Source organism: Ceratotherium simum, chromosome 32 (genome assembly GCF_057802395.1).
Source record: "Ceratotherium simum simum isolate JZ-2026a chromosome 32, ASM5780239v1, whole genome shotgun sequence".
Taxonomy (NCBI): Eukaryota; Metazoa; Chordata; class Mammalia; order Perissodactyla; family Rhinocerotidae; genus Ceratotherium; species Ceratotherium simum.
Genome location: NC_141931.1, coordinates 4,388,726 through 4,677,083, shown reverse-complemented (window position 1 = coordinate 4,677,083; position 288,358 = coordinate 4,388,726). Strand labels below are relative to the sequence as shown.

The following is a 288,358-nucleotide window of genomic DNA, read 5'->3' as shown; positions in this document are numbered from 1 at the left end:
TCTGGTCTCCACTCCCTTTCTCCTTCTCTTCAGGCACAGGGCTGGTCATGGCGCCCTACTCCCCAGATGCTTCACTGGCTGTTGCTGATTTCCCTTACCCTGCCCGTACTCTTGCAACTAGTCCCTTTATTAAACTCTTCTCAATACTCCATTTGAATTGCCTGTCACAAACCTCTGATACAGCCGGTTTACTCACGCTGGATAGTCCTCTCAGACTCGTGCTAATTCTCACCTGTTCTGAGTGGGCCTGATTCACCCGTCTGTATCCTGTGTAAAGATCTTCAGCCCCACATCTATTCAGACACCTTTTCACCAGCCTTCTGAAGAGACGATCAGGAAGTCATCCAATAAGGCTCTCCTAGTCTCAACACTAGCTTGCTGGCTGGAGGGTTGCAATGGACTGAATGTTTGTGTCCCCCCAAAACTCACATGTTGAAATCCTTACCCTCAATGCGATGGCATTAGGAGGTGGGGCCTTTGGGAGGTGATTAGGTCATGAGGGTGGAGCCTCAGACCCCAGAGAGCTCTCTCCTCTCTTTCTGCCCTGTGAGGACACAATGAAAAGTCAGCAGTCTGCACCTGGAAGAGGGCCCTCACCAGAACCCCACCATGCTGGCACCCTGATCTCAGACTTCCAGCCTCCAAAACTGTGAGAAATAAATTGCTGTTGTTTATAAGCCACCGAGTCTACAGTACTTTATTATAGCAGCCTGAATGGACTAAGGGTTCTAGAGCACTGGGCTCAGCCACTAAAACACCTTAGGAAGAATGTCCCAAATGGTGAGCAGCCTAGAGTGCGGGAAATGAGTTCCAAGAATGCCATGGGGGACGATCCCTCATCCCTCAGGGCAGCTGAGCTGGGCCTGAGCAGCTGGAGCGGCCTCATCTAAGGCCCCTTGGAGGGCAGCCAGTGGGAGTGGGGTCTGACGGCACGCCACAGGGTCCTGCAGGCAGAACGCACTGTGAACAGCACCCCACACCTGTGGCTCTGCCTGCACCACCTGGCCATGGTCATCGGCAGCCAGCCACCAAGTCTGCAGCTGTTCACGGACAAGGAGCCCAGGAGCTGCTGGCGGACTTTGTGTTCCATGGGCCCAAGGGGCGTAGCCTGCAGCCCACAGAAGATGGGGGCGCTGGGGGTCTCGCAGGCACAGCTCAATTTCCCGCTGCACACACATTGGATGCTTCTCTTGCGATTTTGGATGACCTGTCTTTTAGGGGTGTCCAAGCTAGCTGATGAAGCACTGCTCCAACAATCCATGTTTACTCTGCAAATTAGAACTTCTTCATTCTGAAATAGTTGATATGAAATAAATCAGTTTGGATTTGAAATTCTATTCACATATCACACACACACAAATCAACATTACGTATGACACAAAGAAAAGGAAAACCTATTAGAGTCTCTAAAAATAAATATATAATAATATAAATGCATATATTAAGATATTTACTAATACATTTAAATGTATACTGTATAATTATTATATCTGTTTATGTATAAATATATACACAAATGTAACTGTTGTAAATATTTGAATGGTATGAAGCATTGTCTTATATTTTTTCACTCACTACTACAAAAATATCTCCTCCATTTGCCCCAGTTTGCCACATAAATGTTATCATTTTCTATGGTGCCATGTTGTGAAAAGGCTGGGAAGCACAGCTCTAGGGTATCGGCACACTTGATTTCTCCTCTGACACCCGCCCCCCTGCAGCATATTAGCACAAACCACAACCAGGGATTAAACCCTGAATTTTAAACTGAACACCTGAATTAAAGGCCTTGCTAAACACAGCCACAGCTCTCCGTAATCATTGCCCTCATAGTAGCAGAAATAATTTCTCATGGGGCTAACGCAGTAAGACACACACACACACACACACACACACACACACACACACATACACACACACACAGTCTTCAGAGATCACCCTGATATAAGAGTATGAATTGAGGTGGAGAGGAGATGGCTGATTTTGAGGAGTAAAAGGGACAAAATACCAGTAGATGGTTCCAGTAAAATTCTAACTCAGAAATCTGGCGTGTCACAGGGACTATGTTACTCAGCTGCAGTCGATGCTGACAGGTCTCAGGTTGAAATACCTTGGTTCTCAGGTCCCTAGATCCTCCTAGGCCTACTAATGAAAAGGGTAAGTTTAATAAAGGAGAGTGGAAGTGAATGACAACGTGAATGAACCAGACACAAAAGAGCACATGCTATGTGACTGCATTTTATAAAGAATAAAAATAGGCTAAATTAATCTATGGTATTAGGAATCAGGATAGTGGTTAATGTAGGTGGGTGGGGCACAAGAGGGGCTTCTGGGTTGTTTATAATGTAATGCTGCTTGATCTGAATGTTGGTTACATGGGCTATTTCTATTTGTGAAAATTTATCAAGTTATACACTGATGATAGTTGCACTTTCTTGTGTGTTTGTTATGCTCCAATAAAAACGTTTTAAATGAAATGGCAGAGAGCTCATACTAACACGAAATACTTGGTAGTTAGGCAAAGGTATAGGAGACAGAAAACAACAAAAATCCAGGGGCCCTAGCTGACCACAAGCTGAATGTGAAGGAACAAGGTAGTGTTATTAGAAGCAAAGAAAGAAAGCTAGCCTGGTACTGGGGCTATAATAAAGGATACTTGTATGACTTACAGACATTGGAAAGTAATTCTTCTTTGATGCAATGTAGCTACTTGAGCCCTGATCAGAATAATGGGTAATTTTGATTAACATCCTTTCCAAAGGATATTGAAAACTAGAAGAGATTCAGAGAAGAGCAATAGAGATGATTAAAGATATGGGAAATAGATCCTCAAAAAGGTTAAAAGTAACACATTTTTAAAAAATTGGGTGCTGGTCCTCTCATCTTGATAAATGGTAGAATGACTCCTAGACTCTTTCCTCTAATCCTTGGCTCCTTTTCCCTCTTCTTTATTGGCAAGTGGACTTGTAAGAGCCAAATAAGTCAGTTGATGTTAATTTATTGAGCAGATATGTCAATGTCATTCTAAAAGAAAAAAGACGCTCAGTCATTAAAAAGCGCTAGTCGGAATAACTGGTGTTGCTTAGCTTAAGGCACAGAAGACTTGATTGGCCCTAAAATCGCTGACGATTTTTGAGAAGTGAGTTTATCAGTCATTCTTCACCTCAGACAAAATGAAAGTAGATGACCCTAAAACAAAATAAAGATTTCAGCAGGACAGCAGAAAGACTCGCTAGATGAGGGAATCAGAAAGTGGGGAGATGCTCAAAAGGAGAATTAGGATATTCCAACTAGGCTAGGTTCTTTCTAACATCATAATTTTTATCATCTCCTGAGTAATGCGTTTGATTTTATTTATAACATTTGTAATGCCTCAGAGTTCTCCTCCAGGGACACTTTTTACGCCCATTTGCCTCAGTTTGGAACCCTGCTTTTGAATTGGTGCTGCCGGAGGGAAATCTGTCACTGAAAGGAAGCCCCCGAGGCAGCCGGTGGGCAGGCCCTGGCCCCGCAGCCGCTGCTCCCCGGGGCGGGGGCTGGGAGCAGGCCTGCCAGGTCGAGGATGCCAGGCGGGGCTGCCGGCTGTCGCCAGTCACCATGGTGACCTCACAGCCGGCAGGTGCTCTCCCCACCAGAGAGAAGGTGTCTGAGGGGTTTCTGAGGCAGGTCGGGGGCGGTGGGCGGCCCCAGAAGAGGCCTGAGGCCTGGGACGGCCTGGCCACTTGCTCGGCCCCTCAATCGCCTGCCCTGGGGCTCCCCGCAGAGTTCAGGGTTCGCTTCGGAGCAGGCTTTGCCAGAACAGCCTGAGAAATGTCTCCTGGCACCAAACAAGCTCCTTTCTCTGCATCTCGTTTCCCTGGGAAATCCTGAGGCCTGGAAAAAGAGACCGTGGTTGGAGGCCATTTTTTTAAGTGAAAATGGGATTACGTGGAATCTTAGATTTAGGGCAAGACCTCATCCCCTCGTCTGCTTGGTACTTTGTCCATTTTGTAGCTGTTGCTGGTGAGGGATTCCAGACCTGGATGCTGAAGAGGCAGCTGCCCTTCATCTCAGCAACCTGCTGCGCCCCCAGCCCCTTCTCACCAACACCCCTAACAGCTGGCAGGCCGTCTCTTAGCCTGGCGCCTGCCCCCTGAGCTGGGGGAGGAGGGGAGGCCGCGGGGGCTCTGGATGGGGAGTCTCTCCAGCAAGACATCTGCTCCCCTGGCCACGAGATCTGAAGGGCGAATGCAGGAGATCTGAGGGGGTGGGTGCAGGCAGCCCCTACCGCAGCTGTGCCAGGCCCGGCCCCTGCTCTCCCTCCAAAGGCTGCATGCAGTCTGTCCCTTTCATGCCTGTCTCTTCTCCCCTCCCCCGCTCAGCTGGCGTCTCAGGAAAGAGATGTATCACAAGCAAACTGCACAGAAACACAAAGCTGGCGGCTGGCGGCCGTCCCAGCCTGCAGGGCTCCCCTGAGACCCCCACTTTGGGCCTTTCCCGGCCTGCTGCTCCCCGACCCCGGGCAGCTCTGGGCCCCAGCCAGATCGGTGCAGGACCCTCCTTGCTCAGGAAGGGCTGCTGGGCTGCAGCGCTGAGGCCAAGTGCCCGCAGTACACCGGGCACAGCCCCTCGGGGCTGGAAGTGACAGATGAGCAGGGGGCTTCTCGCTAAATCACCAGTCTGGAGCCTCCCTGGCGGCTCTTGAAGAAGCAGTCCCTCGACCCCTGTCAGCTTTTCTCTTCGTCTTGGCCGAGGCACCAGGACTCCAGGGAGGGGGGCGGACTTCAATCCTGTGAGCTGGGGGAACTGGGGCTTGGGTGGCGGCTGCATCAAGGACCCAAAGCCAATTCTGTGAGCCTGCTGGGAAGTAAGAAAGGGACCGTCGTCACACACAGAGCATAGGGACTGAGAACAGACAGACACACAGCTCTGCCCTCAGCCTTGCCAGAGAGAGCAGTTCACACATGACCGAGGGGCCCGAACACTGGGTTGCCCGAGACCCGCAGGAACCGGGGTGTTCTCTTCTGCAGGCGCTCTGCTGACTGTGCCCAGGAGGTGAGGCAGTGATGTGGGGGGAGGTGGCACCGGACATGACCTCCAGGCCCATCACTGCGGGAACCGTGTCCGGGGTGACTGGTGGGAGCCGCATCTACAAGAAAGTCCTGTCCTGCTGGCCTGCATGGTCCATGCATGCTCCTTTTTGGAAGCCCCCAAGTCAGGGTACAACAGCAGAGTGACAAGACCCTCCACTCACAGGGCCCCGACCGCGGCCCGGCCCGCTGCCGGCCACACAGGCCATCCTTTGGCAGTTTGTGATCTCCGTCTGCCCACTGGCTGCCGGTTTCTGGTTTCTGAAGGTTGGGTTTTAACCTTCCTTCCCAGCCTCCTGACTCAGAGACGCATCAGGAGACCCCCCTAGGCTGTTGAGCTGGTCTTACAGGCAGCCAAAGGGTGGGAGCCCCTGTCGTTTCCCCCACTGGTCGTCAGCCGCCTGCAGCAGACTGGCCTCTGAGAACCTCCAGCCCTGGCTGCAGGCGGGTGGCCTGGGAATTCTGTGAATCACACAGAGCTTCCTCCTGCACGGCTCAGGCTCCAGGGAACACAGAGAACACAGACCAGGACACGTGCTGTGCATCACAAGAGCCAGTGTGTGTTTGCCTGTGCACAAGCACATACACACACAGACACACACACAGACACTGGGTAACCATTACTCCCTGCCCAACTGCTTCCTTAGCCCCCCACTCCCTCCCTCCTCCCTGCCTCCTGCCCCATCAATCCTGCTGTTACTGAGGACCTTGATGTTCACGTCCCATTATTCTGCTCACCACACTGTCACCATCATCCATTGACTTGACTGTTTCCTGCTCCAGTTCTGTGAAGTGACAGCAGAGGCTGTCTCGTTTGTGGCCTAGGACAGTGAGCACTTGTTAAGTGTTTGTGGAGTGAATCGAATCCTCTAGATGATTCACTAATTCCCAGCTCAGCCATCCATCTCAACAGGCCCTGCTCCAAGGGCCCAGCCTAACATGAGCTAGCCTCATTTCCTTGGCTCTTCAGCCTTCTCCCCATCCACACCAAAGCAAATGAAACATGTATTTTTAATGAATTAAGCGAGCCCCATGCTTTTAATAGGGAGAAAAGGGGGAAACACTTAGCCATAGACACCAAATGGGCTTCCTTCTCCCAGGAGTTCCATTAGAGAGCAGAATGTGAGAGGTGGTCAGAGCAAAAAAAGGAGTGGAATCTCTCTCTGCATCAGCCCTGGCCAGCTCTCGCCCTCCTCAGACAGCCCACCCCGGGTCCCTAGAAGCCAAGGACAAGGATGCACAGCAGGTGTCCAGTGTGACCGTGGAAAGAACACTATTCCTAGTGCTGGAAAATCTGGCTGTCCATCATGGTGTCCTCGGGGACGCCATTTAACTCCTGTTTCCTGCCAACTAACGATAAACGTGTCCTGCCCTGCCCGCCTCACAGGAGGAGGTAAAGAATAAGTAGGGTAAGAACTAGCAGAGGGCTTTGGAGAGTCAGCGCTCCCTTCCAAGGAGAGCACGGAGGCAGTGAGCCCTCAGAGGAAAGGCCAGGTCGGCCTTGGGACAAGCCTGGAAACAGGATGGGAGTGTGACACTGCCCCACCCTGCCCTCCAGCCTCCGTGTCCCTTCCTCTTCTCCACACTGCCCTTGTGTGCTCCTGCTACAGGCTGAATTATGTCCCTCCAAAATGTAGATGTGACTGTATTAGGAGATGGGGGTCTTTAAAGAGGTAATCAAGTCCACATGTGGTCATTAGAGTGGGTCCTAGTCTAATATGGCTGGTGTCCTTATAAGAAGAGGAGATTGGGACACAGACTCAGACAAAGGGAAGACCATGTGAAAACTTCAGAAGGCGGCGACCGTCTACAAGTCTACAACCCAGGGAGAGAAGCCTCAGAAGAAACCACCCCAGCCGAGACCTCCATCTCAGACATCCAGCCTCCTGACTGCAAGATTTCCGTGGTGGGCCGCCCTGGGAACTGACCCAGCCCCCTCCTGCCTTTCTGTTTGTCCTTTCACCCTTCCAGAAGTCGTTGTCCCACAAGGAGCCGCTCCCCCAGCCAACCTAGCAAAGCGCCTGAGAAGCCAGTGCAGGATGCTGGTCACCGTGCTGTCACATCTGTCAGGCTGGGCATGTCAGTGGAGACACTTCAGTCAAAGATGTCCACTTCAGGGGACGATTCTTGTCACACCGCAAAGACATCCAGAAAAATGTGTCCTGTCCACTTCACCCCCTATGCTACAGGAGATCACCCACTCCAGTGGGTCCCAATGCGTGTCCTTATCTAGCCGTCGGTGTCACCGAAGGAGACTCATGAAAATGCAGCCTCCTGAGCTCGCCCACAGAGACTCTCAACCAATGGGCATGATGTGGGGGCTGAGAATCTGTACTTGTAGCAAGTTCCTGGGTGAACCTGAGGCACCACCAGCTCGGCCATCGTGTGAGGCACGTCCCTGCGTTTCATAGGCCAGCGTGAGGTCGGGTCTTCTGTGTGAGTGAGGACAGTGGCGAGGACATGAGCACAGCTCCGCAGAGGGCACAGTGTGTTAACACACAAACGCCCGCCAACTTGGGGGAAAACCTCAGCAGACCCCGTGCGAAGGGGCGGGCCCTTGCCTCCTATGTCCTCTCTTCAGTGGAACCCAATTAAAAAAGACGTCTGCTCACAGTCACCAGTCACAGGCCACTGGGGCTGGACGGCCCCGTCCGGGTCATGGATTCAGCCCCCGGCTGACCTGTCAGGAGACTGCGGTGGAGAGACGTGGGGCAGCCTTGCCCAGACCACAGCACCGGCGGGAGCTGGGGCCCGAGCCCTGGTTTCTGGATCCTCGTGGGGATCTTGCTTTCTCAAGCGCACTGCGAACGCCCTGGCAGCTTCCGAATGGGACTCCGACAGGCTCTGACGGGGCTTCTGGAGCAGGCGCAGGCCAGGCACCCTGTGCGCACGGCCTCCGTTCACGCACTGCAGCCCCGGCTCGTGCGTGAGACCTCGTTTTCCACGTTGTGGATCAGCAAGACCCGGCCAACGGCACAGACCATCACGTTGGAGTCAGGACTCACCCCACGTCTGCTTACCCCCAAGTCTCAGGGAGCCCCTAAACCGGGGACGAGAAGTCCCCCCTTCGTGAAGGGCTGACTGGGAGCTGGAAGAGCAAGGGAGCCCCCGCGGGGCCGGCGTCGGGGCACTCACCCCCACCTCGGGAGTGGTCAGGAGTCTTCCCGCGCAGCCCGCGGCCCTCGGGCCCTGCAGACCCTCCGAGCTGGGCCAGCAAGACAGGGTCCTGCTCCGCCAACGGGCCCACGGGTCTTTCCCGGCAGCCCTCAGGCGACTCCCTGATGGGGCGGGCAGGGCAGCCCCCAGAGGAGAAGACAGCTCCTGCCCTGATGCCCACGGCGTCTGGGTTCCGAGGAACCTCGGGCTTTCTCCTGGCCGCCTGTTCCTGAGACGGCGCCGTTTCACACCACGCGAGCAGCGGGGGGGGGGGGGGGGGTCCCACGCTGACGTCTCCGACGCGTCTACGCTGCCCCTGAACCGCAGGAGGCCTTCCTGGGGGACTCCCCAAGCTGACAGAAGGTGCTAGGGCTCGGTCACAATGATCTGTTACCCCAATACCTAATGGAGGAGGGGGCCGGCAGACGTGGAGGTCCCCCACACCCACCACTTTCAGCTCATGGCCTTGGCGCTCCTCATCCTTCATCACGGCCTCCTTCATCCCTCCTTCAACGCCCTCCTGCTCCCCCCACCGCCCCGTCCTATGGGAAGACTCTGGCCCCTCCACACGACATGGGGTAAACGGGGGCTCACTCATTTATTCGCTTGTTCAGCAAATATTTATTAAGTTCATGAAGTGTGCCAGGCACTGTTCCAGGCACTGGGAATACAGCCGTGGACAAAAGAAACCCAGCAACAACACAGACAAAACCCCTGCCTCGTGGGGCCTCCACTCTAGCTGGGGAGCCAGAAGCTGACTACGAAAACTAAGGAAGTGTAAAGTGAGTGAGTGATAAGGGGAAAAAGAACAGAGAAGGGAGATGTGAAGTGTGGGGGTGGGGGTTGATATTTCAGATCAGGAGGCCAGGGAAAGACTCGATGAAGCTACTGCTGAGTAAAGACGTGAAAAAGCGAGGAACCAACCATGTGGATATCGGGGACGTTGGTAAGCATTCTAGTTAGAACAGCAGTGCAAAGGCCCTGAGGCAGGAGCAGAGGGAGGGACAAGCAACATGGTAGAGATGAGGTCAGGCAGATGGAGAGGGAGGTCAGGACACAATTCTCATAGAGGAAATCCCAGAGGGTTTGGCAGAGGAAAGCCAGCTCTGACTTCTAACTGGCTGTCTGTGGCTGCCACCTGCTGAGCATAGACTAAGGGGGTGAGGGCAGGAGCAGGGAGACCAGTCCCACGGGGGCAATAGGGGAGGCCTGATGGAGGCCTGACCACCACAGAGGAGGCAATAAAAAGTGGTTGAAAATCTAGATTGAGGATAGTCTCAACATCAACTGCTGACTGACGGGACCTGAGCAAAGGGGACAGGGAGCTTGTTTCGCTGCCCTCCCGTCCCCGTCCCCGTCCCCGTCCCCCGCCACCACACACACCCGTGAACACACGTATGCCCTCGTACCCCGACACTCCTTGCCCTCCTGACGGAGGAACGTTCCGGAGCTTTTCTGATCCTCCCCGGTTCCCGAAACTTCCCCGTCCTGTCCCGGGTGGGTCAGTCAACACTGACCCTGACCGGCAGAACGACCGCGGGCGAGTTCCTTGCCCTCTCTGCCCCGTCTTTCTCTGTAAAGCAGGAATAACCACGATGTTCACCTGGAGGTCGTCGTGGGGATTAAGACAGGAACTGCAAGCGCAGAGCACCCCGGGCGTGCCCCCCCGACAGTCACGCCCCCCCGCGGTGGGCCGCTCCTAACCAGGTGTGCACCTGGAGCTGGGTGCGCGGCCCCCGCGGGAAGCGCGGCTGGTGGGACGGAGGCCCGGTATGTGCACAGGCCCGGGGCCAGTGTGCCTCGCGCGGCCTTGGCGGGCAGGGAGCAGGCGGCCCAGCCTGGCCGCAGGCGAGGGGACCGATAGGGCCGCCGGGACACAGCGCCGGGCCGGGCGGGGCGGCCGGAGGGTCCCGGGCGGTGGGGAGCGCGCTGGAGCCGGATCCGCCACCCTCCAGCCGAGGGCCCTTCCTGGCGCCGGGGGCTGTTTTCCGCGCTAATTTCGTCCAGGACCTTACTGGGCCTTTCCCGGCTCGGCCCTGCAGACCCTTCCCCGCGGCCGCCGGGCTGGTGGGGGGGGGGGGGTCTCATCCTGCTTCGGATCCCGCTGCGCTGGCCCCGCAGGGGTCGTGCCAAGAGTTGCAGGGCTGCGGGTAGCTACCACTCATGAGCTGTGTGGCTTTGGGTAAATTACTTAACCTCTCTGAGCCTCCAGTTCCTCCTCCATGAATGATGCCCGCTGTGCGGAGCAGTCGTGAGATAAAACGAACCATCCCAACAAAGCGCTTGGCCCTGAGGCTGCCTCCCGTGAGTGCTCAAGTGATGGATGGCACATTAGGCTGGTACAACGTGGGCTAGCGGGCCCTGCCGCCCACAGTCTACAAAGCTAGGATGAGAATGAAAAGCACCGCTTCTCTCTATCGCCAGAAGACGGCGAATCAGCCTGCGTCCCCTGACTTGAGCTCGGGGTTCCCAGCCTTCCGGCGGAGCGCGCCTACTTCCACGAACTACCGTCACGTGGAAAATGGAGGGGGGAACTCTGCAGCCACCATTTTAAACTCCCCATGACGTGAGTAAAGGGTTTGGGGTCTGCAGCCCACTCGGCCCAAATGCTTGTAGACTCCCCTCCCTGCGGCGGGCCCTTCCTGCAGCCGCGAGGCCGGGCCGCCGCGCCCTGCTCCGGGCCGCGTGCTCACAGGCCTGCGAGCGAGGGGCTGTCTCGGGCTGTCTGGGGGGGCGCCAGGGGGTGGGAGGGACACCGGGGACAGGCGCGGGCGCCGCTTTCCTCTCTGAGCGGGTTCACGTGCACGCCGGTTGCCGTTTCCGGCCGGCCTGGCGCGCAGCCCCGGCCGTGTTGGCGCGCCGTCTGGCAGAGCGCTCCCGGCGTCCCGCCGCCGCCTCCCCCCCTCCCCCTTCTCCCCCCTCCCCTCCCCCTTCTCCCCCTCCCCTTCTCCCCCTCCCCTTCTCCCCCTCCCTCCCCTCCTCCTCCTCCCCCTCCCCTTCTCCCCTCCCCCTCCCCTCCTCCTCCCCCTCCTCCCCCCCCTTTCTTTCTGGGCCAGGCGTGGCCCGTCCGCAATTGACAGGGAAAAACACAGCTCTCCAGATGATTTTGGTGTCTTGTCTGGGGTTATGGTGCAGCTTGGGACAGATCGCAAACAGGCCTGAGCTGCTCTGACGCTGCCCTGAGCTCTCGACTTCGCCGCCTCACCGTCGTCCCCGTTTGCTGACTGCGCAGGAATCCCTTTTTCCTCAACCTTTCCCGCCGTCCCGCGCGCCAAGGACCACATGCAGGCCAGAACCGGACCCTGCGGACACCGGACGCCTCTGACCCAGGAGCGCACTAACCCTCCGCTTGAAAGGCCCTTTATTCTAGTTCTTAATGAGGCAAAAGCAGTTAAGGGCTGGACTGTGGAACTGACCAGGTGTGAATGGAGAAGGGGGAATCTGCAGGGTGGGGAGGAGCTAGAGGGAGGAAGGAAGGTATTCTAGGCTGGGAGAAGCGTGGGAGTGGCAACAACCTAGCACGTCTGACTGGTTTCCTTAGAGCTGCAGCTCCACCTCAGATCATAGACGCAGGAGTTGGGTGGTTAGTACTTCAGGGCAAAATCAGGAATCATCTTAGGTTTTTGAGCACAGAAATAATGATGAAAGCACATTTTTTACAAGGGTGGGAATGAGAGGAGGTTCAGCGCCCTCAAAGGCGCACACACCTTATCTGACAGAAGGAGCCGCCTCAGGTGTGCAACATTCGTGTCCTTCCAGCCCCCTCATGCTCTAACCTCCTCTAACCGCCCACGACATTTAAGATGACGAGATTGATGTATGTCAAATGGGCCTGTTTTCTACTTGGTGCAATTCATACGTTTGTCAGTGCCACGCTAGCTAGTGGAAAAAATGAAATTATTTAAAATTACGAGGGAAAACAAGCCTGGAATGCAAAGGATGCAGACCAGACCAGCTCATTTCATGTCCGCGCTCTCTCTGAGGACTGAAGACAGGCCCTAGGTGAGAAGAATTTTATTCACTTAAGGAGAAGACGGACCTTTACACTAACAAAAGGGTTCATTTTTATTTTCAGCTTTTTATTGTCTCGGTTGCCCGAAGATGGGGGGAAATCACATTAAGTGCTGACTGCCAGGTTTTGTCACGAGAGCAAGGACGGTGAGGTCTGTGAATGATCTTGGGAGACGTGCGTTACCTTGACCTGTGGAGACGACTGCATCCTGATTGGCTGGCTCTGCTGCCCTCTCTCCGGGGGTCAGCAGGGTCATAAATACAGAAGAAACAGAAAGGCAGGTGATGACAGCAGCCCGCCGCAGTGCCAGGCGCTGGGAAGGGGGAAGGTGGGCCCTCGTGCTTGGTTCTAGTCCCTTCGGTCGGCCCGCCCACGGGGGAGGCCCGTAATCCCCGCTACACCGTGCAGTGGGGTGGGGGAAGGGCGAGGGGAAGGGGCGTGGCCGCCCGTGTGCGCGCGTTTGTGTCTCCCGTGCTCGCGGGCAGGACCGGTGGGGGCAGGGGTGGAGTCTGGGCATCCCGGTGGGGGTGGACTCCACGTGAGCCCCCCGGGCGACGCCCCTGCCCCGCATCCCTGGCCGAGTGGGAGGGCGCGGGGTCCATTTCTGGAGGAGGGGGCGCGTGGGTCTCCGTGGCTGTCCAGCCGGGCGATGACGGGCCCGCACACAGGCAACGGTGTTTCTGCTCTATCAAGGACCACCCGAGCGCAGACATCCGGTCCGGACGGCACCGCAGGGCCCTCGTCCAGGCCTCCGGGGGAAGCTCTTCTGTGACCGCGAAGACGCTTCTCTTCGGGCAGTATCCGTCCAAGTCCTGTCGGGAAACCGTGCAGGCAATACGAATGCACTTGGACACATTCGAGGAGAGGAGCCGTAAAAGTGAAAACCGTAGCAAGTCCCAGGCTGGGTCGAGGTGCTGCTCCGTCTCCAGCGGCCGCCGCGGCACCCGGGTGGCGGGCAGAATTAGCGTCTCCGGGTCGGCGGCCGGCGCGGTAACCACGGCGACCGCGCGGGCCCTCCGCCCGCCCCGGGACGCCCGCCTCCCCGCGCTCCCCATTGGCCGCCGGCCCCGGCGCTCCCCGAAGCCACCAATCACCGGCCGCGCCTCCTTACAGAGGGGGAGAGACGCCTCCCGCCAGAAGCCCGGCCTGTTTGGGAAAGCCGGGCTGATGGCTTAATAGAGATTAACGTAAACTCCAGTCAGAGAAGCAAAACGCGAGCAGGATTATCTAATCGCACATACGTAAGGGAGCAGCACGAGAGCCTGAGCAGCCCCTAATAACCCGCCCTGCAAGGTGTCTGTGGGGAAGAGCCGTCAGACTGTACGCGTCCTGGATATCTATCCAGACTCCACTTCGGGCTCCGTCACTACCTAATTCCGTGTCACTTCCCATCTGGGGGTCTCTGTTCCCTCATTTAGAGAGGACTGGATAGTCCGTCAGGACCCTTCCAACTCTAAATTTATGCGAGCTGCAGTCTGAGTCACCCCCGGGAGCCAAGGCTGTTTAGCATTCAGGCCTGAACCGTAAAGTGCCGAATGAGAGGCTACTTTGATTTTGCGTTTCTCTTTGCCTCTGTCTGCACAGGAAGAAATAGCTGTCTCATTCCCTTTTGCCGGTGGAAAAAAATCAATAGGTGTTTGATCTGCCAGGGAGATGAATTTCCCATCTAACCCAAGGAGATGTGGGACGTCTCTGGGCTGAGGGTTGATAGAAGTGTCAGATGTCAGAGCCCGCTGGGGCTGTAAACAACCCCGCCCAGCCCCCTCGCTCTCCACGACGAGGAGTCTGAGGCCCAGAGACGCCGGGGAGTTGCGCAAGGCTACCCAGCTGTCAGAGCCGGGGTAGAAATCCATGTCCTTTCTGCCATACCGTGCTGGACAGCTCTGGCCACTTGCTTTCCTCAGGGACCCCTGCTTGCTGTGTCTCTGCCCCCTCTTCTTTCTCTTCCTCTCACACTGTCCAGTAATAATTGGCAACATACAAATCCAGCCTTGGGAACCTCAGAGGCAAGGACCAAGCTGCGTTTTCTGATCCTAGCCAAGGTGGATTCCTTGAAAAAAGAGAGAAGCTGCCTTGAGCTTGGCCACATCTGAAGCTCTGAAGCATTCCAGTGATTCTGCAACATGCAGGCTTTGACTCTGCGGGTCTTTCCAAGCCTTAAAGAGCAGAGTGATGAAGCATTAGGTCAGCAGTATAACGGCTGATGGCTGGATTCCCTTATTTCCCAAACCCACAACACAGAATCGCCTGGATTTGGTACCTGTAAAGTCTTGCTGCCTTCCAAGAATAGATTTCCTCATTTTACCAATCCCACTTCATTCTCTGTACCTGCATCCCTGGCAGCCTCCTCTCCCCCAGCATCAAGCAGGTACCGAACTCCTACACATCTCATCAAATGATCGGGCGCTTGACCAGCTCACAAAGAATAGTCGCCCTGGGAGAGCTTGCTTACAAGGCAATGGGCGGGGCAGGGCACCTGTCTGTAAGGACAACCGAGACACGCCTACAGCAACGGTTCCTACGTACCCACCAGCCTCTGGGTACAAATGAGGCCACATCAGTAATCCCCAGGTTTTGACGGCTCAGAGCCCCCACCAGCGTACCTGCAGGACCCTGGGTGCTTCCCCTCCCCCACCGTGGAGCCTCAGGGTCTCTCTCACATGTGCTCATGGAGTCCTCCTATGTTCTTTTTCTGCAGCCACCTGTGGTCCTGAAAAGCCATTTAAAGCCCATACTTCCCTACTGCCACTGATGGCTCTGCCTCCTCCCCCCTCCCGCCCCATGGGCCCCATCAGAGGCCTGCCATTACCCGAGGATGTTTCGTGGGAATCCTAGAACCACAGCACCTCTGAAGAGTCCAATTGTGGCAGTGCTCTGCAAGCCCACTGCAGTGGAGGCACGGCGGCTTCCCCTCAGGGTCCGTCTGTCGACAGGCCAGTCCTCACCTGGATCTCCCCTGCAGCCTCTCCCTCCTGTGGCCCATTTCTCTGTCTCTTTCCCCATCACACAGATGCACAAGTTTCTTCTCCTGGCAGCCTTTGCCCGTCCAGCCCTGCAAATAGAGCTCAGGGGCCATCAGCTCTGCAGCACCTTTCACAGACTTAGTCTCTGAGTCCTGTTGTGCAGAGATGCCATCCTCACCTCCCAACACAGACACAGAGCAGTGTATGAAAAAAGCAGAATGGGTAGCACAGACAATAGCTGCCCCAGAGTTTCCAAAGAGGTGGTGGCTGGGGGGCTGGCACCATCAGAGAAGATTTCAGAGATGAGGATGACCTGAGTTGGGCCTTTAATAAGTAGCAAGCAGAACCATCCTGGCAGAAAGGAGGGCAACAAGTTAGAACGAAAGAGCGTGACTGGGGAACAATGAGCATACCAGCTCCCCTGAACCCTGTAGCAGGGTTCCTGCAAAGGAGACTGTATCTAAACATGAAATGTGTAATAATGAGTCAATGTGTCAAGACAGGGATAGAAATTCAAAACCGGGCCTTCAGAAAAAAGTTGAGATGGAAGGTGCCATTCACATCCAATCTGCTGTCAGTCTGGTTTTGTTCCTTGGTGGGTGATCTGCTCTTTCTGGAAACTTTCAGAATATTCTTTATTCTGTTATGGTTTGTCTTACCTCTCCTATTTGGCATCCTGTGAGCCTTTTAATTCTAGGTCTTTTTTTCTTTCTTTAATTATAAGAAATATATTTCCATTATTTCTTCAAATATTCCTCCTCTATGTTTTAATTTTCCCTACACTCGGGATGCCTCTTATCTGGATGTTGGCATGTCTACACCTACTCTGTGTATTTTTTGTTTGTTTTTTGCTGTGTCTTTAACTTTCTTCTTCTGCCTCCTAGAAGAGCTCCTCCCCCGATCTTCCAGCTCACTCGCTCACTCTTCAGCTGTTTATCCCACCTATTGTACTGTGTGTTTCAGCTGGTATATTTTTTCATACCTAATCTATCCTTGTATTAGTCAGCTAGGGCCAACATAACAAAATACCAGAGACTAGGGGGCTTAAACAACAGGAATTTATTTTCTCACAGTTCTGGAAGCTGGATGTCCAAGATGAAAGTGTCCGCAGGATTGGTTTCTCCTGGGCCTTTTTCCTTAGTTTGCAGGTGGCTACCTTCTCACTGTTTCCTCACATGGCCATTTCTCAGTGCATGAGCATCCCTGGTGTCTCCCCCTCTTCTTATAAGGACACCAGTCCCGTTGGATTGGGGCCCCGCCCTTATGACCTCATTTAACTGTAATCACCTCCTTAAAGGCCCCATCTCCAAATACAATCACATTGTGGGGTTAGGGCTTCAACGCATGATTTGGCAGTGGCCGGAGTGGGGAGGTAGGGAGTGGGGGACGATGACACAAGTCCAGAACAATCCTCATGGTTCTCTTTTATGGTTTATTCTTCTTTCGCACCACAAATTTCTTCTCTTATCACCTAAGAATATTTATCACGCTTATTTTAAATTCTTCTCCATCCATCTAATGCACGTCAGCTGGTGCATGTGTTCAGATGGTTAGTTTCTTTTGCACGAGTCTCACTCCTTAGGTGTTTAGCTATTCTGAGTTGTGAGTTCCCACTCCTGTGGGGGTACCAGCTCGTCTCTCTATTCCCCTGGGGGTATTCAGCTGTGATATCAGTCCTGACAAGGCCCAGAGACAGTAGAAGAAGAGCCAGAGCAGAGAGCTCTGGCCTCCACTGTCCTACAGGTGATCACTCCACTGGCCGACAGGGCACAAGATGTCTCCTCTGGTCAGATCTCACTTCCAGGGCTCTGAATTGTTATCCACCAGCCCTGGCGTGGGGGACCACAGAGGAGAGAATGCCGAGAGAAGCTGATCTTCTCAGTTCTCAGCGCAGCAGGGCTGGTGCTGCCCTGATACCACCCCACGCACCCCTGCCCTGGCATTCGGGATGGGAGCTGCTGATTTCCGCAGAGACAAGGCAGGCGATGGAGTGAGGCAAGGGGAGTGTCTCAGATGCTTTCCTCCGGCCTTTTTGCCCTGCTGCCCCATCCACCCTCTGCCCCAAGCTGTAGCCACCTGCCTCCCCACCACATGTACCAACTCAAACAGCTTTCAGGCTCCCCAGGGTTTCTCCTAGTTTTCCGGTTAATTCCTGAAATCCAGCTTTTCCTTTTGCCTCCATAGTTTCTCCAGCGCTATTCTGAAATAGCCCAACAGCAACCTGAACTGATTCGCCATCTGCATGGAAACCAGAAGTTGATGGTGATGTCTAACCAAAAGAGGAGGAGGAAGAGGATGAGGAGGAGCAGGAGGAGAAGGAGAAAAGAAGGTGGCTAAAATGCATCCCTTTCTACCCGACAGAGCATAGTCCGAACTCTTTCTCCACCATTTTCAAAGCAGAGCCTTCCCACCCCATCATTAACTGGTACTGCTCATTCATTTAACAAACACGCGGAGCCCCTGCTGGCGCTGGGGGGGCACTGGTGAGCCAGACAGTCCAGCTCCGGGCCCCATGAGGCTGCAGGCTCCAGGCTGTGGCGGGCGCTGCAGGCCGAGGTTCCCAGCGCAGGAACAGTGGGAAGTGTTCAGCTTGGATGGTGAAGGAACGGAAAGGAGGGCGGCGTGGCTGAGCAAAGTGCTCAGAGGTAGGGTGTTAGGAAGTGAATTGGAGAGGGAGGCAGGGCCAAATCTTGCAGAGCTTTGTAATCAACTGTAAGGAGTTGGAATTTTAAGTACAGTGAAAAACCATTGCAGAGTTTTAAGTAGAGGAGAGGCACGATCTGATTTACACTTGTAAACACCACTCTGGCTGCTGTGTGGCTAATGGACCGCAGCGTTATCTAGAGGGGAATCTTCTTGGCATGAGGAGAAGAAATCCATTCAGTTGTCTTGAGTAGGCATCCCCTTCTGGAATTTATTTGCCCCAGGAGGGGACATTGGTATGGTTATCCCACCCAGTCTAGCTTGCAGTATAATGGGTTTTTGGCCTTCAGGTTTATAAATCAATCTTTTATGACTTCTTTAGAATGAATCAGGCCCTCAGAAGCTCTGGGTGAGTGGATAAAATTGAGTTTCTAGATCTGCAAAGCTATAAACTGAATCCTGTCCACAGTCCTGCCTACCTGTGAGGTCCTATGAGCAGTAGGTCTCAAATCCCTTTCTGCTGCAACCATCTGCTTTAAACCATTTTCGTGTTTGTTGAATAAACGAATGAATAAATGAAAACACATAGATGGCTAGCCAGTTGGCTAGTTGGATAGATGGATGGAGGGATGGAAGGAACCAGTGTGTGTGTGTGTGTGAGTGTGTGTATAATAGAGAGAGAGTGGGCAAGTTGGAGACAGATAGGGAAAGGTCCCAGGGATGAGGGAGAAGATGGATCAAGAGCGGCAGTGAAGAAGTTGATGGTGCCTCTTCAGCCGCCCGCTACTTATTCCGGACTCCCCCCCATCAGCCTTCCAGGCTCTTTGGCTGCCTAGAGACCTATATAAATGGCCTGAGGCAAGTGGTCACGATCTTCCCCAAGTCCTTTGCTCCTAGAGGGCAAATCCACTCGCCCTCTCTCAGCCCCAGCAATTGCATTCACCCCTCTCTGGGCCTACACTCATTCCACCTCCCCAGATTTCCCTCCAGGCCTGGGTAGGGTTAGGAGAACCCAGGAAGAAAGAGGGGGACTCTGGGGCTGCTGAGACACCAGCTCCAGGTTCCCAGTAGGGCCAGAGATGAAGGTGGAAGCAGAACCCCCCCCACCATAAAGCTAGTTCCCTGACCCCCAAGGACCCACCCTGCATAAAGGGGGGGCTGTCAGGTGCCACCGTGATGAGGTCAACACCAAAATGCTCATCTCACCAAGTCGTTGATCCCGCTCCAACCTGCCCTTGAGAAAGGAATCCAAGCCCAACATGTAGATGCAATCTGGGAGGGTGACACTGTCACCCGGGAGCCACCCCCAGTATTCTGGTCTGACTTCCTGTGTCGGATCAGCTGATCAGCTCACAGGGATCCAATGGCCTGGACTCCAGAAAGAGAAGAAGGCTTGATATGGAACATGTGCCGGCTTAGCAGGACCAAGAAAAGAACAGAATGCCACTCTTCTGCTTGGGAAATCTGGCTTTTCTGATTCTGGGGGGAAGCCCCACTCTGTTCTGTGAGCTGAAGGCTGAGAGGGCCAGTAACAGAGCTTGTGCAGGGCCTGAGATCGTGCTGCAAGGTTCGCTCTTCTTCTCATGCAAGGTTCTAGTGGAGACAGATGCTTCCCACATGGGCTGAGGCAAGAGGCTTCTCTCCCTCACTTTTGATCCTTAGACACTGAAGTCTGTAAACAGGCGTCATCCCACAGTTTCCAGAAACAGAACCTCGCTCGCTGACCCGCAGCCCCACCTCTGAGCCAGATGACCACATTCCCACAATATCCTGCACCCCAGGCCCCTACAGACTGAGGGCCGTGCCCCCGCGTCCCCGGGGAGCTCATCTTCACAGCAAGGAAAGGCCTGAAGCAGTGGATGCCCTTGGGGGCCCTTGTCTGTGGTCACCCAGTCTCCCTGCCCAAAACTATCTTCCCCAGAGCCCTGAGCTCCATTACTGCCCTGATACAGACCACAATCCTCCCTCCAATTAGCAGAAGAAATCAGATTAAAGCAAACTCAAGGGCCGAGAAAAAAACACTCTCATCGATGCCTGTAGACACATCAGTTATTACAGATTCCCTGTCTCTCTGTAGGCAACTTGTAATAAATAAATAAATATAAAAACATTTCCTTAAAGTGAGCATACTCTTTGATTAAGCATTTCCACTTCTAGGAATCTATCCCCAGAAAATAAGCAGGAACGTGGAAAAAGAAAAAAAAAAAGGAGGAAACAACGTTAAGTGCCCAACAACAGGGGATTAAATGATCTCTTGTACTTTGAGTCAACAGTTACATACCCCGTCAAACTTAAGTTTTGAGTACACATCCTGATAAATATGTATTTATGAATTTATGTATGTATTTATAAATATATGTATAAATACATAAATATGTATGTATTTATAACAAGTTATATATGGGTACTATTGAACTAAAAATGTGAGCCGGCCCCGTGGCTTAGCAGTTAAGTGCGTGCGCCCGCTGCTGGCGGCCCAGGGTTTGGATCCCAGGTGCGCACCGACGCACCGCTTCTCTGGCCACACTGAGGCCACGTCCCACGTACAGCAACTATGAAGGATGTGCAGCTATGACGTACAACTATCTACTGGGGCTTTGGGGGGAAAAATAAATAAATAAAAAATTATGAACTAAAAATGTTATGTGCAGTAAAAAATATGAGATGGAAATTTTAAGCAATATTTAAAATTTTTTTAATTTTATTTTATTCATTAATACTATAGAAGTATTTAAGATTAGAGAGAGAAATGTGATTTTGGATATGCTCAATTATTTCTTAAAATCTTAGTTAACACTTTGTGATACAACAGTTGAAAGTTCTATATATTTCTATACCTGGTTATAATAGTTGCCATCATTGAAAACAATCTTTCATAAAGACAGATACAAATAGGAGAAAGGCAAAATTGAGCACGCTTACTAAATCAAATTAATTTTTCACTTTCATCTACTAAGTATACAGAGATTTTTACTGAAATTAAGCTAAGTAAATTCTCTACTTCTATGACATCAATCAATAGGTCTTACATTTTTTATATTTTTAACAAATGTGTCCAAAACACTAAAAATTTCATTGGAAGATCTTTAAACAAGTTAGAAAATTCTGTTTCCACATTTTAAAGCGCACAAATGTGAGAGTTTTTATATATAACTGCATTGTTTTCCAGCAATAAAATCACATAACATTGGAAACCAAATTGCTCTCACTATTTCTTTCAAAAAGCATTATTTTATCATTCATTGTTAAAATGTCCCCATAACTTGAAGGGACAGATACCATGTGTTTATTTTGAAAGTTAAGAAAGAATATGGAGGGCCGGCCCTGTGGCTTAGCGGTTAAGTGCACGCGCTCCGCTGCTGGCGGCCCGGGTTCGGATCCCGGGCGCACACCGACACACTGCTTCTCTGGCCATGCTGAGGCCGCGTCCCACATACAGCAGCTAGAAGGATGTGCAGCTATGACATACAACTGTCTACTGGGGCTTTGGGGAAAAAAAATAAATAAATAAAATTAAGAAAGAATATGGAAAGCCACAAAAATTCCAAACTCGTCCTTATATTTATTAACTCTTTTAAGTAATTTCCTACATGATACACATCCAAACATAAAAGATTTTTTTGCTCATCCCCTATGTCCTTAAAAAAATATTATAAAGATTCTACTATATATTTGAAGCTTCATTTTATTAACTGAACCACGTCACTGACACTCGGTGTAGAACTTTGCACTTCCAGCTTCAAACTCTTTGCTACAGTAGTTTGTGAATAAATTTCGAGTGTGGTAGAAATTATCAGCTGGCATTTGTCTAGCACTGACTGTGTTTCAGGCATGGTTTAAATACTTCACATATATTAACTCATTTAACTTTTGCAACTCCCCCTCCTGTAGGTACAGTTATTATCCACATTTTACAGACAAGGAAACTGAGGTGCAGAGAGGTTAGATAACTTGCCAAAAGTCACACAGCTAGCAAGCAGCAGCACTAGAATTTGAACTGTGACAGTTGGGTCCAGGAACAGTTCTTTTCCCCACCATACTAGACCATTATCTACACATCCAAATCTATCTATTGATGCTCAAGAATCTTGTTATTGGGGTCAAAGCAAGTGCTCTCTCTGCACTTACACCAACCTCATTTTTCGTTGTTGTTTTTAACCATTATCGAAGACATCATTTAATATTGAGAATATATGTCCTTCAATTATCCTTCCAGCAGTGGCTTACAAAAACGGAATTCACGTGTTTTGTTTTTGAAACAGAGTTGAGCGATGCCATAACTGAATCGTGTTGGAAACGTGCTTGCATCCAGCCGTGTGGAGAACTCCCACCCTGCACAGTGCATGCAGTGCTGGTTTCTGCAGGTGTTCCACAATTGCTGTCTATGCATCTTCCAACAGCATTTTCTGACAAAAACATTTAAGTTCGTCCCCACATCTTTTCCATGTGTTATTTTGGCCAGTTTTACCCTGGCATGTGGCTTTTAAGCTTCTAAACATTTACTACTAGTAGTTGAGTAAAAATGTTTAAGTCTGGAAATATTGCACGTCTCAATTTAAACCTTGGTGGAGAAATGCTGACACCTGTCTTGATGTTTACTTGTTTCCTGTCTTGCCCATGGTGATATTCTCATTAGTTCTCAAGGTATAACACACGATTAGATTATGGCCATTACGAATGAAATGGCTAACACATCCGTTATTCTTTCAAAATGTCAATCTTCCGAAGATGTTAATACATTTTTGGCTGACTTCTTTTCAGATCTGTTTATATTGTTGTTGTTTTCACATCTCATAAGAAGTATGATGCTCATACTGGAAGCTGAAGAAGAACCCACCCTGCCGGTTTCTTGGTCTCCCTCACCGCAGTGGATTGTCTGCATGCAGCTCATTTTGAGGACCACAGGGAATACTTTGCAGTCATTAAAAATTATGTTGTAGAAGGCTGTATATAAGCACACAGGAGAACAGTCACAATATACTGAATGGAAAAGGTCAGGTCCAAAAGCAGGATATATAGGATAATTTCATTTTATATATAAAAGTGTATGCACACATATTTGACATTTTCATATAACTGTCAGGAAGTGGATCAAAATGTCTGTCTAACAACACTTTTCGCCCATTGTGGCCTGTGCCAATCTGCACCCTTTGGGTTGAGAGGGTGTGGGAGGTACACCTCATCCTGGAACAGAGAGAACACGTCTGGCCCTCAGCATCAACACAGCAGCAGACACAAGCTTATGCAGTCGGCGGATGGGTGGGGGAGCCTGGAGTCAGGACTCGGCTTTACGGGAGCAGCCCAGATAAACCATGAGCTGCCTGACAACTGCGTGGGCACCAGGTACCTGGGGGGAAGGAGGGCGGAAAGTGCAAGCCCCAGGCACGTTTCCTAGCTTCCGGCTCTGTCCCGGGGCAGACTTTTTGTCAGCAATGACCTGTGTTATGGTTCTTCCGAGGGAACCTCATGAGACTTCCTGTCCTGTCCTCCTTACGTGCCAGACCACATGGTCTGGGTCCTCCTGTCAGGAGGAGAGAGTTGCTTTGCACATGCTAAACAGAAATGGGGCAGCTAGCATCTGGGAAACATTAAGCCACTGGCCCAAGGCTGTGGGTCCCAACCTCCTGTTCTCTCTGGTTCTGCTCTGTTCTGGTCCCTGTGGTCCCTCGTCTCCACGCCTCCCTCCTCTGAAGGTGGGGCTGTCTTTGGCCTCTTGCCCAGGCTGACACCACACAGCTGCTCAGTGCGCGCGGCCTCTCTCCTGACGTCTATCTGGGCAGGTCTTCTAGGCCTGACAGGAGCCCAGGGCAGATCCCGAGGTGACCGGGGACTGATCACCCGTCCTTGGCCATGGCCCTTCAGAGTCGCACATCCCCCTCCTTCTCCTGCGCTCACCACAGGAGGGCTGGTCTCCAGACCCAGAGACAGCAGTGCCAAGGGCGAGACCAAGGAATCCCTGGAGAGCTAGGGAAGGAGCCACCGCTCTGAGTTGCTCATCCTCCACCACGCCCTGGGCCTCCTTCCTGTTAGGCACACGTCTGAAATGTGAGGCTTTTACTGGTCCTGCTGCTGAAACCAGCGCTGGGTCTGTCAGCCTAAGGGGCTGAGAGGTGTCTCCTCTTCTGGGACCAAAGCCTCTGATCAAAGAGATAATAAAATTATAGTATTATTTCCTATCGCTGCCAGGTGTTGAGCCCCAATAAAACAATAGGGCCTTTGCACACATTCTTTCTGTTAATCCTGTCAACAGCCCCGAGAGGGTTGGTCCTTTCATCTTCATTTTTGTAGAAGAGGAGACTGAGGCTCAGAGAGGTTTTATGAATATAAAACCTCAGAGAGGTTTTATTTGCCCAGGGTCTCACAGCAGCAGGTGGAAAACCTGGGACCGTGTGGACTCAGCTATGTCTGTCTGGGCAGCCTGTGTTCCCTCCTCTAGGCAGCGCTGCTCACATTTCCACCAGTCAGCAGGTAATTTTAGAGCCCCGTCATGAGCTCCTGTCCCAAGGTCCATTCTGGTGCCCACCCAGGAAAGGGGCAGACCCGTGTAGCACTTGGCGACCTGGCGGCAGCAGCAGACACAGGGTCTCAGAGACCCCTCCCACCTACTCGGTGGGATTTCCCTCCACAACCCAGGCCCGGCTTCCAACACAAATGCCCCTGGATGAGGCCTCGTCACATAATACAGATCATCTCTGAGAGTTGGTCGGGACCAGGTGGGCGGCACTGAGATTTGAAAGTAGAGGGGGAGCCGTGATGGAGGGGAAGGGGAGCTGAGGCCTGAACAGAAGCATTTCTCATGCCCTGTGGAGCCATGAGCTTCCTGGGCCCCAGAGCACAGCCCGCTGCTGCTGTGGGACTTGGGATGCATGCAAGGGAGTGTGTGTGTGTACGTGTGTGTGTGTGAATGTGTGTATCTGTGTATGTGTGTGTGCATGTGTGTGTACATGTGTGTGCATGTGGGGGTGAATGTGTGTATGTGTGAGAGTGTGCATGTGTGAGTGTGTGCACATGTGAGTGTGTGTGCATGTGTATGTGTGGGTGAATGTGTGTGCATGTGCAGGAGTGTTTTGAGGGGACGCAGATTCTCACCAGCCCGAGTCGGGGATTGTTTTCTAGTTGGAGCACCAAAGGCAAACATGTGCTCTGCACTCCTGCCAGCTCCGACCCTCTGTCTAGAGCAGCCTCTTTTATGAATGAGAAGAGAAACCCCACGCAAATTTAAGAGGCCACCAGGAGAGCTGATTAGGATTTTTAAGAGCTAATGCTACCACCCACGACTCACTGTTTATGAACAACCCTTGCTCCCTGTCACTATCGTAAACTGTGTGCGAGACTCTGTATACACGTGGGCCCGGCGAGGCCCTTGGCAGGCAGGGAGTCAGCACTAACCAGGTGCCGGGTGGAGCGGCCCCACCGCTGCCCGAGGAACCAGGAGCCGAGAGCAGGGAGCAAACAAAGGCAGAGGAGGCAGCTGCTCCCACGCAGCTGTGTGGCAGGCTATTGGAGGTGACAGATCCCCTTAAGTTATGCAGCCAGGCGCACAGAGCAGCCCGCCTCCCATAAATCAACAGCAGGCCCACATCTTCTGGAAGGCTCCTGCAAGCATGGGGGCCCAAGACACACACTGCTTGAGGAAGGAGGGAGGAAAAAAGGAGGTGGGAGAGCGGAGGTGGGGCAAGAACCCCAGGGATGCCCCCGTCTCCGCCTCCAGAGCCCTGGGACAGTGCCCAGCCTGGCGCAGACAGTCCTCTGGCCCGGAGGGAGCGGCTGTGACTGTTCTCTCAGGAGACTTTGCTTCTGCTCCTGACTTGCTCAGCTGAAAGGCACTTCTTGCTGGGAGCCACCGTGAGCTCATCTGCAAAATGGGGCAGAGGCTTCCAGCTCTTCCAGTTCTGATTCTGCGACTGGGCAGAGCGTCGAGGTGACATTCCACCTTGATGGGTGGAAGGAAGGTGGTCCCACGCGGCAGGCGCTGAGCCCACCCCTTCATTCTGCAGACGAGGAGACTGAGTTTCAGAGAAGGCGCAGTCATGGCCAAGGCCAGTGACAGAGCTGAAAGCAGAACCCACGTCCCTTGGTGGCCAGCCCAGCACCCCATGCAGCAAGGTGACCAGGTCAGGTCTCTGCAAAGTTTCGGAAATGGCACTTGCTCTTGGAAATAATGACACTGAAATAAAATCTAACAGGTTTACAGCTTAAAATAGTGATTGTTTAATTAAAAAATATATAAAGGCGTCAGCCCCGGCTCTTTAGTTTTGCTTTGGCTTCCCCACCCCTACCCCCTCACTATCGCAGACAAAGCAGGAATTAATCACTATTATTCACAGAGCAGCCGTTCTTGCAGGCGCCATCAAAGATGCTGCTGCCTCCGGAGGAGTGCACAGCCTCGTGGTATTGACTTCCAATACTGTGGAAACTAAGGGGAGGAGGGGGGGTGGTGCGTAGAGAAGAGAAGAAGAGGGCTCCAATCTGTGGTTCACACTCTCTCGTCAACAGCCCGAGGTCTGCCTCGTCGTGTCTATTATATTTGTAATGCTGTGCAAATTCATGAAAATCATATACATTGGGGAACAGCCTGCTTCCCTAAGGTAAAACTCCTTTTAGTATTTAGAAAGGCAAAAATCTCTTTTGACCATAAAAAAAGATCTTTTCAAAATGAATGGGAAAGTTGCACAGCAATGTGAATGTGCTAATGCTACTGAACACTTAAAAATGGTTAACATGGTAAATTTTATATTATGTACGTTTTACCATAATTTACAAAAAGGAAAAAAAAAAAATCTGATGGCAATAAAGAGAGAAGTGTTGGATTGTTTCCAGATCTAGCCTCTGCAAAGATTGTACAAGCCCTGCGGTGCTCATAGGAGTGGGGAAAAGTGCTCAGCCCAGGGGGTCAGCCCCGCCTGAGCTCCCGGCCCTGGCCAGTGATGGCACCCAGCATGGGCACACTTCAACTTGGGGTACCTGCTCCATCCTCTGCCCTCACCCTTAGACTCCAGGGCAGATCCGAGGCTCCTGTGTCCACAGGGCCATAGTCAGGGAGTGGCTGAGCTCAGAGCATTGAGTCCAGGCGGCTCCTGCACGAAGTCTAGATGAAGGGGGAACCCATTCTCAGGGGCTGTGGTCCAAGGCCACAACCCAAGGGCAGAGTATAAACACCCCCATCAAAGGGAGTTCACTCCACGTGCCAGACACACAGACAGACCTTGCCCTACTGGGGCCCTGGGAGATGCACCTACTACTGTCTGTGCAGTCACAGGGCCCTGGTAGGGGTTATGTCACAGAGCCCTAAGGGACCAGTGACCCGCAAGTGGGTCCTTTTGCCTGGGGACCACAGGGCCAACACTCGCGTCAACAGAGTGAGACCGGGTTCAGAATAGCAGAGTAGAAACTTTATTTGTTGATCAAGGAAGGGTGAAGGAGCACTCTGCTCTAAAACAACTTCTCCCCATGGGGAAGGTGACCGGCGTTCTTATGGGATGTGAAGGGGTGAGGTCTCCGCGTCATCACTGGGGGTGGGGGCATTTGGGGCATGCGCAGGTCTCCCCTTCTGGCACACGGCGCCTTTTGCACACATTTCCTTTTGCGCATGGTGCCCCATCACCATCTTGGGCCTTTCTGGTTTGGACAAGTTCTGTGATTTGGCCGTTTGGCAATGTTCTACTTTGGTTCCTACAAGAAAAATTCTGCCTTGGTTCCTATAAGCAAGCAGAACTTAAAAATGAAGCATTAGACACAGAAAATGTTTTAGGGACTTCCCTGGGTGACAGTTACAGGAACACAGAGGCGGGACGCTGTCTCAGAGAGGATCGAGTTCGAGGACCTGTGCTGGGAGGGACCCAAGGCATAAAGTTCATGTCATAAAAAGTGACTTCAAAAGATACATGATGGATTCCTCCAAACATTAAAGACAGATTTACCATATGATCCAGCAATTCCACTCCTAGGTATATGCCCCAAAAAATTGAAAGCAGGGACTCAGATACCTACCTGTACACTAATGTTCATAGCAGCATTAGTCACAACAGCCTAAAAGTGGAAACAACCCAAGTGATAAATGGACAAATGGATAAACAAAACGTGGTATATATATATATATGTACATATATTATGGAATTACTGTTATTCAGCCATAAAATGGAATGAAGTTCTGACATATGTTACAACATGGATGAAGTCTGAAAACATGCTAAGTGAAATAAGCCAGACACAAAAGGACAAACATTGTATATGAGTCCACTTATACAAGGCACCTAGAGTAGTCAAACTCGTAGAGACAGAAAGTAAATGAGAGTTACCAAGGGCTGAGGGGAGAGGAATGGAGAGGTTTGTTTAATGGGTCCAGAATTTCTATTTTAGATGATGAAGTTCTAGTGATGGCTGCACAACAGTATGAATGTACTTAATGCCACTGAATTATATGCTTAAAATGGTTAAAGTGGTAAATTTTATGTTATATATATTTTTCCACAGTAAAAAAATTATTCAGTTACTTAACTCCTCAGGGGAAAAAAACCCATATCACTGCCAGATTACACAAGGCTTCCACAGGCTGCGAGGGAAGAAGCAAGCAATCGAGTTAGGTGGACTTGTGATGCCTGTAATCCTGCATGCCAGATTTTCAGACCAAGCTGCCCAGTGAAAAAAAATAAAATACTGGATAAAATAGACACAAACGCCTTAAAAGCAGCAATAATCTGACCAGATAGAAACTACCAGGCTAGAATCTAAGGGGAAAAGGGAACCCAGAGAGGTAGCAGAACATCGAAGCTGCTTTTACTCTGGGGGCTATTGCTAAAACGGGCAAAATAAACGGGTTTCAACAGGCTCTTGGGGCAAGGAAACAGAAACCAAGGCCTGGGCCCTGCCGAGGGAGGAACCTAACAGGACTACCTCCTCACTTGAAGACCTGCACTCGGGGCAAACCCATTCCCCTCCACAGGCACACGCAACCCGGGGGCCCACGGGGAGATAGTCTGGGCTGCTAGCAAAGCACAGCAAGGGAAAAAAGAAAAGGGAACAACACCCCCTGGGCCACTGGGCCTAGGATGGATTTGTAACCTAGACTCACAGGGAAACTCAAGCTCAAAATGTGGTGTAAGGTGGTCCCAGATGGATCCAGCCTACTCGGCACGCACGGGGTCAATTGATTTTAGCTACCACACAAGCACCTTTACCACCTCCCCGTGACCACCTCCACCGCCCCGCTCTGCCTCCTCGCCGCCTTTCCTGTCCTCCACCCGCACTGGCTTCCTCCCATTTCCTGGAAGCCCCATACTCTCCTGCCAGGGCCTCTCTCGTGAGGGTCCATATTCTCTCTGCAACCAGCTGACTTCTACGAGTCTTTTGACCTCAGCCCAGGGGCATTTCCTCAGGGAAGCTTGCTCTGACCCCAACTCTAAACCAGTCCCTTTGTAAACATACCTTTGTTCCTTGCTGTCAGAGCACTTAAATCAGTTTTGAGTTATGTATTTATTAGTGGGATTATTTGATTTATATCCCTGTCCCTCACTAGACTATAAACAACCTGATAGCAGGAAATATATCTGGTAATATTCATCATAAATTCCAGTGTTTAACACATAGGAAATACTCAATATTGTGTGTGAATGGCTGACTTGCAGGAGCTCGGAAGACTTGGGGTTTGTCCCAACTTTGCACTTATCTTGGGCCCTTTGCCAGGCACTGCTCTTTCTGCAATTTAGTTTCTCCTCTTGTATAATGGAATAATAAGACCTACCCACCTACTTCCCAGGGTTCTTATAAGGACCAAATAAACCTAATATATGAAAAATGTAAGGAATTTTATTATAGGATTGTAGCTGGAGTGATATCCAATTTTGTTATGTGAACAACATTTATTGGGTACTTACTATACACCATGCACCATGCAAGATGCTTCAAATACATTATCTCATTTAATCCTTATAAAAACAGTGAAGAAGGTATTGTCTGAATTCTTTTGTGTGTGTGTGTGTGTGTGAGGAAGACCCGCCCTGAGCTAACATCTATTGCCAATTCTCCTCCTTTTTTTCCCTTTTTTTCTCCCCAAAGCCCCAGTAGATAGTTGTATGTCATAGATGCACATCCTTCTAGTTGCTGTATGTGGGACGCGGCCTCAGCATGGCCGGAGAAGCGGTGCGTGGGTGCGCGCCTGGGATCCGAACCCAGGTCGCCAGCAGCAGAGCGCGCGCACTTAACCGCTAAGCCACGGGCAGGCCCCTGTCTGAATTCTACATATGAAGAAACTGAAGTCCTAAAAAGTTGAAGAAATTTGCTTTGACTCCAACTGAGAAATTCGGGATCTGAACTCAGGTCTCCCCAATCCCAGCGCCCGCAAGCTCTTAACTGCCACCTCAGCATCACCGGAGCTGCGCTTCGCCCAGCGCTGCCGAGGCCGCAACCTCCACCTTGGAACTGACAGTCTGGTTGGCTGGAAATCAAGGAGGGAACGTCAGAGGTCCTCTCCTATCCGTGCCCTTCCCAAATTCACTGGAATAAATTTAGAGTTACCAGAGCGCAGATTCCCTGGGGTAAAGACAGCCCGGCCAGCACCCGGGTCTGTTGGGGACCCCTGTTCTGCAGAGCTCCCTGACCCGCCCCCGCCTCCCAGAGAGTGCCCCACGACGCGGTGACGGCGCCTCTTGTGCCATCTGCCCACGATCCGCTTTGGTACCTGCTGACTTGACTCTTGCCCTCCACCGGCAAGCACGCGGTTGGAGCAGCCCTTGAGTGTCTAAAAGAGCACGGGGTCGAGGGGAGGGGGGTGATTCTAAAGGAAGTTCTTTTTCAATTAACAAAAGGTTAAAAAAAAAAAATCTTTCAACCTTCAGACAAAAACCAGCTTTAAATTTGTGCCACTGTCTCCAGATCCAAAAGTACTGTTTCCTAAGTTTTTTAATAGAACTACACTTCAGTGTGCTTTGGAATGGGTTTAGTTTCCATTTTGTTCTTTGGAAGGCCTTCATGTATTTACGGCAAAGTTGTTTTCAGCTTCAATCACTCGAGGAGCAGGAGAGCCCCTGTGTTCAGTGCCTGCCTGGTGATGTGTACAGGTAGGTCCTTAAAGTCCCCTCTGGGGAGTAAGGATGGAGGGCGACAACCTGAAGAGTTTCCACGACTGTTTTCTAGGACCCTAAGATCAATGATTATAAACAAGAAAAAGTCAAAACAGTAAGAGCTTGATGATTATATTTTGAACATCTAACTAGGTTATGAGTGGGTAGCTATTTTATTTTAAAAATACACGTACCAAGTTTACTTTCTGCAAATAGGCATTTCCAACGCCTACTCTAAGCTCAAGGAAATTAAAACACCGCACACATACATACACACACACAACCATCTCAGGTGTATTTTCACAGAAGATAATGAACAGAACAGACAAATCAATCTGACAGGTAATTTATCATTAACGGTTTGATTTCATCAGTCTAGCCACAAAGCATTATGAACCAGGAAAATTACACAAGTCAAGAGGATGATAGTATCAGTGTTTAATGTTTATTTGCCACTACCTGGCAGCACAATTATTCTCAGTAAAATATAACCATTCTCTAAGAGAAAAACTTTAAGCAGTTCAGCTAATAAAATGGTACTCCTAAAGTTTCAGCTACTTGGAGAAAGAGACCATGTGCCTTTTACTGATGACTGGTGTGATGACTAGAAAACCACGTAGATTCATCACGCCGTTTAGGTGAAATGAAGGGAAACAGGGTATCCTCCGGACAAATAGCTTCTATATTCACTAAATGAAATATGTTTTTCTCCTTCCCTTCGAATGTCATGCAAAATGTAGTCATTTTTAAAATGAATTGACAGTTCTGTGTTGGTTATCCCAACCCAAAGCAACATAGGACAAAGCTGTTGAAAATCTCGTGTCACTATGGAATAGGTCAACACACGTCACCCGTACTCTGGTGCCTAAGCCCAGGCATAAACTCATCCAAAAATGATGACACAAGAGTCTTAATAGATCACACCACCTACCAGACTTTTCAGAAATTGAGTTTACGAAAACAGGTGAGTCGTGTGAGATTAGCCTCAGACACAAATATTTATGTCATATGGGGAAATTTTTCTTCCCAATTTTGAAAAATAGTGGAATACAACTTTGAAAAAATTTAGATTCCTTACCCTTCAAATGTAATTTTAATGTTCCTGATTCTACCATTATGTCCCCTTTCACCAGCTACCAAAGCAGCTGGAATCCAAGAAGAGTTTCAATTTCAAGATAGTGTCTTCTTGGAAGTGGAAAGATGGTAATTACAAGAACACCAATGCCAACGGAAGTGAAATGCAGGGTCTACGGCTTAATCAGGTTGATCTTCTACCGTGGAGAAGAAAAGATTGAGGGTGGCTATAGCAACAGTAGTAGTAGTAACGATAATAGTAACAATAAAGCTGTAGCGAGGGCTACAGTCTACAGAAAACAAGCACTTACAATTGGGAATGATAAAAGAAGAGGGGGGAGCTTATCTGTTTCTCATTCAACTTTCACTCACCATCTAGCATCCATTGACGATTCTTGCCGGAATTGTGATTGTTATCCTCTTCCTTCCTTTGTTCATTTTTCTGCTGGATTGTTGGTCGTCTACTTCTTACTTTCTAAGAGCTCTTTATATATTAGGGAGATTAGCCCTTTGTCTGTGACAGATTCTCTCGTTTCTGTTTCTTTTGTGTCAATCTTGGTAAGTTTTTTCCTCCTGGAATTTGTCCATTTTATCTAAATTTTCAAATTTATTGGCACATTTCCATAAAATCCTCTTATTGCCTTTTAGATATGTCTACAATTTGTGATGATGTCCATCTGTTTTTTATTCTTGATATGGGTTATTTGTTCTCTCTGTCTCACTCTGTGTGCATCTAGCCATGGATTTATCAGCTTTTTTCAAAGACTCATCTTTTGGTTTTACCAATCCCTTCTATTGTACATTTACTTTCTATTTAATTTTTTTCTTTTCACTTTATCATTTCCTTCCTTTCACTTCTTTGGGTTTAATTTACTGTTCTTTGCTTATTTACATAAGATGAACTATCATATTTTCAATATTATTTAGTTAAAATATTCAAAAATTTCCATTGTGATTTCTTCTTGGACCCATGGATTACTTAAAAGTGTGTTGCTTAATTTCCAAGCATATGTGACTTTATAGTTACCTTTTTGATACTGATTTCTTGCTTACCTCCGCTGTAGTGAGAGAACACACTCTGTATAATTTGAATCCCCTAACAATTGTTGAAACTTTGTTTCCCAACATATCGTCAATTTTGGTGAACTTTTCATGTGCACTTTAAATGAGCGTGCATTCTAATATTGTTGAGTGCACTGTTCTACACTTGTCAATCAGGAAAATTAATTAATGGTGTTGTTTAAATTTTTTATATCCCTGCTGATTTTTTTGTCAGCATTTCTATCAGTTATTGAGAGAGATGTGTTAAAATTTCCCACCATGATCATGGATATGTCTATTTCTCCTTTCAGTTCTGTAGGTTTTAGCTTTCCATATTTTGAGGCTACGTGAATAGGTGCATGCAATTTAGAATTTTTGTGTCTTTCTGGTAGACTGGCCGTTTTATCAATATGAAATGTCCCTCTTTATCTCTAGTAATGCTTTTTTGCCTTAAGTCTAATTTCTAACTCCAACAATTTCCTTTTTTTAATGTTTACATGGTGTATCTTTTCCATGTAAACTTTTTGTATTTACTTTAAACTTTTAAACCTTTAAACTTTTTGCTTTTACTTTAAACTTTTCTTTGTATTTTTATATTTAGGGTGTGACTCATACAAGCAGTATATTTGCACATTTGGGTTTTTTTTCATCCAGTATGATCAACTTTTAAGTAAAGCTTTTAGTCTGTTTACATTTCATGTATTATTTTTATGTTTGAATTTATCATCTTACTATTTGTTTTGTTTTCTATTTTTCCCACCTATCCTACATTACTGTTTCTCCTCTCTTCTTTTATTTTTTGTTTTTTTGCCTTCTTTTGAATCTAGTGGTTTTCAGTACTATTCTTTTGTTACCATAAGATTACAATATGTCTCGACTTATTAAGTCTGATGTAAATTAGTACCTTCACCACTTCCTAAACAATGCCAATACCTCAGAACATTTTGACTCTATTTACTTGCCTCTCATCATTTGTATTATTATTGTAATGTATTGTATCAATGTGAGCATACACACACACACACACTGCAGATCATACCTACATATCTACTGCTTTCTAGACTTTTCATTTCTTCCTTAATCTCCATAGTCTCATCTGGGATCATTTTTTCTTCTGCCTAAGGAACTACATTTATTATTTCATTTATCAAGAAAATACTAGTGACAAATTCTCTCCATTTTTATTCTTCTGAAAATTGTCTACTTTTTCTTCCTCTGTGAAGGATGTTATTGTTGAGTATTAAGGGGGTTTGGACACAGTTCCAACGTGTGGAGGAGGGGGAGGTTCCCCACAGCACCAACAAACAATTCTCTGACACCAGCTGGGTGTCCTACAATTCAACTCAATTCTGACACTATCCACCCAGAGATAGCGTCAGATCCCACAGGTTAAGGGTTCAGTCCTACAAGACTGCCTGCCCCCCACTTCAAATGCCAGTGGCAAGCCCAGGTTCTCACTTGTGCTTCTGACCAACAGGCTACAGATCAGAGGTTCTCATGGCCCCCTCCTTGGGTTCAATTAATGTGCTACAGCAGCTCACAGAACTCAGAGAAGCATTTTACTTACTAGATTACTGGTTTATTATGAAAGGATAGAACTCAGGAACAGCTAGATGAAAGAGATGAACAGGGTAAGGTATGTGGGAAGGGGCACAGAGCTTCCATGTATTCTGCAGGTGTGCCCCTCTCCCAACACCTCCACGTATTCACAAACCCAGAAGCTCTCTGAACCCCAGCCTTTATGGAGGCTTTATTACATAGGCATGATTGATTAAATCATTGGCCATTGGTGATTGATTCAACCTCCAGCCCCTCTCCCCTCCCTGGGAATCAGACGGTGGGACTGAAAGTTCCAACCCTCTAATCACATGGTTGGCTTCCCTGGCAACCAGCTCCCATTTTCCGCTGCTTTCTAAAAGGCACCTTACTAACATAAACCCAGCTGTGGTGGAAAGGGGCTTGTTACGAATAAGACACTCATTTTACCTTAATGGCTCTGAAGTGATTTCAGGAACTGAGGACAAGAGGCCAAATATTATGACAAAAGATTCTCCCATTGCTTTTATCACTCAGGAAATTCCAAGAGTTTGGGGAGCTGTGAGCCAGGAACCATGGACTAATACCAAATGTATATTTCTTATAAATCACAGTATCGAAGTATAGAATTCTAGGTTGGCAGTTTATTTTCAGCACAGTACTATTTTTGTTGAGAAGTCAGCAGCCAATTTTATTATTGCTCATTTGAAGGTAGTATGTCCTTTTTCTTTTGTCTTTATTTTTGGCAGTTTCCCTGTGATGCCCTAAGACGTGGTTTTCTTTGTATTTATCCTGCTTGTGTTTGTAGAGATTCCTTGATCTATGTCTTGCTGATATTCAATCTATTTTGGAAAATTCCAGCCATTATGTCTTCAAATAGTGCTTCTACCATATTCTCTCTCACCTTTCCTGGAATTCCTACTACACATATGTTAAATTTTTTTCACCATGTCCCATATAAACTTATGTTCAATTCTTTATTTTCTATCCTTCTGTCTTTCCAAGTTTCAGTCTGGATATTTTCTTTTGACATATCTTCTGGTACAATTCTCTCTTTAATTGTGTCTAATCTACTAACTCATCTATTGAGTTCTTAATTTCAGTTACTATATCTGTCGGTCCCAGAATTTCCATTTGAATCTTATAATTTCTAGTTCTCTGCTGAAATTCTCACCCTTTTCATTTAATGCATTGAACATACTAATCACAGCTTTTGTAAAATAGGATAAGTCCAATATTTGGAGCTCACACAAAACTATTTCTATTGTCTGTTTTTTCTGTTGATTTTTAAATTATTGCTTTATTCTCTGCTTGGTTTTTTTTTTAATTGAATGCCAAACTGTGTATGAAAAACTGTGAGTTAGATGTTCTGGATGGTGCTATAGTTCTGAAGACCGGGTAAGCTTCTTTTTAAAATTTTAAACATACTTTCCCCCCTTTTTTATTGTAGCATAATTTACATACTGGGAAATGCAGAGATCTTAAGTGAATAGTTTGATGAACTTTGACAAATACATAACCCATGCTCCCATCAAAATATAGCACATTCTATCACTCCTTATGCCTCCTTCCCAATAAAGTCCCTCTCCCCACAAAATAAATTTCAAGAGGTGAGGTGAATGTATAAATAAATTGTGGTATAGACACTCAGTGGAATACTCTCAGCAATAAAAAGACTATGATACACACAAACACCTGAGTGAAACACAAAATGTTATTCTTGAGTCAAAGAAGTCAGACAGAAGAGAGTATATGCAGTATGGCTACATTTATATGAAACTCCAGGAAAGTCTAATTTAATCTGTAGTTATAGAAAGCCCATTGGTGGTTACTTGGGACCAGAGGTAGAGGATAGATATTGGCTGAAAGGGGGCACATGGAACTTCTAGGGGTGATGGAAATGTTTTTTTGTCTTGATTGTGGTAGTGGTTTACACAGGTGTATACATTTGTCAAAACTAATCAAACTATACACTTAAAATGGGTGTATTTTATTGTATGTAAACTGTACCTCAATAATATTGATTTTAGAATGTTATCCAGCTTTTCTAGTTGTTCTCAGCTGGAGGGTTCATCTGATACAAGTTAATCTGCCACAGCCAGAAGCATAAGCTTATTAATATAATTGTGCATATTGATTATGTCAGCCATATTGCTTAATATTCCCAGTTCTATATTATTTGCAAGTTTTTATGCTTTAAGTCATTAATAAGAATTTTCTTACAACATGGTATTAAGACAAAGTCTTAGGTCACTCAGAGATATTCTTGTAGTATACCACCAAGCAACTTTATTAACACTCTCAATGTTCAACAGCTGGATACTTCTCTAAAAGTACCAGAAGCGAACTTTATTTTTCTCTCTTTATCCACAGGACATCGTGTGCAATTTCGTCAAAGCCTTTGCTCAATTCAAGATTGTATTTACAGCATTCCCTTCACCATCCAACTTTTTTTTTTCCTTCGGGAAAAAATTGTCCGTTTTGAGACTTCTGAATATTTTGTCTATTATTGATCAAACATCACTGACATATGTTCTTGGATTCCATCTGCAAGTTCTTAAAGAATGAGAAGCATACTGGGATATAGTTGGTCTCGTCTTGGAGACAGAGTAGTTTAAAACTTTTCATGGCTTTTCTTGGTTCTGTAATCACATCTCTCCATTATTTATTTTATCCTTCCCTGTTTGAAGATTATTCTGCTTGCTGGCGATGTAGGCCTTTCTTGTACTTCTTGATCTGAATATAGCTTAAAAGGCACTTTCTGTTAACTAGCATTTTCTTGAAGTTCATTGGAAATTTACACCTTCTGATATTTTTATCAACATGTACTGTTGTATGATCATTTTGATTACATGCTCCACATAGTCAGCTTCACTTCATCCTTCGGAATCTGTGTTCATCAGAGGGCTTCCTCTGCAAGCATGCCAGTTTCCCTCTCTTCCCACATTGCCTCTTATTAATTGTACACTTGAAATCTCACATTTTTATACTTTGCCAGGAATTCATGGGACTATTCATTTTTAAACCCTCAAGCCATAAGACATTTGTCTCTGAGTTTTCTGGAGTCAGACTCCATACCTGGTTGACTAAACCCAGTCTTCCATTTCCCTATTATGAACTGCAGGATAAAGGGATCACTATCCCCCACTGTCCTATCATTTCCAGACCACCAACTAGCTCTTCCTTATTTATTAAAATTATCCACTTTTAGAAGCTCGTCTTCTAAAAGTGTCAGCAAGGTGGGACTTGATTCCAAACCTTTTCTTTTAGCAAAAGTCAGGATAGTTAAAGGCCTCAATTCAATGGATCATTTCTGTATATGTTATCTAATCTGTATTAAGCAGATATCATTCAGATCTTCTAAAAGGTAAGTGGCATCATGTAATTACACTAAAGTGCCACATATTTCCTTTTAGCTTCATTTAAATGCCCTTCATCATGCTTCCAATCCTTAGATTCATGTATTTCCTTACAAATAAATGTCTTATTTAGGTATTACACAATTTGCCTTTCCTATTCAATCTATTTTACCTGAACCTAATAGATCTATCACCATTTTATGGTTATGAATTCTGTAAATTCTTTTTGTAAGCTTCTGCAATACCTACAAGATTATATTTAGCTTATGACAAAACATGAAGTTCATCCTATTTTTTTAATACTCTGTGTATCACAGATACCTGAAAGCAAAATATTGGGCCCAAACAGCCCTTATTGTAAAGATTACTGCTGTGTGTGCTGCCACCTTGGTGCTTCTATCTGTTATGTAAGTTTTTCCTACTTTCAATTCAGTGGTTATATATGGGCTTTCTCGTCATTCCCTTGAAAATTTCATTTGAGCCATCTTGATGAGTTTAGTTTCCTGCTAAACATTCTTTCTGGTCTATTTGAACCATCATCCCCTCCCAGAAACCGGTCATTCTGTTATTGCCATACTTAATACTAACAATAAAAACAATTAAAATTTTTACAATAACATACTTCAGTGATATGGTGGTAAATGTTTAAGAATTGGCACAAAATACACACACACATATACATAAGTTTATTATAAATTTTACTGACATAAATATCATGATAAAATATACAATACTCTCTATTGCAAATTCCATATAACCAATTTATTCTCAAAGAATGTTTTAATTTATTTTTGCCAAATGCTTGCAGCCATCCTATGATTGCAGTCGGTGAATGAGTGTAATCTGGTATGAATGTTGGTTGACATTTTCATTTACATTAATGAGTAAGACAAAAGTTAAACATATATGTAAAAATTTCACTCATTTGTCAATGATGTATGTGACTTCCTTGCTGAATTGGATAATAGTTTAATACTGGAGGCATATTTCCTCAATTTTTTGTGTTTTTCACAATGTAATGGCTATGGATAACAACACATTTTAAGTTTAATCTGTATTAATATTTTTCCCAACACTTTCTTAAATCTAGACAAATCAACAAAACAAAACATCAATCCTTGATTTGGTCTAAATATCACCATCAAGGCCAGCTTCAAATTACCATGATGTCACTGAATGTGGAATTGAGAAAAGATGTGTCAAGTACACTATTATATAGTATTTCCACCACACAGATAAAATAGAACCTTAAGAACATGGAAAATAGTAAAATGTAACAAAATCATAAAGAAATGAGAAGTTTTGACTATTGTCTTTGGTTTTAAATCATGCCCACATCTCAACTGAAAAAAAGATGATATGCAAATCAATAGGGTCCCTCTCCATCTCTTTCTTTTCCTTACAATGCTATTTGTTGAAGAATTCAGCCCCTTTGAGCTGTAGAGTTTCTCAGTCTGGATTTTCTTGATTTCATACTTATGATGTAGTTCTGTGTCCTTTGTATTTGCTGCAAATTGCAAGCTGGATTCAGATCCTGATTCAGATTCGAGGTTGAGTTCCTTTAACCAAGTTATAAGAGGTCCTGTGTTCTTTCATCAGATCATCCCGGAGACATGCAATGTCTAGTTATTTTTCTTTTTATGATGCTTGTAATCATTGATGTCTAATGCCTATATTTATTAACTCAGTGGGGGGGGCTGTAAAATGGGTGGTATTATGTCATTTCTTTTTCAAGTATTAGTTGGAATACTTTTATATAGAGATACTTTGCCTCATCTGCCATTTGGTTACCTAGTGGTCAAGTGCATACAGGAAAGACAGGATGAATGCTTCTTTCCCTTTATTTACCAGTTTTCAAGAAGATAATAATTAGTTCCCTATCTTCTTTTTTTTTTTAATTTTTTGTTTATTGCAGTAACATTGGTTTATAACATTGTATAAAATTCAGGTGTACATCGTTATACTTCTATTTCTGCATAGATTACATCATGTTCACCACCCAAATACTAATTACAACCCATCACCACACACATGTGCCAAATTATCCCTTTCGCCCTCCTCCCTCCCCCCTTCCCCTCTGGTAACCACCAATCCAATCTCTGTCTCTATGTGTTTGTTTATTGTTGTTATTATCTACTACTTAATGAAGGAAGTTCCCTATCTTCTTAAGGCAATTATCTTTTTAAATATCACTAATTCATGATAACTAAAGCATATTAATAGGTCTCAATTCACTGCAATTATTCTCATTATTGAAGCTCACGCTATCCTATCTTTGAACCGTGGGATCCTCTTCAAGTTGCCTCCAGATCCTTTTGACAAGATCCTAGTAATATTTGATAGCTTCCTTGCTATCTGCTATAAGAAGATCTTCCAAGGGCATCTTGTACATTTCCTGTTCCAGACCTGGCTGGAATCAGCCATATCTCTAAAAAGCCTTCATATCTTTTAATGAAAAATTATATTTCAAGGTCAAAATTTAGGTGCTAGAGATGTTCTGCGAGTTGGTCACTTTTTCTAGGTCTTTTTAGTGGACGTAGTTAGTAGATTACACATACTTACATATAGATAACAAACTATCTCATGACTTCATATTGATACTACTCCCTATTCAAATTAAATACCACAGAGTTTTTACTTATTACAGCTGTGACTCCTTTCTTCCATTCTGAGAATTCTGATTCTCAAGGACTCAGGAGATGATAGAGTTAGAATATCCCAGGGGCCGGCCCTGTGGCGTAGCGGTTAAGCGTGTGCGCTCCGCTGCTGGCGGCCCAGGTTCCGATCCTGGGCATGCACCGATGCACCGCTTGTCATGCCATGCTGTGGCGGCGTCCCATATAAAGTGGAAGAAGATGGGCACAGATCTGGCCCAGGGCCAGTCTTCCTCAGCAAAAAGAGGAGGATTGGCATGGATGTTAGCTCAGGGCTGATCTTCCTCACCGAAAAAAAAAAAATCCCAGAAGTAGTCATTTGTTTAATCTCCTATTACATGCACAACAATCAGAATAATACCACCAATATGATTGCTGAAAACACAAACAATTTTTTGCATATGTTGTCCCCATTTTTTCATTGTAAAAATAGTACTAAATCTTCATTTGTAAGGATATATGTAGTCATTAAGGACTATATATTCTCCCTAGAGGCCTTCATTTAGTTTTATTTCAATAAGCAATTAAATATTTAATGCTCAACCACCAGTCCTCATGCTGAGACATTTTAGTAGTCTGAAACTCCTTCTGTAATAGATTATTACAGATGGGATTATGGAAGAGGACTTCTTGAATTCTTAAATGCTGATACCAATTTGTGCCTTCTTATACTTGAAAATCAATTTTTTTGGATAGAAAACCCTTGACTTTCTTTCCTGGAGAATCTTAAATACATTGCTCCATTTTCAACTGGTATAAAGTGCTGCTGTTGAAAATTCTGATAATCTAATACTTTCCCTTACAATTCACGTCTTTTTTAAACAGATGCCTAAAAGGTTTTGTTTTTGTTTTTTTTTTTTTTGTTTACAGTCCAGTAATTTCACTAGAATATGTCTTGGTACTCATTATTTTAGGGCAATATTAGTTATTTGGTGTGCTCTTTCAATACGTAATTTCCACTTTTTTTCTAATTTCAGGACCGTATTCTTGAAATATATTTAATGTCTTTTGCTTGCCTTGGTTTTCTTCTTTATGAACTATTAATTCTGTTTGATCTTCTTTGTCTATCTTCAATGCCACTTGTTAATCTTTAAAAAAAATCTCTTTAAATCATTTTTGATTTTTAAAATTTTCTTTTTACACCTTCTATTTCTTTTAAGGCATTATCTGTTTTATGTATCTGCTCTTATGTTTCTATTTACAATTCTGAAATACTTTGTTTCTAATTCTCTCCTGAGTTCTGTCACCTTATTCTTGTAATTCTGATTGATGTTGTGCTTTTAAGTCATATCATTTTTTAAAGACTTGGAGCTCCTTTTGCAATAGATTATAATCTTGTGGGCATGTGTTTCTGGCATGCTTCCATTTTCCACAGGGATGTTATTCTGCTCCTTATTCTTCTTATAATTTTATATGGGATTTGCCCTCGATACTATTTTGCTCATTTTTATGTAAAATTAATTTTCCTAAACTTTTGGAATGAGACAGGAGTCAGGAAAGCTTTGTTAACCTCACAGTTTCATTCTGGCGTTGTTTTTGCATTGTGATAAACAATATGGCAGCTTGATTCCTGGGATTTTTCTAGCTCTACTTCCCTTCTCCACTTTGATCTAGACCATCTCTCTTGTCTGTTGTCTCTATCCTGTCCAATTTTGATCCCACTCTCAGCAACTTTTCTTCAGTGTGAGGCCTTGTCCTGGAACGGAGCTCTAGCAAGTTGGTTTTGAGAATTCCTAGCGGCTGGCATGTTTCAGCCCCTTTGGTCCTGAGGGTTATGTTGCGATTCTCCTGTTCTCAAGTCAAATGCTACCCTATTGCTTCTTTCTTGTTCTCTCACGGAGACCATTATCAGTGCAGATCTTGGAGCTGTTGCTGCTTTGTCCCCATCTGCTCATATTTTGGGGCTTGTGAGGATACTGTTACCTAGTTTTGCTGTCAATGTCCTTAAGTTGTTTTAATGTGGGAATTGAAAAATTATGCCGTCACCACCATCTTCCCAGAATCCTCTCCATATATTTAACTTTAACACAGGAAGTATGATGTGGATTACTTGTGTGACTACTACTACTGTTGTTAAATCCATACTTTTCCTGATGCTTTAGTTGAGAACGCTCCACTTAACATTTTACTGTTTCATGCCAGGATGAGCCATCTTCTGTTTAAAACCAGGCCTTATTCATTGACACTATGCTTCATCAAAGCATTCAACGATTTCTTGTACTTATTTACAAACTTGCCTTACTTCAACTCAACTAGTACTCAAGAATTAGGTCATTCTCAACACATGCTACCAGATTATGTAGCAATAAATCTCAGCTCGATCTCAGTAGAGTGTCATGACCACAGTACTAGTAGCTGTCTTGGAATGCACACTAATAAAACCACTGAGTTGACCATTTGGGGTTCACCTACTCAATATGTGTATGTCAGAATTAAATATATGCCAATCTGAAGACTGTAAACATGAGTGGGGATTCTGTTTTGCTTACCATTGTTTCCCCAGAGGTTAACACTATGCTTAAACACCTAAAACAAAATCACTGCATTTGTTGAATGAATAAATGGGATCTTAGCTGACTGCTTATATTAAATTCTCTTCCCAACCTCTTATTCAGTGGAAGATGTCTCAGAACTACTGATTATTTAAACTAGCAATTCCATATTGTGTGATGCTGGCTTTGTGGAACCATTAACGCCAACTGAATATGCTACAGGCATTTACGAGAGTAATATGACAGATAAGAAGGTTCAGTCATTGTTACTAGCAATGCTCAGGCAATCAATTTGGCTAATTTAACAGGTCAGGAGAGAGGAAAATGACCAGGGAGGGCAGTTATAAGTTGTAGCCAGATGTCAGAAATGTTGCATCAGATCTGGTTCCCTAACACAAGGGGTTGAACTCAGGGAACCTCATAGTCAGAACTGTGTCACCCAAAGACACTGGGATCCCCCCTTATAAAAGGTTTAGTTTCCTTCTCAACACAGCTATGTTGGCTTCCCTAAAGGCCTTTGATTCCTATTTATGTCCACCCTCTCCAGGAAGCCTGAACACTTTGGACACAAGGGCCTCAATAAGTCCCAGCATAGCCTCTGATTGTCTAAGGCAAACAGCAACTGCTGAGGGAGGGGAGAGGTGGGGAGATAAAGGAAAGGCAGAAGACGAAAAGACACAGAAAGAAGCATTTCATGTTTCAACGTACTTCTTAATGAGAAGATGAGAAGAGAGTTTTGTGAAATTAATTTTACTAGATGGCAAAGCTTCTTCACCCTATGATTTGCTTAAATCTGAACTGAAGCATTTTGTCAATGGGGTTGGGTTAGAGTAACTAACAAACTATTGTATTCCCTACCTAGAAATTATAAGATACTTATTAATAGAAAGCCTTCACAACAGGGTTGAAAATATATCAGTAGCATCTTCTTCAACCAGAGTATAATATGTGTTAACTATGCATAGAAGTACCACTCTAAAAGAATTTGGCCTGGGACTCTTAAAAATAATTATTTTTATAAAAAAACAAAAAACGCAATTACCATCTAGTCTATGGGATCTATATATACCACGTCACTGTCCATACTTTAGCAAGCATCTGGTGAAATCACATGCAGTCCAACTGACTTGCTTTGAGACTACCAGCAATTTCACCAGCAATTTCCCTGTATCCGTGGCTAGATTTCAGCTCCCATTTAAAGTGAAATTTTGTATGTAAGTTCTTCAAGATTTCCATTACTTCATACAGGGTGTTATTAAAAATCAGAAGTAAATACAAGGTGAAGGAGCTTGGATCCCAAAGGGAAGCTCTAATTGGAACCATTTCTTTCATTAATTGTTTAGACATAGTTTCTAAAATAAGATCTCAGAAAACTCTTTCCACCAAGGTGAAAATTCCTAAAATCTAAATGTAAGAATGTTGTGACATAAACCTCAGAAATGTTAATCTCATAGTACAGCATTCCTAAATTTCCCAGAGAACAACGTCAACTGAGGCTTTATTTAAGCCACAGTTTCAAACTGATTTTCACCCAACTGCAAGCATTTTGATGGAGCTGTATTAGAAGTCAAATCACATTTACCACCCTTCCAGCCCCCAATACGAGAGCATATAGGGCGACAAACCAATATTCCAAGTTTGACAGACCTGTTATAAAAATGTTATTTCTCTCCTTGATTTTAAACTCTTCTAGTGTCACATAGGCATGAGATAAGCATGAGGGAGAATTACAAAATACTATATAATGCTTTAGGTCACGTATTTTTTGAGGGAATTTTGCATTTTGCAATTGCTTATTCCTCACAACCAATCTTCTAGAAGAGCGCTGTCCAGTAGAATTTTCCGTGAGGATGGAGATGTTCTATATCTGCACTGTCCAATATGGTGCCATTAATTCCATGTCACTATCGAACATTTGAAATGTGGCTAGTGTGACTAATCGAATTTTTAAGTTTTATTTAATTTTAATTTAAATTGCCACATGTGGCTGGTGGCTGCAGTATTGAAAAGCACAGCTCTAGATAGAACACAAGTGAAAACAGCTATCCATATTAATCAGAAATGAATGTACACAATGCTTGTCCAGGAATGTCAGTGGGTAAAAACAGAACCACCGACGTCTGATTATTTGCCAGGGGAGGCAGAGGGACGCTGGTTTGCTAGCATACAACTAGAACAAGAGACCAGCAGAAAGCAATAGCCCTGCCACCTCCATATTTATAATGTACATAATATACAAAGAAAATGGAAGTTGCAACGTGCCATATAAATAAAAATTAGCTTGAAAACAGATGCCCACAATAGGTAGACAAGTTACTTGTTTCTTCCTCAAATGATATTATTTGAACATGCCAGAATAAGCTTTAAATTGATCACAAACTTAAAGAGAAATAACATAACTAATCAAAATACTTCTTTCCTCTGACTTCTCATTCTATGCCACTAAATAGCCATATGGCTTCAGGCATTCACAATCATTCGGGGCCTCCCTAAAATAAGACTGAATGTGAGGGTCCTGTCCTGCTTTATCAATCGATGAGACTCAGTTTTACTTGAGTGTCTAAGATTCCCGTTTCTCTTGCCTAAATATAAACAATCTCTCAAAATGCCCAGGAGGAGAAAGGAGGCCTTGAAAGCTATGCTGAATCTTTACCAGTCCCTCTACCATGACCATACAGTGGTTTTCATTTCTGCCTCTGCAAAGGCCCTGGTGATAATAGCTTCTATAGCATCATTTGTCGTTCAGATGTCACTATGGATTTCATCAACATTATGAAGTTCATGACATTATAAGGTTCAACGCTACTTGCAGTGTGAGCCACAACTATTTGAATTACCCGAAAGACTTGGCTACCAGCAATAATAATTAAATCTTTACCAAAGATTGCTTTTCTGAAAATATTGAGAGGAAGTAAAATAAAGGGAGGGGAGGGGTGATGAGAAAAAGTAAAAAACCAGACTTTTCTGAATACGTATTGTAGTGGTTCGTTAAACAGTTACCTTGTTTTACAAGTGCTCTGTTGATGAGAGCACCATGAAAGTGCTCTTTTTTTTTCCTTTTTTTCCTGGGGGAGAAGGGAAGCAATGAAGGAAATGAAAGAGTTCATTTAAGTGCCATACTCACATAAGGCTAATTTGTAAAAGCTCAATCCAGCTGAATATATTTACAGCCACCACTGGTCCACAAAACTTCAGTTGAGAAGACTAATTGAGATTCTTCAGGAGAACTCCCCTGTCTTTAGCTGTTACAGAATGTCTCATTAGGCATTCTGGACTTCCCACTTCTCTAGAATACTAAGTCTGACTCTGCTTGGCCTGGGTTCACAGCTTCTGAATTTCCAGTAGATTCTAATACATCATTATTGTAAGATTCTGTTGTGCAGCCCCTTTTGTCTTTTATTTTTATTTTTGGTTTTCAAACTGAAGTTGCATTTAACAGGACTGTATTAGTTATATTGGAATGCTGTTTAAAAAAAAAACAAAAACAACTATGCCCACCTCCAGGATTGTAACATACAGGCTAAAGCCCCTATTGAAAACCTTCTCCAGTCCTGCACTAGAGAAGTGCTCTCTACAGAAGAGCTGATAGCTGGAGTTCAGAGAGACTAGTCAACTCCAGAAAATCTTATTTTCTACCCATTTTTAATTCTCTACATAGATGCAATATTTGACTTTTTCAGACCAGTGAGAACGTGATGCCCATTTGACGATTTTTATTTTCCCAATTGACTATTTTAATTTCCTTCTTTACTAAATTGACGTTAAAAATCTGTGTATTTTTTTAAATGCTTAAAGATGTTGGAGAAAATGTCATGGGAAACTACTTGTTTACTTTAAATATTTAATTAGAAGCCTCTCCCATGAGCTGGGAAAAAAATCTCTTGGCACAATTATGGAATAACTTTTTTTCCTCTCCCTGCTATCCTAATATCTAATATTACAGGCTTACAAAGAAGCACAGGATGAAACTAAAATAGTATAAAGGTCTCCAGGTATCTATTACTATTACCATTATTATTATTGATGAGTTTTCATTTGTATGTAAGGAATGGCTCGTGCACACACACACGTGTATGCATATATAACACATGTGCCTAAGTCCAAAGTTTGGCTGAATTATTCCATTTATGCTTTTCACATAAGAAAAAAACACAGATTTGCCTCTATCTAAAAGGTAACATCATTTTTTCAAAGATATTTCATAATTAACATTTTCCAGTGTAAAAGGTAAAATTTCTTGCTGCTGTAAAATTTAAATAAATATTTTTCTTCTAATTGGAATGTAATAACATATCTGAATATACTTTTTCTTTCAATTTCCAACTACTTTTTTAAATGACATTCTGAAGGAAGGCCTCTTAGTAAATGAAATTCCACTGACAATTTATTTCAGCCTTTAATATATTTTCTACTAAAAACCAAGCTGTCAAGACAGGAAAATATTACTGGGTTATTACAAAAAACAAGTGAAAATTTTTCATTCACAAAGGATGAAAACAAGACATTGATCTCACTGTACATACAATATTACAATAAACTGATTAGCTGTAGACTCATAAAACATTTAAGACTTCACATACACACATATGCACTTTGAAACAAGAAACATAGGACAATTTTAATTTTTGATATGTCCATAACTACCACAAGAAAGAACATCACTGATTTGAGTCTAATTGTTTTCCTGGCATACAATCACTATATAGGACAGTCCTAAAGCATATTGTATTGTTAAGGAGATCTTTAGGCAAATATCAACATTCTCATTTTGGGGCTTTTACTCCTTGCCCAAACAATCTGCTTTTCCATAACTATCGAGTAGCTTGATTTGTTATCAACTTAACAAGATCACAACAACAAACAATATTTTTACCAAAAAGCTCAAGTGAGAAGTTTTTAGACAGCTCATACAAAAAACATTTGTTCCCAAGGAAGGCAATCTGTAAATTATAAATGCAATTCTAAGAAAAAGTCTTGTTTACAAATCATTCAATTTCAAATATTGATGAAGAAGGGGGGGGGGGCGGTATTGGTGTGAAATGGGGGAAATATATTTGCCACAGGAAATATTGGATTCAGTTGATTTTTTTAAATGAGGTATAAGAGTATGCCAGTAAATGCAAAAGCAAAAAATAAAAAATAAAAACCAAAATGTATATTTCTAATGGAAAAATCTCTAAACCTCTTATAGTTTTCTTTATTCAGATTAGACATTTCCTATACAGCAGTTAATCTAGAAAAATACATTTTAAAAAATCTTCAACAGACCATGCTCTCTGTAACAAAACCTTCCAAACTCTGTTTTATTATACAAATCAATCTACATTAGTAATGTAAAAAGAAATTCTCAAATTTAGTGATGTCATTTTCCATCTGACATCCATCTAATTTACATGTGGGTTTCTACTATTCATACTGCAGTTAGAATTCTGTAATAATTTTTTTTCTAATGTATTCTGTACATATTAAATAATCTAAAAGGTTCCTCTTGTAGTGCATTTACCATTTAGCAAGTCTATTCAGTATTTTTCCAGTACCATTTGCATTACAGTGATTTGCCTGTAAATGTAATTAAAATCTAAAAGTGCACACAGTTAATTTTCTCAAATAACGGCCTATTTCTGGAGGAAACCTAATATTCACGGAAAAGATGACCAATATCATGATTAGAAATGTAGGGTTAGAACATCCTCTGAGACTATACAACACAATTATACACATAAGCTAAAGGACAGTAAGTCTTTAGCCTCTATCTACATCAAATAACGTCTGTTTCCACAGGGTCATACCAAGAACTCAGTATGGCACTAGATATAATCAGGATTGTTAGCTTCAGATCAGTGTAGCACAGACAGCCCAAAAATACCCTGAACTGACTTATGCTAAATGAAACTCCAGTCTATCACAGTGTTTTAAGTAGTATTAGTGTGCTGCCCAAACAAGCATCTAAATGTCCAATAAGGGAGCTGTGCAACACAGTGAACGGCAGTAAGCCTTCATCAAGGGATTACATCTGGGTTAAAATGAATTTTAGCACTTAGACTGCCACTGCATGCAGAAACCCTGAAAAAGAAATACACAGGTTTCAAAACGGATATACTTCATTTCGTTTAAAATGCCCGAGTGTTTTCAAAATAACTGATAGTACTGTTCTATCAAGTGATGAACCTAACAAATCATGAGAAGAAATTCTACATTATCCAGTTTGAGGAAAAAAAAAAATGTTAGTTTTTCTACCAAATTATCCAGTGTATATGACTGGTTAGAATTGCAAGTTTTGATTTTTACTGAAATTCAGAGTATGAAATGCAAACATTCAGGATAAAATTAATTCAAAATTACACACAGTTATATCAACTTGCAACAAAGCAGCAAATACGAGGGCCTCACGCATGTCTTGACTCTCCCATTCCCTTCTGATCCCTCAAAAAAGTGCAAAATCAACGAGTCACTGCTTGGTCCAAAAATAAAATACATCATGTGTAAGGATTTGAAATCTGATGGAATCCAGCTTCTGTTCCGAGGGTTGTCTTCAATAAGAATCAACGTCCGAAGATGGAACTTATTTCCAGAAGAATTAATTCTACAATCTGATTTTGGTAGACAGTATGAACGGCTATATTACCAGTCTCTTTCTCTGGCTTTAATAGAGTGGGACCAAAAACAATTGCTATACTCTGATACGTCATTCGGTTTTTTTCTCCATTTTCTATAACTCTAAGGGGGAAAAAAACAAATTGTTAAAAGAGAAAATAAAAAATAGAGAGGAAAAATTCTTCAAACTGTATTATTAACATAAACAGTTTGCATTTAGAAATGAGAAATAACGCTCGTTTTCCTAAGGTACATGTAAACTATTTATCCAAGTAGAATTCAGTCCAAATGCCATGTAAGGCTGTCTGTTGGATAAATACAGCTGAAAGATGTAATTATACATACTCTAACAAACTTCAAATGTGTGACATTTTAGCTTAGTGTTTAAAATAAGACACAGACTTAAATATGAGTTACAATTCAGGTAAAAATGATTACTCCACTAGGTTGATAGTGGAAAAAAATTTCACTAGGGCAGAGATTAAACTTTCAATTTTACTCATTTTATGTTATATATTTTTAATCTCTCTCACTGGGATCATTTATTTTAGTACTCTAGTGCTCTTTCTATCAGAAGGAAAAAATCAGTTATTAAAGTGGCTATACAGTAACAGAGCAATGATGGCTTTATTTTAAAGTAATTTAATAGTCTTCATTTAATAACCAATCTCATCTTCATATTAACTTCAGCAACAATTTTTGAACACCTGCTACGTGCTAGGTATTATATAACTGCTTCACATATAATACCTACTGAAAGGAATTTTTCATACCAAACCGAACTATGTGGAACGGAGACCCAAAGGAGCTGAGCATCCTTCTCAAGCTACAATGACGGTGAGCAGCATAGGTGCCTCTGAACCTGGGCCTGCGTGACCCTGGCCCCATGGCTAACACACCACATCTCATAACTGTGCAGTTCTCGTACTTTTTTCCCCCCTAATTACTATTTCTTTTTTGTGGTGAAACTCTTACCTTTTGAGATGTCTGAAAAGAATCTGCATTGTATCTTGATTTGGCTTTGGCAACTGTTTGATTAGGTCCTTAACAGCAGCAACTCGCTGTCTTGGTTCTTGTTCTGAAACAAGATAACTAGAGATGTTGCACAAAACTGAAAGCAGTGACATAGTTTGGGAAACTGATATTTTGTAATACACAGTGACATCTGGTGGTCACATTTAAAATTTCTGGAGTAAAACAATCCTTTGAAAAAACTTAAGAAGAAATCAAACAGAATACGGCAACTTAATCTGTACAGAGGATTTTCAACATCTAGAAAACTGAGTAGAATTACATACTTACTAATTGCATTCACAAAATCATTAAAATGATTAAATGTAAAAAGAGGTTCTGGTAATTCTCGAAAAAACATTTTGAGTGCTCCAGTGATGACATGAATATCTTCCCATTTACTATCACTCAAGTCCAATTTCTCATCTGGAAAACAGTAGAAATGGGAAATTTTTTTTTAATTACTTTAAACCAATTCTAACAGTTATGAGTGATTATTCTGGATATAACAATAAGAAATATCTTACCATGATTGACTGCAAATCTCAGTTTCTGGATCACTGCAAGGTTGCCACTTACTCTGTATATGCCATCAACATCCAAACCTAAGGGACAATAATAACATTTTTATGTTTAAAGTACTTGTTTGCCTCTTCTAAAGATGCTTGCATGTTTCAGAATTCTTATCCATTAACATTACCCTAAATCAAATGGGCAAACAGTCTTTTCCTCTAAATGGCTTTTTACAGATGCTTGGCAGAGAGAGAGGGGGTGGAGATACACTCTGAATTCTCTCTAATAAACAGCAACAATTCTACTTTGTTTATCATGTAGACTGTGAATCATTTCAAGGAAGTTATCTCATTAAACCTGAAATACTAACAATTTAAGATAAACTTCTGCAAACACTTGGGGATAGTTCAAAAAGTAAAGTAGATAAAATCAGCCCATCCACTTTTTTTGCATGCTATTTTATAATGTAAATGCACACATTAAAGCACTCTCTTAAAAATGTCTCATATTAAGAGCTTGTAATAAGTAAACTTAATATAAGTTAGCAACTAAAATAATGGTTCTATAAAAACAATTGATAATTTGATAAAGTTTATTAATTTCTTTTCTATGTGGAATGGAATCATTTAAAATTCAGACAATTAAGCCTAAAAAATTCAAATATTCATCAAGTGATAATGCTGCACACATTTAACAAAGCACATTATCTAATGTGCTATTCATTTAACTTCAAATAAAGGCAAGTAGCATGGTGTCTCTACTGTCATGTTGACAAGAAGAGTCAAAAAGGTGATGAGATCTGTAACCGGCAAAAATTACAAGTTATGCAAATATTTTAATTGAACAAGATGTTTTTGATGATATACAGATATAAGTTAATGTGATTACAGTCAAGATACTGTTAATTTATATAAAACTAGTATAAATATTATAAACATGTTAAAATTAACCAAAATAGAAATTAGTTTAAGTCTTATTTTACAGGAAATGACATAAGAAGGATTTGTCTATTTAGACACTTTACAGTTGATTTAACAGCTTTAAAATGTCATCTCATTTTTATTATAAACAGAAGAAACTTTCTCTTAGTAAACATAATCTCCTTACATCGTCCACACTGTCAAATCATTTCTTAATAAGTTCAGTTTCAGAATCACTACCTTCTTCATTTTAGCAAATGCCAACTCCAAATGGCTTCAAAGAATACCATATGCTTAATGAACCATAAGTACCCAACATTCATTAAAAGCCTGCAAAGGTCTTAATTTGAAACAGGTACAAACATGTAAGTTTTTTTCAAATAAGATGCTTTTCTTAACATCTTACTGACTACGAAGACCTTTTGGTTGCATCACTCAAAATCATAAAAATCCTAGGGAGTCTGATAGCAAAACAATGGGTTAGATATGCTTAACATTTGAAAAACAAATCATTTTCTTACCATGTTCTTCAACATGTTCAATGCATAACTTCACAAATTTTGGCACTGTGCCATTCTCTCTCTGACACAGATTAGCAAGATTGGATCCAAATACCTGATCTGAAAGAGATTTATCTTTAAAAATAAATCACCTTACTAAAATTTAGTTCACAAAACGGCTAAGCCGTTCATAGTGCAATAGAAGACACTCAGTGCATCCAGACATTGTTTACCATGACTTATGCCTTCTATACAGCCAGCCCTGGTGGTCTAGTGGTTAAGATTCAGCGCTCTCACCACTGAGGCCCAGATTCATTTCCCAGTCAGGGAACCACACCACCCATCTGCTGGTTGTCAGACTGTGGCGGTGAGTGTTGCTGCGATGCTGAAAGCTATGCCACCAGTATTTCAAATTGCACACACCAGCAGGGTCCCCATGGTGGACAGGTTTCAGCAGAGCTTCCAGACTGAGACAGACTAGGAAGAAGGAACTGGCCACCCACTTCAAAAAATTGGCCACGCAAACCCTGTGAAGAGCAGTGGAGCACTGTCTGATACAGCACAAGGAAGGTGAGAGGATGGTGCAAAAAGACTGGGCAGGGTTCCGCTCTGCTGTCCACAGGGTGGCTAGGAGTCGGAATCAACTCGACAGCCCTAACGAAGGCCTTATATGATCCGCCCACCCCTTTCAATTTCATTTCAAACAATTTTCCTTCTTTACTAAACTCCATGCACACCCCAACTCATTCTTGCCTGAGAGCCTTTTTACTTTCTACTCTTTTTGCAGAGATCAATATTCCCCCCAAATTAACTCTGTCTCAGCTAAATGTCATCACCCCAAGAAAACCCCTCTGACCATCCTATCTAAGGGAACCCAATTCCAGTCACTCTCTATTTTATTACTATATTAGATTCTTCATAGTAGTCATCACTATTTTAAATTATCTCATCCATCTCTCATTTTTCTATAAGTTTCATGAGGGCAGGGACCTCGTAATTCTTGAACACCAACAGGCATTTATAGCACCTAGGCTCATGCTTAGCACTTAGTAAATATTCAAATATTTTTAAAATTATTAAAACAAGCATGTGCATGCCCATCATGTGCTAACACTTGATTTCACAAATATATTTCAAAGGTTGTTCTATTAATCTTTCAACAGTTTTGAAATGCCATGTTAGTGCTAAATAGTCAGGAAGAAAACCCAAAATATTTGAAGTGATGAATAACACCATAAAGTGGCAACAGTTTATATTTCTCAATGAAAAGGCCTGGTGAACAAATTAGCAGCAGTTTCTATTCATTTACTTGTCATCAGGTTTTTTGTTTTTTAAAAGGTTCTAAATATGCTAAATTCATATGCATTATCTGGGAATATCTGTTTATAACTCTTAAGGTTGCTAATTTGATTCACTTATTTAGCTGAACTCTTCCTACAAGTTTTAAATATCTTTTTAATGAAATCTATTTGTATATTTTAATTTAGATGCTTTGTAAACAGATGTTCCAGTGATGGTCCTTATCAGAAACTTCACAGAGACAGATATAATATATATGTTATATATTACCTTTACCTATATCTCTATTTACAAATAAATATCACTGTTTTGAGTCATGTATTAGGAAATTTTACCTCTGGAATTAAACATGCTTGTAAGAACTAAAGGTATATAAAAGTATATGTGATTTTTAAATACTTTCTCATTAAGAAAAGATCCTGTTAGTGCATTATGGTGCTTATAAATGAAATAACAAACGTATAAAAATCAGGAAAAAATACCTTATGCAGTCATGCACCACATAAAGACGTTTCGGTCAACGGTGGACCGCATACACGACGGTGGTATCATAAGGTTAGTACCAGATAGCCTAAATGTGTAGTAGGCTATACCATTTGTGTAAGTACACTCTATGATGCTCACACGACGACGAAATCGCCTAACGACGCATTACTTAGAACGTATCCCTGTCATTAAATGATGCATGACTGTACTAATTTTAAAATTACCTTAAATGAGAACTGAAGGAAAATAATCAAGAACGTTTGTTCAATATTTTTCTTTTTTCTATTAAGTTAGTGATCATTTATTCAAAATTTCTTCTATCACATCCGTGTAGTAGAGGGTTTAGAAAATCTTAGTTTGGTATTTATGTTTATTCAATGCTTTAGTTAAACTCTTCACATGCATTAAAAAAATCTATCTTAATTACTCAAATGTATTTTAATCACTGAATCCGATAACTCTGTGAATAAAGAATGAGAACATTTTTTACTGCTTGGAAATTTTTCAGTTTTTAATTTAAAATGTCTTATTTCTGATTTTGCCCAAAGTTCATTATTATTAATATCACTTCTACCTACCTTTAATATAACCTTTTTCACGAACAGCTTGCAAAGTGGGGCGTCGTGTAAGAAACTTCTTTAAGTTTTTCTTGGTTTTCTTCTGTTCTGAAGAATCTATGCTAGACACTTTCATGGCTTAAGACAGACAGACAGTAAGCATTTCATAAAACAAAAGCTTTTTGGATAAAAGCTTTTCCACCTAGCACTCAAAACATATTAATCTCATATGTAAAAATTCCAGTTGTAAATTCAGCTATTCTAATTTTAATCTGGTTTAAGAGTAACATGTGAAGAATCAAACTAACACAGACCCAATTTCAAAGTGATAAACCAAACAAAACATTTCATTTATATCAGTAAACACTAACCACAAACTGTATCTTCTTTGGTATATATTCCAAGACACTCCTAAGTTATTCTAATTTATATTCATCATTTCATAAATGATACTACTTATCTTCTTTGACTCTACATCAGTTTTAGAAGGTAAAAAGACCAGCCAAAAAAAATCAATAAAACATAAAAAAAAATCCCTATCCTTACTGAACTAGAAATCTGGATACAGATATAGATACAGATATCTATCTATATATATATCTACATATATATATCCATCATAATTATTTGTACTGTATGCTAAGTCTTATCATAATTATCCATACTCTGAGCTAAGAATGGGACAAAATTCAACAAATTTCTTGAAAATAACTACTATATTTGAGGAAAGTTGAGAGCACAAACAATATATTAGTAAAGAATTAAAATAATAAAATTTTCATGTGTTTACATTGTTATTTGGTGATAATGTCAGTAATAGGTCTAAACTTCGTTAGAATGTGGAAGAACAAAAGTAGAACTGATTTTCTAATCATTTAGTTAATTTGAAGGCCAAAAAATTCTCAGTTAAATGCGGATTTGTTAAAATAGATTTAATGAAGTTCAGAGTCATAGCTAATTGGCCTATTTAAACAATGGGCCTTTGTTAGAAAATGCTACTCTTCAAGCTGCTGGCCTTGGTTCTGGTCCTTTACGTATACACGATCTGGAGACAGGATGCACGCAGCTGCACGTGCACAGGCATGTCCTAGTCCAGAGACGGCTGCCTAGTAACTAGGGTACACATACCATGACTTTTCACTTCTTAAAGTCTAAGATTCTACCTAAAATCTTAAACAGTAATTGTGTATTTTCAAATCAATAAAGTTCAGCCTCCTGGAGACCTCACCAGAAGTGCATTCTAATACATTTTTTCTCTTGAAGTATCACAGTATCTTAAAATTAATATGATGCTGTAGGGATGCATATGAGGAGGTTAAAAATAGTGAGGGGCCAGCCCACTGGCGTAGTGGTTAAGTTTGCACGTTCTGCTTCAGTGGCCCAGGGTTCACAGGTTCGGATCCCAGGCACGGACCTACGCACTGCTTATCAAGCCATGCTGTGGCAGACGTCCCACATAAAATAGAGGAAGATGGGCACAGATGTTAGCTCAGTGCCAATCTTCCTCAGCAAAAAGAGGAGCATTGGCAACAGATGTTAGCTCAGGGCTAATCTTCCTCAACAAAAAAAAAGAAAAAAAAAAAAAGACAGTGAGTTAACAAGCAGAGAGAGTACTGAAACACTGAGATTGCAACTACTTAATCTTATAACTTAACACTGCAGATTCTCCTCAGCTTTTATATATTTATTTAAAATCTTTGAAAAGCCAAAAGAATAAGCTCACTCAAACCATTAACAAAAGAGGGAAAGAATAACTTACAACGAAGTTTCTTAGGATCCTTCTGGTCCTTTTCTTTATCGTGCTTTTCTATTCCTGGTGAATCCGGTGTCTCCTCTTCAATTGCTTCATCAGTTTCTACTGTCTATTGGTTAGAGATTTCACAAACACATATTATTTTTGATGTAACAGCATAATTCTCAGAATGATCAGTAATTGACCCTTCCAAATGATTTTAGGGAACCAGTTAATACATAGTAGGAATGATTTAGATATGTGATGAATCTTTTATTCTTTTTTCCCCCTAGACGGCATTAATTCTCAATTTCAAAAAAGAAATAATTACTGATAATTCACAGGATAATGAGTTTACACTGATGATGAGGCTATCTTGTCTCATTTTGATCAACTGCATATGAGTGACAGTAATAACAGTTAAAAGGTCAAGCTAGGACATGTGGGACAGAACAGGAGGAAGCTACATTCTGAGATAACAGTACAAGATAAAGCTAACTAGCCAATGGTGCCGTAATTTTTCACACCAACAGTCTTCTTAAACTATACTTTGTGTCAATAGTTAATCATTACTCACAGACTCAAGGATGTCAGGAATTGAAAGAAACCCTAGAGCTCATCTGTAGCCTAACCAGGGTCACTTTTACGGGTTAAAAAACCAGATTAAGTTCTCAAAGCTAAAAACATTGCTTTGCCTTTCACACTGAGGTCTTTATTCCATCCGGAATTTATTTTTATGTAGAGTGTAAGGAAGGTTCCAACTTCTTGAATATCCAGTGGACCCAGCACCATTTACTGATAAGTTTATTCTTCCTCACTTTTCTACAGTGCTATATCTGACATAAAGTGTCCAAATGTATGTGGGTCTGTTTCTAGGTTCTTTATTCTGTTCCACAGGTCTGTATTTCTATCCTGGTACGGATACCACATAGTAGTAATTAACATAGCTTTATAAGTCTTGACATATGATAGGGCAAGTCCTTCTACTTTCTTCTTCAGGAGTGTCTTAAATATTCTTAGCCCTTTGCATTTCTATATGAATTTAGAATAAGTCTCTCAAGTTCCACCAGAAAATCTACTGGGATTTTGAATGAGATCCAAAAATCTCAACCCTATAAATTTATAAATCTTTTGGAAAAATATTATATCTTTACAGTAGTGAATCTTTTAATCCATAAACATGATATACTTATCATTTAATTAGGTTTTCCTCAACGTCTCCCAATAAAGTTTCATAATTCCCACCGCAGAAGTCTTGCATATCTCTTGCTACATTTATTCCTCGGTATCTTTTGCCACTTTGTAAACAGTATGTGCTTTAAAATTTCATAGTCAATAATATGTTCCTCTCTTTTCATGTGGCTTATTCCCTGATCCTGTAGGCTTCAATTTAAAAAAAACACTTTCTCACTTTCTCTGCAAAGCCTTCCCTGATCCCTACACTAGGCAGACCCTACTTAGTGTTTTTATAGTATGTTGTACATCCTTTACTATCATAAAACTCATCACATTTCATTATATTAACTGTTCAATTGTCTGTCTTCAGTAATCTTCTGTCTTTGACTGTGAGCTCCATGCAGAAAGGTGCAGCATCTGGTAGCATGCTGCTATATCCCCAGTGCATAAGGCACTCACACATCTGTTAAATGAATGCAGCCATACTGGCTTTCAAGGAATAGTGAACAGATTACTGTGACTAGAGCCGAAAGCCCATGTTGGGTAGAGTAGACAGTACATTTGAAAAGACAGATTGAGCTCAGGTTGTTGGATTTTAATGGGAGTCACAGAAGGTTTCTGAGCAGGAGAGGATTATAAAATTGACATCAGGAAGTTTCATATAGAACTTTCTATATAGAATGGCATTAAGAATGGATCGGGGTGAGATGAAATAAGGAAAACTGTTTAGGAGGTTACTCTTATCTTAGTATAAACATATAAAGCCCTGTCCATGGTTTCAGGAATAAATGGAAAGGAAGGGACAAGATTCAGAAATATCATCCAATATTACAAACTACAAAGGAAGAATAAATATATTGACTAGTGAATAATTTGCTAGAAGAGATAAAAGTTGGAGGAGGAAGAGTTAGAGAATATGCCAATTACAAATATGGGTGTTCTGAGCTGAGTGAAACATAAAATTCTGGAGCTTAAAAGGATACTTGGACACGATCAAATCCAACCTTTCTATTTTCTAAGTGAAAAAACTAAGGCCCATCGAGATGGAACACCTCAGTGAGATCACAAACCTTATTAATAATGAGGCTTCACCTATCAAGTCTCTGTACGACATCTCGATCTCTACTAAAGCCAGTGATTCCCAACTTTTTTTGTGTCTCCGTTAGTTTAAGACCATAATACACTCCCATAAGTATTCACTTTCATTTTTGTCACTGACATATGATCCCTAATCTGGAGCTGTGTCCCCATATGGTGAAGGGGTAAGAATATAGTCTAAAAAGGCACAGCCCCTATTTGTTTATTACTGCTCTTACTAACACAGCTTCAGAATATACATTTGAGGTTCTTTTTGGTTGTTACAGATACAAGAAGAAATTTACCAGGAACATGAGGATACCAAACACCTACCTGGTTGGGGGAGGGGGGAGAGCCAGAACACATGAGAACACAGGGGGTTGGGTTGGGGGGTGGGGTGGGCGGCAGCTAGAGAGGTGTCACTAGGAAGGAAAAAGTGCTAATGCAGAGACTACAGCCTCATTCATTTCACAATTCTGCCTAGGCCCTGTTTCCACCACGTACTACTAACTCACTCAGTTACTGAATAAATACTACGTACTAGGCACAGTTTAACTGTCCCTTCGTGAACTATTTCTTGTTGGACCAATGCCTCATGTGAAAATTATTTTAAATCCACTGGTAGCAAACACTATATACATGAGAATGTTAAATCATTCACCAATCCCTGCAAATTGCTAAATTGACCACTGTCTTTCCCATTTCTGTCAAAATACATATTCAAAAAGTGTTTTGTACATATGAATTAGAAATTAGATATGTAACAACCAATTAGAAAGCCAAAAAGAAAAACAGCTCTAAGCAAAAAAAATTTACTTAAGTCAAACACATACCTGATTACTGATAGTACTACTAAGGACTTTAAACCAATCATTAATAACAGTGTCATTATCAGACTGAATTAGCAGTTCTGTTCCTTGACGGGTTTTCAGCTTTAGAGAAAAGTAGAAAAATAAAACAAAAGAATATCGTTAGTGCTTTCAACCAAGTAAATGAATACATCTAATTTAAAGTCTGTGAAACCACCCTCAGAAGATTAGATGTTATATTAAGTGACGAAAGGTGAAAGTACTACATACCAATGGAATATCTTTTAGTATAAAATAATACCAGCTAAATTATTTTTATAAAACATTAAGTTTTTCTCACAAATTCTCAATAAAAATCTCAATTTAGGGTCCTAAATTCCATCACACACATGCTATAAAACTCGCTGAAATCTAGTATACTTTGTCATTAAAAAATAAGTTGAGGTATCAAAGCTGTACATTTTAAATTAGAATTGAAACATACTTCATCTGTAAAGAAATAAAATCTATGATATTTTTACATAAATCTGAGAAATTTTTTTCTCTCTCTGGTTAAAAAATAAATGTAGAAAATGAATACATAAGGAGTTAGAACTTGGATTATTTTCCATTTAATAGGTAAATATAATGGCTTAGTACAAAGAGAGGGTACAGACTATAAACGTCACATGCCTTCTGGGCAGAAATAGTACTAAATTAAGTGCCAAATCATTAACTAACTCAAGTAAAGATACTATGTATTAGAAAGTCATGCGTTGCTTAACAACGGGGATACATTCTGAGAACTGCACCGTTAGGCAATTTCGTCTTCGTGTGAACATCACAGAGTGTGCTTACGCAAACCTAGATGATATAGCCTACCACACACCTAGGCTGTATGTACTAATCTTATGGGACCACTGTCGTATAAGTGGTTCGTCATTGACCGAAACATAGTTACGTGGCACATGACTGTATACGAAGGCAATAACCAATTTATGCACAATCTCTTTGGTTCAAAGTTTCTTACACTTGATTGAGAAAGACTTCTGAGGTAGTAGGAGAAAGCATTCCTCCTACTTTCTGGTTGGTAACTGACTTACTTTTTTTCTAGAGGAACATATGGCAATGTTTCCCAAACAATATTCTGAGACATATGCCTCAAACACAGTTCCCGAAGTAATGTTTAAAAAGGTATCCCTCAAAAAATAAATAAAAAACAAGTTATGTGATATTAATTTGGGAAATAGTGGGTTGAAGAAAGTTAAACAAGGTTCTCTCCTTCAAGACTTCTCAGGGCTTTGATACTCCACAGTGTACTGAGATTTTCCTAAGGGAGGAATAAAATATACACCATTTCCCAAATGTATTTGATCATGGAATCCCTTTCATTCCTGGAATCACTTATTGAAACTGCAAGGCTAATTCAGGAAAACACTAACTTCCTTTCTTGCATTTCTGTCTAGGGAGTTGGCCAATCAATCAACCAATATTGCATATTCACTGCACATAAGATACTGTTAGAGGTTCGTTCTTAAAGATAAGGAAAAATACAGTCTCTCTGCTTAAAAAAGACAAAAAAGATTTTAATCACCTAGTGGGGAGAATAATTTACAGATGGTGACAACCCAAGGTACACTAAAATAAGTGCTATTTTAAAAGCATCAACAAAGCAGCAGCATCAGTGCTATGGCAATGTTTCTCATGGGTCTTGGAAGACAGGCAGCGTTCACCAAGCAGAGACTGGCATGACTTGGTACTCAAGGCAGAATCATAAAGAGTAAAGATCACACACACAGGAAGACCTGGGTTCCGCTTGGAAAACAGCAACTAATCCCATCTGCCGAGACGACAAGATAGGAGGGGACCGAGACATGAGGCTATAAAGGAAGGCTGGGATTTGGAAGACTGTTTGCAAAGATAGTCTCAAAATTCCTCCGGTCCCTGCATACACACCCCTCTGCCCTGTGACTTTGCTGCTCCTCCGTCAACAGGTGGACTCCATTCCCCACAACTCTGAATACTCGGCTAGCCTCCGTCTCGCTTTCAGCAACAGAAGGCACGGACGTGTGACTTGTAAATCTAGGCCTCAAAAAGCCTCGCACCTTCCACTTTCACCCTCTCGGAACGCTGACACCAGCACGTGAAGAAGCCTGGGGCAGCCCCCTTGAGAGGACGCTGTCTCGTGTGGAGAAAGCGCAGGAAGCAGCGGGCAGCAACAGCAGCACGTGAACTAGACCGTCCAGCCCCAGTCAAGCCATCAGACCACTGCAGCCTCACGAACGGTCCCAGTGAGATCAGAAGAACCACTCAGCTCAGCACAGGCCAAGGTGAGCAAACAAAACGGTTCTTTTCTTAAGCTTCTAAATTTTGGGGTGGCCTGATATGCAGCAATAAATAACTGATACAGAATCATATATTACTGTGGAGGGTTTTTAATGACAAAAGGGAAAGGTTTTAATTCATTTTACAATATCTGATTTGGAGGTAAAGGAAACTATATCCTTTTTATAGCTGCTGGGGGAAGGCAAGATTTGTGGAACAAAGGCTTGTAATATAAACAATTTATGCAAATGAAGCCTAGATCTCTACACCAGCTTTTTTTCTTAAATTATGATACAAACTGACTTAATGACCAACTTTCCCTTAACTAGTCACATTGAAAGATTATTCCCCAAAATAACGCAAAAAAAGAACATCCAATTACTATGGTTAAGAATGTGAATTATACTTAGAAAAAAATTTATTACCTCAAATACATTCTTTTTGCTGGATTTATCCTTTGAAGCCATCTCAATCATCGCTCCCTTAAGGTCCACTGTGAACTCTGGCTTGGACTGATTACTCCCAAACTTCATTTCACAAAAAAGAAAAAACCTTTGTGTGATATTCATGTACACGTGTGTGTATTCAAAAAGAATTAAGACCAATTTTATATTATTAACAATAAATCAAATAGGTAATTACCTCAAATTCTTCTTCTCTTTCTATATTATAAAATAACAATTCCTACTTGAAAGTTGAAAAATGTCTATAAGACATGAATAGGAAATAAAATGGCTCAACTTCCATTATAATAAGAAAACTACAAAATAAAGCCATACTAAAATCTTTTTTCACCCATCAGTGTAAAAAAAAAAAAAAAAAAAAAATCCAAAGTTTGATGAAAAACTGTTAGTGAGGCTACAGAGTAACAGGCCCTCACATGCAAGTGGGGTGTAAGTTGGAACAACTCCTAGAGAGGGAAAAGTGGTAATACTGCATGTGCACATTCACAAACACACGTACCCTTTGCCTTACCAATTCCATTTCTTGGAATTTATCCTAGACTATATATGACTGTAAAATGATGTGTTCAAAAAGGCAAGGCCATATTCTTATGTTTGTATAAATAATATCGGGCAGATAGCAAATGCTTTCCACCTAACAAACATTTTCTAAACCTGATTTTGGGCTTTCAAGAGTTATTTCCTTATGGACTATTTATGTTGTCAACAATGAGCAATAATTTGTAAAAACAGAAAACTCTAAGCCCTACATTCTTTTATTTAGCCTTTGTTAGAAATTATAACTAGGGCCAGATGCTATAAAGCCTCAGCAATTTAATGAGGAACTGTGAAAAGAATAGGAAGACAGCTGACATGGGTGGTTTGAAAAGAAAAAGCACTTAGCTAGCTATTATATTTTGTTAACCAGATAAGGAAAAGATCAGCAAATAGCAGAAAATTTATGTTAAATACAGACTTACTCTGTATCTTGCCATCATCATCTTAAATTTTTGTTTAGTCTGTTAACTAAGAATAGAAAATTGCATTCCTATGTTATTGAAAGGTTTAGAGGTTTTAAAATCTTTAAGGGTTAATGAATTGTAATCTTAAGGTCATAAAGATTAGTCACAGGAAATTTCATTTGCTAAAATATTTTCAAGTCAAATTATGTTTGTCATTGGAAAAGGATCTTACCCACCAACCTTGTGATAACTTTATTCACTATTCATAATGTCAATGACTACTCAGTAGTTTCACATTTAACAAATGGTTCAACTTCATCTGTTCCCTTTTACTTCATCTTCTCAGCTAGCAACGTAAATAAGGTACTTATTTTAACAAAAAAATTTAGGATATTATATGGAATTTATTAGTGGAATCAAAACAAAATATAAGATATTATATGGAATTTTTATTAGTGGAATCATAATAAAAATCACAAGAAAAATTTTAACTATTCTACAAAGTCTTGGCCTTCTCAAATACCGTCTGTCATTCAAAAGACCTTTAATTAAAACCGTAAAGCTACAATGGGCACAGATAACTTTCTGAGCAAAAATGATATATCTCAAAAGTTATAAAATTTAAATGTACCCATTTAATAAAATGATAAAAATCAATTTAACTTGTTGTCATTACTGGCTCTGTAGATGGTTAGCTATAAGCTAAGATACAAACAACTAATCAAATAAGATGTAACAACTAAATATAAATACAATGACATGACATGCTAGAAAAATGCATTCAATATGGTTGGCAAAATTTTGTTTGTTATTCATTCTTCTTCAAAATCTAGTCCCACTTTTCTCTATTGTAATCATCCCTCCAAGGGCAAAGAAAACAGAATTTTGTGGCAAGGGGCATGCAACAAGAGCACATACAGCGACAGCTGAAACAGGATCAGATTTTACACATGTGACAGCAGGCCGACGACTGACAGAATTTTTCCAAGAAGAAAGCAGCGAAAGCAAGAGCTCAGAGACTGAGCCGTGTTGGCAGAATGACTTGATGGAAAAAGGGAAGAAAATGACGATGTCATAACAATGCACAAGGGCAAAATGACATACAAGAGAAAAGCATAATGGAACCAGACAGGACAAAAATACAGTTCTATAAGCTGACACAACAAAGCAAAGCTAAACTTGCAAACATTTTTGCAAATGCCCGAAATTTACCTCAGAATATTTTCTGACTTTGTAATTATGTAAATTTGTTTTAAGATGAATGCTGTATAGAACGTTATACACTAAACACACTTGTCTTAGCCTATATTCACAACAGAAGACTTGATGGGTAGCACAAAGAAGTCACTTCTGGCCCTCTGCCATCCTGTTCAGCCCCCTACTCAGAAATCCCTGAGCTTCCTCCTTGTGACCTGCTGGGCAATGTTCTCTGGTATCCCTTTGTCATCCCCTCTTGGGAGTGGCCCTACCATCCAGCTTGCATTCCCCTTCCTCTAGGACAGCAGTTCTCAACCAGAGGCTTCTGTCCCCCAGGGGACAGCTGGCAATGTCTGGAGACATTTTTAGTTGTCACAACTGGACGGGTGCTACTGTCATCTGCTAAACAGTCTACAATGCATAGGACAGCCCTCAAAACAAAGAATTATCTGACCAAACAAGGTGACTATTTTTAGAAACTTGAAATCATATATAAACAAATTTGAATAACTACCAATATTTGTGGGGTGATTTTTAAAATACTCAAGGAATATGACAAATGACAGCTGAGAGGGAGCATAATATACGTCACGTCGTATTGTTAACTGTGCACTTGTTGATCCTCCTCATTATAGTGTAAGCTATGAAGATATGTTATTTACTTCTAAGCTCCCAAGCTTAACACAGGCCCAGAACATGGCAGGCTTTTATGTCTGTTGAACAAATGAGGTGAAATGAGGTGAGAAAAAAGCAAGTATAATTTATATTACTGAGATAACAATCCAGTGGATAACTAATATTTTCCAGAAAACAACTGGAATGTATCTATCCTTAAGGAGAATGAAATGCTCACTGGATTTTTGCATGAAATAGCATCAATGCAAAATTTATGTTATACAGTGGAGTTGCATGCTGCATATGTACATTTCATATACTCAATTTTAACTATTCATGGAGCCAAAAATAAATACAAAGCACGAGTGATTTAAAAAAAACAGAACTTCAAACAGTATGGGTGATTTTGCTCAGCACTTCATCAATGAGAATACACCCTGGAATGAGTAGAACTGCGTATTTCTTCAAGCAGATCTCGGTACAGGTTTTTGCACTAAGTGGGAATCTAATTTTTAAAGAACCATAGTTCTATAATATGGTCCCTTAACATATATCATCCAAACTCAACTGAAGGAAAAGCAATCTCTTCCAACATCAAAGGAAAAAACTGGCTCTGCTAGAGACCAACTTCTAACATAGCAGCTCCCTAAGAGACACTCAGGGGCAATTTTCACTATAGGCGATTTTTGTCTCTTTGGCTTATATGCTAGCCTTAGAATCTCGTCCTCAGGAAGATGTGATTTCACTGTATTAAACAGGATACATTTTACCTCCAACAGATCTAGTGTTGGAGATCTGACTCCAGATAGTCAGTGTTAGTGACTGAGCAGAGAAACAAAGCTAGGATTCTTTCTAATCCTTTTTGAACAATCCTAACTACCGATTAAATAAGAAGCATCTTGCATATTCACCAATTTTTAATATTTATGAATGCTGCATGTATATGCCAAAATACATCATATACACTTATTTAAATAATCCTACTTGCTTTTACTTAGGCCATTTAAATTAGTTTTCATTCCCTTAATATGTGTTACATATGGGAAGAAAAAGACAGTCTGAGATTTTTAAATTTGCCATAAAATAAAAATTAAGAATTGACTGCAAAACCAAATTTTATATCTCACATCTGTTTAGTTTTTATTGAGACTATAAAACACAGTGTGACTGTATTTCATTTAATTATATCAATCTGAAATGATTATAATATATTGTATTATTAACAACATATTAATAAAATGTCGTTTAAAGGCAAAAACTCAAATAGTGAACCCCTAAAGTTAAGAACTCCGCAATTCCAACACTGGCTCAGGGAGTGCTTCTACACTTCTGCTATTGCCACGTGGTGATACAGCAACACAGCTTTAGCTGATGAACAGAAATACCTCACAGCCTTTGTCAGGGTCAGTTTTAATTATGAGTTCTCAATCACTGTGAGCTGTAAATTACGTCACGTCTTCACGAGTGAAAACCTTAAATAAAATGCAACCAGCCTGTACTAATGATTCTACACTGGAGTATTCATTTAACTCTTTAAATTTATAAAGAAGTTTTCATTTTCTTTAAATTGCGAACAAACCTGCCTACCTAAATGATGCCTCAATGCTCTATCTACTTGCTTTATCTGGACATACCACAACCTCTAATCTTTAAGTTTCAGTAATTACCAAATAAATGACCATTATCCAGCTTTCTTCAGGTACTTTTTATTACTTATTAATCTCTAATTGCTTCTCCATTCCTTTTCTTTCATTCATTTCCTTCATTCAATTTTAAATAAAAGCTGAGCCACAAGTAGGAAGAAGAAATAATTGCACGGTCTTCCAGAAATGCACTAACACAAACAAAAAAGTACCATATGCTTTATCTCAGGGGAAGAAGGAGAAAGACATAATTATCAATTTACTTTAAGATAATCAAACCAAAATTTCAATCTTTTAATATGGAAAGCATATCACAGGTTAGTTCCACTGTACTGGCTGAACAGAGAGCAAATCAAAGGTTAGTAAAGCAACACAGAAGAAATGTTCTAGAATGTTCATAATCATGTTCAATCCAGCAGAGTTTTAGGTTGCCATATCAGAGTATTTGAGGACTAACATGTTCTGTGGTGTTCCTGGTTCAGAACAATGTTACATGGCTGCATTACAGGTGCAGATAACTAAAATTGCTTGACTTTTATAAATGGATTTCTCTTTCATCAAACACAAGGTCCACAGGTCCTGTTAATTTTAAAGCAACTCAGTAATTCTAAGAAAATATTGGTTAAGGTAGGATATAAAGCAGACTAAAGACATTAGATTAATTTCACTTTAAATTTATTTAAGCATTGACACTTCAAACTCAATTGCCAAACATTTTTGGAAATATCCACAGCATGGACTCTGGAACCAAAATGCTACCCAGATCTGCCACTTAGTAGCTATAAGAACTTGAGCAAGTTACTTAACTGTTTTATACCTCATATTCTCATCTTCAACAGGGGGAGAGGGGATGATAAACAGCACTGGGCCAGAGTTAAGAGGATAATATATACATAATCCTCTGCACTTAGAACAGTACCTAATACATATTAAGCATTCAAAAAGTGTTAGTGTTTACATTACTAATTATAATTTTTAGTATTTGTATTACAAATAACCAAGGAGTAACGATAGTAAACACTCAAATATACAAAAAGCTTCAAAACTCCACAAGTAATGGCGACATTCCTTTTTGTTCTAAAAGCTGGCTGACATCACATACAAACATGGACATCTGAATCACTGACTAGTGTCCAAGGGTCAGACCATCAGATTGCAATCCAAGGTGGGGCTTGCCACATTACTGCTTATTTTCTGACTAAATATCTGAAACAGCAAAGTCATAGACACAGAAAAGGTTGAACATCCTGAAGATGAATCAAGAAATTTATTTCTTCTATAATGCCCAAGTAGTAAGCCCAACTCTTCAGTTCCATGGATAAAACAAAATTTGTTGATTTTAATAATACTAATCAGACTGTTCTAATTAGCCTTCTTCTTTCTCTTATGAGTCAAAATCCATCTTTAAGAAAACTTCATTTACTTTTATTTGCACATTAGGTGTAGCTAGAAAGACTTTGTAATACTTCATGAAACTCAGACACAATACTATCCATATAATTTAAATGTATAAATACAGCCTCTAAAGAGAAAAAATACTTACCCAACTTGTGCTACTTCCTTGAGTTTTGGTAAAGAGTAAAGATGAACCCTGCAACACAGCCCAAGAAGACAACCAATTTTTCCTGTAATTATAAAGATCACCAATTAAAGCTCCAGTATCCAGTTTTTCCAACCAAATTTTAAAAATTAAAACCTATTAGCTGTTGCAATGTTGTCTACAATTTACAGTAATTACTGACATTCTAACTATTTTCATTGGGGCTAAAATGCTAAAGGAAATTACCATCATTTTATAGTCCCAACCTAACCATAAAGGCCCAAAAACAAATGAAGTTAAAGATACACGTTATCCAAATAACTATACCTAATTATGCTCGCATGGGATTAATCCAGCACATTTGTGATCAAGGGCACAAGTTTATTTTAAAGTCACATGAACTGAACACTATATTTGGCAAGAATTCTTATTCACAATTAAAAATTAGACAAACATGCTTATCTTACCCAATTCTTCATAGATACATATTGTTTTATATTTCTTGGTTATCTCCCTTTCCCTAATAAGGCTACTGTAGGTAAGCAGTTGATACTAGTACATTATAAGTATACAATAAATTACATACTGACTGGCCATTGAGATTACTATTACTAAGACGAGGTTTTTAAAAAATTTACCTAAATCACAAAATCAACATATATATATTTATATATCCAAACTCTGAATACAGAAATGTATAAAGGAAAAGGCCCCCATTTCTATTCCTTTTTTCAATCCACACTCCAGAAGTAACCAATGTTTACCTTATAAGGGAATTCAATTGTTGGCAAGCTAAAATGAACGTCAAGTATGTCTACTACAAGAATTTTTTAAGGCTTACCTTACAGCCAAACATATGGCTAGTTTTGTGAAAACTCTAGGCACTCAAAAGGAGGTTTATTCTCTATTTTCAGAATGTAGAATTTAATATCTATCAATTAGACCTACTTTATTATTTTGTTACTTTTTATGTCTACTTGAACTTCATGGATTAAGAAAAGTGGAAGAAAGTTTACTACTACTACTTAATTTCTATCTATTTTTCCTTTTATTTCCTGTTGTTTTTGCTTATGGTTGTTAACTCTACTTATTTGGTGAATGGCTATTCGCAATGATTAGATCTTCCTTGTGGATTTATCCACAGTGTTTCATCATTTTAAAGAACCCATCTTTGTGTAGCTTAATGCTTTTCCCCCAAATTGAACTGTCTGCTATTAAGATCCCTATTCCTGCTTTACTTTTTGACATGCCTTTTTCTTTGATGTTTTTAACTATTCTATATCATTTTTTAGATGTCTCTTTTGTATATAGTATTTAGTTGATCTTGCTTTGTGCTTCAATCTGAGCATCTTTTTCTTTCAATAGATGAGTATAGTCCCTTTACATTTACTGATATGATAGATATATTTGGTGCTTATTCTGTCATCGTTTTGTTATATTTTCATTTTATTTTATTACTTTGTGTGGATCTCAAGATATTTTGGAAGGACTTATTTTTATTTGTAAATTTATTTTACACTCAATCTTCTATCTGTTCAGATAACATCTACTGACTCCCTACTATGAAAAATGCTAAAATATATTTCCATTTTACATAGGCTTTATGAATTTAATGTTTTTTCACTCTTCACTAAATGTTTTTATTTTAGAAGTCATTTAAAAAAAAAACGTGTTAAGAGGTAAGTTCATTGTAATGTTTAAATTAATTGATAAATATTTTTTAAATGTCTCTTTGGATTTTGAATTTAATTTTCAAAATAAGAAAAACTATAGAACTAATAAATACGTATCTGAGAACAAATATTGAATATATGAATATCAAATTAACAATAATTGCCTCAAGGACTGAAGCACTTGCGTGACTGAGTTGCAAGCAGAATTAGTCATTTTTTTCCATGGAACCCAAATTTTTTCCTGAAAAAATGACTGAAGGACATACTATGGTTATTTAAACTTGAGTATTTGGCAGGTAGACATCATCTCAAAAATAAATGAAGTGAGCCTGTCATTTCAAAGAAAATAAATGATAGTATTTATTGACAATAAAAAATTAAAGCTTTCAAAGAGAAAGTAGGATTTTGGAAAACTTGGCACATCTGCCACTGTGATGTTGACAATTTTCCAATACTTAATGACTTTTCTGATGAATTACTGATTTGTGATTCTTTGATATTATAAAATAAAATGTGTCAACATTTGAAAAATCAGCAAACTGAGTAAGCCGATATTTTCCAAATGACTTATAAAATGCTACAAAATTATGCATGGGTAAAGATTCATTCAAAGTGCAACAGAGACCCATGGATTTTAATATGACTGAGTATGAAAAGTTCACTGATAGTTAATAGAGACCAATGGATTTTAATGTGACCGAGTATGTAAAGTTTATTAATAGTTTTTCAGAGTCTTCATTGCAACTAACATTTGTGGCATTTTGGTGTAGCAGAAAGACATACACAATTATCTGAGAAGGCTATTAAAATATTTCTCCCTTGTCCAAACTTATCTGTGTAAGGGAGGATTTTCTTCATTTACTTCAACCAAAATAGTATGTCACAACAGATTGACAGCAGCAGAGATGAGAATCCAGCTGTCTTCCATTAAGCCAGATACGTATTTAAGACTTTTGACAATGTAAAACAATGCCACGATTCTCAATGAAATTTTTTTGTACTAGAAAATATGGGAGTTTTTCTTCATAAAAATGTTATTTGTGTTAACATGTTATTAGTTTTAAAAGAGTTAATAAATATTTTTAAAATTCCTCAGTTTTAAATTCTCACAGTAAATATCTATAGATATAAACTATATGACAAAAGTTCTTTGCAGTAGTCCATAATTTTTAAGAGTTGAAACGAATCCCCAGACCAAAATATTTGAGAACCACTAATATACAGGGAATTAAAAGACTATTTTGCTCAATTCCACATAAAGAAATTTGAAGATGATGAAATGGATGATATTCTTAGAAAAACATAAATCACCAAAAGTATTCCAAAAATAGAAAACCTAAAAGACTAATTATCACAAGAAAAACAACAACAACGAAAACACAGAAACTGGCCAAAGAACTATCCGCACTACATATACCCAAAAGAGAGAAAGAGAAAAATAAAGACCTAATTCACAAGTGACTTCTACCAAGGAACAGTTTAAGGAACAGATAATTGCAGTGTTTGTAAAGCTATTTCAGAGCACTTAAAAGAAAAATTTCCAAGTACTAAAATCTGACAAAGACAGTTCAATTAGAGTAAATCTAAAAAGCTCAACTACATGCAAATCTGAAACTCTTCCTTGAGCAACAGACTAATCTCATTTTGACTAAAAAATCACAGCATTTTAGTGGTTTTTTAAAACTGGGGAAAATGCAACTTATCTTACAAAGAGTTAATTTCCTTAATTCATTAGGAGGTACTACACAAACCAAAAAAGCCAACAACCCAATAGAAAAACAGACAAAGGATATGAACTAACAATTCAACAACAACAAAAAACAAATACAAATAGCTTACGATACTCTATCCGCACTAAAAAGAAATGCAAATAAAACTACCATTTTCTCTCTAATCTCTATCAGCAAAGATCAAAGAATATGACAACATATTGAATTGGCAAAATTGTGGAGAAATCCACTGCTACTGGAAGTATGAACTGATCCAATGCCTTAGAGCACATCTGGAACATTCTATCAAAACGACCATTGCATAAGGTCTAGCAATTCCACTTTTGTAAAATTAGTTCTACAGGCATATATTTATATACTTGCAGAATGAACTATGCAAGTTACTAAATGTAATATCATTTGTCATAGCAAAAAAACCTAAATATCCTGTCTACCAATAGATAGGCATATGACAGGCATATTTACGTACTTGCAAATAAATAATGGTTAAATAAACTATGATACAGTCCTACAATATATAACCATGCAGCAGTTAAAAACAACGTGGTAGCTCTACATGCAATGAAATTCCCCAAGATGAAGTGTCAAAAGATGGTGTGTAAAAAATTAATCTATGCACATACAAATATATATATATATATTCTATCTCTGGAGGAAAACACTACATCTCATTAGACTTAACTGGTTGCCTCTGGCGAGGGGAACTGATGGCTGGGTGACTGATTTTTGACTAAATATTTTGTGTATCTTTTTTTTTTTGCCATGTATATTTACTACTTACTGAAAAAAAATTTTTTAATTAAAGCTAATGCTTGCTCAGAATCCTCTGCCTTATGACTTCTGAATTTAATATTACCTTACAAAATATATCAAGACAAATGAAAATTTCCCTACATTTCATGACAATCTTACATACATTATATTAGAAAATACATTATTTGAAATTCTTATAAACCTTTTAATCATTTCTACTAGAATATAATTATTTTTGTAGTTTTTATTGATTTCAATCAGATAAACCTGTCAGAACAGTGATGATTTGTGTACTTACCGAACCTTTTTCCCATTTTCAGTAATTTTTGTTACATTTAATAATCCATATTTCTCTTGACCCTATGGAACAGAATAATACTGTTTATACATTATTCATATAGACACTGAGGGCCAAATTCTTACATATGACTGAATCAAAATGATCTGGTACTCTAAAAATTAGCTTAAAAGAAAAGATTAGTCAGTATGTAATATGTTTAGTTCTGGAGTACATTAAATATAGAAGTATTTTCAGTAATTTTATAATTAAACACTTCCTCTTCTCAAGTCATAGCAGCCATAAGGTATTGTGCCATCAATTAGATTTCCATATGAAGTCTACAAGTCAGCACTGGAAAAATGATGTATGACTTCCTGTTCAAAGAGTGATGTAATGCTATCATGATAAATACCACAAAAAAGGAATTAATCACTTTGCTGTTATTTTACAACAATATAGTCTGAAAATTATTTAATACACTAACTCACTTTGTCAGAATATAAAAATAACTAGGTAGAACAAATGCAGTGATTGTATTTAATAAATTACTCAAAAGTAGCTGGTACTATGCATAATACTGGCCTTAATGTGGCATAAAACATTCACTATGTGCTTCATTAAACATGTTATCAGATGGTGAATTGGTCTCTGGACAAACCAGATATACTAATCAGCTCATGTCAAAAAGAGTGACACAGCTTTATCATCAAACCCCATGAAGGCAAAAGCCACAGTGCTCAAGTTAAATGCTACCTTAAAATTCTTCTAAGTGGAACTAAAGCAGGATTTTCTCTGCTTTAGCAGGCTATATTCAAACAAATTTTATTAAAAGGAGTTGGTACCTATGGTAATTAACATTAGTAAGCATTGTATGCACACGACAGAGCAGTCAATTTTACTTCAACTGAAACACACACACATAGACACACACACAGGAAAAAATATTCCCAATTCAGAATTTATTTCTGATTATTTAACTCATACCTCAGCTATTTTTTTCCATGTACTTTAATTAGAAAAAACCACATCTTTCTTGTATGGGAGATAAAAATAATATTGAGTACCTATTCTCAATAGTGTCTAAAAGATAACGTTTTAAAGTTTTGCCTGGTCTGATAAAAACTCACATCTATACACAAAGCTGACAATCTGTTATACTGGGAATTTGGGAAATACTCATATGAAGTTTTACTACCATTTTTTCATACAGCATAGGTTAGATCTCCTTAGATATGCACGTCTGATACTTTTCATAAGAGCTCTTTGTTGCCTCTCAACAAAAACATCAATTACAGTTATAAGTATGCACAGGATGTTAAGTGAGAACACTCCCAGTTTACTATCCCAATTTACTATCAGAAGCAGGGAGGAAAGAAAACTTCCAATGATAAGCAACTAAGCAACAACATTAATCTGAGAGGATGGGCACTGGTTATGTGAGCATGGGAACTGAAAGGGCAGAAAGGCAGGAATCCAGCCTATAAAAAATGCCAAAGCTGGAACTGTGCGGGGCAAAAGAGCAGAGGAAGGAAGGAAATACAGGTGTCAAAACACGAAGAAAAACAACAAGGACAGCAGTAGTGACAGACAGACTAAGCCTAAGGACAAGAGAGACATTCTAAATCAGGGATTCTTACCTGAATATGGATAGACTGAAATTGGTACAAAAAAGGGCATGTATATGCCTTGTTCAAGGAAAGGGTCCAGAACTTTCATGAAATTCTCACAGAGATCAAGACCCAAGTACTAATGCTCTAAGTATTAAGCACTAACTTGAACATAAAATAAGAACAAAATCTGCCACTTCCAAAATGTACAAATACAAAAACAATTATCATACAATGTGATAAGTGCTATGAGAAAGGTTTATCTAACTCAACCTGGGAGAGAAAGAAGGGAGTAAGAGAAGGCTTCCTGGAGACTGACACTTGAGCTAAGGAAGAGGAGTTAGCTAAATGGAAACAGTAGATAAAAATAACAGATAGTACAAAGGCACAGAAGCTCAAGAGAGCATATCATAGCTGATGGCCTTTAAATTTCCTCAAAGTACTGGGTGAGGTGGAGAAGTAGCAAGTAATGAAGCAGTGGAAAGAATGAACTAAGAAAGGGTGGCGAGACGGGGAACCAACTAGAACACTACCGTCATGTGTTGCTTAAGGATGGGGATATGTTCAAGAAATGCATCGTTAGGCGATTTCATCATTGTGAGAACATCATACAGTGTTCTCACACAAACTAGATGATATAGTCTACTATGCACCTAGGTTATATGGTGCTAATCTTAAGAGACCACCGTCGTACGTGCGGTCCATCATTGACAGAAGTGTCGTTATTTGATGTATGACTGTATTCTAATAATCACCATAAGACATACTGAAGGCCTGAACTAGGGCACTGACAGTGAGCAAGTGAAGAGGACCCAAATTTGAGAGACAGTCAGAAGACAGAATTCTGGGACTGGATGTGAAGGTAACAGGGAAGACCTGAGGAAAACTCCCAAGCTTGAGCAACTGCGTAGACAGTGGTATCCCAGCCTCAATGACACTTTCTTACAGAAGCTTTCCCTGACCACTCTTAAGTAGGAGCTCCTCCACCCCTCCCTTTATTTACTACTGTTCCCAGTTTGTTTCCTTTGTTGCACTTAATGCAAAGTACAATTACACATGTATTATTTATTCACTGTCTACTCCATTAAGTCGTATGTTGGGACCACGTCTGTCATGTTCATCAATGTATGACCAGTGCCTAGTACAGCACCCAGCATGTAGTTGGTGTTCAATATATACTTGTTGAAGTAATTAACCAACAGATTAGCAGTGCTATCACCAGAAAGAAATATAAGAAAACAAGGTCAGTGATGGAGAAAATAAAGCTTTAATCTTAAACACTGAAGTTTCTGAATTTGACATAAAAGTGCCAGGTAAGTAGATAAATAATATAGGTCTGGCTATACAGATAAGAGATTTGGGGAAAAAATTTAGACCGATTTTTATTTCATACTATTTGGCATACTTTCTCTACTTAATATGATTCAAAATAAACCAATGTTTATGTTGCTTACTAAAAAATAACTTCATAAAAAATATCTTAAGTCCTGTAAAAAATACCCATATTCACACGTGAATATTTCTTAGTCTAAATATAGTTGATATTCCAAGAGAAACTTATATTGAAAATAAGCAGAAATGTTTTAATAAGGATTAGCAAAATATGGTTAAATTTTAACCAAAAAGATTGTAATAAGATTATCTTATCCTAATAAGGCAAAAACACAATAAAATGTCAGTTCTATTAAGTAATCCGGGAAAACTTTCACAGGTTCATAATCACTTTGCAGGCTCCAGAATTTCTAATCAATGTTGCATTCACTTAGTAAAATAGGCATTTCCCTATTTCGGCTAACACGTATTATATACCAAAATCAATAGAGCCCATCAAAATCTTTATCTTCAGTTAATCACATTATAATTGTGTAAAATAAGATTCTTTTCATACAGAATAAGTAAACTTGAACAATGATAGAATGTTGAAAAAGAACCAGAAACTTCCAGAAGAGGTAAATCCAGACAGAAGGCAACTAGCGATTGCCAGGGGAAGACGGGGAAATGTGGAGTGACTGCTTAATGGGTACGGGTTTCCCTTTGAGGTGATGAAAATGTCCTGAAACTAGGTAGCAGTGATAGTTGCACACGTTGTAAATATATTAAATGCCACTGAAGTGTGTACCTTAAAATGGTTAATAGTTAATTTTATGTTATTCGAATTTCACCTCAATTAAAAAAACTTTTTAAAGAACCAATGTTATAAAAAACTAGATATTCAAATTACGTTTTTAAAACAGGCTCTAGAATAGTAATATTCAATGCAGAAAACTACCAAATTTGTCCACTAATACTTTTTTTAAAGAAAGTGTTGAAATGTCCTTTTCTCCAAAACGGGTAATGCATTATCATTTTTTTTTTTTTGTGAGGAAGATGGGCCCTGAGCTAACATCTGCCAATCCTCCTCTTTTTTTGTTGAGGAAGACTGGCCCTGGGCTAACATCCATGCCTATCCTCCTCTACTTTATATAGGACGCTGCCACACCATGACCTGACAAGCGGTGTGTCGGTGCACACCTGGGATCCGAACCAGCGAACCCCAGGCCGCCACAGCAGAGCTCGCGCACTTAACCTCTTGCGCCACCAGGCCGGCCCCTCCAAAATGGGTAATGCATTTTAATACTATAATTGGAAATACCAATTGAAAACCTCAAGTTTCCAAATTATATATATTCTAAAATTTTATTCAGGATTTAGTAATTTTAGTAACTTTAAAATGCATATTCTCATAGGCACATTGGGGCAAATAGAGATTTGGTTCTTAGATCAGCCCACAAAATCCTATTTAACGCGCTGTTGTTACATGCCGTCAAGTCGGCTCCGACTCCTGGCCACCCTACGAATGAGTGATGCCCACAATGTCCTGTCCTCGACAGCCTGACTCAGCTCCTGTAGACGCATGCCTATGGCTTCCTTTATGGGGTCAATCCATTTCACACTTGGTCTTCCTCTTTCCCCGCTGCCTTCTGCTTTTCCCAGCATTACTGTCTTTTCCAAAGAATCCTGCCTTCTCATGATGTGCCCCAAGTAGGACAGCCTCAGTTTTATCATTTTTGCCTCCAGCGATAGAGGCGGCTTAATTTGCTCTAGGACCCACTTGTTTGTCTTTCTGGCAGGCCAGGGTATCCACAGAGCTCTCCTCCAACACCATATCTCAAACATATCCATTTTTTTCCCGTCAGTCTTCTCCACTGTCCAGGTTTGGCACTCATACATAGTATTGGGAACACGAGGGTGTGGGGAATCTTGGCCTCAGATCTTTCCTAATTCTTTCATTTCTGCCCTTCCAAGTCTCCACCTTCTCTTGATTTCCTGGCTGCAGTCTCCATTTAAATTGATGACTGAACCAAGGTAAACAAACTCTTTAGCAATTACAATGTCTTCACCGTCTATGCTCAAGTTGTGTAGTTCTGCAGTTGTGATTTTTGTCTTCTTGATGTTCAAATGCAGTCCTGCTTGTCCACTTTCTTCTTTCACTTTCGTCAGAAGTTTTCAAGTCATTGCTGCTTTCTGTCAGTAAGATGGTGTCATCTGTATATCTTAGATTGTTGATATTTCTTCCACCAATTTTCACTCCTCCTTCATCTGAGTCTAGCCCAGTTTTTTGTGTACGTTCTGTGTATAAATTAAACACACAGGGAAAGAAAATGCACTCCTGTCTGACACTTTCTGCCTATAGGAAACCATTCTGTCTCTCCACATTCTGTCCTGACAGTGGCTTCTTGTCCACAATACAGGTTACATATCAGGACACTCAAGTGCTGAGGCACGCCCATTTCTTTCAGAGTAGCCCATAACTTTTCACGATCCATGCAGTCACAGGCTTTACTGTAGTCTATAAATAAACATAGACTAACCTTCTGAAATTCTTTGGAGCACTCCAGTAGCCAATGAATAATCTCAATTAGATCTTGTGTGCCTCTCACTTTTCAAAATCCAGCTTGGACATCAGGCATTTCTTGCTCCATATAAGGTCAAAGCCTTTGCTGCAGCACCTTGAGCATCACTTTACCTGCATGAGAAATTAGAGCAGTGGTCCTGTAGTTACTGCACTCCTTGGCATCTCCTTTCTTGGGGATTGGGATATATATCGAACGTTTCCAGTATGTAGGCCACTGTTTTCTTTTCCATATTTGTTGGCATATTCTTGTTAGGATTTTGACAGATTCAGTCTCTGTGGCATGAAATAATTCTAGCAATATCCCATCTACCCCCGGTGACTTATTGCTTCCTAGTACTTTCAGGGCAGCTTTCACTTCACTTTCTAGAATTACAGATTCTTCCTCATAGAAATCTTCCTCAAAGAAAGCTGTTACCTTTTGTCTCTTCTGTACAGATCTTCAGTATACTATTTCCACCTTCCCTTTATCTTCTCCTGATCAGATAGTGTGCTTCCCTGTTGGTTGTTCAGCATTCCTAATCTAGGTTTAAATTTCCCTTCAATTTTTTGAACCTTCTGGAAGAGACCTCTTGTTCTTCCTTTTTTGTTGTTCTCTTCTATCTCTTTGCACTGGCCATTAGAGTGGTTCTCTTTATCTCTACGTGACAGCCTCTGAAAAACTGCGTTGAGGATTCTAATCCTACTTTTGTCACGTTTTACTTTTGTTTCTCGTCAGTCCGTAGCAAGTTTTTGTACTTCTGTCATCCATCTCGATTTTTCTTTTCTTTTGACTTCAGGCATTATCTTTTCATATTTTTCCTTAATAATATTTCTGGTTTTAGTCCATGGTTCTTCTGGTTTTTGGTCAATTAAGTTTAACAATGCAAAATCTGTTTTTTATGTGGACTTTAAATTTGTCAGATATTTAATCCATATTGCAGGAAAAAAAATTGATTTTTTAAAAATGTCTACACTATTTCCAAAAATGATTTGAAGGGACTATGAAAAATAAAAGTAATTCATTTGAAAACTAGAAATGAAATAAGAAAAAATGAACATGTTTAAAATTTATATTCAGAGATAGAATTTTAAATCTGGTTTGATTAGAAGAGACTGAATGACAATATCATGCTAAGTGAACAAAGCCTGTCAAAAAAAGCATATTACATGATTCTATTCATATGAAATGTCCCGAACAGGCAAATCTAGTGAAACAGAAAGTAGATTACTGGTTGCTTATGGCTTGATGGGATGTAGAGGGGTGACAGCAAATGAGCATAGGGTTTCCCTTTGAGGTGACGAAAATATTCTAAAATTGTGATGATGGTTGCACATATCTGACTATCTAAAAACCCCTGAATTATACACTTTAAATGCATGAATTATATGGTGAGTTACATTTCAATAAAGCTTTTATAAAAACAAAACAAAAAAAGAGAAGAGTTTGAAGAGGTAGACAGGCAATTTCCAGAGATTTTAAGATGACATCAAGCAGGTAACAGCAATTATGGTATCATTTTCATTTCTAAATTTGTAGTTTCCTTTTTCTTACCACTAAGGCTTTATACCAACCAGATTTTATCTCACAAAAAATGACAAAAAAAATATCTCCTTGTATTAACTGGCTAAGAGTGGGAAAGACAGGCATGACTTGGTGGGAACAGGGTAAGTGGACAAGAGAGAGTAGAGAGCCAAGGGAGGGAGGAGAAGTCAAGGAGGGCCAAAGGCTCAGTGGGGAAGGGCAAGACACCATGGAAGAGGTACATTCCCCATTCCAGAGGGAAAGGAAGAGCTGTAGGTTTATGTGAAAACAGAACAGCCTCAGGTAGAATTAACAGAGCTGTTCGTTTTTCTCACCTGAAGATAAACAAAAAATTAAACTGAGGAAATACTGGTGAGGCAATTCCCTGTGATGGCCATCAGAGGGTACCATGAGTCCAGGATGGTCTAGATGCTTTCAAACTCTTCAGAAAATGGGAAATAATGTACAAACAGTTCTTTGTAACTCCATGTGTAACACTTACAAATTCACATTTCTAAAATTAGTTAGAAATTCCATTTTACCAAAATATAAATCATTTATCAAAGGTCTTCTTAGGAATTATATATTACCCATATTTAAAATAGGTTAAAAAGGTTTCTGACTTCTCTAGATGGACTGATGAATTATAGTAATAGAACCTTAGATTCATGCAGGAATTCTTGACAAAACCACTAAAATCATGTTCACTTTTATCTTTACTTCATGTTTATGTAACCAGGACTGTGTTAAATAATGCAAAAGATAAAAAGTAGAAACTAGTCCCTATCTATCTCTTAGGAGTTTAAAACGTTAGTAGGGAGAAGAGGAGTACATGGGGTAATTTTCACACCATTCAATGCAGTAAGTGACTTGAGAGTTCAGAAAAACAAGAAGAGATCATTATCATGCTGGGGTTAGTCCTGCAAGGCCTCCTAAAGAGTCAGCGCAGGATTTGACTCTAAGTGTAGAAAAACCAAGGACCACTGTAGGCAGGGGTAACTACCTGAGCAATGTCAGAAGGAAACGTGTACAACATGTGATATGAACCATAAAAGACCCGACTAGGCTACAGAATGGAGAAAGAGTCAGAAAAGTGAAACGGCATCTGTGGAATCTTCGCCTCTGACTAAGAAATCAGAAGTATGCTACTAAAAAATAGTCTGTTACAGTTTCATAATATAAGGAAGTAAAAATAAGTGTTTGTCTTTTAAAAAGCTTTAAAAGTTTCATTTATTCAACAAATATATACCGAACAGCTACTAAATGGCACTGCAGTGGTATTGGGGTTACTCTGTTCCCGCTCTAACAAAGCTTTTCTTTGTCTAGTGGGGAAAAGAGACATTAATAGCAAGTTGGAGGTTTCTAGAAGAGACAAGAAATAAAAAGACTATTCTATGTAATCAAATAACATATACTTAAATGCTATGAAGAGTATTACAAGGAAACCTGAACAAATCCAGAGGATTAGAATAAAAATCTCTGAGGAAGCAAAGTGTGAACTGAGCTCTAAGGAATGAACAGAAGTTAACGAGGCAAGATGTGGGAGAGAAATGTTTCAGTGGGCAGAGGAAGGACCCGTGCAAAGACCTTGAGTTGAAGGCTCCTTTGAGGAACGAAAAGGGCAGTGTAGCTGGAGGAAAACGAGCAAGGAGGGAAGATGAGAACACAAGAAGTATGAGGCAAGGCTGGAGAAGCAGTCAAGAGTCAGAGCATGCACAGTCTTGTAGTCCTCAGTAAAAATTTTAGTCTTCGTTCTAAAAGAAAAGGGAAGCCACTGAAGGGGAACAGCGGGATCAGCAAATTACAGGAAAGAATGGTGGAGGGACTACCAATACGGAGATCAAGTACAACTTCATCCAAGTTAAGTTGGTGTCTCAGGAGAAGTCACTCGGAGGTTTTTCAGTTTAGGGGAACTTAAAGCTGAGTTATGTATCTCTGATATTCATCTGGCATAGACGGGGCCATGTACTTTACAGTATAGGAAAAAAATGGTGTCTGTGCTCATTGAGGAGGAGGGACATGCTTCTTACCTTTGGACTGCTGGCCTGAGGAAAAAAGAGTGAAGTGTAATTTGATAGTATTCTCTGGGGATTTTTATATTTATTTTTAAAAACCAAACAAATTCATCACTTACAAATATGGTATATATAAACTCATCATGAAGATACCATATTTTGCACAAAAAGGGGCTTTTAAGTCAATAAAATCTGATGTTTAATTTAATCCTATTTTAATTATAATTATTTTTTTAAAACCAATGAAATTTAATAAAAGCCCAAGAAATATTTAAACATTACACTTAGAGAAAATTACTTTACTGAAATTGATTGAAATAACTGGACTATAATATACTACATGTTGCTACCATACTAACTGTATCTTGGTGCTTTGGTGAAGAGGGAGAAGACTCATTTTCAGCAAAGCAGGGTTTTGAGGCAGTTGGAGATTCCTACAAGAAATAAGTAATGAACAATGTTACTCTATTTTATATAATTATATTTCTCCCTCTACTCACAGTGGGAGAGCTTAACAAGGAAGGCTAAGAAAATTTTTTTTCCTAATTACTTTCTTTCTATATTCAGCTCTAAAACTAATATGGTACTTATTTGAAAACTACAGCTGTCACAAAGTTTATGAAACAGGGCATATTTTATACCAATTACAGTTAAATTTAAATACCGCATACAGAATTACTCAAAAGAAATGATATACGTTGCCTTGAAATCATGATATTGTATTAGCTTGAAGTAAAATCTAAACACTCACGGATAAAAACGTAATAGTCACCATACTAACTTGCTCTTGGTGTAGTAGGTATGAATATCCAGTACTAGGCGAGAAATAGTCACAGGAATTACCTGGCAACTGCCAGAATAAGAATTTTATTTTAGTCAACAGCTATGTAAGAAATCAAATTAAATTGCTATTAATATTTAAAGTAATTTTAATAGTATAGCTAACTTTTCAATTATTAGCAATAAGCAAGATTTTTAAAAATGCAAAGAAGAAATCTCAGATTTAAAGATTAATAACTCACCAGAAAAAGAAAGAAATGTTTTAATGTCTAAGCCCACAAGAAAATAATAGCAGCAAACCAATAATGCGCATTTTTAAAGCAATTCTGCTTTGTCAATATTAAAACATGGTATGTGATTTCTACCACAGGTGTTTATAAGACTATTCATGGAGGATAAGACTGAAAAAACGTTTTTTTGCTACCAAGAGCCAAGCTCCATTTAAATTTTCTCCATTCCCCTACATGCTTTGAATAATTTCAAGAAAAGAGAACTTGAAAAATAACATGCCAGTATGTATTATTAATTTTCCTATAAAACCAAATAATTTCTTTGAACATTCATCCTCACATCTGTATCAATCTACTTTTCTATGCTTATGAAACTGGATAAGGTACAGTCGCCAAATCTGGGAATTTGTGTTAAATCACAATGCAAAAAACTTTTAACTCTACGTCTATTCACTTTGAAACAAGTCTTCAGGGTTATATCCTATACAATTTGTAAATACAGAAACCAGGTTAACAGTGAAGTTTACAGGGAAAACTCTTGAAGGGACAACCTTACAAATCAAACATTCAAGGCCTACACTGTTAATGGAGAAAACATTAAAATCACATCAAATATATCCTTACAAAAAGAAATTACACTTAATGCCCAAATCTCAGTTTAGCCTCATTTAAGTATTTTTTTCTGACAGCTTCAGATGTTTCACTTTTCAATTTCCCATCTTCTAAAAAGAGTCTAATATTAAAACAGTCTGAGTAAAAGAGGAAAGATTTGATGACCCACAAACTAGAAAATAAATTATTGAATAAAATGAATAGTAATCACGGTTTTTCATAACACTATCAGTCCTACAGAAGAAAAAACCACACAGTAATAATGTATGTATAACAATTATAATTATTACAAACAATTATTTTACATTTATACATTTATTTATGTAGATTTATGTGTTTATGCATATATAAATATATCTTAAATGTCTACAAAGAGCAGGTTGTAGTACAAACCATATATTGGCAGAAACAGACAGATACATATACACATAGACATCACACAGCTATCTCCTCCAGGCTTGTCTGGCAACTGAATTAGGACCTATGTCTTCATAACAACACTTGCTACACAGCATTAGGTTTCTTTGATTACATTTCAAGTTATACACACTTTACCCCTTTATCATATATTAGTCAGCTAGTCTGTCCTGAAATAGTCCCTCTTTCATAACCTCAAATCTTAAAAAGACATACACTAGGTGATGATAACAGAAAAGTTTATAATTATCTACGACTCCATTTATAAAGGGTAAGGTGGGGGGAAAAAGAGAATTCTACCCCAAAATAAGCAAATCTCTGATCTCAAGAAAATCATATTCTCACAACTCTGAAATAATTAGATGAAAAATGAAATGTAATAAGAACTTCATGCAAGTTATTCTAATAATAGACTGAAAATGAATCTCAAGAAAAATTAAAAAGGAGTAAAAAATTTTAAGTCTAACATCACCCAAATAATCATCCCTTTTGTTCTGGTACGAAGAGGGAGTGGAGTTGGTCCAACAATGGCTTTTGCCTTAGAGCATTATATGTGGTATTTAGGAGCTTTCTGTACACACTAAATTGTAATCTGGTTCTTGGAGTCAAACGCATTTTTCTCTTAAAATCTCTAGGAATCTTACCTACTCAGGTTAATTTCAATGCTAATATATTTTGAAGGATTCTTCAATAGCACAGACGCCAGAATTTCACTCCTTTAATATGCCATCTATATTCAACCACATAACATCCTTACAAATAGAAATCAGAAACTGGTCTAGTACTTTCCTTGTGCTATTAGTCCATCTTATAAACATAATGTGTGCAGACTGTTTCTGCAGCTCCACAAAAGTCCACTTTTTAATTTAACAAAGATCAACTTTATAGTCACTGTAATACTAAAAAAATACTCGTTTTGACTGATAGATTGAGATAATTTATAAAGAAATTGAAGACTGAAAGTATCCAAACAGAAAAATATACCTGAGGAGAGTTCATCCTGTTTTCACTAACACACCTAAAAATGCAGGTAACCTGTTAATTATGCCAAAAGAGAAACCTGATGGTAAAAAATAAGAGTCCCCAATGACAAATACCTTTTTAAAATAATTTACTTAGTTTTGGGGTATTACTGCCACCTTCACATGATAACATTAGTATGCCTAATGTTCTGCAAATCTGTACTAATTTCCTACTCTATCCCCAAAATGAAGCCACAATGTAAACATGTAACTCACAAGGAAGTTAAAAACTTGATGACTTTTCCATTCTGATGTTTGCATCAAAATTCATCCCCTATTTGAAACAGAGAACATTACTTTCCAGACTGATAAAAGAAGCTCCTTGTACAGAGAGCATTTAGGGAAACAAGGAGTAAGATTTCAATTTTCCCTGGAATGGGGAAATTAATTAAATTTCTTTACTATAAAACCTCCTAGAGATTGAAGACAAACAAACAATAACAGATATGAGACTTTAAAATAGGGTTATCAAAAAAATCTGTCACCTACTAGGCTCAAAGGTATCAAGGTATACATCATTAAGCCACAAATAAGTCAGTCCCTTGTGCAAAAATCAAAAAACTACAAAACCAAAACCCACTCCAGGACCAACTGATGCTATATACAATAAAACAGGAGTTATCAAAGTAATAGATTAACTAAGGAGAAAATAAAATAATAAAGTACTTGCCAAAATTCTCAACAGATTTTCTCCAAAAGTCCTACCTTGTCATTGGTGTCCAACACAATGGTGCTGTGTCTCCACTTTGTTAATACTATTGGTTCCTGCAGCCGCCTGTCCAAGCTCCTACTTTTAATTATTTCTCTTTGCTGCTGGGATGAAGCATTATACTAAAGGAAACAAAATATACTTCATAAATCACAGAAAGAAAAGTGAGACCTAAACATGCTGGCTCCCAATGACACATGACAGTAGGCAAAGTTCATCACATGACACTAACATGAATTTTCTGGGCTCAGTTTTCTCATCTTTGACCAGCACTGTGGCACAACTGGAAGACCACCGATTTTGCTGTTGGAGAAACCCAAGTTAATGTTATATTTGGCAAAATATTTAATCTCCCCAAGTCTAACTTTCATCAACTTTAAAACAAATCTAACAAATATTTCATTCACAGAGCTGTTATAAGGATTAAACAAAGCATAAAAAGTATCAAATATTGCCCTGACAGTAGGGTCTTAATAAATATTAGTTATCATAATTTATAAAATGAGGTCATTGGACGAATTAATATTTTAAGGTTCCTTCTACTTCTAAAATCCACATAAATTCAACTTTTGGTTTAGGTCTTAAAAATAATGCTTACAAACACTTTAACAGTATTTTCACATTTAAAGGGTCGTTTGTTCTTACTTTTGCTTTCACTTATAGGCTAAACATACTATTATTTGTTTCTCTGAAGTGGTAAAACATAACCAGGTCAAAGCTAGAGGTGGTACTAGTTCTAAAGACCAATCCTGAATATATCAGTTGTGCACAAAGGATAGGCAATAACTGCTAAGAAAACTGCATATAAAATTAAGAACGCATTATCAGTAGGCATTAAATCATGAAGTGTTTGAAATGTCAAGCAGATCACCAAGCAAAAACATCGAGAAATGTGAGGTTTAATAGTTATGCTGTTTATACAGGCAATTTTAGTAAATTATAAATAATAAATTACAATAAAATAACAAAAGAAAACTAATCTGCTTTTTAAGGGATACATTCTTCCTCTGAAACCAAAGGATACCTAATATCTACTCCCCTCACCCTTAAAGAGCCCAGTAAATCTTAAATTTTAATGACTCTGATTATAATTTCAATGAAAGTATATTTTGTGGATGCTTTGAATATTAAAAAATCTTCCAGCATCTTTCTCCACAACATGCCATTTCCTTCTCTCCAAAATGAGTCCTTACAGGCCCCCAAAATGTCTCCCAAAGCTGTTACTTTGTTAGCCAAAGCCAGGCAATCACATATGGGTGTTTGTTTTTAATTCACTGTTGCTTAACAAACAGCAATTTTAACATTTATCACAGAAGTTCACAAAGAGATAATTTCTAGAATAAACAAAGATCAAGCTTAAAGGCGAGCAAAAAAAAATTCTGTGCCACAAATCCCTAAGTGAAAAGAGACTCAATTATTAAACAGGACTATATTTTCCTTTCAATATAATCATCGTTAGCAACAATTAAAATGTATAGTTGTATGTGAACTTTAATGGATAACTATCCTAGCTTTTAAGCTTTATAATTACTACAATTGTTTAGAAATCCTTTCTATGTGGCAACAAAAATAATGTAAAATTAAACTGGGTAATAATCACAATTTTAAATGTGCTGATGGTTTTACTAGGCAACAGTAGGTTCATAAAAGCAAATAAAGCATAAATGAAATAGATATAAAACCTAGTGTAGACAGAAGACAAAAACAGTGTCACATACTTACAGAAAAGAAAAATAAGACAACCCCACACTTAAAACACACACACACACACACACACACACATGTCTAGTTAAACAAGATACCTAAACCTTAACATTTTTCTAATCCCTTTAAAAACACCTTTTTTGTTTTAAGAATTTTAACTGAATTTTTATTTGAATTATTTCAAACATAAACTAAAGAATATACATAATGAAAACACACTATTGAGCTTTAGCATATCTAACATAAGACATTTGCTTCAGGTGCTTTTTTTTTTTTTTAAAGAAATACAATATTATAGACATATTAGAGGCTTTCCGAATACATCTTCCAGAATCCATTCCTCTCCTTCCCTCCCAGCAGTACCATGTAATTCAGTGCTCATCATTCTCATGCATTTTATACTTTGATACATACTTATGTATCTATAAATACATATTACTTGTGGGGTTTTAAATTTTATATAAATGGAATCATATCACACGCATCATTTGTCAATTTGCTTTTTTCACTCAATATGTTTTTATTTTAAAAAATGTACCCATGTTGGTGAATATGCAGCTCTAACTTATTCACTTATTTTCACTTCTATATAATATATGTAGATACCACAACTTAACCATTTTGCTATAAATAGCTATGTCCAAGGTGGTAGTACTAATTTACACTCCTACCAGCACAACATAATGCTTTGCACTGCCCTATTTGGTATTGTTGAACTCACACACATTTGTGTATATATAAAATAATGTATGTACATACGCACACATCTAAAAAATTCTAAAGGGTGAAATGTTATCTCAATTTTAATTTACATTTTCCTGATTACTTGTAAAATTATCTTTTCATGTATTTATTTCATGTATTTCCTCTTCTGTATATGGCTTAGTAAAATATTTTGCCTATTTTCAACCCGGTTACCTTTCTCTTACTGGTACATACAGAAAGAAACAGGAAGTTTTTTATATTTTTTGGATTCTAAACCTTTGTAAGCAAGTGAGTTGAACATATCTTTTCCTAGTCTGTAGCTCTTTTCCTCTCTGTGTAAGGTATCTTTTACATTAGAAGGTTTTATTTAATTTTGATGTAGACACATCTGTAACTTTTTCCTGGCATAGTTTTTCCTTATACAGTCTTGTTTAAGAAATCTTTCCCACTCTGAAGTTAAAAATACTATTTGATATATCCTTCTACAGCCTTTCAAGTTTGCTTATTACATTCACATCTCTAATCTACCTAGAATTAATCACTAAGTATGAAAGGAGGTCAAGATCTACATTTCATTTTTTCTTTTTTTTAAAGATTTTATTTATTTATTTTTTCCCCCAAAGCCCCAGTAGATAGCTGTATGTCATAGCTGCACATCCTTCTAGTTGCTGTAGGTGGGACGCGGCCTCAGCATGGCCAGAGAAGCAGTGCGTCGGTGCGCGCCCGGGATCCGAACCCAGGCCGCCAGCAGCAGAGCGCATGCACTTAACCGCCAAGCCACGGGGCCGGCCTGACATTTCGTTTTTTTCATGTGTATAACCAATAATCTCAGCAATATTTATTGCACAGTCCATGCTTAACCCATTGATTTGTAATGCCACATCTGAGCTTTCTAGAAAGTCTGTTCTCCTGGTCTGTTTCTCTACACAGATGCCCTTCCTACCCCATCTTAATCACCACAGCAGGAGCCCCAGGCCTCATGTACCACCCCCTGATTCTCCCTACTCAGAAATATTTTGGTTCTTCACAGACCTTTGTCAGCAATAAAATTTAGCATGAGTTTAAAAAGAGGTGGGGAGGGGGATAGTAAATAGAAATGCAGTGAAATTACAGATTCAAGTGGATACTGTTATAAAACCAAGCCTCCCAATCCAAGATCATTAACAGTATACTCTACACCATTTACTCAGGTCTTCTTTTACATCCTTCAGTTTCATTCTGAAATTTTCTTCATTTAAGATCTTATAAACCTTTAATAAGTGTATTCTTAGTTATGACTCTTCTTGTTGCTGCTGCTAATGTAGAGGATCTTTATTCCCATCACATTTTCAAACTGACTTTTTACTTGATAAATGGGTAGTTTTTATGTTGATTTTATATTCAGCAACTCTGCTGAACTTGCATCAGTTTTGAGTTTGTAGGGTCTCTTGATTTTCTAATAATCAAAAGAATAATTGTATGTTTCTTTTCAACTCTATTATTTTTCTTTTCTTATTTTATTACTGAAAAGAAGCAGCTGATAGACAAGTTCTAGTCTAGTTCCTAACTCTAATGGGAAAACTACTGTTATCTCACCATGAAGTATGAGATTTACTGTAGCATGATGTAATGTATCATTATATTTGAAATGATTTTCTTGTATAAGCATATAATTCGGTTATACTTTTTTATCCATTCTGAAAATCTTTTAACAGGTGCGTTTAGATCATTTATATTTAATGTAACTGTATGTTAGGATTAAGTCTGCCATTTGATTATGTTTTCTGTTCTGTTGATCATTCCCACTGCTCCTTTCCTGCCTTCCTGTGGGCTACTTGAACAGTTTTTACTACCACATTTTAATTTATCTATAGTTTCTTGAGTCTATCTCTTGTTACAGTTTTTCAGTGCTTGTTCTAGGAATTACAATTTACATAATTTATCACAGTCTACTAGTATCAACATTTTACTACTTCAAGTGGAATGCAGAAACCTTACCAACAATTATATCCCTGTACTCTCCGTCCTTTATGATGAAGTCATCTTAAATATCTCCGCAAATGAGTACTACTTCATAAATGTTATCATTTTTGTTTTGAATATCAAACATAATTTCAAAAACTCAGGACAAAAGTCTCATCAGATATTCACCCTTCCTATGGTTTCTTCATTTCCAATGTTCCAAGTTTTCTTCAGTTATCGTTTCCCTTCTGTTTGAAGGACTTCCTGTAGCAATTCTTTGAGAAAAAGGTTGCTGGCGATAAATCTCAATTTACTTTCATCTGAAAATATCTTTATTTTACTTTCATTCCTGAAGGATATTTTTGCTGGATGTACATTATGGGTTAACAGTTCTTTTCTTTCAGCATTTGAAAAACGTTATATCACTTCCTTTTTCATGGCTTCATGATTTCCAGTAAGACGTCCACTGCCTTTCAAATCATTATTACCCTATAAGTAACGTGTTGTTTCACTGATTTGCTTTCAGGATGTTTTTTTTTGGTGGTGGTAGGGGTGGTCTTAGTTTTCAGAAATTTGATTACAATGTGTCTGGATGTGGATTTCTTTGGGTCTACCCTATTTAGTGTTTACTCAGCTTCTTGAATTTGTTGGTTTGTCTTTTGCCAAATTTTGGACATTTTCAAACATTATTTCTTCAAATATTTTTCAGCCTTGCACTCTCTCTCCTCTCCTTCTGTAGAATGTTAGATTCTATCTAACAAATGTTAGATCTTCTGTATTTTCCACAGATCTCTGAGGCTCTGTACATTTTGTAAAAACCTATTTACTCCTCCTGGGACCAGTAGGGTAGCCTGGCATGCTCTTCTCATGGCACTGGCAGAAGCTGGAAGAACAAGCCCTGGTGCACAAGCCCATTTCAGTGCTATGCTTGGGATACATTTGCTCACACCCTATCGGTGAGAGCAAGTCACATGACTGAACTCCGAGGCAGGACAATACACTCCCATCCACAGTGGGAGGCCACCACAAAAGTACACAGCAAAGAGTATTGATACAGAAGTGGGTAAAGAATGGATCCAATTACGCAATCTACCACAGTAGGTAATCTGGTCTTTTACCCTTGATGGCTTTTAAGATTGTCTCCCTATACTGAAGTTCTGCAGATCCAGTAAACTTCGTCAATATGTGGATTTATTTTTATCTGTCCTAGTCAGTATTCAGTTAAAGACCAATGCCTTCCTTCAGTTTTGGAAAATTCCCAGAAATTATATTTTCAAATATTATTTCTCCACTATTCTCTTCTTTTTTTTTTTTTTTTAAAGACTTTATTTATTCATTTTTTTCCCCCCCAAAGCCGCAGTAGATAGTTGTATGTCATAGGTTCACATCCTTCTAGTTGCTGTGCGTGGGACTCGGCCTTGCGTTGGACGGAGAAGTGGTGCCTCGGGGCGCGCCCGGGATCCGAACCCGGGCCGCCAGCATCAGAGCGCGCGCACTTAACCGCCAAGCCACAGAGCCGGCCCACCACTATTCTCTTCTTCTGGACTTCCTAGTATATGAATATAGGAAACTCTCCACCCGTCTTCCATTTCTCTTAAGTATGCTTTAATGTTTTTCAGCTTCCTTCCTGTCTGCCTATAGTTTACACCATCCACCAAACTTTTTATTTCAATGACTTTTTCATCTCATAGATCCTATTTTTTATCATATTCACCTATTCATGTATCATGTTTTTATTTTTCATAATTTCTTGTTCTTTTTAAATGAAAGCCTTCATTTAACTCTAAATATCCACAACATAAAGTTTCTATTAAGTTATTAAGAAAATTAATTTCATCTGGAGTATAATGTTCTGATTCTTGATTTTCTCATGTCTATAATAGCATTAGAGTTCTTCATATGTTTTATGTGGAATTTTGAAGAGCAGACTCATTTTGAGCAGGAGAGGTTTGTTTTCTTTTCTCTCTTCATTCATCCTTTATTTTTCTCTCCCAATCCTTCCTCCCATCTAGCAGTTTTGTGCTTTCCTCACCTAAACCCAATTTAGAACCAGGTATGTATAAATGTATATGTATGTATATTCTCCTACTTAGCTGTCATATGAACATGTTTCTTCTTCCCAAACTTATAACAAACTTCTTGAGGGTAAAGACCATGCCCTATGCATTTGCATACATTACAACACACACACAGTACTGAGCACCAAAGACGTATTCAGAAAATAGTAGTTAAATTAAGTTTCTCATATCTGCATTGGGGGTTACAAAACTATCTAACAGACCTTATTTTAGACTTACGAAGTGTGAAATTGCTTAGGGTACAGAATTTAACCTGCAATTTTCTCTATCATACAGCAACAATTCATTAAATAGTTGTTCTGGAACATCTTTCCATATTTCCTCATTCTCAGCGTATCCAACCCAAACCTCCTCCCCACATCCAATTTAAGTGAAAGTTCAAGAAACTGCCAAGACCCTCTAACTTTATCCTAGTGGCAAATGGCAGCAGAAAATAGATAAGATCACGAAACTAATGACTCAACACTGATCACAATCAGCACCCATTTCCATTGTTGTAGAACTACCCTTTAAGATTTTGGTATTTAACTCAGTCCCTTGCCTCTCTTCTTTCACCCAGGGAATCTCCACAAGTAGGCTTCCTAATACTGAATCTATAAGTCTTTTAACCAAGGAAAAAATAGGAGTTAATAAGAAACTGAATAAGAATATTTAGCTATCTGGTTAAGTAAAGGTTCTAAATTGCTCCTTATGTAAGGTCATCCCAGAAGCCTCTCCTTTCAGTGGACCCTGGCCTGGGACAAATCATTCAAAAGAAGCCCCGTGTTTGATCTCATTACTCCAGGTAATCAGAAACTACTCTGAAGGAAGATAAGGGATAACAAAAGATTCTTCTATAACTCAAATGATATTTGAGGTACTGATAGGTCAAATTTACCAAATGGAACAAAAATTTAATATTATATGTTTAAATTACGTAATTAATATTATATTAATGAAATATTAGTCTTCTATAATCTGAATCATTTTCAGTGAGGTAAACTTTCAGCATATTTATCTTCTGGTTTCTTTAAGTCAAAATCAGATGTCATATTTTATAAGCCTCACAGAACCAATCACTGTATATAGTTTTCAATAGTAAATAGTTATGTCCCCAAAATATATTCCTATCCCAGCACATAAGGTATTATATATTTTGACCCATTCTGGTGAGTGATGTTGATAATGGGGGAGGCTATGCATGTGTGGAGGCAGGGAGAATATGGGAAATCTCTGTACCTTCCTCTCACTTTTGTTATAAACCTAAAACTACCCTAAAAAAATACAGTTGCTAAAAAAAAAAAACCACTATGGGATAATATCTTCATGACTCTTTGCATATGGGAGTTTTTGTAATTAAAATATTAAAATTACCTTCATTAACACTAAGACGTTAAGTTGCAAATAGTATTTTAAAAAACAATCTTATTGTCTAAATGTAAATTTTAATAGGACTTTTAATATAGAAAGTGTTAATTTAAACAACAAAGTGGTTAAAAATATGAAATAGTTTTTACGGTTGAGCTGGGCAAAAGAGAAAGTACCTATGTAAAACGTGTGATAAAGAATCAGAAATGCTTATTTGAAGATGTGACAAGGGTTTTTTAACTAGAAAATTCTGGGGCTGTACTTGATAGCCAAATTAACGAAAAGAACCAGTACTCCTTTATCCCTAGCCCCCAATCCTGCCAAGTTTCCATCAGAGCAACCTACATTGTTCCTTGAGATCCTAACATTTTAAAAGCTGTCATAGTTATAATGGAGCTCTTCTGCTACTGACTCAGCACAGATTTGCAAGCATGTTCTTAGAAGTCAGGTACAGGCTGTATATCTTATTCTACTAGTATCAAGCCTTACAATTTCATAAAATAATTAAAGGCCAGATAACATTCACACAGGAAGAAACCACTTTTAGCACTAGTTTACTAGATTAGTGTTTCCCAACCGTCAGTCAATTTAGTAACACCTAGTGATTTTTTTCTATATCCATGTATCTTGAATTATATTTTTCTTTAAATTGACTTACTTTGGGAAGAAGACAAATTTCTTTAACAACAAAAGTCTATCTGATAACTGACACTACAGATTTGTCTACTAATTATAGCTGTTTTCTAAAACATTAAAATAATGTACCAACTGAAATTTAAATGTTCATTCAGATATCATTTAAAATTATCTCAACACTAATAGTGACAAGTATATGACCACTCTGAAACCTAGTGAGTTAGATAAACTCAGCCCTGGTGAACCTATCTGAAAAGAGAGACCCAGTGAGACCCTAGAAGATCTTATCACCACATGCTGCTAATGACAGACTCAATTACAACACACATTTACACAGGAGAATAAACTTGAATATTGAGTTGCTTTTCTTTCTCTTAATTAAAAAAAAGATTAAATATAAGACCAACTTCATGTAGAAAACTCAAAATATTCAAGGAAACTAGATATAAGATGGCATTATTGATACCAGGGGGGATTCTTATTTCCAGGAATAATGAAAAATCGATTTCAAGTACAAAAGAATTTCTGAATAGGGATTATCAGTATTATATAGCAGAGATAATACACATCTTTGAAAAATTTAGCTGGTCAAAAGATTCTCAATGAATTCTCACAAAACTAGTCTTGCTGCTTTTTAAAAGTTGAATAAGGGTCCAGCCCGGTGGCGTAGTGGTTAAATTGACGCGCTCCACTTCAGCAGCCCAGGGATCGCAGGTTCAGATCCTGGGCGCAGACCTACACACCACTCATCAAGCCATGCTGTGGCGGTGTTCCATATACAACATAGAAGAAGACTGGCACAGATGTTAGCTCGTGGACAATCTTCCTCAAGCAAAAAGAGAAAGATTGGCAACAGATATTAGCTCAGGGCCAATCTTCCTCACCAACACAAAAAAGGAAAAAAAAAAAGTTGAACAAAAATTTAAAAATAAATCTGCTGAAACCATTTTCAGATATTATTTCATCTACTAGTTCTAAATAGAAATTCAGGGCCGGCCCCGTGGCTTAGCGGTTAAGTGCGTGAGCTCTGATGCTGGCGGCCCGGGTTCGGATCCCGGGTGCGCACAGACCCAGCGCTTCTCCCACCATGCTGAGGCCAAGTCCCACATACAGCAACTAGAAGGATGTGCAACTATGACATACAACTATCTACTGGGGCTTTGGGGGAAAAAAATAAATAAATAAAATTAAATTAAATAAATAAATAAATAAATAAATAGAAATTCAGTGTTAAGGTTTATTACCTTTGGCAATTCCCATTCTGACCGAGATCCATCTGCACTGTAGTAATATTGTCTACCATGCTCGTCAACATGCTTGAGCCACTATAAAAACAAAACAAGTGTAATTTTTAAAATTTAAATAAAAGTGAGTTTAAGGCTATACAACCAGAGATATTAGATACTATTCTTATAAATTTTATTCTACTTCCTCAAGAACACTGCAAAAGAAATTTAACAAACTTATACTAATAGACTTGCATTTTAAATTAGGTAAGAATAAACTCAATATTAAATGTGAATTTATTTTCTCTCTCCTTCTTCCAATGTCAAGCTAGTGACTCAAGCACCACTAAACAACACAATAAATACATAACATAAAGATACACAGATGTACATATATGCACTGGACACAGGGCCACATTCACTCTGAAAACAGGGCTGAGAAATTACCAAAATGAAAATTTTTTTCAATCATTAAGTATAAAATTGCTGAACAATTTAAGTCAACCTTCATGCAAACCCTTAGGAATTACTTCCTATAGCCAACACATCTTATTCAATATGATTTAAATAACAGTAACAACAAAACTTCATACAATATAACACAGGGACTATAACGGGGAAAAGCCTAAGTATTGCTAACATAAACACATGATCCTGATTGTGAAATAAATGAAAACTACTGTTTCCTAATGTTCTAATGTCAAATAATTAAAGCAGGAAAGAGGGGCAAAAACCTACCTCCATTTATTTCCAAGAGTCTATTCTCTAAACTAGCATGACCAACCAGTTACCTTCTCTGAGGATACTAGATGTAACACACACATAAAATTTCAATATGCATTCCCAAACTAGTTAATTAATCATAAAATACTAGATTCATGGTTTTTGTTTTACATAACTTGGTTATAAAAGAAAAAGAGGTATAGGAAGTGAAGTGGTATATCACAATGCCATGTTGAGAAAACTATTTCCAAAAAACTATTTCCTAAGAAAAATAAAAAGAAACATGTTTATTGAAGAAGTCTAAACAGAATGATACTCAACAGGTCTACTTTTAAAAAGGTCTGTCTTAAATGGGTTTCAACACTACAAAAATCACTCTGTAAGCAGTTTAAAACTATGAATCAGTAGCTATACTGAGTTTTCATGTTGTCAATTGGCATAATTACAGAATTATAATAAAGAATATTTTCAAGAGTTTTTTACTTCTAAAACTTCAGTACACAACTATTTTATGAGAGGATTCTGCCAAGAACACTAGATGAGAAAAAAAGAATGTACCTTTTCATTAGTATAGTCACTGGTATATAAGGTATGCCCACGTTCATCCAACTCTTCTGACCAACCCCTTGGAGGAGAACCACACTGACTATCTGACTGGCTGTAACAAATGCTGTGGTAGTTTTCTTCTGATGAAAGAAGCTATAAATAGTCAGAAACATAAGGATTTTTCTTCTTTGAATATATATATATATATATATATATATATGCAATAGTTGAAAATCGAAGCGATTGACTTTATTTGGCTATTAGTACTAAGATATCTTGAATAAATTTGAATATTTAATTTTCAAAACACTGTTTAGTCTTTTAAAGGGTATACTGTAAGTGGTGAGGTGAAATTAATAGTTATTTTATCACATTAACGCAACCCTAGAAAAATTCACCATAATAAAATTGAAAACAATGTTTTCAGACTGAGAAATAAAAATGCTACCTTCTATTTAATGCTGCTTTTGAACTGAAATCAGGTTAAAAAACGACAGGGGTGTGTATGTGTATACACACCTATGTGTAAGCAAAGTAGGGGATGAGGGCACTTTGCTAGACTGAGCTTCTTGAAAATTCTCACTCACCTATATCTCACAAGTTCCTAGCCAAATGCTTGGCTAACAACAGTGCTCAATAAATGTATCTTGAACTCTTTTTTGAAAGTATGTGGAATGGGGAGGAGGGAAAAAGACACTAGCTTTGTAACACTATATTTCACGTTCTAATTTATTGGCAAGTTTTCCTAACTCACTCAACACAATGCTTATTAAAGACTGTTGGGGGCTGGCCCTGTGGCTTAGCGGTTAAGTGCACGCGCTCTGCTACTGGCGGCCCGGGGTTCGGATCCCGGGCGTGCACCAACGCACCGCTTCTCTGGCCATGCTGAGGCCGCATCCCACATACAGCAACTAGAAGGCTGTGCAACTATGACATACATCTACTGGGGATGTAGATGTAGATTTTGGGGGAAAAAAAGGAGGAGGATGGGCAACAGATGTTAGCTCAGAGCTGGTCTTCCTCAGCAAAAAGAGGAGGTTTAGCATGGATGTTAGCTCAGGGCTGATCTTCCTCACAAAAAAAAAAAAAAAAAAAAAGACTGTTGGAAACTAAACTTCAAAACAAGAAAAAATATTATTGAGAAAATTCAAACACAATACAGAGAGGTTAAGAAATTCAGTGTGGAAATAATTTAGGTATGCTTTACTTTAAAAAAATGTGATAAACTCCAGACATTTAAAAGAAGAAAATTAGAATATCAAGAAAATTTAACCATTTCTGCTTTTTCAAACAAGAGGCACCATAATGTGACTAAGTAGCAATTTGCTTACTGCACTTAAGCTTCATTCATTCAACCAATATGTACTAGGTTAACTCGCATGTGGAAATTACCCTTCCAGGGTCACTTGCAGGTAAAATAGTTTCTGCAATTAAACCTTAATCAGATAATATTTTCTACCATCGTAATTTAGTCTGAAACACTAAGATGTGTAGATCCTCAATGTTGTAGAAGTAACTTAAAGACATAAATATCCTAAAACTAATATGTTCACAAAAACTGACATAGACAACTTCACAGAAGCCTTGCATAAATTGAGCTGTATATGTTTCCTAACAGTAATGTTTTTTAAAAAATGGACAACCTAAACAAAAAATTAGGATTTTTATTTGAGACCACTTAAAATGTAAGCTCATGTAGGACAAGTGCAACATAATCTTTTAGAAACACAATAAAAGAAGGCAATCTAATTGGTAAAATTAATTTAAGAAACAAAGTCACTAAATCATTTTTTTCATAAATATGATTTTTTAGTTGACAAAATGCTCACCATAATTTCCCAATTTTTGTGCAGTAAAATGTTCACTTCTACCATAAAAAGTAACCTCTGGTAACTCAACATGTTTTATTACACTACAGAGGTAGTGGTAGCTTTAAGAGTAGCTTTAAAATCTTAATATTTGCCGCTAGAAAAGACACATTTAATGACAGTTAAATAAAAATTAAGATTATTTTTGGTAAGCATTCTCCAAATATTAACTGTTCTATACTAAATAACTCCATTCAGCAGGGTACCTGGCCTAGCAACCTTGGGGTAAATATTTTGCAGCAAATGTAGCCTAGTAGAAGTATGAGGAGGCCACACAGATGTTCCATTTATAGAAGAATGACAAGTAGGTACCCAACTGATTGCCCAGATGAAAACAGTTTAAAATATTACACAAAATTTTTTAAAAAATCATCTAGGAGTAAGAGGTTAGTTAAGAAATACTCAGAGGTCAAAAACTAAGTGGAAGCAAGAATCCAGAAAGATAAGTAGAATAAAATGACCAGCTTTCTCCTTGAAGTTATTTGCCAAACCCTGAACTAGAACATTAGTTTTCAAGGCCATGCAGAAGTATTGGGGAACAGGACCCAGAACCACCAAAGGCAGGGAGTCTAAAAGGACACCCCACAATAAAGAACTGGAATCCCAAAGAATTATACTCACATATTATGGGTGAACCAGAAACAAACCTGGTTCCTCTATTCCACACTACGGAAATCACAGGAATCTTCCCAAATAATTGGGGGAAATTGGAAGAATCCCTAACCACAAGCGAGTCTTTATGCAATCCAAATTACTACTACTTAGGTGGCCTATAAAAACTGAAAATTTAGTCACAAATGTTCATAGGATACTAGTTTTCCTAGGCACCTGGCAGAAACAAAGCATAGCCTCTCTGAAGGAATAAACTTTCAACCCCAGCATTAAAGACTTCCTATATATGAATTTCTAAGAATTATAATCTCACATTAAACCACACACACACACACACACACACACACACACAAGATGTGAAACAAAACACCATGAGTGAGAGAGAAGAAAAACAGACAGCATAATGAGACTCTCAAAGACTTTATATACTGGAATTACCAAAAATAAAATATAAATAAAGACAAAAGATATGACAAATAAATGCAATATATGATCCTTCACTGGATGCTTCATTGCAGGAAAAAAACTGTAAAGGATATTACTTGACAAGTGATAAACAATGAATATTAGCTATGTATTAAATAATATACCAATATTAAATTTGAGTATGATAAATGTGTTTTTCACCAAAAAAATGGTTTTGCTGGAAAATGTCCTTATACTTAGAGAATAAAATATTATGTTGTCTCCTCCAAATGGTTCAGAAAAAAATTACTGTAGGGTGAAGAGGTGGAAGGAGGGAGAGAGAAATAGAGTAAATGTGGCAAAATGTTAACAACTGATGAATCTTGATGAAGGGCATCTGGTACATGGACGCTCACTCTACTATTCTTTCTACTTCTTCGCAGGTCTAAAACTTTTCAAAGGAATAAGATGGGGAAGCTCCTCCAAACGAATAAAAAATAACACATTTTTTAAATTCAAGGATTGGTTTAATACCAAATAAAGACGCAGATGAAGAGAAAAATATCAAATAGAAGCTAGATCTGGAAATGATTGAGAATGAAGCATGGAGAGACACGGAGATAATATTTAAGTGTATAAGGGAAATCAAGAGCCATGACAAAGAGAGTAAGGGTATTAAACAGTCATCTAATCAAAGTTCCAGAATGAGAGGAAAGAGAAAATGGGACAGAAGCTATATATAGATAATGACTAAGAATTTTCCAGAACTGATCAAAGATAGGACTCTTTATTTTTTTTTATTTATTTTTTGTGAGGAAGATCGGCCCTGAGAACATCCGCCAATCCTCCTGTTTTTGCTGAGGAAGACTGGCCCTGGGCTAACACCCATGCCCATCTTCCTCCACTTTCTATGGGACGCCGCCACAGCATGGCCTGACAAGTGGTGTGTCGGCGCGTGCCCGGGACCTGAACTGGCGAACCCCGGACCGCGGCAGTGGAGCAGGCACACTTAACCGCTTGCACCACCAGGCCGGCCCCAAGATAGGACTCTTTAAATTTAGGAGTCCCAACAAAGCCCTGGCAGGAAACAGAAAAGATACCTTCACCTAAACGCATCATAATGAAATTAGAGATACAAGATCTTAAAAAGCTGCCAGCAAGAAGAGACAGGCTAATCTTAAAGGAATGACAATTGAATTTTCAACATCAACAACGGAAGCCTGAAAACACGAGACTGAAATCTTCAATGAACTAGGAAAAAACAAACAAGTAAACATTCAACTTAGAACTGTACACCCAGTAAAGATATTCTTCAAAAATAAGGACAAAATAACACATTTCCAGACAGACAAAAAATATGATTCTATCACTAACAGATCCACACTTAAGGAAATTTAAAACTATATACTTAAGACAGTAAAAAAGGTATCCAAGATAATATAATTTGCATAAAGAAATGTGATAAAAGAAAGTGGTAAATATGAGGATTAACTTTAAGAGTCACCATGTACAACAATAATAAGGGGGCTAAAAATAGAAATAAAATATAAGACAACAATAGCATAACAGCGTGTATAGTTCTTGTACAGCTTTCAGGAGCAAGAAGATATTGATTAACTTTAGACTCTGTAAGTATGCATGTTAACATTTCTAAGGCAGGGTTTCTCAACAGCAGCACTACGCACATTTAGGGCCAGATAGTTCTTCATTGTGGGAGCTGTCTTGTTTATCAGGATGTTCGACAGCACCTCTGGCCTCTACCCACTAGATGTCAGTAGCACTTCTCCAGTTCTAATGACCAAAAGCGTCTCCAGACATTGTCTCATGTCCCTCAGGGGGCAAACCTGTCCCCAGTTGAGAACCACTGTTCTAGGGTAACTACTAAAATAATAAGCTTCTGAGTTAAGATGGAAGAGTGAACACCTGCTCCCTCTCAAACCCCAATAAAATAAAAGCACTTAAATATCTTAAAAAGACCTAAACCCCCAAGAAAAGGGAGAACACAAGAAGAGACAATAGTCATAAAACTCTGGAAGCTGAGAAGCAAATGAACAAAAAATGAAATTATCCACAAAGAAAGCAAAATCTAAACTGGTGGGGTGGGGGGTGGAGTTGGAGAGGGAAGATGAAATCCAACAAGTTTACAGAGCAGAATCTTCAAATGGCTCCGGAATGACAGTATTAAGTACTCCTGGAACTGGGAGTGAAGGCAGGGGTACTAAAATCACCAGGATCTCCATCTTCCTGCCGGCTGCTAGGTGTGCATGCACCCCTCCCTTATCCTAGCAGAAGTACAGGGATTTACCCCTCTCAAGAGGGAAAAACAGGAAGATTCTGAGTTGGGAGACAACAGGGACAATTGGGACACAGGTACCAAACAGAAAGAGGGGGAGACCAAGGGACTCTACACAAACTGAATGCCCCCACTACCAAGACCCTGGCAGCCCTGACTTTCCAGGCAGAAGATTTTAAGACTTCTGTGGAGACTGATTAGTCTAAAAGGAAAGGCCTAATGGTTCTAACACTGGAGACTCCCCAACAAGCAGGTGACCCAGACTGCCATAAAGTGAAGTTCAAAAGGCCTTGCACTGTGAGAAAAAATTATTTCCAACCTAGAATTCTATACTCAGGCAAACTACCAATTAAATATGAGAGCAGCATACAGATATTTTCACACACACAGTCTCAATTTAACCTCCCATACGCAACCTTTCTCAAGAAGTTACTGGAAGATATGCTTCAGCAACTTTGGAAATACCTATTTATTTTTACACAATTTGCGCAAAGACTAATAGTGTAAGCTGAGACTCTGATATACAAATAACTCTATTTATTGAAATGGAAAGCTAAGAAACATGTTAAAGGTTCCCGTGTGTACTTTACACTACTTTCAATTATTCTATAATTTAGCCCTTTCCCTAATTCTCCCAAATTATTAGATTTTAGTTTATTACTGCTACACAGGACAACTTATTTTCAAATCTTTCTAGATCTACAATTCAAATAATTTTCCTAACACTTTCCTTATTATTGTAACACGGGAACAGTTTCTCTCACTTTTCTCGATCTCATTCTTGAACACTAAAAGTACAAGTTATCACCAAACCAAAGCTATAAATAACCAACTGAAAAATAGGACAAGAAGAGGGGTTATTAACCACAAAAAGCTTTTACATTCTGCTGAATACAGGATGTGTTACCTGGTTTTTCCAGCTCCTACCTAACTGGAGTTCTGTTTTTACTGTGCAGCCAGCTGCTCTCTACAAGAGCAGGGTGTCCCATGCAGGTGCAGGGCCCCTCTATCAACAAGCAGGATTTAACTCTGTTCTATCAATCCCACCCAAGCTTCTCCTGCATATCTAAACAGCCCCAAGGAATCTCTCCAGACCTCTGAGATGAGTGTTTCTCAAAATATGGCTGGCCAAGTCACCGCACCACTCACCAAGACGTGTGCGGAAAGGTGAAACCAAGATGGGGGGCGGAGGAGAGTATGAATGCTTGTTAGAGAAAGCAATGATTTCAGAGTGAATTGTCAGACTTACAGGACAGTCTACTTGCAGCAAAGGAATTACATTATACTTATGTCCCTTACATATAAATAAAAGTGATCTTGTACCTCTGACTGAAAAAAACTGAGAAGTATCTTGGTAGCCATACCAAACCAACAGAGAAAAGTGTCTGTTTTAATCAGATGAAAAACTTTGTGTTTTATTTTATATTTATTTGGCTAAGTCACCTTGTATATTTTCTTTCCTTCCTTTTGTAAAAAATGTCACTGCTTGGGTAATAACAATGATTGAATTAGTATCTTCTGGCACTGGCACCAGGCAACTTCAATCCAGTTAGTTCTCGTACTAGTAAGCATGCTACCAGGTTAGCCACTGTCTACTAGTTAGAGATTAGGAAGTAACTAGCATTAATATAGTAAAACTTGGAAAAACTTTTAGTATCTTAGAGATTGTCTACCATTTTGATACCAAGAAACAAACCTATTCACTTGTGTCTCTGAATAACGAAAAGAGAGTTTGGTCACTCACTGGTTGACTCCTTCATGACTCATACCTCTTGATCTCCTGGACTCTGGGAATCTCCTTTGCTTGTGTTTGTATCCCGAGTCCAACGAGGTGGTTTCCAAGTTCTTTCCTGTGTTCCTCTGTTATAGTAATAACAACGTCCGGAACTATCTTTATGAGTTTCCCATTCTCCATTAATCTGAATTGCTGGGCTCCCAGGAAGCGGGGGGAGAGCAGACTGGGATATTTTCAGCTCTTGCAGATTAGCGTAGACGGGAGAATCTGGCCGTCCTTGATTTGGAGGTGTTGTTGCCTGTGAAAAATGTGACATATTTATGTTTCAACTGGCATAACATTTACACATTAAAATTAAATGAAACACAAGATTTATAAACATATACACTAATTCATTTAAAAAGATATACAGGTGTACATGTTCTTTCTAAAGAAATAACAATTTAACAGTTTTAATATTCATAGTTTGATTGAAAAAATATAAAAGCTTCAAATAGAATCCAAAGTGTGCTTAATAACTTTCCTTCACTCTGAAAGAATACTCAAATAGGGGGCTGGCCCAGTGGCATAGCAGTTAAATTCGCCCGTTCTGCTTCAGTGGCCCGGGGTTCGCCAGTTCAGATTCTGGGGGCGGACCTACTCACCGCTCGTCAAGCCATGCTGAGGTGGCGTCCCACATAGCAGAGCTACAACTCTACAACTATGACACACAACTATGTACCGGGGCTTTGGGGAGAAAAAAGAAAAAGAGGAAGATTGGCAACAGATGTTAGTGCAGGGCCAATCTTCCTCAAAGAAAAAAGAATACTCAAGTAGAGTCTGAAGCTGTGGATTCTAATTCAAGATCTGGCAGTAACAAGGAGTATGACACTGGATTAGATCACTTCATGTCTGTGAAACTGAAGTTTTTAATCTCTGTAAATGAGGGAACTGAATTAAACCACCTAGGTCTCCTTTGGCTCTAAAACTCTATGATTTTAGGCAATTTTTTAAAATATAAAAAGTCTTACACATGGGTAACTCAGCATTTATAAACTATAAAAAGAAAGATTTTATATCGTAAGCTCTAATATTAAATCAGGAATATAAGTGAAACATAAAGGAGATACAATACTTCAGCTTAGAATTTACTACATTCTATTCCTTCAGTCGTAATTTCTCAGTAGCCATAAAAAAATCATTTACTCTTCCCCTAGTTTCTTATTTGTGAATTTCCTAACAGTGGAAAAATAAGAATTAGCAGTAATTCTCTGATTTACATGCTTAATCTCAACCTACGGCTTTACTTTTGTTTTTAAATGTCAGTCAAGAGCAGAACACTCTTCCTGCATCCTGCATGAGGACATTGTAAACCGTATTACGTTAGAATTCTAGCTGCCGAAGGAAAAAAGCCCACGTCCGAGAACACCTTTTTACATGTATATTAGTATTTGTGGTTATATTTTTCCTTTTACAACAGGGTTTCTCAACCGCAGCACCACTAACATTTTGGGCCAGATAATTCTTTCTTGTTGGGGGGCTATCCTGTGCACTGTAGAATGTTTACTAGCATCTCTGGTCTCTAACCACTAGATGATAGTGGCATCTTCCCATTGTGACAACTAAAAAGTCTCAGACACTGCCATATGTCCCCTGGGGACAAAACTGCCCCTGCCTGAGAACCACTGCTTTACCACATAAATCCTCAAGTTATATTCAGCTATTCAATTACTTCTACAATGTACAGTTTTAGGAATGCTTTAAACATTGAATTAAAAAAGAGAAATGTGGATGGATACACTGGATCAGTTTTATTAAAATTAAAGTACTTTAACTTCTAAAATACTATTTGCTTATAAAATAATTATTCTGAATCTGAATTACAGAATTAAGCTTTCTCTTAAAAATAACCCAAAACATGAATACATTTGTAAAATGGTTACCTTTGGTCTCTTTACACATGGTAATTAGGCATACTCGATACAAATTAGACTGTTTTCCTAAAAATGTAGCTTTGAATTTAGACTACTAACAAACAACATCTTTCTATGAAGAAAATTGATCCATGAAGACAAATTTCCATGTATTTCTTTTTCAGACCAATTCCACATCCTGGTGAATTAGCCAGGATAACAATGCTTCTCTAGTAAGATGAACTCTGTTAATAAAACAAACAATTCTATACAGTAAATCGCTTCCCCAGAACCTTATCCAGAGAATATTTACTCAACAAGTGATTAAGTTCTTACTTTGCTCCTGATACCTTACTGGACTTGGGGAAATAAAGATGTCAAGAAACATTTTCTAAATGATGTTTATGAACAAATTCTAGTAATCTTTTTTTTCCTTAATTATTTATTTATTTATTTATTTTTCCCCCAAAGCCCCAGTAGATAGTTGTATATCATAGCTGCACATACTTCTAGTTGCTGTATGTGGGACGCAGCCTCAGCATGGCCGGAGAAGCAGTGCGTTGGTGCGCGCCCGGGATCCGAACCCGAGTCGCCAGTAGCAGAGTGCGCGCACTTACCCGCTAACCCCGGCCCTCTAGTAATCTTTAAGAAACAACTAATTCCTGTGGTTTTAACAGGCCAAATTTAAACATTTTTTCCAATTCAAAAGAACTTTAATGCTTCAATACAGTTTATCAGGAGAGCATAATTCTGAAATAAAAGCAGAGAAGAACTAAATGAAAGAAAATTATAAACCAATCTCACTTATAAATATAAATGAAAATATACTAAATAAAACTTCAGCAATCAAATCCAGCACTGCATTAAACAAATCAGGAAAAAGCAGAAATGTTAAGGAAGTCTGTCTTTAGGAAATCTCTTACTATAATTCTTTACACTAACAGATTAACATGATCATCTCCACAGACACACACGAAGCATTTAATAAAATTCAACATGGATTCAGGATAAAACTCTTAGCAAGTGAGGAATAAGTGACACCTCCTTAATTTGTCTTTTAAAAATTATTATTTAAAATAAACATCATACTTAGCAAGACACTGAAAAGAAGCATTTTCATTGAAGTCAAGAATAATACCAGGATGCCATGTATTACTGCTTTTTTCCAACATTGTACTGGAGGTCCTAAGCAATGTACTAGGAAATGAAAAATGAATTACACTCATAAATACCTAGAAGAAAAAAAAACTCTGCTATTTGTCATTGACATAACCAATACCTGAAAACCCAAGTCCATGACAACTATTGAGAAGTTTAATAAGCTGGCCAGATACAAGATCATCTAATCAGTTTCTCATAGAAGAGCAATGACAAATCGGAAAATGTAACCAAATAAAAACATGTCATTCTCAATAGGAAAAGAACTGTTAAACAGTGACAAATAAGCTCCTAAAAAAATGTGCAAAACCAAACGAGGAATACTTACGAAATTTTCCTCAGATACCTAAAATTATACTTGAATAGACAAATCTTTCTTCCTAAATGGAAAAACCGAACTTTGTAAACATATTACTTCTCCAAAAGTTAACCCACGAAGTCTACAGAGTCAATGCAGCGGTCAGCACGCAGCACAGTTAGTACACCGCCTAGCACACAGTGGCACCTAATGAAATTTGTTGAATGAACAAACAAATGTGAATAAAAAAAAGCAAACATATATGCCCAAGTAAAAGCAAAATTCAAGGACTTGGAACTGGTTATATGTGAGAGGGAGGTAGGAAACTAGGAAAATACCACATTTCTAGTTTGGGAAAATGGGTGGACAGTTGTGTCACCACTTAAGATAAAAACTATCTAAAAATGAACTGGATGTCAAGTACTCAGGTGCTAAGGTTACAAACATAAATTAAAAAATGTCTTCTAGGACCTCATAAGATAGTAAAAGAAAGAGAAACAAAAGATCATTTAAATGCATAATAGACACAATGCTAGTGCTACACATGGGATACTATGGGAGCAAAAAGGAAGAGACCTGGAAACAAGTGACTAAGCCTTAGAAGTGAATAAACACGAGTTAGCCCGGTAAAAGTTGGGGATACAAGAACAAAAGTTTGGAAACACAAAAGCACGGTACAGTCAGGGAATGATGCTGACTCACAGAGTAGGTAAACGGAGCAACAAGAGGAAGGAGAAGCAGAGGACAGAACAAGGAGAGTTTGTACGGCATGTTAAAGAGCACGGCCACTATCCAGTAGCACTTAAGGAGCTACTGAAGTCTTTAAGCCAGGAAGTACATTCTGATTTAAAATTCAGAAATATTACCGGGGCCGGCCCCGTGGCGCAAGCGGTTAAGTGTGTGCACTCCACTGCGGCGGCCCGGGGTTCGCCGGTTCGGATCCCGGGCGCGCACCAATGCACCACTTGTCAGGCCATGCTGTGGTGCCGTCCCATATAAAGTGGAGGAAGATGGGCACAGATGTTAGCTCAGAGCCAGTCTTCCTCAGCAAAAAAGAGGAGGATTGGCAGATGTTAGCACAGGGCTGATCTCCTCACAAAAAAAAAAAAGAAAGAAAAAAGAAATATTACCAATTTTAGAGGGACACAACTAGAGGCAGAGATTAGTCTGGAGGTTGATACAACAGTACAGACAAAAGATGAAGAGAGCTGCAATAGGACAAGGATGGCAGGACTGGAGAAGCAGGGCCAGATTCAAAAAATAATTAGAAGCTTCAATTAACATGCAGATTGTATGTTTGTTTATGTGAAGCACAGTTTTTGGTGTCCACAGAAGGAGAGGAGGAAGAAAAGAGAACCCTGGAAGCAGCTGTTTTACGAATTAAAATGAGAATACAAGTATAAAGTTAGCACAGGGTCCGGCATGGTGACTTCTAGTGTTATTACAATTATTATTGCAATTAATATAATTAAGGGACCAGACAAAATAAGAGGATTCAGTAAAGTAAGCAGAAAGGAAAGTCAGAGGTAGAAGGTCTACCAGGAAAAGGTAGTATTTAAAAGTTTTCAAAAGGAAAACTTCAAGAGAATGAGAACCTGACAGTATCAATCTAGACTTCAGTATGAGGGCTGTGAAGCGATCACTAGATTCAGCAATTAAGAAGTCATTAAAAGACCTCAGCTTCCAGCCATGAGGATCTGAAATTGTACCTTCCTGCCACAAACAACTAGAAAAGTGAGTAAAATACAGGAAACACGTTTTTTCAGGCATTGTATGACAAGCAGCGCAGGACTATGGTCCCTGTGAGAAGAAAGAAACGCGGTGGTCCTACCACTCCCAGGCTTTCTGCCTGAAGGTGGTTTCCAGAAATCGGCACAAGGAGGGGAAACCCAAAGACAGCTTAGCAATCTCTGTGAGTGAACAGGACAGAGATAAAGGTTTACATTTATTATTTAAAGTAACAAAAGGAATAATACACTAAAGGAAAATAATTATATAAATATCAAACATTGTGAAGAGAGGAAAAGGAGAAAAGATCGGTCCCTAATCTTTTTAATTCAAGAATCTTCAAACTTTGTTGGTATTCTTCAAAATCGATAAACCAAGAAAGAGAGGTGAAAGTGATGTCTGAAATCAAGAGATGAACAGTAACTCTAAGTAGAACATATCAGCTAGAAGTTTACTGACAATGAATGAATGGTAAAACTTTAATATTTCACATTCTTACTGACCACTAGTTAAATTTTTTGACAGATGTTCATTTGAAATGTTCATTTGCTGTTAGAAATAGTTTCTAGTAGAAATAAGAACTTTGTTTTCTTAATGAATTAACTCTATACTTAAAATCAGCTTAAGCCTTCAATTTCCAAAGTGTGTGAAAGAGAACACAAGAGGACTCAGTATTTTTGTTAATCTTCTAACCTGTGACAAGATGCAACTGTCCACATTTATTATCAACTGCATTTTGAAACCTCTGAGAAAAATTCAAGGGAATTACCATTGATTGATCACTAACAATTTTCCTTAAGACCTCCTGAAAATATAAATTCTTAGTAGAAAAAATAGTGTAAAATAAACTAATTTTTACATACGCACAAAACATACTAACTACAACAATGGATGGTTAAGTAATTATACACCATTTTGTCTACTAAACCAAAAACACTTTTTTTTTTTTTTAAAGAACATACTCAATGCTGGTAAAGGTGGAATGTAACAACTTTACTGCTGGTAACTTCAGCTGAACCTTTTTGGAAAACAGTTTGGCAGTACTCTTCAATAGCTTTTAAAAAATATTTTTAGGACCTTGAACAAAGGGGGAAAAAATCCTAGATGTAGAAAAAAAATTTTCCCACAAAGATGTTCATTCCAAAGTTATTTACCAGAAATAAATCAGAAACAATTTAAACACCCAACAACAGAGGAATGGTTGAGTAAATAATGATCCACCATAGGAGGAAATACTACACAAGCACTGAAAAAGTTAACGGTTTTTTAATAACATGATAAATTTTATGAGGTTAATGAGAAAAGCAGAATATAAAACTGTTTCTAACTTCCAACTAAAAATTTAAAAGTATAGAGAAAAACAAACTAAAACATTATCAGTTTTCTCTGGATAATGGAATTATGTAGGATTTTTTTCTATGTGCTTTATTTTTTTTAGGTTTATTAGAATGAGAATTATTACCTTTAGAGTTTGATTAGGACAAGAATCTGGGGCACTTGCCTAGTGCACTGGACTCGTGAAAGTGACAGCAACTTTATTAACACTATATAAACTAGTGTTTCTTAAGGGGTGGTCAATAGATTACCTATATCAGACTCATCTAGAGGTGCTTATTAAAATTCTTGAGTCATATCCCAGAGTTCCTGGAGGTGGAGAATGGTGGAAGTGGTAGTCAGGAATCTATATTTTTAAGCACCCTATGCGATTTTTATGTGTACTGTTGTTCGGAAGACATTGATAAAACTCAATCTTCCTGAATGGACTTAGGGCAAACTAGACTCCTGGTCCAATAAATTTGGATTATAAAAACCATAAATACTTAAAGACAATTCTGAAGTCCATATCACCAGTTGCTTCTTACTCTGCAGCTAAGTCAACGAAAAAAGAGTTAAAAGAATAAGCGGTAAGGGTCGGCCCCGTGGCTTAGCGGTTAAGTGCGCGCTCTCCACTGCTGGTGGCCCGGGTTCAGATCCCAGGCGCACACCAACGCACCACTTCTCCGGCCATGTTGAGGCCACGTCCCACATACAGCAACTAGAAGAATGTGCAGCTATGACATACAGCTGTCTACTGGGGCTTTGGGGGGAAAAAATAAATAAATAAAATCTTTAAAAAAAAAAAAAAAAGAAGAAGTGGTAAGAAGGACTTCTAATATATGAATCACATAAAAATTAGTTTTCTAATATTTATAAGACTTAAGTATTATGCACTTAAACTGAACAAACAACCTTGTTCATGAATTATCACCAACAAAATAAGTGGATTTTTCATACAAAAAATAGGAGAACAAAGAAACAAAGTTAATTTTATGGGCAGTATCTGTCATTAATTAACAACTGAATTGGGACTAGTGTCTCTGCACATGACCCAATTTTATATTTAAAAAAAGACTTGGCCTGTTCTACTTTATCTATACATACACTAAAATAGTCCTCCACTATCCACAGAAAGGAAAAATTGGGGAACCATATATATAAGAAGGTAACTTTATACTTAGATTGTACCTGAATCCTTACTCAAAATGTTGAGATCTGTCCTCTTTTTACCTTTGATGTTAGTTTGCTTCTAAAATAAACTTCAGAGAATGGCAGAAAACATATTAACTAAGGAGCTACAACTCTTGTTTCTTAATTAGCATATGCTACTCAGTATTAATATTTAATATTAATATTAATCTACCTTACTATAAATGCAGAATTATATTTATATTACTGAATAATCAATATAATTCCCTGCAGCCTCTAATCAATACCTTTGATTTAGATGTATGGGAAAAAAAAAAAACATTTACCGAAATATCAGACTTCAAAACAGAATTTAAATTATTTTTTAACTTCTATTTTAACTCATGTGGAAAAAAGACATTTTAAGTGTCTTTGGTAATTTACCTGCTTAAACTCTGCTTTACCATAATTGCTAATTATTATAACCTTGAGCCAGTTAATACATAATAAAGGACACAAAAGAAATAAATTGTCAAAAAGCCAATATTCAGTTAAAATAGGACTAAAATTTGTTTTAGTTTCACTATTGAAAATTGCCTATCAATTTTAACTGAAAAATGTAACTGTCTTTCCAAAAGACAGTCTTTTTTGCTTAAAGCCAAATTTTAGGAAAAAAACATAAGACCCTTTAATAATTTTAAAATATCAAAACTTACTAATTCCAATGTTCATACCTTAAAGCATGACTGCACTGAGATTTCAAGGTCTACAGAGTGAACTGATATTTTTCTATGATTTACTTACTTGACTAACATCTAAGAACTAATTATGAGCGAGGCAGGAGATGAAAATAAGACAGCCTCTGTCCTTAAGGACCAGCAGCCTAGCAAAGAGGAAGAGAGGGAAAAAGAAGGACGAGTCCAATGACAGGAGCTAATGTTGGAGAGAGGAGCGTGCACAGGATGCTCTGGGAGCACAAACAAAGCAGCATCGAACAGGGAGGAGAGGGTGAGACATGGAGTTCCGGAAAGGGTCACAGCACAGGTTTAACTGGATCTGTACAGGAAAGGAGGAGGCGGCCGAGTCAGCCAGAGAAGTGATGAAGGGCACTCCAAGTACACTCAAAATCTCTCTGTTTTTAGCTGACGAAACACAACGAAATGAAAAGCAGCCTTTCAATAATGAAACATAATCGGTACCTAAGTGAAGTCAGTATTGTGAAAAGCTTTAAGAGATATTATTTTCATGGTGAATAAATTCTTTTCCTTTTTTTTTTTCCCCAGGTGGTTTTCTAGTTATTCCAACTCAAGGCTGCTCAACTCCGACAGGATTTGATCCCTTCCAGCCATACACACAAACTTTCTTAGCCCCTCATCTTTCATCTCCTCTCTGTCATCTTCCCCACCTTTGATCACCTTAGCCAACAACCTGAACAACCCCTTCACGCCTTCATCGGTCTGTCACCATTTCTGCCTCCTCTCCTGACACTGACAATAATAAGGCAGGTCCCAAGGAGGAAAGCTGTGAGGCCTGACAAACGCTTTTTTCTAGGAAGCCACACTCAAACATACTGGTGAAGTCATTTGTGTGAACCAACCTGCAGTACCAGCTGCCAACTGACCACAGTGGAATCGTGCCATGCTATAAACTAAAATCCCAGGGGCCGGCCCAGTGGCGTAGTGGATAAGTTTGCACGCTCCGCTTTGGCGGCCCGGGGTTCACCGGTTCGGATCCCAGACGCAGACCTACTCACCGCTCGTCAAGCCATGCTGTGGCGGCATCCCACACAGAACTAGAAGGACCCTCAACTAGAATATGCAACTATGTACTGGGGCTTTGGGGAGAAAAAGAGGAAGACTGGCATTAGATGTTAGCTCAGGTCCAATCTTCCTCAAAGAAAAAAAAAAAAAATCTAAAATCCCAGGCAGGCAAAGACTCTCTGTACCTAAAGGGTGGATAGGTAAGAGCTCACAGACACCACAGTGAAAATCCCTGGGTACCAGGGACCAACACATACACAGCCATGAGGGTGTGTACAAATAAGAAGTTTATTATAGATGAAAGATTTGCCAAAAAGGAACAAAAGACAAATTTCCCTTTCAAGATGAACCCCACACCCCTCCAGTGTCATTTTCTGCTATGCCCTCACATGCATATTCTCCCACAGCCTTACTACTCTGTAGCTTGTCATGGTACCTATTACACTGTATCCCAGATTTACTTGTCTGCCTTTCTCTCTAGAACTCGATTATCTTTAAGGCAGCAATGTTTGCCTTCTTTATCTCTTCATCTTCAGTGCCTAGTATAGCATGGATACATAGTAAGCACTCAATATGTTCAAGACGTTCCTGAATGAAATCTACTTTTATATAACTAAAGAAGCTATCATGAAATCCAGACACTGAAATTAATTCTCTACTCCTGTTTTTACAGTCTCCTTGGGAAATGCTACCTAATTCCACTGCTTCAATAAAATCAAACTCTCTCTCTCTCCCTCAAACATCCACCTCTCTCCCCTGAATGACACACATGTATTTTGAAAGACCTACTAGCATGGATCCTCCACAGACACTTCAAACTCATTATATCCTCTGCCTCAGCTTTTTCCCATAGCACACTACCCTAGCATATTCACCAGTCCAAATACTAACAGCATCATAAGCTAGTCAATCAGAAATTTCAAAATCATCTTGTGTCTCTTCTCTTTACCCCAACAAAGTTCTACTAATCGTCCTCCTAATATATCTTGAATTCCTTCCTCTCCTATCCCAAGATAACTACCTTAGTCTAGGTCCTCTTCATCTCTTTTGCTGAATGATTACAAGCATCACGGGGCTCTACTGCCTCCATTTCATTTCTTCACCTTGTCCAATTGATCTTTCACAGTACCAACAGTTACTCTCTGAAAACACAAATCTCGATGATCTGCGTTAAAACATCAATGAATATTTCACTGACTATAGAAATTCAAATTTCACAGCAGAGAATTTAAGGCTTTTGAACACTCCAGTCCCAAACAATCTTTTCTGCCTCACTTACTGCCATTCTCTTTACATTCTTTGCTCCAAAACTCTCACATTACTCACAATTCTACTATTAATGTCATGCTATCCCCCCCCCATCACTTTCAAACCGTTTCTTTCTCTAACTAGGATATCCTGTCCCCAATCACCAACCAATAAACCACACATAAAAACCATAAAGAGCTGGTTCAAAGGTCACTTTCTCTTTGAGATGCTCCTCTATTCCTCAACAGCAGAATTCACAGGTTTCCTGTGCATCCAGAGCAGCACTAACACAAATATAATGTGAGCCAGGTATGTAATTTAAAATTTTCTAGTAGCCACATTAAAAAGGTAAAAAGAAAGAAGTGAAATGAATTCTAATAATATAGTCATTTAACCCAATATATCCAAAGTATTAGCATTTTACCACATAATCAATATAAAAATTATTGATATTGTATTTGTTTGGGCTAAGTCTTTAAAATCCAGTACATATTTTTATAGCACATCCCAATTCTGATTCTAAATTTTCATCAAAAGTACTTGATCCGTATTTAGGTTTCATAAAATTTACAGCTGAAAAAGTAGGTTCACATACTCAAGTTATTCTGTATCAGTTTTTAAATTTTAACTTATAGTAATTGAAATAAAATAAAATAAATTCAGTTTCTCAGACTCACCAGCCACATTCAAGTGCTCAATAACCACACATGGCAAGCGGCTACTGTACTGGATGGCACCAATCTACAGCACTTTCTATTCACCTCTACTACTGTCCCAATCACACTACATTACATTTAATTGTTATTTTTCAGTCTCTCCAACTAAACTGTAAGCCCCTTAAGAGTTCAGAGCAAGATCATATCTTGTTATGTATTTTCAAAGTCTAGAAACGAATGAGTAAACTGATGATCCCTTCTCAAGCCCTGACTCAGACTGTGATGATTCTTTTCTCCCCCAGGAACTGCTTTCCCAATCCACAGAATATTTTAAGAAATAGAAAGGTAAAAGAAATCTTAAAAGTCATCTTTGAGATGAAATTTACTTTTGTATAAAAGTAAATTTATATAAAAATTTTTATAATAAACTACTATAATAATATATAATAAATAATAAAATATAATAATAAACACTTTTTAGTTCCTAGTAACTAATATTTATTGAAACTTTTATTGATGAAACCTCATTATTAATTTGTGTTAAAAGTGTTCAACCAAATATGCTTGTCCTCGGTCAGCTAAGCAAACAAAATTCTTCAATAAGACATTATGCTGAGATGGTAGGACTTAGCTACTATTTTATGCTGATAAAGCCACATGCAATGGCCTGGTACACTGCCATTCATTATTACAAATCTCCCTCCCTAGGCCTTGAATGGTAACTCTATGATCAGCATTCAGAGGATGACAAAAGAATACCCTGCTGCTGAAATTTCCAGAGAGTAAAAAGTTTATGGTACAATTACAAATGAAAAAAACGCACCTGTGTTTACTTGTAGCAAGCATATACTTGCACAAGTCTAAGCTTAGAAGTTGAGGTTTCTGGCAACAGCAAAAAATAATAAATTTCAAAAAGATACAAAATTAGGGCCGGCCCCATGGCTTAGCGGTTGGGTGCTCGCGCTCCGCTGCTGGCGGCCCGGGTTCGGATCCCGGGTGCGCACCGACGCACCACTTCTCTGGCCATGCTGAGGCCGTGTCCCACATACAGCAACTAGAAGGGTGTGCAGCTATGACATACAACTATCTACTGGGGCTTTGGGGGAAAATAAATAAATAAAAATTATTAAAAAAAAGATACAAAATTAACCCATAGTTATATGCTACACGTTTAAATGGTTGCCATACCATCCTTTCTCTCATTTTCTGATAAATGACTATTCTTTCTGGTTGGTTTGTTTTTTTCAAAAACAAGATTCCAAAAAACTTTATCTAAGCAAAGAATTTATAAATTGTCACTTCAAATGAACACAGACAAATAAATGTGTTTGTAATTTACCACATGTACCAATTCATTAACAAGTCTGAACAAGAACACCGTAATACAGCTGCCTGGATAACCCACTATTACATTAATTCCGAACTAAGTGCATAGTTACAAGATTTAAAGCATTATTCCCTTAAAGCTGTAGTGAAAACCTTATACCTAATACAAAGTAAATAAAAAGTAGATGATTTTCCATCATTTTAATGGCCATTTTACACAAAGCAAGAAATACTGAAGCCCTGGGTTCCTTAAAAGATATTCAAAATAGGTATTTAGACACATATAGTATGAATCTATAAATATAAAAACATATGCATACATTCACAAACATACATACATAAATGCACGAAAAAAAATCAAAAGACTATGTAAGCTTTTGTAACTTATTTCATGAAATTATGGCTGGGTTGGGGATTTTTGGTTTATCTGTATTCTCTAATTTATTCTTCAATGAGTACATTTATTTTGAAGTGAGATTAAAAAGGAAAAATTTGTGGAAAAGAAATAGGCAGAGAGAGGGCTAGTTCACAGTCATTGATATTTTGGGTTCATTCTAAGTCAGAAATGTAGTCACTATACTTAGAATTATAATCCTTTTAATAAGCCACAATGAAAATACTGTTCCCATTAGCAAGTTCTCCAAGTAGCTAATGGATAAAACAGGGAAAGGTAAGATGGGTGAGGTAGAATGGAATTGTTCTGACAGTGGTCAAAAGTCTAGCACCTCTTTGATGGAGCAATTCATCCTAAAGTTGCATAAACTGAGGCCTGTCTAGACACTAGATAATCATTCCCAGCCCTTCTCTTTGCAACCATTACCACTCTCCATCTCCAGAACTTTTTTCATCTTGCAAAACTGAAACTCTGTACACATTACACAATAACTCTCCATCCCCCTCTCTCCCCAGCTCCTGGCAACCAACATTCTACTTTCCATCTCTAAGAATCTGACTACTCTAGATGCCTTATGTAAGTGGCATCATACAACACTTGTTCTTACGTGACTGGCTTATTTCACTCGGCATAATGTCCTCAAGATTCATCCACGTTGTAGTATGTGTCAGAATTTCCTTCCTTTTTAAGGCTGAATAGTATCCCATTGTATGTACATACCACATTTTGTTTATTCATCCGTTGATAGAAACTTGAGATGCCTCCACCTTTTGGCTATTATGAATAATGCTGCTAATAAACATGGACATAGAAATATCTCTTGGAGTCCCTGCTTTCAATTCTTTGGGGTACTGTGATGATTAATTTTATGTGTCAACTTGACTGGGCTAAGGGGATGCCCAGATAGCTGATAAAATATTATTTCTGGGTATATCTGTAAGGATGTCTTTGGAAGGGATTAGCATTTCAATCAGCAGACTGAGTAAAGATGATGATTCTCTCACCAATGGGGGTGGGCATCCTCCAATCCCTTAAAGGCCTGAATAGAACAAAGAAGCAAAGGAAAGGTGAATTCACTCTCTCAGCTTGAGCTGAGACATCCACCGCCTCCAGCCCCAGGACATTGGCGCTCCTGGTTCTCAGGCCTTCACCTCAGACAGGGACTTGCACCATCAGACCCCCCTACTTCTCAGACCTTCGGACCTGAACTGAATCACCCAACTGGCCTTCCCAGGTCTACAGCTTGCAGATGGCAGACCATGCGACCTCTCTCAGCCTCCATAACTGCACGAGCCAATTCCTATAATAAATCTCCTCATATATATATATGTATATATCCTATTGGTTTCTCTGGAGAACCCTGACTAATATGTACAGATTTATAGACAGAGCCCTTTTCTTTTGAAACTCCTCAAATAAAACTGACCATTAGCTCGAAAGGTCACCGTTAAACACTAATGCTATACATGTTTTCCACTTCCCAACACTTTACATACGCACTAAAGACCCTTAATCCAAAAGAGGGGACAAATCAATCAGCACCTAAGTTTAGGAGCAATTTAATTTTGTTCCTCTCGACTTCCTCATATATCTGAATTCGCAGGGAGAAAAGTATCAAACATTCTACTTATACTTCAATGTGCAGGAAACAAAATCCATTTAAGAAACACACTCCAGCTCTACAGCATTAATGCCAGACAAAATCGCAGTTTGTTTTCCAAGATCCTTAGTCTCCTTTTAGGGCCCTTCCAACCTCTCTTCATCAAAACTAGCTCTCAGTTCAGAATTTTTAGAAAAGGTTCTTCGATACAAAAGATACATTTCCCAGAAGTCAAATAACTCCTGATCCTCATCACAGACTCAGAACTGCTCTACCCTATTCGAAGGCTCACTTGAGACATGCTGGCTCCTTTTGGTTCCAAATCAGTTATTTATGTGCTGGTTCCTTTTCATCAGGTATCTGAACACTCACAGGAGAAGTAAAAAGGTTTTCATTCAGGCTTTAGGAGTCTCAACATATAAAAACAGACAAATGAGGAAATCTGGGGCAGAGATCTCAATTCAGTTAAGCTTTATTAACTTCTTGCCCAGCGTGTCCTTTTGGGGATACATTGCTCTTCAGAATGAGACATACTGAAAGCGGCATAAAGCTGCCTGGTTCCTTTTAAGAAAAGAAAGTGTGAGCCATAGGAAGGAACTTGTCTGGTTATCCCAGTTCTCAGTCTTCATATTCTATTTTAGTGAATGCACTAACATAAAAACTGCGTATGTATCAATAGTAACATACCAGAGCAAGTAACTATTGTAAGACTATCTACAATTTTTCTAATTATATTTAATTACTACAGAAACACTGAGATTTATTAATTCCCATTTAAATCTTTAAATCTGTAGTTGAAAAGTTAAAAAGATCACATTCCTTCCCACTTGATCGTGTCTAAAGAATAGCTGGCTATTAAGTTACTGTAACTGATGAATAAACAGATTATTTTTTCTCCATAACTCATTTACATTTAATATTAACAAAACTGTCAGTGAAGAAGGAATTTTTAAGTGAAATACGCAACAGATGGTTTTTCTATTTAAAAAATTTTTCTATAAAATTTTCTAAACCCTTTGTATATGTTACATTACTTGAATGTTTAGCAGTATCATCCATATGACACAGGTGCTTAACAATGCTTTTCAATAATAAGCATGATAAACCAAGTGAAGGAAAATCTGACTTATTTAAGGGAGATATTTAGTGGATAATTAATAAAATTTTAAAACTACCCTTACCTGGCTAGAAAGCCACACAAATAGTAAGATATACTCTTCCTTAAATTATGAAATGTAGATACAAAAGGTAAAAAATAAATCTATCTTCTTTTTTAAAAAAAAAAATTGGGAAATAAATAGGATTAAAAAGAAAAAACCTCCAGAAATCTACTACTCAAGTATAACCTCTGTTGATGTCTTAAATGAAGTCGTAATCATAATAGGTGCATGCTATGACCCTTTCCTTAAAATTTTTAACTTTCAAGCATCTTGCACTTCCATAATTTCATAATGAAACTCCTAAGCTTCCTTTAATACGAAAACCTGAACTGTCTTATACCAGCTGACCAACTTCTTGAGCAAATAATAGCAACAATTCTGTTTCAGAAGCCTCAGATAATACCTGTATTGCAACGCTACTGCCATTTTGTATTTGAGCATTTTATTGTTTTTCACATTTATTAAAATGAGGAATAAAATGAAAACAGAAAAGAAAATAGTGCAGCATTTTCCTATATTTCCTTATAGTATACGGACAGGCAAACTATGGTCCAAATCCAGCACGCAGCCTGCTTTTGTAAATAAAGTTGTGCTGAAACACAGCCACACTCCTTTGTTTCCATATTGTCTACGGTTGCTTTTACGCGACAATGGCCAAGTTGAACACTTGGGACAGAGACCACAAAACCCAAAATATTACCTGGTTCTTTACAAAAAAAGTTGGCCAACCCCTATGCAAATATCCTCCCCATTTTAAGCTAGGTTTTATTAAAACCAAGTACACAAGAATTAGATGAATACATATTGTACTGCATTTTTCCAAAGTAATTACTTTAAATAATTACAAAATTTAGATCCCTTTGACACTGACATTGTCCTTCTATAAACCTCAGAAAGGATGAACAGATGCAATCTTCAGCTATGTAAAAGTGTCACTTTTATGTTAACTGAGTTTCAACTGATTTCCTTAATTCATATGTTTTAATTCTTATTTAAAAGATAAGACTATTTCTCTTGCTTAACTATGGAAATAGATAGTTATCACAAAGAACTTTAGTGGTATCCTTAAAAAAAGGAAAATCTTCCAGTTATAAATAAGTCATGGGGATATAACGTATGGTATGGCAACTATAGTTAATAATACTGTATTGCATATTTGAAAGTTGCTAAGAGAGTAAATGTTAAAAGTTCTCATCATAAGAAAAAAAAATTCTGTAACTATGTATGGTGACAGATGTTAACTAGATTTTTTGTAGTGATCATTTCATAATATATGCAAATACAATAGTCCCCCTTATCCACAGGGGATATACGTTCCAAGACCCCCAGTGGATGCCTGAAATGACAAATATTACTGAAGTCCACATTTACTATGTTTTTTCCTACACGTATATATTTGAGATGCGCCAATAAAACTAGCATGAATTTCTTTTTCCTTCTTCACAATTTCACAGATAGAAGATTTGTTCTTACCATAGATCTTAGCAATCTAAGCACACGATTATTTTTTTTTTCTTTCCTTATTAAGTCACGAACTTTCACATTTTCACTTACAGGAAGCAGTTTACAGCTTCTCTTTGGCATATCCAAATCACAGCATCACTACTCTTTCACTTTGGGACCATTATTAAGTACAATAAGGGTTACTTGAACACAAGCTCTGCAATACCACAACAGTTGATCTGATAACTGAGATGGCTATTAAGTGACTAACTGACAGACAGTGTGTACAGCATGAACACACGGGACGAAGGCATGATTCACATCCTCGGTGAGAAGGAGCGGGATGGTACGAGATTGCATCACACTACTCAGAACGGCACACAATTTAAAACCTAAATAAAAATTGTTTATTTCTGGAATTTTCCATTTAATATTTCTGGACCATAGTTGACCACGGGTAACTGAAACAATGAAAAGCAAAACCACGGATAAGGGAGGACTACTGTAGCAAATCATTACGTTGTACGCTTGAAACTAATATAATGTATGTCAATTATCCCTCAATAAAAAAAAATTGAGGAAATATTGTGTTTCCCCCCAATTGAAAATGTATGGGAATCAACTTCTCTAATAATAAAAATAGTTAAACTGAAAATAAATAATTTCCAAAAACAAAATTTATTTTAAAAATATAGCTTTATTAGTACCTAGCCCAAGACAAATAGACACAAAAATTAAATGCAGAATTCCCAGCTTTAATAACAGGTTAGCCTTTTTCACAAAGATGGTGCCAAAAGCGAAGAACGAAGCCCCTGCCTCTCCCAAAGCTGAACCCAAAGCAAAGGCTCTGAAGGCCAAGAAAGCAGTGTAAAAAGGCATCTACAGCCACACAAAAAAAAGAGAAGATCTGCACTTCACCCACCTTCTGACTGCCCAAGACACTGCAGCTCCAAAGACAACCCAAATATCCTCGGAAGAGCGCCCGTCAGATAAACAAGCTTGACCACTATGCCATCATCAAGTTCCCCCTGACCACTGAATCAGTCACGCAGACGACAGACGACACCAGCACACTTGTGTTCACTGTGGATGTCAAGGCCAACAAGCACCAGATCAAACAGGTTGGAAGGAAGCTCTGTGACACTCACGTGGCCAAGGTCAACACCCTGATGAGGCCTGATGGAGAGAAGGCGGCGTACATTCGACTGGCTCCTGACTATGATGCTTTGGATGTTGCCAACAAAACTGGGACCATCCAAACTGAGTCCAGCTGGCTAATTCTAAATACAAGCTTTTTTCACTATAAAAAAATAAGTAATAGTTTAACTTATTCATCTCCACATATTTTTCCTCTAACCTCTTATATTATCCTACACATTGCCTTATCCTACTAATCACCTGCCTCCCAACAAATCACCTAATGTGCTCAAACTTGGCTTTAGGTGAAAAAAAAAAAAAAGTCAATATAAACTAACAGACTAACACTGGCCTGGCAGTTTTCATCTCAAGTAACTCCCATAACTAAAATCACCACCTGCTACACTACCAGAATCATATTGGAATATCCTATATAGTTCCTTGATGGTCACAGCAATGTCTCCTACACACTTCCACAAGGTTTCTGGCCACTCTATGCAGGTACTTTTAACAACCCCCAGAGGTCAGGGAATATCCAGTTAAATTAAAATTTTTTCTTATGGGAGATAATAGGGAAACAACAGAAATAATCTACCATTTTACATAGGTTAACTAGTATTCATTCATAAAGTATGGTTCTATTACAAGATATGCTCTTTGCTCATCATCATACCCCCAGAACCTAGCACATTACAAAGTACATGGCTGGTGCTCCAGAATTATTTAGTTAGCGAATAAATAAATGAATTAATTATTCCAGTAAATATCAAGTCATAGTTTTTGCTTTATTTTATTCATCTCCAACAGTGTTTTCTCTTCTTTTCCAAATAAAAAATGATTCAAGTATTTAACAAATACATATAAAAAACATGTAACAGTTCTCTCAAAGCCCCTAGTTCACAATGGATATTAAAAATATAACGTTTAATTCGAGGGGTTCAAACTTCTCTAAAATAGAGGGAAGATACTGTAGATCTATTTTCAAATACTCTGCCTTGTTATGGTCTCAGAAAAATGCTTATCTAGAAAACACAGCCTCACATCACTTCAAGTAAAATAACCAAACATAGATACACATAACATGTACATCAAATTACCCCTAGTAATTGAGTTCCACTTCTGATACTTCAACCAGATAGACAATTGTATTTCTATGACTTTTACATTCATATTCACTTGCTAAGTAAATTTTATTTCCTAAGTAAACATTAAAATAGGCTTCAGCTATTTCTCCTTTCTTCTATTTTTAATGTCAAAAATATATAGTTCTATCTGTATGTCTGATATCAAAGTAACAAGGGTACATCTATACATTATAATAGAAACCATAGAAACCACTTGTATATTTTGTGGACAAGGCACTATTCTAAGTACTTCTATTAATTCATTTAACCTTCATAATAACCCTATGACATAGGGACTACTCTTACTCCCATTTTACAGATGGGAAAATAGTTCCAGAAAAGTTCAGGTATTTGTCCAGGGTCGGACAATTAGAAAGTGATCAATCTGGACTTTGAACACAGGCAACCTGGCTCCAGAATTCATGCTCTTTGCCTCTTTATTAATGGGTAAAAAGTTACAACATTGAATTTTTAGCAAAGGTTAACAGGTATAAGCTATAGAAAGTAAACCACACCAAAATTCAAGTTTTCTTTGGAATTACATTACAAACTACATTGGAAAAACAAGAAAAGGCCTTGTGCCAGTGTATAAAATAATATTTCTGTTTGACAATGTATATATTCATTAGGAAGTAGAACTGAGAAGTCATAGTCTTTAACATCCATGTCTTTTGATTTCACTAGTAGCTTTTTATGATCTCTGTCATTCACGTATTCATTCAAAGACACGTTCAAGACATCCTTGAGTGAAAGGATAGAAAAAGTAACAGAGAAATCCTCATCCTCAAGAAGCTTTGCAACTCAGCTATGGGAAGCAAGACTCAAAGCAGTCAAGTCTACTTCCCAGACTTTACATCATAAGTTCCTCCACAACTGTATCATATCAGTTTTCGACAACAATATTAAAATTGACAAAGGATATCAAATATAATATAAATGTAGTGAGCAATATCATGTTAAAAAAATGAAAACTTGCCTAAAACAGTAACATTACCCCTATAGGCTGAAAAACAGGAATAAGTGTCCTGGGTCCACAGATACACTACAAGAGGCTCACTACACTATCCAAATTACATAAAGCACACACCCAAAGAAACCGATTCTAAACCAATATGCCAACAATACATTTATTTTAAGAATTTTTGCTTGCCTCCGTAGAAGTTACAAAAATTTTTTTGAAGGGTCTCAGAAATCCACAAAGTTTCAAACTGTCTTTTTTTCAATAAAATTTTCCATTAGCAATGACAAAAATAATGCACAGCAATTAACATTTATTAAGCATATACTCTGTCTGAGGCATTTGACTTACTTATCTCATTAATCTTCTCAACACCTAGGAGTTTAATTATACCTCCTCATGAGGAAGTTGCTGAACCAAGATTTTAAACTAGGTCTATTTGATTTCAAAGTCCAGGCTATTACTCACCGCCTATATTGTCCCACCCAAGTAGAAGTAATAGTAATCTTTTCTTAGAACTGTGTTGAATAAATACTTTTGTTACCACAACGTAAAATATTTTCAAATTTAAGAACTGGCACATTCTTCCTAAAGCTACAAACAGAAAAACACTAACAAGAAATATTAAGTGCTAAGTTATTCCACTTCAATTTCAGTGTGCCTATCTTTTAGTAAAAGATTTGAGAATATTATTCTATATTTTCTCAAACATGCCTGGCATAGCATAAGTAATCAATAAATATTTTAAATAATTAAATAATGCTCTCCTCTCTGTGAGCATGGCAACCATACAGCTCAGTTCAGATTTCAAATATTGCCCCACACTGTCCCCAGAAGTACATTCTCACTTCTCATACTCGTCACAACAAAGTTCTGATTTTTGGTTTGGAAAATATAGTTGCCATATCCATGACACTGCTCAAAATGTTTCTAACCCTCCAACTAATTTTGCTGTGCAAAATAAAAGCAGGATGATTAACAGTGCAAAAGTATGTTCCACTAGGAAACAGATTACTTGATTCAATACATAGAGTCATCCAACCTATTGAATGCCTGTAAGTATGGGGCACTAGGTAATTTTAAGCAGAAAGAGAAAATTCTCAAGATTAATTTTGATGGTCCTTCAGCACTTTGAAGTAATAAAAAAAAAATCACTTGGAAATTACAAAATAGCCAAGACTTGCCCACCAATTTCTTTTTAAAAATGAGCTTCACATACATTTCTGAGTACAGCACTACACCTCTATCTGCTCTCTCCAAGTAAGCGACTGGACACCCTCCCACTCAGTTTCTCAAAGAGAGGGGGAGGCAGAATAACTCCCTCACTGTGAACCATTCAGCTAGATTACGTGCTTAGATACTTGGGAGATTTTAACTAACATTACCTATGGTCATCAGCCGTGGAGAAGCTACTAGACAGAAAGTTAAAGAAAGCCAGATGTATGCTCTGGGCTCTAACTAAGAGGCCAACAATGATTAAGTAAAATTCAGAGGGTACAGCTGCCAAAATAAATCTAAGTCTACATCTATAAAATTTTAAATGAATGTCAGAAATAATAAAAACTCTAAGAGTTCACGGAGTAGGAGAAACAAGTGTTTCAAACTTAGAGAGTAGGGGAAACAAGTTTTTTGTTTAGACATTTTTCTTTTTTATCAGATAAAAAGAAAGGTGAATGTCTACATTAAAAAAATTATAGCAGTCACAGCCTACCTAACCAAAGCTGTTACTTGGAATTTTTCAACATTTTCATTTTAGAGGAATTAGGCAAATGATAGCATAATTTTTTTTTCTCCAAAGGTAACATTGAGTATGTCCTGGAGACACTAGAAACTAACAAATCAACTACTATAAAGACAGCTAATAATAATAACGATGATGACTACAAAAGTCTGATTCTTCAAAAAGAGTTTCAATAATCTTTCATATGCTACTTCTACTAATGCTGGAGAGTGGACTAAAATACACTAAACTCTGAGCTCCTTAAAGGCAGAAATTAGATAAAACTTTGCATTTTATCTAGCATGTAGAAAGACTTTAATAAGTGGTGGATGAAGAACAGATATCGGATATCCTTGTTTACTACGGGAATTTCACTTAGGCAAAAATTTCTGTCCCCCAGGAAACCTGGTTGATGTTTCATTGCATTAAGAATATTTATTCCCTGGGCCGGCCCTGTGGCTTAGCGGTTAAGTGCGTGTGCTGCGCTGCTGGTGGCCCAGGTTCGGATCCCGGGCGCGCACCGACACACCGCTTCTCCGGCCATGCTGAGGCCACGTCCCACATACAGCAACTAGAAGGATGTGCAGCTATGACATACAACTATCTACTGGGGCTTTGGGGGAAATAAATAAATAAATAAATAAAATTAAAAAAAAAAAAAAGAATATTTATTCCCTAAGACTTACATTAATTATCCCCTTGCCCAAACTTTCTTTAAATTTTAGTTCAACAAGCTAAACAGATAAAAAGAGAAATGGTGTTAATTCATCTTATACCGAAGTATTGAAAAACAGTTCTGGGGCCGGCCCCGTGGCTTAGCGGTTAAGTGCGCGCGCTCTGCTGCTGGCGGCCCAAGTTCGGATCCCGGGCGCGCACCGACGCACCGCTTCTCTGGCCATGCTGAGGCCGCGTCCCATGTACAGCAACTAGAAGGATGTGCAGCTATGACATACAACTATCTAGTGGGGCTTTGGGGGGAAATAAATAAAATTATTTAAAAAAAAAAACAGTTCTGTCACTAATTAAGGTACCTCTCACACTGCACATTATGCTTAAGGAAGAGCCAACATAGTAGGCAGATGACTTTTTTTTTTGGTAAGCTTTCCATTCTCTAACATCAGCACAAAAAATATTTAAAACAGTCTGACTACAGGAAATCTTTCCTTCCTCTTTTCCATTCTTACTAGAGACATAAGTCTTTCACTTCTTGTCATTTCTATTTTTTCATATTCAAGTTTTCAGAGCTGAAAATTGAGTATTTTCACACTGTGCCTTCCTTATGGGAATATCACTTTATGTAGAATAATTTTTGATATAAGTATACTCTTTCTAAGGCAAGAAATTTCCAACATTTTAATACTACTATAGTTCAAAATACTGCATATATGTTTACAACAAAAAAAGTAAACTCTGTATTGTTAAAAGACCACTGATTATATGCTTTCCAAATTAACTGATATAGCTTTTACAAAGAATTCATCTACCAGCTGCCTCTCTAACGGAAAGAGTTTAGCAAAAAACTTTTAGGCACATTTTAAAACATTTTATCAAAAATTTTTATCATCATCAACCACTAACATATACATAAAGGGATTAGATTCTAAGAAAAAGAACCTTGCAAGGCCTCAATCAAATACCAGTTTCACTTAGCCAAATGTAGATCCTTCCACCAAAACAGCAATTCTCAAACGTTTTCAGCCCAAAGCCCCTTTACACTCTTAAAAATTATTTGGGACACCAGAGCGCTTTTGTTCATTTAAGTTATATATATTGATATTTCATATTAGAAATTAAAACTAATAAATTTTAAAATTATTTATTAAATTCATTTAAAAATAATAAACACATCACCTGTTAACATAAATATATATTTATGAAAAATACTGATAGTCTCCCCCAAAAAACATTAGTGAGAAAAATGGCATTATTTTACATTTATTAATCTCTTGTCTGAATTCTCATATCTGCTTCTACATTAAGTCTGTTGCAATATACTGTTGTGGTTGAAGTACATAAAGAAAAAATGGGGCCAGCCCCGTGGCTTAGCGGTTAAGTGCACCCGCTCTGCTACTGGCGGCCCAGGTTCGGATCCCGGGCGCACACTGACGCACTGCTTCTCCGGCCATGCTGAGGCCACGTCCCACATACAGCAACTAGAAGGATATGCAACTATGACATAGAACTATCTACTAGGGCTTTGGGGAAAAAAAGGAGGAGGATTGGCAATAGATGTTAGCTCAGAGCCGGTCTTCCTCAGCAAAAAAAGAGGAGGATTAGCATGGATGTTAGCTCAGGGCTGATCTTTCTCACAAAAAAAAAAAAAGAAAAGAAAGAAAAAATGGCCTTAGATATGTGGATGGAAAAAGGAAACTTTTTTTTTTTTGAGGAAGATTGGCCCTGCGCTAACATCTGTTGCCGATCTTCCTCTTTTTCTTTCTTTTTTCTCCCCGAAGCCCCAGTACATAGTTGTGTATCATAGTTGTAGAGTCATAGCTCTTCTATATGGGATGTCACCTCAGCATGGCTTGATGAGCAGTGAGTAGGTCCGCACCCAGGATCTGAACTGGCGAACCCCAGGCTGCCGAAGCAGCATGAGTGAACCTAACCGCTACACCACCAGGCTGGCCCCAGGAAAAGTATTTTAATAGGCTTTTCAGATAATTGTGGACATTCTTCTCTGACATTCCACCGAAACTCAATGAGCGGTGGTTTCTTAAAGATTAGTTGCAATGTGAAATCTAAAATCACATCAATTAACTATTTGTACTCTGTTACATTAAAATCCATTGGTCAGGGCCAGCCAGTGGCATAGTGGTTAAGTTCATGCACTCCGCTTCAGCGGCCCAGGGTGTGTGGGTTCAGATCCTGGGCATGGACCTACACACCGCTTATCAAGCCATGCTGTGGCAGCGTCCTACATACAAAATAGAAGAAGACTGGCACAGATGTTAGCTCAGGGACAATCTTCCTCACACAATAAGAGGAAAACTGGCAACAGATATTAGCTCAGGGACAATCTTCCTCACCAAAACAAATAAATAAATAAAATAAAATCCATTGGTCTATCTTGCCGTTGAATGATTCTTGTACCCATCATGCAGTTATTTGAAAAATATTAATTCATTTAGTTATGCTTATCTTAGCTTCCAAACATTGAAACATTTCATCATACAATAGTTATGTGCCGCATAACCATGTTTTGGTCAATGACAGACCACATATACGACGGTGGTCCCGTAAGATTAGTACCAAATAGCTTAGGTGTGTAGTAGGCTATAACACCACTCCATGATCTTCACACAATGACAAAACTGCCTCATGACACATTTCTCAGAACGTATCTCCATCATTAAGCAACGCATCACTGTATCAAAAAACGAAACACAAAACAAACCTAATATCACCACTGTTTTCCTCAGAACAGCCTTGAGATTGAGAAGCTATAAGCTCCTGGTAGCAGACACAAGTTTTCAAAATTCTGATTTTCACTTGAAAGCTTGATTTTATCATTTGCAACAAAAATCAATTATTTTCCTTAAAGTGATGGGCTTATTTTGTTCATTTTTGAGAAAATGTCTAACAAATGCCCTGGTATAAATAACCAGTTTGTCACTCATCATCCGCTCAAGTAAAATTGGTGTTCCATGAAAAAAGTGACTGGTTCAACTCACAGCTCAATCAAACAAGAATGTTAAATTTTTGATATAATTATTTTTAAGTATTTTTAAAAGGTATAAGTTAAACTGAGAATATGAAATTGTCTCTTCAATGTAAAAAGAAAGTTATCCTTACCTACCTTACAAAGCAGTTGTGAAGCAAACACGTAAGCACCTATTCTAGTGCCTGACACATTACAGATGCTCAACAATGGTTAGTTCCTTTCAACCTCCTCTCTCTCACTATGTTGGTTATTTTAATGAAGGCTCTTTAGTTTTTTATTTTTCTCTCTCTCACTAAAAACCAAGTTGTCACTCACCAACTTTCTAACCACTTTTAAGTTAATGAATTCCACTCTGCTATGAGATAGAAAAACAGACAAAATAAGCAGTATTTAACCATAGGTTACAAAAAGAGAGCTTCAAAAATCAAGTATCTTGTAGAAACGCTCTGAGACACAAATTTAGAAGCCGATTCCTGCACCTCTTTCTTTAATGTACTAAGTTACATTCATGATTTTCCAGAAATCTGAGCTCAAGTGTTATTACACCATGCTTCAAAGTAACTGTTGTGATAAAATTATTTGAGTAGTCATTCTGAGTTTAAACCATCTGTCTAGCATTTACTGAAGCAATTGCTCAAGATACTCCACATATACAGATGAGATTTTTCTCAACAAAAATGCAAAAATGTTTCTACATCTGTTGTTTTTGTTGATATGTCACCTAGATTAGCAAACTCTTTCTTAGGAAGAAAACAGGGTGACAACACAGAACATTTTTAATGTACACATTTTTTTAATGACTCTATTAAGATTATGTCATCTTTTCAACCATCTTTTGTATTGGTACAATCTACTACAATTATATACATCTAAGTCTAAAGAGACAGAGAGAAATTTCCAATACCCCAAGTCAACTGACACTTTGACTTTAATCTTTAAAAATAATGGTCTAAGACTTTTTAAAATCATAGACTGAAATATTCATGCATTTAAGTCTATCAGAATCCATCCACAGATGTGAAATTTATATGCAATTGACCTTACACAGTATCCAAGAATTCTGAAACATAAATACATTCATTCCATATTCCAAAAGATAGATATATCCCAATGTATAGCAAATAATTGTGCTATATGAATATTTATTGTTTTTGACTGCTTAGTATTCCCCTTTTCACATACTAGTACCACCACCATTTCTTTCTTTGGTTATCTGCTCTCCCATAAATGCTGTGCTTCTGATGGGACAGCCAATCATACTACCCTGCACACCTCATACCTTCTTTGTGAAGGGATTGGCATAAAATGCAATTCTGACAAATCAGGGTGCTCAACCTACCTACCAGAATTATTGGCCCAGAGATGAGCACAAGACTTAATTAAGCTAGGATGAGATGTCCCTGTAAAGGATTTTACATATGACATTCAGGCCTTTCTTTGGATCCAACTGTGATGATAAAAACCTGAAGCAGTCAGAAGCTATCTCCTGTGAATTAGGGTTCTCTAGAGAAAGAGATCCAACAGGATGTACAGAGAGAGAGATTTATTTTCAAGGAACTGGCTCATGCAATTGTGCAGGCTTGGCAAGTCCAAAATCTGCAGGGTAGGCTGACAGGCTGGAGACCAAGAGAAGAGTTGCAGTTCCAGTCCAAAGGCAGTCTACTGGCAGAATTCCTTCTTAATGAGGGGAGGTTCTATTCTCTGTTCTACTAAGGCCTTCAACTCATTGGATGAGACCCACCCACATTACGGAGGGTAAGCTGTTTTACTCAAAATCCACTGACTTACACGTTAATCTCACCCAAAACACACCTTCACAGAAACAACCAGAATAATGTTTGACTAAATATCTGGGCACCATGGTCCAGCCAGGTTGACACATAAAATCAACCAACACAAGTTCACCTCTTGTCAACTGTAGACATATCACATTAAGGTTTTTTTTAAAAATATCAGTATTGCCTTCACTATTCACAGATTATTTACTATTACATTATTTGTTGTCAAAAGTTTGCTGGCAGAAATAGGACACAATCTTTGGTTTTGCTTTTGTTTTTTTTTTTTACAGTTTTATTTATTTATGTTTTTGTGAGGAAGATCAGCCCTGAGCTAACATCCATGCTAATCCTCCTCTTTTTGCTGAAGAAGACTGGCTCTGAGCTAACATCTATTGCCAATCCTCCTCCTTTTCTCCCCCCCGCCCCCAAGCCCCAGTAGATAGTTGTATGTCATAGCTGCACATCCTTCTATTGCTATATGTGGGACGCGGCCTCAGCACGGCCGGAGAAGCAGTGTGTCGGTGCGCGCCCGGGATCCGAACCCGGGCCGCCAGCAGCGGAGCGCGCGCATTTAACCGCTAAGCCACGGGGCTGGCCCACAATCTTTGGATTTAAAGACTACAATCTGAAGAGAGCAAGGCATGCACAAAGGGAATATTACTTTGCTCTTGCTATTTTATAGCACATAGAACTCCTCTCTACTTGAAATCTGGATCTTCAAAACTTCCTATGCTGAACTAGAATCAGTCTGGGAACTCTGTCCTTGCCAGCTCTCTCCCTGGCCTTCCTGGCAGTTGGTGTCAATGCCTGACCTGGTACAGAGTAGGTATAACGTGGGAGGACCTAGAGACTCAATCTCAGAAAAAGAGGATAAGGAAGACAACTATCATTTTGTCTGCCCAGCACGTCTCCTTTACTCTGGGAACACTGTATCAACTACTACTTTTGGAGAACAGTTTCTCCCCAAATTCCAACTATGCAATTTGGGTAGGGTCCAATTACGCCCCTGGCCATAAATATAAGCATACCCCAAGCCAAGCCAGATTCCTTCTCCAAGATTTTCTAAATTAGAACCAAGGGGAATAAAAACAGATACTCTAGCAGATAAACTAGAGATGTGATCCTAGCAGTTGCCAGCAACCTGTCTACAGTCATGGGGAAGAAGTCTGTCTGGAAAAATGATAGAATCATGGAGAGATAATTGGAGATGAGAAATAGAAGAGATAAAGGGAATCCTGACAGTGAACAAGGCCCTCGTTCCAATCACCCCGAACGCCTAGATGAATAAACCCTCCTGTAGTTTGGTTACATGAACCCATAAATTCCCTTTCGCCTGAACGAGTCACAGTCAGGTTTCTACCATTTACAACTAAGTTCTGACTAATGCACAGAAATTAAAGCAGAAAAAGGTAAATAAATTTAAAATAAAGCCAAATGCATCTGGGAATCATGAGGTGGTAGGACAGGTAGAATTTAGAAGAAAGGTAGAAAAGAGACCAACTTGTCTTCAGAAAAGGAAAAGGTGGAGGTGAAAGGAAGGTGGACGTTAAGAGGAGTTTTCTGTGGACTGTGAGCCCAATGAAACTGTATGCATGAATATACATGTAGGCATTTTCTTGGAAAGATGGTCCATGGTTTTCACTAGATCCTCAAAAAGGTCACAACCAAACAATTAAGAAGGAATGGGCCTGATAAGCAGATCTATGCTGAAATAAAACAGGCTCTTTGTTCCAGAAGGAAGCTAGTGATAATAAAGCAGTCATGCACCGCATAACAATGTTTCAGTAAACAAAAGACCACACATTATGACAGTAGTCCCATAAGATTAGTACCATATAGCCTAGGTGTGTAGTAGGCTATACCACCCAGGTTTGTGTAAGTATACTCTATGATGTTCGCACAATGACAAAATTGCCTGACAACACATTTCTCACAACTATCCCCTTTGTTAAGCGACTCCTGACTGTATTTGCTTTCTAATATCAGCAGTTTCTGAGAAAAGACCCCAGCCGTTATAACCAGGTGTTCTTTTCATGGAAAATAGAAGGCGTGCCCAAGACAATAAGACCAGTCATCCTAAAAGACTTCAATCAATTTTATCTTCAGGTTTGACCCAAATATAATGTCAAGCTGACCTAGCTCCTCTCCCAAATTTCCTTCTATCTATACATTTATGCCTAAATTTCCTTAAAGATTTATTATTAGTAGTAATTATCAAGAGTAATACAAAGCTCACCTTTACACTGAAATAAGGTATTGCTTTCTACTCCCTAAAAACATGTTTAAGTAATTTTGAAAATTGTTTAAAAATCCAGGAACCACTTAAAAATGTTATCGTCTATGATTAAAGGTCTAAGAATGACTTTAGTGAATTTTAATACATATACAAACTTAAAACACCAAATTAAAGAAAACTATGAGATCTTAAAGAGTAGTGAAATCCTTGTAGTCGGTCATTCTATATTCTCTGTCTATATTACTAAGTGAATGGAACCAATGTTGTGCTAAGTCCCTCCTTTTCTGCCAGGTACACAGGTAATTTCACACACAAGATTACATTTAAATCTAACAATTCTGAGCTCCATTTCTAGAGGTGAGAAAACTGTGGCTCAGAGATTAAGTGACTTGCCCACGGTCATACAACTAAGCAACAGCGGAATTCAAATCTCAGAAGCCACGCCTGTCCAAATTCAAGTTCAGACACCACATTGTCCTAAATTTAAAAAGTAAAACAAACAATAATACCAGGGCTCAAGAGACAATTCCAACTGCTTTCTAAGTAAGACATTGGAACTTCACCCATATTTTACCAAAAAAAAAAATGTTATAAATACTGAGAATTAGGTTTTCAGACAAATTCACCAAAACTTATTCAAGCCATATATAGCAGAAATCATCAGTACTAAAGGAAGATTGAGCCCCCAAATCTCCTAAGATTCCTAATTTCAGAACTGCTCTAAGCAATAAAGAAATTAAGTAGGAAGTCTGCGGTGAGCCTGAGCAGGTGACAAAGCAGCATTTCAGAAAATTTCAAGAAAGCTAAGTAATGACTGTACTGGTTCCAGCACTGTAGCAGGGGGTAGGACTTAACAAAAAGATCTATCAACTGTGAGCAAGGACTTGGATGAAAGGGAACATTATTACTTGTTGCTATACAATGCTAGTCTATATTTGTTTGTAGATTCAGTACCATCTATGTGGAAATAGATTTAGGAAAATCTGTAACAAACACAGAAACCTTACATAACCTAATCCTGAATTAATCAGAAAATCCAATTAGCCTGAAAAATTACATCCCTCAAGCAGTCTTTTTTGTATGATAGATAATTGATTTATATAACAGATATTTTTAAAATATTCCCTATAGTGAAACTGTACATACAGTATGATTCTTACTTCGTAAATATATAAATGTATGCATGCATAATTAAAATTTTTATTTTTAAATACAATAAACATCTATATTAACAGTCCACACAATTTGGGAATAAAAACTAAAAGAAAATATTTAAATACTTTTCAATTAGAAACAAAGCTTAAATCTATAACAAATTAGAGAACTGGTTTTGTGAACCTAGTATATAATAACCTCTCCAAATGTCAGTTGATGAATTGTTGCCCATATAAAATTTTCCAGATTAATTTAAGATTAGACTTAAAATGCCAGAAATGCATTAGTTTACCACGGTCAATGAAGAAACACTTTCTATAAATATAACTGCCAACATAAAAAGGTAGTATAGAACATAATTTAAACATTTCTAGATTTATGGTCATCATCATAAATATTCATATTGTATTTTAAAAATAATATGATTCTAAGCTTTATAACTTTTTGGCCTTCTTCTAAGTGTCAGGCTGTCACTCATCATTTCTCCTCCTTTTGTCATCCTCATAGACAAAGGTCTACCATTTATTTCTACTCTCCAGTTTCAGACCACACTTTCTAACTATATGGAACTGGGAAACTTGATACTCAAGACTGGTAAGACACATATATTAAAGGAGCAGTAATGAGATCATGAGGGAAAAATAAGGCATCAGGAGCAAAGTGGGTGGTTTTTAAGGCTGTTCTAAGGTTCGCAGCTCTGAACTAACATTGATTTTTCAGTTTTATCTCCATATCAGGCATTAGTATGAACTTTGAAATCTGACCTAAAAACTTGTTGCTCTAAGGAGGACATTGAATATGATGTCCATTTTATTGGAAGCAGAGAGCCAAATTGAAGTTTATGACTTATGACTCAAATTTTGGAATCTTTGTATTGCATTACAACTTCTTATCCCCAACTCCATCTAATAACATCCTCTGTCAAAGGGTCATAGCACTTCTAGATCACTGTTTATCAAACAGAAACATGCACCCTTGATGGGACATTAATCTGGGTTTCCCCTTCCCCTTTGACATCTAAGTCTTTGTGGTTAAACACTGGTGGTCATTCCAGAAGCATTTAGCATATCTACTATGTACCAGGTACCATACTAGGCACTTGATATACAAAGGTAAACAAGATATGATAACTAGCATGGCCTGGAGATTACAGACTGACTAGTGAGAAGAAAGAAAATAATCATAAATGTGATGAGTACAACAAAGGAAAAGCACAGGGTGCAATGGAAGCTTATGATGAGAGGATATCCCATAGAAGCCAAGACTAACAAAACTGTTTACGGGTCAAGAAAGTTAATATGTAAAAACTACCATTAAAAACCTAACCAATCACTACCAATTTTAGGAAAGAGAAGTAAATGTACTTTTCCCTATTCCCCACACTAAGTACAAATAAAAACGCTGGACAAAATATTTAAAACAAACACAAGAAGACTCTGAAAGGTAAAGAGAAGGTAGACCAACTAGTGACCTCAGGACCCAATGAACAACACCGTGGTGAGTTCTCTGGGTTTACTTTTGGCTTCATATAACCCAGATTTGAAGAGGGAAGTCAGCAACCCACAGACCAATAAATCCCTGCTCTAGCTAGCACAGGCACCAGAAAAGGGGAAGACTAGCAAGATTGAAAACTTGTAGATATAACCACTCTTCTCCAGCCAAATGCCACAGAACAAACTAACAGTTCCACCCACATACCACCAGCAATGGTGGGCAGGGAAACTAGATTTCCATACTTACCAGGCTAACAAGGCACCCCAAAACCCCCACCAGGGTGGTGTCAGAGAAGGCAGAGGAAGGAACCAGGGCAGTCATTACTGACAATAACAAGACCCCACCCCCCACACACAGAGGAAGCCTAGTGGAGAGTCAGAACTTCACAAGTGTCAAGTAACAAGGAGGCCATTCTCTAACCAATGATGTTAGTAAAGGTCACAAGGGCCAAGTAATGAGGTACTTCAACCCCACCCAATCAGAGAGGTAGCAGGGAGATTTAGTGGGGAGCCAAACACTAACAAGGAACTCTTCGAGAAGCCCCAAAACACAGATACTTGAGTAATTTAAAGCCTCTCATACCTACAACTACAGCAAACATTAAACAGAGTCCAATTTTCTAGCGAGATTAACCTAACACCTCACACAAAAGGCCTATTTACTTCCGTTCCTATTACCCAATACAAAGCATCTGGCTTTCAACAAAAAAATTACAAGGCATGGCAAAAGGCAAGAAAAAACCACCTGAAAAGATAAGCATCAGAATCAAACTCAGATATGGCACAGATGTTGGAATTACCAGATAAGAAATTTAAAATAACTATCATCAATATCTTAAGGGCTATAAAGGAAAAAGTAGACAACATACAATAACAAATGAGTGATGTAAGCAGACAGATGGGAAACTTAAGGCAGAATCAAAAAGTTATGCCGTAAATTAATTACAACACTGTAACAGAAAGAGAAAATGTCTTTGATGTGATGATCAATAGACTGGACACGGCTGGGAAAAGAATCAATGACTGAAGATATGTCAATAAAAACTTCCCTAACTGAAAGCAGGATCAATACCAAAAAATCTACACAAAGGCATATCATACGTGAACTGCAGAAAACCAAAGATGAAGAGAAAATTTTGAAAGAAGCCAGAGGAAAAAAAACACCTGAACTATTGAAGAACAAGAATTACAGCATACTTCTCATCAGAAACCATGCAAACAAAAAGAGAGTGGGTAAAATATTTCAAGTGTGGAAAGAAAAAAAAAAATCACCCACAAGCACTCTATATCCAAAGAAATTATGCATCAAAATGAAGCAGAAATAAACACTTCCTTGAATATACAGCAAATTCAGCACTTCCAGACCTGCTCTGAAAGAAATGTTAATACTGTTAAAATAGCTTTACTCCCAAAATTGATCTACAGACTTGTGACAATCCCGACCAGAATCTTGGCCGTTTTCTTTGCAGAAATTGACAAGCTGATTGTAAAATTCAAATAGGATTGCAAAGGAGCCAGAATAGACAAAACACTTTTGAAAAAAACACAATTAAAGTAGGAGGAATAACACTTTTCAATTTCAAAACTTATTACAAAGCAACAGTAACCAAGACAGTCTAGTACAGGCAGAAGGATCAGACATATAGATCAACAGAATAGACTGCGAGTCCAGAAATGAACCCGTGTGTCTACGGTCAATTGATTTTCAAGAAAAGTGCCAATCAGGACCATTCAACGAGGGAAAAAAATAGTGTTTTCAACAAATGGTCCTAGGACAACTTGATAGCTTCACATGAAAAAATGAAGTTGGACCCTTACTTCACACCACACATAAAAATTAACTCAAAAAGGATCAAAACTAAATGACCTAAAACTCTAAAACTGTTAGGAGAAAATATAGGACTAAACCTTCATGACCTCAGATTCGGCAATAGAGTCAGAAATGATACCTTGGGCTGGCCCCATGGCTTAGCGGTTAAGTGTGCGCGCTCCGCTGCTGGAGGCCCAGGTTCGGATCCCAGGCACGCACTGACGCACTGCTTCTCCAGCCATGCTGAGGCCGTGTCCCACATACAGCAACTAGAAGGATGTGTAGCTATGACATACCAACTATCTACTGGGGCTTTGGGGGACAAAAACGAATAAAAAAAAATTTTTTTAAATAAATAAAATAAAAGCTCTGAAATAATACCTAAAGCATGAGCAACAAAACTGGACTTCATCAAAATAAAAACTCATGGTTAAAAGGACCTTATCAAGAAAATGAGAAGACAACCCACAGAACGGGAAAAATTATTCGCAAACCATATATGTCATAAGGGACCTGTAACTTGACTATATAAAGAACTCTTACAACTCAATAAAAAGACAAATAGCCCAACTTAAAACGGGCAAAGGATCTGAACAGACATTTCTCCAAAGAAGATATACAAATAGACAATGAATATATGAAATGATACTAACATCATTAGTAATGAGGGAAATGCAAATCAAAGCCACAATGTGATACCATTTCACACCCACTAGAATAGCTATAATCAAATAGTCAGATACTAACCAGTAGTGATGAGGATGTGGAGAAACTGGAATCCTCATATATTGTTAGTGGGAATGTAAAATGGTGCAGACACTTTGGTAAATAACCTGGCAGTTCCTCAAACAGTTAAACATAGAGTCACCCTATGACCCAGCAATTCCACTTCTGGATATCTACCCGAGACAAAGAAAATCATATATCCACACAAAAACTTATAGACAAGTGGTTACAGCAGTATTATTCATACTAGCAAAAATGATGAAAATAACCAAAATGTCTAACAAACGATGGATGGAAAAACAACAGATTATTATCCTACCATAAAAAGGAATGAAGTAATGATACATACTACAACACAGATGAACCCTGAAAACATTAGGCTAAGTGAAAGAAGCCAGTCACAAGAGACCACATATTATATGATTCCACTAAAATGAAATGTCCAGAATAGGAAAATCTATAGAAACAGAGAGTACATTAATGATTGCTTACAGCTGGGGAGGACAGAGGGATATGGGATGATCGCTAAAGTAGGTACAGAAAACTACAAAATTCTGAAGAAAGAAATCAAAAGCAAGTCTAGAGAGAAAGTCAAGATGGTGGCATAGGCAGACTTTGAACTCACCTCCTCCCGTGAACACAGCCAATCTACAACTACTCGTGGAAAAATTACCCCTGAGATAGAACTGAAAACTGGATAAGAGGAACTCCTGCAACAACGGACAATCCTAACTGAGGTAGAAGAGGCAGAAACTCCCTTCTGGAGAGGAAAAACGCCACCTTCACAAGCCGCCAGCGTCATGGCCGCCCGGGAGCAGCCCACAGGTACGCAGCCCTCCCTGGAGGAGTGGGGCCCTGAGCCAGGGAGCGCCCCCACTGTGGGCATTTTGTGGACCCAGCACAATCGAGACCAGCGGCATAATATCTGACTTTGCCTGCTACTAAAACATTGGGGAATACCCCCAGAAAAGCTGGTTCACAAAGAAATTAAAACCAGCTCTTAAAGGGCCCATGCGCAAACTCACCCATTTCAGAAAGCAACCTAAAATCACCAGAAAGAAAGGTGCACAGTGCTTTGGTGAAAAGAGACTCACCTAATAGGCCCTGTGTGTGTGCATCTCGGTGAGAGGTGAGACCTCTCCAGGGACTGGGACATTGGCAGCGGCCATTGTTGTGGCCTGGTGTGGGCGTGCTGACACAGACGCCACTGGAGTTCTCCCTGAGGCCTGCTAGCCCAGGTCTGCCCCACCCGCTAGAGCACCGATTTAATCCAGCTCAGCCAGGGCAGGCAGCCCACCCTAGAGACTGGCCCCACCCAAGAAGAAGCCCTCAGGCAACTTGTGGGCCTGCACAGATTGGTGACTGGATTCTCTGCAGCCTGGCAACTGAGTCGACTTCAGCGGGGCAGGGCATGTACAAGGAGCAGGTGGAGAGTGTGGGGAGGTGGTGGAGTGTGTGGGGCTCCCGCTGTGGAGAGACTGGGTCTGCTTCGGGAGGTCAGGGCACGCACACGGGGCAGGACTGTGTTGACTGTGTATGTGGACCTGTGGGCGGCAGAGCCTGCCAGCTGCAGAAGACTTGTGCTTCTCAAAGACCCACATAGGGGGTTTGCCCCACCTTCCAAAACCTGAAACAATTGGATGCTCCCGGGCCTGAGGCCAGCCCCAACCAGCTGCAATCCTCAGAGAGCTGACGAGAGACCTAAAGGCTGGAGGCTTACAGCAATTGGAAGGCCCTGAGCCTAACAACCTGCCAGGCTGGGGGCCTACTCACTTAAAAGAAATACTGCAACACAAATGTGGTATTAGAACTTGCAGCCAACTGTGCTGGGGCTCCCCACACCTCATAAAGAGACTGAAGGGCCCACAACAACTACAAGCAGCTGAGCATTACAACAGCTGGCCAGGAGCATAACTCGGCCTCCCTGGGCACCTACAGGGAGAGCAAACAGGCCACAACAGAAGGACACACGTAGCCCACATAGGGGTCACCCCTGAACATTGAGAACTGAGGGAAGCACACTGCAGGCCTCCTAAGCCATCACTTACATAAGGTCACCTATCCAAGAGCAGGAGACGTAGCTGACCTACCTAATACGTAGACAGAAGCACACGGAAAGAGGCAAAATGAGGAGGCAAAGGAATACATTCCAAGTAAGGAAACAGGACAAAACCCCAGAAAAGGAACTAAGTGAAACAGAAATGAGCAACCTACCTGACAGAGAGTTCAAACAAAGAGTGTTAAGGATGCTAACTGATCTGGGGAGAAGAACAGATGAACTCAGTGAGAATGTCAACAAAGAAATGGAAGATATAAAAAAGAACCAATCAGAAATGAAGAATACAATACTGGAAATGAAAAATTCACTAGAGGGACTCAAAAGCAGAGTAGAGGATACAGAAGAACAGATCTGTGAGCTGGACGAAAGACTAGAAGAAATTACCCAAGGGGAACAGGTAAAAGAGAAAAGAATTAAAAAGAGTGAGGACAGTCTAAGGGACCTCTGGGACAACATCAAGTGCACTAACATCCGTGTTATAGGTGTCCCGGAAGGAGAAGAGCGAGACAAAGGGGCAGAGAATCTATTTCAAGAAATAATAGATAAAAACTTCCCTAACCTAAGGAAGGAAACAGACATCCAGGTACAGGAAGCACAGAGAGCCCCAAACAAGATAAACCCAAAGAGGCCCACACCAAGACACATCATAATCAAAATGTCCAGGATTAAAGATAAAGAGAGAATCCTAAAAGCCACAAGAGAAAGTCAAGTTACATACAAAGGAAACCCCATAAGGCTATCAGCTGACTTTTCAGCAGAAACCTTACAGGCTAGAAGAGAATGGCATGATATATTTAAAGTGCTAAAAGGAAAAAACTTACAGCCAAGAATACTCTACCCAGCAAGGTTATTATTCAAAATGGAAGGAGAGATCAAAAATTTCCCAGACAAGCAAAAATAAAGGTGTTGGTCACCAAGAAACCAGTGCTACAAGAAATGCTAAAGGGACTGATTTAAGGGGAAAAGAGAAGACCACAAATAGGAAAAATTATCTATTTCCATGATAAGAGGGTAACAGATACAAATGCACAAAAAAGAGGTTAGATATGATATCAAAAACATAAAAGGAGGGAGGAGAAGAGTTAAAGAGTAGAGCTTTCAGACAGAGGTCAAACTAAAGAGACCATCAATTGTGTATAGAAGAAAGGAACAGAGAAGGACTACTAGAACACTGAGAAAAAAAAAAGTTAAAAAATGGCAGTAAGTACATACTTATCGGACTAAATGCTCCAAGTAAAAGGCATAGGGTGGCTAACTGGATAAAAAAAACAAGACCCATATATATGCTGCATACAAGAGACACACTTCAGACCTAAAGACACTCACAAACTGAAAGTGAAGGGATGAAAAAAGATACTCCATGTAAATAGCAATGAAAAGGAAGCTGGGGTAGCAGTACTCATATCAGACAAAATAGAATTTAAAACAAAAACTGTAAAAAGAGACAAAGAAGGGCATTACATAATGATCAAGGGAACAATCCAACAAGACGATATAACACTTGTAAATATCTACACACCCAATGTAGGTGCACCAAAATATATAAAGCAATTATTAACAGACATAAAAACAGAAATAGACAGTAACACAATAATAGTAGGGGACTTTAACACTCCCCTTACACCAATGGATAGATCATCTAAACAGAAGATCAATAAGGAAACATTGGCCTTAAATGATACACTAGAACAGATGGACCTAGTAGATATATACAGAACATTCCATCCAAAAACCGAAGAATACACGTTCTTTTCAAATGCACATGGAACATTCTCCAGGATTGATCACATATTAGGCCACAAAACAAGTCTCCATAAATTTAAGAAGATTGAAATAATACCAAACATCTTTTCTGACCACAACGGTATGAAACTAGAAATCAGCTATAGGAAGAAAATCAGAAAAGCCACAAATACATGGAGATTAAACAAAATGCTACTGAACAACGACTGGGTCAACGAAAAAAATCAAAGAAGAAATCAAAAAACACCTAGAGACAAATGAAAATGAAAATATGACATGCCAGAATTTATGGGATACAGCAAAAGCGGTTCTAAGAGGGAAGTTTATAGCAATACAGGCCTATCTCAACAAACAAGAAAAATCTCAAATAAACAATCTAACAATGCACCTAAAGGAAGTGGAAAAAGAAGAACAAACACAGCCCGAAATCAGTAGAAGAAGGGAAATAATAACAATCAGAGCAGAAATAAATGAAATAGAGACCAAAAAAAATAGAAAAAATTAATAAAATCAAGAGCTGGTTCCTTGAAAAGATCAACAAAATTGACAAACCTTTAGCTAGACTCACCAAGAAAAAAAGAGAGAAGGCACAAATAAGTAAAATCAGAAATGAAAGAGGAAAAATTACAACAGACACCTCAGAAATACAAAAGATTATAAGAGAATACTATGAAAAGCTATATGCCAACCAATTTGGCAATCTGGAAGAAATGCATAAATTCTTAGAATCATACAACCTTCCAAAACTGGATCAAGAAGAAGTAGAGAATTTGAATAGACCAATCACCAGTGAGGAGATCGAAACAGTAATCAAAAACCTCCCCAAAAATGAAAGTCCAGGACTAGACGGCTTCCCTGGCGAATTCTACCAAACATTCAAAGAAGACTTAATACCTATCCTTCTAAAACTCTTTCAAAAATTGAGGAGGGGGGGAAGCTCCCTAACTCATTCTACGAAGCCGACATTACCCTGATACCAAAACCAGACAAGGAGAACTCAAAGAGAGAAAACTACAGGCCAATATCACTGATGAACATCGGTGCAAAAATCTTCAACAAAATACTAGCAAATCGGATACAACAATACGTTAAAAAGATTATACACCATGATCAAGTGGGATTTATTCCACTTATGCAGGGATGGTTTAACATTCGCAAATCAATCAACGTGATACACCACATTAATAAAATGAAGAATAAAAATCACATGATCATCTCAACAGATGCAGAGAAAGCATTTGACAAGATACAGCATCCATTTATGATAAAAACTCTGAATAAAATGGGTATAGAAGGAAAGTATCTCAACATAATAAAGACCATATATGAGAAACCCACAGCTAATATCATCCTCAATGGTGAAAAACTGAAAGCTATCCCTCTAAGAACAGGAACCAGACAAGGATGCCCACTGTCACCACTCCTATTTAACATAGTACTGGAAGTCCTAGCCAGAGCAATCAGGCAAAAGAAAGAAATAAAAGGGATCCAAATTGGAAAGGAGGAAGTGAAACTGTCACTATTTGCCAATGACATGATTTTATATATAGAAAACCCTAAAGAATCCACCAGAAAACTTTTAGAAGTAATAAACGAATATGGTAAAGTTGCAGGATACAAAATCAACATACAAAAATCAGTTGCATTTCTATACACTAACAATGAAGTAGCAGAAAGAGAAATTAAGAATACCATCCTATTTACAATTGCAACAAAAAGAATAAAATACCTAGGAATAAACTTAACCAAAGAGGTGAAAGATCTGTACACCGAAAACTATAAAACATTGTTGAAAGAAACTGAAGAAGACATAAAGAAATGGAAAGATATTCCGTGCTCTTGGATTGGAAGAATTAACATAGTTAAGATGTCCAGGGCCGGCCCCGTGGCTTAGCGGTTAAGTGCATGCGCTCCGATGCAGGTGGCCTGGGTTCGGATCCCAGGCGCGCGCCGACGCGCTGCTTCTCCGGCCATGCTGAGGCCGCGTCCCACATACAGCAATAGAAGAATGTGCAACTATGACATACAACTATCTACTGGGGCTTTGGGGGAAAAATAAATAAATAAATAAATAAAAATAAAAAAATAAAAAAACCACAAAAAAAAAAAAAAAATGTCCATACTTCCTGAAGCCATCTATAGATTCAATGCAATCCCTATCAAAGTTCCAACATTTTTCACAGAAATAGAACAAAGAATCCTAAAATTTATATGGAACAATAAAAGACCCTGAATAGCTAAAGGAATCCTGAGAAAAAAGAACAAAGCTGGAGGTATCACACTCCCTGATTTCAAAATATACTACAAAGCTATAGTAACCAAAACAGCATGGTACCGGCACAAAAACAGACACACAGATCAATGGAATAGAATCAAAAGCCCAGAAATAAACTCACACATCTACGGACAGCTAATCTTTGACAAAGGAGCCAAGAACATACAATGGAGAAAAGAAAGTCTCTTCAACAAATGGTGTTGGGAAAACTGGATAGCCACATGCAAAAAGATGCAAGTAGACCCTTACCTTACACCATACACGAAAATTAACTCCAAATGGATTAAAGATTTGAATGTAAGACCTGAAACTATGAAACTTCTAGAAGAAAACATAAGCAGTACGCTCTTCGACATCGGTCTTAGCAACATATTTTCAAGCACCACGTCTGACCGGGCAAGAGAAACAATAGAAAAAATAAACAAATGGGACTACATCAAACTAAAAAGCTTCTGCACAGCAAAGAAAACCATCCACAAAAAGAAAAGACAACCTAACAACTGGGAGAAGATATTTGCAAACCATACATCTGATAAGGGCTTAATCTCCAAAATATATAAAGAACTCATGCATCTCAACAACAAAAAAACTACCAACCCAATTAAAAAATGGGCAAAAGACCTGAACACACATTTCTCCAAAGAAGATATACAGATAGCCAGAGACACATGAAAAGATGTTCAAAATCATTAACTATCAGGGAAATGCAAATCAAAACTACAATGAGATATCACCTCACGCCCGTCAGAATGGCTATAATTAACAAGACAGGAAACAACATGTGTTGGAGAGGATGTGGAGAGAAGGGAACTCTCTTACACTGCTGGTGGGAGTGCAAACTGGTGCAGCCAATATGGAAAACAGTATGGAGATTCCTCAAAAAATCAAGGATAGAACTACCATATGATCCAGCTATTCCACTGCTGCGTATTTATCCAAAGAACTTGAAAACACCAATGCGTAAAGATACATGCACCCTTGTGTTCATTGCAGCGTTATTCACAATAGCCAAGACTTGGAAGCAACCTAAGTGCCCATCAAGGGACGAATGGATAAAGAAGATGTGGTATATACACACAATGGACTACTACTCAGCCATAAGAAACGATGAAATTCAGCCATTTGTGACAACATGGATGGACATTGAGGGTATTATGCAAAGTGAAATAAGTCAGAGGGAGAAGGTCAAATACCACATGATTTCCTTCATTAAGTAGTAGATAATAACAACAATAAACAAACACATAGAGACAGAGATTGGATTGGTGGTTACCAGAGGGGAAGTGGGGACGGAGGAGGGTGAAAGGGATAATTTGGCACATGTGTGTGGTGATGGGTTGTAATTAGTATTTGGGTGGTGAGCATGATGTAATCTATGCAGAAATAGAAGTATAATGATGTACACCTGAAATTTATACAATGTTATAAACCAATGTTACTGCAATAAACAAAAAATTAAAAAAAACAAAAGCAAGTCTAAACAAATGAAGATATATTCCTTGGCCATGGACTGGAAGATTTGATAGTGTTAAGAAGTCAATTCTTCCCAGTTTGATCTACAGATTCAACACAATTCCAACCAAAATCCCAACAAACTATTTTGTAGATATCAACAAATTGCATCCAAATTTTATATGGAAAGACCTAGAACAGCCAACACAATCCTGAAGTTGAAATATGCTTACTACCTAGTTTCAACACTTACTATAAAACTACATTAATCCACACAGCATGGCATTCACAAAAGAATGACACACAGACAAATGGAACAGAATAGAGAGCCCAGAAATATACAAATAGTCAACTGATTGTTGACAAAGGAACAAAGGCAATTCAATAGAGAGAGGAAAAGTCTTTTCAACAAGTGGTGAAGAACAATTGGACATATACACGCAAAAAAGATGAACCTAGACAAAGACTTTACACCTTTCACAAAAACTCAAAATGGATCATAGACTTAAATGTAAAATGCAAAACCATAAACTTTAGAACTAAAACCAAGAGAAAATCTAGGTAATCCTGGGTTATGGCAATGAGTTTTTAGATAGAAAAGTAAAAACTTGATCCATGAGAGAAATAATTAAGTTGTGGACTTTATTAAAATTAAAAACTTCTGCTCTGTACAAGTCACTGTTAAGAGAATGAAAAGATAAGCCACGGACTGGGAGAAAGAACTTGTAAAATATATATCTGATAAAGAATTTGTATCAAAAACATACAAGGAACTCCTAAAACTCAACAATAAGAAAATAAACCCAATTTAAAAATGAGCAAAAGATATGGACATCTCACCAAAGAAGATATAAAGATGCACAATTAGCATGTGAAAAGATGCTCAATATTATTTGTCATTAGGGAGGCAAATTAAAACAACAATGAGATACTATACATCTATTAGAACGGCTAAAATCCAAAAAACTGACAATACCAAATGCTGGTGAAGATGCTGAACAATAGAAACTCTTATTCACTGCTGATGGGAATGCAAAATGGTACAGCCACTTTGAAAGACAGTTTGGCTGTCTCTTACAAAGGTAAACACGGTCTTACCATACTATTCAGCAATCTTAGGTATTTACCCAAGGTATTATCCAACTGATCTTAGGTATTTATCCAAATGATCTGAAATTTCTGTCTACACAAAAACCTGCAGGCAAATATATATAACGGTTTTATTCACGACTGCCAAAAACTGGAAGCAACCAAGATATCCTTCAATAGATGAAGGGCTACACAAATTATGGCACATCCCTACAATGGGTTATTCAGCACTAAAAGAAATCAGCTATCAAGCCATGAAAAGGCATGGATGAATCTTAAATACATATTGCTAAGTGAAAGAAGTCTACTGTATGATTCCAATCAAAAGCCATTCTGGAAAAGACAAAACCACAGAGTACAAGCATGAGTGGTTGCCAAGGGTTGGAGAGAAGAAGGGAGGGAGGGTGAGTAGGTGAAGCATCAGGGAGTAGGGCAGTGCAACTATTCTGTATGATACTGTAATGTGGATACACAGTACAACGTATTTGTCAAAACCCACTGAACTTCACAGCACAAAGAACAAACCTTGATGTAGGCAATTTTTTTTAATGTAGTAATTCAAGGCTAGGCAAGGAATCCCAGGATGGAATGCAGAATATGACCAAAAACCCTAACTTTATTACAACTGTATGAAACAACCTCACTAAACTAGGTAGGGGGAAAAGGAGCTGATTTAAAGAAACTTTAAAAGTGAATGCTATCTGTAAAACCAAAAACAAAAAGAACTGCACAGGAAGTACTATATTCTAGCTGATAAAGTTGTATTCCACAGGGGTTCAAGTTAACATTTCTAATACTGCTATACATGCACACTAGAACTGGACAATTACACAAACGGAATGGATGGTGGGAGCCACATTTCTCAATGTTGGAGCGGGAGTTTATATATAAGCAACAATCCATGTGGGGACAGATTAGAGTTGCAGACTTCAGTATGAACTCATGTTTAGCTTAACATAGAAGCAGATAGTTACATATGGAAATATTTATAGATATGTGTATATAGATGGGTTAGCATACCAACGTGTATTTCTTTGCTCTGTCAGGTGAGAGGGCCTAGAAGCAACGACATCCCAGTAGCAATGAGCACACCTAGCACCCAGATCTTGGTTTCCAATACCATTCTCCAATTAAGGGAACTAGGACTCCTTGGAAAAATGGCTGATTCTAGGACTGGGGCAAAGAATATAAAAGATGAGCATGGAGCATCTTGTAGTGTCAGAAAGTAAAGAAGTGCTAACACAAACACACACATGCTCCTAAAAAGAGTTCTCAATGGCCAAAACTAAAATAATTCAACAGCAAAATACAGTAGTATTGGATTACAATCCACGCTATTAAAAAAAAAACAAAACCTGAGTCCATACAGATATAAATAAATGACTGAATAAATAAATGGTCTAAAGGTATAAATCTCCCATACAAAATAATTCTAAATAATTTTTGTAGAAACTATGCCTTCAATGAGGTGGGGTATAACTCCCCACTCAAGTATGGGCCACATACAGTGACTTCCTTCCAAAGACTATGGTGTGGAAAGGGAGGGAAAAAAAGTAACTTTACAGTGAAAAAATCTGACAACCACCACCTCATCAAGTGATCAAGGTCAATGTCAACAGTGATAAATCAGGTTGTATTACCCTTGATATGATGCAATGAAAACAACTCTTTGCCTCTGTGGTCTTCCTCCCAAAAGTCTATAACCACAGTCCAATCATGAGAAAAATATCAGGCAAATTAAAACATAGGGTCATTCTACAACACCTGACCAATACTCCTCCAAACTGTCGAGGTCATTAAAAAACAAGGAAAGTCTGAGAAACTATCAAAGCCACAAGAAGCCCAAGGAGACAATGACTATTAAATGTAATGTGGGGGGCTGGCCCGGTGGCATAGTGGTTAAGTTCACATGCTCCGCTTCCGCAGCCTGGGGTTCGCAGGTTCAGATCCCAGGCGTGGACCTACACACTACTCATCAAGCCATGCTGTGGTGGCGTCCCATACACAAAATAGAGGAAGACTGGCACAGATGTTAGCTCAGGGCCAATCTTCCTCACCAAAAAAATATACATAAATAAAAGTAAATGTAATGTGGTATCCTGGAAGAGATCCTTGAAAAACAAGAAGGACATTAGATAAAAACTAAGGGAATCTGAATAAAATATGGACTTTAGTTAATAATAATGTATAACATTGGTTCATTAATTGTGACAAAAGAATCACACTGATATAAGATGTTAATAATAGGGAAAACCAGGGGTGGGGTATATAGGAACTCTCTAATTTCTTCACAATATTTCTCTAAGTCTAAAAGTGTTCTGAAAAAAAAGTTCATTAAAAATAAGAAAAATACATCAATTGTATTTCTATATACCAGCAATAAATACATGAATGCCAAAATTAAAATACAGTACCATTTACCATAGCTCTGAAAAATTTAAACACTTAGGTGTAAATCTAACAAAATCTTACAAGACTTATGCTGAAAATTACAAAATACTGATGAAACAAATCAAAGAAGATCTAAATAAGTGAAGAGACTTACAATATACATGGATTGAGAGAATCAACATAGTAAAGACGTCCATTTTCTCTGAAATGACATAGAGGTTAATGTAATTCCTATCAAAATCTCAGGAAGATGTTTTGTAGTTAACGATGAGATTATCCTAAAATTTATGAGGAAAAGCAAAGGAACTAGAACAGGGATGTTAGTTCCTGTGGCTGCTGTAACAACTTTTAAAACAACAAAAGAATTTATTCCCCCACAGTTCTGGAGGCCAGAAGTCCAAAATCAGTTATCACCGGGCTGAAACCAGATCTTGGCAGGGCTGCACTCCCTCCAGACGCTCTAGAAGAGAATTCTTTCTTTGCTTCTTCCAGCTTCTGCTGGCAGCCAGCATTCCTTGGCTTGTGGCCATATCACTCCTATCTTCAAGACCAGCATCTCCAAATCTCTCTCTGCTCCACACAGCCTTCTCTGTGTGTGGTGTCCCCTATGCCTCTCTAAAGGACATTTGTGATCTCACGCAGGGTCCAGGATAACGTCCGCATCTCAAAATCCTTAACTTAATCATATCTGCAAAGACCTTCTTTCCCAAAACAGTAACATTTACATGTTTCAGGGATTAGGACCTGACATCTTTGGTGGATATTATTCAGCCTACTACAAGAGCTAAAACAATTGTGAAAAAGAAGAATAAAGTGGGAGGAATCAGTCTACCCAACTTTAAGATTTATTATATAGCTACAGTAATCAAGGCTGTGTGGTATTAGGAGGAGGGATAGACATACATATGAATGAAACAGAACAGAGGGTCCAGAAATAGACCCATACAAATATGGCCAATTGATTTATGACGAAGGTGTAAAAGAAATTTGTTGGAGGAAAGATAGCCTTTTCAATAAATGATATCGTAAAAATTAGATATCGATAGGCAAAAAAAAAAAAAGAACCTTAATTTAATCTCACACCTTATACGAAAACTTAAAATGGACTATAGATTCAAATGTAAGATGTAAAACTATAAATTTTTATTTTCTTCATTTTATTTTTTTTGTGAGGAAGATTAGCCCTGAGCTAACATCCGATGCCAATCCTCCTCTTTTTGCTGAGGAAGATTGGCCCTGGACCAACATCCGTGCCCATCGTCCTCTGTTTTATATGGGATGCCGCCACAGCATGGCTTCACAAGTGGTGCATCAGTCCACATCCAGGATCCAAACCTGTAAACCCCATGCTGCCAGAGCGGAATGCAGACACTTAATCGCTACTATAAATTTTTAGGAAAAAAATGGGGAAAATATTTAGGATCTAGGCCTACTGTGATGGTTAATTTTATGTGTCAGCTCAGTAGGGCCAGATATTTGGTGGAACATTATTGTGGATGTCTCTGTGAGGGTGTTTTGGAATGTGATTAACATTTAAATCAGTGGACTTGGAGTAAATCAGACTGCCCCCCCATAATGTGGGTGGGCCTCATCCAATCAGTTAAAGGACTGCCTAGAACAAAAGAACAAAAGACTGACCTCCCCCAAGCAAGAATAAATTCTTCCAGCAGACAATCTTTGGATCTAAACTTCAACAATGGCTCTTCTCTGGGTCTCCAGCCTACAATCCTCCCCTGCAGATTTTGGACTTGCCAGCCTCCATAATCTCATCAGCCAATTCCTTGAGAACGAGTGCCAATTCCTTGAAATAAATCTCTCTCTCTCTCTCTCTATATATATATACACACATACATACACACACACACACACACACACACACACACTCTATTGGTTCTGTTTCCATGGAGAACCCTAATACAGCTATGCAACAAGTTCTTAGATTTGAAACAAAAGCATGACCCATAAAAGGGAAAATTAATAAATTGGACTTTGCCAAAATTAAAAACTTTTGCTCTCCAAAAGACCCTCTTACGAGGATGAAAAGCCAAGCTACACATTGGGAAAAGATATTTGCAAACCATATATCTGACAAATGACTAGTATCTACACTATATAAAGAACTCTCCAAACTCTACAAAACCAAACAGTCCACTTAGAAAATGGGCAAAAGACATGAAAAGACATTACAATGAAAAGTATCTATTGATGGCAAGCAACATCATTAGCCATTAGGGAAATACAAGTCAAAATCATGAGAGATTATTACACACCTATCAGAATGGCTAAAATAAAAAATAGTGACAATACCAAATGCTGGTGAGCATGCAGAGAAAGTGGATCACATACTTTGCTGATACAAATGTAAAATGGTACAGCCACTCTGGAAAACAGGTTGGCAGTTTCTTAAAAAATTAATTATGCAACTAATAAAAAGAGAGAATAGATCAGTGGTGGCCAGGTGTTATATTGAGGGGTTGGAGTGGGAGGGAAGTGGGTGTGGCTATAAAAGGGCACAGGGAGGGATCCTGGTGGTGATGGAAATGCTCACAGTATCTTGACTGTACCAATGTCAATACCCTGAGTGTAATATTATAGTCTAGTTTTGGAAGATGTCACCATTGCAGGTTAACGGGATAGAGCGTACAGGGCACGTCTCTGTATTATTTCTTATAACTGCTTATGAATCTACAATTATCTCAAAACGATCAATGGTAATATAAGTCAGAAAAATTAAAATCTAGCAGAGACAAAGGGGGGCAGGATGTGCATATTAACTGGAAAGGGGCTCAGGGTTGGTTATAGAGGTATATACATACGTACAAATCCATCAAGCTGTACATTTAAGATGAGTGCAATTTACACACTTGATTATATGCTATGCCTCAATGAAAAATTATTTTAAATTGCCATTTGATTATTCATCTTGTTCACTGTGATAATGGTATTGATTATGTATAAACTTTTTTTGTCTGTAGATTTATCAACAGCCATGAAAGTACCTTTTAGCAGAAGCTGTTTGGGTGGAGTGGTGGGGTCAGAAGCCATACTAGAACAGGTTAAGGAGTGAGTGGGAAATGAGCAAATGCAGAAAAGCAAACACATACAACTCTCTCCAGAAGTTGCCAGTAAAGGGACAGGGTGATAAAGAGATACTCAGAGGGGAAGACTGTGTTGGAGAGTTTTACTAAATGCCGATGGAAAAAACTTGGTAAACAATGAATCTCGGGGCCGGCTCCGTGGCTTAGCGGTTAAGTGCGTGCGCTTCGCTACTGGCGGCCCGGGTTCAGATCCCGGGCGCGCACCGGCACACTGCTTCTCCAGCCATGCTGAGGCCGCATCCCACATACAGCAACTAGAAGGATGTGCAGTTATGACATACAACTATCTACTGGGGCTTTGGGGGAAAAATAAATAAATAAAAATTAAAAAAAAAAAAAAAAAAATGAATCTAAAGCCATATGAGCACAGTGGTACATAATCTTTGCAAAAGGTTTGTGAAAAAGAAGGAAAGGCAAATATGAAGAGATTGCCCTCTGACAGGAGAAGCAAGGCTTGCATTGTACTGGGGAGAAAGATGACTGCTGATACAGGTGTACTTAGACATTTGATGGTGGTAATAACAATAATAGAAGTAACAACGACAGCTATATTTTATTGAATACTTACTGTCATAGCCAGCCCCCAAGGTGGCCCCCAATGTCCTCATATCCTGATATTCACAACCTGTGTTTTCTCCTCCCACACAGAATAGCGCTGAACTTGTCATCAATAGGATATGACAGTGTGTGACTTCCAAGATTCAGGCATAAAAGACAATGCAGCTTCTACCTTGTTCTCTCTTGGATTACTCCTTCTCGGGGAAAGCTAGTCAGAACATTCAAGCAGCTGTCAAGAGGCCCAACTAGCACCATGTGAGTGAACTGTCTTAGAATCAGCTCCTCCAGGCCCAGCCAAGCCTTCGTAAGACTGCAACCTCATGAGAGACCCTAAGCTTTAGAACTACCCAACTAAGCTGCTTCTGAATTACTGACCCACAGAAACTGAGATGATAAATATTTACTGTTTTAAGCCACTAGATTTGGGAGTAATTTATTAAACAGCAATAGATACCTAATGCAGGTATGTGCTAGGCATAGTTCTAAGCATATTAGACATAGTAACCCACTTAATCTTCAACAACCCTGTGATCCCCATTTTAAGATGAGGATACTGAAACACACAGAGGTGAAGTAATTTGCCCCAATTATCACACAGCTGGTACGTGATATGGAACCAGATTCAAATCTGAAGTCAGTGATGCTAACTGCTGTGCAGTACATCCTCCCCAAAGCCAAAGTGGTTTCTATCCCATGACTTTCATTTTTGCTGTGAAATACGAGGCAAGTTTATGTGATGAGAGAGCAGGGAAAAGCAAGTGAATCAGAGAACTGAAGAAAATGGAAAAGGTTTGAAACAGCTGCCATGAGGAGTTCGGAAGAGGACTGGCTAGAGAAATGTAATAGGATTTCCAGTGTTAAGGGTCCAAGAGAGGTTAGGGGCCATGAACTTCCATGCCATCCAGTGAATTTAAGATGACTATAAGAGATTTAAGAGAACACAGGACTGCTAGTGAACCTAAATATGAAGTGTGATTTGAAGTATGAAATAGTGGTGATGGCTGGATGGAATGGAAACACATGTCTTTCCCAAGTCCCACTAGTTCAATAAGGAGCCATGACAGAAAAATTCCAGGAAACACTATATATTCTATGTCAAAGTATCACATAAAGACTCAAGAAAAGAAACCCTACTAAGACGCGTGATGATAAACCGCCAGTGCCACTTCACGTAACTGCCGTGATCTCAAACATCAGAAGTTTTCCTAAAAAACCTTCCCTTTTTTCTATGTTCATTCAAAATGTCACAAGAAAAATTAAAACCTATAGAAAAAACATACTAGCTCCATTACAATCAAATCACCCCTACGAGCAGCCTCACAATTATTCACTGACTTAACCTGATGAATAACTCTTAAAACAGAGCTTTAGGCCAAAAATTTATCAATTTTTAAATTCACTTAAAGTTAGACTTTTTCAAATAGATCCCAGTTTCAATTTCTTTTTTTTTTTTCCCCTTTTTCTCCCCGAGGCCCCAGTAGATAGTTGTATGTCATAGCTGCACATCCTTCTAGCCGCTGTACATGGGACGCCGCCTCAGCACGGCCGGAGAAGCGGTGTGTCGGTGCGCGCCTGGGATCCGAACCCGGGCAGCCAGTAGCGGAGCACGCGCACTTAACCACTAAGCCACGGGAGGCGGGGCCAGCCTCCCAAGTTTCAATTTCATGCATGTGCTTTTAAAATTTACTTCACTTTACTTGACAAATAAATGGCATAAACTAATCTCAAAATAAAGTTAGGTAAGGGATAAAGAAAAATCAAACCATAGACACAAAAAATTTTTTCCAGGCTAATACTCAGTGCAAGCAAGTGTGGATACTTAGACATTTAAGATAAAAAAGTGCATGAATGAAGGTAAAGGTTTATGAGCTCTCTATTTTTTTTATATTCAAAGGTAATAAACAAGTTTAAAAGAACAAGAGTTAGCAGTTAACATTCCAATGACATCTTTCCTCATATATTCTTTATTATCTGAAGAGGACTTATTAGAATCAAGTCAAAATGAGTATAGCTAGAAAACAAATTTTTTCTAGTAAAAGAAATATCATCACTGGGTAAATTAAGTAAATCCTTTCTCTCTTATGCATAATCAATAAAGAAAAGAAAAAACTTTTCCACACTCAGAGTAGTCCCATAAGGGTACAAAAATAATTACGGAAACCACAAAGCGAACCTCTCCAAACACCACAGGTTATTTCACATATTCTCTATCTCTTTATATCAGGATAGAACCCAGGTATTATGAAAACATGAAGTGAAACAAACAATTCTGAACTCTTTCAAAGATTTTAGTTAAAATAAAACGTATAATTAATGTGTGTATTCAGGTGTACAAGTGTTTCATCATTCCATCTTTCATCTTACCCTTATCTGCTCAGTGGAGCTGCTGCTCAGTTCATCACCAGATTCCGAATCCTGACGTATCCTTTCTGAGCCTTCTCCTGCTGAATCACAAGACTGTTCCTGAGAGAAGCTACCTTTCTCCACGTCCAAGAACTCCGGACCTGGAAAGTGACCAAATAAGTGCGTCCTACTCTGGCTGGAAACTTTAGGAGAATGTGTGTCACTGTTAAACTTTCCATTATTATGGGTCAGGTCCAGGCTTAGGTTAAGAGTCTGACCTGGATTATAATTCAGCCCAAAATTCTGATTGGCATCACGAATGAGACCTGTTCCGTGAACAGACGACGATGGCTTTCCAAAACTTGAAAGCTCGGGCAATTTGTTCACATTTTCTGTTGATCTCTGAAGATGGAGACTCGGTATCACTTTCACAGAATTATTCGGCAGTCCCACTGCCTGTTTAACAGGCGGCATTAGAGCTTTGCGGGTGACCTCCTTCACATACTGGGCTGGCACATAAAACGCTTTGGAATTCTCATCTGGTTTAACTTGCCACCAGTCATCATTGGTCTTTTTCACCAAGATGTATCGTTCCCCTTGTTTTATCACAATCTTTCTGTCCTTTGCTTCATATTCATAATCATATTCCACTTCAATATACACTTGTCCTGGAACAATCTTCCCACTTCTGTCAGCCATTTTTATTCAGTAACATTCACCTCTCAGAAAGGATGGTATGCCACATTATGGTTTTACAGCTTTTGGATTAATATAGCTATTTTTATTTAAAAGGAGGAAGAGAAGAAAAAAGTTAACGTAGTCTGGATTTTTAATATTTACTCACAAGCATCATATATTAAGATCCATTTAAAGAACATTACCTTCAAATCTCAAACCCCAGAAAGTAAACATGTATCTAATATGTATTTTCCTACATTAAAAACACTCTCATTCTGGGGCCAGCCCAGTGGTGTAGTGGTTAAGTTCGCGTGCTCCACTTCAGTGGCCCAGGATTTACAGGTTTGGATCCTGGGCGTGGACCTACGCACTGAGTATCAAGCCATGCTGTGGTGGCATCCCATACACAAAATAGAGGAAGATGGACACAGATGTTAGCTCAGGGCCAATCTTCCTCAGCAAAATGAGGAGGATTGGCAACAGATGTTAGCTCAGGGCTACTCTTCTTCACCAAAAAAAATAAATAAATAAAAAAACTCTTATTCTAACTATAATCTACATTTTTCAGTCATTTATGACCAAAATCAAACCAATGACTGGAACAGTAAATACACTAACCAGCCAGACACAAGACTATCAAAAATAAAAGGGTAGGACTTTCCTTCTTTTCAGGACTACCTCAACCTCCTTCACTTTCTTAGAAAGGCTCACTAGTAACAGCTAATACATATTAGGCACTTACCAAGGGCCAGGCACTGAGCTAGGTTCACTGCACACCTTACCTAAGACCCTCCTTGAAGTTGGAGTCGAATTTCAAGAACCTTGAATTTCAATGACCCTGTACTATTTATTTTCTGAAATGATCAAGACCATTAATGGGCTTAAAAAAAAGTTATCCAATTATAGAAGTTTCCCTTACTAATATAAATGGATAAAAACGACAGCACTGTTACTGTTAGGTGAAATACAAAGATAAACAAGAGAAATTGCTAGTTTACTTTGTTTCTCTCTTATGTCTAGCTCAGGAGAGCCACATCCTTGTTAGGTTGAATCCCACAAATGCCAACAAATAACCAGTCTTTTTATTTGTAAATGTTAAAAGTCCACACACACGCTCTCAATTCAAAGTCTATTACAAATAGCCCTAAATTGGCTTGAGAAATCTAGGATTCACTTTCATTACTATATCAATTCCAAAATTTTTTTTTTTTAATGAGGAAGATTAGCCCTGGGCTAACATCCGTGCCCATCTTCCTCTACTTTGTATGTGGGACGCCTGCCACAGCATGGCTTGATAAGCAGTGCGTAGGTCCACACCCAGGATCTGAACCCATGAACCCCAGCTTGCCAAAGCAGAGCATGCGAACTTAACCCACTACGCCACCGGGCCAGGCCCCAATTCCAAAATACTTTGGCATTCAATCTTCAAAATGATTACAGCATCTCAATATTGCTACAACTCAAGTCAAGCCATTGCAGGATGAATTGTGCTCCCCAAAAAGAAATGTTTAAGTCCTAACTTTAGGACCCGTGAATGTGACCTTATTTGGAAATAGGGTCTTTGCAGACGTAATCAATTTAAGATAAGGTTATTCTTGATTAGAGTGGACCCTGAAATCCAATGACTGGTGTCTTTACAAGGAGAGGGAGATTTGGAGACAAGGAAAGGAGACACACAGAGGGAAGAAGACCACGTGAAAGACAGAGGCAGAAATTGGAGGGAGGCAGCTACAAGCCAAAGCAAGAAAGGATTCTTCCCTAGAGCCTTCAGAGAGAGCACAGCCCTGCTGACACCTTTATTTTGGATGTCTAGCCTCCAGAACTGTGAGAGAATAAGTTTTTGCTGTTTTAAGCCACCCAGTTTGTGGCACTTGGTTACAGTAGCCCTAAGAAACTAACACCTTCAACCAAATGCTCAGGGATCCTAAGGAGACCCTAAGTAATTCTGAATACTGAGATGTACCACAAATGTTTACCCAGGGTCCCATGACAATCTACCAATTTTCCTCAGCACCCATGGCATAATACTGGGCATAATATTACTGTACGATATATGTGCAATAACAATCATTCCCTGAGGACAATATTCTTCTCTGTAACAGATAAAGCCCATAAGCCCAGGTGATAAATAAATCAGTGATACAATTTCAGTATCTAAAATTTACTTTCTAGACAAACTACTTGAATAACAAATTTAATATAGTAATGTTGAGGCCGGCCAGGTGGCATAGTGGTTAAGTGCGCGCGCTCCGCTGTAGCGGCCCGGGGTTTGGATCCCGGGCATGCACCAGTGCAGCGCTTGCATGCTGTGGCGGTGTCCCCCATGAAGTGGAGGAAGATGGGCACGGATGTTAGCTCAGAGCCAGTCTTCCTCAGCAAAAAGAGGAGGATTGGCATTGGATGTTAGCTCAGGGCTGATCTTCCTCACACACACACACACACAAAATATGTATATATATACATATATATATATATAGAGAGAGAGAGAGAGAGAGAGAGAGAAATGTTGTTTTGAAAAATAAATAAATAAAAAACTTACCTTAGAAGGAGAAATAAATATCCAATATTTCATTTACACCTACAAAAAAAAAAAATAAAGTTCATTAACTTTAACAGGATTGCTTCAAGAAGGCTAAGAATATGAGGCTGCTCACATTTTCAGAAGCATAACTTTTTTATAACAGCTATAAAGAACACAGCACAATTTTATAGACCACAACTGTGTTCAGCACCACCCTCCAAACAAGTACAAACACAAGGGATGCTTTACCACTGCCCTCTCCTACTTCATTTCCACATGGTTTCAACTTCATTTCTGCACCTTATTTTTTTATTCTGACAGAAATATCTTTTTAAACTGCTAATTATGTGAGAAACAACTTTTGTAAAATTATTTAAATGACAGAACTGTTTTTCTAGTTTATGGTATTGAGTGAGTAAAGAAAATGAAAACAGGGGCCGGCCCTGTGGCGTAGGGGTTAAGTGCATGCGCTCCACTGCTGGCAGCCCGAGTTTGGATCCCGGGCGCGCACCGACGCATCGCTTGTCAGGCCATGCTGTGGTGGCGTCCCATATAAAGTAGAGGAAGATGGGCACGGATGTTAGCCCAGGGCCAGTCTTCCTCAGCAAAAGGAGGAGGATTGGCATGGATGTTAGCTCGGGGCTGATCTTCCTCACACACAAAAAAGCAAATGAAAACAAATGTTAAGAGGTATTGGGAGCCCTAATATACTTCCCCACAGATTGCTTTCTAAGTATCAATAGGGAACTATACCTTTACAATGGAGGAATCTGGCAGTCATGAGCTTAACCAAGTGATCAAACTTAGCAAGACCGACAGTGGGACAACCTGACGATACCTGCCTTCCAGTGTGATGCAATAAGATGCATACAATGTCACCTGTGTTGTATTCTTGCCACAAACATGTTTAACCTTAAGCTAATTATTAGGGACAAAATCTAGAATGTGAGACATTCTATTAGACAACAGAGTTGAAGTCTTCCAAAAAATCAATTTCACGAAAAATGAAAAGAGGAGGAAGAGTCTTCTAGATGAAAAGAAACTACTGAACACCAACTGAATCCATTTGGTGTTCTACTAGATACCTAAACCTTACCATATCCAAATCTACTTCCTATCTCTGCCCCACCCCAGCCCTGCCAAATGTGGATGACCTTTCCCATCACACTAAATAGAAATTCTAACGTTCCAAATGTTCAGCCTTTACTTGCATGCATTACCAGGACATTAGCAGCTACGTGCTTTAATCCTTTTACCTACATTAAAGTTTTTCGATACAACTTTTCAAAATTCTACATTGAAATACTTATCCTCAGGTGATTTTTTTTTTTCTTTTTTTGTTTCCAGGAAGTATGAAATAACATAAGAAGTATCTTTGAAAGTGTTGAAACGAGTAAGGGAATATGCTGAAGATTACAGAGCTCAGACACACTACAATTGGTCAGACATTTACCCACAGGAATGGAGAAAAGGAAAGTATGAAGAATAACAAGTAATTGTATGATTTCATGTTAGTAGGAGAGGGGCTGTGGAGCGGGGAGCGACAATGGGTTAAAGGCTAGTCCGTGTTCAGTCTCATTCACTGCCAGGCTTTATGACTACACCTTGCCCAGTGACTACACAGATAAGCATGAAGGAGGAGTCAGGGAGAAAGATACAGAAGCTAGTTTCACTATGTTCAACGTAAGACATCAAATCTAAAGTTTCGGTTAAATGCCATGAGTACTGGGACCACAAGGAAAATGGAGAAGTAGTCAAAGGACAGAAGAGACAGGTATCAAGGCAGATGACATGAGCAAGAGTGGGCACAATGGGGTAAGAGAACAGGAGCTGAGATAAATTTCTAGTTAATACTGGGATGGGAGTGGGAACGAAATGGGGAAGCCCCTAAGAGAAACTAATAAAATTATAAACTTCTAGAAAGTCATGTAGTATGAATTATGTATTATAATCCAAGGTCCAAGAAAAGTTAGATAAAATAAAAATGAAGAGAAAGCCTTACTATGCACTATGAAGTCAAAGAAAATTAAAATAATTATGGAGTAGCTCCAAAAATTTAGACCTAAGGGAAAATTATCTGCAAATGTGTGAATAACTTATGTTGCCTATTTTTATGTAAAAACATAAGCTGTATTAAAACAAATGTTTATAGTTTTAATTTTGGTTGGTTTGCTTCTGCCTCTATTCCCCAAACTTGTGGATTCTTCTCTTCAGATTAGGTTGAGAACTGTCTATCCTGGTAATTTATCCTCTCAAGTATTTTGGTTAGAATCTTACTCACTCAACTACAATGCCCTCTAAGCACAACGCTCCTCTATTTAAAATATATTCTACACTCATCACCACACTCCTCCACCCACATTCATTACACACACACTTATACAACTACTAAGTACCCAATAACCAGTATATAGAGTTTTTGCATATCTACAGCCCAGTACCAACCTCTGCTTCTCTTTGCAGTTTCAAAAATACCCACTGCAGGTTTTTCATGGCTCTAACCAGTCTTCTTCTTCCTCATGTTTCAACAACAACAGACATACAGGTAGACACACCACACACACAACTGCATACATCTTTTACTTCTCTTCCCCCAGTCAGATTCAGAACTTTCTATTACGCTATTTTAAAAACTATCAGCCTCCTCCTTTCTGTCTGCCAATTTGTCTCATTTTCTTTCCTACCACTAATTACATAACTCAGCAAACGTTATCTTCCTCCCCCAGGACATCTGTTTTAATCAACCACATCTCTCAGCATGATATCCTTACTAGATATATCAAAAAAGTAAACAAGTAAACAAAATCTTAAGAGAAATATAGTAAATGTATCCATAATTAATGAGTTTATAATTTAAGTCAAATACATATATGTACAAACTATTTAGCAATTCTAATACCATGAACAAAATGTTAATATAGCCTCACATGTAAATATTAACCGACTTACAAATACCACAATTTAAGCACAGATTCTTGACATGAAGTCCTCCAAGCAGTTTTAAAAGTATTTGTTTAAAATTAACCCCTAGGGGCTGGCCTGGTGGCACAGCAGTTAAGTGCGCATGCTTCGCTTCAGCACCCAGGATTCGCAGGTTCGGATCCCGGGTGTGCACCGACGCACCGCTTGTCAAGCCATGCTGCAGCAGCGTCCCATATAAAGTAGAGAAAGATGGGCACGGATGTTAGCCCAGGGCCAATCTTCCTCAGCAAAAAAGAGGAAGACTGGCATCAGATGTTAGCACAGGGCTGATCTTCCTCACAAAAAAAAATTAAATTAAATTAACCCCTAAACAGGCCTCTACTAAAGAAATCAATTAAACTTAACGAGAACAAAAACATTAACAACAATTCCAGCATAAGAAATTATCCCATGAAATAATTTTGTAAATTGTACACTTAACAAGAAATCAGAGGTCATCACTAAAGGGCACTTCACTTAAAGTTTTTTCATAATGCACGAGTGCTGTTTTCTAAGAATAAAAAGATGTAGAATATAAGACATTTCTTTAGGCCTAAAGAAGAGAAAGAAAATATAGTGATTAATATTATAAACTATTCTGGCCATAAAGAAATAGCAAAAATAGGAACAGCAGAAAGGATAGAGGAAATAACAGGGTAACTGGAAAGCAGTAGAGAACACAGTCAAGTGAAAACTGGTGCAGGAAATTCAAAACCAAGATTGAAATCTGACACAAAAATGAGGAAACAACCAAAGAAACTTGAGGGAAAGCAAGCATATTTCAATAAAAATGACATTTGAGGGGCCGGCCCGGTGGCGCAAGTGGTTGGGTGCACGCGCTCCGCTGCGGCGGCCCGGGGTTCGCTGGTTCGGATCCCGGGCGCGCACCGACGCACTGCTTGGCAAGCCATGCTGTGGCGGCGTCCCATATAAAGTAGAGGAAGATGGGCACGATGTTAGCCCAGGGCCGTCTTCCTCAGCAAAAAAAGAGGAGGATTGGCAGATGTTAGCACAGGGCTGATCTCCTCACAAAAAAAAAAAAAAAAAATAACATTTGCATGGGGTATTTTAGGAAGATTTGTGCCAAGAAGTCTTTCTCAATCAGAAATGGGGTGGACATGACTTCTTCTTGGATTGTTAAAAGAAGGGAGAAAATATGCCAATTTAAAAAGGAGATACGACCTTCAGTTTGGCAATGAGTTTTTAGATACATCACCAAATGCACCATCCATGAAAGAAAAAATTAAGTAGGACTTTATTAAAATTTAAAACTTCTGCTCTAAAGACACTGCCAGAGAACAAACACACAAACCACAGACAAGGAGAAAATATTTGCCAGACACATCTGATGAAGGACTTGTATCTAAAATATACAAAGAACTCTTAAAACTCAACAAAAAGAACCAAATTTCTTAAATGGAAAAAGGATCTGAGAAGACACATCATGAATGAAATAAACAGACGGCAAATAAGCACATGAAAAAATGATCAACATCAAGTCATTAGGGAATTGCAAAGTACAACAAGATACCACTGCACACCTATTAGAATGGCTAAAATCCAAAAAACTGACAACACCAAATGCTGGTAAGGATGCAGAGCAACAGGAACTTGCACTCACTGCTGGCAGGAATGCAAAATGATACAGCCACTTTGGAAGACTTGAGCAGTTTCTTACAAAGCTAAACATGGTCTTACCACATGATCTAGCAATCACATGCCTAGGTATTTACCCAAATGAGTTGAAAATTTATTTCCACAAAAAGTCCTGCACACAAATGTTTATTGCAGCTTTATTTATAACTGCCAAAAACTGGAAGCAACCAAGATGTCCTTCAATAAGAGAAAATATAAACTGTGAGACATCCATACAATGGAACATTATTCAGTGATAAAAAGAACTATCAAGCTACAAAAAAACACAAATGAATCCCAGATATATTTTGCTAAGTGAAAGCAGTCAGTCTGAAAAAGCTACATACTGAATGATTTCAATTATATGACATTTTGGAAAGGTCAAAACCACAGAGACAGTGATTGCTAGGGGTGGGGAGAAGGAAGGGAGGGTCCATAGGTGAAGCACAGAGGATTCTTTTAGGTCAATAAAACTATTTTGTATGATACTGTAACGATGGATATATGACATTATGCACTTGTCAAAACACATTAATCTTTAAAACACAAATTGGGAACTTCAATGTATGCAAATTTTAAAAAATCATTTAGGAGGTCAGGGGAATCCCAGGATGGAAAGCAGATGAGAAAAGATAGTCTAAGAGCATTACGAACATATGGAACAATCTCACTGAATGGGAGAAAAGGTGGAGAAGATGCTAACCAATTTTGGAAATAAGCGGGGTCTATAAGAATATAGGCAAAGAAACTGCACATAAGTACTACGTCCTAGTTAATAAAAACGTTTCCCATGGGGGTACGAAATCAAAATTCTGATACTGCTATACATGTATACTGGAAATGAATAATTAAGTAAATGGAAAGTGGATGGTGGGAGCCAGGTTCCTCCATGTTGGAGTAGGAATTTATAGACAAGCAAGGGGAGAAGGCTGGAATGATCTATGTGGTAATGGATTAGACTTGGAGATATCAATATGAACTCATTTTTAGCTTACCACGGATACAGATGATTACATAAAGAAATATTACAGATACGTGTCTGTATACTGCTTAGTACACATGTACATATTTCCTTGCTGTCAGTAATAATGACACCCCAGCACCAAGAAGCACATCTAGCACCCAGATATGGTTTCTAATACCATTCTTCAAATAAAGGAACCAAGGCTCTTTGGAGAAACGGCTGATTCTAGGACTGGGGAAGGAAATATACAAGAGGAGCCTGGAGTATCTTGCAGTGCCATACTGACCCTCGCCCCTCCCCCATCTGGATTTTAAGTACTTGATTTAAATGCTTCTTAGTTTTAGACAACTGTCTTCTTAAACTATAACTCAAATTAAAAGTGACACTATGCATATTTTAGAATGTGACCCCTAGAATGTGACCTTGGTATTTACCCAAGAGGAATGAAAGCATACATCCAAAGACCTGTACGTGAATGTTTGCAGCAGCTTTATTTGTTATAGCCCCAAACTCGAAACAACCCACAAGTCCACCAACAGATGAGTGGGTAAACTAATTGTGGTATATCTACACAATGGGATATCACTCAGCAACAAAAAGGAACGAACTACTGATATGCACAAGAAACAGGAAGAATCTCAAAACAATTTTGCTGAGTGAAAAAAATCCAGACAAGAAAGAGTGCATACTATATGATTCCATCTGCATAAAATTCTAGAAAATACAAACTAATTTATAGTGACAGAAAGCAGATCAACAGTCACCAGGGAACAAGGGCAATGAATTACAAAGGGACTCAAGAAAATTGGGGGTGGGGGGGTAGGGGGTGATAAATATGTTCATTATTGTGATAATGGTGATGGTTTCACAAGTATATAAATATGTCAAAACGTATCAAACTGCACACTTAAAATATGTGCAGTTTATTATACAGCAATTATACCTCAATAAAGCTGTTAAACAAAACCCTAATAACGAAAATTAAAACCTCCAGATATCACTACCCGTCTACTAGGATGGCTTTAAAAACACACACACACACACACACACACACGATATTTTGTATGGTAAGGATACCAGCAACTGGAATTCTCATTCATTGCTGGTGTGAATGCAGAATGGTACAGTCACTTTGGAAGACATTTTGTCAGTTTCTTATAAAGGTAAACATACATTTACCATATGATCTACCAATTCCTCTTCCAGGCATTCACCCAAGAGAAATGAAAACATAAGTCCGTGCAAAGCCCTCACATTCTTAACAGCTTCATTCACAATGGCCAGAAATTGGAAACAACCCAAAGGCCTACAACTGGTGAATGCCTAAACAAACTGTGGTATATCCACCTGTAAAACAGGAAACAATACAAACCTCAAAGGACCCTTGTGAGAAGGGAAAGGGAAAATGTGAAAAAGTACTTAGTAAACTATAAAGCATGACAGACAGCATCACATTCACCACTGCTTACTAAGGAAGCAAAGCTGTGACAGAAGAGTGCTCACACATCACACAGCCTTCTACGTCTGGCTTGTTTCACTCAGAATAAAGCTTCTGAGAGTCACCCATGTTGTTGTATGTATCGGGACTTCATTCCTTTTTATTGTTGAGTGTCAGTGCAGTTTACTGTATGTATATTATACGTCAATAAAACTGATTTTTTAAACAAACCAATAATATTTAGCAAAATACAGATAATTTTCAGCAAACTTTTAAAGATGTCACTCTAACTTCAAAATGTATTCTACTTTCTCCTGTCGTAAAGGGAAAGAGCACAGAACTCAGGATCAGAGGCCTCAAATTTAAATCTAGGATTTGCCATTTACCAGCTCTCAGACGCTGAGCACCTTAACTTATCTGTAAAACAAAGGAAACAATACCAACTTGAAAAGATCCTTGAGAGAATGGAAACAGAAAAGTACTTTGTAAACTACAAGGCATGATACACAGTATCCACATTAATCACTGCTTCTCAAGGAAGCAAAAGTTGCAAGAGCAGAAAAACACTCACCAATGAACTGATGGCTTATAAAATCAGCCCCTCCTCAAATGTCCCTGTCTCTGCCTGTTGCTACCTATGAGACCTAAGACAAGTCACTTAACCTCTCTGAGCCTCAGCTGTTTCCATTTGTGAAATGGAGCTTATTAACAGTACATACCACATATTGGGAGAATTAAATGAGTAAATATGTGTAAAGCATGTAGTACAATGCCTGGCACATGGTAAGAAATGAGTAAATATGTGTAAAGCATGTGGTACAATGCCTAGCACATGGTAAGAAATGAGTAAATATGTGCAAAGCATGTGGTACAATGCCTGGCACATGCTAAGTGCTTTATAAGTTTTAACTTATTACGAAAATACAATTATCAACCCATCAGACCTAATCCTAGCTTCCATCCCACTCACTTGAGCTGCAGTAGTGTAGGTCCTATCAGTGATCTGGATCACTGCTTTTCAAACTTTTAGTGAGCAAGGGAATCACCTGGACAGCTTCCTGAAAAAAACAAAAACCTTTTTACTTTAGACAAGTTTTAGATTTACAGAATTATTGCAAAGATAGTACAGAGAATTCCCATACACCTTGTACACAATTTTCCCTACTATTAACAGCTTACATTAGTATGGTACATTTGTCATAGTCAATGAACCAATACTGGTGATAATGTCCATACTTTATTCAGATTTCCTGCATGTTTCCTAATGACCTTTTTCTCTTCTAGGATCTCATCCAGAATACCACATATACACTTTGTAGTCATATCCTGTAGCTTTTAAAACACAAGTTACTGGGCTAGCCCCACTGGCCTAGTGGTTAAGTTTGGCGCACTCCGCTTTGGCAGCCTGGGTTCAGTTCCCAGGTGTGGACCTACACCACTTGTCTGTCAGTGGCCATGCTGTGGCAGTGGCTCACATACAAAAAGAGGAAGATTGGCAACAGATGTTAACTCAGGGTGGATCTTCCTCAGGAAAAAAGAAACCCACAAGTTACTGAAACCCCAGATATTCTAATGAGAGTAGGTATGAGGTGGGGTCCAAAATTTACATTTTTAACAAGTTCCCAAAGGTTGCTGATAGGGCCAATCTAAAAATTCACTTAGGGCCGGCCCCGTGGCTTAGCGGTTAACTGCGCGCGCTCCGCTGCTGGCGGCCCAGGTTCGGATCCCGGGTGCGCACCGACACACCGCTTCTCTGGCCATGCTGAGGCCGTGTCCCACATACAGCAACTAGAAGGATGTGCAGCTATGACATACAGCTATCTACTGGGGCTTTGGGGGGAAAAATAAACAAATAAAAAAAAAATCTTTAAAAAAAAATTCACTTAGACTAGCACTGATCTAGAGTCTAGACTCCACAACTGTGCTTTTCAATATAGTAGCCACCAGCCAAATGTGGCTACTGAGCATTTGAAGCGCAGCTAATCTAAATTGAGATGTGCTGTAAGTGCAGAGTACATACTGGATTTCAAAGACTTAGTCCAAAAAGAAGAATGTAAAATATCTCCTTAATAATTTCATATTGATTATATGATAAAAATTTACTTATTTATTTCACTTGGGATCTTTTTCATTTTTTTATCATGGACTTAAAAAAAAAAAAAAAAAGGGCCGGCCCTGTGGCTTGGTGGTTAAGTGCGCGCGCTGCAATGCTGGCGGCCCGGGTTCGGATCCCGGGTGCGCATCGAGGCACCACTTCTCCGTCCATCCTGAGGCCGAGTCCCACATACAGCAACTAGAAGGATGTGCAGCTATGACATGCAACTATCTGCTGGGGCTTTGGGGGGAAAAAATAAAATAAATAAAATCTTTAAAAAAAAAAAAAAAAAACCTTTAAAATCACACAGGTGACTGGCATTGTTTCTGTTGGACGGCAGTGGTCTGTGTTCTGGGCAGAAGAGCAGCATCGGTATCACCTGGGGGCTGAGAAGTTCAGGTGATTCCTCTGCACATTAAAGTTTGAGAAGCACTAGATTACCAACAGGCCAGGGGGGGCTTAGAGCAGGCAGCATGTGGCAGTTCAGTTCAAATAAAAAGCTAATCAATTGCAAACTGAAACTGCAGGGTATTTATTAAGTCAATAAAAGTAATAGGAAAATTGCTGAATCACAGCAAAGCCATCCACAAATGAGGATGTGGCACAATCAGACCAGTTAACGACTGAAGGAAAAAACCACAAAGATAGTGGCCCAATGGGTTCCTCTGGAGAGGAACATTTTTGAAGAGCATGATTTGAACAACAATATGTGGTACCATCATACCATTTCACATCTGATTCATTCTACAAAACAGTGCATTTTGCAATTATAACTAAAACTGTTAAATATAAGATAAAGTAAAAGTTTAATTTCACTTTTCTCTCCCACTATTATAAAACTGTAATGCCCATTTTAGGCAGATTCACCTTAAGCTGCTTTTTCCTAGTACCAGTTTTCTCAGATAAGCAAAATATTAAGACTACATTTAATAATTTTACACATCACCATATTCACTGTTTTATTTTAGTCAATTTAAAAATCTTATTACCCTTTTGTTCTCAGAAATATCAACTGCATAACTTGAAATACTTAAATTTGTAAAGCCCACTTTCTATCCACCTATTAAAAAAAGCACTCAACACTCTAATGAAAGAAAAGCCAAATGATTACCTACAAATATACTGTTTTTCTACAGCATTTACATATTTTCCCTTGTGCCTCACAGCAATGGAACTGGTAAGTAAAAAAATCTAAAGATACATAAAATATTGACTATATACAGACATCTATACAGATGGCATTATATTAAGAATCAATGAGTTAGCAATCTTCTCCAACTTCTACGGTGGATAAAGTAGTACGAACAGAACTCTATCAACAAATACTGGGGCATACACATACACACACACACAGATATATAATCTGTTACATTACACTTTAAGTATTTAATTTACTTGTCCCCACGGAGAAACACCTCCAGAGCAGTGGAGCTACATGCAACTACGGGTCACAGAGATGGGTCGAGTTTGTCTGGCTCTTCAAGCTGCATGGCACAGGGTCAAATCTTCAGAGCGTGCTCTTAGGCACTGCCCTGGGCTCCCAAATCCCTGCTCAGAAACGTTTCCAAGGCATTTTTAAAACAAAGAGAAGGAGAAAAATACTGGCACCAGTACCCAGACCGTCTACTCAGACCAGAAGCAGAACAGAAAGATGACCCATTATGTAATACACCCTCCTATAGATAAGGTAAGGAACACTGGATATGGACAAATATATCTCTAGGCCATTGTTTCCCAACTTTCAAGGATGAAAAGAGGCGTGGCTAGGGACTAGGTGCTTTTTAACGACCTGTGACTATAATATTCAGAGTCTTCCAAGGTCTCACCTTTACAAGTGAGCGGAAGAATCTGAACCGGAACTCGAGGGACGACTCATTCAATGCTCCTTCCTCCACACTGCCTTCCCTTAGGAATATGAACGGTCAATAAAATCTACTTCCATATGTCCTAACTGACCATAAAGCAACAGGAGTGTTAACGGTCTTGATGCGTGACAAACACTTCCCTTGGCATGACATTACAACTTTGATAAAGGTATGCTTTAAACATTTTGCTTTAGCCTTTGGAAATGCATTTAAAACTGCTGTGCAGTCAGAAGGAAAACACGCCTCTGAAACTGAAGGGCGGCCTTTTTCTCTAAGGACGGCCCTGCGGGCACCACCTCTCAGAGGGTCTGCAGTAACTTCAGATACAACACGTCAAGGACGGCCATTCTTGGAAAACAACTTCCCTGAGATGGGAGGAGGGCAGCACGCTTGTAAAGAGGTTTTTTTCCCTTAATTCAAGGACTTTGAGGAGGTTCCTCCCAGAAGAGCTGGAAGCCAGCAAATGTCCCTCCAGCGGGGCGAGGCACCTCGAACGACTGCAGAGAGGAAAGTGCCCAGTTTAAGGTCCACAGTCCCGAGGGGAGGCCCCAGGTGGGCTCCCGGGTGGGCGTGGGTCTGCACACCCTACAGCAGTTCGGAGCGGACTCACGCAGCAGCAGGAGACGAGGGAGGAGGGCGGCACGGGCCAGGCTTTTACACACACACACTCATACACACTCGCACACGCACCCCGACACCCTCCTTCCCGGGGGCGGGGCGGGCGGGCGCTGCCCTCACACAGGAAGTCAGGAACCCGGGGGGCAGCGGAGCCACAACTTCGAGCCATTTAACCCTCTGGCCCGCGTCTGCCAAGGGGCTGGGCTCGGCCCTCTTCCCCCGCGCCCACCCCGCGCCCCGACCCCGCCGGCGGCGCCCCGGCCTCACCTCGCGCGCACCTCGGGGCCGCCGCGCCTCCCGCACACGCCCCCCCCCAACCCCGCCGCCCTCGGCGGGCAGCCCCGGCCCCGGAGCGCCTTTGTGCGGCGCCTCCCCGACCTGCCCTCCGTCCGCGGGGACCCGCGCCCGCCCCCTTACCGAGGGCCCGCGGCCTGGCGGGGGCTGCGCCCTCTTCCCCCAGCACGGCGGCTGCCGAGGCGACTGCACGGCACTCACACGGGGGCGGCCGCTGCCGGCCGTCCCGCAGGCGGCTCCGAGGGAGGGTAAGTGCCAGGGCACGTCGGAGCGCGCCGGCGCGGGGGCGGGGCGGGCGGCGGCTCACGTGATGGCAGGGGCGGGACCGCAGCTCACGTGACAGCGGGCCGGGGGCGGCCGCTCACGTGACGACCCGGGAGGGCGCGGGGTGAGTCGGCCGCGGCAGATCCGGGAGGAGGAGGGGAGGATGAGGGAGGGGCCGAGGGGTTGGGGCCGGCGAGGTACGTGCTGGCCTTGTGGACTTAAGCACTTTGTAAACACGAAGTGGGAAACGTTGAGGAAACGCTCGTGGGGAAAACGCGGGAAGGGTGGACGGGAAACGGACCGAGTACGAGGGTGGCAGGAATGGAGTCCAGGGAAAGAGACCGGTGTAGGGGGTCCGAACCGTCCTCTTCCTCGGCCCGCTGGCCGCTGGGAGCTGCTGCCGGGCGTCGGTCAGTCGTTCACTGGACGACAGTCCCGCGGGGGACGCGGAGAGAGTGCCACATGCTACCTCAGGGGGACAGAATGGAACTCTGGAGTCACTGAGTCCATTATGGGGTCCCTATGGAGCTGTCCTTCCCCGGGGCCGCCAGGGCGGAGTGTTGGGCCAGCTGTGCACACTCTGGGCTGAGGAGGCCCCTGGGGACCCGGGAGCGGCTGCTTCCCCCATCACGCGGCCCCAGAGCCGCAGCATGACCACTCACTCAGCCGTCCGCGGGGCCTGCTGTGTGCAAGCCCCGTGGGGGCCACAGTGTCATTGCCCAAAATCATTTCAGTTTGCAGCGTTTGCGGTGTGGCAGCACAGAATGCAGAAGTCAGAGGCATTAAAGGTTTTTCATAGTGATCCATTGGTAGAAGGAGTTTGCTGGACTGGGAATCTGGAAGGAGACCTGGCTTCTGCCATTGTCACTCCACCCTTCTCGACCTCAGCTGTCAACGGAGCTTGTTGACTGAACTCAAAGGCTCCTTCTTCTACCTTTAAAATTCAGTGACTGTGAGAAAAATAACTGATAATATTAGGACCTCAGAAACCACTCATTCAGGAACCAGTTGTTGATTGTGCCTTATATGATGCCAGGATGAAATTTTAATAATACCGGACAAAAAAGTTCAGGATATGATTCAAAAGCCGCTCTCTGAAATTGACCGTTTTCTGTTCTTCACCTCCTACTTTAAGATGCCATTGTGTGTGGCGTCCTTATCACAAGCTGAACTCCCAACTGTTCTTTAAAGGCTGTGAAGAACCCACTGGGTTATTGACAAGACTTGAACAGCTGCGGTTTACCACTTTATAGAGTTAAATGTAATGAGGGGGCTAAAGTTTGAAGATATTCTCCTTTTAGAAAGCAAAGAAACTTAAAATGAGCCTGAGGCCATACTGTCTCTGTCATTGCACTTGCTACCACCTTTCTTTGGCATCGATGGTCTTCTCTGTCTCCCTCGGTTTCTAACATTTTCCATGCCCTTGTTCAGCACGTAGAGTATTGCTGCTGTATGCTTCTGAAACTATTTTCCATTGAATCTCTTTTGATCTCTGCCTAGAACCAAAACAAGGACAGAGTGCAAAAAGGAAACCTGTGCCCTGATGGAATGTGCTGATAACCGTATCTTCCCTACTCCCCAAACCTGAATGGGACACCCTTGGTTTCAGCAAGAGAGAGAGCTAAACAGTTTGTATATACTTGCTAATCTGCCTGTAACTCCACTTCCTATTCACAACCTAATCTCGGATGATACCGCAGTGCCCACAGTATGCTGATCACCACCAACAGCAGATGGAGTCAGATAAAGAGAGCTCTCGCCCCAGTGTGTTGTTTTAAAACCTGATGGAGAGCTAGGAAATCATAAGCAACATTGACTGGAGTTAGTTTTTAAATAACACTGGTAGCATATGTCTGGCGCCTGTGCTCAGGCTCTCAACAGATCATTTTCAGGATATTGACATTTAACTGGCGTCTTGTGAAGTAGCATAGAGTTCCAAAATTTAGAATTTAAATATAGGCTCCACAAAGGCAGAGATTTGAGGTTGATTTATGTTAAATATGTATCCCAAGTGCCTAAAAGCACTTGGTGTGGGGTAGGTGCAGGATAAATTTCTGTTGAATATATTTTTGAGTAAAAATGTACTATGTAAATTGCTGAATAAACTTGTCCTGCTTTCTTCCTAATTCTTTAATAGGTAACCCACTTTTCATTGTGCATTTCTAAATGAGAAAGTGTAAAATTATATCTGGCATCACTGCTGTAGCTAGGCTATAGAGAAACAGAAATTTGGCAGTATATGTCAAAATTACAAATGCGTACCTACTCTGAACCTCCAGTTTTACTTCTAGGGATTTATGCCACGGATATATTTCTACACGTGAGAAATGATAACGTATTTCTTATCATGTTGCTGAGAATAGCAAATGATGGGGAATAGCCTAAATATCCATCAATAGGACGCTAGTTAAATTATATAATATATCCATGCATTTGAACACTGTGTGGCTGTTAACAAAAAAAAAAAGATGAAGTTCTTTATGTTTTAATATTCAAATCTCCAAGATTTTTTTGTTAAATGAGAAAAGCAGGAAAATGGTGCAGAATAATGCATTGGCTTATATGTTCGTTAAACTAGGACAGACTGTTGAGTATGAGAAATCAGTGGATGGAAGGCATAGGAAAGGCTTTTCACTGTATTCATATTTGAACTTTGTGATATTCACGCCATGAGAATGATTTACCTATTCGAAAAGTTAAATTAAAATGTTTACTTTAAAATTTTTCTATCTTTATTTGGTTTTTATTTGTTTGTTTGTTTATGAGGAAGATTAGCCCTGAGCTAACATCTGTTGCCAGTCTTCCTCTTTTTTGCTGAGGAAGATTAGCCCTGGGTTAACATCTGTGCCCATCTTCCTCTACTTTATATGGGATGCCGCCACAGCATGGCTTGATAAGCAGTGCGTTGGTCCGTGCCCAGGATCCGAACCTGTGAACCCAGGTCCTCCGAAGTGGAGAAACATTCAGGCTCCATCTATTTTATCAAAATTTACCTGATTCAAATATCAGGTAAACTAGTACACATATCAGGTAAACTTTTTATTTTATTATTTTTTAAAAGTATTTATAGAACACTCTTTTTATTTTTTTTCTTTCCATTTTTCTCCCCAAAGCCCCAGTAGATAGTTGTATGTCATAGTTGCACATCCTTCTAGTTGCTGTATGTGGGACGTGGCCTCAGCATGGCTGGACAAGCAGTGCGTCGGTGCGCGCCCGGGATCCGAACCCCGGGCCGCCAGTAGCGGAGCGTGCACACTTAACAGCTAAGCCACAGGGCTGGCCTCAGGTTTTATTTTAAAAATTCAGAGTTATTTTCATTAAGTTCAAATTGCAAGCTATCTATTCCTTACTGTAATAATTTAAGATCCAGGTACTACACTTAGTTTGAGGTATAGTCTACATAGTATCAAATATATGTAAATTTCAAAAGTACTTTATTTCTCTTGAAGTAGAGCCTTACCTGAGCAAGTTCTAACTACTTGGATCCTCTGTTTTAAGCAATAAAATTAGAATTTCATGGACCATTTGTTCATCTCCTAATTAAGGTCAAGAAAACTATATTTGAGAAAAAACACTGATGGCATGTGTTTGTGTGTGTATCTGTTCACTCGCCCACTTTGTAATGTTAATGGCCTCCTATTTCCATGGGTTACACAGGTGCCCTAGAATTTATTTTGCCTAATATGTTTCAGTATTTCATTATATTTATTTGTGGGCTTAATTTCCAGAAATCTCAAAGGGAATTGCATTCAAATTTACATAACACCATCTCTGTAAGGGTTTTAAGAGCTTTATTATTATTTTCTTATGAAATCTTTTCATTTTCACTGTATAAATTTAGTTGATCAGTTTTGTACACTCTTATTAAAGACAAGTGCAGGCATAAGTAATTAGGACTAAAGGACAAATTGCCACCTGGAGCTTTTTTCCAAAATTATATAGCCAGGGCTGCCTAACATGAGAAAATTAGTAATTGGCCTTAAAATTTAAACTATGTAATCAGCCAATCAATAATTTAAATATATCTTAACTGATAATTTGTTCTGCTTATATCCTTTAAATATGCATTCATTTCAGTTTTATATATAACTCAGATATAGACACTAAGGAAATGACCCTAAAATTAATAAAAATTACACTGCATGAAAAACCTTTAGTATTTGTCACAATTAGGCAATGGTGCAATGTTTTGATGTGAAACACGGCTAAGATAGAAATGATATTTCTTGATGTAAAAATAAAGATACTTCGCTGACTTTGGGAACAAGGCAAGGATATCTGCTTGCACCACTTCTAGTCAACATTGTACTGGCAGTTCTAGCAAGTATCTGGCAAGAAGTAAATTTGTAGATAAAACTTTATGTAAATTTATGTAATTTGGTACAGTAGATAAAGCATCCAAACAAATCACATCACTAAAATCCGTATGATTGGTGTGTCAGGGTGGGTGGGAGGATTAAAGCAGTTAAAAGCACCGAGCCCAAACCTGGCATTTGGATGAGGACTGTAAATGATTGAGTTGAAGTTCTGTAGAGTTTTTTTAACTCTTAGTAAAAGAGTAGTTTGTTATAAAGTAGTGGAAGATAGACCTTCACAGATTTATGAAGGTAGAAGAAGAAATATACCTCTTTCTTAGTTTGGGTTCCTCCAGAAGCTGACCTTGAGGCAAGGATTAAAGTGCAAGTTTATTTGGCAGGTGATGGAAGCACCAGTAATGGGAGTGAGGAAGTGAGAGAGGGAAAAAGGCAATCAATGAAGGGTGCTTAATCAAGCCACTGTGGGCAGTTGGAGGTTAATGCCACTAGGGCAATTCTGGGAACAGAGAGACAATAACCTCTTTTCTATTTTCAAATAAAATGGAGCAGCCCTAAGCTCAAATACAAACTTGACTTTGTGGGATTTTTAAAATACATGTGCAGGATGGAGCCGCCCATCATAATCATATTTTCCTGAAGATGCTGGATGACTCCTCCAACTCCACAGTAGCAGGGGCCTGTGCCACTGAGCATGGGACATTTACATTGCTTGCAGTGTACATATATACCAAGTCACCCTTATAATTGTGTATAATATTAGTTCGAGGAATCAATCCTGGAGAATTTTTCTCTGTTTCATACTTAGAAAGAAACTTTTGTTTTTGTGGAGTCAGAATTATGTTAATATTAGAATATTAAAATGCATATTGTCATCTTTATTACTACATAAAGTATAACCTATCACTTCCGAGTATCAATGCAAATGTGATGATATGACTATATTCTATAAGTCAGATAACCTGCAAATCGGATATCTGGCAACATAGACTATCCAAATAGCTGAGAAACAAGAAATATAAGCAGAGGGAGTTGGTGCTGAGACGGAACAGAGTTCATGCACAGAACTTCTACTCCATCTGAAGTTCTGAGCTCAATAGGCTGGTTATTTTCCATTTGCCCAACCACCATCCCCAGATCCATTCTCCAGGCTTCTCTGTCCTGTGCCCTGCCCTGGAGGCTAATCCCTTGGAATTGCATCAAAACCAGGCTCCCTTGCTGTGTGGCTTTTGGTTGGAAGGCACTGACAGGAGATAGAGGATGGAAAGAGAGAAAGGTCAGAGTATTTACTCCTCTCCTCTCCCTGCCTTGCCAAGGTTCTGGTGGAAGGTAGGTGCTCGCCTCCACAATGCAGTTAGTTCCCTTTACGCAGCCCTTCTTGGATGGTTCCTGCTCTCTCTGCAGGCTCTGGACCATTGGTCTTTCCGCTCCCACGTGGAGGCCTAGGAATGGCTCCTAATTGTGCTAATGTCCCAGTGCCTCACCACCCCCCATGTTGGTTCCCTTAACCCTGCCCACACCTCTCTGAATAGTCCCATCATTAAATTTGCTTCCATTAAATTCATTTCAGTGGACCTTTTCCTGATAGGACCCTGGCTGATACATTTGGTTACCTGTTTTCCTAACCAGGAGCAGTTTAGAAAGATTACAGGCCTTTGATAATTTTTTGTGCCACTGAAATTAGAAGGAGTCCAAGGAACACCTCAGCAAAAAAATAATAACCAACATCTTGAGGGTAAGTGAAATGAAAGTAGAAAAACACTATAAAAAGCAGCAACAAATGCTCAAGCCCAGTTTTGAAAAGCCCAGTTTTAGTGAAGGTATTTCAGAAACGCTCAAGGTCACTGCAATTTTTATGATGTTCATGTTGATGCCTCTAAGTGCTCCTCAGTAGTTAGGCTTCACGGTAATCCTCCTAAAAGATGTTGTAAACCTCCCCAAAATGAGATTTTTAAAATAAAAATACAGGTTCGCTAGGAACCTCTGCTGTTGCTTCTCCACTCTGACTGATGGTTCTAATCATTGGAAGGGAAGGAGGAGAGGGACAGAACATCTTCCTACCAAATACAAACCCTCCAGAGGCAAGTTCTCACGTGGAATAGTTTGCATAAACACTGGCACACATAAAACCAGGCCCTTAGCACAAGATGCCAGCTAATCCTTAAAGTATTCAGATTTGTTTTCTCAAATTTGAGTTTCTTTAACTTTAAGAAAATTGATTAAACTTTTCAGTTTTATTTCTACTTTGGTATTTATTCATTTTAATTTCTAAAAAGGCAATAAGCAACATCGTATTTCAATCACCATTCACTAGAAGGAATAAATTTTAAGAGATGAGTTGTATCTTAATATGGCAGTCTGTCTAGTTAAGAAAAGAAGAACATTACCAATTCTTTAGATCAATTTTGCATAGTTATTGAAGAACATCAGTGATTAAAATTATTGAGGTTTTGGAAGGGAAAAAACTTCAACTTTCAGGGAACATTGTAGTACATCTGTTGATATTATCATGACAGCATTTAGATAGCTGTCATGGCAACCATAATTTAATCCTCCATTAGTGTCTTGGAACACCCGGGCACCCCAGGAAGCAAGGAGGATGATTCAGCAGGCGGCACACTCCTGTCCTTGTGAGTCAGGAAAATACCAATGCTCTCACTTAGTGTTGTAGAGGCACCAATATATGAGATATAAAATGCAGCCACTATGTTATTTGTGACAGTTTCTGCAAAAGCAAGGTATTGGCTTCATCAAATAGTCCCATAAAGTCTATTTTCATTGATTTTGAGACAAATTTTCACTTTGTGGTAACCTGCAGCCTTTATTTCTGTTCTTTTTGTCTTTTAGGCAATTTATAACATCTTTACTTTCATATGTTGGGTGCAAAGTCAGTGAGAAAGTAAAACTTTTTTTGCTGCCTTACCCATTTTGTTTGAAAGAGAGAGAAGAGATTGAAATTAATGGCTAAAAGATATTTTTGTCTTCATTTCCTGGTATAACATCGCGAAATCTAAAATTGTCAGGACTACCAAATTCAAATCCAGAGTTATGATAAAGCTCCTATGCTTTGCATATTCTGTAAAAGCTGTGAAATCAGAGTGAACTATCTAATAAATCTGAAACATTAATATCCATAGTGTGCTAAGCGCAAAAGATTTATTTTAACAGAAGGAATAAAAATAGGCTAATAATATGGCTACTTTGAAAAAGCACCAGAAAAGATCTTGCCATGTCGAACTCTCTTACCATTTTTTTCTGTTTGATTAACTTTCTTACTATTTCATGTGTGTGTATGTGTGTGTGTGTGTAGAATGAAAGAGGAGAGACTTTTGTATATCTAAATATGTATTAAATCATACTTAGACTGGGGAAAAATATGTGAAAGAAAGCAAAAGTTCTTTAATAGTTAAAGAAGTTGGGGGGAAAAAGAAAATCTCTCTTAATTTGACAAAGTTTTTCTCAGCTCTCCATCTGAGCATGTAGCTTCACTAGCACCACTTATAATTACGTGTTTGAACTCTTGAACATTTGAAAATATCTACTAATAAAAATTTCCATAGCTTCACACAAATAGACCAGCTGTCTGTTTTCCCAGTCTTGGATGAAGATTCTCTGATGTGTTGATATTCAATTTCCTTATTGCAATCCACGTTGTTTCTGTAGAGTTCACCCAGTTTCCCTTAAACAATTACCTGAAGAGTATATTGTCTTAAATCACAAAGATTCCAGAGCCCTCTTCCTTAGTGGCTAATAGATTTATTTCTTCTCATGTTAATCAATCTGTTGAAATGAGATTGCATACTCCCTGTCAAACTGGTTCCACTTCATTTCAGTGACCTTCGTTCTCCTGTGAGTTTGGAGTCCTACACTGCCTGATGGAGAATGGTATTGTGTTGCAAGTGTGAGTCTAAAAAGAGGCTTCTGTTTGATAAAACCTGCTCTTTGATGCTTATTTCTTCAACTTTTAGATGCATTTTTATGTTTAAATAAATTTACATTCCATTGTCAGAAAACTTTATATACATATTTTAGCCTATTTAACGTAATTGGTTTTTACTATGAACACATTTTAACTCTCATAGAATAAAGGGGAAGTTGGAAATAGTTTCTGTTAAAGATGATAAGGAGGGGCTGGCCCCGTGGCGTAGTGGTTAAGTGTGCGAACTCCACTGCTGGCAGCCCGGGTTCGGATCCTGGGCGCGCACCGACACACCCCTTCTCAGGCCATGCTGTGGTGGCATCCCGCATAAAGTGGAGGAAAATCCGCATGGATGTTAGCTCAGGGCTGATCTTCCTCACAAAAATATATATATATATGTATATATTTAAAGATGATAAGGAAATAAAATTGAATTCTTCGCCTGATGGTGCCGAGTACCTTTCTACCCACTGGATGAGAGGAGGGAGGCAGTACCAAGATTTCTTGACGAAATTAGCATTCTAAGCTCTGTCATTAATTAGCAGTATCATCTTGTACAAGTGTCATCTTGGATAATACATCTCATAGCATCAGTTTTTTCCTCTGTCAAATAAGAGAGTTGGCTTAGATGATTTTAAGATCCTATTCATTCCCAGTATTCCTTGATTCTCTGTATGACCTCAAGATATTTGACAAAGGAAGTAATTTTTAGATCTTATGTTTTAAAATAATATTTACTACAATATAATAATACTTACCACTCTTTCAACCTCAAAATAATTTTCTCTTATAATGTAATCTTTAAAATATTCCTTGGATAAGAAGAAGAACTATTATTATCCCCATTTTTCAAATAGGGAAATTTAGGGGCTGGCCCGGTAGCATAGTGGTTAAGTTCGCACGCTTCGCTTCGGTGGCCCAGGATTTGTGGGTTTGGATCCTGGGCACAGACCTGCACATGGCTCATCATGCAATCCTCTGGCAGCATCTCACATACAAAATAGAGGAAGATTGGCACAGATGTTAGCTCAGGGACAATCTTCCTCAAGCAAAAAAGGGGGAAAAAAATACAAGATAAAATAGAGAAATTTAGGGAGGTTCCTTAATTGACCAAATGGAATAACGGCAGAGAGTCATTATCAGCATTTGAGTCCTATTTACTGGTCTTAAGTCTTGCCATTGCCAGCAGGAGGCAAGTTATTTGAGCCTGCGTCTGGATAGTCACCAGTGCAGAGTAAGAACAGTTCAGCTCATCCATTTACTTCAAAGCCAAGGAGTCTATATTTATGCCCCTTTCTTGTACTTACTCTAGTTGTATCCGTAAGAAAAACTGTACAGGGAAGTGCCAGCCTTTCAGGAAGTGGCTACAGAATAGAGGATGACACTCCAAGTTAAATTAAGTTAAATACATCTAATTAAATCATTTTAAAAGATGACCCTGGAATGGCAACATTTTGTGGAAACACCATGGCTTCACAGTGACTCATGCTGAGATGTATTCCTGGTATTATATATACAATATATAACGTGTTGTTTGAAAAGTGGTGAAAACATACAGAATGCAGTGTTAAAATTAGTGCAGGGTTAAGTAAAGGAGCAGAGCCATTTCACCACGGTAACGTGAACTTTTATTTTACTTGTACAGTGGAGAGAACTATATCACTTATCTTCCCTACTTTTCCTGTTTGCCCTTTCACATTGCTGTTCGAATGCTGACTGAGTCTGGAATGACTTAAAAGGGGAGGAAGTCCATGGCATGGCATAAAGACGGCCTTTCTCTGGGCAGTGCTTGTTAGTCCTCTTTGTAAATAGGGATCACAAAGACCCCAAGAGATGGACAAAGGACATAAGTAAATAATTCACAAAAGAGGAAATTCAACTGTTTAACAAACAGGGAGAAGGTTCTATCTCACTAGTTATCAAAGATATGCAAATTAAAACACTAATGAGAGACCATTTAGCAAAGTGTTTCGTTGTTTGTTTTTTATGATAATACCATCAATGTGAAAGCTGCTTTCTTGCACATTGCTAGTAGCAGTGTAAACTGATTTAGCTCTGTTGAAAAGAAAATTGACAGTGTTAAATCAAAATTAAAGCATTAAAATATTTTATGCTTTTTGAACTAGTAATTGCACTCTTGAGAATCCATTCTAAGAAGGTCTAAACATGGAACATATTTTGTATACACCATCGTGTTCATCACAGTGCTATTTGTAGTACCAAAAAGGAGAAACTAAATGTCCAATAATAGGTTAATTGAATTAAAGTATGGCTCATCCTTACCAAAACATTGTGAAACAATTAAAATTATTTTATTGTGTTTCTACAGGAAGTTGCATACATTGTCATGTAATATGAGAAATCAGGTCATAAAACCCACGAAACAACCATGAAAACAGGTTTTTTTAAAAGATGAAAAAATTATTTCTAGAAAAAACTGTGTTAGAAAATACACTAAAATGTTAATAGTAATTGTCTTTAGATTGGTAGCTCTTCTTTTTATTTTCTGTATTTTCAATATTTTTATGTTGATCACTTAGGACTTTTATAATGACAAAAATGTAATAAATAAATAAATAAAAGCTTAACATTTTTCCTTATAGCCCCCTTAAAAAATATTGTCTAAAGGAAAAACTGAACTCCCTGGATCCCATCTCACTGTTATCTTTGTCTATCTTCACCTAATTAAATAGATAATTGGTCTCTTTATCAAAACAAGAGGAAATGTTCCTAAGTTTCCTTAGAAGTTTTGTATGAATGTGCCCTAATATACAACTTTGTTTAGATTCTTTCCAGTTTACTTTGAACTCTATTTAAAATTCTAATCTTTATCTCACAAGCTAGAACTTTTTAAAATATTTGAGTGACCATATTGTTATTTTTCAAAAAGAAAGAAAGGGAAATGGTAAAAACAATGATAAAAGTTGGTACTATTTAGTCTTCACAAAGAACAGCATGTCCTTTATCAGAGGAATATCCAGTACTTAGAAAAAAAGAAGCCAGAGGAGGAGAAAATGACGGATATTCAGTGGGGGAAAAAGTTCTTTCGCATAAAACCTATCAAGGAATAGAATTTTACAGTAATTTTGGACTATAGCACACTGTGGGTTATTTGCATGCAGTAGTGTAGCATTAGGTTGGATTTGTATGATACCACCTAAAATCAAAACCAAATATGTAAACTCAATTAGACAGATTTTGAAAAATATGGAAGAGGTGTCAGCAGGATGCCTCCTCAAGTCATGGTGGAGGGGAAGAGAAATGGCCTCCAGGTTTCATCAGCAGCTCCTGCAGATTCCTTTCCCCCTCTTTTTTCTTAAAATACTCTCTCTAAATTTGTGACTTGTGTTAGGAACATACAATGTCCTTTTGGTGCTGAATTTGATTAATTCTACTTGAATATCAACAACTTCTCCATTCTGTCAGCTGTTCTTTAATGTGATTCTGAAAACAAAAAAATGTAACAAATGGTACAACTTGTTTTATTCTTAAATTCTACACTAATAAATTAAAGGTAAATGATGTGATCCCTTTTATGATGTTTGTTGTTATCTCCTAGCATGCCGGATTTAGCAACCCAGTATTTATCCTCTTCTCCTGAAACTCATCATTTTTCCTACATTACCACATTGTGAGCTCACAGCCCTTTTAATGCTCACACCCTTGTGTACATTCCATTCATCCTGCTCACCCATTATGGATTATTGCCATCTGGTGGAAAAACAGGGTTGACTACCAGATAGTAGTTCTGAAATTTCCGGAAGTAAAGTGAAATAGTTTTCATCAGGGAAGAAATGCATTTGTTTCTCTCATGAATATTCTGGGGTAATAAACGGTAAGCATTTTTCTATTCCATTTCGCTTGGGGGAGTGTTCAGCTGCTGCATGGATGAAAAGAGTTAACTTTATATAATGATCACACAAGAATAGTACTTGGGCAAAAGTTGGGCCACTTTTTTTTTTTATTGATGTTTTAATAGTTTATAACATTGTGAAATTTGGGGTTGTACGTTTTTGTTTGTCCATCACCATATACATGTCTCCCTTCACCCCTTGTGCCCACCCCCTACCCCCATTGCCCCTGGTAACCACAATATAGTTTTCTCTGTCCATGTGTTGGTTTATATGCCACATATGAGTGAGATCATACAGTGTTTGTCCTTCTCTTTCTGGCTTATTTCACTTAACATAATACCCTCCAGGCCCATCCATGTTGTTGCAAATGGGACGATTTTGTTTTTTTTTTATGTGGGCCACATTTTTAAGTAACCCTCTGACTATAAAACAAAAATGACAGAACAAAACAGAGCTAAAATGTCTCAATTCCCTTTCCTTTCACCAGAGAGAAATGCAGTATTAGATATTTTCCACTTCTAAGTTCTGTAATAGCACACTTGAGTCATTGAGCAATTTTTGGTTATATTAGCTATTAAAATGAGATTTATTCATAGTCAAAGTTTAGCATAGTCTTCAAAATGACAGGATGAATGTTATTTCAAAATAGTGAGGAGTTTCTCTTTTCCAAACTGTCATAAAATTTGCTAACACTATCACAATTTTTAAAAATCTAAATTAAACAAGATAGCAGGCCTGAGCGCCTCAAAACTGTCAACATTATAAAAGACAAAAATGGCAAGGGGGTTGTTTCAGATAAAAAGAGATTAATGGGATGTAGTCACCGAATGTAGTGAATGATTCTTGATGGGATTTTGATTCTGGAAAAAGAAAAGAATAGAGAAATTTGAATATGAGCTATATATATCAGCTAATATTATTGTATCAGTATTAAATTTCTTAGGTAGGATAATGCTATTGTTATATAAGAGAAGGTCCTTTTCTTGAAAGGTATAGGATAAATATTTAGTTTGAAACTTAATTGGTTGAAAAATATATAGAAAGAGATAAAGCATATGTAGCAAAATATTAAGAATTTGTGAATCTAGATGAAGGGCTTATGGATTTTTATTGTTCAATTTTTTCAAATTTTTCATAGACTTTACATTTTTCAAAATAAAAAATTGGGAGGAAAAAAACCCAAAGCTAAAGAGAATAGTCTTTTAAAAAGCCTTAAAAGGAGGAGTGCTTCTTTGTCAGCACGTAATACAAAATGTCACAGATACACAGTGGATAATTGACTGAATGTATGACTCTAATTATAGGCCTGTTTGTCTTATTACTAAATGTCAGACTAGGAGTGAGGTCATTTAGTAGGATCAAAAAACCTCGAGAAGTTTCTGCTTCCAGCCATTATGGAACAGGAATTGGATTTACCCTCCTACCTTAACTAAGAAATTGGACAAAATATATGAAACACTTGTTTACAGACATTGGACAACAGGAATCTCAGGACAGCATTCCCTAAAAAAAAGAAAACAAATGAGGTGAGCCTCACCATTGTCCCAGCTTACCATCTGTAATTTCCAGGCTATGCTCAAGGAGGGGGAAACCCAAAAAGAGCCCAATGGATTCCCTGAGTTGAGGAAACAGTTGAAAATGACAGAGTTGAATTGAGGTGAAGGTGGATAGAATTTGCAGGGCGGAGTACTAGAGAGGAAAGAACTGTACAGAAAGAGAGCTTCAGAGAACTACAGAGGGTTCTCCCAGGTCTTCAGCTGAGTATTGATCAGCACATACCTGTGAGGAAACTACCTGAGGCCAGAGAAAGTACCACCAGAAGGGAGGAGGCAGAACAATCCTCAGAGATCAAGGAGGGCTGGGATTCCTTTGTTTTCCCACCAGCCAGAATGAAAACCTCATAACTATTAGACATTAAGTAGAGTACTCAGAAGGGTACTGCCTCAGGAGAGGAGCCAAATTATCTGTAGACTAAAGGCTGTTTTGATTCCATCTCACAAAGCGTAAAAGTAAGCCTTGAAAGGATCAAATGGTGGGGCCGGCCCAGTGGCATAGCGGTTAAGTTCGCACGTTCCGCTTTGGCGGCCCGGGGTTCACCAGTTCAGATCCTGGGCATGGACCTACTCACCACTCATCAAGCCGTGCTGAGGTGGCATCCCATATAGAAGAGCTAGAACTCTACAACTATGATACACCACTGTGTACTAAGGCTTGGGGACAGAAAAGAAAAAAAAAAGAGGAAGATTGGCAACAGATGTTAGTGCAGGGCCAGTCTTCCTCAAAACAGACAAACAAATAAAGAAAAAAAAAGGAAAGGATCAAATGGTTTCCAAGTTACTTAATGCATCCCAGGACAAAGCTCAAAAGATATTTATGGGAACAAAAAAATAAAAAAAAGCTAACACCCAACAATGTAAAATTCACAAAATCTGTCATCTAAACAAAAGTACAGCATAAAAAGAAAAAGGAAAATACAACCCACAGTGAGAAGAAAAATCAATCAATAGAGACAGACCTATATATGGAACATATGATAGAATTGGTAGATGAGGACATGAAAAAAGTTATTAGAAATATAGTCCATTTGTTAAAGAAGCATGACAAAGAGATACATAGAAGATATAATCCATATTGAACTTCTTTTTGTATTGAAAATACAAAAAATTACACTGCATGGGATTAGCAGCAGATCAGACACCACAGAAGAAAAGATTAGTGAATTTGAAGACAAAGCAATAAAACCTATCCAAAATGAAACACAAAGAGAAGAAAGATTGCAGATAAAAATGAACATAGCTCAGTGAGCTGTGGGGCGACATCAAGCAACCTAATATATGTCTGATTAGACTCTCAGAAGGAGAGCCATATGGGATGGGAGGGTGGAAGCAGAAAGACTATTTAAACAATAATGACAGAAATTTTCCATATTTGATGAAAATTATATACTCACAGATCCGTGTAGCTCAATGAATCCCAAGAACAAGAAACATGAAATTTACAAGACTTAATAACCAAATTGCTTAAAATCGTGATAAAGAGGAAAAAAATTAAAAGGCAGCAAGAGAAAAAGGGCACATTAAGTACACAGACATCTCATTGGAAATAATGCAAACCAGAAAAGAGTAAAGCAATATCCTTAAACTAATGAAAGTAAAAAACCCAGCCAACCTAGAATTCTTTACTTAGTGAAAATATCTTTCATAACAGAAGGTGAAATAAAGACATTTTGAGACGTATAAATGCTGAAAGAATTCATCACCAGCTGACCAACACCTCAAGAAATGTGAAAGGAAGCCCTTCAGGCAGAGAACAATGAAACTACAGGAAATATGGATGTATACAAAGGAATGAAGAGCACAGGAAATGGTAAATATTTGGGTAAATATTTTTTTTTTTTTTAAAGATTTTATTTATTTTATTTTTCCCCCCAAAGCCCCAGTGGATAGTTGTATGTCATAGCTGCACATCCTTCTAGTTGCTGTACGCGGGACTCGGCCTCAGGATGAACGGAGAAGTGGTGCCTCGATGCGCACCCGGGATCCGAACCCGGGCCACCAGCATCGCAGCGCGCGCACTTAACCACCAAGCCACAGGGCCGGCCCTAAATATTTAAACATTTAAAAAAATTTTTTTTGTTAATGTCATAATAGTTTATAACATTGTGAGATTCCAGTTGTACATTATTATTTGTCAGTCACCATATAAATGCACCCCTTCACCCCTTGTGTCCACCCCCCAACGCCCTTCCCTCTGGTAACCACTAAACTGTTCTCTCCATCCGTGTGTTAGTTTGTATTCCACATATGGATGAGGTCATACAGTGTTTGACTTTCTCTGTCTGGCTTATCTCACTTAACATAACACCCTCCAGGTCCATCCATGCTGTTCCAAATGGGACGATTTTGTCTTTTTTTTTATGGCTGAGTAGTATTTCCAATGTATATATACATACCACATGTTCTTTATCCAATCATCTGTTGAGGGACACTTGGGTTGCTTCCACTTCTTGGCCATAGTGAAAAATGCTGCAATGAACATAGGGGTGCATAAGCCTCTTTGGATTGTTGATTTCAAGTTCTTTGGATAAATACCCAGAAGTGAGATAGCTGGATCATAAGGTATTTCTATTTTTAATTTTTTGAGGAATCTCCATACTGTTTTCCATAGTGGCTGTGCCAGTTTGCATTCCCACTAGCAGTGAATGAGGGTTCCCTTTTCTCCACATCCTCTCCAACGTATGTTATTTTTTGTCTTGGTGATTATAGCCATTCTCACGGGTGTGAGGTGATATCTTAGTGTAGTTTTGACTTGCATTTCCCTGATGATTAGTGATGTTGAACATCTTTTCATATACCTATCGGTCATCTGTATATCTTCCTTGGAAAAATGTCTGTTCATATCCTCTGCCCATTTTTTGATCGGGTTATTTGTTTTCTTGATGTTCAGTTGTGTGAGTTCTTTATATATTATGGAGATTAACCCCTTGTTGGATATATGATTTGCAAATATTTTCTCCCAGCTGGTGGGTTGTCTTTTCATTTTGATCCTGGTTTCATTTGCCTTGCAGAAGCTCTCTAGTCTGATGAAATCCCACTTGTTTATTTTTTCTTTTGTTTCTCTTATCCGAGTAGACATGGGATTCAAAAAGATCCCTCTAAGACTGATGTCAAAGAGTGTTCTGCCTATATTTTGTTCTAGGAGTTTTATAGTTTCAGGTCTTACCTTCAAGTCTTTGATCCATTTTGAGTTAATTTTTGTGTATGGTGAAAGATAAAGGTCTACTTTCATTCTTTTGCATGTGGCTGTCCAGTTTTCCCAGCACCATTTATTGAAGAGACTTTCCTTTCTCCATTCTATGTTCTTAGCTCCTTTGTTGAAGATTAGCTATCCATATATGTGTGGTTTTATTTCTGGACTTTCAATTCTGTTCCATTGATCTGTATGTCTGTTTTTGTACCAGTACCATGCTGTTTTGATTATTATAGCTTTGTAGTATATTTTGAAGTCAGGGATTGTGATGCATCCAGCTTTGTTCTTTTTTCTCAGGATTGCTTTAGCTATTTGGGGTCTTTTGTTGCCCCATATGTAATTTGGGGTTCCTTGTTCTATTTCTGTGAAGAATGTCATTGGGATTCTGATTGGGATTGCATTGTATTTAAACATTTTTTATTCATATTTTTTGCTCTTTAAAGAAAAAATAATAAAGAATTTTTGTGTTTATATGTTCACATAAAATGAATAACTGCAATAGTGGAAAGTTTGAGAAAAAAGAAATGTAGATAAATTGTTATAAGATTCTTAAATTCATGTGAAACTATTTAAAGATAGATTGTGATTAAAGATGTAAATTGTAAACCCTAATAGGAAACACTCAAAATACAAAGAAAGAGCTATGCTAATAAGCCAATAAAGGAGATAAAACAGAATGATAAAAAATGATCAGTTAATAAAAAAAGGGGGGAAGGGAACAAGAACAGATGGGATAAATTGAAAACAAATAGCAAGAAGCTAAATTTAAACCCAACACATTTTTAAAGTTACATTAAATGTAAATGTTCTAACCACCCAAAATAAAAGCCTGAGTTTTTAATATAAAGACTTTATGTACACTTTAAATATAAATACACAGATAAGTTAAAAGTAAAAGGATGGAGGGGCCGCCCCTGTGGCGTAGCGGTTAAGTGTGCATGCTCTGCTACTGGCGGCCTGGGTTTGGATCCCGGGAACACACCGATGCACTGCTTGTCAGGCCATGCTGTGGCGGCATCCCACATAAAGTGGAGGAAGATGGGCACGGATGTTAGCCCAGGGCCAGTCTACCTCAGCAAAAAGAGGAGGATTGGCATGGATGTTAGCTCAGGGCTGATCTTCCTCACAAAAAAAAACAAGAAAAAAAAAGTAAAAGGATGGAAAAAATGGTATTAACACTAACCACAAGAAATCTGAAGTGACTATGTTAATGTCAGACAAAGTGGATTACAGAGTCAAGAATATTACCAAGGATAAAGAAGGTCATTTCATAATGATAAAGGGGTCAATTAATCCTGAGGATATAAAATGTGATGCACCTACTATCAGAGTTTCAAAATATATAAGGCAGCAAACTGATAGACTGCAAGGAGAAATAAACAGATTCACAACTATAGTCAGAGATCTGTAGCCAACATTCATCTCTCATTAATTGATAGAACAAGTAAAGAGAGTATCAATAAGGATATAATACACTTGAACAACACTTTTAACAAACTTAACCTAATTCATCAAACAGTATAGCAAACAACAGCAGAAAATACGTTTTTTTTTTTAAAGATTTTATTTATTTATTTTTCCCCCCAAAGCCCCAGTAGATAGTTGTATGTCATAGCTGCACATCCTTCTAGTTGCTGTATGTGGGACGCGGCCTTAGCATGGCCGGAGAAGTGGTGCGTCGGTGCGCGCCCGGGATCTGAACCCGGGCCGCCAGCAGCAGAGCGCGCGCACTTAACCGCTAAGCCACGGGGCTGGCCCAGAAAATACGTTTTATTTATTTTTTATTTTTTTGTCTGAGGAAGATTTGCCATAAGCTAACATCTGCTGCCAATTTTCCTCTGTTTGTATGTGAGCTGCCACCACAGCATGGCCACTGACAGACGAGTGGGGTAGATCCACACCCAGAAACTGAACCCTGGCCGCTGAAGCAGAGTACACCAAACTTAACCCCTGGGCCACAAGGGCTGGCCCAGAAAACACATATTTTAAAAGAGCACATGAAACATTTCTCAAGAATGACTATATCATAGGCCATAAAACAAATCTCAATGAATTTAAAAGAATTCAAATCATACAGATATGTTCTGTGACCATGGTGGAATTAGATTAGAGATCAATAACAAAATATATCTCAAAAATTTTAAAATGGAGGCTGGCCCGGTGGCATAGTGGTTAAGTTGACATGCTCTGCTTTGGCAGCCCAGGGTTCGCAGGTTCAGATCCCGAGTGTGGACCTACACACTGCTCATCAAGCCATGCTGTGGCAGCGTCCCACATACAAAATGGGGGGGAAGATTGGCATAGAAGTTAGCTCAGGGACAATCTTCCTCAAGCAAAAAGAGGAAGACTGGCAACAGATGTTAGCTCAGGGCCAATATTCCTCACCAAAAAAATAAATAAATTTCAAAATGTTTGGAAAATAAACAACATACTTCTAAATAACCTATAGGTTAAATTAAAAAAAGAAATTAGGAAGTATTTTGAAATTAGGTTTCATGAAAATGAAAACACGACATATTAAAATTTGTGGGATGCAGCTAAAGCAGTGCTAAGAAATAAATGTATAGCATTAAACACTTCTATTTCAAGGAAAGAAAGATCGTAAAGCAAAGATCTAACCTTCCACCTTAAAAACTAGAAAAAGAAGAGAAAATTATACATGAAGTAAGCAAAAGAAAGGAAATAATAAAGGCAGAAGCCAATGGGATACAATAAAGAGAGAGAGAGAAAATCAATGTGTCTTTGGGAAAATCACTAAAAATAATAGGTCTCTAGCCAGAGTGGTCAGGAAAAAAAAAGAAAAGACATAAATTATGAGTATCAGAATGAGAGAGGAGACATCACTACAGAGCCTATAGACATTAAAAGGATTGTAAGGATAATATAATGAAAAATTGCTAATAAATTCTACAATGTAGATGAAATGGACTAATTATTTGAAACACACAAGCTACCGAAGTTTACTAAAGAAGAAATAGATAACCTCATTAGCCCTATGTCTAGTAAAGACATTGAAATTGTAATTTAAAACCTTCCCACACACAAAAAACTCCAGGCCCAGATTTCTTCACTGGTGAATTCTACCAAACATTTAAGAAAGAAATTTATCAATTCTGTGCAAACACTTCTAGAAAATTAAAAAGGAGGAAATATTTCCCATCTCATTCTATAAGTCCAGCAATATGCTGAAACTGACATTACAAGAAAAGTTTTAAAACACACCAATATCTCTCATGAACATAAACACAAAAATTTGTAGACAAATTTTGGCACACTGAATCCAACAATATATGAGGGATATATCATGATCTGGTGGTGTTAATCCAGGAATGCAAGATTGATTAAACATTCAAAAATCAGATAATATAATTTCCCATGTTGACACACTAAAAATTAAAAAACCATATGATTATCTCAATAGATGCAGGAAAAACATTTCGCAAAAATTCAATATCTTTTCGTGATAACAAAAACCTCTCGGTAAAACTGAAACTATATACCCATTAAACAATTCTCTATGTTCTACTCCCCCCACCACCTGACAACCACCATTCTTTCTGTTTCTATAAGTTTGACTATTTTAGATACCTCGTATAAGTGGAATCATAGAGTAGCTGTCTTTTTGTCACTGGCTTATTTCATGTAGCATAATGTCCTCAAGGTTCACCCAATTTGTAGCATGTGACAGGATTTCCTTCTTTTTTAAGACTAAATAAATATTCCATTATATGTAAATACCACATTTTCTTTATACATGCTTCTGTTAATGGACATTTGGATTTCTTCCACCTATTGGGTATTGTCAAGAATGCTTCAGTGAACATGAGTATTCAAATCTCTTTGAGATCCTGCTTTCATTTCTTTTGGATATTTACTCACAAATGGGGCTGCTGGATCATACAATAATTCTATTTTTAATTTTTTGAGGGACCATGCTACTCATTTCCCTAGCAGCTGCACCATTTCACATTCCTATCAACTGTACACAAGGGTTCCAATTTCTTCACATCCTTGTCAACACTTGTTCTTTTCTGGGTTTGGGTTTTTTTTTTCTTTTTGATAGGTGCTATCCTGGTAGATGTAAGATGACATCTCATTGTGGTTTTGATTTGTATTTCTCTAATGATTAGTGGTGTTGAGCATATTTTCATGTACTTGCTGGCCATTTGTATGTCTTTGGAAAAATGTCTGTTTAAGTCCTTTGCCTATTTTTAAATCAAGTTATTAATTTTTTGTTGTAGGAGTTCTTTATTCTAGATATTAACCCCTATAAAATATATTATTTGCTAATATTTTTTCTCATTCCATGGGTTGCTTTTTCACTCTATTGTTTGTGTCCTTTAATGCACAGAAGCTTTTAATGTTGTAATCTCATTTGTCTATTTTTGCTTTTGTTGCCTGGGCTTTTGGTGTCATATCAAAAAAATAGTTGTCAAATTCAATGCCATGATGTGTTTCTCCTATGTATTCTTCTATGAGTTTTATAGTTTTAGGTCTTATGTTTAGGTCTTTTATCCATTTTGAGTTAATTTTTGTATATGGTGTAAGGTAAGGGTACGACTTCTTTCTTTTGCATCCATTTTTCCCTACACCATTTATTGAAGAGATTGTCCTTTCCCCGTTGAGTAGTCTGGTGCTCTTATCAAAGATCATTTGACCATATGCTTGAGAGTTTACTTCTGGGCTCTCTGTTCTATTTCATTGGTCTTTATGTCTGTCTTTATGCCAGTACCACTGTATTTTGATTACTGTAATTTGTAGTATGTTTGAAATCAGGATATATGGGAATCCAACTTTGTTCTTTTTCAATATTGTTCTGGCTATTCAGGATCCTTGAGAATTCACATGAATTTTAGGATGGATTTTTCTATTTCCGCAAAAAATTTCATTGGTATTTTGATAGCCACTGCATTGAATCTGTAGATTGCATTGGGTAGTATTGACATCTTAACAATATTAAGTCTTCTAATTCATGAACAAGGGATGTCTTTCCATTTATTTGTGTCTTTAATTTCTCTCAGCAATGTTTTTCGGTTCTTGTTGTATAAGTCTTTCACCACCTTGGTTAAATCTATTCATAAGTATTTTTATTCTTTTGATGCTATTGTAAATGGAATTGTTTTCTTAATTTCCTTTTCAGATTGTTCATTGTTAGTGTATAGAAACACAACTGATTTTTGTGTATTGGTTTTGTATCCCGCAACTTTGCTGAATTTGTTTGTTACTTCTAACAGTATTTTTTGTGCATGGATTGTTTAGTGTTTCCTAAATATAAGTTCAAGTCATCTGCAAGCACAGATAATTTTACTTCTTCCTTTCCAATTTGTATGCCTTTTATTTATTTTTCTTGACTAATTGTTCTGGCTAGAATTTCTATGACTATGTTGAATAAAAGTGGTGAGAGTGGGCATCCTTGTTTAGTTCCTGGTTTTAGATGAAAAGCTTTCTTTTTTCCCTCATTAAGTGTGATATTATCTGTGGGCTTTTCCTATATTACCTGTATTATGTTCTGGTAGTTTCCTTCTATTCCTAGTTTGTTGAGTGTTTTTATCATGAAAGGTGTTGAATTTTGTCAAATGCTTTTTTTTCATTTTTAGAAAAATTCATAAAAATAGCATTTCACATTTTTCAGACATTGGACGTACAAGAGGTGGGAAAGGCATAAGTCATGGTCTACATACATTCTGATAATGTTATCCATTCTTCTTGAAGAAGCAATAGGATTGTCTTGTGTTTATCGGCTTTTGAGTGTTGTTCAGTCTTTCATTTATGGGATTGTATGTCAGTTACTACTACTAGCTGGAATTTAAACTTTCATGTTTATATCCTTGGCAGTGAGTGTCTTTATGTCTTCAATGTACTGTATAGTCTTTGTGTATGTCAGTTTAAAATTAACTTTATTGATTATTGTACATGCAATGATAAGTGTTTTTTCTGCATTGGTTGAGATGATCATGTGGTTTTTATCCTTCATTTGGTTAATGTGGTGTATTACATTAATTGATTTTTGTATGTTGAGCTATCTTTGTATTCCAGGAATAAATCCCACTTGATCATGGTGTAGCATCCTTTTTTTTTTTTTTTTCATGAGGAAGATCAGCCCTGAGCTAACATCCATGCCAATCCTCCTCTTTTTGCTGAGAAAGACCAGCCCTGAGCTAACATCTATTGCCAATCCTCCTCCTTTTTTTTCCCTTTTTCTCCCCAAGGCCCCAGTAGATAGTTGTATGTCATAGTCGCACATCCTTCTAGTTGCTGTATGTGGGACGCTGCCTCAGCATGGCCAGACAAGCGGTTTGTTGGTGCGCGCCTGGGATCCAAACCTGGGCCGCCAGTAGTGGAGCACGTGCACTTAACTGCTAAGCCGTGGGGCCGGCCCCCACATGGTATATTATCCTTTTAGTGTGCTTTTGAATTCTGTTTGCTAGCATTTTGTTGAGAATTTTTGCATCAATATTCATAAGGCTTGTTAGTCTGTAGTTTTCTTTTCTTGTAATGTCCATGTCTGGCTTTAGTATCAGGGTAATGCTGGCCTCATAGAATGAGTTTGGATATGTCCCCTCCTCTTCAATTTTTTGGAAGAGTTTGAGGAAGATTGGAGTTAATTCTTCTATAAATGTTTGGTAGAATTCTCCAGTGAAGCCACCTGGTCCTAGACTTTTCTTTGTTGGGAAGTTTTACTGATTGAATCTCCTTGCTAGTTATAGGTCTCTTCAGAAATTTTATTTCTTTATGATTCAGTCTTTCTAGAAATTTATCCATTTCATGTAGGTTATCCAATTTCTTGGCATATAATTATTCATAGTATTCTCCTATAATCCTTTTTATTTTTGTAGCATGATGTTGCAATGCCCCCTCTTTCATTTCTGATTTTAGTCATTTGAGTCTCTTCTCTATTTTTTTCTTAATCTAGCAAAGTGTCAGTTTTGTTGATCTTTTCAAATACTCTTATTTTTATGGATTTTTAAATTATTTTTCTGTTCTCTATTTTGTTTACCTCTGCTCTAGTCTTTATTACTTCTATCTTTTTGCTAATTTTAAGGTTTGTTTTGTTCTTTTTTTCTAGATCTATGAGGTGTAAAGTTATTGTTGAATTGAATCTTTTTTCTTTCTTTTTTTTTTTTTTTTTTTTGGTGAGGGAGATCAGCCCTGAGCTAACATCCGTGCTAATCCTCCTCTTTTTGCTGAGGAAGACCGGCTCTGAGCTAACATCTATTGCCAATCCTCCTCCTTTTTTTCTTCCCCAAAGCCCCAGTAGATAGCTGTACGTCATAGTTGCACATCCTTCTAGTCGCTGAATGTGGGACGAGGCCTCAGCATGGCCAGACAAGCAGTGCGTCAGTGCGTACCCGGGATCCGAACCCGGGCCGCTAGCAGCAGAGTGCGCGCACTTAACCGCTAAGCCACTGGGCCAGCCCTCTCTTTTTCCTTTTTTTAATGTAAGCATTTACAGCAATAAACTTCCCTCTTGAACTGCTATTGCTGCATTCCATAAGTTTGAGTATGTTGTCTGTTTGTTTTCATTTGTCTCAAGATATTTTCTAATTTCTCTTGTGATTTCTTCTTTGACTCATTGGTTGTTTAAGATTGCACATATTGTTAAATTTCCACGTATTCGTGAATTTTCCAGTTCTCTTTCTGCTATTGATTTCTAGTTTAATTCCATTGTGTTCAGAACAGATACTTTGTATAATTTCAATCTTCATAAATTTTTTTAAGATTTGTTTTGTCGCCTAACATGTGATCTATTCTGGAGAATATTCCATGTGCACTTGAGAAGATTGTGTATTCTGTTGTTGGATGGAGTGTTCTGTATATGTGTGTTAGGTACAATTGGTCTATAGTGTTGTTCAAGTCCTCTCTTTCATTATGGATCTTCTGTGTGGTTTTTATATGCATTATTGAAAATGGGGTATTGAAAACCCCTACTATTATTGTGTTGCTGTCTATTTCTCCCTTTAATTCTGTCAATGTTTGCTTCATATATTTAATAGCTCTGATGTTAGGTGAATATAGGCATACCTTGGTGATATTGTGGATTTGATTCCAGACCACTGCAATAAAGTGAATATCACAATAAAGTGAGTCACACAAATATTTTGGTTTCCCAGTGCATATAAAAGTTATGTTTACACTATACTGTAGTCTATTAAGTGTGTAATCTATTATGTCTAACAAAATAATGTCTGTATCTTAATTAAAAAATACCTTATTGCTAAATGATGCTAACCATCATCTGAGACTTCAGTGAATTGTAATCTTTTTGCTGGTGGAGGATCTTGTAAAAAACGCAGTATCTGGAGCCAGCCCTAAAGTTTGGTGCTCTCACCACTTTGGCAGCCCAGGTTTGGTTTCTGGTCGCAGAACCACACTACTCATCTGTCAGTTGCCGTGCTGTGGTGGCAGCTCACATAGAAGGACTAGAAGGACTTACAACTAGAATATAAAACTATGCACTGGGGCTTTGGGGAGGAAAAAAAAATGCAGTATCTGTGAAGTGCAATAAAACGAGGTTTGCCTGTATATTTTTATAATTGTCATATCTTCCTGGTGAATTGACCCTTTTATCATTATATGATGTCCTTTGTCTCTTGTGACAGTTTTTGACTTAAAGTGTATTTTGTCTGATATAAACATGGCTACCCCCACTTGCTTTTGGTTACCATTTGTATGGAAGATCTTTTTTCCATCAGTTCACTTTCAGCCTATGTGTGTTGTTAGATCTAAAGTGAGTCTCTTGTAGATAGCATATAATTTGTTTTATCCATTCGGCAAATCTGTCATTTGATTGAGGAGTTTGATACATCCACATTTAAATAATCACTGAGAGGAAAGGACTTACTATTGGCATTTTGTTAATTATTTTCTGTATGTCTTGTAGCTATCCCTCTTTTACTGCCTTCCTTTGTGTTTCAATGATTTTTTGTAGTGACATGTTTTATCATTTCTCATTTTCATTTTTATTTGTTTGGGAGGGGGTTGGGTTTTTATGTTGTTGTTTTTTTACATTATGCTTTTATAAAAAATAAACTTTAGGGGGCCGGCCTGGTGGCGCAAGCAGTTAAGTGTGCGCGCTCCACTGCGGCGGCCCGGGGTTCGCCGGTTCAGATCCCAGGCGCACACTGATGCACTGCTTGGCAGGCCATGCTGTGGCGGAGTCCCATATAAAGTGGAGGAAGATGGGCACGGATGTTAGCCCAGGGCCAGTCTTCCTCGGCAAAAAAAGAGGAGGATTGGCAGATGTTAGCACAGGGCTGATCTCCTCACAAAAAATAAATAAATAAATAAATAAACTTTATTTTTATTTTTTATTATTTTTGCTTAAGGAAGATTAGCCCTGAGCTAACATCTGTGCCAATCTTCCTCTATTTTGTATGTGGGTCGCCACCACAGCATGGCTGATGAGTGGTGTACGTCCACGCCCAGGATCCAAACCCGTGAACCTGGACTGCTGGAGTGGAATGCGCCGAACTTAACCACTATGCCATGGGGCCAGCCCCAACTTTATTTTTTTAGAGCAGTTTTAGATTCACAGAAAAATTGAGTGGAGCATTCTCATATACCCCTGTCCCCACATACACACAACTTCCCCCACTATCAATATCTTGCACTACAGTGGTACATTTGTTACAGTTGACAAACCTGCATTGATACATCATCACCCAAAGTCCACAGTTTACATTAGGGTTCACTATTGGTGTTGTACATTCTGAGTTTTGACAAATGCATAATGACATGTATCTACCATTATAGTATCACACAGAATAGTTTCACTGCCCTAAAATTCCTCTGTTCTCTACCTCTTCATCTCTCACTCCCCCCAACTCCTGACAACCACTAATCTTTTCATTGACTCCACCATTTTCCCTTTTCCAGAATGTCATATACATTAATCACACAGTATGTAGCCTTTTCAAACTGTCCTCTTTCACTCAGTATTATGCATTTAAGTTTCCTCTGTGTCTTTTCAAAGTTTGATAGCTCATTTCCTTTCAGCACGGAATAATATTCTATTGTCTGGATATACTACAGTTTGTTTATCCATTCACCTCCTGAAGGACATTTTGGTTGCTTTTCAGTTTTGGCAATTAGGAATGAAGTTGCTATAAACATCTGTGTGAATGTTTTTGTGTGGACATAAATTTTCAATACCAAGGAGCATGATTTATAGATCAAGTGGTAAGAGTATATGTAGTGTTACAAGAAACCGCCAAACTGTCTTCCAAAGTGGCTGTATCACTTTGCATTCCCATGAGCAATGAATGAGAGCACCTCGTCAGTACATAGTGTTGTCAGTTTTTTGGACTTTGGCCATTCTAATAGGGGTGTAATGGTGTCTCATTGTTGTTTTAATTTGCAATTTCTTTTTTTTTTTTTTTAATAATTTTGTTTATTTATTTTTCCCCCAAAACCCCAGTAGATAGTTGTATGTCATAGCTGCACATCCTTCTAGTTGCTGTATGTGGGACGCAGCCTCAGCATGGCGGGAGAAGCGGTGCGTCGGTGCGCGCCCGGAATCCGAACCCCGGCCGCCAGCAGCGGAGCGCACGCACTTAACCGCTAAGCCACGGGGCTGGCCCCTAATTTGCAATTTCTTAATGGCATATAATGTTGAACATCTTTTCATGTGCTTACTTGACATCTGTATATCTTCTTTGGTGAGGTGTCTGTTCAGGTCTTTAGCTTATATTTTTAATTGAGTTTTTCATTTTTGTATTGTTGAGTTTTAAGTGTTCTTTGCATATTTTGGATAACAGTCCTTAATCTGATGTGTCCTTTGCAAATAATTTTTACAAGTCTGTCACTTGTTTTCTCATTCTCTTGACATTGTGTTTCACAGAGCAGAAGTTTTTAATTTTAATTAAGTCCAGCTTACCGATTATTTCTTTCATGGATTGCATCTTTGCTGCTGTGTTTAAAAAGTCATTGCCATACCAAAGATCATCTAGATTTTCTATGTTATCTTCCAGGAGTTTTATAGTTTTGGATTTTACATTTAGGTCTATGATCCATTTCAAGTTAATTTTTTTGTGAAGAGTTTCAAGTCTGTGTCTAGATTCATTTATTTGCATGTAGATGTCCAGTTTTTCCAGCTCCATTTGTTGAAAAGACTGTCTTTTCTCCATTGTATTACCTTTACTCCTTTGTCAAAGATTAGTTGACTATATTTATGTGAGTCTACCTCTGGGGTCTCTATTCTGCTCTATTTGTCTTATCTTTGATTTTCTGAAGTTTAATGTGATATGCTTTGGTGTAGTTTTTTTGCCAAATGGTGTTCTCTGAGCTTCCTGGATTTGTGATTTGGTGTCTGGCATTAATTTGGAAAAACTCTCAGTCATTATTGCTTCAGATATTATCATTATTGCCTTACATATTGTTTCCATTCCTTTCTCTCTTTCTGATATTTCCATTAATATGTATGTTACTCATTTTGTTGTCCCACAGTTCTTGGATATTCTGTTCTGTTTTTTTCATTATTTTTCTTTTGCTTTGCTTTTCAGTTTTAGAAGTTTCTGTCGTTATATCCTCAAGCTCCGAGAATCCTTCCTCTGCTTTGTCCAATCTGCTAATGAGCCCATCCAAGGCATTCTTCATTTCTGTTGTAGTGTTTTTGAACTCTCGCATTCTTTTCTATGTTTTTTTAACTTTCTGTCTCTGCTTACATTATCCATCTGTTCTTGCAGCTTGTCTACTTTTTCCATTAAAGCGCTTAGCATGTTCAGCGTAGTCTTCTTTTCGTTTCCACGTTGGATAGTTCCAGCATTCCGGCCCTGTCTGACTCCGGTTCTGATGCTTGTGCATTCTGTTCAAATCGTGTTTATTGCCTTTTAGCATGCCTTGTAATTTTTTGTTGAAAGGTGGACATGATATACTGGATAAAAGGACATTCTGCAAATAGGCCATTAATAATATCGTGGTAAGGTGTTGAGGGGAGGGGAAGTGTTCTAAGCAAAATGGTGAGGTCTCAGTTGTTTGGTGCACCTGTGCCCTTGGACTGTGAACTTTACCAGTGCTGCTTAGGGTTCTTGTCCCTCCTCAGGCAGGACTGGATGGCTAGAGGGGGCTGGAATTGGGTGTTTCCCTTCTCCGACACGGTGGGCTGGAACTAGCCAGAAATGGATATTTCCCTTCCTCCAGGTAGGTTAGGCTCTGATAAAACAGCATCAGGTTAGTCTTTGGTGAAATAGTTTCTCCTGAGGGAGGGACTTATGACGAAGAACAGAATGCTCTGGTGTATTTCAAAATGGGTACTTTTCCCCTCCCTCTGCCAGAAACATGGAGGTTTCTTCCTCCAGTCTTTACTGTGAGGACCTGGTAGAGCTCCCGGAGTTAAAACTCACAAAAGCATGGGCACTCCTATGACTGGGTCCCCCTGGAGTTTTTACCTTTCATACTTGTCCACAGTAAGCCTCCAGCAAATTGTCAATTACTGCTCAGGTCTTCCTGTTTTGGCACTGGTTCCTACTGAGATTTTTGCTCATGGATTTCTACTGCAGTAAGTTGTGATTCTCTGTATGTGTCTGTTTGTTTCTCTCATTTTGGGGCCAGTGGTTTCCCTGTGACCTCGCTTCTTTAATACATCTTAAGAGTTGTTGATTTTTCATTTTGTTCAGGTCTTTACTTGTTAGGACAGAATGGCAACTTCTAAGCTCCTTACATGTCAGACCAGAACCAGAAGTCCCTCATTTCCTTTTGTGTGTCTTCTGTAGGTAATTTCTTTGTATAAAACATCTTAAAGTTATAACAGCCTATTTTAAACTGATAACTTCAATTACTTACAATACTCTATTCCCTTACATCTTTATCACCGCCAATTTTGTTATTGATGTTACAAATTACATCTTTTTATATTTTGTTTCCATTAACGTAGATTCATAGTTATTTTTTATGCTTTTGTCTTTTAAATTCTGTACAAGAAGTAAAAATGGTTTACACACCAACAGTACAATACTATAGGATTCTATATTTGTTCATATATTTATCTCTACCAAGGAATTTTATATTTTCATATGGTCTCATGTTGCTGTCTAGTGTCCTTTCATTTCAACTTAAAGGACTCCCTTTAGCATTTCTTGCAGAGCAAATTTAGTGGTGATGAACTCCTTCAGCTTTCATTTATCTGGGAACACCTTAATTTCTCCTTCATTTTTGAAGGACAGTTTTGCTAGATACCTTATTTTTGGTGAGTAGTTTTTTTTCTTTCAGCACTTTGAATGTATCATCCCAGTCCCTTCTGGCCTTTAAGGTTTCTGCTGACAAATCCACTGGTAATCCTAAAGAAGCTCCCTTACATGGGAAAAGTCACTTTCCTCTTGCTAATTGCAAGATTCTCTTTTCGTCTGACTTTCAACAGTTTCATTATAGTGTGTCTCAGTGTGGGTCTCCTTAGGTTTTTCCTAGTTGAAATTTTTGAACTTCTTTAATTTGTATGTTCATTTCTTTCCTCAAATTTGGAAAATTTCTGGCCATTATTTCTTCAAGTAAATTCTGCCCCTTCTCTCTCTCTTCTCCTTCTGGGTCTCCCATAATATCTATATTGATCTGCTTAATGACATCCCATAAGTCCCTTAGGCTCTCTTTACTTTGCTTCATTCTTTCTTTTTTTTTTTTTTTTGCTCTTCTGATTCAATAATTTCAATATCTTTAAGTTCACTGATTCTTCTGCTTTATCAAGTCCACTGTTGAACTCTTCTAGTGAATTTTTAAATTTCGTTATTGTATTCTTCAGTTCCAGAATTTCTCTTTGGTTCTCTTTTATAGTTTCTATCTCTTTGTTGATATTCTCATTTTGTTCATGCATCATTTTCCTGATTTTGTGAGTTCTTTCTGTTCTCTTTTACCTTATTCAGCATATTTAAGATGGTTATTTTGAATTCCTTGTCAGGTAATCCATTGTTCTCTGTTTCTTTAGGGTCGATTTCTGGAAATTTGTTTTGGTCTCTTGATTGGGCCACGTCTCCCTATTTCTTTGTATGCCTTGTGATCTTTTGTTGAGACATTGCCATTTGAAAAACAGCCACCTCTCCTAGTCTTTATAGACTGGCTTCATGTAGGGGAAGACTTTCACCAGTCAGCCCACTAGAGATTCTGCGACCTCTCAGAATTTCTCTGGGACGTGTCTTCTCTGGGCTTGTGCATGTGATTTCCCAGTTAAATAGGCTTGCCCCCGTTTCTTCTCACGAGCCTGTCCTCTCTCTTTCCCTGGTGTCTGAGATACTGCAGTCTCCCTGATGCTGCAGCATCTTGACGCCTCACTTTGTTCTCAGTGGCCCCCAACCTGGCAAGCAACTATGCCACCGGTTCTCATCAGCACTCTTAGTCAAGTGAGACAGAATATTCCCTCAAGGAGCCCCACAAAAACTTTGGGCCTATGTTCCACTCTTCTCTTTTCTTCCTGCCGGAGAAGACGTCCTGCAGGAGTTTTCTCCCAACCGCGCCATGCTATGGGGAATGGGGGGAAAAGCCAGAGCAGGCAAAATGCAACAAGCTTTTCTACCTGCTTCAATGTGGCTCTCTTGGCTTTGTATTAGCCTGGGTGCTGCAGCCTCTTAACTGGTTTCTGGAGGTCTGACAAAGGCAATTTGGTCTGTATGTTGTTGTTAAGTTGCTGTCTCCATGGGGGAACAAGGGCCTGGGTCTTCCTATTCTCCCATCTTGCTGATGTCCCACCCTCTAAAGGTTTAGTTTTAAATGTACTATAATATACTCTTTTGCACCGAGAGCCAATTTTGCTAACTTTGCTGCAACTGAAAATTTACTTAACCATTTCAACTGCAAATAAGTAATTGAATTGGGATATTGTCATTCAGCTTCACAGTGGTCATGAGAAGTCATTATCTTAATACTAAAGATAGACTAAGAAAAATCCAAGGGGACAAAGTGTTTAGTCCTATGTCTGTGTTGTTGCCGCTGCTGCTGTTTTACAGTCATTTAGACTGTGAGCACAGACTCCGTAGTCAGACTTCCTGGGCTTTTATCCAAGCTCTACCATGTACGCCGAATGTCCTTGAGCAGGTCATGTAATCTCTCCTGCCACAGCTTCCTCATCTATAAAAAGGGAAGAACAAAATTACCTACCTTATAGGGTTGAGGATTAAATTATACGCTTAGAAAAGTCCCTGACAGAGGGTAAATGCTATGTAAATACTTGTCATTATTGTTCCTGCTATTGTTTTGATTCACACAGAAAAAAATTAGTACCTGAAAAAATAAACTTAAAATTGATTTTTAACTTGGGGAGAAAAAAAATTGACAATTTATGAAAGCCACTGTTGTTCTTTTCTCATGAATGCTTCATTTTCGATTCATATTAACAGAAAAGAATAATAGATAAATAGAATAGTGAAGCAGCTGTGAATACCCAATTATATTTTATTTAAGCTAATCTTTGGCTAATTTTGGATTAGCCAAAAATGATGTGTGGCAAGGAGGGAAGAGGATGGGTCGTCTGGTGTGAAAAACTGGTTGCAAATCGGCGATGTTAATAATAACTGTTGACATCCATTGGGTGTTCAGTTACTGCTCTAAGTGCATTACTTGTAGTTACTCTTTCAGGTCTGACAACACATTCAGAAGTAGATGTTAGTATTATTTCCATTTTGAGGTGAAGAAACTGAGGCCCTGAGTGGGTAAACAACTTGCCCGAAATCATACAACTAGTCATTGGCAGAACCAGAATAATCCATTCATGGATCATTGAGAATTAACTTCACATGGTGAAGAAAACAAGAATGTCATTAATTATCACAGACTCTTAATTTGAAGGAATTTAAATGTAATCTCTTTGACTCACTAGGATATTGGTGCCAATTTGATATCAGATGATATTTTTCTTTAAGTTCAAGCACATAAATAACTGGGTGGGTAAAATTAATGCAGGACTATTTCAAAGGGAGTGTTTTTAACATGGTACTTTATTTTTAAATTTTTCAAAACTCAGTTAATATTTTCAAGATAACTAGCTATTTTTATGCAAATTGAGGTAAATATTCCTACTTCTTAAATTAACCTCTCCTTTGAATTGATATGTTACTAGTAATATATCATTTGAATGATCTGTCTTTTTTTGTGTGTGTGTGTGAGGAAGATTGGCCCTGAGCTAACATCTGTTGCCAATCCTCCTCCTTTTGCTGAGGAAGATTGGCCTAGAGCTAACATCTGTGCCCATCTTCCTCTGTTTTGTATGTGGGATGGCACCACAGCATGGCTTGACAAGCGACGCCTCAGTCCACGCCCAGGATTCTAACCTGCGAACCCCAGGCCGCCAAAGTGGAGTGCAAAAACTTAACCACTATGCCACCGGGCTGGCCCCCTGACCTGCCTTTTTTAAGAGTCCTTGTAATTGTTTCTTAAGAGTCCTGACTTAGTCTCTGTGTATGTGAGTTATTCTCAACTGGAGGCAGTCCCGCCACCCAGGGGATATTAGGCAATGTATGGAGACATTTTTGATTGTCACAACTTGGAGGAGAGTGAGGTGCTACTGGCATTTAGTGGGTTGAGGCCAGAGATGCTGCTGTACCTCCTACAGTGCACAGTGCGCACGACAGTCCCCCACAGCAAAGAATGTTAATAGTATCAAGGTTGAGAAACCCTGATGTGTGTGTGTGTGTGTGTGTGTGTGTAAGATGTATGTATATCAATGTCATTCTAAAACATAGGGATACAAAAAGAAATTAATTTTTAGATGGTACTTTGTTATCAAATGCAAATATTTATTCTTTACCATTCAGTTGTAATTGATCACTTCCAAACAATTGTCACTTGATAAGATTCTATAAATGTGTATTGAGCACTTCTTCTTTGCCAGGCACCATGCTAGACACTAGAGGTGGACATCATTCCTGCCATCATGAATCTTAGTATATCTTTCTAAAGAGACCTGAACGTTAAGTTTTGTATCAGCCTAGATTAGACTATTTCACAGTATGATATTTTCCGAAAAGAGGGAAGGAAATGGCTGTTGACTGTCACAACTCAAGGTACAAATATAAAATTAAATTAAATGAAAATAAATTAAATGGAATCAATGAAACTGGTCATTCTTGGCTTGAGTAGGTTGTTGGAAAACGTTGGAGATGTCAAACCATTGCTTTTTCTTTTCTCCTTTCCTTTAGGGAGTAGTGTTTCACAGATATCATTGCTCTTACTGAAAGTAGCTGTCTCTTAGGATGTAGTGAAACATGACATTTGGAATTTTAAAAATGGTCTCTTCTAGCCGTACTCTTCGCATTTATTGACACTGTTAGTGTTATGCATAATCTGGCAAAGCTAACCTTATGCAGGAATGAAATGAGTATAGCAACTTAAAAGCACTCAAAATATTTATCCCCATTATGCCTGAAATTCCAGCACTTGAGAATAATTCCTTTGGGTAGGCATTATGTCTTCAAGAGTTTTTTTTATTAAAGTGCAGATACTCCAGGGAAAGAGAGAGAGAGAGAACATAAAAAGTAATGTTTTTAAAAGATTTATTTTAAATGTTATTACTTTGGGGAATTAGAAAAGATATTAATTGATATGCTTCGTGTATAATATGTGACATATAATACACTCTGAGTGGTAGAATTGTAGGTGATTTTTAATATTTATTTGCTGTTACACGCATATTTTGGTTTTTTTCCACTTAATGCATCCTATTTATGTCAGTTTTTATAAAGTTAATTATTTAGATCAAAAAGAAAGCACTGAGTTCTCAGGTAGGTTTAAGCTCAAACTACACAAAGTGTTCTAGAGATCTGGAGGGGGTGGGGCACATTTTAGCATAAGAGAACATGTGCAGTCCACGAAGGACCCAGGATGGAATCACAGAGATCTAACTCTTGACACAGCTCCTGTCAAAGTTTAGCATCTGTTTCCACTGAGAGGGCTATTGAACTTACACAGGATATAGCGCACTGCTGGAGACGGCGGTGTGACTTTGTCTTGAGTCGGGGAAGGGTGAGAATATTTCCTTGGCAGTTTACAGTTACATTCTTTTTTTTTTTTAATTTTTATTTATTTATTTTTTTCCCCCAAAGCCCCAGTAGATAGTTGTATGTCATAGATGCACATCCTTCTAGTTGCTGTATGTGGGACGCAGCCTCAGCATGGCCGGAGAAGTGGTGCGTCGGTGTGCGCCCGGGATCTGAACCCAGGCCAGCAGCAGCGGAGCGCATGCACTTAACCGCTAAGCCACGGGGCCGGCCCCTACAGTTACATTCTGCTCGGCGTGAGCTGTAAAGACACAAGCCCTTTTTCAAAATCTGTGACACACTGACAAGATTTCATGCTCAACGTAAGCAACCAAACCAAATGCACAGACTTGTGCCAAACAATCTGCCACCGTCCTCAAAGGAAGGCTACAGACAGACACACTTCTAACTAAACCACCACATCTAATGGCTGAGAATTCTGCTAATGACATACTTGATTCAAAGAAATGCAATATCAGAACTTCAGAATATAGAAATGTTTGTTACAGCCAATTTTTGCATGTTAACAGCTTGTAAAATACTCTGAAATAAACAGTGAAGATTGTTCTCTGTTTCGGTGTGATTATGTGCAATGTTTCCATTCGTTTCACCAAGCATATGTTGAGTACCCGCTGTGTTTCATCTGTGCTAAGTTTGAAGCTAGAAAGATGAATAGGCTATGATCTGTGCACACAGGGCTTAGAGTTCAGTGATGGGCACCAGCCCGTATGGTGTGTGTATGATGCCATGGAGCACAGAGGAGGGATGCTGGGGGCATGGGGGTGCTGGGAAGGTTTGGGAGGAGATGATGCTGGAACCGAGTCTTGCCAGACATGGTGGAAAGAAAGGAAGTTTCAAACTGACATAAAAGCACAGAGACGTGCAAGAGCCCAGAGTTTTAAAAAACTGCAGATAGTTCCAAAAGATTGAATTGGACTTCCACTGTGGCCAAGCTGGAGTAACATGGACTGGGTTTACCCTCCCATCAGAAACAACTTAAAAAATAGGCAAAATATAGAAAACACTTGTTTCCAGACCCTGCACACCAGGCAGTGAGGACAGTGACCCCTGAGAGAGGGGAAACCAATGAGGGGAGCCCTGTGGTCATCCTAGCTCACTGCCTGGAGAGAGTCTCCAGGGTGCAGCTTAGAGAGTGGGAGCCCATGTGGAGCCTGAGTGTCCGGGGAGGCCATGGCGTCTTCAGTTCTCAGGCAGAGAAGCAGGGAGGGGAGTGCTGCACAGGGAGAGAGCTCCAGAGACCCACAGAGGCCCCCAGAGTCTTCAGGGGAGTACTGATCACCTGAGGGTGGGGGAGCTACCCGAGGCTCAAGAAAGAACCGTTGGATAGGAGCAGAGGGAATAGTCCTTGAATGAAAAACCCAATAATTCACAGGGCATCAGATAGAGTATTTAAAAGAACATTGCTTCAGTAGTGTGGCAAAATTTGCTCTAGAATAAAGGCCACTCTCATCCTGCCTATCAAAGCTTAAAAGAAGCTTCAAAAAGATGACACTGTTTCCAAGTAATTTAACTGGTTCCCAGAATAAAGCTCAAGAAAATATTTATAGGAATAGAAAAATATCCAGCACCTAAGAAGGTAAAATGTCTGGCATCCAGTTAAAAATGACCAGGTATGACAGAGGGAACTGTATGGTGGTTACCAGGGGCAAGGGGGTTGGGGGGTGGGCACAAGGGGTGAAGGGAGGCATGTATATGATGACTGACAACAATAATGTACAACCAAAATTTCACAATGTTATAAACTATTATGACATCAATAAAAATAAAAATAAAAATAATATGAAAAAAAAAATGACCAGGTGTGCAAAGTAGGAAAATACAATGAATAATGGGGAGAAAAATCAGTCAATAGAAACATACTCAGGGGCCGGCCCTGTGGCTTGGTGGTTAAGTGCGCGCGCTGCAATGCTGGTGGCCTGGGTTCGGATCCCGGGTGCGCATCAAGGCACCACTTCTCCCTCCATCCTGAGGCCGAGTCCCACATACAGCAACTAGAAGGATGTGCAGCTATGACATACAACTATCTACTGGGGCTTTGGGGGGAAAAAATAAAATAAATAAAATCTTTAAAAAAAAAAAAAAAGAAAAGAAACATACTCAGAAATTACACAGACATTAAATTAGACAAAGATAGAATTAGTAGACAAAGACATTAAACAATTACTATAACTATATTCCATTTGTTTTAAGAATCAAAAGGAAAGATTGAGCATGTTAAGTAGAGAAATGGGAGATATTAATAAACAAACTGAACTTTTGGACATGAAAAATACAATATCTGTGGTAAAAAATATACTGGGTGGGATTAACAGCAGATTAGACACAATAGAAGAAAAGAATAGTAAAGTTGAATGCGTAGCAATAGAAACTGTCCAAAATGAAACACATAGAGAAAAAAGGTTGAAAGCAAAATGAGCAGAGCTATGGGACCTCAAGTTGCATACACTGTACCCCTGTACCTGAGGCCCAAGCTGATTGATTCATAGGTGGACACCTTGACCATGGCTGGGCCCGTGACTTTCTTCCTTCGGACTGTGAATTTAAGACCCAGAGAGAATCAAGCCAGTCTCACTCTGTGTGACTGAAGCAGGAACACAGAAACCTTCATTTTTTCTGACCAGGTAGACTGAGAAGCAGAAGAAGTTAGTCTGTAACAAAGAGAGAAAAGAAACAGACATCAAGAGGAATGTAGAGGTATAATATGGAGGCAGAAATCGTGGAGTTTTCCAGGTCCTGGTTCTAGTTGTTTCTGAGCTTAGTTGTACCCCTGTCCTGTTCAGCTTCTTCTTAGATTCCATGAAATATTTTTTGTCACATCATGAAAAAGGCCTTAAATTATATAGAGATGATGCATTTGATTTTGAACATGTTAAGGTGTTATTTTATTTTGGACACATACTTGGAGTGTCTATGGGATGTCAACGTGGAAATGTCCAGGAGGCAGGTGAATACACTTATGTGATGCTCAGAGAACAAGTATGTACCCCAAATTCACATTTTTATTCTGTCAGTCTATAGAATAAATAGACTACCTAAATCCATAGGAGGATATGAAATTGACAATATATAGAGGGAGAAAAAATAAAGCCAAGGATGGGACCTGGAAAACAACCACATTAAAGAGGCAAAAAGAGCATCCAGGGAAGGACTCTGAGAAGGAACACTTATCAAGATAGGATGAGAGCATGATGTTGAGGAAATCAAAGGAAGGGAGACTCTAAAGAAAAGGGAAATTAATAACATTGTGAAATTCCTAAAGGACCTAAGACGTTCCTGACCGTTGATTGGCAACCACCAACTTCCTATATTTCTAACCTTACTTCCATTTTTCTGCCCATATTTACCACACCTAAATCCGTATTTCCCTATTTCTGACCTCAATGTGCTACCATAACCATAGTTATTTATCTCCTTGGGATAGTTTGATTTTGGCAATCTTAACCCTACATTGTTTACAATACCTGACAAGGATTAAAGACCTAATCAAAGCAGATCAACAGAGAAGAGCTGAGCCCTTATTCCCAGAGAGACAATTGCATGCCAATAGGATTGGGGGAGGCAAGGAAGGAGCTGGAGGAGAGCGTATGGTTTCCATAAGAGGAAATCAGGCCTCATCAATCTATTAAAGCTCTTTTGGGAGGCACATACGCATATGGACAAAAGCCCAAGAATGGTGTCTATTTAGATTTTCAAAAAGCCTTTCACAAAGTTCTACACAAAAGGCCATTTTAAAAATTGAGTCATCATGGTATGATGGAGACTGGTGCAATGCACAGGGAAGTTGCTTAGAGACAAGAAACAATGGTTAGGATAAAAGAGTACTTCTTGGAGGAAGAAGTGTGAACATTCACATTCCCATATGACTACCCTGGTTTAATATTTTTATGACTTATTTGGAGGAGGGAAGGCACAATGACACTACATTCTTCTGATTATGAGAAACCCAAGGATATGGGAATAACTTGATGTTAGTATGAGGCTGTGTGAATAGGAAGAAAATATTGAATTGGTCTTTATATGGCAAAAATAAAGTATTGCACTTAGGGAAAAATAATCTAAAGTATAGTTAAAAGTTTCATTTACTCATTCATTCATTACACAGTTATTGAGCATCTACTATGTGGCCAGATATTGTGCTACAAGCTGGGGAGAAAATAATAATTGAGAAGGCATTTCTCCCAGCTCTTAGAGAACTTAAATGGAACAAGAAGGTATTCCTGAATCTTGAGAAAAGCAAATTTAAGATGAATAAAAGGAAATAGTTCACACAATAGGAAACACATGGAACTTAGTTTTCTAAGAGTTGATCTGAGGGCCGGCCCGGTGGTGCAAGCGGTTAAGTGCGCGCGCTCCTCTGCGGCGGCCCGGGGTTCACATGTTCGGATCCCGTGCGCACACCGACGCACTGCTTGCCAAGCCATGCTGTGGCGGTGTCCCATATAAAGTGGAGGAAGATGGGCATGGATGTTAGCTCAGGGCCAGTCTTCCTCAGCAAAAAAAAAAAAAAAAAAAAAAGATTGGCAGATGTTAGCACCGGGCTGATCTCCTCACCAAAAAAAAAAAAAAAAGAGTTGATCTGGTAAGTTTGAAATATGTAAATATACTCAAAATATATAGGTATTTTCCTAAAAGGCACTGATGTGATGGTTCTGTTGAGAGAAGCTAGAATATTTGGGGCTACATCCATAACATCTGGATATATGAGGAGCATTTTTTGTTGCAAGTGACAAAAACCCAATTCAAAACTAACTCAAAGAAAAGCAAGCCTGACTTCAGGCGTAGCTGGGTGTGGAGAGGCAGGAGATGTCACGAGAGCTTGGTGTGGCTCCCTCGTCTCCACCTCTCAGCTCTCTGTTATTCTGTGTTGGTTTCATCCTAAGAGTTTTTTCACAGGGAGCAAAGAAGGCTCATGTATGGGGATGGAAGATGGGAAACCTTAGTTTTCTGTGTTGCACAGCACCTGTGACCTTAGGAGACCCTTTTTTTCCCAGCACCAACGTCAATTCCTGAAAAAGGACAGTGAATGGCCCAGCCCTGAACCACTCACTGTGGCCAGAAAGTTGAACTATCATTACTGGCCAGGCCAGGGACACCACAGCTGCCAACCTGAAGAGCCAGGGCGAGGGGGAGCAGTCAGCCTCCCAGAACCACACAGACTGAGAATGAGGAGGAAGTCATTTCCCAAGTAGATGGTCAGCAGAATGAGGAGGAAGTCATTTCCCAAGTAGATGGTCGGCAGACAAGAAGTAAGAGAGAACAACTATCTGCTTCCTCTCTATGTCATCATAGACTGATTATGGTTGGGGGAGGAGCCTCTAAGATAATCCCCCTCTCATTCCTGCCTCCTGCTATTCACACCCCTGTATAATCCCCTCCCTTTCAATGTGGGGGATTTAGTGACTCACTTCTAAAGAAAAGAATGTGGCAGAAGCAATGGAACGTCACTTCTGAGATTAGGTTATAAAAGACTGCAGGTTCCATCTTGGATGCCCTCTTTCTAGCTCTCTCTTGGATTGTTCACTCTGGGGCAGCCAGCTACCATGCTGTGAGTCAGTCCTATGGAGAGGCCCAGCTAAATGAGCTTGGAAGTGGACTTTCTGAGACTGATAATAACCAGGTGTATGAGCTTGGAAGTGGATCCCCCCAGGCCAGTCTTTAGATGAGACTGCAGACCTGGCTGACAGCTCAACTGCAGCCCCATGAGAGAACTGGAGCCAGAGGCACCCAGCTAAGCTGTCCCCAGATTCCTGACCCACAGAAACTGAGAGATCGTACATTTTTCTCGTTATAAGCCACTAAGCTTTGGGGCAATTTGTTAAACAGCAATAAATAACTAATACACTGGGGTTGGTACACTAAGGTAATATTTACGTTCTTATGTACAAATGACCAAAAATAGATAAATACCTACAGGATCAGGCAAACAAATCTATTAAAATATCCTATGTGATTTCTGTCATATGTTTGAATATTTTCTGTGTTGAATATGAAGAAAATGAACTTTTCCCCCTAGATGAAACTGTTGGGTATTATTTTTATCTAAAAATAGACTGAATATATAGCAGCTGCATTGTATCTTATTAAATACAAATCTTAAATCAAGATATAGCAATTACAGCTTTCTGTGGCTAGTTCAAGTCTAGACTACATTATTTGGCTATGTTCTGCACTGTTTCTCTAGTTTTTTTGTGGTTCAAATGGGGTTTCTACTTGTAATTTGAGGTTAAAAAGAATCATTTTGCCAAGTTTCCTTTAACTCCTTGTTTGAAAGATCTGACGTGGATCACCATGAAGGAAAGGTCCATATAAGGTCAACGTGACTTTGTCTTTGAGATCTGTTTACGTCTTCGTGTTTGTAGGTTGCCTAAGTACCTCTCCCTGATGAAAAGTCTAAAAAAATCTCAAGGGAAAAAGAAAGAGGACTGAGTCCAATATCAAAGAATCTTTATTAAACCCAATTTTCTTTAGCAGTAGCCTTACAATAAAATAAATGATATTTTAAAATTTATAAATTCATAAACCTGAGTATAAACACCAGACTGTAGTTCCATAAAAATTATCAAGTGTAACCTCTGAAAACTTAGTAGGTAATAGAAATGTTGATTAACCTCAACTGAAGTGCTTATACTTGCTACTATTTTCAGAAGTTAATAGCTACCCTGGGGCAATTTTAACTTACACGTGACATTGAGTGGGGTTTTCCTCTGATGATTGCCCTAGTATTTCAGAAAATTCTAATTAGCAGCTAATTACCATTCCACCCTGTCATCACACAACCCTCATGCTGCTGCTGTAACTTTATCTCTTCAAATAAGACAGAGGGAGGCTCCAACAAGTTCTGAAGGTGCCTTTGATAATTATATAGCACAGGGAACAACACTACCTTTGCTATTATTTCTGTAAGATATAACTGTCTCCAGACAACCAGTGCGCTCAATGTAGAGCCAAAACAAAGTTGATCTGCTTGTGTATTTGGGAGACCAGCATCTCACAAAGAGCCTGTAACATGCCTCCCACCTTCTTATAGGCTCCAGGTTTTCTTGCAAGGGACTGGAAGCCGGGCCTTTACTTGGGATTCATTGGAATTCAGTGAATACTTAGAATTCATTACTCATTACCAGTTAACTCATTTAATGGAGCAAATTTCTTCATTCTAATCAATTCTCACTTGTGTGCATAGAAAATTCCATGTTTTAACATATAGTATTACATATGGTTGAGTTTTTTTATTTTCCTTCCTTATAACTTTCTACTACAGTAGAGGACTGTTTTGAAGCTATTTAATTATTTTGTTGTTGTTCAGTCCTTTGAAGCTTTAATGAGGAATATTGTATGAATATACACGTGTTCATGCAAACATACTCCTTTATTGCCTACAGTGCTAGGTAACGCCCAAAATTATTGATGCCAAGGAACTGAAGTCGTATTTGTGATGATGCATGCTTTGCAGAGAGCCAAGTCTATAGAAGCTGGAGAAGAAACAGAACTGATGCTCCTACAGTCTCTCCCAGAGTCAAGAACTTTGACACCCCAGCCCCCTGCGAGGTTTAGATCTACCTGGAGCTGTTGCAAAGCTAATCTGGTGCCATTATGTGGAAAGGGATTCTGTGCACCACCACCTTGATTTCACATTGGAAAGCCAAGGTTTTTATTCCAACTCCAGATAATTCCACAGAGAAGTGGTTGTTATGTATCATTATTCACCTATATCATTATTCACCTACTTAAAATAGAAAACACTTCTATATATAATAGCAAAGAAAGAAACCATAAAGGGAAGACTGATAGATTTTGCTACAAAGAAGGGAAAACATTTGCAAGCAAAAAAAATACTGTAAATAAAACTAAAAGGCAAATGAGAATAATGGAAGGTATTGGCAAAATGTATGACAAAGGATTAGAGCTAATGTTTTTAATACACAGAGAGTTCTTTTTAATGTCTATAAATAAAATTAAGATTCTGTTTCTTTTCCTCTTCTGGGGATAGTGTCTAGAGGCATTCAAAATGGTCTAGCACTTGACATACTGTTGTAGGCTATCTTACAATACAGCCTCCAGCAATGCCAGGCTGTCCTGAGCCCCTGGTATTAGCATTGTTTACCTTTATACCAAGAAGTGTGGAACAACACCAGAATCCACATGTCGCGTGTGCCCAGGTCAGCTTCAAGGAGTTCATGCCGTGAGACCTAAAGTTCTTATGAGATTGTCTAAAACAAAAAAAAACATATCATCTGGGCCTGTGGTGCCTCCATGGTTGCTAAATGTGTCCGTGACAGGATCAAGTATGCTCTTCTTTTTGAGGAGCAAAAAATCATTGTGAAAGTGTTGACGGCACAAGCCCAGAGTCAGAAAGTTAGAGTAAAAATGGAGATTTTTGAAATAATAATAATAAAAAAAAAGCTTTCTAAAAAACAAGTTTCTTCTGTTACTACATCATGGGAAAATGGATGGGCAGATTTTCACCAAATCTGGAGATATATTTGGGGTGATCTGACTCGAAATATAGCCTGTGTGTTGTACCACAGGTTCATTTGGGAGGACCCTGGGGAAAACCAAGGGAGTTGGGCCGTCCTGCTTTAGAGCAGATGGACCTGAAGCTCAAAGCAAGGCCCTTCAGAGTGTCCATTGGGTCAGACATACTAGCTGAATATTAAGGGTATTAACCCTGGCTGAAGCATCGAGTGTTGTGAGGACTCAATGAGATCATCCATGTAAAGTGCTGAGCTCAATGCCCAGCACATTCACTCATTCATTCATTTATTCAGCAAATTTTTATTGAGTGACTACTGTGCCAGGTGCTCTGCTAGGTGCTAGGGATACAGGAATGAACAAAACAGACAGCTATCTCTACCCTCTCGGGGCTTACATTTAACTGACACACAGTAAACGATCATAAAAGGTAGCTAGCATTATAATATAATACAAAACATGCAAAATTTAAAAGCCAAGATACCTTTTTTCACCAGCCAGATTGGCAAAGGTTCTCTGATAAAGATAATACCCAGCGGTATGGCTCAGGAGTGGCACTTTATTTCTAGGAGCAGTATAAATTGACACACACTTTTGTGAGAGCAGTTGACAGTATGTATCAAAAGCCTTTACTCCCTCAATTCCACTTCTCCTGATTTATTTATTTATTTATTTTTTTAAAGATTTTATTTATTTTTTCCCCCCAAAGCCCCAGTAGATAGTTGTATGTCGTAGCTGCACATCCTTCTAGTTGCTGTATGTGGGACTCGGCCTCAGGATGGACGGAGAAGTGGTGCCTCGGTGCGCGCCCGGGATCCGAACCCGGGCCACCAGCATCGGAGCGCGTGCACTTAACCACCAAGCCACGGGGCTGGCCCTACTTCTCCTGATTTATTATCCTAAAGTTATATTTATGCATTACCCAATGATTTCTACATAAGAAGGAAGTTAAGATTCAGAGCCTGAGCTGTGAAGTCTTGACAAGCCTGGGTTTCCAGACTGGTTCTACCGTTAGTAGGTTAATTAGTGACTGTCAGCGGCTGTGTGATCTTAGGCAAGTTATTTATAGCTTCCATGTGGCTATAAATGTTCCTCATCTGTAAAATGGTGATAATAATAGGATTTACCACCTGGGGCATTGTGAGAAGTAAATGAGAAAATGCACATGAAGCACTTAGCATAGTGCCTGATACATGGGAAGGCTTCAATATACTTCAGCAAAAGAGAAAAAAAAGTCTATGTTCAGGCCACCGTTATTTACAATAGTAAAAAGTAAAATAGAAATTACCTAAGAGATTTAAAATAAATACAGAGCAGAAATACCACACCGCTGTTGAAAATCATGTTGCATGTGAATAGTTAATGACATCGAAAATGATCACAATATATTGTTAGGTGAAAAAAAGTTGGTTATAAATGATATATTCAATATAATCCCAATTTTAGAAAAAAAACATAGACAATGCTATATACTTTCCACAATGAACATGCATTATTTTATAATTTAACCAAACCCTACGTATTATTTATAGCAGACATAAATAGAGTTCTGGATGTCCAGCATCATCTCACTTCCTTATAACATCCAGTTTTCTTATGGGAAGATTATCATCTTTCTCCCTCTGCGAGGAGTCTTGGCAGGAGGGCAATTTTTAGCTCCAACATTTCGCATCCACCTCTCACTTGTGCAAGCCAAGAGGGCTTTGACTTAGGAGGCAGTGATACAAGAATGGTGGATCTTTTGGAGGACAGTCTTAGTGTGGTGGTGGCACTATGGGTGGGAATGTGGGCGGGACTGGGACTTCCTTGATCTCAGCCCTTTCCCGAGCTTGGTCTTCGTCCTATTGTGTTCATGAGCCCTATTAGCTTTCCAATAAATTCTTTTCTGCTTAAGTTAGCAAGAATCGATTTCTGTTGCTTGCAACCAAGAACTCTTACTAATAAGTTATTTTTGATAACAGGAAAATGAATGAAGCAGGCTGCACTTAATGTAACAGCAGCTACAGGGCTATTCTTTGCAGGAATATCTAAACCCACGTGAGCTAAGAGGAGTAGGAGGAAATGCTACATGACCTGGCTATGGCCGCAGGATGCCAAACATCTGGTTGGAAACTGGAAAAATTCATTGAAAAATTTAGATGTTTCCTGGGGCCAGCCCGGTGGTGTAGTGGTTAAGTTCACGTGCTCTGCTTCGGCAGCCCAGGGTTCACACGTTTGGATCCCAGGTTCAGACCTATACACCACTTATTAAGTCATGCTGTGACAGGCGTCCCACATATAATGTAGAGGAAGATGGGCACAAATGTTAGCTCAGAGCCAATCTTCCTCAGCAAAAAGAGGAGGATTGGCAACAGCTGTTAGCTCAGGGCTAATCTTCCTCATCAAAAAAAGAAAAGTTTAGATGTTTCCAAATATCCAGTTGTTTGACATCCTGTGACAGATGATGATTGTTATTCTTTGACCTTTGTGATTTGGATTGATTTAGAATTTAGAACACTATGAAGGAAATGTTAAACTAAAATGAACAAAGACCTTAAGCATGGTGCTAATTAACCACTTATACTATAGGTACGAAAGCTACCCCTATATAATGCATTATGAGACTATAGACCTTTAGCTAATATACTTTTAAACCTTACCCCAGAAGAATGACATGAATTATAGCTTTGTTGTTCTGCTTTAATAATAGCAAACACTTGCATATGTTCATCTACACTTAATTTTGGTAGCATGACACCATTTGTTTTCAAAAATTTTCTTTCAGCCATCTGCTATTAAAATGATTACTGCCCTGGATACAAGTAAGTTTACTGGATATTAGTCACACAACCTCTATCCTCATCTTTACAACATTTCAGGAATGTTGGCTTCTAAAATCTCTTGGCTTGCCTCAATTATTTTTCTAGTTTTCTCTATCTGTCATGGAGAAGATACTCTCCAACTGTGAGTCTGACCCAAGATTTGGACAAGTTCTGACACCTAGAGAACACAGCACATTTAACAGAAAACAGTTATGTAGCTTTCTGGGGACAATTACTCTAAATATGATTTTCACTCATTATCTAGTTTTTCATAATCTGCAATCAGTGTTGTTAAGGGCAGTAGGAAAATTAAATGTTACACAATTTTACTTTAAATCAATACTTCTCCCATTTTAATGAGCATGTGAATCATTGAGGGATCTTGTTAAAATGCAGATACAACTTATTGAGTGTTCTGGTTCTCTGTTGCTGCACAGCAGATCATCCCAAACTTAGTGGCTTAAAACAGCCATTAAATGAATAGTCATTTATTTTGTTCACAAAACTGCAATTTGAGCAGGGCTTGGTGGGGATAGCTTGTCCCCACACATGCTTAGATGGGAAAATTGGATACAGAGAGTGACTTAATGGCTGGGAGCTGAAATCATCTGAAGGCTCACTCGCTCAGTCTAGTGATTGATGCTGGTTGTTGACTGAGACCCCAGATGGGGCTCTTGACAAAAAACCAACATGTATCCCTTCCATGTGGATGGTTGTCTTCCTTACAGCATGGCGGCTGGGTTTCACCAAGGGTCCCAACGAAGCAAGGTGGAAGTGCATGGCCTTTTTATGACCTAGCCTCAGAAGTCACATAGCATCGCTTCTGCCATACTCAGTTGGTAGAAGCAGTCATAAAGGTCTTCCCAGGTTTTTTGTTTTTTTTTTTAAATTCTTCCTTGCCTTTTTCATTTATTTATTTTTTGCCCCAAAGCCCCAGTAGATAGTTGTAGGTCATAGCTGCACATCCTTCTAGTTGCTGTATGTGGGACGCGGCCTCAGCATGGCTGGAGAAGCGGTGCGTCCGTGCGCGCCCGGGATCCGAACCCGGACCGCCAGCAGCGGAGCGCACGCACTTAACCGCTAAGTTAAGACCTTGGGGCCGGCCCCAAGGTCTTCCCAGGTTTAAGGGGAAGGGACATTGCCCCCATCACTTGATGGGAGGAGGGTCAACTTCACCGCATGTGGGGTGGAACATATTGTAGTGGCTATCTTTGGAAAATATCATCTGCACAGCAGGTCTGGTGCGGCCTGAGATGCTTCAATTCTAACTTCCAGGTGACACCAGAGCTGCTGATGCTGAGCCCACGCTTTGGGTAGCAAGAGTCTAGACCACTTAATAAAGCCAAATTTTGTTACATAGATACTTTGGATTGTTTTAGAAGTAGACAGAAGATACATACATGTATATATGAATATTATGGATATTCTCGAAAGATGTCATATAATTTTTTCTTCGTATTTTTTTGGTTTCATCTTTCTTTTTTCTTAGAACATTCCTTTAGCTTAATCTCATTTACTCTTCTTTCTCCATAATACCCTTAAAGAAAGAAGAATTGCTTCATAAAGCTTTGTTAGATAGATCTATTCCTCACATATAGAATTTTGTACCATATATTTCATAAAGCATACTGGACATTGTATTATAGTATATTTTATTGAATGTTTATGGAAATAAATATTTATTATTGAAAGTCACAATCTGTTTCTTAAGGGTAAAATTTGTGAATTTTAAAGCTAGTTAGTTTTAAATTAATTTATCTTTATGACATTGATTTAAAAAAATCCTGGGAAAATAAGTTAATGTAGTCTCAAGGTCGTGTAGAACCATGAACCACCTCTGTGAAGTGACAAGACAACTTGACGAGATGCCTCTCTTGTAGAATCCCTGAGGTCCATTCACTGAACTAGTGATTATTGAGTACCCTCAGTGAGCTCAACACTGTTCTAAGTGTGAGGGATACAAGATAAACAAGATTCCTGCTCCTCTGAAGCTTATTTTCTAGAGGGTAGGGTTTGGAGGAGCAAACTATAAACAAGTAAATAAATAAATCATCACTTCTCAAAGCGTGGTCCATGGACCTTTGGGGATCCTCAAGACCTTGTCAGGGGTCTACAAGATCAATATCATGTGTGGGTAAAATATCCATCCAAAGTACAAATGAACAATGGATTTTAATATGATAGAATACAAAGAGTTCATTGATATAGTTTCATTGATATAGTTTCAAATTCCACATTGCAATTAACATGTCAGAAACTACTGCTTGTGAAGTTTTGGGGTAGTATCACAGAAGAAGATCCAGTTGTCTGAAAAAGCTGTGCTCCCTTTCTCAACTACACATCTGTGTGAATCCAGATTGTGTTCATAAACCAAACCAAGACACTGCAACAGACTGAATGCAGAAGCAGGTATGAGAATGGAGCTTTCTGTTAAACAAGATATTAAAGAGACTTGCAAAAGTGTAAAGCAATACCACTCTTCCAGATTAATTTTTTTATTTTGTAAAATATATTTGTTTTCATATAAAATATGCTATTTATGTTTGCATATAATAAGTTTTTATCAGTGTTTAGAATCAACTAATAAATACTTTAAAGTTTTCTCACTTTTAATTTCTTTTTTCTTTCTTTCTTTCTTTTTTTTTTTTTGGTGAGGAAGATTGGCCCCGAGCTAACATCGGTGCCAATCTTCCTCTATTTTTTGTATGTGGGATGCTGCCACAGCATGGCTTGATGAGGTCTGCGCCCAGGATCCAAACCTGTGAACCCTGGGCGGCCAAAGCATAGTTCACGAACCCAACTACCACGCCACCAGGCCGGCCCCTCACTTTTAATTTCTAATATGATAAATATGGGTAGATATAAAGCACATCAAGAAAAGCTTTTTGAAATACTCAGTAAGGGCAAAAACTTCCCATGGTTGTTAACCCCCTGCACCTCCAACTTGCAACACCTGTCCTCTTGTGTGGACATTTAGGATGTCAGGACCCATGCCCTGCCATGTGGTTTCATCCAAGTCCAGAAGTAGCAAGAGGAGGTAGAAACTCGGGGCGAGTGGTTGGCTTGTCTATGTAGTGGCAGCAAGAGGAGAGAGTCTTGCTCTCCGAGGCCCAGACGGTAGAACCATGCGCTGAGGCAGAGCAAGAAGCTGAGGGTCTGGGAGGTGGCTGGTGCCTAGGGAACTGAGAACACATATAGTCTTGTGTCTGATGCAAGTATGTCATGGTCATCTTTTCACAGCAGTACATATAGGTCTACCTCATTCTGTAAAACAGAAGTACAGCTTTGTATTATAAGGATGAACCATCATTTTTTAAAAACTAGCCCCTACTGTTAGGTATTTGGGTTGTTTCCAACTCTCTTCCTTTATAAACAATGCTGAAATGACCAGCCAATGAAATAAACATTGGGAAATGAACAAGATAGTTGCAGTAGTGACCAGTGCTAGGAAGACAATAAAAAGAATGGAAGCCCCATAGAAGTAGGGATTTTATCTGTTTTGGTCGCTGCTATATCCCCAGCACTTAGCATGAGGCCTCTCATATGGTAGGTGCTCAAAAAATATTTGTCCAAAGTCTGAAACAAGATATGAGAGTGACTGGGAGGAGCACTCAGGAAACATCTGCATTTCTTTCTTTCTTTATTTTGTGAGGAGATTGGCCCTGTGCTAACATCTGCCAGTCCTCCTCTTTTTATGCTGAGGAAGACGGCCCTGGACTAACATCCGTGTCCATCTTCCTCCACTGTATATGGGATGCTGCCACAGCATGGCTTTCCAAGCAGTGTGTGGGTGTGCTCCCGGGATCCGAAGTGGCGAACCCCGGCCGCCGCAGCGGAGCCCGAGCACTTAACCGCTTGCGCCACCGGGCCAGCCCAGGAAACATCTGCATTTAAACTGGGACCTGAGAGAGGGCAGAGAGCCAGCCTTGGGAAGCTGTAGACGGATGTTTCCAGGCAGAGGGAAGAGGACGTGTAAAGGCTTAGAAGTGGAAACCCCTTGGCATGTTTGAAAAACAGAAAGGTTTGTGTGCTGATGGATAGTGAACAAGGGGAGAGCGTAGGAGATGAGGTTGGAGGGGAGGGCAGGGCCAGATCAATAGGGTCTTGTCAGCCCTAACAAGGGCTGTTTAATTTTACAAGGCAGCTGAAAGCTATTGTAGTTTTACCAGGAAAATGACATGATCTGATTTATGCTTTTAAAAGCTTACTCTGACCACCTCACACTTATTGGGATGGCTACTATCAAATGATAATAATAACAACAAGTGTTGGTGAGGATGTGGAGAAATTGGAATCCTTGTGCACTGTTGCTGGGAATGTAAAATGGTGCAGCTGCTATAGAAAACAGTATGACAGTTTCTCAAAAAATTAAAAATATGGGGTCGGTTTGGTGGCATAGCGGTTAAGTACACGTGCTCTGCTTTGGTGGCCCGGGGTCGCAGGTTCGGATCCCGGAAGGGCACTGGCGCACCACGTGTCAGGCCATGCTGTGGCAGCATCCCGTATAAAGTAGAGGAAGATGGGCATGGATGTTAACCCCGGGCAGATCTTCCTCAGCAAAAAAGAGGAGGATTGGCATCAGATGTTAGCACAGGGCTAATCTTCCTCACACAAAGAAAAAAAACAACAAATTAAAATAGAACTACCATATGATCCAGCAATTCCACTTCTGGGTCTTTACCTAAAAGAATTGTAAGCAGGGACTCGAACAGCTATTTGTACACCCATGTTCATAGTAGCATTATTTACAATAGCCAAAAGGTGTAAACAGCCCAAATGTCCATCAACAGGATGGATAAACAAAATGTGGTCTATACATACAATAGAATATTCTTCAGCTTTAAAAAGGAAGAAAATTCTGACACTTACTACAAGATGGACGAAATTTAAGGACATTATCCCAAGTGAAATACGCTGGTCACAAAAGGACAAATGCTGTATGATTCCACTTGTATGAGGTACTTAGAGTAGTAAAACCGATAGACAGAAAGTCGAATGGTGGCCGCCAAGGGCTGCGGGGAGGGAGAATGGGGTGTTGTTTGATGGGTAGAGAGTTTCAGTTTTGCAAGGTGAAAAGAGTTCTGTGGATGGATGGTGGTGATGGTAGCACAACAGTGTGAATATACTTAATGCCACTGAACTATACACTTAAAAATGGTTAAAATGGTAAATTTTATGTTATGTGCATTTTACTGCAATTAAAATAAAAAAATTAAAAAACGAAGTTTACTCTGGATGTGTTCTAGAGAGAAGTTTATAGAGGGGCATGGCTGGTTGTCCAGTCAGTATCCTCGCTCCTTCCTAAGAGTATATGTCTTCTCCTCTCTCCTTGCTAGCAGAGTGCGAGGGCTCCATGTCCACCCTTCCCCAAGCAGCCTCATGCGCCGGGAGAGGATGATTCCGGCCCTGCCCTGGGGCTGGGCCTCACGAGGTTCTTAAAATGCAGCTGAGAACCCCTTTGGGGCTTTGAGATCCTTTTCAGGGTCTGGGAGTTTTTCTCTTTTCCAACTGCATATCTGAGTGAGGCTGAATTTTTTTTTTAATATTTACTTCTACTAACAGATTGCAACAGATGGAATGAACGCAAAAGCGTATGTGAGAATCCAGCTGTCTTACACTAAGCCAAATATTCAAGTGATTTGCATAAATGTGAAGCAATGCCACTGTTCTCATTAAATGCTTTCACTGTGGCTAAAAATAGAACTACCGTATGATGCAGCAATCCCTCTTTTGGGTATGGACCCAAAGGAAATGAAATCAGTAGCTCGAAGAGATATCTGTGCTCCCATGTTCATTGCAGCATTATTCACTATAGCCAAGTTGTGGAAACGACCTAAGTGTCTGTCAATGGATGAATGGATGAAGAAATTGTGGTATGTATTTACAATAGAATCTTATTCAGCCTTAAAAAAGAAGGAAATCCTGCCATTTGTGACAACGTGGATGAACCCGGAGAACATTAGGTTAAGTGAAGTAAGCCAGACAGAAAGAAAAAAACTGCATGATCTCACTTATATGTCGAATCTAAAAAAGTCAAATACATAGAAGCAGAGGGTAGAATGGTGGTTACCAGGGGCTGGAGGTGGGGAAATGGGGAGATGCTGGTCAAAGAGTACAAAGTTGCAGTTATGTAGGATGAACAAATCTAGAGATCCAATGTACAGCATGATGACTATAGTTAATGATACTTTAATAATTACTGGAAATTTGCTAAGAGAGTAGATTTCAGGTGCTGTCATCACACACGCAAATGGTAACTACCTGAGAACAAGATATGTTAACTAGCTTGACTGTAGTAATCATTTCACCAAGTATATGTATACCAAATCATCATGTGGCCTTAAATATATACAATTTTAATTTAAAAAATACTTTCACTTTGGATAATATTGCTACGTTAGCTTATGTTAACATGTAATGGGTTTATTGTTGTCATTTTTAAATTAATAATTATTTTGAAATTTTAGTGATAGCTTTAACCCATATAAACAAGAGCCCTTTGGGATCCTTAATAATTTTTAAGCGTCTAAATGGGTCCAAGATAAAAACATTTGAGAACCAATGGCCTAGAGTAACGCCATTCGCTTTGTAGGGGGTTGGCTTGGGAATGTTCATGTACCCCAGATCTGTCCAGTGAGTCAGGAGAGGAAGTCTGCTGGGAAGCTTCTGGGAAAAGTTTTTCCACTCCTAAAAGAGAGCCTCAGGAAGACACTCTTCCTCTGGTTATTGATGGGTCTCAGTGTGACGCCTGGAATTGCTGCAGCCAGACTTCCCACCAGCCTGCGGAGAAACACACCACCGAAGATGGTGGTGGTGTTTCCAGATTTCATCATTACCGTGATTCACGGAACATCTTTCTATACAATATATCTTTGCACGTTTGTGTGAGTATTTTGGTAGAATAAATTCTTAGAATTGGAAGTGCTGAATAAAAGGATATACACGTTTAAAATTTTAATAGATACCAACATTGGTAAGTTGTCCTCCTAAAAGTTTGTACCAATATAAACTCCCACCAGTATTTATTTCACAAGCACTTATAGAACCTCACTATGTGCTTACTAGGCAGCTGTTTTAAGGTTTCACAAATATTCACTCACTAATGGTATATGTGAGTGCCTGTTTCTCTCTACCTTTGCCAACTTATTTTATCCTTGCTTGTCTGATAAGCAGAAAATATCTTACTGTTTCAAGTTGCATTTCTTTGAGAAGTAGTAAGGTTGAACATTTCAAAAATATTATCTTTCAGTGGTCTATTCATGTCCTTGGTCCATTTTCCTTCTGGGTTTTCATCTTTCTTATTAATTTCTAAGAGCTCCGTGTATATTAGGGATATTAGCCCTTTAATGTCATATGTGTGACAAATAAAGTTCAATAATCACTAATTCACAATTCCAATATCTAAAAAGCTCTGAAAACTAAGTCTTTTATAAATTTGGTGCAAACTCATTTGATACAAAACTTGACTCAGCTGACATGAGACTATCTTTAGCTTTTGTATATTCCACTTAATGTGAAGAGTGGTACATTTTGCTGAAGACACACACTGTGTGTTTGATTATAAGGTACTGGCCTAGGCTTCACTGGTGGTGGTATTTATATACTGTCTATTACCTTCACTAAATTCTAAAGAACTCAAAATTCCAAAAAACATTTGTCCCAAGTTGTCCCAACTTTCAAGTAAGAGATTGCAGATTTTATTTACACAAAATGTTTGTTCTTTTTAGTTCACTTTTGGACATATGTTATTGCAGGTGCCTGTGGGACCTTCAAGTGGATATGGTCTGCATGCAGCATAAGTTAGAAATTGATGGGAGAGGTTAAGGTTGGAAAAGCAGATTTTGGATTTATCAGCATGTAGATAATAGTTAAATTAATGCATGCGCATCCATGCCGGAAACCATGCATTGCCAGAAGAGCAATGGAACATCAGTGTTTAAGGGATGATAAAGGAGTCCACGACGGGGGAAGTGACAAAGTGTGGAGAAGAGTTGCGGTGCAATCATTCTTGCCACAACCAATGACAGCAGCCATGGGAGACACATGGAGTTTGGTGGCTGCAGAGTTCTCAGTGGTGCCGGGCCCTGTGGCGTGGCGGTTAAGTGCGCGTGCTCCGTTGCTGGCAGCCTGGGTTCAGATCCCGGGCGCGCACCGACGCACCGCTTGGCAGGCCATGCTGTGGCGGCGTCCCATATACAGTGGAGGAAGATCGGCACAGATGTTAGCCAAGGGCCAGGCTTCCTCAGCAAAAAGAGGAGGATTGGCATGGATGTTAGCTCAGGGCTGATCTTCCTCACCAAAAAAAAAAAAAAGAAAGAGTTCTCAGTGGAGCTGTTGTCAGACATCAGAGTGAACTTCGCCTTCTGGAGTGTGTGTGTGTGGGGTGGGTAGGAAGGATCTGTGATGGTTGTCTCTGTGTTCAGGCTCAGGGATCTGGACGTCAGCATTCCTTAATAACCAAGCATCTTTTCATCAGCCCCCCTAAGAGTGGGTCTCCAGGCTTCCTCTCCTGTAAGAGCTCTGTTAAAGGGTCTGGGACAGTTTCTCTGCCCCATCAGATCTCTGTGGGCCCAATCCTCTAGCAAGTGGCTCAGACCTTAAAGTGAGCAAGGTACTACAATATTGCGTGTGGGACTAAGCTGATCCTCGTCACCGATACTGGGCCAGAGGAGACCAGATAGAGGTGTTGACCTCCTATTTATTCCTTCAGGTAGGCCATGTTGGGCCCCTTGACAGGAGCATTTAGGAAGCACTTGCCAGTGGATCGTCACCTTCAGAGAGAGGACGCCTGGAAGGCCTCAGGTCCGCCTGTAACCTGCTCACTGCAAACATTTACCCTTGGTCTCCTGTCTAATGGAAGGAAATCTGTTTTGCATTTTCAGTTGAATGTTCTCAGCCTGAAAATGTGGGCCTTTTGTTCTTTCTAATTCGTCCACATCTGCATAAAACAAAAGTTCATTTTCAGAGCAGTGTGGAGGGGGGCTGTGCACAATTCCAGTTATTGTATAGAAAAGCTGTGTGCCTAACTTTTTATTCAGCAAGAAAATAATATATGCAAGATGTTAGCGTGGGTGTTTTCTGTAGCTCAGGCTGGTGGTGTCTTGTCTCTCTCTCAAGAAACAATGGGCATTTATTTGGAATTGCTTAGATTTAGTTGTACTACTTTATTTTTCATTTCAAATGGCTCTCAACTGTTAAGTGGGTGAAAAATGAGTTAATTTCTTGAATATTTTAAATAGTTGTCATAGGTTCTAATTTTACCTACAGTGGAAACATTTGAAAGTTTATAATGTTAACATTATTCCGGCAAGCTAATATGAAGTGAAGAACATTAAATAAATATTTTGATGTAGATCACGACACAAATACTTCCAGTTTTGAGCTAATTTCTGTGTATATTTTGTTCAAAAAATCACTTCTTGGGGCCGCGCCATGTGGCGTAGTGGTTAAGTTTGTCCGATCTGCTTCAGCAGCCCGGGGTTTGTGGGTTCGGATCCTAGTGGGGACCTGCACACCACTTACCAAGCCATGCTGTGGCAGGCGTCCCACATATAAAGTAGAGGAAGATGGGCACGGATGTTAGCCCAGGGCCAATCTTCCTCAGCAAAAAAAAAAAAAGAGAGAGAGAGAGAGAAATCACTACTCTTCCAAGACTACTGAACGGTATGTTTAAAAATGGTTAAGATGGTAAATTTTACGTTAGGTATATTTTGCCACAATTAAAAAAAAAAACACTTCTCTTCTAAATCTTCAAAATTTGGAAGCATTCATTTAACGAAGAAAGAAGTATTTTTAATAATTGCTTATTTCAGTTTGAGAGACCTTGTGGATTTGTTTTCATATAAAGCCAGTAATTATGAAGGCTTAATTTAAAATAAACCCTTCAGATGTTTTTTATATATATATATATACACACACATACAAATATACATATAATATATATTATATATACAAATATGTATAATACATACTTTTCTTTTTTTTTTTTTAATTTTTTTATTTATTTATTTTTTCCCCCAAAGCCCTCTTAGATAGTTGTATGTCATAGCTGCACATCCTTCTAGTTGCTGTATGTGGGACGCGGCCTCAGCATGGCCGGAGAAGCGGTGCGTTGGTGCATGCCCGGCATCTGAACCCGGGCCGCCAGCAGCGGAGTGCGCGCACTTAACCGCTAAGGCACGGGGCCGGCCCCATACTTTTCTTTTTAACTCAGAGAAACACTTTACTTAAAAATATGGAATGCTTCACAAATTTGCATGTCAGCCTTGCACGGATTAACATGCCATGCTAATCTTCTCTGTATCGTTCTGATTTTTAGTATATGTGCTGCTGACGCGCGAACCAGATGTTATATTTACAACTGTGGAAAAGATTACTCAGCATCTCAGAATTATAGAGCAACAAGAGACCTCAGAGTCACCTTGAGGTTTTCGAAAGACAGTTCTTTGTTCTATAAGTTGAATTCTAGGTTGGATCAAGAACCTGGGACCCATCCTCAAAGGGCATCCTCAAAAGTGAGCCACTTGACGACAGAATACAAAGCTGAGCCCTGAAAAGTCAAACATGCTCTAGAAAACTTGTCTTGAAAAACAGTGGTTGCCCCCACCCCAAACAAAACAAAACAGAAAACAGTGGTCCCCTGCCCCTCTTCACCTCTTTCCCACTCTCCAGAAGCAGGCACTTTTTTAAAATCTTCAAATCTCTGCTACTTCTTGATTATTCATGTTTAAGCATTATCCGTTGTCTTGTCACTACAGAAGATAAGGATTGAACGCACTTCCACCACCATCAACACACATGCGCACACACCCCCAACCCCTCTTCCTTTCACTAAGGTCGTATCATGAATTTAGTTAATAATCCATGTTTACATTACTGTGACAAGGAAATATGCTAATCACAGCTGAGTGATGTAATTATGCTGTGGTGACTTTTCCTCTCTCACTTATTTTAGGACTCTTTTTTTTGAATCAGTTATTTTTTTTCTTAGTGTTTTATGTACTAATCATTTACTCAACCCTAAACTCCTCCTCAGTTATATAAACCTCCTCTCAAAATCTTCAAGCACATCAGTTCCTCTGTCCGTTTTGTCTTAGAAACATAACTCTGGTGGCCTCTGACTGACTGGCTGCAGTCTTGACTGGTTGCTCTGTATGTGGTCCCCTTGGTGACTCCTTTCTGTTGTTGGATCCTTCTTTTGTATGCCCCACATCTTCTTTCTTAGTTTAATCCCTCATTTTGGTTGAGTGATAGCTTCCCTATAAAGGGTACATAAAAAGTCAAATTTTTGAGAACTTGCATGTCTGGAGACCTTTTTATTTTACCTACCTTTAAACCAGTTGAGGTTGGAGATAATTTTCCCTCTCAATTTTGAAGGTATTGATCCATTTTCTTCTATTTTCCAGTGTTGTTTGATGCATTCAGATTCTCAGTCCTTTCTGTGAAATCTGTTGTTGGTCTTCTTTGTACTGAAATCTCACAGAGAGTGCCTTAGCATGGGTCTATTTTTTTTTTTTTTTGAGGAAGATTAGCCCTGAGCTAACATCTGTTGCTAATCCCCCCCTTTTTTGCTGAGGAAGATTGGCCCTGGGCTAACATCCGTGCCCATCTTCCTCTGCTTTATATGGGACGCTGCCACAGCATGGCTTGGTAAGTGGTGTGTCAGTGTACGCCTGGGATCCGAACCTGTGAACCCTGGGCCGCTGAAGTGGAGCATCCAAACTTAACCACTACGCCAAAGGGCGGCCCTAGTGTGGGTCTTTTTTTATCCATTGTGCTGGGTGTTGGAAACTGATGGCCTTCGGTTAAATTTTCCTGCCTTATTTCATTGATGATTTCCTCTGCTCTCTGTGGGATGCTTATTGTTCAGATCTGAGGCCTTTGGTTCTAGTCTTCTAATTACTTTTTCTTTCCTATTTTCCAACTTTTTTTTTTTGATACTACTTTGTCAGCAATTTCCTCAACTTCATCTTCTAACCCTCCTAGTGAGCTTTTCATTTTCAAGACTTTTTTTTGGTTTTCTGAATATTTCTTTCCTGTGGCCCCTTGTTTTTAGTGGAGACAAACTTTTATACTATCTCAAAACCTGAGGATATTTGTGGTAGTTCTTCAAAATGTTTTCTTCTCCCTTCATGGTCCCACTTTCCTCCATATTATTATTTTTCCTTTTTTCTGTTTGTTTTGATCTTTTTGTCTGAAAGGCTTTCCTCAAATGCCTGGTGACCCTTGGCTGTCTATACATATTTAAGATGGGGACCGAAGAAGCTGACTGGAAGCAATTGGTTCATTCAAGTAGGATTTGTTGACTGTGGGATTTCTAAAACGGTACTCCTTCCATGGGCACCCCCACATCAGCTGTCAAGCTTTTCACAGAAGAATCTTCTAGTCTCCTGGCTGGAGAGCATAAGCCTGGCTACCAGCTTTCAGGTAGCCAAGTAAGGGGACAATGGCTAAGGTTCTAAATATTCTGATGACAAACTTTCATATTACCCTCTGTATCAGTCAGGGTCCAAGGGGAGTAACTATAAATGGGTAGAGAGAACTTTACAGAATACTCGAGGGCAAAAGGAGAGTATCCAATGAAGGAACAAACTTGGAAGAGGGTCCCCTCCCCATGTCTGAGATTCAGATCCTGTTGGCGAAGGTGTGGCTGCTGCCCACTGGAGGGCAGAGCAGTTGGCTAGGTTTCCTGGGCTACAGCTGGGCAGTCACCGGGCAAGCAGGAAACATCCCTCTGGGAGACAGGCCGAGACTGGCAAGCAGGGAACCATGGCTGAGACTTGGAAGAAGGAAACACCTCATTGGGGTACAAGTGGGCCAAGGCTGGCGTACCCCTCCAGAGCACAGGTGGGCAGGAAACGTGTCCCCCTGAGGCTGGTGGGCAGGCTCACAGAGGGTGTCAGGACTTTGGGAGCCTACTTGCCGGCCAGAGAAGTGGTCACATGGTCAGGGCCGGTGCTGCAAGCTCGCTAAGGGACTGTGTACTCTGGGGCTGAGTGCCACTGGATGCCCCCCGCCCCATCACTGACAACTGGATGGTAATAACAAGCAGCAGCAAACTGAAGCATGCCAGAACTAAGAAAGGAGAAAAGGAGAAGCGCGCAAAGCCCCGGCTCATTATCATAGTGTAGGCAATTCTGTTAGTTTGCTAGGGCTGCCGTAACAAAGGAACACAGACTGGGTGACTTCACAGGAATTGACGGTCTCACAGTTCTGGAGGCTACAAGTCCAAAATCAGGGTATTGGCAGGGTTGATTCCCTCTGAGGCTGGTGAGGGAAGGATCTGTTCCAGGCTTCTCTCCTTGGCTTGCAGATGGCTATCTTCTTCCTTTGTCTGTTCACATTATCCTCCCTCTGTGTCTACATTTCCTTTTTTTTTTTTTAAGTTATTTATTTATTTTTTTGGTGAGGAAGATCAGCCCTGAGCTAACATCTGTCGCCAGTCCTCCTCTTTTTGCTGAGGAAGACTAGCCCTGAGCTAACATCTGTGCCGATCTTCCTCCACTTTATATGGGACGCAGCCTCAGCATGGCCTGACAAGCAGTGCGTCAGTGCGCGCCTGGGATCCGAACCCGGGCCGCCAGCAGCAGAGCGCGCGCACTTAATTGCTAGGCCACAGGGCCGGCCCCACATTTCCATTTTATAAGGACACTAGTCATATTGGATTAGGGCCACCCTGATGACCTTGAACTTGATTACCCCTGAAAAGACCCCATCTCCAAGGTCACGTTCTGAGGTACGTGGGGCTTAGGACTTTAACATATGAATTTGGGGGGGACACAATTCAACCCCTAATAGCACCAAGGGTGGATTTGGAGGTGAGAGGCAGTAAACCTCTAACTGGAGCACTCCTTGTTGTCAGTATGGCCCCCAACTCTCAACTGCTCCTGGCGTTTCCCAGTCTAGAGATCCACTATTCCACCTTCTAGAGAATAAACACAGGCTTATGCTGGGATGTCAGAGAGGTAGTTACCAAGCTGTGGAGCACTGAAGAGGGTATCTGGGGCTCAAACTGAAAGTCCTAAACAGACTTGCAACTAATCCTCCTATTTTGAGCCCACTTTCACTCCCACTTCCAGAGGTACCTGATGTCACATACATGAGCATCTAGGGGTTCTATGGGGGATACTGGGTTGCTTCTTGCATATCCCCAATTCCCCTTGGCTTACGAGTCAGGTTTCTGGGGTCTGCTAAGTTTTGCTTTCCAGTTTCCAAAATGTTATTGCTATTGTCTCCTCTGTTGTTCTTTGTGGCTTTATGCTTTATAAATTATTTTAAAATAGACCTTTGATTTTGGAATAATTATAGACTTACAGAAAAGTTGCAAAGGTAATACAGAGAATTCCCTCACCCAGTTTCTCCTGATGTTAACATCTTAATCACAATTGCCCTTTGTCAAAACTACGAAATTAATTGGTATGGTACTAGTAACAGACTTGACCAGTTTTCCCACTGATGCCTTTTTATTGTTCCAGGATACCACATTGCATTTAGTTGTCATGTCTCCTTAGTCTCCTCTGATTTGTGATGCTTTGTCTTTCCTTGTTTTTCATGACCTTGACACTTTGGAAGAGTAGTGGCCAGGCACTTTGTAAAATGTCACCCTATTTGGTATGTCTGATGTTTTCCTCATTATTAGACTGGGGTTCTGGGTTCTGGGGAGGAATAACAGTGGTGAAGTGCCCTCATCACATATCAAGGGTACATGATACCCACATGTATCATACCCATGGTGATGTTACCTTGATCACTTGGTTAAGGTAACAAGTTCACTGGTGGCTCTCTTCTGTAAGGCAGGGCTGACAACAATAAAGGCCAGGTAGTGCCTAACTACCAGAAGACAGGTGGCCACAATTATCAAAATGTGCAGCAGGGCTGGGATGGCAGCCAAGGGGACTGGATCCACAGACAGTTATGGATACCGCTAATAGAACACAGCATGTCCAGGGGCAACATAGATGGGCAGCCAACAAGATACTATTCATCATCAGATACTTTTATCATCAGAATCTTGATGGAAGATAAGGAAGCTGAGGGCAGGTGCCCTAATAAAAAGTCACAATCCCTTGCCCAGTTACTTGGGCCAGCTTTCCAACCCAGAACACACTGAATGAAGAGGTTGGGTCCCCAGGAGGAAGGACCTTGCAACAACACAGCAATTGTTACACAGACTGTAACAATTCCCCTAGTCCTGCCCCAAAGAGAATTATGGCCATTTACTCAGGTAACCGTATACTGGAGAAAGGGGAATACCGTTATTTTGAGGGAGGGCTGTTGGACACAGGGTTTAAGCTGATATTGATGCCCAGAGATCTGAAGCATCACCATGGAGGAAGCATCTGGGGCCATAGTAATAAATGGAATGCTGGCCAAGTTATAAACGTGAATGCGAGTGCTCACATTAAAACTGCATATGCTTGGGGCCAGCCCGGTGGTGTAGTGGTTAAGTTCGTGTGCTCTGCTCCGGCAGTCTGGGGTTCATGGGTTTGGATTCTGGGCACAGACCTACGTACGCACTGCTCATCAAGCCGTGCTGTGGCAGCATCCCACGTACAAAATAAAGGAAGATGGGCACAGATGTTAGCTCAGGGTGAATCTTCCTTACCAAAAAAAACCCCCAATGATGCTCTGTGGACTCATCTGATAGTCATTTCTGTCTCTTTATGTATAACTAGAATGGACATACTTAGTAACTGGCATGACTCGCCACATGCATCTTTGGCTTGTCATACAGGTTATCCAGGAGGCCAAACAGAAGCCTCTGAACCTGCTGTGTCCTCCCTTTCCACGCTTGCCAGCCAAAACAGTAAAAATAATGTGCTCTTTTCTTTTCAGATTACAAGACCAAAAGCAGTTCACATTCACACGTAGCAGACAACACACATGTACAACTTGCCACAGGGCTGTATTAAATATCCTGCCCTCTGTCACAATAGTCTGAAGAGATCTGGACATCTGGTCATCCCACAGAATGTCACATGGACATCATTAAGCTTATTGAGGTGGCTAAGTGGCTAGCACACTGGAGTCCTTGGTAAGACATCGGTTACCAGAGTATGTCAAGGGTGGGAGATAAGTCTTATTAAAATTCTGTTTCCATTTAAACTTTTCCAGGAAAGGAGAAAAGGATTTGGAGGCTCACAGAGCACACTTAAAAGATAATAACCAAATAATAAAAAATTTAAAAAAAGAGAAAAATGCACAACTAACTGGTCACCACTAGATGATAGCAGTGAAGCAACTCATTATTTTGAAACCTGTAAACAAAGGGAAAGAATCAAGCATTTATCTTGTTTTTCCTACACAAACTATACCACTGGGTAACCAAATAGTAGATGAGGGCAAGTTCCCCTCCTGCAGCTAACAAATGAAGGAAGGATAGAGTTAGAGTATTGCCATTCTGTAGCCCCTAATAAATTGATGGATCTAGGCATTGATCAACAATGGTGGCTAATAACCCAGTAAGAGACCACCAGACATTATGTGCCATCAGATGGAAGAGTGTCACTGCATATGAGGGAAGACTGCCCCCGCCAACAAAACAAAACAGTGAGTCTGATTACGCCTGTGGATCCAAAACAAATTCACAGGAAATACAAAGGACAGAGGAGTATGTTAAATGATATCAAAGGGATGCAATCAGCAAAATCTGGGCAACTCGAGAGGACAAATAACCTGTTTTCTTCATAAATTAATTGCAGAGAAAAAAATGAGAAAGAGACGAGGGGCACTCTATTGCAATATATGAATTTTAACTGGACCTTAATTCAAACAAACTGTTTACAAAAACTAAAATTTTGCTTAGGAAATTATTTTTGTTGGTGTGATAATGGTAGGTGTGTGTTTTAAGGAGTGTATTTAAAATACATAATGAAAATATTTATGGATAAAAGCATATGTCTGGAATTGCTTCAAAATAATATAGAGGGAACACATGAATGGGGTTATGGATGAAACAAGATTAGCCATGAGCTGATAATTGTAAAAACTGAGTAATAGGAACTTGGAGCTTCATTATTTACTCTGCTTTTATATATGAGTAAATTTTTCCCTTAATAAATAATTTAAAAAGATAAACAGAAAAAGCCAATCACCACTATAATTTAGGTAGAGTCTTTCTTTAGTTTTTTCCAGCTAGCCTTGAATGACCATTGAGGAAGCCGTGAAAAACAAACTTGAACACTTCTTATACCGGTTAATAAAACAATCAGGCTCAACTGAACAGAACCATGGAGACTACACTACAGTGACACAGGTGACACTGACAATTCACTTCTAGCTCTTAATTCTTCAGCCTACATATTTAATACCTGCTGTCCAAAGAGTAGGCAACACATTAGGAAACAATATATATATGAATATAATGACACATTGGTCACTACTCTGTCAAGACAGAATGCCACTTAGTCATAGAAAATCCGTCTAATGCTCCATTGAATAAGTTTTAAGAAAGTCATTACATTTCAAAAAAATTTTCCTTTTTATTTAAACATAAAACACATTTACAGCATGCAGGTTAACTTAAAAATTATATGGCGTCTTCCCAAACCAATTATCTTTGAATGTATTTTCAAGCACTGAAAATGAACCAACATATTCCACAGGTAGACTCAGGCTCTTTTCTATCACCTCATGTCAAATTGAGAGTAACGCACAGTAGTTTTCTTAAGTTAGGCAAATAATTTAATTGATCACCATGAATAAATATTACCCTTTCATTTCATTGAGTTTCTCTCCTGAACCATTTATCAATACCATTCAGAGGAACGTTAATGTAGTCAGTCAAAAAAGACACTGCAAATTGAAATAAGTGTCAGTGTTCTAGATGATCAGAAATTTTCATTTGTCAGAGTAAATGCTGTTTAATGACCTACCATAGCAAAAAGAGCAGTTCACTGAAAACAAATTTATGAAATTCTTTGTACACTTCGTGAAAGTTTGAAATTATAAATAGAAAAGAACCACTGAGATATTTTCAAAAACCTTAAATTGTATATTCTGAACCATTCATTGTTACACAGCACCAATACCCGTGATACATCTTACAAGAATGAATGACCATATTCAGACAAAAGAGAAAAAAAATTCTGCCTCATTTATGAATATTGCCAAAGAAGCAAGTTTTCATTTGAAAACAAAATACAAATGTCTATGTGAATGCAGCCAAATATTTCTCCATTTAGAAAACTGTCAGCATAAACAGGCTGTAGCACTTTTTTTTTTTAGTTAACTGCATTACTTCAATCTTGCTGCACCAAGGTTTCATCTCAATTTACGGAGTGTTTCTTTTGATCAATCTTAAAGGCAACACAATCATTTTAAAGGTTGCAGACTACGACAGCAAGGATTGTTGACTGTTAAAAAAATAAATAAATAAATTTATCTTTTAAATGAAAATTATTATAAAAGTGGAAATTACAATAGTTAAGGAAATAGAAAAATAAGCCAATTATGATCTGAGTCTTCTGACTATGGCTCCAAATTTAATACAAATATCTGTGTATAAAACTTTTTCAAAAAGTTAATTCTGCCAGCCAGATAGATCCTAACACAGAACTTTCTAAGTTTCAACCTTAAATCCCCATTCTCTGCAAATTTCTGCTAACATAGTTACAGTCACCCCCCTATTGATGAAGCAAATGTTGAAATCTCTTTCCCTGTTAGTTTTATAGCTTCCTAAAATAAATTGTTGACTTAGTTTAATCATCTGAGGAAGAAGTGGCAAAAACAGGTACACTTAGTACTAATTACAATATTATGGGCTACAGCCAACAAAATAATTTATTTGAGGATTATTAGTGACTTCCAAACCATTTACTATTTCTAGACTAAACAAGAAAGAAATTATAGTGTATGACTTAGTGTAGCAGGTTTAGGGGTTTCAGACAAAAATTTACCTGCATATTTATAAACTCACCATATATTTGTCCTGTTCTTCCACATTTTTTCTCAATTTCCATAGTCTATAAATTTAGATCAACCAATATAGTACTAACAATATAAAATTATGTTTAATCCTATAATATCTTAATTCATTTCACTATATTAAGACGACAAATTAATATCTGTCCAATTCTCTAGCAGGCTCACCAGAACGAAGCAGGGTATTTTCATTCCACCAATCTATGCTGATTACAGAATCGGGAAGAAGAGAAATACAATTCCTTTTTCAAACTCTCTTTCTTAAACTGAGATTTGCTTTTGAAATTGTAAAACATTTCTATTCAAGATAATTCATTGACAGGCATTTCATGAGATAACAATTAAGTAGCCTTGCTCAGTCTCAAATGCCCACTTAGGCAGTTTTAAGGTTTCAGTGCTCAAACAGTAGTTTTCAGAAGCAAACTTCAGAGATGATACAAGTAATTTTAACTTTGAAATCATTTCAAGGGATTTTAAAGTACAGTACTAACCTGATATATTTTGTGGGCATGTAGTGTTGTAAGTGGTAAATTTTAAGATATTTAATCTAAATGTTCCATTTTCTCTAAAGTAAGGAAGACATTTTAATAAGAAAAGAAAAACAAGAAGCGGTAGCAGCTAGGTAATTTAAACCGAGATCTAAAGAAAAACACACACACAAAAACAAGTACAAAAAGCACAATCCTATATGGTACAGTTAGCTTGGCACAGTGAAGACTAAATTTAAGACATGAAAGACAAACTGTGTAATAAATAGGGCCACAGTTGTAAACTGTCATTTTCCCCTCCTAAGACACCAAAATTGCACACTAGTTGTGTTGGGAAGCAGCAGAGTTTACAAGAAGAGTGGGTAGGAAACAGCTGTACAGGCCCGGTAGAATTTATACATTTAAAAAAAGTTATAATTCTACAGTTCCCAAGGGGTAGAGGTTACAGTCACTGAATGACTCTGCTAGATAGTATGTCCTCTTCATACTTCAGTTACTTTCAACACCTGAAAATGAGAGAAAGCATAGAGAGAAAATATTTTTACTTATAAAACAAAATGTGTTTGGGACAATCATGAAAAGAATGAAATAAGTAAATAAAATATAGCAATAGTTTAAAAACATTTTAGCCAACAGCTTCGACCACTTTCCCCCAAATTAAAAAGATGGCAACATTAAATGATTTGATTTCTTCTCTTTTTCTTTACCTCCTAAGTAGAGCTGTTTATGAGCAGTACAGTGTTTAAAAAGACGTCAGCCCTGCATTTGTTTTTACTCTCCCCAAGAGAGCTATGAATGAGCTGATGTAGGAATTATATTTTTTTAAAAAAAGAAGGTGGTTAATAAAATGGAATCCAGTAGACAGTGTCAGTGACATTCCTAAACCAAAGATCACTAACTAGCAATGGTACATGGTACCATTACATACATGGTAGCTGTGCGGGCAGGGGGAGACGGGGGAGGAGAGGAGTGGAGGACTAGGGATAAACAAGAGGTACATATGGTAGGAAAAGTGACAGTGAAATAAGCAATTTCAGCAGCTGTTACCTGGAAACATGCTTGTATTAAACTGCCTACTTACCTATGTGTTTAGAAAACCTCAACCTGTTCAAAGTATTATGCAAGCTAGAAGACCAGCCACGTAAAATTCGGTACTAAAGGTATCAGTATTATTATTATTATTTTTTTTTTTTTTTGAGGAAGATCAGCCCTGAGCTAACAATCATGCTAATCCTCCTCTTTTTGCTGAGGAAGACTGGCTCTGAGCTAACATCCATTGCCAATCCTCCTCCTTTTTTTTTTTTTTTCCCCAAAGCCCCAGTAGATAGTTTTATGTCATAGCTGCACATCTTTTTAGTTGCCGTATATGGGACGCAGCCTCAGCATGGCTGGAGAAGCGGTGCGTCAGTGCGTGCCCGGGATCCGAACCTGGGCCGCCAGCAGTGGAGCGCACGCACTTAACCGCAAAGCCACGGGGCCGGCCCAGAAGGTATCAGTATTATTAATACATTGTCACCTTTCCCAAAAAATAAACCCACTGTTTTGAAATGTTTTTCTTAATAATTAAAAAATTTCTCGGGGCTGGCCCAGTGGCGTAGTGGTTGGGTTCGCATGTTCCACTCCGGTGGCCTGGGGTTTGCAGGTTCAGATCCCCGGTGTGGACCTATGCACTGCTTGTCAAGCTGTGCTGTGGCAGGCGTCCCACATATAGAGGAACATGGGCATGAATGTTAGCTCAGGGCCAATCTTCCTCAGCAAAAAGAGGAGGATTGGCAGCAGATGTTAGCTCAGGGCTAATCTTCCTCACCAAAACAAACAACCAAAAAAATAAATAAAAACCTTCTTTACAAAGTATTTAATTTTTCAACAATTTATCACGTAAGTAGATCATATATACCTAAATCATGGTTTAAGACTGATTAATACAAGAGTTTAAAAAATTAAGAACCTCTATCCTTTGGACCAGCAATAAAACAAACTTGTGAACAAGTACATTTTTATAATCACTTCAAGTCATGAAAACCTAGTTTTGGGTTTATCTCCCTCATGTTCTAAACTGCTGTCATTACACTGGGATCAGCATTTTACTTTCAAGCTAAAACCTAGCTATATTTAACAAAGTCCATGGTCTATCCTCTCTGCAAATGAGATGTGTGTTCAAAGTTTACATATGAATTTTAATGCGAGGACAATATCCAAAAAAGGATAAACTTTTATCTATATCTATGTTTATGCTTTGAAAATCCCCTTGCCCACCTCCCACTTCCAGAAAAGGTAGCTTGCACTTACTGAACACTCGCTCTGTAACAGGTAATGACATCTTGTGTATTTCTCAAGAATAACTTCCATGTAACTAATAAAAGAGGCTCAAAAAGTTACTACTCCAAAGGGGGGAAAAGAGATGCCATCTCTAATTGGCAGGTAAACTAGCTATTGTATGTCAACTGATGTGTCACACATATTAAGCACATACTATCCACCATGTACTCTTGTTAAAAATGTTTACGCTGAGTCTAATAAATGCTTTCAACATACACTGAACAGAGGAACAAGGCAACTACACATAAAAACAATCAAAACATCCAGAAGGTGGCGTACGCTCAAGAAAGCTGGCCTAGTCTCTTCAGTAAGTCAATGTCATTACAAAGGGGGGTTTATTATAGACTTTTAAAAGTGACTTAAGGGATATAATCAAATGCAAACAGTGGTCCTGGATTGTACCCTGGTTTAGAAACCAGCTGTAAAGGACTTAAAAAAATATACTGGAGAAATCTGAATATGGACTGGTATAAGATAACATTAAAAATATTGTTAGGTGTGATAATGAACTGTGGCTATAAAGAAAATCATTGTTTTAGAGATCCATTAAATAGTTAGGTCATGAATCCTAATCTATTTTTACACTAAAGACTTTTAAAGGGAGTCAAAATGAGAAAGAAATTAATTGTATAAAAAAGTAACTTGCTCAAGTTCATAAAAGTATAAAGTCCAGACTCTAACTCAGATAGAACTCCAAAGTCCATGCTCTTTTTACCATATCATTCTCTCTTTTTTTCTTTATTGAGGTAACACTGGTTTATAACATTATATAAATTTCAGGTATCACTCTCTTTTAAATCCTACACTACGTGGACAAAAAAATATTTTAAATTGTTAGAAATGTGAATTCTTCAGAATACTGCTTAATTCTCTATGCAAATTGAGAGACAATGTTATGCAAAATGCAAAGTAAAAACAAACATGTCAAAGTAAAAACAAGAATAAAATAAACTGGCTTTAATGTTTGTCAGAAACAACAGTTAACCATATCATAATTGTCTAGCATTTTTAATTTTCAAAGAATACACATACACATCTGAGACTTCCAAAAAATTAAAATATGAATTCCTGCCATATGATGAAACAACAGGCAGCTATTAACTAATCCATCATGTTATAGAAGAAAATGTTCAGGCTATACTGCTAAGTTAAAAAAGTAGGCTACTGGGCCGGCCCAGCGGCACAGCGGTTGGGTTCGTGCACTCTGCTTCGGCGGCCCAGCTTTCACCGGTTCAGATCTTGGGTGCAGCCCTAGGCACCACTCATCAAGCCATGCTGAGGCGGCATCCCACACAGAGCAACTAGAAGATGTGCAACTATGACATACAACTATCTACTGGGGCTTTGGGGAGAAAAAAATGAAAAAAGGAGGAAGACTGGCAACAGATATTAGCTCAGGGCCAACATTCCTCAAAAAACAACAACAAAAAAAGCAGGCTACAAAAGTAGCATATGCTGTAGAATAGGGGTAGTAGGTTGTTAGAATATTTACCAATAGTTTAAACTTTTTAATTTAGAAGTTATAATATGTAAAGAATGCTCTACAAAGATACAATATATTGGGTGGTATCTCTGGAGGACATTTATCTTCTACTTTGCGATATTTTTTTATCTTCCTACAATGAACAGATATTACCTGTATAATTAAAAATAAATAAAGAACTCATAAATCTGTTAGAAAAGTCACTCACAATAGGTAAATGAAGGACATGAAAAAAGGAAACACCAGTGACCCAATAAATATATGAAAAAAAACCCCCAACTTCATTAATAAATCAATGAGATGCTTATTTTGGCCTATTATATTAGAAGCTTAAAAACTATTAATACTCAGTGCTGGCAAAGATGCAACAAAATTGACTGTATCCTTGGCTAATAAGCAATTTCGTGCAGTCTTTCTGGAGAGCAGTGTATTAATATCTATCAAGAGCCTTAAAAATGTTCCCATTTTCTTGTAATTCCACTTCTGGGAATCTTCTGGAAATAATCTAAAAGGGGAGGGGTATAAAAAGATGTTTCAGACTTCAAATTTCATATATGCAAATTTCAATTTCGGAAAATTTCAAGTATGGAAAAAATTAACATGCTTAATTACATATCCAGTAAAAGGGAATAGTTATAAACCATGGTATATCCATTAGAATACTAAGAGCTTTTAAAAATGATCTGATATGTTAGGTTAAAAACAATACAAACACAAATTTGAATACATAGTATGATCTGAACTATGAAAAAAGACTAGAAGAAATTCTGCCAAGTTACTTTTACAATTATATCCATTAAAAACAAAACATGACACTGATATGAGATTCCAAAAAAGTGTTTAGCAACCAATGGCTAAACATTTCCATTTATGGCAACGATCAAAAGCCAGATATCAACTACAAACCTGTGGGTGATGTGTGACGCTTACACTTGTTTGCCGCCTCCACCTCGCACTGCCACTGGCTGGCTGTTCTGGACAAATGCACCTCCTCCACGAATTGCACTTGGATGAGTTGGAGAAGCTGCTGGATGTTGCCCAGGACGAATAGGTTTAGCTAATATGCAAAACAAAAACTGACTTTAGAATAAATCTTAACATACGACTGCAATGACTTTTTAGGTCTCTCTTTTTCATTTACAACAAATTCCCAAATGTTTGTTTTTCTTTGCTTTTTTGTTTCTCAGCAAATTCCTCTATCTCTTTTTTTTCTTCTCAGTTACATCCTTTTTTCCAGGACCTATACAATCCTTAACCTCTTAAAAACCTTATCCTATATCAATGATTACTCTGAAGCATGAAATATTGCTGATGACTTATTTTCTTGCAGTTCTCTTTGCTTTAGTAACAATGCTCTACATAGTTCTCCCACCCCTGACCTTTCTTGCTTATTTATCTTCTTGTCCTGTTAATGTGGTTATTCCTCAGCTTCATTCTTCTTTCCCCAACAATGCCACTCTTGGGTAAGTTAGAAACTAAGGATCGACAAATACCACCACCACCACAACACAAAAATCAATGAATCAGATTGTGTTTTCAAGTAAATGAAAACATTCAAACCAAGCAAGATTTAAAGATTTTAATGTGTCCTACTAACCAATTTGTGCAGAATGCCCTCTTCTGGCCATATTCTTTGACCTGACTGCTTCCTTTATACGATCCACTTCTTGCTGATAGCGTTTGCGATCACGAGATGCATTTTCTTTGGCTTCTTTCAGTGCCGACTCCAAAGCTTTCACTCTCTCAGCTGTAGCTCTAAGTCGCTTTTCCAACTTAGGAAGTTCACAGCGAAGATCTGCATTATCACGTACCAACTAAAAGCACGTAAAGAAAATAAGGATTCTAGCTTTAACTAGATGATTTGAGAAAGTATGAATGTTTTATAATTTTTCTTTAGAAAAGAAGTAAAACTATATTTTATATCAAGGTTTTCCATTTAGCTAATTTAATTTAGGCAGCAACATGCAAGGAATATATATATCCATACATGTCACACACAGATATTTCTCACAAAGATGAAATTTCATTAAAAATTTTTTTTGTTTGGAGGGAGATTGTTCTTTCCCTCCACTAGGCAATAACAATAAGTTATAACACAGTGTTAGGTTTCTTCAGTAAGATACTAATCTGGTGGAAATGAATATACTTTTAGACACAGTAAGACTCACAAGTAAACAAAAATTTAGCAAGCCCCTTCCAAAGTGTTGAAAGCAATCAAGTCTAAAATTTCTTTAACTTTACTCTAGTACAAACATCAAGTTTACAATAACAAAGGTATACAATTGAATGTGCCATGGAACTTTTTTCCTAAGTAATTAAATCATTTATCAAGCCATAATAATAAGCAAAAAAAACCCACAATAAGCATTCCTTTGTAAAAAATATGAACTGCCTCATGACATATTTCACACTCAGGGCATTAAATGTAAAAAGACGTAAAAAAATGATACTTTAACTGCAAAGACTTGTCTACCAGAGACTTCAAAATTACCATGAATAAATTAAGAAAACTGACAGATCTGAAATCCTAGAAAGGAAATAAGAATACATGTTTTCATCGGCCTCTACTGACAAAAGGGTTGTTAAAAATATTATCTCCCCTAAAAATTGCTAGTGATTTCTATATATAATTGCTTGATAAAATAATGGAATGGCTCAGGGTATGAAAATTCCTTAGGACTCTGAAAGATTCAAATACTTGCCATGCCTCAATTTTTTATTCTTACAATGCTACAGTTACCACAAAATATACTTTTTATTACCTGTTTGTGCACTTTAGTGAGCTGTTCAAGATTATTTTCAAGAAATGAGATTTTTTGCTTTTGAGCAGCACTGCCTCCAGTGTCATCAGAATCGATTTCAGCACTCTAAGAAAAGAAGGGTGACGAATACTATGAAAAAACTTAAAGACCAAAACATGCAAGCCTAACTACACAAAAATTATTATGACATTGTCCAATTATTTCACTTATAAACACAAAGAATTACACACAGTGAGTACCATTTATATAAACACCCACCTCTGTATAGCTTTATTACCTTTTTAACTCTGGTGGCCAGGTCCTGAACAAAGAGCTTCCGCAGGTTGTGTAAAGTCTGCAGTTCTTTTGCCTAGAATTAACAGCAGCAGTATTTTTGGAATTCAGACTTCAAATTTAGTATAACCAAGGAGGAAAACCCATTAAATATTCCCCAATCCTATTTATTTTCAAGTTTTCTTACCACTGTCTCCTCCAAACCCTTCAAGTCTTGTCTTGCTTGTTCTCGTCTATCTTGCATAACCCTAAACAGTGGAAGAATATACATATATTTTCACCTTTGATCCCATAAAATTCTAGTTTTACTTAGCACAAGAGTTGAATCAAATATTTTTTATCTGAAAGGATCAATTTTTAAATTCAAATAAATGAAAAACATTGATTTTTTTTAAAAGTTTACCGATGTTGTGTCTTTCAAGAAATTTTTGTATGCCTTATAATCTCCTTCTAAATCTCTAGTTCATTATAAAAAAATTTCTCGGGCCCGCCCCGTGGCTTAGCGGTTAAGTGCGCGCGCTCCACCGCTGGCGGCCTGGGGTTTGATCCTGGGCACGCACCGACGCACCGCTTCTCCAGCCATGCTGAGGCCGCGTCCCACATACAGCAACTAGAAGGATGTGCAGTTATGACATACAACTATCTACTGCGGCTTTGGGGGGAAAAAAATAAAAAGAAAAAAATTTCTCATAAAGAAATGGAAGAGATAAAACGTGGCAGAATTCAAAGAATAAGGACTGGTTCTTATTTATATTTTAGAATATGCCACATACAGCATGCTGCTGTTTACCCAAAATAATTCTGGTTAACTGGGAATTAGAGATTATTGCAAACGAATATATTTTACATTAAAATTATTCTAAACAAAATTATGGGTGAGATTCAGCAGAATCTTTACAAAATCAACTATGACCTGGTCCTGATGGTGTGTCCATCCTAACTGCTATTAGTTCATTTACAAATTATCCGTCATAAATTCAAGGTATGTGAAAAATTAAAATCACGAGTTTTCTACCTACTCAGACTCTAGAAAACTGAGTATTGACTATACTTAGTAAACCAGAAAAAGTAAATGCTGAAAGCCTGTGTTTAAAAGGCAAGCCTAAAATAATACTGTTCTTTTATGCAAGATCAAATTTAACAAAAATTCAGTTTTTGTGGCAGATCCTGAAATCTTCCAAATTATTTAATGTCATGTTTTAAGTTTATTTTTATGCTGGATCTTGAGGTAATATGGTAGCACAGAAACAGGAAGCAGGTTGATAAACAGGAATCTGAATCTTGACCATCACTGAAATATAAGAGCTGCTTTCACTAAAGTATAAGAATATATTGTAAGTTTTTAGGTACAAATCAAACCATCTCAGAGGGTTTAAGAAAAACACACTTTAGCCTGTACAAAGTGAAAAATGTATCTACTGGATATATCTGACAGTAATGCCTGCAATCCTCTAATTTAGTTTTTAATTTTAAACTTGAATTAAAACATTCACTCACGTAAGTTCATGTAGTTTTCTGCTCTTTTCCTGATCTGTAGCTTTCAACTTCTCATGTTCTACTCTCAGACGTTCCTGCTCCAACATCATTTTCTGGTTTTGGCTGACAAAAGAAAAAAAACATAACATAATATCAACCTTATCGTTCTCTGAATGTTGTCTGTCGTTAAAATTTTTCAAACTCTTAGATTCTATAATCTCACCATTCGAATACCCAGGGCCTACCTCCTTTGTTATCCTGTTCCACACAGCGGGAGAAAGGAAGAGGCCCTGGCTACTTTCAGCCATACAATATTTTTTCATATTTTGGCTTGAAACCATGGTTTTATTCTTCTATATCTTTCATCTCCCTGAATCCTTGTCCCTAAATCCATTAGGTATTAATCATAAGGCCCGTGTCACAAACTTTGTCATCATTTTTTATTATGCTCCTCTGCTTCCTAATCAAATCATGATTTAGTTGCAGTCCTCCAATTTCTATAAATTTTATGCAATACGCATATGATACGGAAGAAGGGAAAAATGTTTTCTGGATAAACTAAGACAACAATTTCTATCTAAAAAAAATATTAAAACTGACAATTTCCAATAAAGTTTTTCTCAGTTAAGAATATTTTTAAAAAGGAAGTTAAGGAAATGATTTGGAGGAGACTATGGTGTCTATTTGCAATAACAGTTGAAGTTGGGATTTTTTTCCTTGTATTGATTGGTTAACATCAAAGATCTAAGAAAAATTTTCAAAAATTTCATCTGAAACTTAGAAGTTATAAATGAAAAAATGCTTTATTTTTTAAGTAAAAAAATTATAATTTCAATAAAAAAAATGCAGGTTTCTAATAGGATATATTGTCCACCAGTAGCCTATTATTTTCTCTTGTCTAAAGAGTCAACCTCGGGCCGGCCCCGTGGCTTAGCGGTTAAGTGCACGCGATCCACTACCGGCAGCCCGGGTTCGGATCCCGGGCATGCACCGATGCACCACTTCTCTGGCCATGCTGAGGCTGCGTCCCACATACAGCAACTAGAAGGATGTGCAACTATGACATAAGACTATTTACTGGGGCTTTGGGGGAAAAAAGGAGGATTGGCAATAGATGTTAGCTCAGAGCCGGTCTTCCTCAGCAAAAAGAGGATTAGCATGGATGTTAGCTCAGGGCTGATCTTCCCCACACAAAAATAAATAAATAAATAAAAATAAAGAGTCAACCCTTTTCAGTTCGTTTCTAATATCTTAGAGGAAAGAAAAGTATACTTACTCTTGAAGATCAGTAATAAGTTTTTCTTTTGCCTCAACTTCATCTCTCAAACTACTAATTTGTTTTTGATGAGTTTCTCTATGGCTTTGGATCTGTTGTTCAACAGCTTGCTAAAATTATTGGGGGGAAAAAGATGTTAAGTCAGACTAATCAAGATTAATAAAGATGTGATTAAAGCCATTAGAATCCAATGTTACATCACACTTGCCTTAACTTCATTTGCAGTCTGAACCTTATTTAAGTGCTCCTTTTCCATTTCATGGACCTTCTCTGTTGGTGTAGGGAGAGAAAACAGAAGAGAGGAAATAAACCTTCAAGTTCTTCATATAAACCAAGGAGCAAATGGGTTTTATGAGGGTTATGTTCCTTAGCAGTACTTCACTTTAAATTACCCAAATACCACATAGTAAATCTTGCTCTCCAAGCTCAGTGACATGTTGACTAGCACACTTAGTTATACCCTTTGTGTTGACATTGGAGTTTCCCTTATTTTCCCTGCCTAATCCCGGAATAGATGGGTTAGGGCAATGGTAGCGAAATGAGATAGCGTTCTAAAAGTCCTCTATGTCGACATTCATATATATACATAATCACACAACTTCATAACTTTGTGGGCAATTCCCAGATAGGCCACTTCCATATTCAAACACAATTTCAAAAATGTTTCAAAGCCACATTAAATATTTGTTTACTATTCCAAGCTATCTGTATTCCTACTATTCTCTATCAGGGTGAATATAAGTTTACTTCAATTATACTAAAGAATGAATTAATGTAGATATAACTCATAAATAATTGGAAGCTAATACCTTGTGCTCGAAGCTGGACTAGTTCTTCACTGAGCGAATCCACAGATTCCTCCAGCTGTCTTTTCTTTTGCTCCACATTTTGAAGGTATTCAGTCAATGACTTGATTTTGGCTTCATGCTTTTGGGAAAAATATACCGATATGAAGTGGAAAAAATTCTCAAGCACACATTTTGTTGTTACGAATACTTGAAAGTAAGCAAGTTTTATTGATATATCTAAACATTCAATACATTTAAAGGAGAATATATTTAAACCTAAAATGTTCAGAGGCCAGATTTTGCAATGGCAATGCATTTAATCGATGAAATGGTCAGCTGTATAGCTTATAACACTTGCAAAACTAAGGCACTGAAGGCTAAAATGAGATAATATTCTTATTGTTATCGCCATCCGATGTTACCCTCTTCCCTCCTACAATTCCTATCTTGGTGAATGACCTCATCCATTTACCACTGCCAAAGCCAGAAAAGTGGCCCTGCAGTTTTGTCCACCACGGAATTCTTCTAGATTCTTCAACAGTCACATCAGTCACATCTTTCTACTAAATTTCTATACATAACATATACATGTTAGCAAACAATTCAATTAAATCATGTTATTATACTACAGCTAGACTAGGAAAAATTGATCAAATTAACCTTGTTACTTAACTCAAAATAACCCATGGAAGTTCATTTTCCTTAAAACCTTTACAATAATAAAAGTTATATGTGGCTGTTCAAAAAATGAAGAAACTTTGTTCTATAATACATACTTGAGAGATGCGAAGCTGGCATGCTGCTAACTCCTTTTCATTTTCTTCCATTTTTTTGTTGCTCTCAGTTTGTGTGCTTTCTAACTGTTTGCAGCGTTTTACCATCGTTTTTACTTCTGACTTCATTTTGCTAATGTAGAGCCTTGCAACAGTGAACTCTTCATCTATCATCCCAGTTCCCTCAGGCTGCTGTGAGAAAAAAGTGAAATAAAAAATTCAAGACAAAAATGTTCAGTGTGTTTACCCAATTAAGACTCTAAAATCTTACAACAAAATTAAATATGTGCTCAATATTCATAGGAAGTCTGGAATTTTTCTTTTACTAAATATTGTTTTTAATAAAGGGCAAGTAAAACAGACCTTAATTTTTGTCTCCTTTACTTTCTAAAACTTAATGTTAATACATGCCTACAAGAAAAAAAAAATGTAAACCGAAAAAAAAGGATTTCCTTTTCATAGGCCTTCTGTAGTAAATTCACTGTTAATCATGTGTAAGTCCAGTTTAAAACATAACAAATAATGACGTTTAGGTGGTAGGGAAAGAATGACTTTTTTTTTTTTTGGTGAGGAAGATCAGCCCTGAGCTAACATCCATGCCAATCCTCCTCTTTTTGCTGAGAAAGACCGGCTCTGAGCTAACATCTATTGCCAATCCTCCTCCTTTTTTCTCCCCCAAAGTCCCAGTAGATAGTTGTACGTCATAGTTGCACATCCTTCTAGCTGCTGTATGTGGGACGCTGCCTCAGCATGGCTGGACAAGCGGTGCATCAGTGCGCGCCCGGGATCCGAACCCGGGCCGCCAGTAGCGGAGCACGCGCACTTAACCGCTAAGCCACGGGGCCCGCCCCCAAGGGAAAGAATGACTTTTAAGCTCATCAAGGAGGGACTGTGATCACTGTACACATTCCTTAACTTTCATGGGTTTCATTATAAAATTCCAATATAATAATCAGTGTCAAAATTAAGTGGAGCTTGAGAAGGAAGAAATAAAACTGTCTTTGTTTGCAGATGACATAATTGTTAAAAAAAACTCCTGGAACTAATAGTCCATTATAGTAACATCACAGGATACCAGGTTAACATACAAAAGTCAACCACTTTCCTATTTACCAGCAATGAACAAGTGGAATTTGAAATTAAAAAGACAGTGCCATTTATATTAGCAACAAAAAGAAAAAACGAGTACTTAGGTATAAATGTAACATAATACTTATAAGATCTATATAAAGAAACTATAAAACACTGAAAAAAATCAAAGAAAAACTAAATAAATGGATATATTCCATATTCATGGATAGGAAGACTCCATATTGGTAAGATGTCAGTTCTTCCCAACTTGATCTATAGATTTAATATAATCTCAAGCAAAATCTCAGCAAGTTATTTTGTAAATATAGACAACTCTAAAGTTCATATAAAAAGGCAAAAGACCCTGAAGAGCCAACACAACACTTAACAAGAGGAAAGTTGAAAGACTGACACTAGCCAACTCCAAGACTTACTAGTAATCAAGATGGTGTGGTACCAGCAAAAGAACAGACAAACAGGTCATTGGAACAGAATAGAAAGCCCAGGAATAGAGGCACATAAATACAATCAATTTATCTCAGACAAAGGGGCAAAGGCAACTCAGTGGAGAAAGAATAGTCTTTTAAACAATTTGTGCTGGAACAATTGGCCATCCACATGTCAAACAATGAATCCTGAGACTTTATACCTTTCAGAAAAAGTAGCTCCAAATGGATCACAGACCTAAACATAAATGAAAACTAAAAAAATTCTCGAAGATAACAGGAGAGAATCTAGATGACCTGGGGTTTGGAGATGAGTTTTTTGATACAACACCAAAAACACAATCCATGAAAGAGAAAAACTGATAAATTGAACTTGTGTTAAAATTAAAAACTTCCGCCCTGCAAAAGACACCATACACATCTATTAGAATAGCTCAAACCAAAAAACTGATGACACCAAACACTGGTAATGTGGAGTAACAGCAACTCTCACTCATTGCTGGTGGGAATGCAAAATGCTATAGCCAATTTGGAAGACGGTTTGGGAGGTTCTTACAAAGTTAATAGTCTTAACATACAATCTAGCAATGATGCTTCTAGATATTTTTATCCAATTGAATTGAAAACTTATGTTCACAGAAAAGCTTGCATATGAATATTTATAACTGTAAAAACTAGAAGTAACAAAGATATCCCTCAACAGGTGAACGGATAAACAAAGTACCATACAATGGAGTAATTCAGTGATAAAAAAAATAAGCTATCAAACCACAAAAAGACATGAAAGAATCTTAAATGCACATTCCTAACTGAAAGAAGCCAGTTTGAAAAGGCCACATACTATATGATTTCAACTATATGACATTTTGGAAAAGGCAAAACTATAGAAATAGTAAAAAGATCAGTGGTTGCTAAAGGTTTGCGAGAGGGATGAATAGGCAAAGCACAAGGGATGTGTTAGGGAGGTGAAACTATTCTATGACACTGTAATCGTGCACTTATATTATGCATTTGTCAAATCCATAGAACTGTACAACACAAAGAGTGAACCGTAATGTAAAAAAATATAAAACAAGTTGAGCGGAGCTCAAGTAGTGCTTACTGATGATGTTAACAGGAAAATAATTATGTGAAAATGACCAAAATATTGAGGATCCGTAGATTTTCTTTTTTTAAAGAACCTAATTGCAAGGCTGACTTGTTTTCAAAAGCTATAACAGTACAGTGAAAAAAGCAGTGTAGGAGTCAGGGAACCTGCTCTGCCACTAAACATAAGCCATTTCTGCACTCTTTATTTTCTCCATCTTTACCACTTTTTCACTTAAGATTATTTGAACATGAAATAGAAAGATTTTTCTAAAAAGAACTTGCAAGTCTGAAAAGAAAATTTTGAACACCACCTTTCTAGTGTTCAGTGATACGAAGTAAATCTATTTTTCCATCCCAGAAGATTCCCACACAGCTGTAACATCTCACATGACTTCACCATGAACAGCACAGGGCAGACTATTCAGACAGATGGTTAAGAGAGAGCAGGTCATTCAGTATTTAACAATACCAATTTTCCTTCGTTTCAACAAAGTGAACCAACGTTAAGAAATGATGTAGTATTTGGAGAATGATTACAAGAATCCTTGCCTCTATCAACAAACAGCAGCTTTGAATAACAACTGACAGAAGGAATGGGTGCTCCATATTGAAAACTTTTATTTCATTTCCAACTCTTGTTAAACTGGGCTTCTTAGTAGGCTCTCACCATAAACCCAAGTATAAGTTTGTTCTTTGTTACTATAATTCTGCATTAATCAAAAAGGTAAAGTCCTAACAAATACCTACTACAACATATAAATCTTTTATGTTGCATGTTTTTGCAGTTGAGTCTTAGTTTGCTTTTTTGGTCTACGTTTTAAAATCTACCAGATAATTAAAATTTTTTACCACATGCCTAGTGCTAATATAACCAATATTAATACCCTGAAAAAGATTACTAGAAAAAAGTCACAGATAAATAAGTGTGGCAAAATTTTGACAAGTGATAACTGAGGTGTCATGATATTATCCTCTCTTCTGCTATGTATTTGAAATTTTTCATAAAAAAAAAAAAAAAGAACTAATTAGTAGTGCTCATCTTTTATCTTTTTCAACACTTAAAGCAACAACAGGCCAATTCATTTATGAGTTTACTCCCCGAACTAATCTTCACTGTTGCTCCAATTATATACTTTCATGTATGGTAATTTATTAACATAATTTCTAAGTGCAAAAATCTTTACTTAGTAAAGAACCAAACACGCGGTCCAAATAAATGCTACTTACGATGTCTATTGAGTACCCCTTATTCTCTTCTTCTTTTCTCATCTATTTAAAATGAAGTTAATACCATCTACTACACATGACTATTGTGTGGATGAGATAATTGGTATGAAAAGAACTTTGTAAAAAATAAGTAGTAAACAAAAGTATGAATTGTATACACACAATTATATTTGGGTATTGTATTTACCTTTACATCATTATTTCCTACAGCAATTCCTATTTCTGCAAGGTCTTTTAATAAAGATGCCATCATCTCAGCTGCTCGTTTTTTCTGGTGGTTGGTCATTTCCTTAAGTTTCTGAAGCTCAGCATCTATACTTGCTAATGTTGCCTAAAAGAACCAAAAACCAAAGGTACAGTTAAATCTATTAAATGAAAGAACATTTCAAATATTGACAGATATTTCAAGTTTTCACCTAGTACTCACAAAACCATCTTCTGCTTTCACTTTCTTGAACTATCTGAGTTCTGGGATAGCCCCCAGCTCAAACTTTAAAAAGTATTTTAGACTTGATAGACCATGTAAAGTAGCCATACTATACTCCATTAAGAGCAGGTAGTTTGTATTATTTCCTTAATGTTTGAGATTGGGTAATACTTTCTGTCTAGAAATGGGAAACTTCCAAATTAATCAGATTCGATTTTCATTTATTACCATAGTATGGCTTATCTTTGGAAACTGAGTCTGAACAAATTAATGTTAGAATAAACTGACAGTTTTCTAGATAGTTGGCATGTTTTCTTTATCTACTTTCTATATACTTATTTAGGTAATTTTTCAATTATGAATACTTGCTCTAAAGTATTAAGAAGGAAAAAACTATATCCTACCGATTTTTGATTCAGTTCATCACTAAGCAATTCATATTCCTTAGTTTTGTCTTCCACTTCCTGAGACTTCTGATCATAATTGACAGCAAGTTCCTCTAGGGCTTGTAAAACTTCTTTCACTTCTTCTTTGGAGGCATCGTTTTCTGCCTGCAGGCGATTCAGCTCAGCTTGCATATTATCTTGATCCCTTCTGGTAGATGCCAGAAGCTACATAAAAGAGCAAAATATCCATTTTTGCCAAAAGTATACAGGTTTTAAAAAATGTATTTGCTTCACCATTTGCTAAGCACAAAGGGAATGAAATGTGGATGCTAGTGTGATAACATTTATTCATTTAACAGATTTACTGAACGTCTACTATGTACAGGCACTGTTTTAGACACTGTGGGAGACAGAAAGGAAATCAAATAAAGGCTTTGCCTTGGAGGAATCGAATAGAAGAAAGACACATACATAAACAAATACAAGATGGAATGTAAGAGCCACAAGGGACAGGACACAACAGACGAAGTGCTTGGTAGTAAAGGAAAAAGGGGCATATTTCTGTAGGGTATTCATGGAGAAGATGGCTAAGATAGGTAGATTTTAGTCATCTGCAAATTAACGTAATAGAAAGAAAAAGGCATTCTAAGCTCATGAATAGTGTGCACAGAAAAAGAAAGAAATTAGTACGTGTTTAGAAGATATGCTTAAAAGTTTAGATTTCCTTTGGGCAGCAAGGGGTGGCATCTGAGCCATGCCTCAGGAAAACTTGGTATCAGCATATAAAATTTCAACTAGAGAGAAGCCATGAGACTAGTTAGGAGGATACTGCAATCATTCAGGGTCAATGGCTTTTAAGTAGAGGCATTTGGAAAGGTGTGGGCGTGTTAATAATGGGGCAGAACGCTAATGGCACTTAGAAGTAGGGGCTAGGGATGCTAAATGTCCTACAACGCACAGGACAGAACAATATAATGAGGAATTAGGCAACTGTTACTAGCGCCCCTTTGAGAAACAATGCTATAGTTGAAATAAGTATAAAGATGATTTGGCCAGGATTAATTTGACTGATGATGGGTATCTCTTTAGTATTGAAGCTGTACAGTCTTTGCCCCATCCCCAAAACAAACCTTAAACGAAAGACCGTTTTTCAATTATCCCCCTGCTCTCCCAGGTGAGATAAAACGAAGGTCCAAACTAGGTGACAAACTAGACAAGAGAATCTTGGAAGAACTAAGATGAAAGTAAAGATGGTAGAAATGAACAACAGATTAGATGAGGGTAGAAATGGTGAAGGAATAAAAAATGATTCTATTGACATACTCATTCCCACAATAAGGGTCATACCCAAAATTACAGAATTATTAAAGATAAAGTCAATGTAATTCAGAAATTAATATTTTCTCTTATTTAATAATCTCTTTAGACTTATATCAATGCAATTCAGAAATCAATATTTTCTCTCTTTAATAATTCCTTTAGACCTGTACCTGTATGTTTAAGTGAATGAATGAGAATAAAACATTGTGCTTTTTATATCCCTTCTGTCATTTCCATGTGGACATACTTCTCATTAAGGGAGGGGGAGTCTAAGGTTACTCCAGCTCAGTGTAATAAGTCTTTCCCAAGAATCTGTAAGAAATGTTTTAGGGCTGGCCCCGTGGCATAGTAGTTAAGTTTGGCACACTCTGCTTCAGCAGCCCAGGTTTGTTCATAGGTTCGGATCCCAGACATGGACCTACACCACTCGTCAGCCATGCTGAGGCAGCGACCCACATACAAAATAGAGGGAGACTGGCACAGATGTTAGCTCAGGGCTAATCCTCCTCAGCAAAAAACAAAACAAAACAAAACAAAAAAAAACAACTGTTTTGGGAAGAATAAGGAGATAAAACAGCACTGTACTTCAAGCAGGGAAGTATAAGACAGCGTTAAAAATTCCAGCAGACGTGTGTTAAAGAATAAATACTAAGAAAAAGTTATCCTCTCCTCTCTAGTTAGATAGAATTCAAACTTAAAAACAAAAAAAAAACAACACAAAACCTAAAGAGGAAATCAATCTCTGCTTTAATCCATATATCAATGTCATAGGATATCCCCAGTGGAGCACGGACATATTCAAAACTTTTTAAAAAGTACTCTGGTATGTACTGAGCTCTGTGGATTCCTTCATCTTTTATGTTTAAAGGATAATGACGAACTATAAAGCTTTTCTGGAAGGAATATGAAAGGTATTCAACTTACTTCTTCCTGATCCAACATTTGTGTCTTCAGTTTCTCTACCAACTGGCTCTGTTGATTAATTTCTTCATCCTAGCATTTTAAAGTAACATGTTAACCAAGTAGCTCACGACCTGGTTCTGTTTCCTAACACAAATTGTAAGGTAACTACCTGCTCCCAATATTTCATCACTGTTTCTCCAAATTCAACATAGCTTATTACAATCTCTTTTCTTAAGAAAATGCTAAAACATATGGAATTTCTTTTGATTATCAATAGTTGTAACATAAATTTATCACGCAATAAGAAAAAAGGCTTATGTTTATGAAAGCTATTCATTAAATATTTTAAATGTTAAAAAATAATTAATATGTTTAAAGCTATTATTGAAAATAACGGCCATGCAGCCATGTCAAACCTGCCATCTTTGCTTAAAATACATAAAAATTACCACCTAAAAACAAAGGACAAAAACAAAACCAATACTATTTTCTTCCAGTCTCTTTATTGCTCGTTTTTCCCTTCCTCTCTATTTGGTTCATAATTTGTCATTTTTCACACTACTGACTGATATAATCAAAGCAGAAGATATTATTTCCACTCTATTCTGTTTCCTCTATCTAACCTCTTGCCTCATCTTTTATTAGAGTCCTCACATCCCTGATGCTAAGAGGCATTTCATTAAGGCTCTCCAATGACCCAATGCCAAATTTCCTTTAGAAAGTTCTTTTAGCTTAAAAAAAGGGGAGAGGGGTGAGATAGGCCTCATACACAGTTTCTATACAGAAATGAAAATTGTAATTTTATATGTTCTGTTACTACAATGGTTTTCAAAAGGTTAACAGAAATCATAGAAGCTGTATACAGGTCACGAGAACCCATAATATTAAAATTAGAAAATAAAAATACCCATGCCAAAAATATTCTAAAACAAAATAGAATGTGAACAATAACTACCTTGTCATCAAGTTGTTTGTACAATTTAGCAATTTCTTCTTCACATTTTCTTCTTTCAGCATCAGTAAAGCTTCCAGTCACTCCAATTGTGGCTGCAGGTTTATCATTGGTAATAGCAATATCCTTATCCATTGCGAAAGCTTCCAAGTTGGCTTTCTCTTTGTCAAACTGTTCATCAATAGGCACTGTCTCTCCTAAAATAAGACAATAGAAAGGTTAACAAAAATCCACCTAAAACTAATTTCAATTTTATTCAGTTTCAGCAACTCTTACCAACTTTCTTATCTGCTCAGTCCCTGAGATTTGTAAAGATGGAACTACCTTTGACTCTCCCTCATCTTCTAAGTTCAGTCACCAAATCTTACAATTTTTATTGCTTCCACCCTAATCTAGGTACCTTGACATCTTGTGACTTCTACAGCTTCCTAGTTGGCCTTTATGCCTCTATTTATTATTTCAGGTAAAATCAGAATTTAATGTAAAAGATTTTATTCATTTTTATTTGACGATCCCTAATGCCTAAAAAGTGAAAATGGATATGCTTTGTTATTTTCACTTATATTCATATCAGAATCTCAAATTTATAAAATAGCTCTAAATCTGTATTCAACAAACTCAAAATGACAAATTCTTGTTATTACCATTACGCCATCTGTTGAGTTCATTTTCAAGCCACTGAATGGTATTTCGCAGGGTCTTATTTTTTTCTTTTTCTCTTTCATACTTCTTTTTCCACTGCTCTGCAGTCAACTCTACGTTGACACAAACTGTGTTCTTAATTGTTTTGGCCCTAAGAGAAGTAAGTAATTGGAGAAAAAAAGAATGTGACAAATTATTTTCAATTGATATCTATGTTTATTGACTATGTAATTTAACTATTCTTGTCCAGTTATCTCTTTGACTAAATACTAAGAGCTATAATTAGCATAGTGCTTATTCACAACTCAAGTAAGTTTGGGTCAGCCCCAACATCTGTGAATAGCTAAAAAAAAAAAAAAACCACCACCTGATGAGGATCAAAAACAAGGGCCTATATTTTTCCAATTCATTTGGAAGGCTGAATTAAGAAAAGAAATTATTTTTGAAGGTCAAAGTTACCATTATTGATTTTTCTTAGGGTAACCATCTCATATATGGTCATCAGCTCATTATCTGAACCTGTCACAGATGTCAGCAGGCTTAACACAGCATTATATTTGCCAGACCTTTACTTTAGTATCTTATTCAAATACTTATTTTCTTTAATGCTGAATTAAAGCTTCTCACATGAATGTGACTAAAGTTAGCATCTGATTTTAATGTGCACTAAATGTAATTCAAACCCAAGCAGCCTAAAAAATGCCCCTGGCTTTTTTTTGTGAGTTAGATCAGCCCTGAGCTAACATCCATACCAATCCTCCTCTTTTTGCTGAGGCAGACCCGCCCTGAGCTAACATCTATTGCCAATCCTCCTCCTTTTTTTCCCCTTTCCTCCCCAAAGCCCCAGTAGATAGTTGTATGTCATAGCTGCACATCCTTCTAGTTGCTGTATGTCGGACACCGCCTCAGCATGGCCAGACAAGCAGTGTGTCGGTTCACGCCCGGATCCAAACCCGGCCTGCCAGTAGCAGAGCGTGCGCACTTAACCGCTAAGCCACTGGGCTGGCCCCACCCCTTGCTTTTTATTATCTGTCTCTCAACTAAAAAGCTGTGTCTAACGCACTAACAATATGCGCTGATTTGAATAATATCTACCTAACATTTTCCCAAATTTAATAAACAAAAGGCATGTCTACTTTAGGCTCTGTATTTTCTTAAAAACAAACCTTTGACCAAATAGGAGTGTAGATTTTGTTTCAGATTCATTGTACGAAGATGGAGAGCAGCAAATTACAATAGTGGTTCTACAGTTCCCACCTAATGAATCTTGAAGGATTCTTGTCATTTTACTATCTCGATACGGAACATACGTCTACATACAAAAACAAACAAGCATTTAAGACCAGTGGGTTTCTAAATAATAAAATTAGTTATATAAATATACTACTTTAAATAAATTACACAATGATTTCAGTTACCTTAACTGCTTATATTAAGATGGGAACTAGGATATACATACTAATACTATAAGTTCCTAAAAGACAACTAATTCACACATACTGATTCAAATAGTCACTCTCTCTCACTCATACATCCATGCATATATATACACACACCTGTATTTAAATAATTCCCCATAACAATAGAAAAGCAGAAGACATATACTCACACTACCCTCAGCCAAAGCAGAAATGACATTTCCAAGAGCAGAAAGTGACTTGTTGATGTTCTTAGCTTCATCCAGCACAGCACCTTCGGCTCCAGTTTTACTAACCTATACGTAAGATTTCAAAAGAACAAAACAAAACTACAAGTTTAAGATGATTTTCTAAAAAGTTTAGAGGTGATCAATGACCAGCAAAAAAGAAAGGAAATGAAAAGCTTCATGATTTTCTTTGCCAAGTGTACATTTATATGTACACTTGTAGTTTACTAATTTGTTAGTCCCCTTTGCTACATTAGACAAAAGGAACCTTTTAAAATTTGCTAAAGCATAATGATGATGTAACTTTTGGAAAACAGAGATGGAATTTATTTTCATTCTTTTGTTTGAGGAAGATTGGCCCTGTGCTAACATCTGTTGCCAGTCGTCGTCTTTTTCTTTTTTCTCCCCAAAGCCCCAGTACATAGCTGTGTATCATAGTTGTAGAGTTGTAGCTCTTCTATGTGGGACACTGCATCAGCATGGCTTGATGAGCGGTGAGTAGGTCCGCACCCAGGCTATCAACCAGCGAACCCTGGGCCCCCGAAGCAGAATGCGCAAACTTAACCACTATGCTTCCGGGCCGGCCCCCGCAGAAATGGAATTTAAATATTTAAGCAAACTTGCTTCTTTAAAAAAATGTAAAATACATATGTTAAAGATAGGATAGCAACGTTAGCAAAGTTGGCTAAAGATCTTCTCAGAATTCACAAATTTAGAGATAGGCTTTGAAGGATGTGTCTAAGACTTTTGAGTAGAAAGGAATAGGTATGTCATTCTAATAAGAGACAAAATTAGCAGAACAGCAAAAATGGTCACAGAGGTTCAATATTAAGATATTCGAACTTATTTTGACATAAACTAGAATCAGACTGTAATAATGAAATAATCATCCAAAGGAAAGAAATAAGTACAATCAAACCAGTAAGTTTTCATAGGGAGCCCACGGCCAATATGGATAAAGACACCAAGTTACGAAAAAGATACCTAATAAAATTCATAAGGACATATGCTGAACATTCTCAATAAAAACGTACATCTTAAATCAAAGGTAACACCTATTAGTTGAATTGGACTATGGCCCAAATGACGATAATTTGGAACTGATTACTCAGTTTACGTAATCATAAAGCACTGGCAACAATGCTTGTAATTCTCAAAAATATTACCAAATCCAATTTGATAAAAGTTTTCAAGATGTAACAATGAATAATGTGTGAGTCCAAATTCAAGCAAAAGTTTATAAAAATGCTTAGGTATCTATCAAAATATAAACATTTTACCTTTTCACTACCAGCTAAATCGACCAGATAAAGTTTTCCACTCAGCTTTTGTTCCGTTTGCGTGTTCTCTTGTTTTACATTAATAAGAAATATACTGTGACTCCTAGAGCTATGTTCATTCATATCTGCAATGAAATCATACAAACAACTATAAGCAAACATGGCTTTCCCTTACTAATAATTTCTTTCTTTTTTTTTTTTTCTTTTGAAAAGAGAAATGCACTTCTTTATTTTAGGAAATAAAAAGGCATCACACAATGAACCATGGCTCTCTAAGCACTCTTCTGATAGTGCTGGGGATTTGTTCCAAGGAAATGTTCTCAGCTGCCCAGCTGGTGATGTAGAATGTTTAAAAATAAAAATCATAGAATTCTTTTACGTTAGTGTCTCAATTTTAAGCAGGTTATTTTTCTGAATTCATAAACAGCAATATTCCTATTGTTTATAGAGCTCGTCTTTGAATTCCTCACCTCCTCATATGAAGCAAGTTTTACATGCACCCAAAACAACATAAAAATTTAATTTTATTTCTTGGAACTAATATATAAGTAAAAAGAAAAACAGTGTCTAAGAACAAAAAAATGATTTTTCCAAGTACTTTTTTCCTTCCAGTATTCCTTCATTTACTTAATTAACATGTTATACTCATAATACGTGCAAGGGAACTTTCCTATGTGCACACACACACACACACACACACACACACACACAAAACATTGCCCCTACTTTTAATCCAATTATGGATGATGGCTATTTGTAATAAGAACAAGAATTCTATGCTTTGACATACATTAACTCATTAAATTCTAACAATAATACCTGCTATAATTATGTCTACTTTATAGATGGGGAGACTGAGGCAAAGAGAAGTTAAATAATTTGTTCAAGTCAAACAACTGGTAAATGGAAGGACGGAATTTGACATCTGGCTTATTTTCTAGTCTCTTAACCATTATAGTGCATTTCCTCTCTTAGGTGTTCTAAGATAGATAATTCTATCTTCCTGGAGTAGCACATGACATATGTTTGTATTCTCACTGAGAGGTTAATTCTTCTAAGACAATTAGAAAATGTATGTGCTGAGATTAAAAGATGGACAAGTGGTTGGAAATAATGGTGGAGGGCACTAGTTAATGTCATTCCAGAGAGATGACCACAATGAACTAGCAAATGAAGACTGGAATGTTCAGAGAAATAGTCATTCAGAATGTCTGGAATACTGGGTAGGTAAGAGTAGATGGGGGTGTTGAGATAAGACAGCCTGTGTTGCAAAAGGTAACACCCTGCACGAGCAAAGAGACATATTAAGTGAGGGCCATGTGTGCCACAGTAGTGCTTTAAGCTTTATTGCTTAAGAACAGGGAAGTCATGAGAGTTCATTTTAAATGTATGTGATAGGGGGATGACTTTAAGCAGGAAGGTTACTTCAAAATTACTGCATGATTTAGGCAAGACATCATGACAACCAGAACCAAGGCTCCTGCTGTGGGGAGATAAAGGGGATGATGTAATTCGACGAATGTTAGGTGAAAAAAATAGAACAAGGGGATTTAAATAGGAGGACTTGAAAAGGTAGAGAATTCAGTAACAGTTGCCAGATTTTGTTGCCTTGCTAAAACGTCTAAAGCATTATTTCACAAAGCAAAGTCTTAGAATTAATCAGCTCGATACAGATATTTTAAGGTAGTTTTGTACCTTAAACTAAGTGTTAAAAAAAATATTTTACTTACTTGTAACTGCTACATGTCTGTTAGATTTTCCTTCATCTATAGTATCCATAACTTCATCTGGACTACATACAAAACGTTCTGTGCAACCCTATAAAATAATTTTTTTTTAAGTACGGATATTTAAAAAATTTTATTACAGGGCTTTTCTAAACAATCATTCTATATTATATAAAGTACCTTTACATAGGGAACTCGGTTTTTATCTTCATGAACTGAAAGGTTGGTCTTTGAAACTGAAAAAGAAAAAGAAGTAATACTAGTAACATTCTCCTAAACTCTAAGACTCGCTGTGAAACAGCTAATTCAATCGATTGCTTCCTTCCCCGAGCAGCCTAATAGCAACAGGTAAACTTGAAAAATATGAAAACATCACTATTAAAGTAAGACCCGCAGAAACAGCAGGAGATTTAAAGAGAAACCAAGGAAGTAATATAGAATTTTAGGTCCAGTCCAATTTCTACCACCAACATTTGGAAACAAGAACATTAAGCCAGAGTGGTTCAATGCCCAAGGACAATGTATCTAACTGACAGCTGAGAGAAGACTAGAATTCAGGACTCAAGTTCTCTAATTCCAGTCCAATGCTCTAAATTACTATTTAAGAGGCACTCATAAATATGAGCTTTAAATAAATTATTCTCTGTGCCAAAGGCATTCAACTAAACCTTTAAAAGAAAAAATTTTAAATGTCTGTTTCCTATAATTTAAGTCAATTTCATATAGGTTACTAAGAAATGGTCTCACATCTACTACTAAATAAAGTAATATATGATATTTTCCAACAATCAAAGAGTTTAACTTACCATCTAATAGGTCCCTTATCTTATCCAAATAAATTTCAAAATATGAAACCTAAAAGACAAAGAAATAAAGGAAAAAAGCTCAACCAATTAAAATTATAAAATAATTTATTCACTTATTCATTTAATATTTACTGAGGTCCAAGTGCCAGGCACCATCCAGACTCGGGGGTCAGAGTTACCAACTCAGCCACAGCTCGTATTCTAACGGGAAGTCCTAAATTCCCTTATTTAACTAAAAAGCAGTTTTCATTACATATATATTCACCTAAAATGAATTAGAGATTAACTAGAGTAGCAAGAACCTCTGAGTTCTATACTAAAACAAACTCCTTTATTTTACTGAGAAGGAGGATAAGGGAAAAAAGACTTAGCTAACTTGTTTAAGGTCGTCTAATGACAGATGAAGAATCCACATTTACTAACTCTAATGATCTTTCAACTATACCCGTCCATAAAATAATTTTGAAAATATTTAAAAATATTTTTAAAAGGAAATTAGCATTTATTAATTTTTTGAACAAAATTATTCTAGGTGTAGAATAAAATAAAATCTTTCCCCAAGGATTTTACCTTAATATGAAATTCCAAATTTTCATCCATGGAGTAAATATAATTAAAAATATCTTGTACTATTCTTGGAATAATTCCCATGCCTTCTGGATCATGAAGTTTACCCTAAACAGAAAACAAAACTAGACTTCTTAAACAAACTATAAAGTATGAATTAAAATTCAAAACTTTTAATCTACAATTTACAGTCAATAGAGGATAAGAATTCTAATTATTGCCATTTCTTGGAGAAAATGACTCTACAAAGATCTAAAAAACCCAATTCAACTATTATATACTTTAGTAAGTTACACATAAATACTGTGTCCACCACATGGGTTACCAACTGATCTTAGCTTTTTATTTAATCATTAGATTTAGATTATTCATGCTTGTAAATGAACATATTCTAGGAAAGGCTTTACCTTCTTTCCATATATATATATCTGAATTACTCCTTCTACTTCAAGTCAAATTCACAGAAATGCTAGGAATGTCCTTGTTCTCTATGACTTTATGAAAATGAGTAACATGAGTTACACTAAAATAGCACTCATTTGCTTTATACAGTATGCTCAGATACATGGTAAAAGCAGATGCTCTGTAGCAGTGGCAGAAGATCAGAGGCTGTTTTCTAGAAGCAAAGCCTGAGCAGGTCCACATCTATTATTAACAGTAGCACCGATAACTGTGCAGACATTCTTATCAGAGAAGACTGGCAGGTATTTGCGGGGGGGTGGTTCAAGGAGAGGAAGAAAAATTTCTCTGAATAGAACTGAAAACACGAACATTCAAAATTTCAAAATTTCTCATTATTATAGGGTGACAGAAAATTCCTATTTAATTCTAAAATACTCATAATCTTGTGGTTATGCTAATTGATAAAACAAAGCTGGATATAATATCACTATTCAAATTCAAGAACTAATTAGATTCCAATGATGTTACTGGTATACAATTCGTATCAGAGAAAGCAACAGAGAGGAAATAAAGATGTTTAAGCATGGTAAAATAATTTCACAAATAATGAATGAATGTATTGTCTGTACTGCAAACTACACCCAAGTACAGATTATAAAATGTTACCTCCATTGTGTGTGTCTTCCCAGAGGATGTCTGTCCATAAGCAAATATTGTTCCATTATATCCCTCAAGTACATCTATTGAGAAAATAAGAGAATTTAAACTTCAGGGGATTTTTTTCCTTAAGCAAGATTCATAAGAAATTACTTAAGAATGTTAGAAAACACTAAAAAAATTCACATACACATTAACCCTGTTTCTTATCCATGCATAATCAAATCTGCATAATAAAATATTTGTGGGAAGAATGGTGAGGAAGATTTAGATTTTCTTTACACTAACGAAAGATTCCATCAGAACCAAAGTTTAGTACATAAAAGATTTTAAAAGATTGTAAAGGAAATAAATAAGAATACATTTAATAGTAATTTCCTTAGTGATGATCCATCTAAGCAATTACTTGCTTTCCAGCCCAGAATTACTTTCTGTGGTCAATAGAAAACAAATCTTAAATTCCATAGCTTATAATCATCTCTTATGTCGGTGTACATCTCAAATGACATTACGTCTGTATTCCAAAGCTTCACGTGATGTAAAAGAAAAGAAATGCTCTACTAATTTACATATACATAAATTAGCTTTTAGAAATAGAGGACTATTGACTCTTCGTTAACCGGTGGTAAAACCTCACAAATCCATACCATCCTCCCTATACAAAGTATAACAAGCCCAGTCCTACCCCTTTACTAGGCTGAAGGGAAAAAAAAGAAATGTGAATTAACAAGGTCACGTTTTGATTGCCATCTTTCACCGACTCTGTTCTGTTTTGTTTTTGGTGACAAGAAAGGTACTTTGTTGGGGCTGGCCCCATGGTTTAGCGTTGTTAAGTGCACACGCTCCGCTACTGGCGGCCCCGGTTTGGATCCGGGCGCACACTGATGCACTGCTTGGCTGGCCGTGCTGAGGTGGCGTCCCACATACAGCAACTAGAAGGATGTGCAACTATGACATACAACTATCTACTGGGGCTTTGGGGAGAAAAAGGGAAAAAAAAAAAGAAGGAAGATTGGCATGGATGTTAGCTTAGGGCTGATCTTCCTCACAAAAAAAAAGAAAAAGAAAGGTACTTTGAAATTACATCTATTTTAGAGGTAGCCTTAGTAAAAAGAGAAGCCTCTATTGGAAACAGCAGATGGTAACAGTGGTAAGTAAATAAGTTAAGCAAGCAATCTTTGTTTTTTTAATTGATTATTAAAAAAAAGAAAAGAAAAGAAAAGAAAGAACAATCTCAACATTGGGCACAACTAACTAGATAACAGATTTCCTACAGAAACATTTACTAACATGAAAAAGAGTATCAGTACTCACTTCCCTGGGAAGGTTTTAAGAGACATCGAACATTTGAAACTTTCCTTTAAAATCTTTTCAGGGGCCGGCCAGGTGGCACAAGTGGTTAAGTGCGCATGCTCCGCTGCCGCAGCCCGGGGTTCGCTGGTTCAGATCCCGGGTGTGCACCGACGCACCGCTTGTCAAGCCATGCTGTGGCGGCCTCCCATATACAGTGGAGGAAGATGGGCATGGATGTTAGCCCACGGCCAGTCTTCCTCAGCAAAAAAAGAGGAGGATTGGCAGATGTTAGCACAGGGCCGATCTTCCTCACACACACACAAAAAAAGAATGGTAAAATCTTTTCAGTTTTAAGAAGGGAAGCAAAATAATTTCAAGAATCACATTTAAAATAGATGGGATTGCAGTAGTTCTGTCAGCAATTCTGAAGAAGAAATCATCTAGAGAAAAAAGCTCTAGACCCTTTCCAATTTACTTCCTTTATATATAATTGTTCTCAGTATGTCTACATCATACCCTCCGCTTAAGATCTTTGGATCAATCACATAAAACATAACCATAAATTCCAAATTTCTGTTAGATCTATAAAAGGTCCATTCATGATATGATCCAATTATCTAGCACCAACCACAATAGGTACTTAAAAAATATTTGTAGGTGAATGAATAAGTGACTTTCCCAAGATCACATTAGTAGCATATGTCTATATGATATTAAAGTACATTTGTGTTATATGAAACTATATTCTACAAAAGCTCTCAGGTTAATAAATGTATGCAACACATATGTATTTGGGATTTCAAGCATAACTTTAAAAATCTTACACGATTACAGAGACTGTGGAATATTCAACATTCAAATATTTACTGAGCACCTGCTATAGGTGTAGGGGATGTAACAGTGACTGATTAGGTGATTTCTAGATACATCATGTTTATCACTAAAGTAGTAACATTTTACCAATTAGAAAAATAATCACTTCTTGCCTACCTTCAAATCCATTCCTGACTTTGCTTTCTATAGTGATTTAACTCCTAACATTTTATTACTAAAAAATCTAAACATACAGAAATATTAAATAAATTTTACAGTGAACACTCCTATAACCACCACCAAGATTCTACCATTAACATTTTATCATTCTGTTTGCTTTAATCATGTATCTATTCATCTTGTTTTTTTAATGCATTTCAAAGTAAATGGCAGACTTCAATACACTTCCACCTAAATACTTCACCATGCATATACCATTAACTAGAATTCAGTATTTTGCAGTTTTATTTCTGAGATAAAATTAACATACAATGAAATGTACATATCCTCAGTATGAACCTATAAAAAGTACAAATAATACTCATCCTATTTGAAAATCCTAGAGAGCACACATCTGTAATCAGATAAAATTAGGCACTTTTCGACCTGGCTCTTGTTTGCTTTTTTGGCTCCAACTCCCACTATCTTTCCCCTCACAGTGCTGTTTTGTTAGTAAAAATGATCAAATCTGACAGTTTCATACGGCTCAACTTCACAGTCATACCATAATGTATGCTGTTCATCACATATGCGATACTATTCTTATGTGGGCATGCCTTAGCCCATGTGTCTTCTCTCTGCCTGGAAGGCATCCCTCCCTCTCCTTCCTACTCTTTGTGCATCCTTCAAGACTAACTCAGGCTTTACTTCTTCCTCCAACCCAACTCCACAACCTACCTTCAAATAAACCTGGGTAAGAGTCCCATCCTACGCGTTCTTAGGGCATCTGCATTTAATCTTAATACTTATCACTGTGTATTGCAACAGTCAATTTACTTATCTGCCTTCCTCACCAGCCTGTAAACTCCTTAAGGCCAGGACTGTGTTAACTCCTAGCACAGTGCCTGGCACCCAGTAGGAACTCAAATGCTTGTTGAATGATTATTATTATCACTAACACACAGCATCTTTCTAGAGCCTGCCTCCCCTTTTTAAATATACTTTTGCTGTTCTTGTGAGAAACAGACTGGTGAACAACTATGGACAAATATTACTTCTTCCATACTTTGTAAACAAGAAAAACATATTTAGTAATATGTTTTTTTTTACTATTTTTTTAGTAAATACTATTTTACTATTTTTAGTAAAATACTATCTTACTATTTTTACAACTGCACATCACCTTCTACTTAATCTCTCTGAACTTCAGCTTTCTCATCAGCAAAATGTCTGCTTAGGGGAAGACTGTGAGAATTAGAAGTCATCACATAAAATTATTTTTGGTAACATCTGAGAGCATACAATGTGCCAGGCTCTAATAATTTTTCATATATTAATGTATTTAATCCTCACAAAACTCTATGCAAGGTACTATTTTTTGTCCTTTTTTACAGATGAGGAAACTGAGGCATGGAGATGGTAAATAACTTGCCTATAGTTCCATAGCTAGTAAGATGGAGCTGGGATGGCAAACCCAAGACGATATTGGCTCCAAAGACATGCTCTTAACCACTACACTATATTTTCAAGGAACAAAGAAACTAAAATATATGGCAGGCTACATCTGGAAAAATTAAAGGTGGATACAGTGGCAGACAGTCCAGGTCAGGAAGCCAGGGTGGGTACTGGGAGATCTATGAAGGCCTAGTATGATGCCTGGCATATAGAAAGTATCGAATATATGACAACTACTTAATACAGGGGAAACAAACCTGTAGACATCACTCAGATTCAAAATTCAAGAGAGTAAAAGTAGGTAAATCTTGTTCAAAAGAAAAAATCTAGGGGCCGGCCCCATGGCACAGCTGTTAAGCGCACGTGCTCTGCTGCTGGTGGCCCGGGTTCAGATCCCGGGCGCGCACCGATGCACCATTTGTCAGGCCATGCTGTGGCAGCATCCCACATGAAGTGGAGGAAGATAGGCATGGATGTTAGCTCAGGGCTGATCTTACTCACAAAAGAAAAGAAAAGAAAAGAAAAAGTCTAATGAATCTATAAAAAGGGAAAGGTAATAGCCCTATACACAATAAAGTAATCTAGTTGTACAGAAATTTACAAAGCAATGCAACCTCAGCAGACTGTTGGGCCCAGAGAGCACTAGCTGCTTTCAGGTCATTCCTGGCAGCTTGCTCACCAAATCCACCTCTCAGAAGAAATACCAGCTGGCCCATCATTTTGCTGATTCTTGCCTACCAATAGTGTCTAACCATGGCCTTCCACCTGATCTGTCTGCCAATGACTGTCCCAACTCCAACTTGCCATGTATTTAATTGGTTTCCTGTTCTCACACCTCACCAGGCACCCACCACCTATTCCCACCTCCTCTCTCTCCTTAAATCCATGTATTTATTGGTAACTCTGCCACATTCATATCCTGGCTCAAGATGAGACCCATTAGCTACTACTACATCCAAGCTACTCCAAAATGGTGGATGGCATTTGGGTGAAGATAAAAGGAAGACGTCATAGCCAGGTGATACTTTTCTAATATAAATTACAAAGCTGCCATAGAAGCAGCAGAGAGACAGTGACAGAAGTATCTGTTGTAACAACTGCTTGAAGTCTAATTTTGCAGAGTGAAAATATCTTAGGCTAGGAGTTGTCCCAAGTAGGATTATGGCTGATTACATTAAGAAAATAATTCTCTTTCTCAGAAAATAGAGGAAACAAACAGCAGTTGATATCTGTTCTGTGCTTACTTAGTACCAGGCCCTGGATAAAGTATTACTTCTTCAGAATCATCTTTTAAATCCTCACAGTACTCTTACTTTGCAAAAAAGGAAACGGAGACTTAGAAAGATGAGGTAACTTGCTAAAGTTAAATAGCTAGAAAGTGGCAGAGAGCCTAGAATTCAATCTAGGTTTGTCTGATTCCAAAGTCTGTGCTCTTAACCACACAGCAAAGAAGGGAACTGCTATTCAGAACTTGGTTCCAAACAGTAAAGCAGGAATTTGCTGGTGAAGTAAAAGCAACCAAAGTTTGAGAAAAGGAGGGAAATTTCAGGAAGAGAATGATGTCACCTTAGAACTGTAAACAGCAATAAAACAGAACAAAAGGCAGGAGAAATGTATTCTGGACTTCAGGACAATAAATTTCAAAGAGCTCTGAGAAAGGTAGGTAGGTATGAAACTGTTATTAAAAGATTATATAAACAAGGATGTACAAAAGAGATAAAAATCACTAGAACAGCATGAGAAAGGTAGAAGCTCAGGATAAGCAAGTCTTACAAAAACAAAACAAAAACTAAGGCTTTTAAAAAGAGCTTTTAAAATATTCAGAAAAAGAATAATGAATGAGTAGACCTGCACTGCCTAGAAAAGATGATAAAATGTTAACAGATGATATAAGACAGAGGTATTCCTATTTTATTACCATCTTCTACAACATTATCCTCAAAATGGAACAACAGAATTAACACTGTCAAGAGAGACTTTAAGGCTGAGGTGGGTAGGACAGCCAAAGAAGGGTTTTAAATGAGACCAAGTTTCATGTTCTAAGAGAATTATACTCCATGGACAAAAATTTCACAGCCACCATAGGTAAGTTTTAAAAGCCATCGAGAACAAAGGTAACAGAAGATGACTAACTTAGGGAAAAATGATAGATTCCGAGAACTATAGACAAGTATACCAAAATTTCACCTAAGGAAAAGCTATGGCTGAACTAACCTCATTTCCTGTTTGGAGAGGGTCACTCAACTATACTAAATACCACAGTCATGCACCATGATTTCACAAAAGGATCCAAGTTTCATCATATACTTGTCGATATGCTGACAAGCTACGAACTACACAACTGTGCAGGTAAGAGATTCTGAAGTTGGTTGGTTGAATACCCAGTGTGATTTCATTAATTGCCAACAACTTTATTCGGTTTTTAGAAGATCTGCCCATTAAGCATTTTATAAATGATTTAGAGTAATATTTTTCAAAAATAAACAAAAAAATTTTAAAAACCCCCAAAAAGTGGGGATAGAGTAATATTTTTCAAGCTTCAATGTCTTTAAATAAAATAAAGACCTTAAAAAAAAAACCTTCAATGTTCTTGACACAATAGACTTATCAAATATGCTGATAGCCAACTTAGATCCCCAGTAAGAGAAACTTAAAATCAAAACTCAAAATGATCTAGAGCTAAAATAAACAAAATGGAATTTGCACTTTTTTAATTATTTTTTTTATTTTTTGTTTATTGTGGTAACATTGGTTTATAACGTTGTATAAATTTCAGGTGTACATCATTATACTTCTATTTCTGCATGGATTACATCACGTTCTCATGTTCACCACCCAAATACTAATTACAATCTATCACCACACACGTGCCTAATTATCCCTTTGCCCTCCTCCCTCCTCACTTCCCCTCTGTTAACCACCAGTCCAATCTCTGTCTCTATGTGTTTGTTTGTTGTTGTTATCTACTACTACTTAATGAGTGAGATCATACGGTATTTGACCTTCTCCCTCTGACTTATTTCACTTTGCATAATACCCTCAGTGGCCATCCATGTTGTCACAAATGGCTGGATTTCATCGTTTCCTATGGCTGAGTAGTATTCCATTCTGTATATATACCACATCTTCTTTACCCATTCATCCCTTAATGTGCACTTAGGTTGCTTCCAATTCTTGGCTACTGTGAATAATGCTGCAATGAACACATGGGTGCATGTATCTTTATGCATTAGTGTTTTCACATTCTTTGGATAAATACCCAGCAGTGGAATAGCTGGATCGTATGGTAGTTCTATTTTTAATTTTTTGAGGAATCTCCATACTGTTTTCCATAGTGGCTTCACCAGTTTGCACTCCCACGAGCAGTGTATGAGAGTTCCGTTCTCTCCACATCCTCTCCAACACTTGTTGTTTTCTGTCTTGTTAATTATAGCCATTCTGATGGGAATGAGGTGATATCTCATTGTAGTTTTGATTTGCATTTCCCTGATAGTTAATAATATTGAACATCTTTTCATGTGCCTGTTGGCCATCTGTATATCTTCTTTGGAGAAATGTCTGTTCAGGTCTTTTGACGATTTTTTAATTGGGTTGGTAGTTTTGTTGTTGAGAAGATGCATCAGTTCTTTATATATTTTGGAGATTAAGCCCTTATCAGATGTATAGTTTGCAAATATCTTCTCCCAATTGTTAGGTTGTCTTTTCGTTTTGTTGATGGTTTCCTTTGCTGTGCAGAAGCTTTTTAGTTTGATGTAGTCCCATTTGTTTATTTTTTCTATTGTTTCTCTTGCCCGCTCAGACATGGTGCTTGAAAATATGCTGCTAAGACCGATGTCAAAGAGCGTACTGCCTATGCTTTCTTCTAGAAGTTTCATGGTTTCAGGTCTTACATTCAAGTCTTTAGTCCACTTTAATTTTTGTGTGTGGTGTAAGGTAATGGTCTACTTTCATTTTTTGCATGTGGCTGTGGAATTTGCACTTTAAACACTTGCTTTAAAGATTAAAAAACTACAATATTCAAGTATGGATTGGGGTTAAACAATGGCTGCAGCAGATGTGAAAAAGATCTGCACATTTAAATTGCCCATGAGTTCATGAATCAATGACTTTATATTATTAAAAAAGCTAATGTAATCTTAGGCTGTACTAATGACAAAAGTATGTTACAACCAAAGAATGTAATATAACTGTGTTTCACGATGGACAGACCATTTTGAAAATGATCTGATGCTTACAACAAAAGATGACACTGCCTGTTCCTCTTTGTTGCAATCATTTACAGAATCACAAGTTAATTCTCCCTCATTTTATGCAGATTTCAGCATCCAGTCCACTGTCTCTCACCAATACCATTCCTGTTGTAATTCTTCGTGGTTTCAATGTCCGTAGTAGATGATCCCACTGAAATACCCTGGCCTCTCAGATCCTTGACCTAATCTTCTCCATGATCTTGTCCTTTACTCCTTCAGATGCCAACTCCATGGTCATACTCTAGACCTTTTCATTACTAACTGCACTGCCTCCCTAATCTCAATTTCAAGTATCCACCTCCTATTACACCTTCTAGTACCCTGATGCCAACAAACCTTTGACTCCGAGAGTAAAACAGACTAATCTTACACCTTTTTTCACTGTCCCTCAAACCCACCCCCAACCCCCTGTGTCCTCCTTCCCCTCATGCACCTTAGATTCCATGGTTCACCACTAACATCACTCTCTTACTCTCTTCACTACATCCTCGATTCTCTTGCCCTTCCTTTCCTCTTTTGTACTCCCCTGGCAAAAGCCCAAATGGGTAAACTTCAACTCTTTTGGCAGCCAACCTCAAGTGAGCCCTTAATGCTGCCTGGCAATACTGTCCCATTTCCCTAATCCATTCACTTCTATACTGCTGGATGACTTCATACCTATTCCTAGAACCTCCTCCCCCACCCTCACTCTCTCTGATGATTTTGCTCCCTATATCACAGACAAAATGAATTAATATGAAGAGAACATATACATTTTCCCTTGATCACACCTACAGACCTACTTCCATCCATAAACTCTACCTTTCCTGTTACTGGATGAACTATCTGTGCTCCTCCTTAATCTTAACGTGTCCACTTTTATACTGAACCCTAACCCCTCTACCCTGGTGCTACAACGAAGACAGATTTTGCCTTAATCTAAGAAGCACTTTTTAACAATTAGAGCTGTCAAAAAATGGAATAAATCACATCATAAAATAATGGCTATTTAACTATAAGATCCCTTTGTTTTTGTTTTGTTTTTTTTTTTTAATTTTATTTATTTATTTTTTCCCCCAAAGCCCCAGTAGATAGTTGTATGCCATAGCTGCACGTCCTTCTAGTTGCTGTATGTGGGACGCGGCCTCAGCATGGCCGGAGAAGCGGTGTGTTGGTGCGCGCCCGGGATCCGAACCCGGGCCGCCAGCAGCGGAGTGCGCGCACTTAACCGCTAAGCCATGGGGCCAGCCCTAAGATCCCTTTGATAAAAGGGATTTCTGTAGTAACCAGAAGTAAGTCCAGATAATCACTTAATACCCTCTCAGCTCTAGGGTTCTATAATTTTAGAAAATACAAAATTGAAAAATATCCTAGAATAAGTTAACAGTATTAACTGGAATATACGCACTTTTCTCACCCCTGGCAACCCCTGTTAAATTCCTCAAGGGTTTTTCTGCTGACTACAAGATTACCAGGGAAGGAATAACAATGCAATGGAAGAATGATGGACTGCCGTTTTCTACTACTTTTTAGAAACTTCTCTAGCCGTTTTGTTTTCACTCTCATGCTTTTCTATTTCTAGAATTGCTACCTTAGAAACTCCCCTGGGAATATCTAATAGAAACACACCTTCCAAGAACAAGTGTGTAACACTATAATTCTTATAACACCCTTCACTAGGTACTGTATATAAACTAGATCATGTAGTTTGAGCAACAGTATGTTTACTAATGGTATTTGACCCTTTTATTATTTAAACAACTTTCTTCTGCAATTAACTAAGAAGAAAGGGGCATTAAAATGAAAAATAGGGGGGCCGGCGTAGCAGTTAAGTTTACTTGCTCCGCTTTGGGGGCCCAGGGTTTGTCGGTTTGGATCCTGGGCATGGACCTACTCACCACTCCTCAAGCCATGCTGAGGTGGCGTCCCACATGGAACAACTAGAAGGATGTACAACTAGGACACACAACTATATACTGGGGCTTTGGGGAGAAAAAAGGAAGAAAGGAGGAAGATTGGCAACAGATGTTAGCTCAGGGCCAAACGTCCTCAAAAACAACAACAACAACAAACAACAAAAAACCAAAAACCTAACCATTACTTATTAGTTGGGAATTATAGTTTTTAAAAAAATGAAAAATAGGATGTTGGGTAAATGGGAAAGAGCACAAACAAAATTTTACTTATTGCCAGGACAACTTAGCAGGTTAAGTATATTTACCTTTAACAATCTTCTTTGCACAGTCATTATACACTTGCTCTTGAGATGTGTTTGACTGGAACACCCGATCAAATGCATAAGGCTTGGACTGAAAAACAGAAACAAAGGTTTCAACTACACAAATTAAAGGTGAATGGACATTTCTAAGCATCTTTAAAGATATCATCATATATTTAACCTTCAAAATAGGATACCTACTATTCATCACTTCACATCACAGAATCTTTGTAGAAAGGATCTTAGGGATCACCAAGTACAAATCCACTAGAACAAACTCCACAAAAACAAGAATGTCTGTTTCAGTCTATGTTGTAGTTTCAAGGCCTAGCACAGTAATAATTAGTACTACTATGGCAGGCACTCAGATATTGCTGAGTGAGTTTTTATTTAATGAGCATCTACTCTAGAAGGTATTGAGACTCTATCTTCAACACTAATATCACTTTGCAGATAAGGAAACTAAGAGTCCTTGCAAGGTACAAAAGTTGTTGATGACAAAATTAAAATTCAAACCCAAATCTCCTGTCTTTCAGTTCAGGGCTCCTTCCATCACTCTATTCAGCTTCAGTTTACTGCAACAGCTTTTCAATCATTCACTCATTTAGCAAATATTTACAGAATCACTATTTTGCTAGACACCATGCTGGAACGATTGCCAAGACAAATTTACTCTCTGCCTTAGTGCAGCACAAGTAACAGTAGGTCAGACAGCAATTAAGTGACTAGAATTCCGACTCATGCAACAGAGTGCTACGAAAGTGCTACGAGAACATTTAACAGGAGAACCCAGGTCTGGGGAAAGTAAGAAGAATGTCAGGGAAATACTCTGGAGAGCGGATTTTTAAGGACCGAAGAATAAGCAGCACCTACCCCACACCCCACGTCGCTCTCTTCATTATTAGTCATGGGGGAGGGCGAGTGTGGGAAGTAGTTTAGGCATTGGGAATAGGATGCTTAAAGATCCTAAGGCACAGAAAGGAGCTTGTAGCATTCAAGAAATCAAAGGAAGTTAAGTTTGAAGTACAAGGAGCAAAGATCAAATGCAAATGTCAATACAGTGAAAAAGGCATCTTAGTGTTATTTTGAAAACAGTTTTCACCTTCTGGGACCCCTGAAAGGATCTTGGAGCCTCCATCTTGGGGATACATTTAAGGAACTGCTGATACAGTCTGAGAAGGAGCCAGAGGCATAGAATAAAAAAATCACTAGCACACCATAGAGTTTAGGGTCCACGCAAATCAAATAAGAATTTTTAAGGAGGGAGGTGACTGTGCCAAATATAGCTATGAGGTCAAGGCAAAACTGAAAAATATGCAATGACAAAAGTCAGATAGGAAGGGGTTGAAAAAAGAACAGGAGGTAACCAAGTAGAGCAGAAATCTGGCTGTGGGTCTAAGAAAGGTATTTTTTTAATATGGGCAAGATCTGAGCAAGTTTAAATGCTCGCAGGAATAACCTAGTAATCTAGGAGAGAAAGTGGGTATCTAAAGATGAGAGAGAGGCAAAGGGGTTCTGGGTATTTGAAAGTAAGTGCCTGCTTGCTCTCTAGTCTCTTCTAAAGAAAAGGAAGGAAGCTGAGCTCTAAAATACAAAACAATCATGACTCCAGTAAAAAAAATCCTTTCCATTATACAATACTTCCTAGGTCTCAACTAAAAAAGATCTTACTTTTTAGAAACTATACCCCATAATCCCCTCCCCAAAGCTTGGAACAGTAACACAAAGCAGACGCTTCTAAAGGGCTATCCAAAGCCATTCCCCCAAATCCCCTTCCCCTTGCCACCTCCCACGAGACAGGCTGGAAAACTAACTACTTGTTAGTCTAGTCTTCCTTGCAATTAGTGGCCACATGACCCAGTTCTGGATACTATCAAGTAAGTGATGGTGTGCTGGGAGGTCTGAGAGAACGGTTTTGTTTTCCTGATAAAAAGGACCATCTCAGCTGAGGATGCCCTTTCTCCTTTCCGGAATCAATGTCTGGAGCTGTAGCATCCATCTTGCAAACATGAAAAATATGTTGATGAAAAGTCAATAAGTAAGGATGACCGAGGATAACGAGTCAGTAAGTAGCAACAGTATAAAGGCTCATCTTCCAGACTTTTTATGTGAGAAGAATAACCTCTTATTTATTTAAACCACTATTAGTTGTTTTCCCTCTGCAGCTGAGCGCATTCCTGAAGGATATACTAAGATGACCTCACTTTGGTGTTTCAGTGTCTAATTATTCTTTGGCTATGTATGACATATATAAAAGTGTCCCTTTGCTAAGATGCTATTGACACATTAACATTCAATTCTACAGGTGTGGCTAAAGGAAGACAATCTATTGTTTTACTGATAGTACAAGATGTATTTGTGATAAACAATTCTGAAAACAAACACAAATACAATCAAAAGAACAATCACCACCCTGAGATAAACCATGCTAATATTTTTTCTATGGAAAAAGAAAGTAATTTTCCCTCTTCCAGCAAACATATATTTAGCACCTACAAAGCTATTGTAAATGAGTAACACAATTTCAGAAATTATATTTAATTAGTACACACTGTAGGGTTCAAAGAATAATAGAGGATAAGGCCGGGTAAGTCTTGAATACTAAGCCAAGATCCTGTATACTAGGATCTAATAAAAGTTATCAAGTGATGTTAACTAATTGAAACGGAGACAGCATCTAGCATTAAAGAACTCACAACCGGGCCGGCCCCATGGCTTAGCGGTTAAGTGCGTGTGCTCTGCTACTGGTGGCCCGGGGTTCGGATCCCGGGCGCGCGCCAACGCACCCCTTCTCCGTCCATGCTAAGGCCACGTCCCACATACAGCAACTAGAAGGATGTGCAACTATGACAGACAACTATCTACTGGGGCTTTGGGGAAAAAAAAAAGGAGGAGGATTGGCAATAGATGTTAGCTCAGAGATGGTCTTCCTCAGCAAAAAGAGGAGGATTAGCATGGATGTTAGCTCAGGGCTGATCTTCCTTACACAAAAAATAAAAAATAAATAAAAATAAAAAAAAACCTCACAACTTGGTAAACATTCAAGAAGAGACTGCAATTAGCCAAAATATACATTTAATAATAGGCGTGTAGAAAAATAATATAAGAGCCAAAATTAAAGGATTAATTCTAATTTTGCTTGCAAGAAACAATAGATAATAAGTAAAAGTATGAATACAACTGTATCCCTCCAAAATAAATCAAATAATAAAATTTTATTAAAATAAACAACAAATAGAAAGAACACACACTACTGAGCTTTAAGTCATATCTCCATTTTCACATCAATAAAAAACAGTGCTCATAAACCATTTAGAAAGAGATATGCCAGGGGCCAGCCCCGCGGCGTATGGTTAAGTGTACGCGCAGTCCGCTGCGGGTGGCCTGGGTTCGGATCCTGGGTGCGCACCGACGCACCGCTTGTCAGGCCATGCTGTGGTGGCGTCCCACATAAAGTGGAGAAAGATGGGCACGGATGTTAGCTCAGGGCTGATCTTCCTCACAGAAAAAAAAGAAAGAAAGAAAGAAAGATATATGCCAAAAATAACAGGCAACTGTAAAGCCTGCCTCAAAAGTACTTTATGCAGCTGTTTACTTCAGCATCACCTCATAGCAAATATGCAAACTACTACTACAATCTTATTAAAATAAGAATATGAACATGCAAAAATAAGAATAATCAAGTGGAGACTGAGTGATTTTGTAAAGGTGTTATATCACTGTTAAATAAAAAATTGACTTAAGTGCTTAGCATGAAGTTGACAAAATTGTCTTATTTTAATTCTGAAACTATATTATAATCTTATTAAGTAAGGCAAACGTTTTGATTAGAGCTCTAGCTATAAAGTTACTAACTAACCCTTGCTTCCTGGGATGAAAAACAAGACTTGTAAAACATAAAAACCATTTCTAATGGTCTATAATTAAGGCACATCTCTTAACTAATAATCCATCAAATAAACAAAGGAAAACTCAGTATCTGGACACCTGTATTTTAAAAACCTGGTTCTTTAAAAACCTTTGAAATGTACATTATGCAGCCCTTATTTCTATGAATATTCGAAGATACTCGAAGTCACAAGATGCATTCACATCTGACTTAGACTTCCAGGGGACAAAACCAAATAAGAATAAATTTATTTGAACTGTAACCATATCTTAGATTTCTTAAGCGAAGTGGTTCCTGTCTGAGTCTGCACAGACCAGGCTGAACACCAAATTTGGTTATGAAGGACACCCTTCTGGCAGGGATATGCCTTTCTCTGGAATTCTGAATAGTGATCTTGAGATCACATGGGATTATATCACACTAGATTTTCCTTAGTTTGACACTGATTGTGGGCTAACATTCCACAACTGTAAAGGTCTGTGATGATGGCTCCTTCTCTTTTAATTTCACTCTTATGGTAATCAGGATCAAACACCAAATCATCATTCACTTGAAAAGGGAAATCGTGTGCTACAGGCAAGGAACTAGGTGAGAATTAAGTTTATTCTCCTCTAATTTCAATGAACTACAACAGCCTATTTTTTGTTCTGGCAGCCTCTACAGCATACCATATAAGGAATGATGATTAGTAAACATACTTAATGATGTAAACATGCATGTTCCACTATTATGATGCATAAATAGATACAGGAGTAATTTTTTCTACCGACATTTTCCCCAACGTTTTCAGCAGGCTCATTTGAACTACAAAAGGTGTTTCCCTTGTCCTCTCTTTTTTGTGGATAACAAGTTCTCTTATTTAAAGCAAACAGATTCTACCTGTATCACCTAAAGGCTTTAATAAAATAATTCATTTATTTCATTCAATATGTGATTATTTATAGCAGTTCACCAAGCACTTAATTACAAAAAAAATCTGTATAAACACAAAACACAGAGAAACACTATAAGATTATAAGATTTGCCTGCCATGAGGTTGCATTATACTAAAATCACATTACATGTGTAACAAGAAAAAAGTTTGGACAAAGTATTGGAAACTGAACTTAGATGAAAATCAGAATCCTTAAAAGTTATTTTCTACATGAGCACTGATTATACTTATAATTCTGTAACATTATAAACTAAAATACTTATTCTTTAAATTTTGATTTAACTAGAAGACTGTGAACAAAATGTTTTTAAATCATGTTTAAAATAATTTAGTTTTAAATGCTGCACAGCAGCAATTCCTTCTTAACTATTTATTTTGAATCAGATCAGGATCCAGTAAAATGAACAAAACAAACCAAGAGATGATTTTACCTAGAGCTTTTCTAATTTCATTCCTCCCAGCTGCCCTTATAAATTCCCAAACAATCTTTCAAAAAATAAAATGATTCTGGGGCTGGCCCAGTGGCACAGTGGTTGAGTTCCCGCATTCCACTTCAGTGGCCCAGGGCTTGCGGGTTCGGATCCCGGGCAAGGACTTAGACAGCGCTCATCAAGCCATGCTATGGCGGCATCCCACATACAAACTGGAGGAGGATTGGCACAGATGTTAGCTCAGGGCCAATCTTCCTCACCCCCCCAAAAAATAATAATAAAATAATTCATTTAAAAAACTGAACAATATGAGACCTCAGAGTAATTAATAACTTACTATATGCAAAAGATTAGTTCCTGCAAATAATAAACTAAACATGTTGCCTTACAATTTTTAAGGCTATGTCACTCAGTTGTATTTTTGCTTATACTTTTTAAAAAAACCAAACTAAAATGCTTACTAGTTTACCTAAAGGCCAACTAACTGCATTACTGATTCACAACGCAATCATCTATTCATTATTTCTAATATTATCATTTAAATTTATTTATATTACTAAAGAAATTTATATAAGGAACTTATGATAACTTTATCCAAAGAAAACAACCTAGAACTAATGTGTGCTTCCTGTGGTAATTATTTATTTTCCTTTAGCTCTTTCTTCATATTTTATGTCATATTTGGGCTGCATCAGAAGGCTGTCTTCTAACCTAATCTTAATACATTTTGTGAATTCTAAATTCTAGCATTCCAACAAATGAATCTTAGTGATACCTATAGATTTGTGTAAACACACACATACAAATCTAGAAACATAAGACATTCTTAACACAAGTCTAAAAGGAAAATAGCTTTGATGTGTCAACCACTGTTGAGGTTGAGTAATCACAAAAACTCTTCGTGAGAAACTGGTAGCCTCAAGTTTGCCCACTAACAACCCAGGCCTTGCAAGCCTCCTCCGATTTTATGTAAAACATGTCATCCTAAAGAAAGTAATACTTCTGTGCTTAACTTATTGGCCTCACTCTGATGACATTATGGCAAGAGTTTTTGCGGTCTTGTTAACAAAGAACCAGCCTGACAGTCTGCACAGTAGTAGCTGGCTGGCAGTTGTTAGTAACCTAATGGCTCATTTGCCAAAAGCCTACCGAGCAACTTTGGAGCTATGACATTCATTTTTTAAAGCTGAGCTTTGGAAACTTTCCCATAAAAGCTCTAAAGAACTTTAGCCAGTCTTATATGTCAATGCTTTTAATCATCAATGTCCCATCTCCTGTGACACTGTCCTATTTCCAAATTAAACTCTCCACAAACAATATGCTAAACACAGAATGCCATAAGAAAAAAAACTAACGTTAAAACTTTTTACCATGATAGCATGGTATGTAGAATATACCATATATAGAAAATATAATATATAAAATAATATACCAATATAGAAAAAAGTTCTGCCACATGGCATTACCGAGAAAGATGAATTTAATTTTTAGTCACAGTTCACTATTCTGTATGCAGTTTCTTACTATCCATTTTAATCTCCTTCAACTGGGAATGTTATTTTCAGAGACCTTTCAATACCAGAGATCAGACTTCAAAAAAAAATCAACCTTACATTCTAGTCTCCCTTACAATGATTCAGCCAACTCTGGTTATATTTTATACTACAAATGGACAATATCTCTCACCATCCTTGGGATTATCAAAATTAATTTTCTTCAAGATGGATCTTAACTGTAGAAATAGGAATCTAATACTAACAAGAAATCTAGTTTACTGGTCAAATTTTATCTTTTTTTAAAAGCTTGCTTTTATAATACTTTGTCTGATATACACACAAAAAAGCTAACACTCTTCCCTAGACTGTTACCCCATAAATCCTGGGCACTTACTTGACCCGAACTGAATTGGCTAGATTTGCTAGAAGATTAAACAAAGTTGATCACTCAGATTTTAAAAGAAAACTCAAGATTCTTTTTACAGTCCTCGATTAGTCATTTTTAATTGTCAACATGAAAATTCATTCATCACTCAAAAGGCGGTGGTTAAACATTTGAGAAGCAGGTATATTTGTAGTTGTTTGATCGTTTTTCCTCCTCCCGCGGGAGAAACAAAATATAGCTCAACATGCAGTTATGTTTCTATAAACTGAATATCTTTACTATCTAAGGTAGAGCAGGACTGATTTAGAGCTCAACGTTCCTAGCTGAACTTTAATCTCCCCTACTTTACGAATGGCAAATTTGAGGGTAGTCCAACACACCACCGGCCTCAGCCCAACAAATGCACACGCACAGACACCCTGGCAATCGCATGCACTGAACTCGCTCCCCGGACAGTTCCTCCAGCGCCCCAGGTAGGGGAGTGTCCCGGGCGGAACCGGGCGCCTCCCGTCTGCCGGCGCGGAAGCAGGGGTGGGGGCGACCAGGAAGAGCCGGGGGCTGCAGTCGCGCTCCGCTGGGGGATCGGAGCCTGCAGACTCCCGGGGCTCTGGGACACCACCGCTCCCTCATTCTGCACCCGCCCCTTCCCCAAGCTCCAGGCCCCGTCAGGCCCGAGGGCGCGGGACGGCGCGTGGGGGTGCGGGTCACTCACCGCCATCATGACCGTGTCTTCTCCCTGAAACTTGGCGACGTACTTATCGCCGCGGTTCACCTCGGACTCGTTGAGAGGTCTGAAGCGACACATCACTTTGATGTTGCACTCGGCCGGGTCCGCCATCTTCCTTGCTGCCGGGGCCGGAGGCCGGGAGCCACTCCCCGCCGCTCAGTCTTGGAGGAAGCAGGCCCGAGCTGAAGGTCTGGGGTCGCGAAGGCCGAGACAGGAGCAGCCCGCCGCGTCGCGCTTCCCCCGGCGGGAGCGGCCGGGGAACCGGGACTCGAAGCGCCGGCCGGCAACCGTCGCCCTGAGGCTCACTTCCGATCCATCATGGCAGCCATGGCGGCGCCGGGTGGAGCGTCCGCGGCTCCTCGGCCTCTTCCTCGCCGGCCTGGGCACGCGGCGGGGATTAGAGGGATCCTGCAGACCGGGAAAGTGGCCCCCTCCTTCTTCTTCGGAGAGAGCACGCCGGGCCCACAGTCTGCCCTCCCGACAGACCACTCGCCGGCTTGCCGGCTGTCTCCCGATCACTCCTAAGGCCGCGGAGGGGCGACGGGGCGGTGGGATGGGCGGCGCGGGAGGAGCATGGCGCATGCGCGGAGGGCCCCTGCGCCCGGCGACCAATCCGCGGCCGAGCCGGGCCGCGCCGCCGCCAGTCTCCGCCCGGGGGTCGCAGATTCGAGTGTTACTGGACGGTCCCTCACCGCAGTAATTTCGGTCACCCGGCTGCCGCTTCCCTCACCATCTGGCCGCCGAATTCCCCAGAACTGAAGTAGACGCATTTAGCTTCCTATTTTTTAGGGGACAGGGAGTCTTTATAACTAGTTTATTTTGTAGTTTGTTCACATAAAATACTATATTTCTATAAGGAAATGTTTGTTACCGGCTGGTCTGGAGATGAAATTGATTTCTAGCCCACCCTCTCAGAGCGCTTTGCCAGAAAAAGGAAGATTTGAATGAGGGATGGGACATGGCACTCTGGTTTAAGTGGTTGCTCTTTCCTGAGAGAGAGGGTTGGGGAGACAGGAATAAGAAAGAAAAAAGGAATTTCTCCTAAGGAATGAAGGCGGTTGCTGAAGAAATGTCAAAGAGTAGGATGAGGTGGGAGAAGGCCCTCAGTGACTCCGAGGTTCCGCTTCCCTGGGAATAAATAAACGTATGGAACTCGTCAGTCTCAACACTAGAAATGACTGACCTGGAGCGTCAAGATGGTCTTAAAAGGCCTGGATAAAATTGTGGATTACATGTCTAAGGAAAACCACTCCACAGTTGATTTCGCCTCCAATTTTCAGAACACGGATACCATAAAAACTCCTCAGGTAGAAGTGGCTCTGAGGTGCTGTGGAAGGAGAGCTACAAAAACAATTAGGAACCCTTCCTCTGGTCCCCAGTTTTTGTTTGTGAAATGAAGGATTGGACTATGAAAACCTCCAATGCCCTCTGTCCTCACCAAATCATCCAGAAATGAATCCATAGTCCAACGAATTCAGGTTTATTGATCCACTGCGATGAGGGAGAGCTCACACCAGAGGAACCATGGGGCCTCTCGCCAAAAAAAGGAAAAGATGGAGTTGTTACAGGGCGTTGGGGGAAGTGTGGAATTTAGGTAAAATTTAAATGAAGCTGTGTGTTCGATGGGCTCTGAACACAGCGGAGCTGTGGTCCCAGGTCTGGACTACAAGCGGACCCAAGGTCCTGTTTCCTTGGAAACTACCAAGTTAAGATAGATATGGAATGTTGTCTTCAGAAACCCCTTTTCCAAAGCTCTACACCTGGCTTGGAAATCAATCAAGACTGATTCTCTGTCTTAGATCCTCTAGGCATGAGTGGAATGCTTTATTCTTACCGATATAATTTCAAACAGCAGTTTCTAATAGTCTATGATTTTAGAGAACCAAGTCCTCAGTGAGTAAGAAAGCAGTAGTCACTCCAAGAAGGAGGTTGTTGTGGCAGGTGGGCCACCAGTTTTCAACCTTTGCAAGCAGAATCTCATGAAGGCTCTGTCCTCAGCCCTCTGCTCTTTTCTCTCTGAGAAAAGAGAGAGAAGCTTCAACAATTGCTGGAATCTCTTATCTACAACCCTGATCTTGTCACCTGTGTGATATTCCCATCTCTCCAGCTGCTTGTAGGCCACTTTGTTTAGGATGCTCAACCTTAACCTCAAATTTAGCATTCCAGAGATAAAATTAATTATCCTCTACTGCCTGCCGACACTTAATTCAACTACTCAACTTTCTAGTTTTGATGACCAGTATCAGCATTCTTCCATACTCCCAGGCTAAAAAAGTTGCAATCACCTGTTACTTCACTATTTCCTTCACCTCCTGTACATGTGGAAGAGAAACATGGTCTGCATCTGAAGTTCCTCAACTTCCCCTCCACCATTCCTGTTTGTTCCCCAACTCAGAAAATCTGAGGAATGATTGTTCTAGAGCAGTGATTTTCAAATTCTATTACATGGAACAGGGGCTCCAAAGAGGTGACTCAGGAAATTTCTTGGGTGTGGGGAGGGAAAGGAGGTGGATGGAAGGGCCAAGGAGTGAAGCTCCAGGAACCTCTGCTGCTCAAGACAGTTCTGTTGCCTGTCAACATTTGCCCCTTCCTTCCTCCTGCACAACAGATTCTGGAAGCTCAGCCTTTATGAAAACAAAATCCAGAAAGGGAAGTATCTGCAAGAGGCTTCTGCTTTCGGATCTGACATACACACTTCTGGGGAAGGCAGCACAAAGAGCCTGACTTAGCACAGGACCGGGAAGGTGAAAAATGCTATGTGAAAAACAATATATTTCTAAAAATTGTCCTGTCACACTAGTGAGGAATAGTGGTATCAGGCAATAGAGTTTAAGAAATATTTTCATAAGGAAACAAAAGATTGATTTAAAAAAACCTGGTTAATCCCAGTTTTTCTTCCAAATATGGAAAGGACCACCATTATTCAACATTGGCAGTGAAACAGCAGGTTTCCCTGAGAGTACAGTTTGAGACTCATTAACGTAACTTTTTTTTATGAAAATGAGTGGTACCTGCATCTATGCAGATTTAGAGCCTGAAATCTCCACTGTGGAAGTTAGCCACTACAGATAGTCTTCCAATGAACCATGCCTACCTGGATTCACACCGTTGTGGAGCCTCTTTCCTTGAATCTTGGCTGGCCCTTTGACTCACTTGTAACCAATATAATGTAGCAGAAGTGTGACACTATGTGCTATCTGAGACTGGGAAGAAGCCTTATAGCTTCCACTTAAGTCTCTTGGAACACTCTTTCAGGGAGCTCTGAATTGCCATATAGGAAGACCCACTCCTCTGAGAACACCATGCCAGAGAGGCCATATATACGTAGGCACTCTAGTCAATAGTCCCAGCTGATCCCAGCCTTCCAGCCATCCCCACTCAGGCACCAGACTTGTGAGGGAAGCCACCTTAAACTTTCCAGACCAGCACATCCACCAGTTGATTACCAGTGAGTAATCTCAATTGACACAGAAGAATCACCCAGCTGAGGCCTGCTCAAATTCCTGATCCATAAAATCATGAGATGTAATAAAATGGTTATTGTTTTAAGCTACTCAATTTTGAAAATTTGTTATATAGCAATAGATAACTGGAATAATAACCTATGACTTGGAACTTTATCTCCTGGAAATAATCCTCTAAAATGTTACTTATGTATAATAGATGTACTTAGATTGGACTATATTTTATTTATTTATTTATTTATTTATTTGGTGAGAAAGATTAGCCCTGAGCTAACATCTGTTGCTGATCCTCCTCTTTTTGCTGAGGGAGATTGGCCCTGGGCTAACATCCCTGTCCATCTTCCTCTACTTTGTATGTGAGAGGCCTGCCACAGCATGGCTTGATAAGTGGTGCATATGTCTGCACCTGGGATCTGAACCTGCGAGCCCCAAGCCACCAAAGTGGAGTGTGCTAACTTAACCTCCATGCCACTGGGCTGGCCCCAGATTGGACTATATTTTAGAGTTATTATAAATAGTTGGAGGAGGTATAAGAACATAACCACTGTTTATGACATTATTACTGTAAGAAAATTTGTTTCATATTTAATGTGAAGTGACTTTTTAAAAAAGGGTATTTAGGATTGGCCCTGTGGCCTAGCGGTTAAGTTCAGTGTGCTCCACTTCAGCGGCCCGGTTCAGTTGCTGGGCGCAGATCTACAACATTCGTTGTCAGCCATGCCATGGTGGTGACCCACATACAAAATAGAGGAAGATTGGCACAGATATTAGCTCGGGGTGAATCTTCCTCAGCAAAAAAATAAAAAAATTTAAAAAATGGGCATTTAGAGTGGGAAATTATAATATTTCACTTTTTCAAATGTGTACAACAGATGCTTGTTCCTTTCCATTTCCACTACCCTTTTCTAGTTCAAGGCTCTACTACTTCATTCCTAGATTACTAGATTAGTACAACACCTCCCAGCCTCTTTCCCATTTGATCATTCAGTAAATATGGATTGAGCTCCTGCTATAAGCCTGGCACTGAGATGGCTGCTGGGGATATAATGGTGAAAAAGACTAAACAATTTCCTATCCACTAGTTTGCATGAAATTTTCCGATTAAATTTCCTAAAACATTGCTTTTATTACTTCATTTCATTGCTCAAGAACCTACAACTCCCTTTTTTCTTACTCAAATAAGTTCAAATTCCTCTACTTAAATTCCAAAGCTTTCTATAATCTGACTTCCCCTTGTATCAGTAGGATTTTCCCACTGTTTTACAACTTGCTTTCTTGACTCCTGACAACTGGCATTTTCACTATCTCCTCTTACACAGGTCATACTGCTCTCACCCTGAGTGTCTCTCCCTTATGTCCATCCAAATCCTATCTATCTTTCCTCAAGTCCCACTTCTGCAAATGGTATTTCTGCATAAATTATTTCACAGGTCAGACAGAAAATCCCTGAACTCTCCTTAATACCATAGTTTAATTCTTTAAAACATATTTTTAAAAATATTTTTATCAAAATAACATATTCATAGTTTTAAAGTAAAATTACACAACAACATTGAAAAATAGAAGTTTTTGCTCCACCTGCTCCAATCTTAATTTCTATTCTTCGGGCCACTCACTTTAACTCTTTTGGCAATTTCTTCTGGTATTTACTTCCATGTTTCTAAATAACATTCTTTTACTGCTGCTTCTTGATTTATTCATTATTTATTCTTATTAAATGAAGTTATAACTCCTTCACACTGCCCCTTATCTAAATCAAGACGTACACTGTCTTCTCCTTATCTTCTCAATATATTTGTATCACCATTTTTAGTTAAATTAGTATATAGTGTTTATATTCTAAGTAATTATTATTCACAGCTTAGCTATATAATTATGCCACTATAATTACGTTGCCTATTTTGTACAACTTTTTGTTTTTTCTAGAGTTAATACTTGCCTCACTTTTTCCCAGTTGTTTACTGCTAATACATTCCAAATCTCCACCAGAAGTGTAAAGCTACCCTTGATATTTTGAAGGCATTTGTCCATTGTCTTTTAAGTCCTATTGTTGTTGAGAAGTCTGATTCCTTCTGGGTCCTGATCATTTGTATGTGACCTACATTTTTCTTCCAGGCAGCTTTCAGTATCTTTTTATATATACTTCTGTCTTTTTTTCTTCCCCTATTTTCCATCTCTTTGGTTTTTTGTTCTCCTTCTTGGGAGAGTCTCTCAAGTTTATTTTCAACTCTCTGTTGGTTATTATATATATATTATATATATAATTATATTATAATTATATTTGTATAGAGAGAGAGAGAGAAAAAAAGATAGAGATAGGCAGATACATATAGATATATGACAAAATTTCCTTGATATATTGATCCCTCCCTGATATATATATATATATAATTTTCTGAATTTTTATTCTCTAAATAGATGTTTTTAATGCAATTTGTTCTTGCTTCATAGAGCAATATCTTCTCTTAGTTTGAGAATCTGTTTTGTTTTGTTTTTTAGTTTTCTCCTGTTCTCTAAATTTTCTCAGTGATTTCTTTTGGTCTCTGTCACTCATGTTAGAGAATTTCCTCAAATGTGTGTTGACCCTTGATGTTATAACGTATTTGAATAGGAAACTAAAACACTTACTGGCAGCTCTGGGCGTGTGAGTAGGGTTTGTAGATTGATGGGTTTCACCACTAAGTGATTGGGCAGGACCTAGCAATTTCATTAGGGAAATTCTAAATGTCATTTTACATAGACATCTCTTTTGTACTGGTTAGTTTCTCCAGAGAGGAATTCTCCAATTTCTTATGAGATGAACATAAGTCTGGCAGCCAGTTTTCTTTGAGATGGGTAGGGTTAGGTGATCTCAACATTCAGTTTGTGGAATTTGATCTCCCTGTCTTCAGTAAGGCAACTCACCCTCTCTTCTAGTGTCCCTCAGTCCACAGCCTCTATGGCGGAACTTCTCCAGAGTGAGCTTCCTTCCTTCTGTTGTGCTGGGGGAGGGGGCAATCTTCTGGCACTTTTTTGGGGGGAGGGAGATTGCATTTTAACAACTCTCAATATAAAATTTCAACTGAATCTTCCTATTTTCAGCCCTAGCCTCCACCCCTGTCTCCTGGTGTCTACAATTCCTGAGGCTTTCTGGAGTTCTGTATGGAGAATTGACTTACTTCTTGGCTTTCTGCCCTGTAAGTTTAGGTTTTAGCATTCTCCAGGCTATTTAGGCAGTTACACATTTCCAATATTTTGCTGAAATCCTGTTTGCTTCTGATCTTCTTTCAAGTTTTCTTTAGGGCTTTACTGTTATTTTAGTGGAACTTTAGAGGGATCAAAGATAAATGTGAATATTCAACCTGCCATATTTAATTGGCCACATTAACTGGTCTAGCTGTTTAAGTATGTTATAATCCAAAGAATATAATAAATTCCTTGAGGGCAGTAACTGTGACTCATTTTCTCCAGCAATGTTTAGCTCAGTGCTTAGGATCTCATAAGTGCTAATAAATCTTTCTGTACTGATTGAAACTGGAATTCAATGAGTGCCTATTAATTATTGTGCTCTGCTCAAGAGGTGGTGGAATACAGATGTGAATAATTTCCCACTGAGGAAGTCCTAGTCTAGTGGTGGGAGTTAGAATAAGTCACAGGGATAGATTCTATAAAAGTAGTGCCACAAGAGGACAAAAAATGGATATTTTGGGGAAACTTCCTGATATTTTGAAGTTGATATCAGGGATGACAGTCAGAATCTTTCACAAAATCTGCCTCTTGTATGCAAAACATTGGGCTTTTTGACCAGGTACAGACTGGTCATGTCTTCAATACCCAAGGTTTCATTCTTATTCAGCAAGTAACCAATATTAACAATTGTATTATAAGGAGAATGTGCATAATTGAGAAAGTAGAAACTGAAGAGTGTCTCTTAGTTATTCATATATTTACTGTGATTTGGCAAGCTTGTTAATTCTA

The 288,358-nt window shown here is 38.8% G+C and overlaps 2 protein-coding genes, 1 non-coding gene and 2 pseudogenes across 11 annotated transcripts; 2 read left to right on the top strand and 3 right to left on the bottom strand.

Moving 5' to 3' along the window:
* Positions 1-47,415: 47,415 nt before the first annotated feature.
* On the bottom strand, positions 47,416-170,745 carry ARHGAP12 (Rho GTPase activating protein 12). Of its 9 annotated transcripts, XM_087420646.1 has the most exons (21): positions 170,585-170,743; positions 169,511-170,046; positions 166,560-166,647; positions 158,610-158,648; positions 155,414-156,167; positions 103,513-103,776; positions 95,315-95,395; positions 85,656-85,781; positions 82,671-82,739; positions 82,249-82,323; positions 72,890-72,951; positions 68,439-68,520; positions 62,461-62,562; positions 59,756-59,854; positions 56,697-56,799; positions 54,959-55,075; positions 52,617-52,715; positions 51,190-51,267; positions 50,954-51,088; positions 50,627-50,729; positions 47,416-49,774 (listed from the first exon to the last, which is right to left on the bottom strand). In XM_087420646.1, exons 5-21 carry the CDS (start codon positions 156,089-156,091, stop codon positions 49,600-49,602), a joined length of 2,448 nt encoding a protein of 815 aa, XP_087276772.1. In that variant the 5' UTR covers positions 156,092-156,167; positions 158,610-158,648; positions 166,560-166,647; positions 169,511-170,046; positions 170,585-170,743; the 3' UTR covers positions 47,416-49,599. The 9 variants fall into 9 exon arrangements, with proteins under 9 accessions (XP_087276772.1, XP_087276775.1, XP_087276773.1 ...); XM_087420649.1 differs by lacking the exons at positions 166,560-166,647; positions 169,511-170,046 and adding an exon at positions 96,578-96,718 and having other exon boundaries at positions 170,585-170,745; XM_087420647.1 differs by lacking the exon at positions 169,511-170,046.
* Positions 121,371-121,980, top strand: LOC106801053 (large ribosomal subunit protein uL23 pseudogene; annotated as a pseudogene).
* A 42,792-nt stretch (positions 170,746-213,537) lies between the features above and the next one.
* Positions 213,538-214,112, top strand: LOC147912943 (large ribosomal subunit protein eL34 pseudogene; annotated as a pseudogene).
* A 12,918-nt stretch (positions 214,113-227,030) lies between these two features.
* LOC147912942 (U6 spliceosomal RNA) lies at positions 227,031-227,140 on the bottom strand. Its single transcript, XR_015549392.1, has one exon. It is a non-coding gene; the product is annotated as a U6 spliceosomal RNA (small nuclear RNA).
* Positions 227,141-234,257: 7,117 nt separating this feature from the next.
* On the bottom strand, positions 234,258-281,475 carry KIF5B (kinesin family member 5B). Its single transcript, XM_004425248.3, has 26 exons — positions 280,923-281,475; positions 273,079-273,166; positions 262,918-262,991; positions 261,853-261,957; positions 261,283-261,331; positions 260,657-260,712; positions 260,480-260,567; positions 258,750-258,874; positions 257,434-257,538; positions 256,991-257,136; positions 255,827-255,975; positions 255,186-255,379; positions 254,252-254,320; positions 252,026-252,232; positions 251,382-251,525; positions 247,365-247,553; positions 246,610-246,727; positions 246,009-246,070; positions 245,801-245,910; positions 244,546-244,647; positions 243,236-243,296; positions 243,053-243,124; positions 242,776-242,880; positions 241,611-241,827; positions 240,920-241,070; positions 234,258-236,717 (listed from the first exon to the last, which is right to left on the bottom strand). The coding sequence occupies exons 1-25, from the start codon at positions 281,046-281,048 to the stop codon at positions 240,940-240,942; spliced, it is 2,892 nt and encodes a 963-aa protein (XP_004425305.1). The 5' UTR covers positions 281,049-281,475; the 3' UTR covers positions 234,258-236,717; positions 240,920-240,939.
* Between the last annotated feature and the right edge of the window lie 6,883 nt (positions 281,476-288,358).

What these genes read in the sequence shown, in the direction of transcription:
- KIF5B (XM_004425248.3), bottom strand. Translation starts at nt 281,048, where the DNA reads ATGGCGGACCCGGCCGAGTGCAACATCAAAGTGATGTGTCGCTTCAGA. An exon ending in TGCAAAGAAGATTGTTAAAG is followed by an intron (nt 262,992 to 273,078) that starts GTAAATATACTT and finishes TTTTCTCAATAG; the next exon opens with ATGTACTTGAGGGATATAAT. An exon ending in GCCAGCTTCGCATCTCTCAA is followed by an intron (nt 246,728 to 247,364) that starts GTATGTATTATA and finishes TTTTCCCAAAAG; the next exon opens with CATGAAGCCAAAATCAAGTC.
- ARHGAP12 (XM_087420649.1), bottom strand. Translation starts at nt 156,091, where the DNA reads ATGGCTGACAGAAGTGGGAAGATTGTTCCAGGACAAGTGTATATTGAA. An exon ending in AGAGTCCAGGAGATCAAGAG is followed by an intron (nt 96,719 to 103,512) that starts GTATGAGTCATG and finishes GACTATTTATAG; the next exon opens with CTTCTTTCATCAGAAGAAAA. An exon ending in CACCAAAGCACCAAGATACA is followed by an intron (nt 72,952 to 82,248) that starts GTTAGTATGGTA and finishes TCTGTTCCATAG; the next exon opens with GGTCAAGAGAAATATGGATT.